The 287,700-nt window shown below is 31.2% G+C and overlaps 16 protein-coding genes and 1 pseudogene across 24 annotated transcripts; 6 read left to right on the plus strand and 11 right to left on the minus strand.

Moving 5' to 3' along the window:
• Nucleotides 1-443: 443 nt before the first annotated feature.
• On the minus strand, nucleotides 444-68,663 carry Bx (Beadex). 5 transcript variants are annotated; one of them, XM_068771626.1, is made up of 6 exons: nucleotides 68,438-68,663; nucleotides 10,717-10,872; nucleotides 10,118-10,290; nucleotides 8,804-8,929; nucleotides 2,456-2,606; nucleotides 444-1,602 (listed from the first exon to the last, which is right to left on the minus strand). In XM_068771626.1, the coding sequence occupies exons 1-6, from the start codon at nucleotides 68,441-68,443 to the stop codon at nucleotides 1,468-1,470; spliced, it is 747 nt and encodes a 248-aa protein (XP_068627727.1). In that variant the 5' UTR covers nucleotides 68,444-68,663; the 3' UTR covers nucleotides 444-1,467. The 5 variants fall into 5 exon arrangements, with proteins under 5 accessions (XP_068627727.1, XP_068627726.1, XP_068627725.1 ...); XM_068771625.1 differs by having other exon boundaries at nucleotides 10,717-10,875; XM_068771624.1 differs by lacking the exon at nucleotides 68,438-68,663 and adding an exon at nucleotides 25,310-25,360 and having other exon boundaries at nucleotides 10,717-10,875.
• A 24,305-nt stretch (nucleotides 68,664-92,968) lies between these two features.
• LOC137928979 (malate dehydrogenase, mitochondrial pseudogene) lies at nucleotides 92,969-94,018 on the minus strand (annotated as a pseudogene).
• Nucleotides 94,019-94,646: 628 nt separating this feature from the next.
• Nucleotides 94,647-95,645, plus strand: LOC137928980 (malate dehydrogenase-like). The gene has a single exon (XM_068771987.1). The coding sequence runs from the start codon at nucleotides 94,647-94,649 to the stop codon at nucleotides 95,643-95,645; it is 999 nt and encodes a 332-aa protein (XP_068628088.1).
• Nucleotides 95,646-96,852: 1,207 nt separating this feature from the next.
• On the minus strand, nucleotides 96,853-104,353 carry LOC137928738 (PHD finger protein 21A-like). The gene is made up of 12 exons (XM_068771691.1): nucleotides 104,057-104,353; nucleotides 103,901-103,933; nucleotides 103,751-103,816; nucleotides 103,222-103,604; nucleotides 101,989-102,132; nucleotides 101,155-101,281; nucleotides 100,938-101,024; nucleotides 100,234-100,291; nucleotides 99,795-99,902; nucleotides 99,056-99,202; nucleotides 98,340-98,615; nucleotides 96,853-97,687 (listed from the first exon to the last, which is right to left on the minus strand). The coding sequence occupies exons 1-11, from the start codon at nucleotides 104,138-104,140 to the stop codon at nucleotides 98,344-98,346; spliced, it is 1,509 nt and encodes a 502-aa protein (XP_068627792.1). The 5' UTR covers nucleotides 104,141-104,353; the 3' UTR covers nucleotides 96,853-97,687; nucleotides 98,340-98,343.
• A 754-nt stretch (nucleotides 104,354-105,107) lies between these two features.
• Nup50 (nuclear pore complex protein Nup50) lies at nucleotides 105,108-107,797 on the plus strand. The gene is made up of 2 exons (XM_068771660.1): nucleotides 105,108-105,507; nucleotides 105,777-107,797. The coding sequence occupies exons 1-2, from the start codon at nucleotides 105,346-105,348 to the stop codon at nucleotides 107,487-107,489; spliced, it is 1,875 nt and encodes a 624-aa protein (XP_068627761.1). The 5' UTR covers nucleotides 105,108-105,345; the 3' UTR covers nucleotides 107,490-107,797.
• Nucleotides 107,798-108,150: 353 nt separating this feature from the next.
• LOC137928773 (protein lin-9 homolog) lies at nucleotides 108,151-110,507 on the minus strand. Its single transcript, XM_068771741.1, has 2 exons — nucleotides 110,453-110,507; nucleotides 108,151-110,111 (listed from the first exon to the last, which is right to left on the minus strand). The coding sequence occupies exons 1-2, from the start codon at nucleotides 110,469-110,471 to the stop codon at nucleotides 108,400-108,402; spliced, it is 1,731 nt and encodes a 576-aa protein (XP_068627842.1). The 5' UTR covers nucleotides 110,472-110,507; the 3' UTR covers nucleotides 108,151-108,399.
• A 3,739-nt stretch (nucleotides 110,508-114,246) lies between these two features.
• rtv (QVR superfamily protein rtv) lies at nucleotides 114,247-117,681 on the plus strand. Its single transcript, XM_068771673.1, has 3 exons — nucleotides 114,247-114,436; nucleotides 114,938-115,114; nucleotides 116,622-117,681. The coding sequence occupies exons 1-3, from the start codon at nucleotides 114,373-114,375 to the stop codon at nucleotides 116,828-116,830; spliced, it is 450 nt and encodes a 149-aa protein (XP_068627774.1). The 5' UTR covers nucleotides 114,247-114,372; the 3' UTR covers nucleotides 116,831-117,681.
• On the minus strand, nucleotides 117,597-150,496 carry LOC137928723 (uncharacterized). Of its 2 annotated transcripts, none has more exons than XM_068771671.1 (5): nucleotides 150,321-150,496; nucleotides 122,721-122,928; nucleotides 121,106-121,234; nucleotides 119,819-119,950; nucleotides 117,597-117,906 (listed from the first exon to the last, which is right to left on the minus strand). In XM_068771671.1, the coding sequence occupies exons 1-5, from the start codon at nucleotides 150,321-150,323 to the stop codon at nucleotides 117,704-117,706; spliced, it is 675 nt and encodes a 224-aa protein (XP_068627772.1). In that variant the 5' UTR covers nucleotides 150,324-150,496; the 3' UTR covers nucleotides 117,597-117,703. The 2 variants fall into 2 exon arrangements, with proteins under 2 accessions (XP_068627772.1, XP_068627773.1); XM_068771672.1 differs by having other exon boundaries at nucleotides 117,804-117,906; nucleotides 119,814-119,950.
• A 1,135-nt stretch (nucleotides 150,497-151,631) lies between these two features.
• LOC137928981 (uncharacterized) lies at nucleotides 151,632-152,623 on the plus strand. Its single transcript, XM_068771989.1, has one exon. The coding sequence runs from the start codon at nucleotides 151,718-151,720 to the stop codon at nucleotides 152,621-152,623; it is 906 nt and encodes a 301-aa protein (XP_068628090.1). The 5' UTR covers nucleotides 151,632-151,717.
• A 727-nt stretch (nucleotides 152,624-153,350) lies between these two features.
• Nucleotides 153,351-156,768, plus strand: crim (QVR superfamily protein crim). The gene is made up of 4 exons (XM_068771762.1): nucleotides 153,351-153,487; nucleotides 153,682-153,822; nucleotides 154,176-154,329; nucleotides 155,733-156,768. Exons 1-4 carry the CDS (start codon nucleotides 153,442-153,444, stop codon nucleotides 155,866-155,868), a joined length of 477 nt encoding a protein of 158 aa, XP_068627863.1. The 5' UTR covers nucleotides 153,351-153,441; the 3' UTR covers nucleotides 155,869-156,768.
• Nucleotides 156,769-156,874: 106 nt separating this feature from the next.
• On the minus strand, nucleotides 156,875-161,663 carry LOC137928959 (uncharacterized). The gene is made up of 4 exons (XM_068771967.1): nucleotides 160,871-161,663; nucleotides 160,506-160,583; nucleotides 160,283-160,433; nucleotides 156,875-157,053 (listed from the first exon to the last, which is right to left on the minus strand). Exons 1-4 carry the CDS (start codon nucleotides 161,651-161,653, stop codon nucleotides 156,893-156,895), a joined length of 1,173 nt encoding a protein of 390 aa, XP_068628068.1. The 5' UTR covers nucleotides 161,654-161,663; the 3' UTR covers nucleotides 156,875-156,892.
• Nucleotides 161,664-163,022: 1,359 nt separating this feature from the next.
• On the minus strand, nucleotides 163,023-166,685 carry LOC137928678 (NADH-cytochrome b5 reductase 2). 3 transcript variants are annotated; one of them, XM_068771607.1, is made up of 6 exons: nucleotides 166,513-166,685; nucleotides 165,652-165,865; nucleotides 165,124-165,242; nucleotides 164,634-164,838; nucleotides 163,638-163,832; nucleotides 163,023-163,321 (listed from the first exon to the last, which is right to left on the minus strand). In XM_068771607.1, exons 1-6 carry the CDS (start codon nucleotides 166,537-166,539, stop codon nucleotides 163,149-163,151), a joined length of 933 nt encoding a protein of 310 aa, XP_068627708.1. In that variant the 5' UTR covers nucleotides 166,540-166,685; the 3' UTR covers nucleotides 163,023-163,148. The 3 variants fall into 3 exon arrangements, with proteins under 3 accessions (XP_068627708.1, XP_068627709.1, XP_068627706.1); XM_068771608.1 differs by lacking the exon at nucleotides 166,513-166,685 and adding an exon at nucleotides 166,342-166,378; XM_068771605.1 differs by lacking the exon at nucleotides 166,513-166,685 and adding an exon at nucleotides 166,048-166,158.
• Nucleotides 166,686-168,744: 2,059 nt separating this feature from the next.
• On the minus strand, nucleotides 168,745-183,675 carry LOC137928774 (proton-coupled amino acid transporter-like protein pathetic). Of its 2 annotated transcripts, XM_068771742.1 has the most exons (9): nucleotides 183,471-183,675; nucleotides 177,945-178,079; nucleotides 177,317-177,467; nucleotides 175,379-175,500; nucleotides 174,400-174,484; nucleotides 173,645-173,889; nucleotides 171,478-171,690; nucleotides 170,343-170,512; nucleotides 168,746-169,151 (listed from the first exon to the last, which is right to left on the minus strand). In XM_068771742.1, exons 1-9 carry the CDS (start codon nucleotides 183,506-183,508, stop codon nucleotides 168,910-168,912), a joined length of 1,401 nt encoding a protein of 466 aa, XP_068627843.1. In that variant the 5' UTR covers nucleotides 183,509-183,675; the 3' UTR covers nucleotides 168,746-168,909. The 2 variants fall into 2 exon arrangements, with proteins under 2 accessions (XP_068627844.1, XP_068627843.1); XM_068771743.1 differs by lacking the exon at nucleotides 183,471-183,675 and having other exon boundaries at nucleotides 168,745-169,151; nucleotides 177,924-178,009.
• A 4,485-nt stretch (nucleotides 183,676-188,160) lies between these two features.
• Nucleotides 188,161-195,557, minus strand: LOC137928829 (proton-coupled amino acid transporter-like protein pathetic). The gene is made up of 8 exons (XM_068771818.1): nucleotides 195,350-195,557; nucleotides 194,325-194,475; nucleotides 193,408-193,529; nucleotides 192,315-192,399; nucleotides 191,151-191,395; nucleotides 190,224-190,436; nucleotides 189,434-189,603; nucleotides 188,161-188,634 (listed from the first exon to the last, which is right to left on the minus strand). Exons 1-8 carry the CDS (start codon nucleotides 195,421-195,423, stop codon nucleotides 188,384-188,386), a joined length of 1,311 nt encoding a protein of 436 aa, XP_068627919.1. The 5' UTR covers nucleotides 195,424-195,557; the 3' UTR covers nucleotides 188,161-188,383.
• Nucleotides 195,558-196,833: 1,276 nt separating this feature from the next.
• LOC137928833 (proton-coupled amino acid transporter-like protein pathetic) lies at nucleotides 196,834-205,237 on the minus strand. The gene is made up of 8 exons (XM_068771821.1): nucleotides 204,924-205,237; nucleotides 202,478-202,628; nucleotides 201,636-201,757; nucleotides 200,399-200,483; nucleotides 199,500-199,744; nucleotides 198,503-198,715; nucleotides 197,947-198,116; nucleotides 196,834-197,212 (listed from the first exon to the last, which is right to left on the minus strand). The coding sequence occupies exons 1-8, from the start codon at nucleotides 205,004-205,006 to the stop codon at nucleotides 196,962-196,964; spliced, it is 1,320 nt and encodes a 439-aa protein (XP_068627922.1). The 5' UTR covers nucleotides 205,007-205,237; the 3' UTR covers nucleotides 196,834-196,961.
• Nucleotides 205,238-206,803: 1,566 nt separating this feature from the next.
• On the minus strand, nucleotides 206,804-216,374 carry LOC137928587 (protein yellow-like). The gene is made up of 4 exons (XM_068771466.1): nucleotides 216,337-216,374; nucleotides 215,185-215,415; nucleotides 208,369-208,557; nucleotides 206,804-208,292 (listed from the first exon to the last, which is right to left on the minus strand). The coding sequence occupies exons 2-4, from the start codon at nucleotides 215,405-215,407 to the stop codon at nucleotides 207,175-207,177; spliced, it is 1,530 nt and encodes a 509-aa protein (XP_068627567.1). The 5' UTR covers nucleotides 215,408-215,415; nucleotides 216,337-216,374; the 3' UTR covers nucleotides 206,804-207,174.
• Nucleotides 216,375-266,711: 50,337 nt separating this feature from the next.
• LOC137928895 (achaete-scute complex protein T5-like) lies at nucleotides 266,712-267,631 on the plus strand. Its single transcript, XM_068771899.1, has one exon. It carries the CDS (start codon nucleotides 266,826-266,828, stop codon nucleotides 267,462-267,464), a length of 639 nt encoding a protein of 212 aa, XP_068628000.1. The 5' UTR covers nucleotides 266,712-266,825; the 3' UTR covers nucleotides 267,465-267,631.
• The last annotated feature ends 20,069 nt before the right edge of the window (nucleotides 267,632-287,700 follow it).

A 287,700-nucleotide genomic window follows, 5' to 3' on the forward strand; every position in this document is an offset into this window, starting at 1 on the left:
TCCACGACGCGTCGTTTTATCAACAAAATACAACAATATAGCGGATGACATTTTTACGCTCGTGACATTCAAACGGTATGATCTCAATTTTGAAAGTTACCAAGCAGAAAAGACCTTTTCAAATTTCCGTTCACCTCTGCAAATGATGACGTCATTTTTCCTTCTATTATTCCCTTAGGTTAACGGGCAATATGATACTTACAATGAAACTTCGAATGTTATTCATTGTGATATTATGTTATTTAAGGTCATTGGAAAACCACTTCTTTAAGATTTCTTTTATTCGCGTTTCAAAGCAGCTGCCAAAGCTAATCGTAGTTTTGTACTTTAAGAGCCTTATGCACTATATTGATGTTACATATTAAAATTTCTGTTTATTAACCGCTATTCCGTAATATTAGGAATTTTGTTGTTATAATAAAAGAGGTTATATTGAACAAGGTTTTAATGGGCTACATCTTTGGTCAAATCATTGGTTTGAATAGAACCAGACACATACATTTAATAATGTACACAAATTCGCGGTCGGCCTGTGGTCTCAACATCTCTTTATTATTTAGGAATGCATATTCTAGCTAATTAAATGCGGAGTTAGAAGTAATGTGTATACAATACAAAGATCCTTTTAAAATATCGCTAAATAAACTAATTTGAACTATTCCAAATTATGCATTTCTTTTAATTATTTTCATAAACTATTTTTTTACATTTTGCTAAATTCAAATATTTCATATTTACCATTGTTTAATTATAATTAGATACAATAAACTACCTACATAGATTAATTATGTTATATACATAAATAATACACACATTTTAACAATGTTTATAGATAAACTTAACAGTAATTTACAATGTACAAAATAAACAACAAATTGAAAGACAGTCGACGAAATAAATGTATGGCTAGGCCAAAACATATCTTTGAACAAACTTTTAAAAATAATAGCATTTGATCGACGTTATTCTTTAAGAACTCAACCCTATTACGATAATACATAAGAGTGTTCCTTATCGTAGAAACTAAATAAAATTTTATAGTTACATTATTTACACAAACATCAATATTTTAGCACTAGAATACAATGACCGGCGGACTTAAACCCGCGTCAGCTTCACCGGCAATGCACCACCTTAATTAGAAATTGCCCTTCTGAGATCACCTTTCAAAGAGAAACGAATTATAAGAATATTTTAAGAAGATTTTAGCCTAGAAGAAACAGTTCATACTATAAATATTACTGACATTGTTAACTACCGAAGTTTTGGCATATTTTTGATACACATTAGAAACTATCGTCATATCTTCATCAGAACCACCACTTTTTATTTAAACAGTTTATTAATCACAAGACCGAGATTTAAAAGTTGCACGAACACTATCCTTTGACCGACACTTTCACTAATGTTTTAAATTCAGTTTTGATACTTGGCGTAAGGGTGGGCCGTATCTCACACGCGATAATCTCAGCTGGTCGCGGAGAGCCCCAGTGGCTTGAGGTGCGGCGGTGGAACGAACGCTGCAGGTGAGGATCCAGACATATTGTTATTCAAATCCCCAGAGCGGCTTGATCCATTCATTAGACCCATTGCGTTGCTTGTCTGTTAAAAAGAAAGTTTTAAATACTATTATAAAAACACACGAACATGCTTCTGGTTCTTTACCAATAAAATTCATAAAAACAAAAACCAAAATTCAAATCAGCTATGCATACGCATTCAGATTTTCATAGAAATCTCTGAACTAAATCTTGACAAAAATAAGATTTTAAAAATAAATTAGCATCAATGACCGATGTATTTACTACATATCAAATATTCTTTATCACTAACAGTGATACCGCCATTGATTCGTTAGGAATGTGCAAGTTAACCTAACAGAACTATCGTTGCATAAAAATTCTCTTTAGTGAACTATTCGAACATCAAACTTGTGATATAACAACAATTAAATTCCTCTTCTGTATAAGACTACATACTCGTATGTTAGTACTATTTAGTTACATAAATTTACAATGAAAGACTCTTGATCAATTTTTTAATTTACTTTGGTAATTTTTTGGAGCATAATGCAAGAATAGCATTTTTTTTTTAAAAATTAACATATCATTGCGCTGAAATCAATGTATTACTGGCAATTTGATGTACGAGTATGTTTTATGTTAAATAGTGACTACTAATAATCATTAAATCACATTATCAAAAAAGTATACTGCTTCTTTTAGACAAGATTTTATTGTGCTACCTAAACCGCTGTACCACGTCTTAGAGCACGCGGCGAGACGATATGGGGGAGTATTGGCCGCTCCGTTACGTCAGTTTATCGTCAAAACTTACGGCGACGGCGCTCTTGCACTTTTCATCTGTCCCTATCTAGCCGCGTTTTCCTAAGGCGCGATACAACGGTTTAGGTAGTGCAAAAGAAAAATTATTTTGTGATTAATAGTTCAATTACCGGAGGCGGAGAAAGATGAGTGGTTTGCCTTTTAAGATGAGCAAGTGGCGGTGGGTTGTAAGCCATATTCGCGAACACCAACCGTTCTTCGTAGTCGTACTCACAAAGGATCTTGTTTTCGCACAAATAGAAGCGATCGCCGACGCAAAATCTGTAAACAAATAATTCTATTACACTACAATATTGCGTAAATTTATAAAAACAGAAACAATGTTTATGTTAAAGATAAACCTTGGATTGTACGAACAATTAAATTCTAAATTAACAGTACGTTCCAGGGGAAGATAAGGCCGGATACGTGCAATTAATTAACTTCGAAATTTCCAACGATTCTGACGGATTCAGATAGCTGGACTTTGCACACATCGATAACTGTACTTGCTAGTCAGCCAGACAGTCAGGCGGGTCTGTTATGAACGAAGCAAATTATGTATTGATAGATTTGCGTGGATACAACTCTATTTAATTGTACAAATAGTAATGGATTAAACTATTTTTAAAGAATTATGTGGTGGTGTATTTTTATATTTCTGACTTTTGTGCGCTTTGCTCCCGGTTTTACTCGTGACCCATACTACCTTAAAATAGTTTTATTCATAAATGTTATTCGCATAAATCTACGTCGTCATTCAAATAGTCACATTACTCCAAAACGTATGTGGTGTGTCCAATAAGAAACTTAAATAACAGTCTAATTACCTTACAACTAACTGACACTATATTCCTAATTATCAATATCAATCATTGCTACTTAATCTTGATTAAATATACTTAATAAGACTAGAGTTTGACTGTGATTACATCGTGATATTAGGTGTGAATACAACCTTAAGTAATTATATAAAAAACACACTAGTTACGGAAAGAAGTTATTCTTTCTTCATTTCAATACAACCACTTTGTATTCAAATGAAAACGCCGAAGAAGTATGCAACTCATTTGCTGTGCCCTTTAAAAATGCTTTCAAGAAATGTCCGTAATAAGCGGTTGGATACCCAGACTTCTGAGCTAGACAAATATAAAGTTAACCTAAATAAATTTTGAAAAAAAATAATACAACAGTGAAACTGGATCTCATCATATTTACAATCATGTTAACATAATGGGCCTCACTGGCAGGATCATGGTCACTCAACTTGCCGTGAAGAAGACTATGCCCAGGATTTCTCTATAAGATAGAATTAGGAATGAGGAGATCTGTAGATCAACGAAAGTAAGTAATAAAAAATAAACAAATAATAAGCCCGACGGCTTGGCAATCTGAAGTGGCAGTGGAAAAACTACACAGTATGTAAACATATAACAGCTAGGACCTTGAAGCTCTGGAGGCTGGAGATCATGGAACGGCGGGCACATGCCTATAATATGAACAGTTGATCTTTGTTAAAGTTATGATATGACATTATTATGCTATAGATATTGCGTCACAAAGTATCCGCATGTTTACGTCTTTAATATATATTATTTTCTATTTTTTAATAGTTTGCGTCTAATGTAACAACAACATGTACGGATTAAAACAAATAGTTGGTGTCATACAAAGAAGATAAAAAGATATTCTAAAATTATTTAAAACCTAAAGGTAATGTTCCTACTATTGCTTACAACGGTAGCTCTTCAATCCACAAGGCGGATGCATTAACCGGGCGGGCAGGGTGCATGAAGATCCAATTAGTAATTCTCCACGGCCGGCGCGGCTAATGCGCCCTATACCTGCGCGATACTAAGGTTTCTGTGTAAATCGAATACCGCGACGCGTTCCGTAACGTATTAGTAAACAACAAAAACTATTTAGATAGCATCAAGACAGAAAACAAGCCGGAAAAGTGCCAGAAACGTCGGAGGAATAAAATTTAGTATCAGGAGTGGAAAGGTCAGCGTGGGCAAGGAGCTGCGATAACGTCACGCGAGCGCGCATCCCTCAATGTGGCAAAACAAAAGGTATCGCCTTCGACTAGCCACTGGCCGCCGGAACAGCCGGTGATAACACCAACCTTATCTCCCCTTCTTCCCTCCCCTCGCCCCCCTCCGGCGTCTCCGTCCAACCCGCCAACTCTTTTGTTTCACTTGTCACAAAAATTAAGCGCAATAGCTCGGCTACAAATGTCTCTTTTTTAAGGGGCCAATTTCCACCGCAACTCAGTCGATTTCGCCGCTCTTAATTAACTTTATTTCCTGTTCTCCCCGTCCCCGACTTTTGTTTTTCGGGGGTTTGTACTTTTTTTTTATTTCGCTATTTTTTGTCTGCAGTCGCGTAATGGAAAAGATGTAGAACGAAATTTTAATGACTGGGTGCAAGTTAAGCTTTGTGCGAGTGGCCATTGTGTTGTGTCGCCGTCGACGCCAAGTTTGACGTTTTACGTAAGCGGACGTGTCTATTGACTGTTTCCCCTCAGCCGTAGAACAAAATCGTTTAAAAAGCAACACCGGTGCGTCAATCAGAGTATAAATAAGTAAAAAGTAAAAACTGTTTCGTAAGCTGATGTGGCTCGACAACTGCGATTCGCGACGATATTTAAACGACATCTATTAAATAACTTATTGGATTACAGTCTTCCTGTCTATTTATCGTAACAACATTATTATAAGGATTCTCAACTATGAAATGTTACAAGTTTGTATAGTTTTACCATGAACATGTATATGAGATTTATAACAGGAAAAAATGTAAAATTAGGGTTAAAAGAGTAGCTATGGAATTTGTCTCCAGATTTTTTTCGACAGAATCAACATTCCGTACTTGGCAGTTGTAGTATATGAAGAAAATTGGAACCAATATTAATATGCATAATTGCATATTTATACATGAATTAAATCAATGTGTCTTGACTTTTCTAAGGTACTCAGCAAAGCCTATTCGGAAGAAAATTGGCTCTATTGTATCAATTACTTTCTTCAATATTGTTGTGATGATGTATGTACTTTGAAATAAATAAGGTTTTATATACTCAATAAATCTTTTATTTTGCATACAGTCCATTATAAATTTTAAAGAGAAAATCCTGCGCTTGATCACGTATGCACTTATCATTATAATACATGACTCATTATTCCAGTAATATAACGTAACACCGACCTTGATCTCTAGCAAGTAAATCATATCACTGGTCAACTATAAAAGCTCAAAATGGTTAACTCTAAGATTTCATTTGAAATTTAACAGTTAAATAACTGCTGAGTTACACTTTTAGTTAATCTTAATGACTTAGAATTAGGTCCATAAACGACACAATTTTTTTCGAGGCATGCATCAAATTTTTTCTTATACCATGTAACATTTTAAAATAAAATGTATCTAATTTCTTCAGTATATTCACTCATTTTATCACAAATTAAACCAAGCGAAAGACTGCTCGAAAAAACAATTTAAAACTTGATTTGAAACTTAAAAATGTAACCCACAACCAACAACTAGTACCACTATAAAGTTTTTACTTGATGTTTATGAAAAGAATATTTCCTCGACCTAATACTTTCATTATCAGCTTTATATTGATAGGGCGTGTTACAATCAAGTTTACGCCTTACCATTCTCCTTACGGCATAAAAGTAAACTAGTTTATGCGCTGATTAAAAATTAACTACGCCTAGACAAACAGTGGAACGTTAAAATTTGACAGGACAGTACGACGTAAAATTTGTAGGATTATGTCTCGCAGGCTGACAGATTTGGACAAGTTGGCGGTGGATGCGTGACACACGGACGGCGTGCGATCAACGTTTCCGTGGCGCTGCGTCCGCGGGCAACCAGATAGCTGCTAAATAATTTACCCGTTTAACGATATTCGGCTCTGATATCTGCCGCCCGCCCCACCGATCCGACAGACCGCAAATTGGATTCAGATTTCTGCCCGCTATGAAATTGATTCGTACGTGATATTTAATAGTTTCGCCCGGCAAATGTTCAATATTTGTAAATATAAGTATGTTTATATAATTATTAATACGGTCTCGATTATTTAATTACGTTAAGTAAGGTAATTAAGGTTAACAAAAAACCGACCGTTTCCAAACTGCCCTTTTGGAAATCTATGAGAAACGCCTGACCAGCAGTGAAAATCCTACGACCGATGATAATGTTTATGTGTTTTAATAAATATTGATAAAGTTCAAAATTTCAAATGAGTTCTCAGAAAATAATTATTTCATTTCTGTCTTAGATCAGTATCCTACTATTTTTTAAACAGTGCTGGAAATAAACAGAGAAATCTTTGGGGAAAATTATTTTCATATTCAAAGTTTATTAAGAAGTTACATCTCTATTTAAGTGGGATCCATCTAGAATATTCTAGAAGCATCCCCCTCATATCGCGTTAAGCGTTTTGCAAAGAAATGTTTTACGAACTAAATCCGTAGTCGAATGAATATACAATTGGGTAAAACTGTCGCGCGAATGTTACCAACACTGGAAAGGTCCACAAGTGACGTATAAACCATTCAGAGCGACTCCAATCTTCGTGGCCTCTCTATTATTTAAGCGAACCAAGTCCGGTGAAGATTGCGTCTTCTAAACTATACCTGTACGAGTACTTACCAGTTCTTGCACAATCCGGACGGGTCGGATGAAAACATTAATTTACAGAAACTTGTGATATTGGAATGCATTATAGCAAAAAGGAAAAAAAAAATATTTAGCTAATAGAAACATATTCAATCATAATGGTATTAACTCCAGAATAGCCATAAGCAATACAGGATTCCATTTAAAATCGGTATACCTGCTTATACTCACACTAATTTCGTCCAGACTTCTGGTTAATTAAAAAAAAAACTTTGCACAAAATTTTTAATCATATAAAGTTTAAACTAATTTAATCGAGAATAATATAAAGATTGCTAACATAATACATTTAATAAATTTTTAAAAGGAAAATCGTGCGAATGCTTGCTTTAATAAACATATTCCATGCATTCGAATCTCCTATATACCGAAAAATTTAATCGCTGTCTTTGTTCCTAGTTCGTGCCTAGAATTCGCTGGATTAGCCCCACAGAAACTGTCTCTTTCGTTTTTTACATTTCGCTATATATTTTATCTCACTCGTAAATAGGGTATTCCTCACCGTACTTGTATTCAATCTAAGGTCCCAATTCAATTTTCACGGACACGGGCGCCGGTGACAAGTTACAAAATTAAACAAAGCAATGGCACGAAACAACTTAAATTTTCGTAACATACCGAGTCCAATTTTGTGTGTGTTTTTTTTTTGCTTTTTAGATTGTAGTGCTTGAGATCTTTAAGCGATGATAGAAGATTCTAATGATATACTACTCAAACTAATAATATTACTTTTTTATTTACTTATTAACAGTTTTAACTTACGTACTATTTAATTTTATTTTTTATTTGACTGGTCAAGATGGCGGGAAATCGATGGAATTTATGACATTTTGGCTGGTCACAGCGCAAGACCTGTCATCGTGGCGATCTTTGAGAGCGACCATTGCTTTGCAGTGGGTGTCTATCGACTGAGACAATAACAATGATGTACTTTTTAACAACTTTCTATTCATTTGTAGCGTATTATTCTCTAAAGAAGCGTTTAATTTTTAAGTATATTTTATATATTTATTAACTTTTATTTTAAGGTCGTAGTCAGCATAATTACGGCCAGCGTACAAAACTACGTAAGTCTACAAAAGGCAAACATTTTTATAATTGTGTATGTATGAAACTTATGAAAATGTGTATAATGACGTGCTGTATGTGAGCCTTAATAAAATAAAATTAAGCTGCAGGGTGGACCGAGGACATAGTCAGTTTGCGGTAAGTGACAAGTGGCCTCCTCCAAATAAAGAGGCCTATGCCTTGCAGTGGCTATCTATCAGCTTACATGATAATAATGATGACGAAACATATATACATATCGTAATAACGAAAGAAAATGCGAAAACAGCTTAAATGTGAATAAACCTTACAAATAATTGAAACATTGTCAATTTCTTTTTTATTTATATAATGGTCGAAAATTCTCTTAAAAAATCAGTACAAGCATTTTATGCTGTAACAAAGACTATCCGAAATATATATTAAAAATAACAATTTATTTTAGTATTTTAAATGAATGTAGTTTATAAAAATAATAATAATAATAAAATGGTAGTTTATTATCATTATTATAATAGAACTCAAAGAAGAGAATATATAAATAAAAAACTAATTAATAGTAATTAGTTATAACTTTATATTTATATTAGGCAATTCGTGGCCACTACATTAAATCATAAATATTAAAATAGAATTTTAAATAATCCAAGTGAAAAACATTAAAAAAATAAAATCCTTGCCGTTTGATGGTAGGGAATTTTCAAGGGTGACTAATAAAATAAAAACTGTTTATTACAAACCTATGATTGCACTGTTGACAAGCAAAGCATTCTAGATGATAAACATTGCTGCGTGCGCGCATCACCATCTCGAAGGCAGGAATCACCTTGTTGCATGCTGCGCAATACCCCGTGTTGCCAAACAGCCTGTCACAACAAGTTAATAAAAGTAATTATTTAAATATAGAAGCAAATTCGGGAGTTAAAAGAGATTTTTAGGAACCGAAAAAAAATTATTATAGTAGTAGTTTTTTTTTTCAACCATTACTATTGTATTGTAACTAGCATGTTGGACTCTTGTAGCAAATGGGTGATAAATTCACTAAAAAAATCGCATAAACATTAAAAAGATAAAATTGATATTTCTATAATTTTCATTCATGTTATTTTGCTTTTTTTGCTTTTATATGATTCAAATGTATAATACTCAGCTCTGTAATCACATACAACTTACAACAACTTTTAAAAATGAAACAAGATATTTTTCTAATATCATAACACATATAAATAATTGTTACGGTTCATTTGACACAAAAATCATAGTTCTAGTCTACTGAAATGCACAATTTTTCTATTACGTCAATTTTGTTTTATTATTAACAAGTTATCTAAAACTGTTTAAAGAAAGGCTAAATATCTATTACAAGAAATTTCCAAAAAATTAACAAAACAGTTTCCAATTACATTTTGAATTGATAAAATAACAATAAAATTTTTATTGGTAACGCTAAGTGCAGTAAAAATTGTATTCTGAGTCTGAAAATAAATTGAAATTCAGCATCTTTATCGTTCTGCATCGTCGCCTTCTCCATAACGCTATTTATTTTTAAATATCGAACAAATTGATTTATTCTGTGGTAAATTATTCTAAAAATTGTTTTTTTTTCAAGACACTAGAGATTTATCGGAAGTAATATTTAAATTTAATAGGTATCGAATAAAAAACTTAGGCTACAAGGTTATACCTATTCTCTAACTATAAATCAAATCTTTTTTTATTCAGATTTATTAATGCTTTAAAAATAAATCTGTTGAGGCAAACTTTATAATTATCCTAATGAAGGACAATTTGTTCTATGACATTTCGTTCGTTTTTTATCATTAATTAAAAAGAAATTAACTAGTGGACAAAGGAACCCAAGGCCGTTGGGGTCGAAAGGTTCGGAAGTGACAACCACGAATCGGTAGACGAGGCGTGGATTAGCTTCCACTACATCGACCGACGACATAGATAAGGTTACGCAAAGTTGCTGAATGCTGGCAGCGCAAGACTCGTCGTCGAAGCGATTGACATAATGACTAACAAAGAAAAGTCAATATGAAATTTAAATTTACCTCAAATAGTCTCTCTTACACAGAATTAAGTTGGCACGGGTGTATAGAGTTTGTCCTACTTCTCCAAGGCGACAGTCGCAACAGCCGCACTTAAGGCAGTCTTCATGCCAAAGCTGATCCAACGCCTTCAGTAGATAACGCTCAGTAATCACTTTACTACAGCCAGCACAGATCTGTTGTGGACAAAACTTTATTATATTAAAAGTAAATAACCATATGTCGTGTAGAAAAACTGATCGCTCGGATCTTAATGTTCTAGAGTAGAAACGACGATAGCCTTAGTCGTTGAAAAATGCTGTAAGCTAGTCGCTTTCAACCGGTTTTAATGGAAATCTATAGGCGCAGTCATTGCCCAGCTGTGGGTGTTCTACGTATGAAAGAATGATGATTATGATGAACCAAATAACTTAAAAATATAAATATAATTGATGACATGGTCATCTTTCCTTAAGACAAGAAAATCTTATTTCCTCAAGAAAAAGTAGTGAAATTTAAGTTCTGTTATAAAATAATAGGTTTTTTTTTAATAATAATTAGCGTAAAAACCTATTTATAAATGAGAAGTTTATAATAAAAAATATTAAAGAGAACGTTTTTACCTGTGGCTGCGGAGCTTGTTGCAAGGAGGTCGTGGCGGATGGCTGCGAGTTCGCAGGCAACGGGGAGGCACGGGACTCCTTGGTCACGTCCATAGCTAGCATGTGCGCGCCCAACCCCGGACTGCCGCTTGCCTGCTGCGGCGTCCGTCTCTCACACTGCTGACAAAGTAAAGGACTTAATTGAGGCTTCTTTTAAACGAAGATTACGCACAATAATTGCAGCAATTAATTTAAAAATGTTTCTCTCCTCTCTAACGCTCTTGAATTAAATAACACAACTGCACTCGTATTGAGCAATAGCTCAATCCGAGGACTCCTCTCAATTCTAATGTGACCACTCACTCTATGTAGTATTCGCCGAAGCAAGCAAAGAGTTTAGATGAAATAATTGGATATTTATTTTATGCGTATTTATGATGTTGATTTACGCCCGAAGACCAGTAAGCTTTTGTGATTTACAATGTATTAACATCATCATCAAAATTACAGCTACAGGACGTCCATAACTGGACAAAGGGCTCTTCCAAAGATTTTTAATAAGATCGGTTAGAAGCGGCCCGCATCCCGCCTCGTGGGTGGACGTGGAAAATATAATGCAATATGTACACAGTTTCAATGAATTTAATAACAAATTCAAAACATAATAAAAGGTGTTTATTTAAAAGTAAAATAATAATTATGAATCTATTTGTAATCTTTTGAAAAGCATACTTACGTTTTCGAATGAATAATCTCGAACGAATTAATCGTTTCATAAAAAGCTCCCGTAATTCTTAATAAAATTTCACACATTAATAATCAACGATAATTGATCTGATACAAAGTTTATCCGCTCTAAGCGTAAATAAAAGTAGCTTATCAGGTAATCACGTCGAATCCGCGCTACGGTACAATTCATAAGATCGTCTCGTATTACGGCATAAAATCCCGAACCATGAAATTTATCGCTTGTGATATTTCACGAAAAAATTAGCACAACTAGTCAACCGATTAATGAGAACGTGAAACACGACTCGAGGTTTTCGAACTATAACAAATTATATACCTTAAAATATCGAATAAATGGCAATAAAAACCGTAATTTGGACCGCGCGAAAGAAAAAACAGACCCGTACTAAGCAATAAAGTCAAGCACGGAGCGTTGTCACGGTTAATTAACACTTTAAATACAAACATTTTTCAATTAAATTTTGGCGGCGACTGCAATACAGATGGTATATTTGTTTACTTGCAATCACCAAGTCATCTAGACCAATTTTAAAATCCATTTTTCCGGAAAATATTAACAAGATTTTTCAAAAAAGCGATGTCTGAATGGCATAATCAAATTTAAATCTAGTTTAGTTGCACTGAAATTATTTGCTGCAACTTCCTTTATTCTAAACGTTACAACCGACCACTTTGTAACTACTGAATCATAGAGTCGACGGAAAACTCTTTCGATTCGTAATAATTAAGCGTCGTACTACAACGTCTTATTCACGTCTCGATATGAACAGAGCGTAAAACTTTTTACCAACGCATTGGCTAGTTTTCTGCTACAATGAGAACGAGCATTAAGAACCAGCTGGGTAAAACAATACCAAGCATTGTGAACCCCGTGACAAATTGCTCGAGTCGTACACTTTTGTATGTTTTTGAGAGTGCCCCGATCGGGCGGCCATAAATAATAGGATACGGATATTGAGCGGAAGTATGCACACTGCGCTTCAAATTGTGTCAGTAATTGTTTGTTTATTCTATACCAGGAACTAATCAACCTATTAGTACCGTGGATGAAAATTTTGATAATGAGATAATTTAAAATGATTAGACGAAAATTTTATTTAACATTAATTTGTTTTTTATACATATTAAACGGTATTTCAACAAGTTGTGAAAAAGATCAATGTTTTATGTTATCGTTATAAGAAACAAAGGAATATTAATCTCTTTTGTCTTTACCGAAGAAATTTTACCTTTTGTAACCATTTGAGGTTACGGAATCTAACTATTGAAAAAGAATCAAGAATATTTTCTATGCTTAAAAGTGTTAACATAGTCTCAATTTAGCATGCCATGTGCACTTTTCTTGTAATCTAGATACAGTTAGTTTTGTTGTTAGAGGCGTTAAAAAAATGTTAATATTTATGCCTGTTGTAATTTACAATAATCTAAAATACAAAATATTAACCACAAAATCCTGCCAATTTTCGGACAGATATTTCTAATGGAATTATTCTATAACACGATGACAATCGTACGGTGCGATCTCACTATTGACGGCTTTTTCCACGTAAATCTCGTGAAGGCTTCGTGAATAATTACCGTCCAACTGGTGACAGAGACACGCCACGGCACTCCGAAAACAAACCGCGGCGAATGCAATGGAATAGATTAGACGCAAAAAAATCACGCCTTCCATTAGCATGGACTTTCGAATGTCAATACGCATGAATCAGGATTTAACACACGTCAATCGAACCAACAATAAAAACTATACGAAAGTATTTTCACGTCGATGTCGAAGAGCTATCATTGGCTCCATTAATACGTCAATGTGGCCTGGACTTTTGATTTGTTTTTGTTCGTTAATCCTGTTATGTTTTATGCTCCTTAAAATAGTATAAATAACACAAAACTGAAAACGGAATAATCCTGTTTTTTAAATGAACTGTTTATAACATTTTAAGCTATTCAATTCTTAATAAACACGTGCGGATCCAGACAGAATTTTTCATTTTGAAACATTTTTCTGAATCTTACTTTTTAGGGATAATATATTATATATATCCTGTTCTTATTAAATATTTGTTCCTTTAAGATTTACGATATATCTTTTTAATTCATTAAATACCTTGTAACTACCGTTATAAATTCAAAATTAGTAAGTATTTATTATCGTCGTACTTGCAGAAAATAAAGAGACAACCGCTGTAAAAAATATTTGATTACCTTTCATCTTTTAAGATTTAGTTTTGTCCTTTTTCAGTAGATTAGTTAAAGAGATTGTATATATAATTAAAATGTTTTCGTATCTAGTACGTATCTTCGTAGATGTACGTATGCAAAACAGTATTGGCCAGTAGTACTATTCAGTCTAAATTCCAGGATTCTCCACCCGAACCGCGAGGGACGGCGCATCCAGCATCCACACCACGTGAATGATTAACACTGAAACCGTGCGAGACCAATTACGCGCAGCCGCACTCCAAATTAGAAACTATTTTCGCCCATTAGTGGCCAACTTCATAATCAATTACACGTTAAAATTTCACAGCGCTGTTTCGGGAGCTCTGTTTGGATAATCGGAGTTTGTGGTCCCACAGTGAGCTATTTGGCGGCTTGCGTAGGTCATAAAGGATTTTATTTCGTTTTTAACAACATTTTAAGCAGATATTATTGCAGTTCTGTTTACCTTAGTATTTTAATTTCATAATGATAAATACTCAGGCTGATTTGTTATAGGTGTAATAAGTTTAAATCTCTTTTACTGCCAATTAATGCAAGAGACGCATTATCAAAAAGTCAATTGTTTAGAAAATATTAAATAGCGTAATGTCAATATATCATAAAGAAGCGTCATCAAAATTAGTATTAATATATATTAAAATTAATTATGGTTTTTACTATCTGTGCCCGTGGACTTTGTATTACCATAGGTAAATTAATGTAACATATTTCAGAGTGATCACTTTATACAGAGTGATTAGATAAAGTGAAAAAGCTTTAAAGCTTTTTACCAACTAATGAGCCACACACCTTAAATTTTTTACTCTATTTTTTTCTACTTTCAATAACTAATCTCTATATATTTAGTTAATTCTACATTTACATTATTTAATTTTAGTTTAAATTGTTTTTACAGACATTTTACTTTGAAACCATCAAGTAAATTAAAAATCCGGATCATGATCACATGTCACAAGGCTAAGTAACAAGTTGCTTTACCAAATCGCTCTGAAGCCCCTCTGTATCTCTGTAATTCAAAAGAAGGATCCTATTGAGTAGCGTCTATTACAAACAACTAATCTACGAGGCATTTTTGTTGCAGACAACACTAATAGGATTGAGTGCACTCTGCTAATCATAATTCATCAGCGAGATTAAAGAATAAGCGCGACTGGGGAGATCTGAGGCGGTCTCCCCTCGCGCCCGGCGTGTGGGAGAGACAATATGATTGCCACACCTGCGGAAACACCGGCTAAAGTAACGAGACGAGAGCTAAATAATTCAAACAACCGACGTTACTTTTAGATGTGGCTCAACGTTATTTTTGCAGTCCACTATGATACGATAGCAGTTTGTGGCAGAAAGTTTTACGATCTGTTATTGTACCTTCAAATAAAAATTCTCTCTGTTTTATTTAAATTCTATTGTCAAACGTTTATTTTAAAACCAGAAAATATTTTAAATGTTTAATTTATAACTTTTTCCTCATTTACAAATCGTGACTTGTTGATTGCAAAATTATATTTTTTATGAATATTAAATATACGTGCTTTGTTTGTACATGCGGACTTCCAGTCAGAACCGCCGTCCCGTCCGGCATAACCTGAGCCTCGCCTCCTTTTGTCTTTATGCGTTGTAATGAGGTAATAGTTCCTTTTATTTTTTTATTTTAAATTCACAGTGACACACACGATAATTGAAATAAATAATTAAAATCTCGTGAAATTATCAGATTATATATAACATCCTAGATTAAAGTCAAAAAATTATTATTGTCATATTTATCGCAATTTAAAAAAGATTTTATAGATTACTTTCAATATTAACGACACAAATAAAAAGGTATCTATAAAAAAAATCTTGTATTATTTTAATACATGTGGTAGAGCATACTTCCGTGCAATTTAAAGAGGGCGGCACTTATTTAGCAGATTGCTTTCCTTAAGTTGTTCTTTAATCTAGCGATGGGGCTGAAGTTTCCGCACAGATCTACGTTACACCCTCGCGCCTACGACAGCATCCTTCCAACAAAACTATTGTTTCTTTAATCGTGCATATTCTCTGATTATCTCGCTGCGATGTTATGTATGTAACAGGAAAGATGTCTGCTTGTATCGCATTTAGTGCGTTTGAAATTAAATCCAACTCACTATATCTGTTGTCATTCATGAACATTATTTTATAAGAACGTCCGCTGCTGGACACAGGCTTCCTCCAAAGATTTACTAATAAACATGTACTTAAAGAGACTAGAGGCTGTTAAGTTAACGTTGAGTTTCTATATTTAGTTTATTTCTTTATCATTAACAACAAGAGTAGTAGAGAAAGAAAATAAGAAACTACGTACTCTTAATTTACTCACATAGAAGGTAAGTGCCAGTTCTCTCTACGCTTGATGTGTAGGTTGGGGAGCGCAGTTTTTTTTATTCAAGTCACAAATCGCCGTGTATATTTTTCCCTTAGCCGCCTCCAAGGACAACCGCTGACTTTTCTTTGCGCCGGTCCACCGCAGCACTATTATGTATAATACATATTCTGCGGTAAAATTTAACTTTCAACGAAATTTTGATTTTTTTCTAACTCGTTAAATTCTAAACGACGTTGTAGCAGAGATATCGCACACTTCAATCAAGACTAAATTAATAGCTAGTTCGGCTATATTGGATTACCGCCAGCACCCATCCGCCGCACTAATATAACGAAATTCAAATATTAATAGACTTAAACACAATCACGGATGGCCGAATAATCGAGTTAGCTGCTATTCGGTTAAACCCCTATCGCGTAATCTGCCCTATTGTCTGACAGTCGTTGTGCCTGATCATGAGGGCCGATTATTGTAGCAATTTCGTGTTTATTGTTTTCAGGTGTCTCCCGTCAGCCCGTGAAGGAGATCCGAACAACACAGAGAAACTTATCTCTAAGCGAAGGAATTTGACTAAATGCATTGAAGTTCTTAATTGTTCGACTTGGATATATATATGACAATGGGACCGGGGAACTGTGAGTATTATGAATATATAAAATTAGTAACCCCATATGTTTGCATTTTGGCATATTATAATTTAAGCAGACCTTAGATAAGACAAGAACTTTAGCGAGTATTATATTTGTTTTTTAAAAGGAACTAAAACACAATAGTTTAATACAATATAATATTGTCATTAATAGCTACACATGATTGTGTAATGTAGAAATAGGGTTCCGTAATGTGGGTGGTTATTAGAAAAACAAATAAACCGTAAACCAAAAAATCATTTGAATTTGTTGCAATGCTACAATTTAACGATGGAATTAGCACAAAAAAGCAAACCACTTAACAAAACGTAACCATACATACTACAACAAACTATATATATTTCCATTTAGTTATAAATTACAAATTCCAAAATAAAAACATTCATAACGAAACAAGTGCATGCTAAAAATGAAATTTAAAAACAATAGTCTACTCATTTGTGTCTAAAGAGTTCGCTATAAAAAAATAATATTTTTATTATAAGCGACGTAATAGAGAATGCGTAGAGTAATAACAGTACTAGACGCCAAACACGATACCCTAAAGAATATACGTCGAAGAAGTTAAAAGTTTTTCCTCAGATGCAACCGAAAGGCAGAATAGGTAGACAGAAACACCGTCAAAACTGCCAAAAACAAAACTATAAACTTCGCCTCAGAGCTGGAAACTATCGCTTTATCTATTTCAAACGTCTAACTCGTTTTGAATCTAACAATTTATCTCGGTATCAATACAGATATCATAAAATTGAATTAAGTAAGTTTGTAAATAACTAAAAGGCGGCTAGATTAACTATTTAGATAGATAGATTTACCATTTCTTCATTTTGGTCGGGATTTCTCTACAAGAAGGAATCGGGTATGAAGAGATCCATAGACGAAACATAATGACGAATTTTCGAATTAACAATTTGAAGGTGCAGTGGGTAGAGCCCATAGCGCGCAGAACTGGTGACTGCTGGGCCCTTAAGGTTTTGGAGTTGAAATCATGGACCGGTCAGCATAGCTGAGGACGGGTGGACGTCCTAGACTACGCAAAGTGAACTTTGTTAAAGGCGTCGAAAAAGCTAAAAATCTAGATGAAGGAGTCTTGTAGAGTCGTGGACATTCTGCAGGTGAAGTGATGATGAAACATCTTTTACGTTTTTTTGTTTTGTGGTCTCCTCTCCAGTATCACAAAACATCAGCGGCTATCTGTTCCGTGCGCTGCCGCTAAAACTTGCCAATTTTTTTTAATCTATAATTGTATCGATGTAATGCTGATTTCTAATTAAAATAACTCAAAGTTATTAAAATTCTAACACTTTCTCTGATTGTGATAACATTCCAAATCATTTTTAAAACCATTAGAATTAAAAATATAAAATAGTAACAAAAAATTCATATTATGTTCTATAACGTCGTACAACGATAAAGATGTAAGATTGGCTATAACCGATTCTGCTTATACTTTATTACATTATAAAACAAACGTCTCGAATTAATTATGAGTCGGTGCAGTCACCATCCCTATCGATCGTAAAGAATCTTTGATGGCTGTTGTAAAATGTTCCAAATCGTTGTCATGATAATTTATGAAGCATGTTTATGGATGAATTTATGACATTAAATTTTGTGTATCTCCTAATATGTAGTTATATACACGGATACAAATACGTATGAATGACAACTCGCAAAACCTAGGCCACAATAAATTAAAAAAAAAAACAAGATTTTTGTTATTAGACATTTCTGTATTTCAAAACCGAATTTTTAATTATTATATACATAATTGATAAGATACACAAAAGAGTAAAATCAAACGAAAGTGGTCTATAGATGAACTATTTTCTGTCTAAATTCTTCCAAAAGTAACTCGCTCTATTTTCTCACTATTTATTGCATAAAATAAAATCTTAGATACATACTTCTTGAAATATTATAACATTTCCTACCCTTATAACCATAATTTTAAATAAGAGCGTAAAATAGTAGTACCTATATCTCTAGCAAATAAGTCTCTACCAATATCAAATTAAAGACAACATCAAAAATTTATAATATTTAATTTCTGCTTTAGTAATCAGGTATATATATTATATACATTTATAGTTTATAGTTTTTGAGTGGTCAATTTTCTAATTGTACTTGATTCAACCATTATTCTAACCGACTAAAAAGTCAAAATAACTTTTAAATTCTTCCGTAGTGTTTTCCCTTTTAAACATTTTTTTTAGTTCTGAGGTAAATGTTTTAATAGTTAACAATGAATTGATTGTACATCCCTTTTATAATCCACTGAGTAGCGCCGCACTCGCAATCGTCGCTATTAGCACATCCTCAAAGACGAGAGCAAAATTAGTAAACGGTTCGCACGGCGAGGGGCAAAGTGAATTAAAGCAACCGGGAGCCTATTACGTGAAGTGAGTTATAAAATAAAGCCGCGGCGAGTAAGTTCATACATTACAAGCCGATAACCAGACGAGACTTCTGAGACACAAACCAGTCCCTTTTAGTGAAATTGAAAACTTTTTCTGTTATTCATACCGCGGCCACGACACCACTCCTTTTAAATCAATTGCCTTTTATAATTAACTTTACTCCATTATTGGAGTGCAGTCCGTCGTTACCGCAATTAAAATTCAATCGAGATGTAAATCTATTTGCACGAAACGTGTTTTCTAGCTGAAACGATCTGCGTAAACTGTTCTCGAGATAATCGTTACTTACACGACTCGCCCCAGTTAAACTTTCAATAATTTTATTATAACTCGGAGGTATCTGTGCGAATCGCTCTTCAACGCTTCATATTCTCTTATATTATTCTTTATTAAAGTTAACGATAGTTGTTCGTCGGTAAAACCACTCACAAGTTTTTATAATATCGAAGCAGTGAGTCAATATAACATTATGCAGGCGCCCTCTAATGCAATGAACATTCTCGTTATCGGGAGAGTGCTGCTTTTACCTAATTCTTATTAAACATTTATTAGCTAAGACAAAAGCTATCGAAGGTATCGGTCGCCATGTTTTATTTATGGCCCTTTATGGGATTGGTATTTCGTTGTGTAATATTAGCATTTATTTCGTGTTCTTTGAAACTAATGTTATCGACGGCAAACATCGGTTTTAGTAATCAGAAATGAATTTAGAACGTGCTTTTAATATTGATGAAGGACTGTCGGTGCAATTTAAAGTAATAAGAATTAGAACGTCGTCCTTGTTATAAACGGAAAAAAACTATTAGGTAGAAAAATTTAAGTAAGAGGTTCGATTAGCGGCTTAGATCTTGGCGCACGGACGCCAGAAATAGTTTTAATCAGAGGTATGCGACCCATTAATTAAATTACGCTCACCATGGGCTCGGCTATAAGAAAATTGCTTTTATTTGTGGGGAGTCACTCAATTATACATTCATTCATTTGTTGGCCCATCGAGTGACTTCCACTTCATTTAATTATAATTTAGATGTTTCTTATTAAATTGTAATAATTTTAATATTAATTTAAACTCGTTTCTCTTCGTCGATTACTTATGCTTTGCCAAATACATTTTGTAACATGCCACACATATATTGTAATAAGAAAAAGTTTGTATTGAGCTTAAAAACTGTACACTAATTAAAAATGTATTGATAAAATGAAATTACTATTTATTAATGGGATTTTTATACATAATTGTTATTTACTAAAAACTAAAATTTATTCAAATGTATTCTATGCGCAGAATATTTTTGTAACAGAGTTTCCAATATATTATAATTTATGTACATTCCGTCAACTATGGAATAAAATGCCCATACATCCGTACGGTGTTAATATATAACTTTAAACTACAATCTTTTTTATAATAGTCGCAGTAGTTTTTGTTAATAACTTTTGTGAATATCATTTCTTCGTATCCCAGTATATCTTTAACAGCATTATATTTTTTTAACTAAATATTGAACTAAGTTTAGGTAATGAGATTTCATTCATAAATGCAATTTAATTACATGTAGTCGTAAGTAAATTCTGATAAATCAAACATTTATTTAATAAAATTTGAATTACGTATTAATTTATAAGTAAAACATTTTTCGAAGAGCAGGTTTTTATTTATCCTAAATATTAAACTAAAATACAGAAACCATGTACTTTATAAAAATCTAGGTCTTTAACCAGTTTCCACGTGCTTGTGTTACCACTGTAATATGAAAACAATTTCTCTAAGTAAGGTCAATTAATTCACCCTTCACAATAATTATACATAGATACTCCGAATTGTGAGTCAAAAGTTAAAATGTTTTGTTTTAATTATAAAAAAATTTGTACTTATACGATTATTTTGTTTTTACATTCTATTATATCTGAATTTCGCATAGTGGTTAAAAACTGTTTAATTTATCGAGATATCATTTGTATAAAAATATTCTATCAAATTAAATACTTCTTTACATATTGAATAGTTAATAAATTTATTTCTACTTTCTGAACGATAAAAAATATTATTTAAAAAAGCATAAACTTAAAAGTACTTTCAGTAAATCAATAATGCTAATGTTATTTTCAAATAATCGATAGTTTTAATTATTATTCTTTTAACTGAAAAAAATCCGGAAACAAAAACGGGTTATTATATATATTTTCGGTTTATCTTTGTCAGGACGTTTAATTTTCATCTCCACGTATGATAAATGAACCTTAGACCTTCTTACGTTTCAAATCGGAAGAGTCATAATCCTGTTGCAAAAGTTTTCGTAGCCGTGACTTCTTGGAGAAAAACGCGCTGACCCTAACAAGCAGTAAATGTCTCGGAATAACTGAGAAGCTAGTCGATCTATACGTTGAACGGAATTCCCACATATTCTTGGAATTCAAGAAGCAAAACTTGCTGAAACAAAACTCATTGCGCAGTCAATTTTATAAAGTTCTACTTTTAAAAAATCGTGCAAATCACCTCAAAGATTATATCAGAGTAACATTACGTGACTAGTTTCGATGACAGAATAACGGCGTGATAAATTTGTATATATTATATTAATTACATTCAACTAATTACGGAAAGCGCGTAAACGAATAAATAAGTGATAATACTATTAATAATCGTTTAATTAAGCAAAGTTGACTTATAAATTTTAATTATCAGTAAAGACATTTAAACTAACAGTATAAGGTTTATAGTTCTGTTTAATATTAACTTACAGTTGCTATATCATGTATTAGATAAATTATTATTAACATTTACATGAAAAATACAGTGATCTGGTTTTTTGTAGGCCTACATCCATATTAATAAAGCAAAATACCTCGGGAAATTTTCAAAATGATTCACTATTATTACGAATCATGCATAAATACATAAATTGGATACTACGTGCCTATGAAAGGTAGATAATGTCCAATAAGGGACACAATTTTACACGACACCTTGAGTGTTGTATAAAATTGTCTGTTATTGGACATTATCTATGTAGGGTTTACCACTGCTTTGGTTATTTGTCGTTTGTCTATTATTTACTTCAACATCATATATATACTATCACCATGGATTTTCAAAAGAACCGGTTTGAACTGGCTTCCGTTTTCCTTATTAAGATCATCTGTTCACCTCGTGCGTTGACATCATACGCTGCGCTTACGGAATTGTGGACTCCAGAACCTAAAGCCCCCATCGGCCATCTGTTCTACGCGCTGTGTGGCCTGGCCTGCCCGCTGCTACTTTAATCATTCCACTGGGCTACATCGGCTATCTTTGTCCGTCTACGGATCTTCTCATTTCTGATTTGATCTCGACAACCAATAGAGAGTAATCCGCTTCGTGGCTCATTGAGCGATTATTTGCTTAACTAAATCGCTGATTCCTCCGCTAGTTAGCCCGGGATAATCCGTTAAATATTCCACCGGAATGTAAATAATAGGATGATAAATATTACTCCTGATTCAGAGCTTGCTAAGCTCTCACTCGGCATCAATGGACACTGGTGGACTGGGTACAAAGGCCACTTTGAGCAAACCTCGACTTGCGTTATCAATCAAGACACGTTTAGGATTTCGATTCTAAGATGCCCAATAGGGTAAAACCCTCGACTCTATCAGGCATCATTTCCGAATTGAATTTACTGTTTCGCAAGAGACCAGACTGAAATTAACTTTAGATTAAATAATAGTCATGCAACTTTTTAATTTTCTTTAAAAGTGTAATCAATTGAATCCGAAAAATAAATCCTGCGCTTCTTTAACAAAATAAAAAAAAACATAATAATTAGACCATTTTAAAGTGATGACAAATATTTACAAATGACTAACCATTACGTATTTGTAGAAAAATAATTATGCTTAACATGAGAACAGCGTGCCGTCGTTATCAAGCCCATATGCTTATTATTACTTAATGTGTGTACTTTTTGGTAATTATAACATTTTTACTATTGAGAACAGTTTTACATTTTTTAGAAAAAAATGTGCTATGGAATGTATAGAAAAATGATTATCAAAAATATTGGATCATATGTCCATACATAAAAAAACACTCACCGGAAACTTTTACTGTAAGTTAAACAACGTAAGAGAACAATTGGGCACGGTTAATAAAACAATCTGAGATTTACACATTAGGAAACAATAATATTTTAAATGCTAAATGTTCCAAAGTGACAGCACATTCCCGCGTCGGTCGCGACGGCAGTGAGACGTGTTTACAAAACGCGCGCTTTGTAAAAACTGAATGAATGGACACTGCACTCTATCGTCTCGCTTCCTGCTTGTCATGATAACACCCCACTAACCATGGTCGTATCGCTGTCCGCATTGTACCTTTACTTGTATTCAATAATACATAATTTTTAATTACATTTCAAAAGTTTAACTTCAATATTTATTTTCTAAAAGTAGACATAGTTGTTTTTATAAAGAGTACTGAAAGTAACACAGACACATCATTAAAAATAATTATACAGGTTAATTAGTTATACGTTTAAAAGCTTTAAAGCAGGGAATGCATGACTCATTTGCCAGAAAAAAAAATTTAAAAGCTTAGACCACTATTTCTCATCACCTTATACAAAGTGATCACTCTGAAATATTTTTCATTCATTTATTTTTCCTATTGGAATGCGACTGGCCAATAACTTTTGGCATACAATGTCTGCATGGATATATAGTAAACAATAAATAATTTTACTATGTAGTATTCCTCATAATGGATTAAAAAGTTTTTTTTTATTAAATTCTCTTTTATTTGTTTATAATATCTGAAACTAATGACTTTTAGATAGGGTTTAAACATTCACAATGTTTACACAACTACATACAATCAAAGGAAATATCTTTTAAAAGAATGAACTTAAGAATCGTAATACAATTAAGTGAAATGACAATTTGAAAATGTGGTAAAATTATTTGACAGGCATTTCAAACAGTCTTGTAACTGAAACCGGGACATTAAAAGAATGATAGTTTATTTTCGAGATTGTCCACGTGTACGTGATAGAAAAAAGAGTAATATTATTTTTCAATTCCCATACAAAGGTGGTCGGTGTGCGGCGGCAAATTGGTTGTATTGTCAATTTGGGCAGTGCGTGCCGGGGTGCAGATGAAATGTTTATTTTCAATTTCCGCCATTTTCCCGCCGCGTCGGCCGCAGGATTAGGATGTGAAACAACGCTATTGGCGAATAGTTTTGAAGATGTCTCCCAAACATCCGATAGTATAAACAACGATATTATTCACTGACCTCATTTTAGATCATTTATAAGAATTAAAACAACCGCCACTCGAATGAAGTTCTATGAAAAGTCTAATATTTATTTATTTTCTCATTTTTATACATCATCAGGACATAAAAAGATACTTTTTATGTAAAACTTAAGAACTTGTAATAGGCAAAAAATAAAGTACAAAGAGCGGTCTTTAGCAGAATGCGTTTCCTCGTACACTACCAGCAGTTTTAAATATTATTGAATGAAAATTAAATTAACTACCGAATTGTGTTAAATATGATTTATTATAATGCCCTCCAAGAGAGCACCTATACTATATTCAAATTCAAATTCAAAAATTCTTTATTCAATATACGGTTGATAATATCTCTTGTTGACTTCAAGTTGAGTCTCCCACCTGTTCCGATGAAATGCTTTTGACCGTAGAAAAACAGCAGAAACTCAACGAGACTGCATTTATTAAAAAATTCCCAGATTGCATAATTCAAACATTGAAATGACCTGGAGTCGAAGACATGATATGAAGATATGCTATTTTCTATGACGTCATTTACAGTGGTGTAACCCTAAGCACACAAAAGTCATTTGACAATTTTTTTAAAACAAACTTTCTCTGGATAATATTCGTTAATATATATTTTAAAAATGACATATAAATAAAACTTCTGTATCCATAAAACTTTCCATGTTCACCTAAGAACTCTCTTCTAATGAAAAAAATGCCTATTGTTACCGTTTCTAGTGAAATACAGTCCGGTTGCGTTACGCACGCGCAACATCGTTTCTCAGAAACAATAAAATTGTATATGTTATAACATTATCCTTAAGATCACAGAATCCACCACAACATTAATTTACACGAATGTTCATTATAACTAATAAATAATTTCTAGTTAATTCATATTATTAACATAAACAATAAAACAAGACTTATGATCTTTGTTAAAAAATTTGCGGAAAACTAACTTGTAAAGAATGACACGGCAAAAAACATGCCATCTATAAGCTACACAGATCTTCCACAGTTATGTAATCTGTAACAAGGTTTAATAACTATAGCCAATAGTTAATGCCCGTATTGAGCGCTGACGTAATACAAATAAGTGCCGAGTCAGCAACCAACTAATTACAATTAGCTAAGAGCGTCATATCAGCAAAAATCCTTTGACTATAAACTACATACATATGTATATCCAGAGCGTAGCAACCGCAAAGGAGACAATTACATTACATCGAGTTGCAACGTTTTTCTTATCTTGTTTATCTGAAACAACTTAGTCTTATTTATTTTTTAAAAGTTTTAATCCCTAAACAGTAATATAATAGATGGTACTCTTAAATATTTAATTAAAATTAATGTTGCCATACGCCATACAAAAATGAAACACGGATTAAGCATTAAGAATGCGACACGGGTGATCATTGTTTTGAAATTAGATGCCGAATAGAACAAGACTGAACATATTTTTAGGCGAAGGTCCTTCTGTGCAATAAAAATCTAAACATCGAGCCGTAACTTGGCGTCGCATTCGTAAATGCGACAAGCACGCTGTTACTACTGAATTTTTTTCATTTTTTCTGTTCTCCTGTATGGCGTTGAAGCGTGAACCTTTACAGAATCGATGAGCAAGAAAGTTGAAACCTTCAAAATTGGGGTATATAGGAGAATGCTGAAGGTGATAATAAAACAGTGGTAAGGAGCATGAAGAAAAAATCATAAGATACAATTAAAACAAGAAAGCTACAATATTTGGACCACATGTTGAGAAACTCAAAACACGAGATGCTACAATGTATAGTATAAGGTAAGATTCAAGAAAAGCGAAGAGTTGGTAGAAGAGGATTATCCTTGCTTAAAAATTTACGTCAGTGGTTTGGAAAGTGCATCCGTCCGAACTTCAGAGCCGCAATATCCAAAATTATGGTAAGTAGGGCTATCTTGATCATCTTGACATTCGTAAGAAGATTAAGGTTATTGTCATAAACTGTGTGTAAACATTACTAAACGGGAGAGGTGAATAATTTATTATGTAGTTGTTTATTACTTATTATTCAACGATGAATGATTCGAAGGCCCGTGATCTCATCGATTAAAAATAAAAAGAATGACTTTCGAAAAATAACGTACTTTATGTAATAATATTAAATTTGTGGTAATTACTAATTTATTTAGAGAAACCTTGTTTTATCTGTTAAAATGTCGAATTGAAATAAATAATAGAATTATCCTTTAAATGCAATTTTTATAACAAGAAAAGAAGAACTGCGAACTATGTTCAGTAGTTACCCGTGAAATTCAAGCAGAACAAATCGTAGCGGCGAAGTTAATAATTGCGTGTAATCAGTGAAGAGCGTGATGCACGTTTTCAATCCGTTTCAGCGACCTCTAGCGGTAGGGTTAAGAAATTGTAAATTCGTAACATTCGTTCTGTTCTCAAATTCTTTTCAATACAAAAGAAAAAACCACGACGACCACGATGTATTTTTAGAAAGTCGATATTGTAGAATATTTTTATCGCATAAAATATGAATAAATAATTAGTAGTCCGATTACTAATTAATTAGCTGTATTAATTATTTTCAGAAAAAAAAGTCATTACAAATATTGAAATAAATAAATTTCTAAATCTAGTTATGTGTAAACTTCAAATAATATTATCGGATAAAAAATTATGTATGTTTATTACATTATGTACGTCACATACATAATGTAAGTAAAATAAAAAATGAACATTGGCTATTAACAAGTGAATTTTATAGGTCTCGTATGAGTATGTACACTCTTCTGTAAAACTAGAGAATGTCGCAATGAAGTCCGCAATTATACAATGTTAAAATAAATATATATGTGTGAAATGTTACACAGTTTGTTTGTGAGATTTTAATCAATGATTCGGTGTTTTGATAACTAAATTCCAAGAGACTTTTTTTTGCTTTTGATTCGTTATGAAAATCAATCTAAACGTATTTATATACTCTATATTGGAGTAAATGTACGTAAAATATTATATAAAATTATTTCATTAAATATTTTTACTGATGGCATTTATAAAAAAAAAACTCACCTGTAATATCATTCGTAATTTTAAAAGTAAATTTTCATAAAAAACGTAAAAATTAAATACCATTAATTAAGTATTGAAAATAGTTGAACATGGTAAATACATTATGCGAAAATAAATAATTACGAAGATTTACAAATACTTCAACAAGTCAAAACTACTTGAAACTGATTAGAAAGATGATGTTTCCCACGCTCAGTACATAAGTATTGCAAGCTTAATTGCTAGAAGTCTCCGTTGGAGGGCAGGAAACTTAAATATTAGCACATTTTATTATCCGTTGTTTGTTGAAAGCTTCCTTTGAAAAGACTTTGTCGACGCCGGCGGCGGTTTCCTAGATAGAGGGTTACTACTGATGGGTATACAGTTTTGAATAAAGTATTATATATCATTTTATTTAATGGACCATTTATGATAAGAGTTGTGAATTGTTCTTGTAGTCTTTCCTTTACTGAAATAAGTAAAACGCTGTGGGAATCTCAAATAAATTTTATGCGAATTACTACTCTACTTACTACTTATTTTTTAATTAACACATTATTTGAACGATTTTATATAATTTGTGTATATAAAACCTAACTTCCCGACAATTTTTCTAATTATATTTATATAATATATTACCGAATTCGATTTCAAACATAATATTTTGTAGACATATGTGATTTTTATTTATTTTAATTATCATTATAAAGAAGAGTTAGTATCTTTTGATTGTAGATAGCAAAAGAAAACATTAGGTTACATATAATATCTTCTTGAAATAACTTAATATAAAAAAATATCTTCTTAATATAACCTCCTTTGGGTACTCCCAAAGGAAGTTATATTAAGGACTATAAAAAATATTTCGTTGTTATTAACCAAAGAGTTATACAGATTAAATGGATTTTGTATTAGTTGTTATAAAAGGACGTTTAGATAACTAAATATAACAAGAAATGGATTTACGTTATATTTCGGTTTCCCACAAAGAGCGCCATGGTAGTGCATGTTTGTCAACATTATGCAACAAACGTCAACAATTTACTTGACATTCTGTTTGAAAAGGGCTACCAACAATTGTATGTCATTTTGCCTCGAACCAGGAAAGGCCGGCACTTAACGCAAATAGCTGCCAGTATGTCGATATAATGGCATGCAATTTTCTCAAAATTCTGTCCACCGTTACTCAGAAGTCGTTAGAGCATACCTACAGCTGAGTCAGGCCTTTCGTAGGTAGTAAGCTGATATAGTCTTGTTATACACTACACGGCAGACTTATGCATATGCATATAGGTAAATATTTTTATTTCACTTCATACATATAACATCAAATTTTACGACTATCTAAGTCAGAACTAGTCAGCTATTTGCAAACCCGTGGTCTAAAAATGAGATTCTCAGTTTTTTTAACACATTAGAATATCATCATTAAAAAAAAACAAAACAGTCTAATAATAATTCTAGAATTAGCATTAAAAATAGCCATGAAGTTTATAACTCATTCTTACTAAACAAAAACACATAGGTGGTGATTATGGAAGTTTTAAAAACTGGCCAGTTTAAAATTAACATAAAAAAATGTTTTAAAATTCGAATTGTAGAATTCTATATATCTTTTCACGTACATCACATCACATTCCGTCGCTTATTACCGTGGATACTAGACGGATGCTTGCAAAGTATATATCTTGACCGAAGCCCAAAAAGCCTTTGCATTGATAAGTGTCGTGAAATGCCACAGTAGTGCCTCAAAGGCTTTTGGTGACATTGTCACAAGTGTCAATAGTTGGGTCTGTTGTTATAATCTTTAACCGAATTTAATTATGAACTAAAAACAAGCGCAAAGAAATAGATGATCGTCTCGTTTTTTGGTCGGAAAAGCATTATGCATATATTGCTCAACAATAGTTCTCGAAAACAAGAAAAAGTTAAGTATAAGAGATACACTAACATATATATTCCTGTAGCTTTGGTAAAAATTCATCAGGGCAACGCGTCAGCGTGTTCGGCCAAACGAACAACCGAGTATTTAATTATGACGGGGGAATTATTGTGTCATTCAGCACTTCCGATATTGCGCAGAACAGAAGTACCTGCTTCTTACAGAGGTTTTACAGAATGTTACGATGCATAAATTGTCACGGGGAATATTTTGAATAACAAAAAATAATTTCTTCCTTTAATAGCAACCATCGTATTTTTAAAAAAAGTATGCTTATCGTATATTTATAAAAAACATATAAAATCGAAGATACGATCTAATCATTCAAGTATGTTTGAATCATGTTTATTTTCCGTGATAAAATTCACCTTTAATAGTTTTTAATTGACAGCTAAAATCTAAATAAGAAATAAATTGACTCTCCGACGATGTTGTAGCATTAAGTATACACAAAATTCGGGCGTCAACGATGGCGCGAATGCCAACGCGTTACAGGAATACCAAACGGGACGGTCGCGGGCTTATTAACTCTGCCCGTTAATTAAATTATTAGAAATCTCGAACCGGACTAATTAACGAAGAATTCCAACATTTCGGTCCACCTATCGACCATTAATTAAAATTGACAAAGCCGCGAGCCGGCGGGAGCGTTCGCCAAATATCGCTCTATTAATGAAATGATCACTCGAAACTAATTAAATTATGGAGGTAATGGTGCATGCGGATGATACCGCGTACGACACCTGCACTGTGCTATTCCGCGAACCAGAGACAGGGATAGCTACATATTTCTTTGTCCTCCCTCATTAGCTTTGAACCTTATTAAAACATTCCATGTGCATGCATGTAAAATGGACAGGTGCTACATACAGCTCTAAAACAGTGTTAAAAGCTAAAATTGCTCAATGATATAACATGATTTATTGATTAAAATATTAATTCCCATTATATTTATTGGAAAAGTAAAAAAACATACATTTGTATAAGCAAAACATATAAGAGGTTTTTAAATTGTAATCCACTATAAAAGTACTTTTACTATACTACACACACATGAAAATATATATATATATATATATTCGTACAAAGATCATTGGCCACATAGCCTTACGACTCATAAGTTGGATTAGAAGAATAGGTTTTCAGATCAATTTCGAACTCAAAGCCCATTCTTCCAATTGAAACTGGTAAAAGAGTTGACATATACTATAGTGCCCTGCCAAATGTTATTATTAAAAAAAAATCTTTTTCATGACATCGTCTTTTTAACACAGATAAATAAAGATTTTCAGTGATTGTAATTTAAGTTAAGGTTTGATAAAAATCATCATCACTTTCTTCAACATTTCAATCTTAGAGCGTCTACTGGTGTACGGACATACGCCTTCCCCATGGATTTTCTATAGGACAAGCTGAAAGCGGTCTACATTCAGCGGTTTTCGACCACCGTTATGTGCACTGCGCTGTACTACGTCGTTTACTTTCGTTCGTCAGGTTTGTAATGTAAACAAATTGTAATTTTACGATTACCGAAAATCTGCGAATGTAGGCACTGGAGTTTATATATATTTTTTTGTCATATACAGCTTCGCATTGAAATTATCAGAGAGTATACACGTCTAAAGAAACAATAATTTTGTTGGACAGATGCTGCAGGTGCGAGGGTGTGTCGGAGATCTGTGTGGAAACTTTAGCTCCATCGCTAGATGAAGCAATGTTAAACGCACTAAATGTCCCATACCATAGTCAATGACGCGAAATCGCTAGAGTCAAATAGCGTAAGATTGACCATTGCTTTGCGGTGAGCTTATATCGGCTTGCATGTTGCTGATAATGATGATGACAAGTTTATCTTTAAAAGAAATCTATAATTTTACAAATAAAGCTTTGGACAAAAATAGTAAGCACTAAAAAGAAATAAAAACACAGTAGAACCGTAAACGTATTATGTCAATATAAAACGTGAGGCAGAAATAGTTACAGTGTAAAGGCACGGCATGACGCTAGGCGCAGCCACATTAAAATGAGTAATTATAATAAAGCTGATATGTCCTCATAATTAACTAAGCCTGATGAAGAGTGCTTTGACGATACCGGGACACTAACAGCGGCTTTAGCGCTTTAAAATTCATAAGGGTTATTTTATTTTCTATTTGCATAAAGGATAAACGAATTTGATAACAAAGATTAAATTATAAAGCCTAGTAATTCACTTCATTATTAAAAAAATGTTTAAATAAAGTTAATGATAAAATATCTGAGAACTTAAGAAAAAATAGCATTTATAGCAAATAACAATCAACGCTAATTAGTTGTTGCTATATCTAGAAATAATACCTATTGGTGGAAGTAAAAGGAAATGAAATAACTGAAGCTTCGGCTTCAGCGCTTTATCGCTTAGTGTAACACTATCACAGCAGCACTAGCGCTAATTAGACGGAGTGACAACCCACTCCTGCCATAAAGCGCTGCAGATTTATCGCTACAGATTATTTATATTATGTTTATTAGGCCTTGCCCTTCGCGTCCTCCGCCCAGCTTTCCTGCTAATTGAATTGCAGGGATTTTTATACACAACGACACCTGAAATGCGTCATACATAATTATATTTTTTTTATCTATGAAGCTTAGCGTAGTCTATCATATTCTCTGTCACAAACCACTCTTACCTCTATGCTTTTAGACATTTAATTAGTAATTTAGCTATAATGAATATCACCTTATAAATTTCACGTAAACTAAATTTAATAACCATTAATATAATTTTTGCATTAGTGTTTGCGTTAAGATATTTTGTCTTTATTAAAACACAATTTAACAATTATTAACAGTTACATGTTGTATAATTAGATATTTTCTTTAAGTAGAAATGAATTAACATGAATTATAATTATTAAAGATAAGCTTGTCACATCTTTCTGTAGGCTTCATAAAATCAATAACTGTTTCATTTAGCACAGTACGGTCTTTGAATTATCATGCAATAAATTTATGAAGATCATTTAACAAAAACTAAAATTGTGGTCGTAGAACGCAGGTTCAATTCCCGGAATACAATCTCATATAATTCACACTGTGTATATTTAGGATTACCACTGTTCACAAAGTTTCCAAAAGATCATTCATCATCAACACTACAATCGCCAACGCGCCAGCCAAACGTGGCAATTGTGGTATATATCCCTATATACCTTTGGGAAAGACCTATGTCTTGAACGGGGCGTCTATGGGCCGAAGCAAAATCGACAAAGACTAGAATACTATACTGCATTATAATTATTGTAAAAGTTAAAAGTTCTTAAATAAATCTCGTCTGAGTTTCTTGTGATCAGAAGTTGCAGGATGTCATTATAGGGAAGCTCGATATGATTCTAATTTCTATGCTATGACATGCAGAAGTGTTCACTGTCAAAAATGCTCTCTCTTTCTCTCATTTGTAATGCAGTATGAATAAATAAATTCAATAGACTTTTATTTATATTTACCGGCCACACAGCCTGTCGTTATTATCCCCTTTATAAGATCCTTAAGATAAATACATAACACTGCAAAATTATTCAACAACACGCAAGACAATATCAACGCTTATAACCAGTTACAATTCACTATACCAAAAGCTTCCCTGTATTAACGAGACCGACCGAAATATGGTAACATTATTCAAAAGCTAGCACTAAATATTCCAAGCCAAGCAATTCTGTTTCTTATTACTACTAAGCTAAGATACAAATTGTTTAAGGAATATAAGATTACTATGAGACGAGCCGAGAACTTCGTAGACGTCAATTATCCGAGCGACCTGAACGTAACACTGCTTGCTTTGTAATTAACATGCTTACACCATAAATCATGACGCACTAGGAATACAAGTTATTTTGGCAATCGTTCTGATTATGATTAACGTCTCCTACACGCTAGTGATAAATTGACAAACGTAAATAACCTTTATAACACTAATTAGCTGCGGGGGAAACGAATCGTATAAAACCTATAGCTTGTATGAATGAAACTATGAAAACAGGTTATGACTAAGCGCCGATAATACTATGACACAGTGAAATAAAACCCCGACCATTGTTAGTTAATGAAAAATAACTTTGTTCGACGTGATCAAAATAGAAACTGGTCATATTATGTTTCATTGTAATATCACTCTTAACCTTAATCGAATATTTTTTTCCTGTTCAAATTGGAGATTGATGGGATGGGATGTTATTAGCAATCTGTGTGAAAAACATAAACACAATATAATATTACTCAATATTATTGTATTATTTATCTATAAGCTTTCTTAATAATAAATAAATACATAAATCGCTAAAACTGTTTGCAAATTTTATATTAATGTGACGTACAACATATTTGACATGTAACCACTTTAGTAAACTATCGTCTAAATAATTACAATGAAAACATTAGAATTCATACACATTCGATTTGAAATCATTCCATATGTTATTCTTCACCGTTTCACACCCGTCTTTTACAATTGGTTTAAGCACATATATAAAATTACATATTTTATTAAACGTATTGTTGTTAGATAATTCGTGTATGATTTGTTTAATAGATAAATAAAAATTGAATTACTCTCAATAGCGGAAAGTTTCGATTTTGCTAACCGGGCTCTAATTAAGTAATAATACCTAACAAACAAATCAATTATATTACGTAGGAATTTTAATATTGGAGTTTTAAATCCATCGTTAAAATAAAATCTGACGGCTTAGCAACGAATAAACAGACGCTTCGTATGGAATATAGAATAAAAGTAAAACGTTTCTAGAAAATAAAAAGTCTTAATTACAAACTTACGTAATGAACATGTGTAAAAAATGCATCGTCTGGCTTTGAAAGTCCAAACAAATAGCGACATTATGTGTGTGATAATTAAAATTTAAAGTTCAGTGGCTGCAGAGAGATCGCGCGATGTCCTTATCCATGGGCGGCGCTATCCCGACTTGTATCTTTCGTTGATTTGTTGCCTTGGTCTGTGGAGTGTGTTCTGGGGCTAATTAATTTTAATTGGATCGCAATGCATCTATTGTATGCGCAGGACTTTTGACCCTCGAGCAAGGGTCGCAACGTCGTTGAAACGTGCCACTTTAATGTGAAATCGGTTATTACTCTTTCAAATATATCATATAATATATGGCAATTGTTTTTAATTATCATTCATATGCTTAAGCGGCTTAATACGGAGAGGTCGATTATTTACTATTAAAAAACACTAAATAAAAATAATTATGGCCAAAAATGACAGCCCTGCAATGAGAAAAATTGACGTTTCGGGTATGGTAGCAATCATTAATATTTCGCAGTAAAATGTTGTGGACGGAAGTCAATGAAAAGAGTCAGGTGTGTTATAAGTGAGTGTATTCTTGCATGTGAATAAAAGGAATGCAAGGCTACTCTTGGAAAAGTAGTATCGGGGACGTCACTTATAAAAGCGGGCATTGATATCGGAGAGACACTTATGTGCAAAAAGTTTATCTGATACAGTACCCGTATATTTTTAGAAAGCCTTCATCGCACTTTACTCCATTATGGTAATTGCGATAAATAAAAATATCGTTTCATAAAATAACACCTAGCCAAACATCCCATTTTTTTTCGATGTGCTAAACCATTTAATTCTGAATTCCATACATTTATATTTAAAACATTACATTTAAATAGTCAAATGATTTATCGTCATCACCGGAACGCAACGGGCACCTCCTAAGGTCGCCGGAATGACCGATCTTGCGCTGTCTGTGAATGATAACAGTTTAATAATTCAAAGCTCAACAGTAACTGTTATGCTGATAACATAGCATTTTACCAATTACTTTCCGATCACTGTACGAAAAAAGCTAATATTCTCATTGTTTATCATTCATGATCCTTTGAGAATTGTTAAAAACGGTTGAACGAAAAATAATTAAGATTGAATCTATCGGGTGAGCATATCATCTATTCACTTCTAATCCGAGCTTTACGAGGCAGGATTGCCGTTCGCAACAGAATTATAACACTAACAACAATCGGCGTTAATTTTACGCTCGTGCGCCTTCGCGAGCAATCACACTCACAAATTGAAATAAGGCAATTCTATTCGAATGAGATATGCGAATTAAATACAATGTCCCCGCTATCGCTCTATGTTTTTGTTTTCGTTTATAAATGCTATAATTAAATTTCGTTCTAAGAAAACAATAGACGTAAAGGTTCCAAAAATTATTTTCTTGAACAAGTTTTGTTTATTATTAAACTGTAATAATACGTAAAATTGTTAGTAACTAGGCTACATTTAGCTGACTTAATTATTATAATCTACTTATTTGTAAAGTAATTATTTTTTAACTACTTCATTAAAAATATACTTGCTGCAGAAAAATTTATCCAAACTCACTGGAATTAAAGTTTTCAGTGCCTTCTTCAGTTCATCGCCGGCATTGTACATTGTACAGTTAAATATTCTCAAACGCACACACGCACACACCTACGCTCTTACACCAGACTTCCGGTTAGTTTCGGTAGGCCAACAGTACATAGTAAACATCCATTAAACACCTTGGGAAGCTATGAGAGGCTGAAAATCAGTGCTAATCGCTGCAAACAAGCTGAGCCGACTCCTTTTCTCTTTATTATGCATTAAACAGAATAATCTATTACAATAAGTGTATTATTAAGGCAATAAAATAATTCATATATATTTAATTAAAAGGCTACATGTGATATCCACGAGTTATAAATTGCAAATATCTAATTTATTAAAAAATGTTGAACCGCATTGAAGCAGATAATATAAATTACTCCATACAAATCGCTTAAAAATGAAGTATGATGTTAAGAATTATCAAAACTAAAATTATTAAGCATGAGAATGTACTGGTATCAATGAATGAATGTAGATGTCTAAAGCATCTCATGTATATATTGACTTCGTTCATTCGCCGCGATGTATTATGTCCGACTTGACGCGAGTACACGAACCGCGGGCGGGCTGAACCGGTCGTATAAAAAATCTGATGAATGTACGCAGTATCCTTGTTTAATCTCGCGAACAGGCCTAATTGTCCGCGGCAGTGACTATGACAGTTGCGAAAGGCACCCGCCAGGGGGCGGTGACACGTGACCCGTCACTCGCAGGCAAATTAAAACATTCTGCTATTATTTCGAACTCGCGGACTATACAGATACGACAGATTATTTTAAACAACATTCATATTCTATAATTATAAATGAAGGACATTTTTACGTAGAAAAATAAATTAATATAAATTTATTAATATTTCGTAACATACAAACAGTTATAACACTCATCATAAGAAATATCTATACACAACGTGTAATATGTAGAATTTCAATATATCCTTTAATTCTGACAATAAACACTACTTAATATTTATTTTATGTTCAATAACATCTCAGTACGAATTCTTAAACGTAACATACGTGACCAACAAGGAGATAAACGAAAACTAAGGCTCATACTTTATTAAGAACGTAAATATTAATGTTATTACATTCACCAAATATCTATTTTCCAGTATTGAAATATTTTAATCAATTCCAATGAAACTTGCTAAGCCAATAACTAAAAAATATTAAACCTGACAGATTGTGTGTATCTAATAGGCGGCAATATATCGCCATGGCCCTGTATCAACGTAATATCGGCACCGCCGTCGGCGTAGAAATTTTAATAATTAAAAATCACCCCTACGCAAAGGGAACTCCATATGCACATTACGATGTATAGTTCTTTTAATTATAACTGACAGAAAAAAAGTTAACTAATAATAATATCCTATATTTTATTTGGATAACATACAAATTATGTACATTTTAATAACTTTTATTATTGTGATTTAAAACTCGATATTTACTTTCAATATATTCATTTCAATATAAACCTAGTGAGTAATGTGAATTTAGACCACAAATATTTAAAAAAAAGATCGATAACGATGTTCGAATTGGAAAAAAATTGAATATTAATAATTACTTATTATAACTTACCATTTAAAGTAAAATGATGTTTTAAAAATATTCTACAGCTTAAACTTTATTGTTAATATATTTTACTAATAGCACTTTTTTTTGTTTAGGTATAGGTAGCCCAATGGTTGAGAAGTGGGACTTGCGATCGAAGTTTGAAGGATCGATTTCCCGGTCACAATGTTAATTAATTCACTTCGTGCATTAATTATATGGGATTGCCACCACTCACAAACAAGTTTCAAGAGAATGAGCAGCAGTGTCACTTGCATATCATAATACGTCACTGCGATCGGCAATCGGCCTGCTAAGTCTAGCGATTATTGTATATCCCCCATAGATAGATATCTTTGGGGGAGGCCTATGCGGCGCAGCAGTGGCCGACTCTGGCCTAAGACGACAAGGACAAAATTTCCATCTCGAATATCTTAATGCTACTTATCCTTTTAGGATAAGGAATATATTTTTAAATTCTTGAAACAAATCGCGGAATCAAACTGTAAATAATTCATTATGTAATTTAAAATAAAAGTATTTACAAAAGCAAACGCATATATATTATGAGTCATATTATCCCCGATTATATCCGAATAGCATATCTTCATTATCATGTCTACCAAATTTTGCGGGCACACGAACCATTAATTAATCCTGGAATTTAATAATAACAGATATCTGTTACGAGAGCAAACAAACTATTTTTAATTTCCGTTTCATTTAAACGTGCATTGGGGCAATATAGAAAAAATAGCAAACATTCACAGCGAATCCAATAGGCTAATCGTGAGTTATTAAACCCCTCGTGGCGCCCCACCTGATCGCCGCCCGCTATAATAGAAATACCAGGGACTTATTATTAAAATTTCTGCTAAATTGCTCTGCGCTTGTCTTAAATTTCGCTGTGAGCTCTCGTAGGTAAGCTCTCCCCGTCGTACACTTGTTATTGCAATCTTACGTCACTTATAAAAACGATTAACATATGTAATGTTATTATATTAAAGATAAAAAAATGTTTCGATTGTTTTGTAAGTAAAATAAACACAAGTCAATATAATATTTATAAAAAATGAGTTTCTTATGTACACTTTACAATTAAATGTACTTCAATATGAATTAAGTAAATAGTTAGAAACTGCTGTGAACAGAAAGGATAAAATTATCGATAAATAAAAAAATTAACATTTTTTTAATTTTTAATATTTAATAATTTTAATCAATCAGTCGAGTTTTAATTTTGTTGTATAAATTTCCGGCCGGCTTAACAAAAGGCGGATTGATAATGTTTCGAAAATCACTAGAAGAGAATAGTTGGCCAAGAAGAAAGACGTGGATTAAGTCGGAGAATTCCTACGCAAAAAGAGGGGTCCAAATAAAAAAAAAAATTATTAACAACACTAAAAATAAACATAGAAGTATGAACAACATTTAAAATGTACATTTTAAGATTTTGGTGTCCATATTCACATATTAATGTAAATGACTGATCTGTACATAATACAGACAGATAATAAATAAATGTTAGAATAAATACCGAAGAGATATGTTTGATCATCATCATTTCGTGGAACTTCCACAGGTGAACAAAAGCCCTTCTATAGATTTACAGTTCTAGACGTCCTTCGCTGCGCTTGCCGGTATATGATCTGACTCCATATCCTTAAGGTACAAGCAACCCTTTGTTCTGCACGCTATGTAGCCTACTGTTTGTCAGTCACTTCAACTTACTAATCCCGTACGACGGTTATTTTTGTTCGTCTACGGATCTCCCCATTCTTGGTTCTATCTTCATTCTTCATTTGTTCTTCTTTTTTTGTATTCTTCTATCTTCGTTAGGCGACTATGGGCTAAGCAAGAGAATTATTTAATCCACGAATAATTAATAATTAATGAAATGTGTCTCTTTGCATTAGGAAACATTAATTACGCCTCGCACTTAGTGAGTTCCCTTTAATTGTATTAAAAATCAATAGTACGAACAATGAATATTTTATAACGAGCAGGTGCGGTCATTACCTCAATTAGATTACATTGTTTGTATGCGACTCAATCAGCGGCAGTCAGTGGTATTATAATAACAGCAATATTGTTGGCCCGGTTCTGGGACGTTAATTAGGTAAGTGCGTCGAACGCGTCAGTCGCCCGACTAATTAATTGAGCGTATTATTGGTGCAACGCCTAAACCTATGCGGTTTCGGTCACGAGTTATAGGTACGGATTATATTTGTCTCACGTGAAACGGATCTTCACACTGTTGCCTTCTATGGACTTGGTATTATTAAATACTGGTCTTTTGTATTGCAACTTCTGAACGCAAATTTAAACGAAAACAGAATTGAGTGGAAATGTATGTTCTACGCTTTTGTACGTCTACTCTACGCTGTTATTTACAAGTCATCATTTTAGCTTTAGGACGTGCACTACTGCAGAATGGAACCACAACCGGCTGGAAGCGGCCTGCATCCAGTCTTCCGAGGGATTTAAAAAGGTTGTTTGTCTGCCTTGTAGATAGACTTCACTCTCCCTTCATCTTCTCAATCCATAGGGCAAATGATAAGAGAAATCCTGAGCATAACCCTCTTTATGGCTCCTTGAGCAATTCTGGGCTTGCCAAAGATCCTTAATGGAATAAATAGACACCAAGGTCGTTTATATTTAATTTTGCAAAAATATACAAATCGGTTTGAAAGTCGTTGAAAGCCTTCAAGTTTAAGCGGATTAAGTACTTCGCGCAAGTCTCCGTATGTGGAGTAGCAGATGTGACACTTGAAGCTTTTAATTCGTAATTAAGGCTTAAGAAATAAAGCGCTTGAGCACATGTCTTCAGTAATCTATGCGCTCGTATGGGTTCACGGCGCGGTCGCATTTCTAAACTCTAATATTGAATTACACGACGTATATTAAGTTACATAATATCGTTTGTAATAAACATAAAAACATTTTTAATTATAAGTTAATATATCAGTCTGGGGACAAGGGTCTTAACTGGTCATGTCAGTATACTTTAGGTGTGTCATCTTATTATAGTCCTCTGTGCAGGGCATGCCCGGAACAGGAAGAGTGCTATACACACACCCACCTCGGTTCACCAGGATGCGTCTCAGCGGTCGCTCGAGACTTCAAGGTTCTGCTGCGATTCCTCGTGGAATTGGATTAGATAGATTGAAATCAACACCGACGCAAAATGAGCGCAGTGTGCATTAGTTACGGAAACCAGATCGTTAAAACAAGACCAGTAGATAGATTATTTTTACGATTTTTATGATATTTAAAAGAGAATTTCTTCATATAACCATAATTACAAAAGAAAGGTAATGATGTTTTCAATTGTCCTTTCGCGAAGATCTTCTCTGTAAAAAGTTCTAAGTAACCTTTACTTATCGTCAATTTTATTAATGCAGATATTTTGTAATGAAAAATATCATCCGGTGGCATATCATTGAAATGCATCATTCAGTGTTTTAATTTGACACGCTTAAAGAAGCGGGATACTGTTTCAAAAATCTATCTCAGCATTTCTTCCATACTAATGGCGTATTTACCCTTAGCTGATCACCCTGTTCTATGCGTCGCTTCCCGTTACGGTCATTAACAATACATTACATACAATTTGGCCTCCACTATCCTTTACTCATAAGACGAAACACCGTCAGCAAATTATTATTTGCTTACTTTTTTTTTAAATACGTATGGTTAATAAACAATAAAATTCCTTGTACTAGAGCCCTCACTCATTAATCAGGGTAAGTACACATTTTGTAAAAGAAAAAAAGAAAATTTTTAGTTATCATTCAAATAGTTTGGAGCAATGGTAGCCAAGCGTTAGAAGAAACTTGCGATCATAGGTCGCGGGTTCGATTCATTGAATACAATCTTACATAATTCTCTTTTTCAGTATTAATTGCATAGGATTGCCACTCTTCGCAAACAAGTTACCAGAGGATCAGCGGTAGCGGCATGTGTACCATATTACCACACTGCTATCCCCAACCCGCCTACTAAACGCGGCGATTTTGGTATATTCCCAAAGATATCTTTGCAGTGGTCAAACACGTTATTCTAAATGTGTGATATTTTATATGAAGTTATTTTCTGTGTAACCCACAACACACAAACATTCATAAACAATTTTTGAAACTACCATTTAGGGCTTTGTAAACACTTTCAGGGATCCTATTATAAAAGAGTACGCATTGACTATAAAGATGTACTAACTTGAAGAAATCGTCTTATAGATAAACAAATTTACAGAATTTTTGTTCACGTAATATAATTTACAACATATTACAAGTTTCCTATTATTTTGAATATAACTTACTGAGCACTATATGAAACATTAATGATTCATATTGAATTAGTTGGAATGTCATAGAGTGTATTCAATAACAATTGGGTTAAAGATCTTTTGGTTAGTCAGGCAAGCAGTCATTTGAATATTGAAATATCAATGTACTTCGCGGTTTTCAAGTTGATTAATTTTAATTATTAACGAAAAATTTTGAAAACTGAAAACAATTGCTCTTTTTGGTATTCCCCTGACATTTACTATTATATTTAACTAATATTAGTAAGTTCGGTAAACAACAGATTTAATGTTCTACTATTGCTTTTCATTCCTTGACCGTCGCTCCGTTTTCCCAAGAGGATGTAGAGCCGTTTCGTTAGCACTAAAATACTATTACTTTATAGTTTAAGTGAGGATGCTTTCCAATGCTTCTGTAATTATATATACACAAAAGAAATTAAAATATTAATTGTGTTGAAAAATAAATTTCTAATTATTTTTTTTTTGTGTTTATAGATGTTATAACTTAGTCTTTAGTTAAAAAAAAAAACAATCTTCTTATTTCTTTATTTTGGTAATTAGAACGGGTGGATTAAATTCTAATGAAATAATTATGTTAATACTTATGGAAACAGTTTATTTTATCATATTGAATTATATGGAGAGAAGACAAGCCTTAGATGCCATGTTAGAACCGTCGTAAACAGAATTTTTAGGCATTTTAAAAATATTTAAAGAATTACCTATGTTTCAATCAAAGTACAAATCAATTATCGATAATGGATCCATGTCCAACATTTCATTATATCCATGCGTGCTACCGATCCATGAAAGTATGTTAACCATCCTGATTCGATCGCGGCAATTAGTTACGAAATTAATTTGATTTCCCGTAATTCAAATTCAATTTTCCTGCAAATGTCCGACGTTAACTACTCGACGTAACGCCGATTAGGTTAAAAATGTATTAATTAATATATTGAAAAATAATAATTATAAAATATTTATTTCTATTTCAACACAGAAATATAATTTAAATGTTATAGGATCGTCATTAAAGATTCAAAATGAACATTTAATTCGAATGTAAAAAGAGGTACTATGAAAAACAAAAAAAAATTAAAAATTAATTTTATATAATAAAAATCAAAAGAATCGATACAACGAAATACTAAGTAAGTTATTGATCGACGTTTGCGTTTACGATTATGCGAGCCAACAATAAAAACATCAAGTAAATTTTACGTAATTAATGGTATTTATAATATGGGCAAACGTTATCAATAGCGCAGACAATCATTTATTCAGTTCATCAACAAGTATTCACAGAACACCAAATTCCGTTATGAATAAACTTAATCAGTCAATTCAGGATGTACCCTTAAAAGGCACCATTCTCTACCTTTCAATACTCACTCGGGGGGTCACAAAAAATGGTCGGCGCATGTTTTTAATTAAAGCTTTATTTTGAAGCGCGAGTAATTCACACAATAGCTCGTTGTGCGACAGTGCTATTGCATTACTGGCACTTTATGGTGTGAATGGATGCCACACGATTATCACCCGCGAAGGAATTTGAATTTTAGTACAATAACATTCTGAACTATACTCCCTTAGCATGAATATTATTATTGAATTTATTGATTCTAAATAAAATGTCAGAATTGGTTTCATCGATTGGCATGACCTTCTTGTTGCAATAATAATACTTTATTTTCTTATATGTCAGTGACACAATATAAGATTAAGGTTATCTTAATTTGTTTTACTAACATGAGAATAATATTCTAAGATAATGATCAGTTATATCTCTATTCATAAGAAATCACAAAATATTAATATAATTCTCTAACTTAAAAAAAATATGTCGTAAAGTGTTTCTAACTTAAAAACGACTCGACCAATTCAGCTAATCTAATTTGTTAAATTCTATTCTGTTAAAGGAAAGAATATGAAGAAGAAACTCGTTTATATGAAATAAAAAATATCAAAATTTAATTAAAAATTATAGCAACACATTTTCTCTAAACAAACCAGAGAGTAAATTAAAATACCTTTAACACATTTGACGTTTTAAAAAAACCGTAGTCTGATTATCTCTGGTACAAAACATATTTTAGAAGTATTCGTTGTTTGTAATTAATACAAAAGTTACTCTGAAATACGTATAATTATTTTTTTCGAATTTGAGTGTGTCTCCACTCTGACTGAACATGCCATGGCTCTACTGTCAAATGTTAAGGCAAATATCTTATTCTCGTGCACAGGTACAAGAAAGCCTTTACCTGTGTAATAAAACACCTTTATTAAACGCTATAGTACAAGTAAGACAGACGAGAGGCCCAGCGTAGTCTGAAACTGCGAGAGGGAAGTCAGGCGTCTAGTTTCAAAGAGACGAGCTTCCCGCGTGGGTTCGTTCTAAGTGGATTAATTACGAGGATGATCTTCTACCTAAATTAGTTTAACAGGCATATACTGTTACACGCTATTATCTCTGTATATACATTGTTTCTATTGTTCATTTGCATATAGGTGACAAAAAATTTTGATATTTTTCAAAATTCATTCTTAATAAGTATTTTGCATTTATACTAATTTGAGTAACAAGAATTCTATTTTAAACTTTATCTATTTTAAAACTATATCTCTTCATCACTCTTAAAGGAGAGTTGTGTATAAAAAAGTAAGATATGCAAATGTAGTCAACAAATTTATTTATTTACCGAAAAAAATATTTTGTTAATTCATGTAATTATGTTCATAGCGTATAGTTATAAAAGACAAAACTGTAAAGGAGTCAAGGCACGTCTCATTAATAAATCTTAGAAATAATAGATAAGGTAATGGTAATGATAATGTAGTGAGAAAAAGCGTTTAAAATTAATAATTTTTTACTATTTCTCACTGCAGACTTTGTACTGCAAGAAGTTATGGGCATATCGCGTTCCAATAGAAAAAAATTAGTAAAGTTCATTTGCTTGCAAAAAATTTTTAAACGTGTACACCTATTTTGAATCTTAACTGTAGAACTTAAAAATCAGAACACAGAAAGAAAACACGTGAAAAAATATTTTTTTCGTTCTTTTTTAAATATTTTAATACTAAATTTCTAAAGAAATATGCTAATCATTATTGCACTTTGTTAAGCTCTCCTAAACGACGGCTCGACAGCTGGCCAAACATCGCCAGTTCAACCATCCGTATTTATAATGTGTGGAGCAAATATTGAGCCATCAACGGAACATATTCGTGGTCAATTTACCGTGAAAACTACGGGGGTCTATAACAAAGTCAAATATTTAAATAATTGTGGTAACTAAAAACCCACTAGGTAAATCCCATGGAATAAAAAATAGAAGTAAAAAATGCACTCTCACAAATTCACACATCATTCACATTTCATAATTTTCTTTTAAATGTACTGATAATAAAAATGTACAACTATTTAAAAGTAAATAAAGTTTTAGTATCTAAAATATTACATAACTTGATTAAAAGAAAGAAATTTAGGTAATTAAAAGAAAAAGGAAATTATTGACCGAATATTACGTATTATTATATATTATTATATACCGTTCATTTGCACAATTTAAATTACACTTAATGTTGTTTAATTTACACTTATTTTTAGTGTTAATATCAAAAGAGTTTCAGCACCGTAACAATAGCGTTATATGGCATCCTCAGGAATAACCCTACCGCCAGATCACAATAGCAACCTGATCTAAATTGGCTACTAAATATTCAAAACCAATACTCCGTACGAAACATACACTGGTAATTCCACAATGGCGGGCTAATTCAATTTGAATCACACACAATATTCTATTAATCGTGACGGACAGGTGTAATCAAGCCACACGCGCTTGTTGCGGCCCGCATTGTAGTATGGCTCTGCGTGTGACGTCACCAGCGGCCCTGTATCTGACAACACATGGCTACTTCTCTGTAACTAAGATTTTTTTAAATTGATTTAGACAATGGCGTCGTTATGAACAATGAATACGGTATTGCTTCAACGTTATATTTAAAGCCTGTATTATAATATTTAACATCGTAATACCTACAACGTTTTCGTTATTATCTTGTATTAATTTCTTGTAGTGTTGATGAAATGAATTATTTTTTTAATTGAAGGCAATAATTTTCATAATAATATTAGAAATAGAACACAATACACGGAATTATACCTTAACAGCTGCTGTCACAAACACCACTAATGAATAAATAATCCAAACAAACAGATAACAAGAGATGCCAATTAAACAATACACTAATTAATTCCAAACATTGGTGTAGTGGACTTAATTAGAGTACGCATCATTATTGAACGGACAGTGGACACAGGTAACCTACACAATACAGATAAAATACAATAGGAAAACTAAAATTATTAACTACTTTATTATGAATCATATTCAAGTTAGCCTCGCTTGTGACTTGGACTCTTTTTCTGTATACTACAGATTTAGATTTAATTTTGTTCTCATGAAGACCTTTTTAATTTTTTCACCCAATGTTTGTTTGCGGTTTTTGCGGTTCGCTGTTAAAGTAGGTAATCGAATCTCATTCACAAAGTAAAAAAAATACAGCTATACAAGATTTTTGGAGCTTATTTTATAATTTTTTTTTAAAAACGTTTATTGGAATGGAAACTACGCCTATTGTCTTTAGAACATCGGTTGACTTAACTAAATAAATATGTACATAAATTCTAAAATTATGTACATAATTTATGAATCTAATATAAATAATACGAAATAATAAACGTTGTAATGAAAGGAAATAATAAAAATTGTCGTAAGTTTTTTTTTTTGGTTTTATCAAGAAGTGAGTGTATCTGGTAAGGAATAGTTAATCTTACAAATACTTTAAGCAATTGATTGTGATGCATGAAATAGGTAAAAAAATGGTGCTACAAATTTATGTATGTGATCCACATTTGAACACTATGGAAGTAAACAAATTAATAAAAGTACTAAAGGTACTTTGTACGTACCGGATGTTCATATATATGATTCTTACTAAATTACGATAAAATATTAACTAATTATTTCTGTTAAAAATCTGTTGCTTTACCGCAAAAGCTACATAGCAAAACCGTAACATTATATTTATAGATAAACTATCAACTAAAGTAAACTTGAAATATAGAATGCTCTTTAATTATTATCAAATGGCATAAAACACTTAAATAACTGTATGTAAATTCTTAAGAAGTCCATAAGTCGTTTTATTACAATATTATAAAGAAGCCACTGTAGAGTACAGCGTGTATTGGCAGCGGCTTTTTTAATATCAGAGGCGAGAGCTGGCCGCAATGTCCCACGAAACATTTTCCATTAATAAAACGCGAAAAAGGAATATTACATATGAAAAAGACATATATCCGTATCGCCGGACCCGCCGCTATCTCCTTGGAAGGTAATAACTTCTTTACAAGTCCAAAGTCCGAGGGATTGAAAAGCAATTTCAGCGGGACACCCCGCCCTCGTGCCGACCGGACTCTCGCTATATTTCTTTTTCGCTACTGTAATTCGCCTTTGATTTAATCTCGAGAAACAAATCTTTGAATGTGAAAGTTTAGCGATAGGCATCAGTGTAGCTAGTTCTACTGATTGGCTTCCATCCCCGCCGTGCGGTGCCTTGCTGCTCCAACGATTTAAATTGGACACCGCCAATGTTACTACACATTTGATGGTTCGACGAGATTGTTTTTCTTATTTTGTTACATCAAATTTCGTTAAGCATATGTAAGATGATCCAATATATACGAAATTTCCATAGGTTTTTCAGAATGATTTTTATTTAATACTTCATGTAACCTTTACATCACTACTTACACAACGTTTATTATTAAAAATTCCTATACATAAAAATCAATAAACATTTCGAACAGCAATTAATAGCCACAGGACCTCCATCGCTGGACATAGGCGTCCCACAAAGATGTCTAAAGGGACCGACTGGAAGCGGTCTTAAACCATAGTGCTCCGAAAGCCTAAACAAATCTCTACTGCACAGTTTGTGACCTGTTTAATGCCACTTCAACCTGCCAATATATTGAGCTACGTCAGCTATTTTCTTAACAGTTACAATTTAACTTTATTTAAACAAATACGAAATTTTAAATAAAAAGAATTTCAGTAGCTATCCTTTATTTATATTATACCTAAACGGAACTAGCGTAACGAACTAGAGTTTAAATAAACTAAATAACAGATCCATAGATCCATACATATTGAGTGTCGACGCCTCAATTTGTAACGTATCAGTAAACTGGATAGACGCGTAACTTAAGCTAGTTTACCCGTGAGCTGTGACGCGTCTCGTATGTATCGGCTTACCCTTACTGCCTCGTACGCCTGACCACAGAATATACTTTACACCGACACAGAACACTGCTCTTTAGTCCATTATTATCCTGGATACCCAGTATCAATATTATACGAAAACATTGTTTAATAAATATAGTCTTTTAATATATCTATTTACTGTCACAAGTAACATTGAATACAGGATGTTTAATTACTCAAGTAACATCTTTAAAGAGTTGAACGGATAGCTCACTTGCACTCAATTAATATTTAGTAAACCCTGTCCAAAAATCAATGTTTTCATAAATAATAAACATCTTTCTCAACATACAGAAAGAAAAAACATTATTAAAATTGGAATTGCTACATTTTAAAATTAGTCGTTGTTAATTGTCCGTCGCTGTGTAGACTTTGTACTGCTTGCTAATTGTATTCCAAAATAGTTTTGGAGTGATCACTTTATGCAGGGTCATTAGAAATAGGTGTAAAAGATCTAAAGTTTTTTTGCTGACAAATGAAGCTACGTATTTACCTCTTGAAAGCTTTTACATCTATACGCAATCATTTTTATAGCTAACGAATTATTATTTCAGCTATAATTTTTTTTTCTTAAAAAATGTTAATAAGATATTTTAACAGAATTTACTTTTAGGAATACTGACTTATTGTATAGGGTTGAGACAATGTAGAATTTATGTTATAACTGTAAGGAAAAAATGTATGTAAACCCCTCTCAATTTGAGTGTAGGCGGCCTCGTCCGGTTGCCCGGCCGCAGATTGCTATCGGCTAAACTGTTCAGAGCGCCTTATTTATATAATCTAACTATTTGCGAGGGACACACACCCTTGCAATGGTTTTCTCTTTTCTCTAAACGTTCAGGAGTTTGCGCAAATCTGTTTGAAGCGAATAGTCATTTTTAGCTTTGAGGTTCAATTTTGTATTTACGAAATGAGCGTTCGCATTTTGCATCAATGTTAATATTCACAGGGCGATTGGTTATAGATGTAAAAAAAGGGATGAATGAATTACTCATTTGCTGTCAATTAATATACGCTATACCCTGCTCAAAAAGCATTACCAAAAATCGAAAAGCTGCAATTTAAAATTAATTATAGTTTTCTATATTTCTTTGCAGACATTGTACTATCAGAGTTTATTCGCTTATCGCATTACAAATAAAATAATGTAACATATTTCAGTGATAACTTTATATAAATTATTTGAAAGACGGTGTAAAATCTTTAAAGTGTTTTATTGACAAATGTCCTATACATTCACCCCTTTTAAGCTTTAACATTTATAACCAATAAAGACAAAAAATTATTTCTCAGGAGTCAATAAAACTGATGTACCATTTTGTAAATTTAGTTAACTTACTATCTTAATAAAACTATTAATTTTTGTGACGCATTTTTAATAGTAAAACACAAATATAGGCTAAACTCCTTCAAAACAATATCAAAGCACGACTTCCCTACTTTTAGAAACTATATTTAAATACCAACTCATTTTAAATGTTAACATGACTCTTTAGGGTTCAAGTAACAACGTTAATGAGAGTAAAACCGTGACAAGGGGTTTTTTAGTTAAAAAAAATCTTTAGAATATTTAGCGTACCTAATAGAATTTCCTATTAGGTACACTAACATAATTCCCCAAATAGGGATCACTACAAGGGGAACGCTACTCAAGCGCTCCGCGACCATTTTCTGCGCGAACGAAACCTTATATTGAATACAATTGTAATAGTGAGCGCTTTCCACACTAGTCGAATTTTATTTTACTTTTTTATTTTTAAAGTTACATTTTAGTGAATTAAATTCTAAAAACTGTTTTAACTCTGTTTGTAAACAAAAACTATTGCATGTTTCAATTATTTGAGCTGTAAAACGTTAGCTCCTGGTCAATGACCTTTCCCACAAATTTTCAACAGGACCAGTTGGAAGAAGCCTGCATTCGGCGTCTTTCGACCGCCTATTAGGTGGACGTCCAAAACTGCGATTGCCAATCTGAGATGTTCACTCCAGAAACTAAAGGCCCCAGCGGCCATCAGTTTTGAACGCTGTATGGCGCGCCCCATACCTCTGCATATATATTTTTACACATAATATGACAGTTGCCGTTATTCGCTTTACTACAACGATTAAAAATATTTTACTTTGTGAGAAAAATCATTTTCGCAAATTATAATATTCGCTCGTTTAACCGACGGCAGTTGTGTTCCGAAAGGTTCTTGGCGACCAAGGACCGATAGATGCGGCGTAGTTAGGTCCCTTACTAGATGAATCGACGATATAGTCAAGGTGGTGGTAACACTCAAAGTGGGTAGCGCAAGATCGGTCATCGTGGTAATTTTTGGGAGAGTCCTATAGCTTGCTGTGGGCGTCTATAGGTTGATATGATAATGATGATGAACGTTGTGTAAATGAATCGCGTCTTTTAATAAATTTTGCAGTTATTTACATAAATTTTGTATTTGTTAAAAACAGTACTTGTTGCTGCTATGTATAAAATACAATTCATTTATTCAAAATTAACTAGAAAGGTAACGATGATTTTTTTAACGGAAATTTTTAATCTAGAAGACAAAATTCGCCCACTGTGGCGAGCCCCGCGAGCTATGATCGGGCCATTTGCTACTGTTTTCAATTTGTCGACCGCGGCCATACATCAGCGGCGGCACGCAGTGGAAACACCGCCGGAACTTTAATACACTTACGGCTGACATTTTTCCGCCCATTATGCATTCTTCTAAACCAATGCTTTCTGTAAATACTAGGAAATTCGATTTACTAAGCGCAATTTGTTCGTTCCTAGAAACCTTGTTACGTTTCCCTGAATCAATTTTAACCGCCATAGTTTTTTATATATATCATTGTTATCTAAGTAAAGGTATAGCACTTTCAACGAAATTCTTTTCATTTTTAAAACGATCTCAGTTTTTACAACTATGATATTTTCGTCGTTATCTACTCACACAGTGACGTAAGTTCTTGACTGATATGGATTGCTTTTCGACGATAAAAATGGAGTGAAGGGGTCAATGCGTTAATAGTTCTCAAACATTTGCTGTTTCAATAACAAGTCTGCATCGTTTGTCAGGATAGATGACGAATGCACGCTTTTGATTGTGTCTCGACGAACATGTTGTGCGTACATTTATCATCATCATCATCATTTCAGTCACAGGACGTCCACTGCTTCACCTATGCCTAGGTCGCTCCCGGGTTTCAATGTCAAATTTAATGGGGCCGGCTAAAAATAAGCTACCCTTTAATATTTACAAAAAAACATTATTATTTTCATTTATATATATATATATATATATATATATATATAAATATATGTTTTAATAAATTGTAATAATAATTAAATAAATATTCTTTACCGTCAATTTATCTACTATGTTTGATCTTTTATACTGATCTAAATATCAAATTATATCCGCTTGTGGTGACCATAAATGTCTACACCATTACATAAAAATTCATAACCGAACATAGAGCACGGCATAGCTATTCCAGTTACACAACTGACTTTAACCTTAGACTCTCGTTTATTTTTAATTTATTTTAATTTTTATTAGATTATTATATTATTAATTTAATTATTATTAGATTTCAGGTTGAATGACTATATATTTAAACAAAGATTGGTCAGAAATCAAAGGAAGTAAACTTAGTACGCGCTGCAATAACAGACGGTAGCGCCGACGAAAACGCAAATTGGCGGCGCTCTATGCTCGGGTTAGCGTTCTAATTTGGACGTTCTGTCTCCCGACTTGTTTGACGAGCAGATAGATACAGACTCGATAAACAACGTCGATATTATGTGGTAGTCGACGTCTATTTCCCGGAAATGTTAGATATTAATACAGAAACCCTAAAATACCTTCATTTATAACATTGGAACAGCACCATTGCATGCTATATTAATTAAGCATTGATTTAATATATAAATTTAGCAGTTGGATCTTAATTAAAAAGACCTTATAAACAAAGTATAGCCAATAACGATAAATATAAGAATGATTTAATGTAAGTAATAAAATTAACGAGTACACGAAAGTAGTGGACAGACTATATTGCAAACAGAACGGATGAAGCATTAAGATTCTGATGTTCACCACTTAAGAATCTTTCGAGGACAGGCAAGCGCAACGTGGGACGTCCACCGTAATGATAACCCGTGTCCACCATTCGTGGAGACGCTGCACGCATGCCGCTTTGAACCAGCACACTTGGGAATCTATGGTGGAGACTTTTGTACAACTTTGGTCGTTCTACCTGAAGTGATGAATAAATGACGATTTATTAATGAAGTTGTGATGAGAAAGAAATCCTGTTGTCTTAAAATTAAAGAAATATAAAACATTCCAAACAGAACATTACTTTTTTTTTGTAAACACGTTATAAATTTGTTTATTGTAATAAAAGTATTTAATGTCAACGCAGCTACATAACATGACACACAATTCGCAATCGTCCAGCGCTGTCACGGCGGTGGGAGTCAAATAGTGCCTGTTATTAATTCCGCTAAATTGAAAGTCGACACTGTTTCGCTGTTGACTCCGTCGATGATTAGCCGTACGTTTTGAAACTCTACCTCGCCGCAGGGACGCTTTGAAATCCGCTCTTTCATATAACTATTCGCATTTTATTCGACAACCCAACCTATTCCATGACAGTTACCTGTAATTAAATTAACTTTACAATACTCTCGATCGATTTTTTTTGTTTAATTATACAGGACACGAATAGTTTATTTTGTTTTTATGCTAAAACTTTTTCTCTATAGTAATAAAAATGTTTATACGTAATCAATTGTACTTTTTGTCATAAAAATTACTTAAATATAATTGACTACATTTTATTTATTCATTAACTAAAATAGATATTAAGGTTTTATATTATATTTTTCAAACGAAGCAGTCGAAGTACATATTGTACTGTATAAATTCTATGTAGCCGATGTAGGAAATTATTTATTAGACACATTTAATAAAAAAAATAAAGCGATAACTACTAAACAATGTTTTAAATATTAATTTAAAATTAGAATGTGTAATTTTCTGGATTAAGTCAGTAGGCAACTAATTAATTAGTTGTGGAATAATATAATTATACATTGTCGTATGCATTATTTTTATTCGGCGTTGAAGGATTTAAAAAACAAAGTGCAGGAAGTAACAAAACAATATAATGTTATTGTCTTTTTATTTTTTTAAAGTAGCGAATAAAATGAAATAGGTATTTTGAATAATTAATTCCACCGTCCATCATGTAAGCAGGTATCGCTAAGCGCTAATATCGAGCGGTACTAATTTCGAGGGCAGTTGCTGCTTGCCGGCCCACTGAACGTTCAAATTACCGTGGTGGTGGACGCAATTCCTGCCCGTTCATTACTGCGTCCCGATGTTTGCTACTCTACGAATGAAGTGCACACCATCAGAGGAAATGAGCACTTTCTGTGAGGAGGGTATTAACCTCGTTGCGAATCAACGTCATAGCTACATACGAGTGTACGCAATAAAACTCTTTCGTTCACCGATTACACTTCTTTAAATATTACGTCAAACTCAATTAAATACTATCAGCTATGTTGGTTTAAACTGTACTTGTAATTTTGGTTTTAATTATTTTGTTTACTTCGCACTTAATCTCTCACCTTCGACCTTCAAGCCTGTATCAATATGTAATTAAAAATAGCACATGTCCAATTTAAATTATTCATTTAGATAATTTAAAATCAGTAGAGATATGTTCGTCGCGTATTCCAATATTAATTTACGCCCACTCAAATCGCAAATCAAAACTTAATTCATTCTCGATAAAGACGGGTCAAATATATTTAATGATTGCACTTTGGTATATTAATAATATTCATCATAACTCAAATGTTATTTTCATTTACATTTTATTTATTCTCTTTTTATTTACGTGAAAACCGATACCAAACTATTTGTTATAAATGGAGGTTACATAATGTAAAGAAAAAATTGATGGAAATATTTTACATGTAATACCTATATATAATGAGCCTCACGGAACCAAAGTAGTAAAAAGTGGACACAGTTTGTTTCCCTACTTAAAGCTAAGTTGACAGAATTTACATAAACCTCACTGGCCTATTGCATCGTTATAAACTTAGCTCGTTCTGCCAGAGCGCCCCAATCGAAATGGGCAATAAATGAGTAACCCCTGTTTTTGATGAAGTTTTCAAAATTTGGTATATAACCCAGAAATTTTTTAGCTAAAATAATCAAAAAATTTAAATAGCTGAAATTCAAAACTTTTAATTATTTTGTTAAAACTTATAATAATTTAAAATTTCAGATTAACGTAATTAATTTTTACTGATTTTTTTTACTTCATGTTATATAACATTTCTAGATGTGGTGATTAAACTGTTTAATATAGTTTACTCGTTGTTAATAATGGTGAGTAGGCACATAATTAAATTTTATTATTTTATCTCGACAAATGTCAATAGCTTATTTACATATTTTAAGTTTATTACAGTAATTACAGATAAAACTTTCTTGTCTCTCCTGTTCTACGCATATCTTGCGTAAGGGGACATTTTTAGATAAGTGTTTGTAAAAAGGTCAACTTTTTTCATATCAGCGTAGAAATTGAAAAAGCTCAGAAAAAGCGATGACAAGCAAGCACTTGAAAGTTTACTTAACGATGCGAACACGATAATGGGAACCGGAGATTATCAATACCGGCGCATTTTATCTATTTCAATCACCCTTTAGCCTCAGTATATCACTTAATGTATAGTATTTTATGAAATCTTTACAGAACTACTATGATTATATTAAGCACTAATTATTTACAAACTTTTATAAAAGTACAACGGCGAACTTAACGCTGAAAGGATTTTCTACCAGTTAAAGATTTGGGTAGTGCAGAGATATATTAATGAAAGTAGACAAAATAAGTAAACATCATAAAAGAAAAATGAAATTACCTAAACATGCTTATCAAGTCTACTAACTATTATAATATAGAAATATAACATAATTTACATGTAAGCGCTACATATATACGGACTCATCATGATATCTCTAGAACCATTGTGTTAGAGACTTAAATTATAGAAATATTCTTTTTTTCAATAGTAACATGAGGCTGATAACTATACCTGCTCGTGCGCAGGTAGAGACTTCGAGAATTGCTACTTTTTTAATTTAACTATTAGTAGCCCGTTAAAGCCGCCTCTATAGTTACATAGCTAAACATTAATTATAGACAAACATTTTACTTCTTATAGACAAAAACCCTTTTGCCAAAACAATATTTATTGTTGAAAACTAAACGTTTCTTATTACTCATACTTTTAATTTCTCAATTTTTTCCATAATTTTCAACCATTATGAACGTTTATTGGATCAGATAAGTTAATTTCGATATAAAAAACGAGCTAAAAAACTTAAATGTATGTTTCTTTTTTTAACACTGATAGAACTGAAACGCACAAACAATGTTATGATCTATATATTACACAGAGATAGCAAATAATACCGATAATAAATGTAAATAATGTACGTCAATGTAATTAAGTCGACGGCACATAGAACGATAAATTAAATAACTATATCTCTTATCAATGAAATATTTAACTACTTAATTAAATATTCCAAGTATAAAATATTATTCATCAATGTTTGAATTAGCTCGGAAAACTGTTAAGCCGTTAATGTATTTACATATCAATGTCATATCGATAATAATAAAACTTTACACAATTTTATTGAAGAATATTACAAGTACTTCATCTTGATTTTTAAACTACAACCAAAAAACATAACTGAAGTTATAACGAAAGAGTTTAAAGTTAAACAACGACTACGTAAAAACTGTTTTTGCTCAAACTTTTAAATGATATCTCTTAATTAATATGGAAGAGATGATAAATGAAATATTAGGCATTCTTTATCAAATTTATAAAAAACAAACGAATTTTGTTTTTTTATAATCTCATTTATTATATTATGTGTGGTAGAGGAATGGTTATCGAAAAGTGTATATATAGTTAGAAATTTTTAGGTCAGAATGAAAAATTATAATTAAAAAGGTAAGAAGCATGGTCTTAATTACGATAAAAAATATCCAAGAAATGTTACAAAACAAAATGAAAATATTAAAATTACCATGATCGACAACATCATTTCAGCCATAAAACATCCATTGGCCTCCACCATAAGTAATAAAATAATACCTAAGTTTAAAAAGTGTTAACAATTGAGGCGTCAGGAAATAGGTACGTATTTACTTATCACAAAATAAATGCTTTGTTAACGAGTCTGGACACTTTGGTCCTTATCATTATGGACATTTAAAATTTCAAGCAATATAGGAGATATAACAAATCGTTGTTGATAACCCTTCCACAGCTTATCATGAACATAATAGACCAACGACTACTTTACTTTACCTAACTATGATTTATACAGAAAATTAAAAAAAAACGCTTATTTTGTTCGAAACGTTTCAAAATCAAAATCATAATGATTTTTATATCTACTGTAATCTGTTTAACTTGTTGTACCGGACTAAAACCTAACAATAAGATGGCTTTTTTTAAAAAAAGTGAAGATTATTCACCTAACCTTTTCCAGAATTAAAAAATGAATAGCTTTATTAAAAACTAAATGAGAAATGATGATGATAGCAAAGAGGTAGAAAAAAATTATCTTCCTCTTTGCTATTGATCATTTCTTATCTGATATTTAACAATTTTACAGTAGCCTGTTTGGAAATAATAGAAACCGTACTAAGTATTGAAGCACTGGAAGCCCAGTGGTAGAGACCTAAGACTTGACCGCGATTGTAGACTGTTTCGATTCCCGGGATATGTTTATATCGTATTTAGTTTAAACTTTGTGCATTAATTATATAAGATTGCCACTGCGCACAATCAATTTACCGGAGGATGGGCAGCAGCGTTCTCTGCGTACCATAATACGACACTGCGATCGCCAACTCACCTACCAAGCGTGGCGATTATGGTATATCCCTCCATACATATCTTTGGGAGAGAATTATGCCATGCTGTAGGCGTCTATGAGCAGAAATGACGGCGATATCATAAAATTAAGATTGCCGTATTTTACATTACATTTACATTATATGTTCAATTATTATTTACCTAATATATCCTTATTTTTTCGCAAAGTATAATTTTTAATTAAGTTTGCTCAAATTTGATGGTAGGTAACTCTCTTGTCAGACTCCATCATGTGCCGCATAGCTTCGATATGAGTTTCAATAGTCGCTGATGAAGGAAGTTCCTCACGCCGAGCATCTCAGAGATTAGTACACTTAAGTTTGAACTCGTTAAACAAGTTGTAAGTAGTAACATGAAATAGAGCTTCATCACCACACTGAAGTGTATATTTAAATTTCAATTATTTTTAAACTGTAAACTCCCAGTTGTAAAAACTTTAAGTATCACCAAGATACAGAAACATTCATGGGTTATCTACTTATTTTAATTTCTGGATAGTCTTAACTACTTGTGAGGATGTGAATAATACCGTGGTTTTACACATTTTTTCGTCCCCATCTAGGTTTTTCTCAATACATTTATGTAATATTCGCTTAAACACAACAGCAAGTTCATATCTAAAGTTCGAAACACACAATTTTAAAAACACAAATATGTAACTAGCTATTTTTAATTCAATCATTTAAGTAGTGACAGTTAACGGCTTCGACAGCTTTTTGTAAGATCCCACTGAATTCAATAACAAATTATCAAGAGTATGGCGTTTTTGTTCTATACGTGAATAAATCTAATTGAAGTAATGAAGGAGGAATTTCTTAATTAGTGGTGTTTCATACGAGCCATGGGCACACGTACTGTACCGAAACGGGTTAATTACGACCGATAACTCTTTAATTAACCTGCCTAATAACAGAGTATTTGCATTCGAGCCGCCGGCGTAAGACCAATTAGGGAGACGTTGAAATCGATCGAAAATATTGTTTCGTCTACATACCTAACGCTAATATTGGCTCAAGTATTAAGTAATAGTATGATTTTTGCTGTACACAACTTACATATACAGGGTGATTGGTTATAGGTGTAAAATCTTGAAAAGGGATAATTCAAAGCTCATTTGTCAACATAAAGCTTTAATACCAATTTTAAAACGAAAGGATATTGTAAACGCTTTTTCGTACTATATTATCATAACATTATTTATAATTTCAGATTGATTTTTGGATAACTCAAAACTATATATTCACTCCTCAAAGCTTATATACCTTATAATCAATCATCCTGTATTAATAAGTATTTCAATAGAACGGGTCTTCTACAATAACAAACTGTAGTAATTACTTTTACAATTTTTATTAACTTGTTGTTTTTAGATACTGGATGAAGGTCGCTTAAAACTGGATATTTTGAAATTATTTGGGGGAGGCCTATGTTCAGAATCCAAATGGACATCCTATTGCTAAAATGATGATGATGTGTTTTATGACGTAAATTTATAATTAAGATGAAATTTAATAAAAATAATAAAATAAATAAATATTGGTTTAAATCGGTTTTACAAAAATCCTTTTTTGATTTCAACCAGGGAACAGGTGGATGACCATACAATTCTGATGTTAATTTCTTACAGATTCCGAAGTCCGTGGGTAAAAAAATATCTGTTGAAAGTTAAAAATTGGCTAAATAGCCAATGTATAGTGTGCAACATACTAAATGGTTCGAAATATAACGTTAAGTAAAGATAATGCTATAATGTAAAATAAGTGTCATAAAGCATATAGTTTATTGTAACTTTATAAAAAAAAATTAACACAAAAATGTTGACTTTACGCATAATGAAATATAAATAACGTTATTTCATATGTTTTGATATTTTTTGGCAAACGTTACAGTTTTTTTTCTAACAAGCTTCTAATAGTACAGAGGTACTACTAATCATTTGCTTTAATTGCAGGAAATGATAATGTAGCGAACTGAATTGCATAGGTTCTTCACTTTAATCTTTTTTCACAGTTTTAATGATCTTTAATTATGGTTTACTTTACTGAAATTATTGTCAGTAAATAAAAAGAAATAACAAGAATAATTTTATTTTTTAAGTTACTGTTTCAACAGCTCTGTATTACTAATACCAAAATTTGAAATTCATTTTTAAAGTACACAATGCTAAAATAAACTATGAATATAAAAATTTCTACAAAGTTAAAAAACGCTACAATTTAGATTTTTTATTACCTATCTATTCACAAAATATGTCATTTTGTAAAAATGCACATGCCCATTTCTCACCTTAATTTTTTTATGAAATCTTGTCTAATTGAATAATTTAATCAAAAAATAGATGTTCATTAATCAATGATTTTGACTATGGAAATAAATAATGTATAAGTCACTGTGCAGTTTAAAGACGATTTCCACATAACGTTACGCCATATAATTAATTTAAATAAAAATAAAATATAAAGATTGAACAGTTCAAATGATATATCGTCCTCAATTCTAATTTATTGCCCTCCACGTAACGATCAATCAATAGCACCGATGCCACACAAATAAATTGCACGATATTACGCGAATATGCTGTTATGATCGGCCGTCGGATGGACGCAGAGTGTATTGACAAACAAATGCATGAAACTACGTCATTAGTCACGCCACCCTGGGTTATCTCGTACTGTCATACGGGACGCTCCTAATGAGTCGACCGAATGTGAAACGTCTTTCTAATTACGCGCCTTGGACGTATTGCTTACTGTTGGCTCCCGATCCACATCATTATGCTATTTCTGATAAATTACTTAGTTTTATCAAGTTTAATGATTCCAACTAACAGAACACTAGGAACGGATATAGAGTATTCAAAAATAGTTAATCTCCACAGAATATATTCAGCCTTCAATAAATCTTGCATTTGGTATTGCTTGAATTACCTTAAATATTTTAATGATTTAAAATTATTCGATGAATGTTTATGTCAAATATTCTTTTCTATTGTATTTACAAATTAATCCATAATTATTCTTACTGTTATAAAAATACTCACATCGCTATGTTAACTGTGGTTTCTAGCTTGATCAGGAGTTATGACTTAGCATTTAGAACATTTACACAAAACGCACCAAACTTAGTTTTTCTACTGAATGTAGAGAGTAAATGGAAGTAGCTACAAATAGGTAATTGTACATATCATTTATTAGATAAAAGCTTCAGTGTTACATTATTTTCGTTAAATAATATGACAGGCCAATAACTTCTGGCCATACAAAGGGATAGAGCAGTAAGCAATAATTAATTTTAATGTGTAATAATCTGATTGCCGTTAAAGCCAAAAGGTTCCCGAGTGGTGACCACGAGCCGGTAGACGTTGCGAACCCCTCCACTAGTGGGACCGACGACATAGTTAAGATCACGGTAAGTCGCTGAATGCATACAGCGCAAGACTCTTTATCGTGGCGATCTTTGAGGTAGACCTTTGCCTTTCAATAGGCATCTATCGGCTGAAAATAAAAAAAAGAAGAATTGAATTCGAATTTCAAAAGCGTTTTTACATAATATATTATAATAAAGTTATTTTTATTTCTCAAATCACAGCTTTGACAAAATCGACACTAGCAATGTGTGATGTATATATATTTAAAATATGCGAAGCCCACACGTTTTTTGTAGCGGCGCCAATTAATGATAATTAAAGGAAAACACGGTGAGGAAACATTCATGTATGGTTATTAATCAGAATTATTTCAAAACATATGTAAACAAATTGTAACCAATTAACAGGTGAAGTAAAATTTACCAAAAAATTATTATACACTTTTTATATTGTTTGCTATTATAATTTAATAATAAAAAATATAGTTAATTAACAACTTGTACGGACTTCGTAGTATAAGTTAATAAACTGTTGTAGTCTAATTGAAAAATAAAATAATATTTCAGAACATTTAATGTGTTATAAATAGACTAATTACTTAAAACCTATTCCGTACACTGCAAAGTTTTACTAGTAATGTTTTATATTATGATTATAATGTTTTCGCATGTATTTATTTTTTTATTATTTTACTGGCGAGCATATATAGGTGGACACTAACCTACTTTTATAATTGCAATAATGACTGCGATCTTACTGATCGCAATTTATACGGTAAACTATGGTAACATTAAACTTCTACTTAAGTTTAAAATAATTAACAATGAAATAAAAGAAAGACTCTTTTCTACTTGGCTATCTTTTGTTGAAATAATTATGTAAACTGCCATTAAATTGAGTACAATATTTTATATTTACATTAACGATAATTTATTTTTTAAATAGTAATTTGCAAACGTGCATAATCTGACTTATTTCAAAGTGAGCGGCTATATTTTGTAACAGGTAAACTGTATAAGCAATTTATTTATAATAACACAACACTTATTTTCGAAAATACAGTAAAATTTGTAGCACTTCGCTTTGTGCACCGTGTAACGTTAATTATTTATTACGACCTTTATTAAACGCATAATTAATTTCATTGCACAAAATGACATCAAATTAAGATATTGAATGTGTATTTATGTAAGAATACGAGCCATGACAGTCGCGACAGTAATTAAATAAGTAACAAGGGGAAGAGGCAACGTCGCTGAAAAACAAGCCTCACCAACAACCTAATTACTGGTGACCTTCCACAGGGCTTCCAAAGGCGATGAAATTTACAACCGACTGTTGAATGTTTACAATTAACTTTAAATTTTAATTTTTAATTAAATTTAAATTTCAAAAAGATGCTAATTTTTATAAAGGGAACCGAAATAATCCTTTCATTTAATTTAATTATTCCAAATAAAATACAGGTGAATTGAGATTTTAGGTTAAAATTATTAAACCTATGGATACATAAGATAATGATGAAAAATATAAAAAAATAATAATTTATTAGGAAAAGTTTTAAGTAAAACTATAATTTTGGTGATGTTAGACAATGAAATTTATGAAGATTGTGTTTTATTTTTGACAAATTCCCGTAAAATATTTAATAAGCTATACTATCAAACGTCGTATTTAATTTCATTTTTCCTTATAAACTTTGTTAATGCTTTTTTTAAACTAACCAAATACGTGCATAAATTTTAAAATATACCACGGCAATATCACAAGCGAGCCTGTTAAATTTTAAAAATAACAAAAAATGTCACCTAACATGGTAATTACAATTTTTTAAGCGAAAACCCTAACGCAGCGTCAACATCCGTTTCTCGAGCTAATTTGTTTGTAGAGCGGCAAAGAGAAGACTGGCTGGAGCGGACCAATTAGTGCGCCCGGTGACCCCGTGTGTCTCGAGCAATCGTTACTGACAACACCACGTCGTTAGCCCTAGTACATGAAAACTAGATTAAAAAATAAATACAGACTATTTTAAACTATTAATACGGACGACAATCATTTTTTAAAACAAAATATAACGTTAAGTCAAACTAATTTGGTTAATTTGTAGAATATACTATCCGTTCCCCACCCGCTGTGCGTAGCGCATAAATCCCGTAAAATATAAATAAGTATCAAACGCAACAGAAATTCAGCACAATTTAACCTATAGTTTGAAATTATTCATTTATGTAATCTCTGAAACCCCCTTGCGGGTGGAATTTCGTTCCTAAGAAAAACTCTGTCTTTAAACCTTTTGTCACACTTACCAACAATAGAATATTTTCTATTTTTCAATATAAGTAATGTTAGTAACATCTGCTGTCGATCATTTACCACGGCTTCTACTTATAAAGTGACCTGTTATATTTTTAACAATACAATAATCTTCAAAAGAGATCTAGTCTATGCCAAAAGTTTTATTATTTATGCCAAAATGACGATTGATGACAACCCGTGCGCGTAAATAATTATGTAACACTAATTACTGAATATGTATTTTAAAATAAGCAAATATTTTGAGTATTTCTGTTGAAGTAACTATGAAAATCAGAATATTAAAGACGGAACTACCACTGTGCGCAGTGATAGTAGTACTATTGGCCAGGCAATAGCATGCGAACAAGGTAAGGCTCGGGCCACTCGTGTGCCCTTGAGTCGAAACGCAAAACGGGTGTTATCGTCGAACGAAAGCAAAAGCCGAAGACCCTTCGTTGGTGCCCTTGTGCCTACAAACTAGAATTGATAGAGCTTTTTCCGAAGAGATTAAAATGCTCGGCAGCCTCCCAATCCGATGATATAGAACTGTGCTTCCGTGGGAGCCATCGAGCATCGCTGCCTTAAAAAAGATCTTAAGCTAAGCACCCCCTGTAAATTACCAACTCAAACACGAAAAAATTTAATTCAAAACGCAGTGCTGCCAGTTGCCACTTAGGCTACAGTAAAAATCCGCTAAAGTCAAGATTATATCATAAAATATATGAATTTCGATAAGAATACAATGCTGAACATGTCATCGTGAAGAGATTGAAGCATTGCATTGTTACAAGTTCACTATTTTCTGAACGACAGTTGCTTCAAAACCATAGTTTAATTACCTGCTTTCTTAATTATATGAATGGCTATAATAAATTAATTTTCAAAACATGTAAATAATTTATTTATAACTCTACAAAGTGTGCTAATCCCACCTGAAACCTCACACCAGACTCTGTCACCGGCTACCGCTTGTCCAATCAACCCTGATTAAATTGTCCTAACAGCCTCGTTAATTAAAGCCGGTTATTAATTAGCTAAAATTAATTAATGCAAACGCATCATGCTACATGCTGTGTCGAGTATTGTTATCTTTATATGAAAATAGATAAATAAATAAAATTTACTTCACTTCATAATACACGATCGTAGATTTTTTTTAAGTTAGATCTTCTGGTTTTAAAATCTTTAAAATGTAGTAATACAAAACGGAATTCTCATTTGTGTTTCCGATCGTATATATCAATGATCTAATAAATCTTTAATAAAATGTTACACCAATTTTTTATGCCATATATTGAAGAACAAAAGTCAATTACGTAATCAGGTGGACATACGATCGTTTTAAAGTCGTCGGAAGCTCTAATCTTTCAAGTTTTTTTATAAATCAATGTAGGAAGATATCCACCAGTAAATGCTCCACAGCTAAAAAAATGATTATTATGAAATTGAAGAAACGCATAGGAAATTAGATCGCTATCTAAATTTTTTATATAGAAATTTTTTCTATTTTTTTTTTCATTGTCCTAATATTTATATTTATCTATACTTCTATACCAGTGCCTCTAGTCCAAAGAGTATATGCTCTACACTTTTACTTATATATAAATCTAAAATCTATAGCCTAAGCTATCTGAGAAATGAAAATACAAACATAAAATAATAATTAAATTTATCTTACTTGACCGCCGAAAAATTTAATAAAATCAAGAAATAATCATAGTTTTTTCATTTTCTGGCCTTACTTTTCTTTGTAATTACTATAATTGTACTAACTGCTCCTTATACTTTTTTAACCAAGCATACCGGTCCGAAATATTTACTATCATTTCAGATGTAAAATGTCCGTGCCGAACAAGGGCCACCCCTTATAGACTTCCAATAGGACCGGTTGAAAGCGACCTGCATCGAGTGACTTACAATTAATTCACTCTACCAGACAGGCAGCGCCTAGTATAGTGTTTTGTTTAATATTTTTCTGTATTATTGTTGTAATGGGCCTTTAGTGCTTCCTAGAATACATATACCACGAGTAAAATGTGGTATGGCATGTTGTTACAGAAAAAAATATTATAGCAGCTTTCGTTAGTAAAATTCCCTTTTTCTATTGTAAGCGACATAAAATTAGAATAAGATTTTTCTCTCATTTTTTCTAAAACAAAAACTCTAGTTCTGATGTGTTGTAAAACATCTCGCCTCTAAGAATTTTTATGATTCATAATTGGGAGAATCGAGAACTCTTTGAATCACTTTGAGACATCTTTGAATGTATTTTTATTTAAAGAATATTCACAAAATCCTGTCAAATAACCATCTGTATTCTAATAACATATATTTTAAAATAAAATGAAATTACTTCTCACTCGCGACGTATGAGATTTGATTCACAACTAGATTTAAATTCACAAAAGTAATTAAAATAGACAATTTTTAATCTAGACACCAAACTAGCACCTAGGCACAAAGTGACATTAATGATCGATGCGTCGAAAATGAAATTGAATATTTACATACTTATAAACTTGAAGATTTCATCACAATTAACACAAAAAACTGCCGCACCCGTCCTATCAATGACATGACTTTAAGCAATACATTTCAATTGACAGCGACATCATAACGCACTAACTATTACGAAAATGATTTATAGCGCGATTTAATTTATTGATATTTTTATGAAAAATCAAAATAAAATGACAGCGAATATATTTTAATTTTAAAGTTTGCATTATTTTTGGTAGGGTTGTAAATTAGTCATAATATGAAAAACTTAGATTGAAAACCAATAAAACTAAGATATTTTCTCGAGTGGCGGCCACGAGCTGGTAGATGCGGCACCTGTAGGGCCCGCACTAGTTGGGCCGATGATATAGTGAAGGTCGTAGGAAGTCGCCGGATGCCGGTAGCGCAAGATCAATCATCGTGGCAATTTTTTGGGAAGATCTATACCTTGCATTAGGTGTCTATCGGCTGATAGGTGTTTTACGTACATTGGTCTCTTTGTTTTACACAATATGTAGCTTGATTTTCAAATTAATTGACCTTCTAATATTTAAATAATATTTACTTATGTGGACAAAAATAAACTAAACTTTGATAACTAAAAAGGGTGTAGAATAATATTCCATTATTATAACTTGAAACCATTTACTCATCACAATATCCCTGGAACCATGAGTATTAGAAAATATATGAAATAGGTATTTATTTCTCCAGGAAGAAGTCAGCAAAGAATGGAGTTTGAGAAATTCCACTCGGTTTAGGAGACATAAATTGAATAGGATGCATATTTTAAAACAAATATCTCTTACATGTATAAATTTTAGCAAAAAAAATTTTGACTTATTAAAATTACCGAAACATTTTTTAAAAAACGGCTGTGCGGATCTTGCGGGCGGGGTACAGTTACTCTAAAATAATTGTGCATTAAATATTAATTTACTAATGACTCATTTCCATAAGGCAATTCTTTCTAATTACTGTTGACGAAATATGTTCAATCTCCATGTTTGAAACAAGGTTACCATTCTCCATATCTCCATTCTTTAATCCATCTTTCCAAAAAACTTTATATTATTTACGTCGTTGGCAATGTGAAAAAAAGTAAATCATACGAAAACCCATGACCGTTACACAAAGAACAGCTGACGTACATTAAAGCTTTCAAGGCGAACGTTAATTCGTTCTGTAAACAGCCATTATGTACAAGATAAGCAATAAAATGTTGTCCCTTAATTGTGCCCGGTAATTATAAGACACAAGAAGCAGTGTATATAATTAAAACGAATGAAGCATTGCTCGCTACTCTCTCTAGTCTAGTGATGTAGCTCTAATGAGCCACTTGCTAATTAGAGAATAAACAAGCCGGATACGGGATTCTAATTAGCTTTTGGGACAACCGTGTCGCGCTACTGCAATAGTCATACTTTTTAAACGAGAAAAAAAAATAACACTTTGTGGTTCTGATTATATATAACCCGTAATATTTCAAACGATAACATGAAATAGTTATAAATAAATATTAGATTAAACTTTTCAGACTTTAAAATATATTATTAATTCCTAATTCATTTTAAATTTCTTAATAAATTGTAAATTTAATACGGGAAGTTTTGTGACTAGTTATGTAAATAATTATAAGCATCGTTTTAAATTCAGTTTATTAAAATTAAAAGTGACGAACATTGAAAAAGTTCTCTTTAAAAAAAGAACAGTCGTTTTTTACTCGATAACAAAGCGTCCATTTTTGTAATGTTTTTATTTTAATTAAATTAAATTTATCGCAGCTGAACTAATCAAAAGCAAAGGTACTTTTTTTCTTTTATTTTCCTAAAAGTTTAATTTTCATCTATTTAAAAAAAAACATACAGGACATTTTAAAAAAAAATTATCTTACTATAATTATACTGCAAAACAAAATATGTACGCCTTTAAATTAATTTAAGAAACTTTTAGTTATCAGATTTTAGACAAGTGAAACCGTTCAATTATAAAGTGCTTATTGAGTTGTGACAAACAAAAAACCATTTCTGCTAAAAATAATTATATTTTTTGAGCAATACATTTATACTTTCGTTAATAAAAATTCTATCGGTTTATGTTTACATTTTACTTATGTCTATGGGAGTGCAAGTTTAACAAGTAGCGCGTACTTTTTTGCGTTTTTTGTGAAACTACAAGTTTAATATCACTTTGAAAAACTAACCTTTTCAAACCTTTTTATTTATTTCAAATGATTTACGATTGACTTCAAACAAGTTTTCTTATCAATAGAAATATAAAATATAGTATAAAAAATAAATTAAGATAGGTAAATATATATTATTTTTCCTAAATGTTTGAAAAAAAGATATTAACTTGTTTTTGTAATTATACCTATTTTTCTTATAAAATATTACAAGTTTTATTTAAACTATTTTTTAAAATATCTTTATCAATAATATATCTCTTTCTATTTTAATTACAATTTCTACAAATCATTAGGAATTTCCCAACAACTTCTTATCGGTGTATCGCATAATTAAAATTAATATATATTGCATATGCACTTTGTTTATTAAAATTATAAATGGTTACGAGAAGTCGGGTAATATTTTTTTTTACTTTATTGCGATTTTTTAATATAGAATAAAATTTCAAAACAATTGTAGTATATATTTTAACACCATTTTTTTTGCGCAAAATTAATGAAGGTTTGGCTAGTTATGCACTAATTTACAGTTTTTAATAGACCGAAAAATTATCATAGATTTTATCATAATTAGTTTATAGTATATATTAGTTTATATTGATAATGTTCATGTTGATCATATCATACAAGAACTAACGATTGTTCCATTATTGGCGTAAAATATTTAAAATATTAAAAAGGTTAATTTACTATTCAGTGCCATCTTTTATCGCAAATACTTAATAAATTATGCAGCGAACATATACATTGGTTGGAATAAATCCATTTTTAATAACAGAAATTCTGTCTGCAAAGTCGATTTTTATTATATATTTTTGTTATAATGCAATTTGTGCAAATAGGACATAAATATATATATTCCGTATTTCGTTACCATGGTAAACATGTTTCTACCTTAAGTATACAAAGACATGTGCCTGAATTAAAACTATATGTCTATTTTAATGTAAAGCTCTTGTTTCAGCTTTGAATTTTCATAAAAAGCGATTGGAATTGTTTCATAAACCAAGGATCTGCGTCGCAATATTGAAAAGACTCGAGATCTAGTCTAGAACCGAGCTGTGCAGATCATTAAGCGGGCCGCTTCAAAGCTGTCGCCGCATTACACTAATTGATGCAATTAGAGGGATTGCCGAACGGAAATAAAAGTCGGCTCACCTTCATGAAACGCCGGCCCCACCAATTAGCCTAGCTGCTTGTAATTAGCCTCTGGAGCACTCTTTCAGACGAGAAGTCTCTTCGCACTCAGTTAGATTCACAGCACAAAGAAATTGTGTTCATTTTTATTTTTAACGTTTAATAGACAGTTTCTCACAGCACCGAAAAGTTTTTTGCGCGATCGTGCTCGTATATCTGGGATCCGAATAGACGTGCGTTCCCCACGAGCAACTTGAAGCGAATGAGCGGGACGTCGTAATTCTAGGCGGGGAGTGTTGTCCTTCCTTTTCCCGTACCAAAGTTAACCCATTGCGAAGCTTTTCCCGCGCAGTCTATGCGGCTGTTGCTACCTTTTCGAACCGAAATGACGCTTAACGCTGTAAGTGGGCAGATTGTGCGGTATTGCATTTAGGCCTAAATAAAAACGATACCGAATCAAATTACGAACGGACGAATGCATCGCAACTTCTTTCTATGATTTAAATGCTAATTTTGTTATTAGCAACTGGCTCGATTGATTTCATTAATAATTTAAAATCTTTACGATAATTGTTCCATGTGCATGTGTTTGTTGAATCTATCAGTAGCTGATTTATAGATTAATATTTCAATGGTAGTTATTCCCAGAAGTCAAAGAAAGTCTATATATATACATTTAAAGGGAATACGTTCTATATTCAGAAAACTGTAGTTGTATAAACATGAAATTTAAAAAGCAAAAATAACTATATCGTCAAAATGACTTATTGCTACATACTTCCAAATCAAACACAAGACCACAGAATATTCCCATGTAATTGCAGAGTGCATTTCGCTATCGCATGAGTTGCATGCCATTCATCATTGATAAAACTAGTTGGTGACACCTCGTACATTGCATGGCAGCCCTACCATCGTCAGCCGGAGGGTCATCCCTGTTGCACACATACCCTACTGTTAAAGCTATTAAACTTGATTCAATTGTGCTTTTTTAAAGTTACCGCGTTTGGTCATTTGTGCAGATTTTTAAATGTATCATTTTTTATCTATTACCAGAAAAGTATTTACAATAAACCGGTTACGAATAAATCTAATTTATTCGTAAATTACAATTAAAATAATCAATATTAATTAATAATATTGATTATTTTAATTGTAATTTGAAAATGTTTAAAATTTTGGAATTTTGCATTAAACTAAAACATTCAAAATAAATTGATAAAGAGTTAAATACACTAGCTCGCGTCTTACTTTCTTTAATCGTATCATCATAAATAAATATTCTACATTCCAATTCTAAAAATTTATAAAGATAGAGGTATACTACGGTAAAGTTTTCAATTAATTTAATTATATAAGAATGTGAAAGGGTGGTGACATTTAACAGTACCGCCGTGTTATAATTTTTTTTAACCATGCTTTTCGTTATTCAGTCAATTAAGGCACCGTAAAAAGGGTGCAGCACAATTTGATTTATAGCCAAAGTACTGTATAATACAAATTAAATTAAAATTAAGTGTGCATTGAAAATTACAATTAGGTAGGTGGGAAGACTATGTGCACTTATATATATGATAGAAAAAAAAAACAATCATAAAGGTTCTTTTACAAACAATCACAATTAAAATACACTTAGGTTTTATTTTATTACAACATGTAATATTAGCACTTTACTGAATTTGATACCTGCAACAATCGCATTTTGTGCATACTACACATTTCTTTTATATTTTTAGTCAGGCTAAAAGTTTTGATGACTTTATTCTATAAGAATTGTACCAACTCTGAAAATGCAAATTTAGGTATTTAATACTTTTGAAAAAGTACTTCTATTTAAAATGCGGAGTGAACAAAAAAATGCTGTTCTGTAACATTTATAGCTGAAGTAATATTCTGATTTGTGATTCACACTAAACTTTAAATATATCGATAATTTTACATCAGATATTAAAAATTACCAAACAGTCTTAGTGATGTTACTTATTGATAATTAATTCAAATTACACTAAACGCTTTTGATTATTTAAAACCTTAGCTTCTTAATAAAAAAGATAAGGATAGGTTGGTATTTTTCTTAAATAGTCGTCATTCGTGTAAGAACTACAAAATTTATTTGTTAAAAATTATGTAAAGTTCAATATTTTCTATCCTATATTTGTATTATATATATTATATTTAACAATCTTTTTTAAAACCAGTTTGTTTGCGTAAGGTGTACACCGGGAGTTATAAAAGAGTCAGATAAACAAGCAGTCGACGCCACATTTGATTTGTCATTGGGCAGAACAGAATAGTACAATTTAAGGGCGCATGACATGAATACGCTAAAATTCCTAAATAAATCGAAGGGAACGCCTTGCGTTTCTGAATCAATTTGTGATCCATTCAACACAGGGCTTGCTGGCTGCGGGTTTATTCCTATTTCATATCCTTTTCATATCGATAAACGTGACACGAGAAATTATATAAATGTATTTAATTTTCTAATAAAAGTTAATTCTCATTTAGTTATCAGGATACATTAAATTTGTATATTTAAAATAAGTATTTTATATTATAATGACTAAACTCATGAATTAGTCGATAAGAAATTTTAATCGTCATTAGCTGTAATATCTATTGGATGTAAAATAAACGTCCTATATACAGGAGGGTAATTAGTCATAAGTATAAAATCTTGTAAAAGCAGGAGGATATATGGCTCAATTGTCATCAAAAAGATTTAAAACTTTTGTACCTATTTTAAATGATTCTGTATGTAGTAATATCTTTTTCATATGTTATATTTATTTATTTTTTGATTGGTATGCAGCAGGTCAATAACTTCGGGAAGTGTGAGGTTAGCTAGGACAAATTTTAAACAATTAACAATATTAATACGTAATAATCCGAATTTCGAAACGAATTTTTCTTACTAATTTACATTATTTTTTAATATTGAAACCATTGATTCTTAGATAGGGTGCACCATATATTTAACTTTAACCAGACTTTTAACCCCTTAAACTTTTACACCTGTAACCAATCAACCCGAGTTTCCATTTTAGTACTTTTTTTTAAACTTTATTTATTTCAAACGTATTTATTGCAACAATTGTTAATATCAAATAAAAAACAGGTTATCGTTGATGTTAAGATAAGTTTAAATACGACAATTGTTTAGCTAGAAGTAAACATGAAATATCTGTTTAATAATCGTATGCAACATTTATTATGCTGAAAGGTATTTGAATTGTCATACGTTATCTGTAAATAGATCTTGGAGTTAGCAAATCATTGCATTAATTAATTATAGTTTGCAGTACATGAATTATAGTTGGTAAACATTGTTCATGAAGAGCTGTCAACGTATCCTTGCAAATGTCAAGCGGTTATATGCATAAATAAATTAACGCTGCATCCAAACCATCGATAAATCAAAGGAACATCACTACGGAACAGCGGACCCGGACCGTCGGCCCACATTGACGCATTTATTTTCTATACTCGCTTAATTTATTGCGTGTAACTCGAAACATGCGCGCTCACAAATCATAGCGGCCCCGCGCGCTTTCAGCGACGTTTTGTCACCTACTTACTTGAAAGAAACACAAGCCCCTGCCCGCTATTGAAAGGTATACAAATGATTTCTTAATTTGTTTCTTGAAGCGAACACTTGTAACTATAGTGGCTATGGGAAATATTTCGATCCATAATAATGAACCGATTAAAACCGAGTAAACTTATTTATAACATAGTAGAGACTTGCAAATACTTTTGTATGTTTCAAACTTACAGAATAGAAAAAGATAAAAAATCTAAATAAAAAAACAATAATCATTCTGAAAGTCTACTGCTTCTACAATACACAGATTATTACGTATTACTATGCTAAATTATGAGTTGAAAAACTTAATTAGTTTTTTGTTCATCATTTCAACCGTAGAACGTCCTCTATTGTGCTTAGGCCACGCCCACAGATTTCCAAAAATACTGGCTGGAAGCGGCCTGTATCCAGCGTCTTCTGATGACCTTAAGGTTGTCTGTCCACCACATAAGTTACAGTTATTTATTATTTCGTTAACTTTTATTAATCTTCAAATATATTTTCTAACTTAACCATAAAAGTATTGATATAATGTGAGGTTTGCCCCTTTGTATTTCGTAATCTTCATTGTCGATTTATGTGACACAGGCCATTACATTATTTATTTCACCACAATAGGAAGCTCAAAGCACTCAGTTCGCTTAGGCGGAAGCTTTTGAATGACTGGGCACAAGGATCCCCATGTAACCTTCGCTTGAGCATTCAAATCGCCTTTACGATTCCTATTCGAGGGTGCCCTAAAGAGCTGAACTTCGATTCGATCAGTTGTTATAATTAAATTATTGACAGAGCTTCTGGAGTTAACATTAATATTACTATCACTTCGAAAAGCGTTTACGCTAGAAGAAGAATTAGCATTAGAAACTCCTGCAATGCTTCTATAGTTAATAGGAATAAATCTGTCTGGCACTTGGCATATATAATTTGTATTATATTGTTTTACTTAAGCCATTAATAACTTTTGTCATTCCGATCAAACTTTAAATTCATTATACTACAAATAAGAGAGTTCAATAAGCAAAGATGCCTTTACACATAAGTGGTGTTAGGAGCACATCTCCAAAATTATTTCATCTGGTCTGTCTGGCATTCGAGAGTCGTCTCCGCAGTTTTTATGCCCTAAGTCTTCATTTTCTCAGTTGTTATATTTGTCATCATCATTTCAGCCGTAAAACTCACTGCTGGGCCATAGGTCTTTCCCATATTTTTGCGATGGAATGGGTTGAAAGCGACCTGCATCCGGCGTCTTCTTAAACCTTAAAAAGTCGTCTATTTACCGTGGAGATGGATGTCTGGCGCTATCATAGTCGTCTTTGGTCCCTTCTCCAAAGCCTTAAGAAACCAGCGACCATCCGTTCTTCGTGTTATGTATCCTGCCCCCCTACCAATTCAACTTCCTATGTCGCATACTTTCGCTTATCTACGGATGTCCTCATTCCTGATTCGATCTCTCATAGACATCTCGAGCATATCACGACTGTAAGCTTGTCAATAAGGGTTAAAGTAAGAAAACAGGTTTCACTTCCATATATCATCACAGGTAACCACCATTGATCATTGACCTACGTTCTGTGTTTATGCTCATTACGTTAGCTATTCCCATAGATTTACGAAGAAGTTATATAATAATACTCTAAAATTAAAAAGGCAATGTATCTTTGCTAATATAATTAACTTCACACGTAATACAGGCAACCTTAATTCAATCACGGCTTATCCGCAAAACGTAAAGGAAAATGGCTTAAACGTTTCCGTTTCGAGTTTCATTGAAACCGACTTAAATCAATTAATCATTCTTATCGGGTTATTTCACCGACTTTTTCCGCCGAGGGATCGACGGCTGACCATTGAGCTGTTGTTGAGGAGAAACGGGGTCCATTGTGTGCCGTTTTGGGCTATTGTTCGGAACGATTGTGCTAGAAACAGATGATGCCTGTGACCGGTCCCAGTAAGCCGACGATTAGTCTTCTTAGACATTGAGTCTTAGTTTTTTATATCATTATACAAAAGTAGCGTAATAATTGAAAAACAATTCAGTAAAAACCAACTTATTTATAATCACAGGCAGTTATATCAATTGATTAACCGATTAGATACACCTATGATTATCATTAATTGAGATGTAGAATGTCCTATTTAAGACAGCGACATATTATCAGTTGGATGCAACTTTTGCAACGTCGTTTGTTCACCTATTGTATTTTTTTTTATTGTGTGATTTGAAGGATCCGGAATCTTCCTAAGAAGTCTCAAATCGCTACAATCTTTTTTATCACCAGATTGGTATGTAAAAATGACAAATTATTATTTTTGCTCTCCAATATTAGTCTGTAAGGAGTTCGATGTGTTGAACTCCTCACAGACAAATATTCAACTGTTACGTAATGCATTGAACATCTATATAAAATTTTATTGATAGTAATATTGTCATTCCGCAAATTAAGAGTAATTTTAATTAGAGTCCTCCTAAAGGCTTTAGCAACAGTGACAATGTTTAACTATGAAACAAATAAAGCATTGTTAATGATACTTACACTCCCAAAGCAAAAATGATAATAAAAAACAAATAATTCACCTTTAAGAGGTCTAAGAAATCATACATAGCTTAACGTACTAAAAATTCTAAAGTACAAACGTTATAATTTGCAAGAAAATGTCACCCTTAACTCCACAAATAGCCGGCATTATACCCACCCCCTACTTAGTAACGTCGCTTACTAAGTCCCGGCAAGGAAACAACGAAACAGGAATTTGCATAAATTAAACTGAGGCACCTTTCGTCACTGAATAAACTGTGCTAACGAGAACTCGCAGCGCAGCGACTCACGCGATCCGGTTCAGTGAAATTTAACACTTTTTTTATTAATAAGACATTACATACCTACATGTTATTTTTATTATTCTCATTTATTCTCAAAGGCACGACAAAAAGGTGTCGATGAATAAATAAAAAGTCTAAACAATTAAACTAATAATTTTAGATAAAGTAACTCTACATAACATTTTATAAATGGCTGCAAAAATCGCTATAGTCTAAAAAACAAATTAACTAATTTCAACAACATATTTCTGAATGCTAACGCCATCTCTGGAACAATAATGAAAACGTCTTCGTGTGTAATGTAATGAAAACTAATCACGTATAAAATATAAGTAGAGTAAATGTAAGAAAACATACCATCTTGATAAACTAAACCAAAAAGTATTAGTTACTTTTATAAATGTATACGATGTTTATGAAGTGTATTCTTACGTTTACGCTGGTACTTGCTTTCGTAGCCGAACAACGTAGTTCTTTAAGTTCTATTTCTGTGCCCTAATCTCAGTAAAGCAACAAGTTTCTCAATATAACCAATAATCCTCAAAAATATTAAAATGAAGCATAATAAATATTCTTTAAATAAAATATCATTCTCGGCCGAATATCTTTCACGACAACACAGTTATGTCCAAAAATAGCATTTCAAATTTGATCCTGTTATTACATTTAAACTAGTTATTTTCACTATATACATTATGGTAAGTTATAGGCTTAAAAGTTTTAAAAACCTTATTGTATTGCTCATTTGTTTTCAATTAATATACAATACATCGTATCCAAAATTAACGATTACAGAAATAATAAATAACACAATGCCAATGTCGTAAGAAAAATTTCCGAATTAAATGTTAAAATTAGTTATTGTTTGCTATCTATTCCTGCACACTTTATACAAACAAAATTATTAACCTGTCGCATTGCAATAAAAAAATAAATGAATACATAACGTAATCGTATTTCAGAGTGATCACTTTATACAGGTTGATTGGAAATATGGATAAAAACTTTAAAGCTCTTTGATGGCAAAATAGCTATACGAGTATATTCTCTATTTTAAAGTTTTTACGTCTATAACCAACCACCATATATACTGATTCATATAATAAAAACCGTTTTGCGATGTCATAGAAATTATTGACGAAAGTATTTTTCTTCAATAATTAGCTAAATAAATATTTAATTTAGCTGTTTCGTACATATAATATAATAAGGTATGTAATAACAGAATTCCCAAAAACATCAGATGTTTCTCACGATAACTCAAAATCTGGCGGAGTTTGGTAAGTAGCAAATGATTGTATGTAAAATACCTTGAACCAAGTTGCCTACTTATTTGAATTTTGTTTACTGGAGTTGTTTTAATAACATGCAACCCCAACTGCCGGAGAAATGAGCGAGCTTTATACTATTGCATTAATTATCATAAGACAAAACGAGTTCTTAATTAGAATTTATAAATATTTTATTTCCCACGCAACGTCTTGAAGAAAATGCTGAATAATTATACAACAAATCACGATTTTATTATAGTTTAATGATATTAACAACAAAATTAAATGTTTTAAATAAAACACATCAAACATCTGTAACTTTTACCGATCTACTTCAATAAAGATTTAAAGATAGATTTTATGAAAATTAACTTATTATCCATTTCTCTAGAAAGATAAGTATGAAAAAAAATTATACGACAAGATAGTCTTTCGATATGGAATAATAATACTAATTATTCCTACGTCAAACTTATTTACATATATTTTTAACTAAAAACTAAACTAAAACTATATTTAAATCAAACACAATGCCACTCTCGAGTTCAAACACACGAAATTGATATTTTTAAATTTTTTCGTACTATCTCTGCTGAACTATTTGCGTTTTAAACTGACGGATTGCTATTTAAAAATATATCTTTATTTAAACCCATTGAAAACTTATTATTAGATTAACTAAAGATTCATTATAAAAAATTAATCAATTACAAGAAAAGGAATAAAAAGTGTTGATAATAAAATAAAAAATTACAATAGTTACCAGAATAACCTTATAACGGTAAGGTTAAACTATTGAATAAAGTTTAATTTCAGCGTTGCACAAATCTATAACAAAAACATTTCATTATGAATAATAGCGAATGACTAACCATGAAATGCTAATGTTATTGCTGCTAGAATAGGTAGCTTTCATAAATATCTGGTTTTTTATGAAAAATTGACTATAAATATTGACGATAATCAATTTATCAGAAGTTTACACACATTGTTTAGCTCTTTACGTTTTCAGTATATTATAACGTAACTCTCAGGACGTACAACTGAAGGTAAAATACGTCTGATTGATTGTTATAAACACTGTGACGTGGCTTAAAATTACTAAATACAAAATCGCCCTGTATGTATATATGCATGTATAAATACTTTGTAAGTATGTTTTATAAGCACTAGATAATAAGTATACTATTCATCTGTATCTATAACATAAAGAATTGCATATTTAAAAAAAGTCTTTAACATCTACACACCTACACCACTATTTATCTCTACATGACCTTGCCTTGTCTGGTAGAAAATGCCAATAAGGTATAGGAATAAATTCGTCACTAAATCGCGTTACGGTCATCACCGTACGATTTATTAACTTTGTTTTTATTCGCACAATTCATTATTTGAAAAAAATAAACAACCAACAAAAATTTTCATCACAATTACTTAAAACTATTGCTCTTAAAAATTTTAAAAAGACTTAAAAGGTTCTCAGGCGGAGGGCCCGCCGCTTTGCCCTCTTTGCGTTAAAAAAAACTAATAAGATACCCATTACTAAACTGCGACAGATTTATTAGAAAAAAACAGTATACTAGTACTTTTTAATGTCAGTCTTACTTCCATTGTACTAAACATAGCAGAGAGTAAACAGTTTATACCCGATCGAAACATTTTACTAATCAGAAATTTTTTAACAGTACCCGGCGATAAATATTGCACATCGACCTTTGGAAAGAGACAATCGGCTAATTCGACTTCGTAGAGCACTATCTCTGTCCCACATTACCTATGTGACCTTTCGTCAATCGTTGTATTTTGTGCGACAGATATAACGTAAAACGCAACGTAACGCAAACATAGTATATAAGTAAATATAATTAAAAAAGAATTTTATAAGAAATAATATTATCTGTCAACATTTAAAAAGAACTTACTTGAATAGTGGCAATATGCTTAAATTTAAACGATTAGAGAATAATAGCAAACTTGAAATTCGTACAATTCACAATACTAAAACGTGACAAATCGTAAAATTATCTACGGGGATTAATTTAACGAGATCAGTCTTACCCTACCGCCGAACCATACAACCATGGGAAATGTAAACACAGGGGAATCGGGGGCATTATACTTATACTAATCCACAAATTAGTTGACAAATAGTCTGCAGCTATAAAAACATCCCATTCACATTACAAGCGCTTCGAAACAAACCTGCTGTGAAGCACAAAACGTGATAGCGGGAGAAGGGAGAATCCTTTTTTGAGTCATAATTCTTTTACAAAAAAAGTTATGCCTTGTTAGAGATAATTTTCAATTAAACAAATATGACATTTAATAATACTTTTGTGGACTCAAAACTCGTCTTAAAAAAATTTTCTACCTATCATTCTACGTAGAAGAATTTCTTCCGTTACTTCTCCCAGCGTTAACACTTTTCAATGTGATAATAGTATCAGCCAGGTAATAGCAACCGACCAAGTCGAGGCCCTCCCGAGCGCCTTTTATCGGAATGCCTAGGCTTGTTCCAGTAAAAGTTTGCGGTCCTCCGATCCGGTGGAACTATGCCCTGTGAGATGAATAAATATTTTTTTTATTTTGTAAAATAGCTTTGTCGGGAGATTACCACAAAATAATACAAATTCTATGAAAAAGATCAGCCGAGTAGTTCGTCAAAGCACAAAATAAATGAAGTCGCCCGACCTCCATTCATAACTTCAGACCAATCGTGGATTCAGCACGCAGCTACGCCATAAAATTAAATAAATCCGTTATTTTTCAGGCTGAGCAACCCGCGGCCCGATGGTCAATCGGGCAATACCAGCATCACACGATAACGGCACACATTTGTAAAGATTTTACCGGCCCAGCCACCCAAGACTATTCCGCTGTTTTGTGGCCATACGTTTGCATAGACTGCCAAACGGTATAGAAAGAACAATTGTTTTATGTATGTTAGTATTTATCTACGTACAACTTAAATGTTTTTTTTTTTTTCATTTCACCGGTATTATAAAATGACAGCAATTTGACAGCAACCCATCTAGATGAGTATAATATAATCAAGGTCGTGAGGGGCCGCTAAATGCGGGCAGCGCAAATCTACTTATCCTGCAGGAAGTAGTTTGTTAAATATATCCGGCTGTCTGCAGGCGAAATGGCCAAAAAATGTAGGCCTCGTTTATAATATATTAAGGAGTCTGGTCTTAATCTTAAGTTCATCGAATATGGGCTTAAAGATATTAAAATGGTCCGATAATTGAATATGGCAAATATACAATATTTTTTCTATGAGAGATAATATTTCATCCAAATTTTCAAACATATCTCAATGCACTGTTCCCTTTTTTTACATCTAAGTTACAATTTTTTTTGATTTTGTATAATAACAGAGTTGTAGTAGTAAAGGCTTCAAAGAAGTAAATGCTCATTTGCCGTCCATTGATGTGTGGTTTCAGAAAATCATAAATATCCTCTGTCTTATACCTTAACCTAAATCAATCAAATAAAACGTAATCGTAATATAGTAAGTAAGTTATTAGCCTTTCGCAGTCTAATAGAAAACTTAATCTAGCTAATTTCAAGTTTATGACTTTATACAGAGTGATTTGAAATATGTGCAAAAGTATCAAAGCTTTTTGCTAACAAATAAACACCTTCTTTAAAACTTTTACATACAAAAAAAATCTTTATCAAAGAGGTTTTATTATTATTTGCAACGAATATTTAAAAAAATATTAATTCCGAAAATGATTGAATAGTATTTTCCTATCGCCGATTCTAGTACCTTCCGAGGTCTGCGCAAACGGGTGCTCACTGCCGAGGATAATCTGCGAATAAATGAAAATTGATTTTAAGATTGTGCCGCCCCACCGTCGGCGGCTCGTTGACAAATAACGAGGCTTTTCTACCTCGGCCTACACATTAACTTCTCTCGGACTTATTTTCCTGTTCATATTACGTAGTGATAACATATTAACTTGTTAAAATTACTAATAATGTCTGTGATTTGCTATCCTAAGAATAAATCGATGTACTCAGCTAATAAAATATTTTTAGGCAATGTTCCACCTGTAAATACTTAATATAATATAATGCTTAGTTGCTTGCCGGCTTGCTTGTTGATAGTACTCGAGTATAGAATAGTACCCATCCTCTCCTATTGTGGTTGCCGTAAAATCTGGCTAAAAAGCAAAAATCTATAATGCAGTATTGGGCGCATAAGGTTAAAATGATAATGATAATGATGAAATTACTTACTGTGTATAACGTTACGTATATTATATTAGCCACAATAAAACTATGTGGAAAACTGATTTTAATGGGAGTATAAATAAAAAAACTTCATCTTGCTTAATAACTTCGAGCTATGAATTGCAATCATACTGCAATGATTTCTTATGTATATTGTAAAATAAAGGCTTTAATTTAATATATAAATTATTATTTAACATTGTATGTTACCTTTGAAAATGTGGTACAATAGACGTTTTTGGGCATTATATGTTTAAGATAATAAAAAGTATAAACTTAAAACCATATATAAGTAAGAATAAACATGTTTAATTTTCTTTCTTTAATCGTGAATGTGATTGCTAAAGCTAAAAGTGCCTAAAATGCATAAACAATTATTATGAATAAATAGTATAGCAATTTGGAGAAAATGTTAATTTAAAAGACAAATTATAAATGTTTTAATGGTGCACGAAAACTAGTATTTTTTCCGTTTCCAGGATTTTATCGTATCGTTAAATTTTACCAATAAATATACATAAATTATTGTAATTATCATATTTTTGTTATATCTATGTTGACTTGTTTGTTTTGGGAATAATATAATATAAAAATAAATAAAAGTAAAGAAGTATATGACGTTTTCTTTTATTAAATTTTGTGTATCTTCTATAAAAAAAGCAACACTGAAAAAATGTCGTTAAACAAGTTAAAAATTTTACACATTTATCAAAAAAATTCGCTACGTACAGGGAGGGAGGCGTCAATTAGGCGGGGGTGGTTACACGGCGGGCGCTCCACGTGACGTCACTCATCTGCATCAAAACCACCGCTGATGCAAATTTAAATACAGTTTAAGCTCAACTTTTTTGTAACGCGTATTTTTCATTCCGTGCGTCAGATGGTTCTCGGGAATTTTTAACGATAAAATGATACTAAAACGTATAGACGTATAGATTTTTAATGAAATGAATTTGTCATTATTTTAATATTTCAAACTGAACTGTGACATCTATGTTCGCGGCCGGTGGAATAGGTGATACACAATAACATCTATAAATTGTAGCCTACTTTGTAACCAATACTAATAACATAATATAATTGTCGATGATATAATTCTCAAAACTACTGAGTGTATAAGCATCGTAAAGGTGAATACGTTGTGTATCATTCTATGAAATAGATATAAAAATATTTTGAAAAAATAGAGATGTATATATAAACAAAATATTTTAATAATTTGTAATTTACAATTTCACGTTTCACTAAAGAATGTCAAAATAAATTAGCACAAATGATTAAATGGTTTATAATTACAAAAACACAAATCAGAATAATATTTCGGTGAAATCTATGAAGAACAATAGCTGTGAGTTAATTACAATTTCACGCAGGTCCCTCGAGCACTAAAATATTCGAACCACGTGAAGGGACTAACGAAATTATTCTCAACAGATAAATTAAATACGCGTTAAGGCTTTTGTGACGCGACTTCTAACTACTGATTCACAATGGTCTGTATTCATTCAATTATAAAAATTGCAAGTTGGGGCTGCATTCGGGCCCACTGAACGACGGAGAAATTATGCAGCGTGAACACATAACCTCACGAATCTAATTGTGAACACAAAATGGCTGACTAAAAAATCTTCGAGTCGTGGGAATATGACGGCCGGATAATGAGGTATATCAAAGTCTTTTCTACTGTTCGATATTGTAAGAGAGGGACATGATTAAGTTTAGGGGCTTAATATCCGGTCGAAAGCTCGCAAGACATTAAATGCAGTTTCGGATGTATAGGGTTGCCAATAACCTTTTTGAATAAATTAACTAACATGATTTATCAGTTTCAGTTACCACTTGTTCTCTACACATACATATTAACAAATTAATAAATACTACATTTTATACCATTACAACAGTTTTATTAATTCTACACGAAAATGCCACATATATTATTTTTTTTACTTGACACAATTATTACTCTTAAAAGTAAACGTTAAATTTAGAGTATATTATTGAAAGAAGGATGCAGGCCACTTGGTGCCATATTAAATCTAGGGGATCCCCCCTTGTTGGTCTTGTGAGCAGTAGACATCTTATGCCTGAAATGATAATGATTCAAAGACGGTTTTATTTCTGTTATAATAAATTTTAATTGTTTTATTAAATTCACAAATAAATTATATCATTTATTTGAATAAAGCTAGTATTGATATATTTACTATTATATAATATAATATAGAAAAAAAACGATGAAATAATATACATAATATAAGCATAGCCCTATTCGCTAGCTACGCACACTGTCTAGTAACGAATAGGTTTCGACCACTGTAACAGTAGGGACGTGCGCCACCATTGCAATTCTGCCAAATAATACCGTTTCGTAAATTCATTTAACAAAGCGAAATTCAAACTCTATCGCGAACGAAATTAGGTTCTATTTATAGTCCAACATTTTGAAGAATTGTAAATTTAATTATGTCCTCTAGTTATTAAAGGGAGAGACGTGTGTATGACGTTATAAAATAAAATTGAAGCCGCAAGGGCGCTCGACACGGATCTAATTAAATGATAAGTGAGATCTAAGATTAATGTGCTTTACTAAAGAGATCTGGATCCTTAATAATTTGCATTCATATCTAGGTCTGCTCTTACAACTTTTGGACAAAAGAGACACATCAGAAATTAAGAAATAGGCTGTCTGTAAATTGGTAAAAGTAATATAAAATCTCTAATTTTTTTCTCACACATAAATGTTATATACACTTTCTTAATTACTTTTCATAAGTCTATGATGCAAAGAGACATTTTATAGGAAAATTCGCATCGCTTTTTTCTGCCTCTAAGCAGAAATAAATAAGTAAAGTATATTCCGATTCATAAGAACGCCTGATATGTTATGGATAGTATAAATAATGAAGAATTTATCGCCATCATTATGTCAGCTATAGGACGGCCAACATTGACCTCCCCTTATATCCCCCCTTATTCCTAACTAGACCGATTGGTAGATACCTGCATCCGGCATCTTTCAACGACTTATAGGTAACTACACACTTTTTTAATATTCATATATGGGTTTGATACAAAATAAAACTATATGTTTGTGTTTGTAGGATTATTACTATGTTTTCCTTTCTGATGTTACGTGAATAAGAAAAAGTATTACATATATGCATAAAATGTGGCAAATACAAGTTTACAACTATAATAATTTTGCATCAAATCGCTTACGAGGAGACTTTTAAAAGGTTCTCTTTCTCTCTCAAAGTCTTATCACTTACTATTACATAGGATCCTTTTTCTGTAAGGTCAGAGATCATTTGCTATAATGCCCATACGCCAATTATTGCCTGTTAATCGATATATGTTACGTAATAATCTATATGTCACCTAGAGTAAACATTACAGAAAATACAATAAAAATAAAATACTAATGACAATGGGCAAACGTATTTTCGTACTTTGTTTCGATTTGGGACTAATTTCTATCGAAAAATAGTAATAGTAAACATACTGTTAAAAATCGTTTTACAAAAGATTATTTTAAGAGATAATAAAGTGTAGAAATTAATTCCTCTAACTATATTAAACTATATTTGTAAAAGTGATGATCAGGGCACGTTTACTACACTCGAAGCTTTATTTTAATTTGACGAATTTCGTTAATTCCGTAGAGGAGCATAATTTGATCTTAGTTTTTATCTAATTAGACTCTTATGACATTCTTCACTGAGAGACTATATATTTAGACCTATAAGTTGTACTTGGCCCCCATGAATACACATTCACATAAAAGCGACATATTATTTTTGTGTGTAACAACTACACGATTTACTGAACCGTATGTTTTAATCCTGAAAGGACCATTTCTATATATGCAGACGAAAAGATATTTATTTATCTTTATATATGATGTATGAAAACGAAAAACTGCGTAGGTTTCAGTATTTTAAAACTCTGAATAACTCATCGCATCAAATATATGATGACTAACACGAAATTATCACTACATTTCTCACAAATGTTTTTATATCACAAACGTAACATAAAGTTTCATCCACACATTCATAAAATAAGCCCATACACGCTACCAGAATCTAACATAAGTACCCGTAATGACGCAAGATTTATTTAACTAAATCATTCTCACGGCACTTAAACAAACAGCTGTAATAATATTTATTTATTCAACTATTGAATCGTTGAAGCCGGACTTAATGGAGTGTAATCCCGATTTCATATTAACGCCTAAATAAAGATTAGGGGACATAATCGCCGATTCATGTCCGGAACACAATACGACTTATATTAAAACTTATATTTCATAAGTAATATTTTTGAAGATTATTTAAACTAAAAAAAATCTTTAATTAATTTAAAAATTAAACAAAAGAATTATAGAAACATCATGGCTACCATACCAAATAAACAACTAATCAAATTTGATGTAAATGTAATTTAAATAAACTTTTGTGCAGTCAACATTACTTATCTTTTACTGTAATTATAAGCATTAAGTAAATAATAGTACCTAGTTATCATGGTGAATTCCATCAATATAGACTTATAGAAAACTAGATTCCGTCTCAGATCGTTTATAAGACAAAATATAATCTTCTAAAATGCAGGGTGATTATTATAGGGAATGTTTAACTCATTTGCTGTCAATCAATGTATGTAACACACTATTCAAAAATCAAGTTTCCAAAATACTCAATAACGTAATGATAATATAGTAATAAAAAGCGTCAGCGAAATTATGATTATTACCTATTAAAATTAATCATTGTTTAGTTAAGTTATTCGCCTTTTGTAAAGATAAATTAATGTAACTTATTTTAAAATGATCATTTTGTATAGGGTGATTGGGAATAGATGTAAAGGCTTCAAAGCTATTTACTGATCTATACATTAACCCATAATGGCTGTACTTTAAAATAAATACCAAAGTGTCTAATTTTTAAATATTCACGGTGGTTATCTGTTTTATTAAGAATTTAGATGAAAAAATAGTCCAGGGGACGGCGAACGGCACGCGACTCACACGCGTCTCTTCCGTGGTTTATCTCGCTGTAAGTACGAAGCGTGCGTGCTGCCGACGCGCCTGTGGTCACCATATAGCCCGATTGCACAATTTATGCGACAAATCCTATAGTGTGAAACCGCATAACACTGCACACGCAAAAAGTTAAACGATGACACTCTCAAACTATGATACATTGATTCAATTCAAAGTTTATAACAAAAGAAGTTTTTAATTACAATCCTAGACCAATACAATTATAAGGGATTGATTGATACTGGAAAATCGTAATATATTTTTAAAGATGTTTAAAAAAACAAATGACCGTTTGTTGTAGACTCTTCTTAGATCGGAACACGTAAGAAACCCTCGTATTTAAGTCAAATTATCATTATCATTATTATCATTATCATCATCATTATTTCGTCATTTCATTTTACCACTGCTGGACATAATCTCCGTCCATGAATTTCCAATAGGACTGGCTAGAAGCAGCATCCAGCGTCTTACAGGTGGACGTTCTACGCTACGCTTGACAAGCCTTGGTCTCCACTTCAAAATCTTTATACTCCAACAGCCATTAGTTCTGCATGCTATGTGACCTACCATAACATGGGGGGAGGGGCTCAATTTAATTCAGATTTTATCAAACCGAATTCTTTTTTCATGACGTACATAAGAGTTCGCAATAAAAGATTTCAAATTTAAAAAAAAAACATGAATAAATTGACAATGCGAATTATGAATTTGGGACTGTCAAACAGTGACTATCTAATTTAACTTTACTGTGTGAAAAACGAAATGAGACACCAAATAGTTGACGTAGACGTATTCTATCAGTGATGTACAAACCTAGATTTGCTGCTTATTCGAATAATTTTAATTAATTTTCTGCAGTCTACACATTTGTAAATAACATTACATCATTACAACTAAGCGGCAAAGAAAAATATATCGAATAAATAAAGTTTCACAATAATCAGCTCCAACAACGACAAGACTTGAATTAATGTAATTTAAAATTTTCTTACTAATTATTCTTAATAAATGCAACAGAGTTAATGTACGTAGATATTTTTTTATTCATAAATGGAAAGAATATATACAAAACAAACAGAACCAAAACAATATAATACAGAGTAAGCGTAGAGACATCGTCCCAAGTCTCAATAACCCGTACCATAAATACCTACATACCCGTCGCGCCACATCGCTCATTTGTACTCCGACATTTTAATAATCGCATATTTTTATTCATGTCGCTGACATTGTTTGAAATAAGTATTTTTTATAAAAGACGATGTTTCATTTAACAATAAAATTTAATTACATAATAAGATCAAAAACTGTTTTTCGTATTGATATTTGACATATCTTTCACCAGTAATTAATTAAATTATGAACTGTACTACAATTTTTTGAACGAAAATGTTTTATATATAGTGTTTATTTAGTTTTTATATTAAAACACGTTTCTAATTTTTGTTATAATCCCTAATCAATATAAATTAAAAGGTTTATTTATGATCAAAGAAAACATATCTTAAGTTGTTTATCGTACGCACGTTTTAAATAATAGAAACATAAAATTCAACGAATACATATGCTTTTGATAGAAATTGTAAAGAAAAATGGGTAAACCCATTGTTGCTTGATTTGTTGCTTTGACTGCAACCAACTTCGCGCACCCGAGTCGACTGTACTCCACCCGTGTCTTTAGAATTTTAATTAAATTGTTCATTGGCTCAATTAAATCGATTAATAAAAGCGAAGTCGCTGGGAAATGTTATCCTTATTATTTAATCACATTCAGAGCGTAATACAATCATTGTGGCATGCTTAATGAATGCAATGTATAATTAATAAAAGAGTTTAGTAGAAAAAACATAATAAATACATCATTAATTTTTTATTGCTATTTCGAACGTTGTGTATGGACATAATTAGGAATAAATACTTTGTAAATGTTTTAACGAAGTTATACCATTAGTAACGTTGATAACTCTCGAAGTTAAAGTTATAAATACTACCACTGTGTGGCATTATACGCCTTAAGTATAGACGACTAAAAAGGCTATTTAACTTAAGCTACTTTGATCCTGCAATAGATGGATGACGAAGTCATGTCTTGAGTTTTTCGGTCAGATTTTGCTGCTTATCCGTGGTTTTCGTATTCTATGATTTTATCTCGCGTTATTAACTACAGAAGATGATATATCTCGTTACGTATTGCATGTCCAAAGTAGCGCATATACTTTTTAATATGTTATAGCTGGTCCGACAAACCTTATACTGCTAGCATTCATTGACTTGTTCACTTAGTAGAAGCAGTTCATATAAAAAATAAATAAATGTAACATTTTTTTTAGAGTGATCACCTTATTTATTAATTAAATGTGAAATAGATAGTGATATATTTATTTTAATACGATAAACGCTGCCTGATGCAGCTGTTAAACGACGATCCAAATTTGCATCCCGTGAACTGTCAAACAGGCGAAGTTCAAAGCGATTTATTTGAACCTTCTATTATACAAAGTATTAGGAAGTTTATAAAAAAAACAAGTTAAATGAAATCTGTTGTCCTCTTTAAGTTGTGGCGTGATTATTTTAATCTCCGTTCTCTTATTGACTCGCAACACAACTCTGTCGACTTACTCTACTAGTTCACAATATTCTTAATATCCTATATAAGTACACCAACAATTCAAACGTTTCCAGACGTTCAATCAAAATACGTACATGTACACTATCAAATTTCTTTGTTCAATGTCTATTACAATGAAACATTGAGTCATTTCTATTGCATCTTTAAAAATTACAGAATAAGTCAAAGCAATGCTTTTAATAATATTTACCTTTATTTCCATACCTTTGCATCCCGACACATTGCATTAAAGCTGCAAACAAGAAAATTGATTTTACCGCGACGTACCCCGTTCGGAACGCTGTAGCGGAAGTATTCCTGACTGTTTGAGACTGCACACCGAGGACAGAGACCTAATAGGGCACGCCTGACTGACGGTAATTATTGAATTAGCAGATTTAATGCACCGCTGCGAACGTCGTTCATAGTTTTCTTTACTATAAACAACGTAAAATAACATTTGTTTACGGCAGTGTCTCCTTCGAAAAGGACGTCTAGAATTCCACAAGCTCGCCTTTTCTTACCTCGTATACTTGCGTAATAAAAACATTACAGGACTAATTAGAAACAAAACATAAAGGCATTATAGGGCTAATAAAAGGCAAATTAATAACGATTGAAATTATTTACGCCGCAAGCGAATGCTGACATTTTCGAAAATTTTCATGTAAAACACCCAAATGAAAAATGTCAACAAGTTATTTATGAGTACATTGACTACGCATTCAGTCATTGAAACCATTACGATCCATATTGGAGATATAAATTAAGGACAATTAGCTGTAGCTATAAATCGTTTGAACATAGTTGGCCGCTGGGGCGCCTCCCGTGGGCGTCATCGAAAACTAATTTATTACCTTTCTTACTCAAGCCGCTAATACTTTTCGACTTATACGTGTATGACATAAAAATCATTACTACACGTAAGATATTGAAAAAATTACAAACATATATTATCGTTAAAAATAAATATTAAAATACGTATTACAAACGCCATCTTGAAAGTCTGATATGCTTTTAAAGACCCCAAATTGAATTAAAAACCGATATATCGTACACTTATCGATTCTAAACATTCCAATGTGTCGCTAGTCGAAACTCTTTCGTAACACATGTACGCTCGCAGTGAAAGAAAGTTTTAAATAAGGAAAAAAGGAACGATCAATCACCAACAATAGTACCAAAGCTGCACCCTTGAGGAAAAACTCGAACTGGTGTTGCTGATTTATTGGCGTAGTTGGAATTATCGCCATTTGCAATTCTTACCGCGGCAAGTTAGCAAACAACTTGAGATAACGAATACGACTGGATGGGAAAGTTGGACGCATTCTTTACATAGCTTCTGTTATTTACTGCATTTTAAATGTTTGAATAATTTTTAATGTTACGTTGATTTATCTTATGATAGTTGCATTATTTAATTCATATGCATCGAGGACAATCTTCTACAGTGATCATCACGAGATCGAGTCAGGAATGCTGAGATCTGTAGACGAACGGAAATATCCGACATAGCCCAACGTTGTTAACCCACAAGGTGTTACAGCCGCCCACCTTGTTAAAATCGTTAAGAGACGGTGGATGCAGGCCGTTTCCAACCGTTTTTGGACCCGTTCGGAAATATTAGGGGGAAGCCGTTGTCTAGCAGTGGGCTCTATGGCTGAAATGAATAAAATGATGATGTAAAAAAAATTGCTACAGCATGTTATCATATACTACACAAGTTCACTATCTGATAATGTGTCAATTTAAATATACAAACTATTATATTAATATCATCTAAAACGAGTACGTATTAATAATATCCGATCGTTACTTGCTGACTATGTACTTGACATAATTGTACGTCGTTTTAAAAACCAATTGACCGTTAGATCATCAGTAATCGATATTTTATGTATAAGCAGTACGTACGTCTGATAAATATAATTCTGTAACTAAAATACCAGAGTATTTAATAATTAAAATGTAATCTAACATATTTCTTTGCAGTATCTTTACACGAATCATATAATGTAAATATCCATTGACATAAGCTTACGATCTACATAAACAGTTCCAAAATAACGAAGTTCTTTAAATAGCTTTTTTTACTAAAAACAAGTTTTCTATTTATGCTAAAGTATCCAACATAAATTATTTTTTATTACTATATATTTTTAACGCCTATAAAGAAATCATAAAAGATTTCCTTTTTAAATCTCTACCATATAACTTCACATTGAATTGTTTCCATTGAACCTGTGAATTTTAAAGATTGAGATCTTAATAGAGATGTAACGAGTGAGATGTAAATGAGATTAACTTCATACACTTCTTGTTGAAAAAAATGTTACACTCGTAAAAGCTATGTTTTCTTTGCACTATTTTAATATTTTTGGACCTTAAACTAAACAAACAATTATTCATTCAAAAACATTGTACTAATAGACATGTATATATATTTGTTTATTTTTACGAAAAGGCAATAAAGTTGAAAGTTACAAGTTAATTTTCTCTTGACAATGAAGTAAACGATTGAATCCCATCGGCACTAACGTGGTGTAATCAACAAACCGCCAACCCCTAGACTTTAACAATGTAACAACATCGCGCGGTCGATATCAAAAGCCCAAACGAGGCATTAAACTAAATGTAATGTCGCAACTGCTCTCATACGGCTACTTAGTGATTATCTTGAAGTCGACGAAGCCGTTACGGTCCTTTTGTGGTGGAACTTGTGAACGTCGACACGTTTGAGCTTCAAAGCGTAGTCTTACCAATAATAATGTAAAAATTACGTGTATTAAATAAGTATTTAAAATATATACATAAACTTCTTCGATTTTGAATAAATAATGTATCAAGCAATCATTTAAACACACGTAAAACAATTTCTTTGATGACGGATGTATTCGATACATGACAATCTCGTGGCTTGAAACCAGATAAACACCACGACTTCTGAAAAATGTACAAAAACTAAGTCACACGTATTTAAAATACTGCACGGCACCCTAATAATTATTATATTTAATAATATTATTATTAATAATTGATTAAAAATATTTTAACCCATTTGAAGAGGATTTAAATTTCTGAAAAATACCTTCATAACGCAATATACAAAAAATGTGGCCAGTATCCGAACAGGGATCTCGCCATTTTTTATTTAGGCAAATATAATTTATAATAATTATAATAGATTGTTTTACAAATTTCCTTTTATTAAAAAATCAATGGCGTTTAATTTATTACACAAAATTTAATTTCAGCTCTGAAAATAAATTTCAATTACCTTTTAAATAAACTTATAGATATCCCATTTAAAATTTATTATTCTTTGGTATTAGCTACTAGAACAAAGAAAACAATTTACATATTCTTAAAACACCACAGATCTTAAAAATCCGAAAATAGTTATCTTAAAGACTATCTTTAAAAAACAATTATGTAATGTAAAATTTTAAACATATTATGATTAACTAAACTATTCCTGAACGCATAAATGATGATAAATGCAAGCGAATTGATACCCTGCACGTAGTGTTGGCAATATTGGCGGCGTGGTTAAGGCAGTTAGCAAGTCCCCGATCTCATGATGGCCGCTCTGGGTCGCCACTTTCTCGTTGGTCCGATATTGAACAGTGCCAATCGCGTCTCGTACAACGAATATATCGTCAGACGCTCTGAAGAACATTCTCTAACGTTTATATTACAGAATTGAACGCGTTTATTCCAACGTGTTTTCTGCTATTCCATGAATGTTAAAATGCTTAAATTTATTTCAATATAAAATAATAAAATTTCTACACGACAATGAATACATCTTAGTTTTACAGGTAATATTAGTATATCTGGTTTTTTGGGTTCGAATCCACAGTTCAGATCATTAATATAAGGATCACATCAGGAAAAAACTAATTAGGTAATCTGTATCACTATGTCTTCACCAGGTAGAAATCATCATCACCACCATTTCAGTAGGGTGTCCTTTGCTAGACATAGTCCTCCCCATAGATTTCCTATAGAACCAGTTGTATGCGGTATTAATCCACCGTTTTCCGATGGCCCTAACAAGGCCGCTGCACTTGCCTTAAGGTCCCAGCGGTGACCTTTTGTGCACAGTACGGGCAGAATTAATTATAATTAAGGCACAACTTCTCACATTCGTGAGTAGCATATGTTTTACATGTCTTCAACATCATTATATATATGTTGACCTATGTAGAAATTAAGGAATTTTGTTATAAAATACTTTTTATTTGTGTGTTGGCGTTTTCTGGGATGTTTTTTTTCGGACAGTGATACCATGTACAAGAGAAAACCTATCAACTTGATTCGGGACGGTAATAAAAGTAAAAAAAGAAAATTGTTACTCACACTCCTTTTCAAAACTTAGCCGTATGTAAACGCATCTTTAAATTGTTGACGGCCATATTAACTCCACATATAGCTTTCGTATATGAGATATTTTATAGCATTCATATTATTTTTGTACTACCGACAGGTATGAATGTTGACTTGTAACATTAACAATAACGTTGACTTCCAAAACTCAAATAACTGCACAGACTGCAGAAAAGAATAATTTAATATTTAATTTACATTTAAATTTAAAATCTCGAAGAATATTTAAAGATTAACCCTCTAAGCAGATTGCTGCTGTCTATTATCAATACCGTCTTTTTTCGTTGAAATCGAATTAAATGTGCCCTGTGTAGGTAGAACGTAAATATTAAATATTGTAGAGCAATAGTTTCCTCGGAGTCATTACATAAAATATAAAATGCGTAAACAATTCATTTGTATTTGAAAATAATTTTAGTTATATTCTAGGCTCATAATTGATTAAATACATACAATGACCAATCTATTATACAGGGATTAGTAATAAAAAAGTCATTAACACAAAATACTATTACAATTCATAAAATGTGCAGCTACATATAAAATTTATTATAGATATTGCCAACATGAAATTTGTAAAGGCTACAAAGTTTTAACAATACTTTCAAATACGTCTACATAATCTTCTCCTTGATGAACATCTCGATTTATCATGGGAAGAGCTTTATTCAAAAGCTTGTTTTCAAAATCATTCATTTTAAATTCGAAGCATGGTTGTGTTATGCCTTTTGGTCCAACGAGTGTTGGCCCCGAAAAATATTTCGTACCAAAGTGAGGATTCGCGGTAAATGCATTTACTGTTACTTCAGCTCCGCGCAGAGCGTCCAGTATGCAATCGACAAATTCATTTATTGACCAAGCTAACGATAGTGTTGCCGATTCAGTTCCAATTTTTTTATTGATAACCTCCGTTCCTGCTTTTCTTAATAATCTTGTTAACGTATCAACTTGACGCTCTTCGACTTCGTAAGTGGTTGGTGTCATGTTGGAAAATAATGGTACAATTGTGTCATCAGAGTGCCCACCTATCACGGGAACTTGGATGTCATTTGGATCAATTTTTAAAACACTGGCAGTTAATGCTCTTGCCCTTGCTAAATCCAGGTGCGTAACTCCGAATACTTTAAAGGGATTGTAAGTAGAATATTTATGTAGAAGTGTGCTAGCAAACGGCACTATCGAATTTAACGGGTTTGTGGAAATTGCTAAAAATGCACTTGAGCTTTGTTCCGCCATTGCTCTACACAATTTTCGAACCATAGGAGCGTTAGCAAATATCATCTGCTCCCGCGTGTTTCCTGGTTTTCTATTTTCTCTGTCGGTCATTAAAATAAGATCTGAAAATCGTATCGAAGGACATAACATGCAGTCCCCGGAGAAACCGGTCACAATTGGTCCACCTGGTAAATAACTTAACTCTAACGCTGTCATGTGTACTTTTTCATCGTTGTCGTACAACTGTAGTCTTGAGATTTTTGGATTATTTTTTAAAAGTAATGCCAAGTTAGATCCTACATCACTTTCAGAACCTATGACGGATACTTGAATATGTCTCAGTTGAAGAAATCTCATTCGTGTTTTCTCAGTAATTCTAAATATAATGCCTAACGTTTTTAATTTGGAATAACTCATAATTTTGATGAAGGTAAACTTCTAAAACATTATTGACATAAAACAGAATGATATTGACAGGAACACTTCCATCAGTGTATTGTAATATACTAATAACTAAAGGAGTCTTTATACCATGAACTTCGATTTCCAAATGGCGATTATTCTCAATTTGTTAAAATAATTTATAATATTTAATATAAAAACTTACATTTTTTATTACTTGCCGTGAAGTTGGCTTACGTGAAAACTTCTGCAATACATGTTTTCTGCAATTACCGTTTATTAAAAAATACTTTGTTACGGAAAGACATAATTAAAAACGTTATTACAAGGATTATTTCCTTCTTCGGTAGCACTACATTCATACCACGCATAATTTTAAACCATAAAAAACTTTATCAACTTAAAATATCTTGATTCCATTGATTTCTATTATAATTCTTTAATATATAATTAGGTTAGCGATTTTATATGTAATAAATTTAATTTATAATGAAAATTTATTACTAAACGGCCACGTATCTTGAACAAAGTTTTGGTTTTGTAATTTTAAGAATAATTATAATTGATCAATGTCAAGCATTCGAAGTCAAATTTTTGAGTGTAGTTTTATTTATTGTTATATGTTTTAACGTATGGATTAAAGATGGCATTAGCAAGACAAATATTCAAATTAAGTGCTCATATGTGTTATTTGCCTTGTAGAAATTACCAAGTAACTATAACAGGCGCTGCAAGTTCTACCGGACAGAGCACTGCCTTACTGCTACGAACTTGTCCTTCTATAACCAAACTTGTTTTGCACGACACATTAGAGCACATGCCTGGAATCGTATTGGATTTATCTCACATTCCGTCTAAATCAAAACTAAAAGGTTACATTGGCGAAAAAACTTTACTAGAAGCGTTGCAAGGTTCTGATTTAGTTCTTGTTACTGGAGGTGTTCCTCAAGACATGGATTGTCCAATGAAATCAATATTATCAAAAAATGCTGATCTCATAAAAATTATCGCGGCAGCTGTTACTAGAATTTCACCTCTCCCATTCTTTGGGATTGCCACTGAACCTTTAAATACGCTTGTCCCCATGGCCGCAGAGGTAATGAAAAATAACGGTTGCTACGATCAAAGCAAGCTACTAGGCATTACCGTGATTGATACGCTAAAAGCGCAAACGTTATACGCTAAAGAAAATGGATTTATCCATAGCGAATGTCATGTGCCAGTGATTTGTGGCCACTCTAAAGAATCTATGGTTCCACTACTATCACAAGCCTGTCCTAAAAGTAGACTCACCGAAACTAAGAGTCAAGAACTAACAGCGAAACTCCGTGATTATACGAGTTTCGAAAAAGCATCTAGTCCCTTATTTCCTACGTTATCAGTTGCATTTAGTGTTTATTTATTCACGCAAAGTATATTAGAAGTCCTTGATGGTCGCATAGCTCAAGTCAATGCGTTAGTGGAGAACAATGATTTCGGCACTTCATACTTCTCTGGACTCGTTGAAGTTAATAAAAATGGAATCGGCGAAATGCGTATGTATGCCGACTTATTTAGTTACGAATGCGTATTACTCGAACAGAGCATAAAACAGCTACGACAGGATGTGACAATTGGTAAGAAGATACTGGAACTGGTTTAGTTTGTTAACAAATGCTCTTGTTTCCTTATGACTTTTTAAAAATCATTTACTTATCCTTAGTTCAAAGGAACTTCATTTGGCAAATTTTAAGATTTTGTTACATCGTCTCGTATGGTATAAAAGGTTAATAAACATTTTTAGTTGATCAGAATAGTCTGCTGTTTCTCTAAAATTCGACTGAATTTAAATAGCAACTTAGCTGTCACGTGGTTCTTATGTTTCGTATTGTCAATAAATGAAGTTATCAGCAATATGACAAAACATCTGTTACTTGTCTCCTCGGGTTTCTCAAATAAAACATCAAAATAAAATATATTCAAAGAATTTTATTTACACAGCCCTGGTTTTATTCAAAACAGAGGAAATTAGGCGCTAATACGTGGCGAATTTGAAAAAACTTGTAAACATTAAAATAATAAACCATTTTCCAAAGGTATATGTAGATTAAACGAATTGCTTAACACCATATATACTATCAAATCAACCACGTGTTGGCGTCTACAATCATATCACAGAGTAATTATCATTACTAATTCATTATGTATTTTAACAAAAGAATAAAACCAGATACTTTAAAATGATTACACTAAATTATTAAAAAAAATTACAGCACTTTTAGCATTAATTGATTAAGAAATACTTTTACAACTTAAAAATTTAAACAGTGATCACCTTGGTCCTTAAAATACTGCTGATGCAAAGGAATCTTAGAATATAATGACTTAATTTTCCTTTGCATTACAGTACCATTGTGTGGTAATAAATATTACCCATTGTAATAAAATTGATTTTGTTGGCAAGTCAATGATATTTCTCAAAATTACTTTTAATCACAATACAGATATAAACTAAATATAATAAAAATAAAAACATCAGAATCCACTGCCTGCAGTTAGCTAATGGTAATCGGGGCAGCAAAAGTCAGATCATGTTAATAATTAATATAGTTAGCTCACAAATGTGGCCGTTTTTGTTTTAAATAAAAAAAACATTATTGACACAAACTACTTTGTTAAAATATTGATACCTATTTGCTCTCTGTTAATATATTTCTAATTTATTCACCGCTGTAATTAAATATAGTTAAAAGATAAGCCAAATATATAGAATTAAACAATCAAAATATGAGAGACTTGAGAGTGTATCATTAAAGTAAAGGTAATTAATTTATTTATTTAATGGCAATTTTAATATAATAAAACAAATGTCACAGTAGTAATACGAAAATTATGATAATGAAAATATGGGCTAAAAAATAATTCAGAGAAATAAAAATCATTGCCTAATCAATTTTTAGTTAAATAGGAACTTATCACAGTAAGTCATTACATTATCTTAATCAACAAACTGTCTTATCCAAAGATGGAACAGAAAAAAAATCATTTATCATTTTCCTTGGTGCTTCATTCGATAATTAAGATAAAAATATTTCAATTTCTAAGACTCTATAAAGATCTCAAAAGTCGTCATTAACTAAAACAATCAGGTATTTCATTTGTAATTTTTTTTTATTCTTTGGAACATTGATAAGGCTTAAGCAAAACGAAATCATATAATCGTTTATAAAATCTTGTATATCATCGCAAACTTTTGAAATCAGTCCTATTGGCATTATAATTTACATAATAAGACGGACACAAAGTTTGTACCTAAAACATGTCTTTCGTGTGGACAACGTGGTATATTAAAAATCTCCGTAAAATACACTATATACGAAAACTACAACCATTTAGTCACAGTAACTACAAAATATATTTCAAAACCTTTTAAAAACGACTATTAATAGTAACGTTTATTATTTCCAAACTAACAAAATTTCTTACATTAATTTTGATTAGTTGATACAACTGATGTTATGAAGATATGTTCTCATAGTCTATTAAAAATAAATTGTAAACAATCCTATTTCCAAATTGATAAAGGAAAAGTTCATTACATAGTTTACAAAACAATAATATAACATTTCATTTTAAATTAAAATTATCAGTATAATTACCGGTCATGCAAACCATCAACATGGGAAAACTTACGGATCTTACAAACTGAAACAAAAAATTTAAATGTTACTAATACTATAATACAAAAAATACAATATTATTTTTAACTATACAGATGATTAGTTATAGGTGTAAACAACATTTTACACATATCACTAATCATCCAATATAAAGGAATGACAATTTTATATAGCCGACCAGTTTTGAGTGGATGAGGATATGATATCTTTCTAAACATAACAGGAACTTAAAAAACGAGCTAAGGCTTAATAAGTTACGAAAGGTAAACTAAGTGTTCAACAATAAAATGCAGCAATTTAATATCAAAAAAGGATGTACACTGCTGGACATAGGCCTCTCCCATAGGTTACCAATATGACTGGTTTGAACAAAACCATAATTAATTAGCATTTATGAAAAATAACCTTAATGAGTATAATAAAAAAGTAACAAAAAACTGAAGGGCGTAAAATAAATGTTATATTTAAATAATTACATTTTTTAATAACACATCAACTCAAAGCACAATAATGCCAAAAGTATGATTTTAGATATATTCGTCATGGTGGCACCACCTGGGAGCCTACTGCAAAAAACCTCTGTAGTATGTTATTATAGCGCTTTTTCAATAATTGTAATGTAATTTTCATGCCTGGTTACATATCTAAAAGTTAATAATTTTTAATTAAAACCTTACCACTTCATTCTTCGTTACTTTTACTCAGTTCACTTCCAGATTCGCTAACGGAGGTGGACCGAATACTGATGGATGTTTCTTTAAACTGACTGATGAAGTCAAGAAGCTTCTGTAAGTTTCTCTGCGTTTGGATTTGGTCGGCGAGCAGCTGCCGTTTCTCCTCGTTGTGCTCGTCTATGTTCTCTTTCAACGTCGCTGCTCGTGCTTCCAACTTACGTAATTCCTCGCATAGTTCTATATTCTTCTCTTGTAAACGTTTTCGCTCAGCTAACTTGTCTGAAAATGCAATTATGTTTTACAATATCATTCTGTCTTTATACTTATAATCAAAATAGATACAATTTAGTCAATAAAATTAGTTATAATTTAGGTTAGTTAAAGTTAAGGATAGTCGGCCCAAAAATTAGTTTCTAACATTTTCGTAATAATTGCGCCTAAAACATAAGATATAACGTGCATGGGACGCCAGTACGCAAGAGCCTATAAAACATATTATTGTCAAACCAATAAGAGCTGTATGCAATTTTTGAAGATCTAATTTACTATCCAATTATATGGCACACTGGTCATTTAATCTAATTGTTATATTTAAAAATTCTTATTCTTATTGAGCTATGTATTGACCCCTTTAAGGCTTTTACATCTATAACCAATGACTATGTATATCATAGTCATTGGTTATAGATGTAAACCTCGATTTATCTTACTCGACTTACCTCGATATATCTGAGCGTGATGTGAAGGCGGACAGGCGGTGGGGTCAGGCAGTGGGGATCGGCAGCTGGCACAGCAACCCTCCGAGCCGCAACCTGTATGCTGCCACACTGAGCATGACACACACCATACAAGCAGAGATGGTACATCTGTAACAAATGATAATTTTAACAAAGTTAATGTCAGAAAGGTACAACTTATATTAGTTATAACACACTAAGATTGCGTTCACATGAGTGCAAAATCTATAGTTTTCATGGTGCGGATGTGTTCTCTTGCTGATTTGATGATTGTTCCAATGGTTATAGGAATAATTTTAATTTAAGTTTCGAACACATCTAAAATCATAACTGAAATAATTTCTAAAAATTTCATTATTTATTTTACAAACCCAGGAACTAATAGATAATTATTACTATCACACCTTTTAAAGTATTCATGTGTATAAGCATGTTTCAATCTGAGAAAAGAACGATTCCTTCGAAATTTATTCTTTTACCATTTGTAACCAATTATTTTGTAATTTGTTTTAAATATGTGGTTAAAATCTAAATCCTCCTTTTCTTAATAACTATGTTTCCATTCATCTATTGAACTTTACGTTTTAGCTACAATCAATGACATTCTAGACCAGATAATGATTTAATAAAATTATTTTCAATCAGGGAACCAATTTCAATACACATCATCAAGTAATAACAGGAAAATTTATTTTATTTAGTATGTTATGTTTTCTATTACCGTTTCTTCCACAACCATGGCAGACTTTCTTGACTGGAGAATAAACAGACTCCACCGACAGACCCGCTGGTAAGGATGTGATCCAAGCTGGTTTACTTTGACCCCAAACTAGACAAAATATACACATTAATAACAATATACACAGAGTTAATAACATAAAATTAATTTCTGCTATCCGTTACTCCTATACAGAAACTATAAAAAATATTTATAGTCTTAATCCTAGGGTAAGTATAAAGAGAATTAAAGGCTTGATTGTTACAAAAAAGCAAACTCACTCTATTTTTAAAATTAATACTGTAGTTTTATTATGAATTCCCTTATATAAATATAAGCAAAGTCTAACAATTTAAATTTAAAGCAAGATATATTTCATATTCATGAAAATAGCTATTTTCCTTTTATGTCAGAAAAAATTATATAAGGGAAATAATTATACCTCTCTGTTCAGTTGATGATCCAGATGGGGATCCTTCTCGGGATGATTTGTTTTGACTCTAAAATAAAATTCAATACAAAATAATCCAATTCAATTCAATATTTATACATGTCCATAGACTTAGTTGTTTATTCAAGGTTATTGTTTAACGTTATTTCATAATTTTATTACTTAGAGGCCATAGCCTCTTTGAAAATGTTTTCGTGCATAACAAGAGAACTATGTATTCATTTCCTGACTAAAAATACACTTTTTTCAAACAAGCTGTCAGTTCTTTTAGCAATTGATCATTAATAAAATATATAATATAAAAATCAGAGTTATACTATAACTAACAAAGAAATATATATTAGTATAATTTACATAAAACAGTAAATTTAGGTAATTTTATGGAGTTTTATAGAGAACAGATTTTTACATATAATTTTCTGGGATTCCTTAATATTAATTATTGCATTGGGCCTTGGGCAGCCTACTTTATTGCCGGATTTAAAGCCAACTTAGCTTAGCATTATATACATGTGACAATTACATTTAGATATAATTTATGTGATCCAAATGAAGTAAGTTTGTTTATGAATGCTCTAAATATGTGCAAATGAAAACAAAAAATACATGTGAAAAAACTTCAGTTACAATGAAAGTTTACTATGGAAAAATCTGTAATTAGATGAGTTCTCAGCATTTGAAGATTAGAACCTCACCTGTTGTTTTCTTAACTTTGCTGAACGTGTTTGTGGTGGATCACTATGTGACTGTAGATATGGAAACTGGTTGAGCTTTTTTCGTTTCTGAAATGTATTTCTTACATTATACAGTTGTATGTTTGTAATTAAAACTACTTATCAAATATTATCATTATTCAATTATATATACCACTAAAGTATTACATAATTCAGAGTTGATAAAAATTAAACTTACAGGGAGCATTTCAAAATTTCCATAAAGAAAATCATTTCTATTTGTACTGGTAGTATTTCTTTTACGTCGCTCATTTCTTTTCTTGTCTAATAATTCTTTCTGAGAATGTGTAATTAAACCTATAAGCCTGTAAAAACAACATAATTATTTTTTTAAATACCACATTTAACAAAACTTTGTTGATACCTAAGAAAAACTTTATGATATAATTCATATGAATTATCATTATAACAAACAACAAAAAACCACGTTTTATAACTAATGCAAAGCATGCACTACATGCAGAGATGTGCAACAAGATACAGCATAATTTGTATGAAAGACATATTTTTTAACTAAATCGAGACAAAACTGCTGAGACATAATCTAAAGGTAATTAATACCTAAACCTGTGATAAAGTGATACTATCCTGACTTGAATGAGGGCCATGAGTGGCGCATGAGGGCCAATGCATACCTACTCAGATCCCATCACAAGCATTAAAAGCTGTAAAGGTGAAAGATAAATTAAAGAATTTCATTTTAATCACGGACATAGGCACAGTAGCAATGCCCACCTACACCATTCTTTTAGAAGAGACCTATGGTAATACTGCCATAGTACATAAAATTTACCAGATTGGTATTTCCAAAGCAAGTGAAATTATTGGATTAATTAAGCCATGTTAGGTCTTAAGGCATTTAATGCTGATGTGGTAATGAAAGAGCAATATTACTCACTATAAGGTTTCAGCCCATTTCGGCATTGTTAGTATAAATAAAAAAATGATAATGGGAACAATATTCCACCCATGCTCTTGAAACATGCAATACATTAACAAACCAATGACATACCTCATAAAAATCTCTTTAGGAACTGGTTGACCAGGTTCTGGTAGTGGTGGCGGTGATGGAGTAGGTGATAGCTCATGCCCTTGGGATGAATCAGAATCAGATCTACGCTCCTGCCATTCTTTATGTTGCTCAACTTTGGTTTCACTACATTAGAATAAATTTATACAGACTATACATTGCTTTGTCTTTAATATATCTCATTAATACTGTCATATTTACAAAAATATATTAATTAGTACCCTTAAGTTTATAAGGGACATCAAAAAGTAATGAAAAAGAACACTGTAAAAGAAACTAAGAAGCTGCATGTGAGAATAAGTACTTCCAACTTTAACACATTTAACAAAATAACTATAAATTTCCACATTACAGGGTTTAATTTTTACTATTTAGCCTATACACTTCATAATTTAAAATCAGTTATAATTTTTGTAATTATCATAAGCTATGTCAAAGTATTTATAATGGTTAACTTATATTAAAGAACTAGAAAAGAATATATTAGGAAGACTGGAAAATAATGTCACTTTCTTAACACATTCTATGTCGAGAAAAAAAACGCAGTCTCCTATCCAGGTCGTGTCGGTGGTCAGTGATGGTTGACATATAGACTTTCAGTTCAAGCCGCTTCAGTCAGTGATGACCGCATTTTGCGAGGGTTTTCATTTCGTTCTAACAGGCCATTGGGCAGTGCAGTCAAACTAAATCTCATATTAATTGACCCCTGCATTGCCCTCTCGCTTTTCCATATCAAGTAGGTTTTTGAAAAATTTAAGAACTTAGAAAGAAAAATAACAATAATCATACAAAGAAATTTATCAAAAAAGTCATCCATATATAATGGCTCCAATTCACTTTTGTTATAACCAAGTAATGTTTGAGTAAAAGATAAAAGCTAATAAGCAAATAAACAATTTAGTAAATTTGAAACAGATTTATGATTTTTAATAGGCCTAAAGGGAAACTTTACTGACGGTCAACACTGACCGCATTGGCAGAGAATGTGTTAAGTAAAATTTACAGGACTACATTTTTAACAAGTTTTTGTTTTTAATCAACAACATATTCACCTTCATTATCAACAACCTTTTGTCATATAGTATACAAAATTTTAATGCCGGAGTGGTAAAAATCAATCGGTCTTTCTGTAAAATATGTCGACAGAAAAGATTACTTTCCGATCCCCATAACATTTATCTGAATTTTAAAATAATTTAATATTTATGTACTTACATAAGTGATTCTTGGACTTTGTTAAGAGTATTAGTAAAATTATTCCTCCTGTCATTTACATTAAGAGGCAATTGTGAGAAATTTCTTTGATTGTCATTTTCATTTATGTTTGAGTTCTCTTTTTCATTACAAGACTTAAGTTCATGTTCTGAATCCGAAATGTTACTTTCCTCCGTATTTTCAGTTTTTATTAATATTTCATTTAGTACTGAAGGTTTTAATAACGATATAGGTCTATTTCTATTTCGGTATTGGATCTGATGATCCCGTAACTGCTGAGCCACATAACGTGTCTCATTTTCAATACTGATTTGCTTATTTCTTGCTTTAAGGCGCTGTTGATACAGTTCCAGTTCCCGACGTAATCTTTCAACAACGAGTTTCTGTAATAAATTTAAAATTAATACTTGGCTTCCATATAAAATAATTTTTATAGTCCATTAAAATATGTAAAAGTATTAAATAATAAAATTTTAATAGTAAAAAATTATAATCAACTCTATCACAAATTTTACGAATAAAAACAAACCTGTTTTTGTCCGATTGCGATAATTTCTTTTTCTGCTTCCTTTATTTTTGTAGTAAAATGCAAATTCTGTAACACAATATTTGATATACGTTGAAAAACTTATTAAAGTTCCAAAGGAAGTAGATGAAAATAGGATTAAATATTACGCACATTTTCGTCTTCTTGAAGACGCGCAACCCAAATCTGCAAGTTAATAAAATATCTTTCATAGTTGTTAAACTACTTACTACATTATAATTACAAATACGTAGATTTATAAAAAAATAGAATATTATCCAACTTCATAACTTTATCCAAAGTGCTTACCTGATGAACTCTAATTGCATTTTTTAAGTCAGATTGGGTTTTGCGAATATCTTCCTTTATTTCGTTAGATACTTCCATGTTCATATAAAATTAATGTAGTTCCGATTTAAAGTTACTTATACGAGAATATATCAGTTACACCATTATTTAAATATTTAAAGATATTTCTTCGCCAAAATAATACTCAAATGTAATAAAAAAAAACTCAACTCTAGTTTCGCAAACACAGTGTAACAATAAAACTAAAAGGAAACACTGAAATCTGAATGTTAACTACACGGAAATACTATTGAAATACTTTTTTGTCTAAAATACTTGTAAAAAGATAACATTTATATTAGAAATCATAGAAAATTACAATTAAACTTTTACTTCACTTATGTTTCACTTTCATTGATAATGAATGTAAGATTAATAAAAAAAAACCTCGTTCAATATATAGTATGACAACTCGAAAAGTTCACCAAAATTTTTATGACTAGAGAACTCTTCAACCATAACAAACAATTATGAACTCTCTTGCAGTAATAATAAAAATTTATATCAATATATATTTAACGTATAGAAAGAGAAAGCCGAAACTGTCATTTTTTAAAGTTGTTCGGTGGAAAAGTTTATTATATAATATTTGTTACTTCTCATTCGCAGTAACAAAATTCTATTGTTATATTTTATTATAATTATAAAAACTCTCTTTACACATTACTATATATATGATATTAATTTATTACAGAAATACCACAATATAGTTACATAATGATCTCTCCGATCATTTATTATTGCAAGAAATTATTATTCAATGTTAAATTAGTATTATATATTTTTAGATAAATTTTAATAAACATTATTAAATCCGGCTGTAAATTTTTAGAGATCAGTCGATTTTTCACAAACATACTATAAAAATTGTAAAAATTCATCAAGATTTATGCAATATCATTATATTATCAGAAAATTAATTACACTATATTTATTGTTAATCAATAATCATAAAAAAAATTAGAAACATTTTCAACCTAATCTCATGTGTCACTTTTCCTTTGCGATAGCTTGCCGCTTGCACGGCGATCCGCCCGTTTGACATTTATCGACATTTTTCAGAGATGGTTTTTGATAAAAAATAAGAAACGTTGCCGTTGGTATCATTTAACACAAGTGCACGTTTAGTTAGATCATGATCTGTTAAGTTGCACAAGCTAAAAATTCTTGTATCGATTATTCTTTGCTACTTTCGTTCTCGGCGTTCCACCTCGTGTAATTGTTTTGCATAAATAACATTTAAACACAATATGTCGATAAAAAGACGAGCAACTACTGATTTAAACCATGATAACTGGGATCAAGAAGAGCAGGACCAAGAAGAAATGGGTAGTTTCAGAACTGCATCTGAAGATATTCTCGAAAAGCGAGTGATAAAAACTGCTAAACGACGGTTTCAAAATGTAGAAGAGGTAAATGATGAACACTTTGCAATTAATATCTTGCATGAAATTGTGTTATCTTTTAGAATAAGTTAGAAAAAAGGATCTTTTTGTGAATCTTGTTTTTGTGGTTTAATTATGTAAAGGATTTGTTTAATTTTCTTTTTCTTATATTGTAAAAGATTGAAGACATGCTTCATAAACCTCTAAACATTACTAATTGACATTTGATAAAAAAAAGTATCAATACAAATTGAGCACCACCATATAATTTACAAATTGCTTTAACTTTTTTTCAGACTAAAAAACCAGTCTTCAGTGGCTTTAGTGGTTTCAACAAGTCACAACCATCATCCTTTGACTTCTTAGCAAATTTAACTAATGGCAACAAATCTAATACCAGTTCACCTGTTACCACTGAGAGTGCCACAAGTAAACCTTTTGGAAATATATCCACTAGTAGTATTTTTACATCATCTCCCCTTACTAGTGTTACAAAGCCCACTTTTGGAAAGATACCGACTGAATCAACATCAGTCTTCGGAACAACCTCTTCAACTGCATCAACGTCAGTATTTGGAGTAACTACTTCAACAGGAACAGCCTCTGTTTTTGGAACACCTGTTTCAACTACAGCAACATCAGTTTTTGGGACACCTAATACCACTGCAGTAACATCTGTTTTTGGGACACAGACTTCTGTACTAACTTCAGTATTTGGAACCTCTTCTTCAACAACAGCACCATCTGTTTTTGGGGCACCAACTACTGCAACTAAAGCAGATTCTACAGTAAATGAAAATCCATTTAAATCACAAATTACATCAACTTTAGTGCCAAACAGTTTCAATACCAAATCACCTGAAGTATCAAGTTCCAAAGTATCATCTACTATATTTGGTGTAGCCTCTTCAAGTTCTAACACCAATAAATCTCAAGTCACTTCAAGTAAATCTACAGCTTTTCAAATAAAACCTACAACTAGTGCTTTACAAACTACAAATATGGCACCAAACAAAAGTGAAGTTAAAACAAAAGAGAGTATTCAGAATACAGAAAAAGGACAAAGTAAAAAATTGATATACTATGGTAAATTAAAAGGCTTGAATGAGTCCGTGTCAGAATGGATTAAAAAGCATGTAGAAGAGACACCCTTATGCATACTGACACCAATTTTCAAAGATTATGAAGCTTATTTAAAGGAAATTCAAGATGAGTATGAAAATAAAAAGGATAAAATTGAACCCACTGAAGAAACCTCTTCAAAGAAAAATCCAGATCCATCTCCACTTATCAAAAGTCCATCAACTGTTAACAATTTAATTACATCCCCTACTACAGCAACTAATACACAAAAATCAATATTTGATACAACAGGAAAGACTACTCAGTCTCCGAATTTTTCTTTTGGGTTTACATCTTCACCTAGTACTAATACTACTAGTTCAGGGTTCTCATTTGGTGTTAGTTCAACACAAAGCACATCAACCACAACATCACCATTTGCAATAAGTAAATCAGCTTCTGCTACAAATGGAAAATCTCCCTTTTCATTTGGCAATGACAAACCTTTTAGTTTTAATGCAAATGTTCAGTTACAATCAAATACAGAAAAAACAAGTGAAAAAACAGAGGAAGATGATGAACCACCAAAAGTTGAGTTCACTCCAGTAATTGAAGAAAATAGCATTTTTGATAAGCGCTGCAAAATATTTGTTAAGAAAGATGGCAATTTTGTTGACAAAGGAGTTGGGACCTTATACATAAAAAAAATTCAAGACAGTGAGAAACATCAGTTATTAGTGCGTGCTAATACAAATTTGGGGAGCGTTTTGTTAAACTTAGTTCTTAGTTCTGCTATTCCTACCCAAAGAATGGGTAAAAACAATGTCATGTTGGTATGTATACCGAATCCAGATGCTAAACCGCCACCTGTACCCATATTAATAAGAGTTAAAACTTCAGAAGAAGCTGATGAACTTTTGAAAACTTTGGATAAATATAAGGCATAAACTTGTAATGTATTGTATTTCATTTTTTAAGGAATTAATGTATATAATTTATGACAAATGTATACAGTATACTTTTTTCATTAAATTGTGACCTAGTATCAATGTCAATATTAGTTTACACAATTGAAAATCTATAAACCTTATTCAACCTAATGATTTAAGTCTAAATAAATAAATGATATTTTTTGCTTTCAATTGATATTACATTTATGATATTAGTTGATTTGTACTTTAGATTGATATCACATTCCCAGGTTTTTAAAAAGCAATTTTCTTCATTAGTATGTTCTTAAATAAAATGTAACACTGAAATACATTGTAGTATTGTTAAGGTTTGTTTTATTTTGTTATAGATATCAAATTGATTTATCTTAATTTTGTCTTACAGTCTAGTGAAACTGATTTATTTTAGGTGTATTCAGACTAGCTAGCCATTAAATAGGCGTGATAAGTTATCCTAATGTTCGAATTAAGAGTATATTGACTGTTGGAAGTAATTAGATATTCTGACAAAATGTGGTTTAAAAAAATAGAAAATAGGCCCACAGAAGTGACTTTGATAAATAAGAATGAAATAAGATCATTGCAGATTTTGTCATTTATTCAATACTCAATAATTACATAGCTTTGAAAATATAATAACTGAACACATAGCATACTATAGCACTCCATAAATTACCATACTAAATAAAAATTCTATGCAATATATTTCACAAAGATGCTATGAAAGCTATTTTAATTTAAATAAACTCGAAGAACTCTCATTTCAACAATAAAAAATATGATACAATGCAATTATATACAATCTGAAAACAAAACGAAATTTCTTTTTATTTACAATGCAAAGAATTAATAAATTTGTTAGGTATTAGTAAAATATAAATTGACATTTAGCAACAAATGAAAAAAATTATGTGCCTGCTACATAATTGTTTGATGACATTTGACCTAAGCTCATCTGAATTCTTTGCATATGGATTTCAACATTATTTTGAAATATCCTCTGGTGTTGTGGCTCAAGCTTCATTTTAATTTGATCCATAGTACCTTGCAAAACACTTAATTCATAAGCATTTTGATCAGAATCAGATAGACTTTTTACTTGCAGCATTAGAGCTGTTAAATCTGTGACGAGGTCAATAATATTAGCATCCTTTAAAGTACCATTGTTGTTCTTTTGTACCAATATTGATGCTTCTTCACGACATTTTTCTCTCAGGTGAGAGGGTGCCAGCATGGCAGCTAAGCTAGGACCAGGTGCTATTTGTTGGCAGTATTGCTGAACTTGATTTATGTATTCTTGTAAATCCATATTCATTCTCTCTAAATCAATTACAACTGCAGCATATTTCCTTTCAAAATCTTCTGACATCTTTTGACCAAATGGTTTTCTTTTCTCTGCTTCACTGTTATATTCTTTTAATCTATTTATTTTATTTCTTTTTGCTCGCAATATCTTTGCCAGCTTTACTATTAATTCTAATAAAGCAAAAGGAAAACTTCCAATATTGGTGTCCATATGCTTTGAGATATCAGTACATCCAATCATGGGATCACCTTGACTGGTATTGTTGGATACTCCAGATGGTTGGTACAAATTAAAAATTTCTTGCATTACATATCGAGGTCTAAATTTTTGTGTAACTGATGAAAGGTTGATAGTATCAGGTGGTTCATTTGACAATACTTCATAGTCAGGAACTGAATGAGTTCCTAGTTTTGGTCTTTCAAAAGTTATTCTATAAGTATTATTTGAAGTGTCCACAGCATCAATACAACCTGTGAACAATCCATCTTGAGGCTTGCGCAATCGTGCAGTAACTTTGGTGCCAACTACTAACTGCATTGGTATTTCATTTGGTAAGTCTTTAACACATATATCTGCAGTTTTTCTTTGCTGAATATATCTTATTAATTTACGTTTTCTTTCTAGTTCTTTGCGCTCTTCGGCAAAAAAGGCTTGTGAACATCTCCTTGGTTTTCCCATCATTCGTCTAATTTTTGCCCATTGCACTTGGGTTAATTTGCGATTAACAGTTAACTGTGGAAATGACTCTTTGAGACAAATCATGAAATCATTTTCTCCTTCAAATAAAGCTTTATCAATATTGCTATAGAAGTATTCAAAACATACCCATTTATGGGCTTTAGGTAATTTTAACAAATTCCTAAGTCTCATACCTATCCTCTGGCCACTCTTTCGGTCAGGTGATTGATTTCCTGGTGTAGAAGATTTTTCTTCATATCTTTCAACAATCTTCTGCCCCTTTGTTGGTGTCTTTTGTTTTTTAGCACTTGATGCTTTTATAGGAGTTTTTGTCAACACCTTAGGTGTGCGTTTTGGCGATTGTCGCGGTGGTGGAGACGTGTTTACAAAGTCATCAACAAATATAAATCGGTTTTTCTTTCTTATACGGGCAGGCATACCTCTTGCATTAAGTTTTTGGACAGGTTCGCTAGGCGCAGGTTTTGGCGGTAATTTTGTGCCCACTCGATGTAGCCCAAGTGCGGCAGGTCCAAAAGCAGGTGGAGTGTCATCTTCCTCAGGTAAATCTGAATCCATAGGTTCATTTTTAACTTTATACTGCAATCTCGTAGAAATTTTTCCATCATCTTGGCTACCTTGAAGATAAAAGAAGTTTAACTTTATCGATATTTCTTTTCAAATTTTTACACTTTCTACTGTGGTATACACTGGCTCAATCCGAGATATTAAAAAGAATAATATTTTGAAAATTGTCAACATAGTAGTGTATGTCAATACGGCTATAAATTTGAATTTTTTCAAATTTTGAACCTTTAGAATCAAAATAAATTCGATACTTAACAGAAGAAGTACTTTAATTCATACTTGATTTAAAAAGAGATTTTAGTCAGGACGTTCACAAAAAGTATTTATGTCTTATTATCTGTTCAAATATGAAAGATAAGGATTTAATTGATATAAATATAAACAAACTTACTTTCCCATTTATCCGCCATATTGACGTCGTAAATTTGTTTCAATTTAAAGGTGAGAGCGCCAAGTCTACCAAAAGACAAGAAAAATATCTTTGGTATACTTTATGGCATTAGCAATCTGTGTTTCTGTCATTTACGTTTTTTTATATTAATGCCGTATTGCACTATTACATTTATCAATGGCAATGTGTATTTACATAAACTAGTTATATTTGCATTAACTCTTCGTTTTTATACTAAGGACAGTAATTCAAAAATTTCCATAGCATTAATTATTTTTTGTACATTATTAATCAATAGGTAGATACTGAAAGCTTCATTAAAGTTATTTTTATTTAACTGCGATTATTAAACTTGCAATATTAAAAAAGAAATACTATCCTGCGAAATTATTAGTTTAATTCATTTTTAACATTTGTTGTAAGGTTTATATTAAATATTTTCACTTTTCTAAAGAAATATTGAGAATAATACGCTTGTGAAAATAATTTCGTGTTTTAATGTGCGTTTAAATGAGGTATGTTATTATTCATATTATTATATTTATAACTAATAGGTATTTCCTTAATAGCATAGGAGATTTTAATTACCTTAAATATATTTCATGTAATTTATGTCACTTTTAATAATGTTTCAATTGACTAGACAATAAAAATGCGTAAAATAATTTTCAAAAATATAAACATTTTTTTAACACAAACAATTTAGCGAAAAAAATGTAAAAGTTTTTTTATATATACACTAGCTAAAACATGAAATTTATTATTGACAACTCTTTCTAATAATAAAAGGAATTAAATATTAAATTAGATGAGGACCTATAGCGAGATGTAATCTCTTTTTAAAAAAATTATTATAACCTTTTTTCTTTTACGTGTACCTTTCTGAAGGATTGACCTATTAAAAAAAACCGTTACCAACCTTAAATCATTATTATTAATTTTTTGTAACATGAAAGTAATATTTATTGTAGTAAATTTCTATTTAGCTGTTTCTTATGGAATATTATGTGTCTCTAATAATATTATTGAACTAACAAATGCGTGTTGTATAGGAAAATTTCAATTGAATAATACAATATTATTTCTTCCTAAAAAATTTCATAACAAACTATGGTAAACACGACGGACATTATCACCATATAATTCCTTTTTACAATAATTCACAATACTACATTAACATCTTTTACAATTTTGTCGGTTAAGTTTAATATATCAAGAAATTATTTGAGACAACATATTTTCAGTTATGTAAACCGTTATAAAGTCAAATCTTGGCTGTTTCAAATTAAAACAGAATTGGACCAGAATATTAATTCATTGAAATATTTTTCTCTGGGATGTGCATCTCAATTTCTTAACTATACAAGTACCTGGAAAGTTTCAATAAGTAGAGGTAAAACCCGATTTTGTTTTGAATTGATTGGATTTGTTTAATGTAATGGAGTTTTTTTAGTAGTTTTTTTTTCAATAACGTAATTAGTCTTTAGGAAGTTAGAGCATTTGAAAGTGTTTCTTTAACTTTCTAGAATGACATTTGCTGAATGATCTAGTTTAATTGGCTTTTAAAATATTTTTGTGAGTGCTCTTCACCCAACGAGAGGGATTTTTTGTCTTAAGTCTTGTCAAGAAACAAGCCCGATATCTGTAACAGCTTTTGTAGTATACGTATATAAAATAACAAAGTGATTTGTAACAAGTTTTTCTCATAAAATTATTTTTTAATAATTTGTACAAGTTAGCAGGTGAACATAATAAATACGTATCAAATATTACCCTTATTTGTTTAAATGAGACTGCATACTTTAGCGGAATAAAAATTACAAGTAAAACTTTAAACGATTTGCTATGGATCTTCAATGGACCAAGAGTTTTAAAGTACTTACAATCATCATTTCATCATAAAATGAAAAAGGTAATTTAAAACACGGTAATAAGAATTCTGTTTGATTTTGATAAAAGTTGTGTTCTAAGAAATTATCGAGTTTGTCTTGTATTAATTTTTAGAGAAATGTATTTAATGAAAACGGGAGTGGAGCAAATCTTGATTCAATCAATTCAAAAGAAGTTACATTTCAGCCTTTCATGACTAAAAAAAATGAATCTTCACAAATTAGTAAGTAATAATTAAACCCACTTATTTTGAAATCTACAAAGCTGATCTAAGAACGCCATCTCAAGGTCACTCCATACCATATAGATAAGCGCAGGCATTTCTTAATTTTGCGTATATTGACATGTCAACAATCCACTTAGACCTGTGATACGGTTAAATATCATTAGTTTAAACTAATTTAAAATTAAAAAATAAAATAGAAATTAAACATGGATTTTAAAAACCCTCGCTATTGCCTTTTAGAAGAACGTGATTTGAAAAACAAAATTCAAAAAATTATAGCAGAGAACGATCACCTAACGCTTAATTGTCCGGAAGTAACGACTGAATCTAAAGTTGAATGGTACAAAAATAAAGAAAAACTCAACTCGTCTTTCAGGTAATTATCACTCTTTATTTGTCATAGACAGGTCTGCGTGTCCAGTTGGCATATACAGTTTTATGAAGTTTGAGCTAACTAACATAAAGGGGTCTTTCAGAAACTGACCCTGGGCCGTTACAATAATTATTTCACTTGATTTTAAACTGTTTAACTAATTTTGTCAATGAATTGCTCATTCTTGGTCATATTTAAGTGATAAATAAACTCAACATGTGATACTGAGCCAAAGAAGCATCGCCGATCCCTCTGAAATATTTACAGAGGTCTAGTGAACAAAATTGTGATTAAGAAGTCTTGCCAATTGTATACATTTTAAACATTAGTCTGTCTGGTCAAGACATAGAATTAAATTTGATAAAAAATATTGTGTTATCTTTAGTCGTTTCTTTTAAGTCTACAGTAGCCATATATAAAAATGTTTATAAAGTATTTAACAATTTATTTAATATACTTTTACTAACATCGGTAATTATAACGATTAAGGCTTTTTGAATAAATACTCTAGCGAAAATTTCTAGCAATGTTAACAAAACTGAAAATATGTAGCCAATAAAAATGCTACCAGGAATCTTTCTACCTTAAAAATTTATTTCTTTTTTTTAATAAAGAAATAACATGGGAGAATCAGAAAAAGAACCTCATTTAACTATAGATACTTGCAATTCGTTATACATTTTACAAGCAACTAAAAAAGAAGAAGGAAATTACACATGTTATGTAGATGGTAAACCATTTCAAACTTACTATATAAAAATTGTATCAAAATCTAGATTATTAAATCGGGGTAAGTACACGCACAAGCATATCCTACGCGTGTATAATTTTGTAATTTAAATGCAAACTAATGATATTCGTTTTTTACAGAATTTTTCAAGTATTCAATTTATCTTGGATTTGTATTATCGTTAACAATAACATGTTATTGTGCCGGGATATGCGTCGCTTGGCATCAGAGAAGTTATTTTGCGGATCCGTTGTATTTAAAATTAAATAAGCAATGAAATTTATCACCTCAAAACAACTCAACAATTTGCAACGCGGAGAGCTATTTCTTTAACTTCAAAAAAAAAGACAACATTAGTATACAAAAACATTTTATTCCTAAATAAATTATTTGTAGCAATTTTTTTATTCGCATTTATAACAGGTTTGACCACGCTAACGATGCATCACATCAATTATCGTAATGAATAAAACAGTTATAGCAAAAGATATTTGTGGAGCCACGGTATTTTTTATGGTTTGTTACTTTTTGAAAGGTATTTGTACTATTGTCTACACTGTAGTGGGTAGTGACAGTCTGCTGTCAATACAAACCTGTCAAAGTATTTTAAAATGTGTTACGTACTTAAAAACACAAAATGAAATGTTTCATAAGCTAATATTTGTGTTGTATAGACAAAAGCAATAGAAATTACAAATAAGATGGATTGTAAAGTCTTATTCCTGTGTTCTTTGGTGGGATTCTTATTGTTAAAGGAAGCGAGCTGTAAGTTTTTACTATTACAATATTAATTAATGCGGATACACTTGTCAAGGTGAAGTGAGAGTTTGCACTATATGTTACCCTTTGTACAAAGCTCAAAATATTAAAATACACGGATTGACTTCAATAGTGTAAAAATGTGTATCAAATTTAAAAATACAAAATGCATCTTTATGGGAAAAGTCTTTAACGAGTTATTTTTCAATAAATTGTTTTTTAAATTACTTATACACGAATGAATTAAAAGTTGTTTTAATTCATTCATTCAGTAATGGTGAATAATATTATATTATATTATATTTATGAATTAATAATTTTTGCTATTCGCCATTTGGAAAAAAAATCGATCTATTATAATTGGTTGAATCCTTGTTATTATAACTAAATGTTTCCACTGATGATTGAGTGAATTAATCATATTTTTTAGAATGCCAGACTGACATATCTTTCATTAATTGAAAAATTATAATCCAAAGCAAAAACTAAATGAAGATTATTTCACAGGTTTAAATAAAAGATGTATTAGATGCCGGTCAAGAGGTGAATTAGGATCATGTGGTGATCCATTTCCTTTCAACGTAACAGAACCAGAAGTAGAAATGGGTATCCATGTTGTAGCATGCCCATCTGGGTGGTGTGGGAAATCATATGAAGGCAACATTGGAGCCTTTAAAAATGATGGTATGTGGAACTATTTAATTCTCTCCTCACAGGCATTGTTTATAATTTTTGCAGAAGTATGGATTGCAATAGGCTTCTATTCAATATCTTATAAAGATCTTAACAAGGTTGTTTTTCCTTTTTATGCATTTGTCATATTTTAAAGTATACTATATATTATGCCAAATATTTTTGCTTTGAAATTATTGCCATAGTTATGTGAATGTTTTAATTAAATATTTTAAAAATTAAACATAGTAAAAAATAACATTTGTGCACTTAATTAAACTTAAAGTTTACTATTGTCTTGCTTCTGTGGTTAATAAACTGAGAATGAGATTACATTTTTACTGGTTTTGTGAAATGAAAGAACATTTGGTTTGAGTTGGTATCTATTGAGCAGGTCTGGATAAAAAACTAAAACTAATTTTGTTTCACTCACTATTTTGCATTTATTTTAATTACATTGCAGTAACTATACTGGTTTTGCAGTTTCGTTATAACATTTTGACATAGAATCAAATTGAAAAATGGATACAAGTTCATGTTACATTATCAATTATTTTGGGGGATTGGTCTGACCAGTTTTTTTTTTGTTATATGATGTATTTTTATTTCATACTAAACTAGAGCTGTTTCATACAGTCAGTGTAGCTATAGTTTTTGGGGTGCTTATTTTTACCATCAAGAAGTTGTAAGCTGTCGTAGTTGAAGGGGGTACAATAGCTGTTAAATCTTCTAAGCTAATAATATGAACTTAGTTTTCTTTGGATGACATTAAGATTGACTGTTATACAGCAAAAGAACCTCTGAGTTCTAGATTTCCATTATGTTATAAAAGCTAACTGGCTGTATTGTCATTTTTCACCTTTATTCATTGCTACTTAAGAAAAAATAAATTAAAATTTTATTGCAATGTTTGTGCACTTTTAAACATACCTAACTCTGTGATGGTTCTTTATTTTCATGTTGTTACTAATTATTTTTAAATTATGTTTTATATTACAAATAAAAAAATATAATTCGATTCAAAATACACTATCTTATTGTATTTTCTCTTTGAAAAATCCGTAATAGTTATCCAAATAATATGTGTGAAATTCAGCTTTTTTCATACTTTCTGATGAAAATAAAAAAGAGCATTAAAGTCTAATGAAAGTAAATTGTTATTGCATGCTGACTAATCAATCTTATTGGAAATCTAAGGGGAAAGCTAATTGCTAGCGGTGAATGTCCTACAGTTGAAATGATCATAATAATAAAATAATGTTATACTCCTATGGTACTGTTGGGTTGGCTAGGTTTAAAGCCAATGTAACATAAGAACAATGTTGCTATGTTACAGAAGTCAGCCCGTTGTAACAATCCTTTACCTATTACATCCAAAAGTCATCATTATTTAAAATTTAATAGTTGGCCTTCTGTTCTGTGTAAGGATTATGTACTGAGAATATTTTCTTTTATAAAAAAGGAATCATCATGCACTCTTAAATGAAAATTTTTCTATTATAAATATTTGTGATTTTAGATTATGGTGCTGCAACTGAAAGAATGTGTCTACAACGAGCGCCAAGCGATTATGAAGAGAGATGTGCATATACAATGTGGGGTCATAGAAAAGTGTACATGTGCTTTTGTAATGGTGACCTATGCAATTCTGCTGTAAAGATTACTTCTCTTCAGACAGCTACTTTATTAACCATTTTATTGGTCCTTTACAACTATTGTTACTTCTAGAATATTTATGTTTTATAATGGTAACATTTTAAATGTGATATCTGATCTACACAAGAGAATTTAATTTACTGAATATACTCAATGAATTTTAGATCTATATCTACCTATATTATAATTAAACTATAAATGCTTTATCTTCATATTACATATTTTATATCTATTGTTAAGTAAGCATTCCATGTTTTTTACTTAATAACTATAATTTCTAATCCGTCCTTTATATGATGATGTGATATTTATATAGATGTGACAATAATTTTTTGTAAATAATTGTTTATCACTGCCAGAAATTTGTAAAAATTTATATATTGTAGGTTTAATGCTTAAATATTTTTATTAAAATTACATTACATGTATTCCTTGTTATTCAACAACTTTAGGTATAAGTTTTACACAAAGTTTTTTTACATAATAATGTTTATGCTTATGCATTATTACCACCTACATTGTCAATACCTAAAATGAAGTTTTTCATTGAATATACTATGGTATGTACAGGAGTCAGATAGTAAGATGCATATTTGCCTAAACTGATCTTAGATAAGAATTTATGGAGTCGGCTTTGAGATGTTATTAATAGACAAAAATGCATTGAAGCCTGATTTTTTGCAGTCATGACTTGGTTATTCACATAATATTTTTCGAAAGTGTTTTCCATATTAAGCCATCACTTAAAATTTGAATGTGTATGCATCTGATCATATAATCTTTGGTTATAGGTATTCATCTTATCGCTCCATAGTATATTAAAACAACAAAGAAAGAAGGATGACGTTTTATTCTTTAAATACATATTACTTAGGAATATTTTTACAAAATTAAAATATATACAGTTTTACTTTTTTTTGTGTATTATTTAAATGAATCCATATTTTACGGACGGTTGTATGGCCAGGTATGCCGAATGCTTCCAAAGCGATGAGGTTTTAAATTATTTTTCAACCTGAGGTCTTGGTTTGCAAGTAGCGATTCTATATGAGGAATATCATGGAAGAAGTAATGTCCATGGTGGTCAGCTCTTCTTACTGCGGCAATTGCTTCTGAGCCTTCTAATAAGTATGGGTCCAAGAAACTATCTGGAAAATAAATGTATTTTATTTCATTTATAAGCAACATGTCCAAATGATTTTATTTTCATTAAGATAAAATTGTTAATTCATATTCATTTCCTTTCATCACTACCCACTTGGGATTACTTACAGAGATCACTTGTGTATGTCATAAAATAATGCCAGAAGAGCCCAATTTGATACAATCCTGAAACCTCCCCTACAATACCATTCTTAAACTTAATTTCCAGAGTGGTTCTAAACGCACCCTGATCAGAATGTACTATAAAATCAGCTTTTTTTAATGATATAAAACGAAATTTCCTAATGTCGTGCTAAAAAATTACAGTGGATATATGGAAAATAAAACATATATTGAGTTAGCTAGAAGTTAAGATCACAAACCAATAGTCGCATTAGCTGTTCAAGCAAAAAATTTCAACATTGTCAGTATTGGCCTGTGCTAAGCTAGAGAAGCTCTCAGTAATGGCAATCACAATATAAAAAAAATGATTTGGCATATCAGTCTATTCTGATATGCCAAATCAAACTTCGGATAATAACTGGTAGAAATCACGAAGTATTTTCAGTCATTTATTTATTAATTTAGTCCCTATCCATTTGGGATATGTAGCACGAAGAATGACGATGACATTTGATATGAGTAGCAAGCTGCTTAATTAGGTTCCGAGTTATTGATGTCGTTACTCCTGGGAAGTCCAGGACGTGTGTAGGTCTCCGGACGGTACGACGCTTGAATTTCCCTAGTTGGAGCAGTTACTACGTGACAGTACCAACAATTAGTAGGTCAGTATGGTCAGCAGGGTCAAATCACCGACGTAACGCCCTTCCAAAGATCTGGGCTAAGGGTGGTAGTCACAGGTGTATGAAGGTTCACGTTACGGTGGCCACAAGCGATCTTTGGCACGTTCGTAATGTGAACCTAGTGTACATGAATCTTATTTATTCATATTATCTCCTATGAATCATTTAGTGACCACTTGTATGCTGCATAAGAATAATAACATAAGAGCCCATGTTGATAGAAACTATAATCAGACTGTGATCTATAGTGGCATCCTCAAAGCCATGTGGATTCCAAAAGCGTCATAATCTAAAACGAGTTGCGGCATAGTTACCACATATATATTAATTGTTAGAACTTAAATTAATTTTAGCAATCATTATTTATGTTCATTTGATATTAATTTGTTGTTTATTGCAGTCTTAGCGTGAAATAACGTGTAATAGACACGAGATGATAGCTATTCTCTTGCTTAAAAACTTCCTAAACAGATTGTTATATCGTGATTTGAAACGCATTCAGTTAAATGTTCCCAGAATTATGAAAAATTAAACATAATATATTCAAAACTTCTGCATTAATACTTTCCACCTTTTTTTTTCGTGGGAAATCCTGCATGGGATACCCCTCCGCTGCGAGGGCAACGAATGGATTATGCCGGACCCCTGACGGCGAAGACCTCACGGTATTCTTCAACACCTTTTGTTTAAACAACGGGAACGCTTCCGCATACTACCGTCGAATGTATTATTGTCGGAATGTATTATTCCATCCTAGCTTATTCACCCCCAAAAAATACTTGAAATTGTATATATCAGTAAAACTGTCATGGAAATTTTAATAGTAATCTGTGTTTAATAGTGAAAAGTATATTTAGCTTTGATTATGACATTTATTATTTTTAGTATATTTTAAATTTAAATCTAGATGAAGACGTAATTATGTTGTACATGTCTATTCTAAATATAAATGCTGTTAATAAGAACATATAATCATTTTTAATAAAACCTGTTCAATAAATAGACAAATGAATTTTTTGTGACATTATCTGTGAAAATATCTAATGTCCTTCAGGTACATATTATTATTACAGGTAAGAAAATAAATAGAATGTATTTTCCGATAAAACCTTACTGGCATCAAGCCTCCGTGATCCAAGTCGAGTGGGGTTGAGCGGCGGCAGAAATAAACCCTCGGGCCACAATGATTCCGGATCCGGTGAATCAACTTTGTAAGGCGACGGCGGCAGCACGGGTATAGCTACATCTGGAATATATTGGGAATCAACCAACAGTGATATTTTACTAACATTTTTTCGTTTACACCTTTTCCCAGAAATTTAGATATGCGTTTCTATACTTTTTGTAAATTGAAATAGGAGTTGAACTTTAAACTATATGCTGATTGAGATAAACGATTTTATTAAAAATGTTGTTCGTCCTGTGTAAATACCTACAATAAAAATATTTACTTTTGTTAACACTCATAATAACATTATAGCACAACAGGCAACAATAATTAAATTAGCTAAACATTTAATTGAAATATGAGATTTACGAGAAAGAATACACTATCTAATAGATATGGTGTTACAGAAATGTATAGTTTGTGTGTCTAAAGCTAAAACGAAGCCTCATTCTATCATTGATTTTAGCCGCAGCCTATGTACGTATTTTAAGTTGTTATTCTATTAAGTCATTGTTTTTCAGAATTTGTAATCTGTAATGTTACACTTTTTTGACATTATTGTATAAGTGTAGATATAATTGAAGTATGTTATAATAAAGAACGATTAATAAATTGAGGGAGAATAGAAAACTATATTTTAGTAAATAAAACTTGCATATCCTGCCTTCGGATGGCAGATTTTCGGGTTCGGATTTAACTTGAACTTTTGTGCCGTAATCGCTTAAAAAGGTACGAATTATAAATCGAGAAATAGTTTTATAAATCTGATTACATAATAACCTTGAATCAACAGATAAAAAATTCATGGTTTAAACATGTCAAGTGGAAAAAAATCAACAAGGTTAAATTAGCTCACCAAAAGATATAAGCTTACTCATTCGGAATTCTTTAACAGTTCAAGTGGATACAAAATAATTAACTTGGATTTATGTACAAAATTATTCCGAACTAAGAATGAAATATTTTTTTTATACACTGTTGTGTCATCAATAAAATTAAACATGCAGCTATATAAATAGCATATACAATAAAAGCGATTATAAAATAAAAAAAATGTTTACGTTAATTGTGAACGACTATCTAACAGCGTCTATAAATATTCTTTTGATAATAAAGTAAGTAATATTTGAAGTTAGATAATAGTTTTCCATCTTAGTGAAAACATTTTCTTTCCGGAGTGCAACCTGACAACGATGTTGACTTCATTTCCACAAATATTAGACATTTTCTTACCGAAGTAGTTGTTATGCTGGGACGGTGCGCCGTTGAACTTATTATTCCGTACAATGTCTTCATGTAGGAACGGTATAGACGGTTTCACCCTTGGATATCCAAAGTCTTCCGATTGCGAATTTCCTGGTCCTGAAATGTGAACATAAACTAAAATAAATAAGAATTAATTTTTGCAGTTTTAATTCTCAAAAGATTAACAAAAAAAATCGATCTACGAAGATCTACATATTCAGAAGTGTTAACAACAGTTATAACGCTACATTCCATAAGCCTTAATCCTTTTCCGGTTTGCTGTGCGAATCATAGCACAGAGTCATATTCAAATAGAGAATACCAGAGTTCTCACTAGTCAAGTTTTAGTTATAATGAAGATGTTTTTGTCTTGTTATGTTGTTACGGACGCCTTCCAAATTCCTCTCAATTTTTTCAGCTTTTCTGATTCCTAATAATTAAATCCAAGTAAATATAGGTTTTTAAGTTCTCCTGTCAGTTAATTCCCATAACGTTTTCTTTTATTTATGAAAAACCTTGGCAACTCGCTTTCTTGTTCAACCTTGCAAAACAAGTGCCTTGCACACGTGTTTGGCGTTCAGAAGATGAACATAGCTCGATAATGACTGACTGGGTCCAATCTCGAAAGAAGGCCTCAACTTGGTTTGTTATTCAAGTTCGGTTATTAATGGTATCCCAGAAGATCTAACACTGCCTCGAGCTGGTGTTTTGTATTGAATTATGTGTACGTTCATGTTTTGAAAATAGCAGGACCAGTGATCTTACTAAAAATCGTTAGCTATTTTACTAAAACTTAAGGTTTGACTAAAACGATCAAAGCTAGTGGTCTAGTCGCACACTTTATTTGAATTTTATTACGAGCATTATAATGCAATCTTTTATGCATACGAGTACAGAGTTTCGGTGTGTTCGGAATATCAAATACCATTTATTTATATTATTTACTATAATATATTATACGAATATAAGTAACCAAGGTCTTTTATAATCGTAATTAAATAACAGTATTTATTTAAGAGTTGAAATTCGAAAAGAGAATATAATTCAAATAATTTAGTTTGGTTTAAAAACTTATATACCAAAACATTGCTTATGTTAATTTGAAGGGATTTAAAAACATTATCTACTAAATTATGAATAGTAATTTACTAGTAAGTAAAGAAACTTTCGAATTTTTACTGTTAACATGTCGGGCAATGCATTGGACAAGTCTTTGTCTTTGCATTCGAATAGCTCGTGAAGCAGGTTCACATTAATTTTTTTTCACATTTTTAATATACACAGGTCGCTATTATTCTTGATTATGTTTGATTGATTTTGTTTTTTATTGATAATGTTTTTTTTCGCTGCAATATTTATATACTTACAAAATATTGTATATTAATTGCGAAATTCGTTTAAATATATATTCTTAATTTGTAACATACAGAATATCTCCGTTTTAGTTTATCGGCTATGTGTACGCAAAAGGAATATGTATATACGTAAAGGTTTATGTCCGTAAAACTTATTACAAAATAATGACTATGACCTTATATTTTATTAGCTAGTGCGGTAGTAAATCTACTTCTAGTATTAAAATTAAATATAAACTGTTTCTTACTTCTAAAGTGTCTGTACGAGGACCTTAGTTGTCTTGTTGGAGTCGCTAGTATCGACACAGGGTTACCGACCCCGTGGGAGAAGCTTCTCGAAGGAGTGCTTACGCTGACATGGGACGAGAACTGTGCTCCCGCTGTACAGCTAGCCGTCATTTGTATTAAACATACAAATAGACTGCAAGCACTCTTGAATAATTTGCTTGTCGGTTTCTGTAAAAAAATACTCGAGTTTTTTGTTTGTCGAACAGAGTCAATACCAGGTAACTGTCAACTTATTGGTTAGTGATCACGAGGTATGGTGAGTTTACATTAGTTAGATTGCCACCATCATGGGTCTTGGCTGCCCTCTCCAACGTTGCGACTACCAGGCTCGTGGTCGCAGCTCGAGAACATTCTTGTTGATTTATGATTATCTTGTGGCTTGATGTGTTGTTGGATATCGATGCCAAGTATATAATAACATGGTGACTGAGACGGAACTTTCCGTCAACCGACAAACAATGACTAAAAAAGTGAAATTACTTGCACACCTTTAAGAGAGTAGCCACATGGAAACTTATCTTTTGATTTTTTAATTTACAATTGTTGAGGGCTACCATTATCATCTATATTTTTTACTTGTATACAAATATGCGGTCGAATAACGCTATGTTAAAACTGCGGCGTTTGAATAATCAGATAATCGATGATTACAAAATAATATTCGTGACCATCCAATTTTTTTTTTATCTATTATTAATTCGTATCTACATTGGAAATTTTTTGACTTAGCTTGATATGCAACCCAAGTGGCATTTGCAGATTCCGCGGATTTAGATAGCACAGTCTAAAACCTCTTCTAAGCGAAGCTTGAGAGTTTCGTGGCCTCGGCTTGGGTCGCTATAAGTTATATTTTCTCCGAATTGGGAGGTCGCTGAGTTCTTAGATCGCTTTGGCGGACGCTCTATGAAGTGACTAGGCCCCATGGCCCCACACGAGGGTACCTCGGCTGTGACAACTTGTGTACGTCATGAGAAGAATGATAATAGAGCCCAAGTTTGATAGAAACTAAAATCAGATTGATATCTCCTATCAACCAACAGCATCATCAACATAAAAATACAAGGGTTCCAAACACGCCCTGAGTCTTTTACAATACCCTTAATTACTATTATGTGTACTTTACATAATAAAAGAAGTCTTTAAAAGTTTTTGATTAATAAACCTCTTATGAATGAATTTCACAATTCATTCCACATAAATTAAAAGCGGTATTTTACTTTTTACTTAAAATAAGAGAACATTGTACTGACGGTGGAATAAAGGAGATGATTTAAAAAATCGTTTAAATTTAATAGCTTCAACATTCTTTGTTTATTCCTCAAATCTAGATCATTGATATAATGTCGTTGTGTCCAAATGTGGTTTGACCATTACATCACGTATAAAGTTTTATTAAAATTTATTATAGCATACCTTAACATGGTTATCGAAATTATTCAAGATAGCCTTATATAACTTATAACATTTGACAGTAAAATTATAGTAGAATAATTGTACGATTTCGTGTAACTAAATTACCACAATTATCTCAAAAATCAGATTTTGCCTGTAATTACATATTTTATAAATGTAATTAGATAAATGTAATAAAAGAGATGTCAATTGTATATATAACAATTGTAAGCTGCAATATCGAAAATAATCGAGGAGTTCATAGCACCTTCTAACTTATAATCCAATAACAGTAATCATCATCGTCATCCTATCAGCCCATAGACGACCACCGATGACCAGATCATAACGATAGCCGATCTTATGCTGACAGCATTAAGCGTCTTCCCGCGACCACGTGTATACCAATAATAATAATAAATAATACTCGGTAATACATTATAATTACCGGGCTCTTTTATACGTAGATAGAACTTTGAGCTTTGTTACGTATAGAATAAGTTTTATCGCGGAAATTGTAAACGCCACTGAGGCATAGCAGTGTTATCTCCAAAAAAAAAGAAATGTGGTTATGATATGACATAAAAATTATTTACATTTCACTAAAATGATTTATATTTCAACAAATTTATAAGGTACTACTAAAAGCGTGTGATAATTAAAAAACAAGGGTCTGTAAATCAAAATCTGTTCACAATTAGATACATGAGATAGTATATGTAGTTTAAAGGTCTGTATATATAACAGTAAATACAAAAACTGATACAGTGTAACAAGTTAAATTGTAATATTAATATGTTTTCACAGTTTACTTTCGGTTTAACACGATCTTAACACTCGTCACTAGGTTTCATAATATTATATTAAGTATAACCTTTATTCGTAGGTTTGATGACGTGCTAATTGTTACTGAGGTCATGTATCCTTTTTAGAGCGTTGTTTGACGGTTGAGCAAATGGTACTTCAGTTGAAGCAGAAATTATGGTCCGATCGAGTCGAGGTTCGACCCTTTTAGACACCCTAGAATCACAATGCGAAACGCGTGTGACAGCTCATTCTAGAGTCCTTGTACCTATTCAAATTAAATGAATTATTTATTAAAAATAGTCTAGATTGCATTTGTTATTGAAGTAAAGATGTGTGTAGTCTAAGAGAGAGAAACTCCGAGGGAGCATATGCTTTTTTAAAAGAGTAAAGAATAACATATTTAATTAACGTTGAAATAGCCTGAAAAAGAATGTTTCGCTCTTAATGTGAGCTGTCTTCTATGAAGTCATCTACAGTGCAAAAACCGTTTAAATTTTTTTTCTAATCTGCCAACAAGAGCTTTTTAACGAAACTGGTATCCTATCATAAAACCGTATACATTGGTCATAGAAAGATTAACTTACTCGATGCAGTCGAGTTTTAGGTATGAAAGTAAAGATAAAATTAATTTATTCAATATTGAAACTTTTAACAGAACTCTTATTGATCATCCACTTTTTGAACTCTATTTTATTTTTGAACCTGCTTCGCAAAGTGTTTTGGTGGTGAAGAAGAAGCAGGAAGAAAGTCTACTAGAAAATTAGTTTTTGTTATTTAGACTGTGTGTATTACACTTGGGTAGTGTGATATACACAATGAATATTGACTAGAAAGAGCATCCGCCAAACAACCAGAGCTTAGCAACTTTTCGATGAAATATCTAATGATGAATGTTACGAATTCCATCAACTGCTCGTACCAATGCATAGATACTGATGGAACTCGGAGTATCGAATTGTTTTCTCACCATATGTACAAAGCGGATTTTTAAACTATTCAGTCACATATACCGGAAAAGCAGTGATAAAAAGGAAAAAAAAATGACCACTGGTAAAGTGGTTCTACAGCGACCATAGGGCCGCAGCCATGGAGCTCTTCGCGCGCTGGTCTGATCAAGTCGGAACAACATACGGTACTACAGAAGCCGAAGCAATACAAACCGCCGAAAATCGGTACACATGGCGTGACATAGTGCGCGACAAACAAAAAGGGACACGAGCCCCAGTAGTGAGGGGTGCGACGCAAGGAGGATCTAGTGGCACGAGACGAGATTCTTAAGGCAGCACGCGAATTTTCCGCAGAAACTGACAATAAATTCAACAGTGATGTTTCGTAACAAAATAATAATAACATTTAAAATAACTTAAAATAATTTAAAGATACTGTGCTCAAAAATAAAATTAGCAACTCTTCTATGTGATTAATTAAAACAAGGTAAACGAGTTAAGATTTTACACGCGATAATTCACGAACTTCAAGCTACTGGGAAAGTTAAGTAAGCTATACAACATAGAACTACATTTATCACATACGGTTAGGAAAAATCAGATACTAAAACAAAGTTACAAAACACGATTAGCGTATGTTAGCATAAGAGCGCAATTAATTACTTCGTCAAGGATTATTACATTTTATGATCCAGGCCTTAATATTAATTATATGGTATTTCTGGGTAGGAGATAATTTATTAATAATTTTAATCATTATCCTATATACCATTAATAATCTGGTTCTGTAAGTAGGTGCATAATGAGTGGTTCTGTATGTAAATCTGTTAATAGATGATGATTGTAGATGTACAGAAAAACTTAATTTAGTTTATGATTCGTATCTGGTTAAACCAATTTGTAAGTTATATTTTAATATACTATAAAAGTCGTTGGAAATATAAATACTGACAATCGAATACAACTCGTTCTTAGCTCAAAATCAATTTCATACAAATTTTATTATTTACATATTTTATTAAAACCTAACGAAGAAATACTAATACCGATTGAATGTAAAAAAAAACCTTACAATACAACTTTGTGCAAAATTAGAAAAGGAAATGATGCCGAACTAAAAGTACTTTCTCGGGAACAAACACTAAGGTTACTACCATATCTTATTTAACAGAGGTTATAATTTGGATACATTTCGATGTCATTATCATGATTGCAACCGTTAAATATGAAAGTAAATTACATTCAAATTCTATTGTTTAAAGAACAAAAGAGTATAACGGTATTCAGTTAACCAGGGTCGAGATACTAAGGCTGTATCAATGTTTTAACTATTTTACTTAAGTTTATTTTTTCCATCGGTTTTATTTTCTCCATCGTTCCAATAAATAACATATTCTATTAATTATTTCTAATAAGATCTCTTGTATGCCGACATCTAGGTTGCTTACTTTCGTTCCTATACGAACCTCTGTATTCCTGATACGTCCTTATAAATAAATCTTGAGCATCTCTATAGCGCATAAAGCGACTCAGTCGCTTACCAATGAAGCCCGAAGAATTTACGTTCTATGTATAGGCACTATTACAAAATATTTATTAAACATGACTAGGCAATGTTGATATTACATATGTACAAAATGTTGATACAAGTGAACTATAATTTCAAAAATAAATTCACATTTACAAAAATATAATACTCGACTAATTACAGTCTCGAGCGTTGAAGTATTAGTTATAAGTTGTTATTTATAAAATAACTTTACTTGTAAATCACTTCAATACAAATAATAAGCAGGTTTAATTTGAAGTAATCTGTCAATTTTGGTGGGTGTTCTAAAATTATTTTGTAAGATCCTCTTGAAGGTGTTTATATAATATAAAATAATGTAAACGAAGCCTTGATATGTGAATGAATATGATATTAAAAGCAAGTGTACTGAACGAGATGTCAAATACCATAATATACCAAAATAACAAATACTTTATTGAGTACTTTCCTGTTAGTCCGACGCAAAATCACTAGAGGTGACCTAAATGCTCGCGTTTGTAATAACTATTTTTATAATAATGATTCTGATCGATGCTACATTATTAGTTAATACACATTTCTCTTAAAAAACTTATATTCTAATTCTGTATAGTCGTTTTTTCTTTACAAAAATTAGTGCGTAACAATGAAACCAAATCGTACTTTGTTTTATATAAATTCATAAAATGAAGCACATGTCCTTAAATAAACATTGCCTTTATGATTGTAAGAAATTTTGGGTAATTACAAATTATTTGGAAGTCAGTGGATGCGGGTAGTGTAAGACTGAACATCGTGGTGATCGTTGGGGGAAGTCTATGCCTCGCAGTGGGCGTCTATCGGTTAACATGATGATGACGATGATGATTTTTTGCCCTTTAGCCCTCTAACCAATTATGTATAGGAATTTTGTAAAACTCAAACTCATTATTTTTGGTTTATGTTCATTTATTCATTCATTCATAAATTACGTAAGCAACCAAAAACTCAAAATGAAATTGCCAAGAATTAATACAATTTCATAGTAATAGATTTAAGCAGGTAATATGTAATAGCTTATTAGAATGCTAGAGACTAAAACCTTCTGTCAGTACAAAGTCCGCAGGGACAAATATTAAACATTAATTATTTTTTATACATAATCATAATTTTGAAAACGCTTTGTCTAACAATATTATCACTAAGCTATTCGTTATTTTTTTAGCTATAGAGTGTACCATTTCAGAAAGCTTTGAGTTTTTTATTTTTATTCCCCCTCATTACTATTTGATTAAAACTTAAATTTTATGAAAATAATAAGTAAATAAACACAATAATTGACAGCAGATTACCCAGTATAAAAACAATATGTATAAACAATAAAATTAGATTTTTAATAAATTATGTACCGCTTATAATAGGTATAATTACTTGATTTTATTGGTCGGTCGAATGTTTTGTGGTTATAATAATAATCGAGTCATTAAAATAATTACAATTAGGCCTATTAATATGGTTTAAAAAGTTGGCTATAAAAATTCAATTTTCATTTTTAGAGTTCAGGTTGAAATATGTTGAATTTGAACTGATCTTGAAAAATTTAATAATAAATTTAAGATATTAATTAATATGAAGAATTATTTACAAAATACAATTTGTTAGTAATGAAGTCTAGCCGTTGCACCGAACCATGATGTTCCGTGAAATGCGCAACAAGGAGGATTGTCCAGAAGTAATTAGTAATAATTTCTATGTGTCTAAGACTGTAATTGCCGAGAGGCGTGCGTGCGTCTATCCGCTCTTTGCTGCAACTATATGTCATGCTACGAGTAATGAGCATGAAAGTAAATAGACTTTATAATAATAACCTTACCAAAATAGATGTATAAGTTTTGGGAATAATGAAATTAAAAAACAAATTTTATATACTTAAATGATGCACCTATTCGTAATGCAAATGTATTTTTATTAAGTAAAATTTTGTAAAACGTTATGAAATGTACAATATTTGATCCTGAGATAATCTTGTAATATGTATGTAGTCTTACTTGTTATCGGAATAAAATGAAAAAAATAATACTAGAAAAATGATTAACATATGTATAAATGGAGAAATACAGTGATCTGAACCGAATGGTGTTATAGTTGATAGATTTTGGTCACAGTTGGACTTCTCTAAAAAGGTTGGAAGGGTGTATACTAGCTTTATAAGTAATTTTGTATGGTACGGATGAATCTGATATAAATTAATAAGTTTTCGTAAAATATGTTGAATTTTCTGATAACTTTATATAAATCTTAATTGTCTCTGATGTTATAAGAACAATAGCAATTATTTTAAAATTACATATGAAATTGTCTATTCAATGTTATCATAATATGTTAAGTAAAGACTATTTACGGACAACATGACGTCCAATAGGTCACTGCTATCATAAATAAACACTGACAATTATCCCTTCTACCTAATATGGTACCTTAATGCTTGTTGGTACGATCTCAAACTCCATTAGTGGTGAAATATGATAATATTGAGAAAATATGTAAGCGCATAAAAGAGTTTTCTGTATAAAGATTGTATAAAAAATGCCATTTATGGTCAAGTTAATAACTAAATAATAATGCTTATTATCTCTAAAAAATAGAAGAATTTTAATATTTTTAGTTCCGCAATTTTTATCGAAATTAAAGCTGTATACTCTGTGGGAGAGGTGTCGAGTATTTAGAGAATCATCAAAATGTTATGTGGTTATCAATATGCTCCTAATGTTATAATTTTGCCGAAGATTAATAACAGATGTAACTCTTAAGGCAGTGTAACTCAACTTTTTTCATTTCAATAGGCACTGAGGGTCGAATAAAATATAGAAACGAAATAGGTAAGAGTTCTTAGGTTATTTATATTTTATTCATTGTTACCGTTCCAAAATAGTTGCAGTCCGCGGTTACAAATAGCTGTTTGATTAAAATTATATTAGTTACTTGCTCTTTATGCACATTAAGAAGACATAAAAATTTGTTAAATGAAAAGGTAAAAAAATTGAGTACAAGAAGTCATTTCATCGTAAACGACGATTTCTTTCAGACAACCTTTAATGAGGTATTAATAAAAAACGAATTCAATTATCAAATATTCACTGTTATGATAGACGTTTATATCAATTCCAGTTATTAATCTGAAATATAATAAATGATGCAGACTAAACGTTGCGAAATTGATAATAATATATGATGGGCCAACAACAAGCCCGGCGGGCTAAAGGAGTCTCGGTTGCCACAGGTTAAGCATAGCTGCCTCCAGGTAAACTTAAAAGTTAAAGCGCCTTAATATCATTGGTAACCGACTTCGATTTTCAGGAAGCGTATTCTTAGTGTGCATTACATTGCTACAGAACGTGACGGTAATCATCGTAATCACAATGCGGATAGGGCCCACAAGATGGAATACTTTGTGTACTCTGCAACTCTCTCTCTGAGAACTTGTGATTGTCATCTAATAATTGGAACTCTTCAGTCATGCTGGCTGTATTTTATGATGTACATCAAATACCTAAGATTCGGCTTCATCGAGTTAGTAAATCTATCTATGAGCATACCCTTTCATAAAATCAAAATATCATCCCAGATAAAGTTCAATATGCTCCTAATGTTAGATTTAAATAATACACAAAGAGAATTTGTGTGCTAAGAGCTGCTACATTGTAAATGATTTAAAAAATAATAAATAAAATACCTAACCTTGGTAAATATGTATGCATTTCTAGGCTATTTAAATGTTAATTAAATATGTAATTCTTCTAAAAAAATTCGATCCCGATGAGCTCCTTTTACCTGGTTTACACATGTCTAAAGTATTTTATCATCCAAACGGGTAGTAAAGTCATCTTGTCACCGAAAAGATATGTAATTTATCCTATGTTTAATAAAGAATTTTTTAATTTGAATCTGCATTCTCGTAAAATTTAATTAATTCAACCGGCTTCTCTTTATGTTAATTTTTACTATATTCTAACAGCTGTTGATCCAAATACTTGTTGTAATTAATAAAAGTTGATTTATCGCTCAATAACTAATAAACCCGCCCTTGGGGTGTCACTCAAAATGCATTACGCATTCCGATTGAAAGGCGATAGGGCGAAACGTCGACGTGGTGGGTTACTACATCGCTATCACTAATGCTATTTTGGAAAGCGTTTGCGCTGGGAGATGTTGCGGAAGAAACTCCAGCAACGCTTCTATTTAATATGATCCGGGATTGGTGTCCCCTGAAATTTACATAGACGGCTTGTGTTCGAATGGCTACACTGTTTAGCGAATACAATATAATTGGAGACAGATTTACATCTACATGAACATCTTTGAAAGTACTATTAGAATAAAAATTAACATATAATTTAAATTTCATAACGTTGAATTTTTTTAATAATAACTTCAGGATGTTATTTCATTGATAAGTAAATCCTGTTGTGTCAGTAAAGTCACGAACAGGTGTACTTGATGTGAAGTAATACTTATTCAACTGTGACCTTCCTAGGCTTACAAATAGCTTCGAGATCGAAAGCTTAATGAGAACAGCCATATGAGATGAAAACCAAGGTGAGTCTAGCGTCATTAATACAATGTGTAACGCTTTGTTACTAACGGATACCATGTACAAGGGTAACCGTTTGTCCTTTTTCAGCTGTATTATTTTATTTTATTTTGATAATTACAATGAAGTAAATATTAATATGTAAATTTAATATTAGTCCTTAACATTTTGCAGTGAAGACTACGAACAGCTAAACACAAAGTAAGACCACTGGTAAGATGCACTTTGTAAGATCGTCCGTGTGAAGACATTGGATGAAGGCCCCTTCCAACCGGTCCGAAATTTATGGGAAGCCCCATATCCTGCAGAGAACATCTTATGGCGGAAATAAAGAAGATAATAGATAAAAATAAATCCATGTTTCTTTTGGTCAAGTTATAACTTTAGAACGACTTGATCGATTCTTCACACTTTAAAGAAAGTCCTTATGGAAAAAATGCGATTTCTAGTGTTTAAATAAAAAGATAATCTGCAAATGTCGTTAAAAAAATTTGATAAAATTGAGCGTGTGTGTTGTCATTTGTTTTCACTTTTCCAATTGTATCACGCACGCGTTTGAAAAGAATCAACATTATTTATTTACACATCACAAAATAGAATAAGTTAATAATTCTGTGTCTTAGAAGTTCTACAATACCATGTCTTAAAGCAGAATAATAAACATGTATAACTTTTTTTATTTATAAAGGATTATTCATAGCAAAGACTGTCCTGTCTGACGGGTCAGCTCCTATATTATACAGAATAAGTAAAAATCAATGTGAATTTTAATATTTGGTTTTAGTAATAGGATCATTCCTCGTAAGATATTACTTTTTTGTTTTTGCCAAATACAAAACAAGGTTAAAGAATTCAGCTCTGTTATTATTTTCATAGATAGATGTAATCTTTACACTATTGCTAATGAGTTTGTGTACACTTTATTATATTCTTTAATTACAGGCCTGTAAGGCGATTAGCCTAGACTTAGTTATGTGCTGTTATATTTCATCGGACTGTTAACCGTAAGAGGCAACCCTATTTTATAAACAATCCCGAGAACAAAAAATATTACAGATTAATTAATCACGAAATATCAATCCGTGCAAACATCGTGCCTATATGAAATTACTTAAAGTGCGTGACCGTATTAACGTTAGCAGGAAGTCTGATGATACTAAAAATTAATAGTTAAATTTGGATAGTAACATTTTTTAACAAACGATGACTCAAATGAATGTAAAGATTTATATTTATTTAGAAACAGATGACTCAGGTTACAAAATAAAATATAATTTCTTTATTTTTATTGCCTTTTTTATTTTGCAATAAAAGACGCAAATCTCTTTTTAATACAATGATTTTTAACAATGAAACATTGATCGAAGTTGATTCTATAATTGTGTACGGAGAAACAATAGCTTGTTACAAAATTAATTTTAATTGGCAGGATTATCAAATTTATACAAAAAGTTGTAGGTTTAATTGAGTGTTGTAAAACAAGTCCTTTTATACTATTGAAAGAGAATAGTGTTGTACTAGAATAAATAATATTTTTGACTATCTCACTTTTATTTTGTGCCGGGTAAATTCATTACTATTTTTAAAAAACAATGTTTTTTATAATTATTAATGGGCGTTTTTAAAAGATTCTCATAAATAGTCGTGCTTTGGCTATTACTGTATGTGCAATTTCGCACACGTCTGAACTTTGTGAAAAATGTTTTAGTTTGATTTTATAAAATGCATATGCATCATTCATAACTAGTTTCCTATAGACTTTTTTTCATGTTTGATTTAAAACACCTTTAACGAGAAAATATAAATGTGGAACATTTACTCATAACGAATTGTATGAAGTCATGTGAGCGTTATACGAGAATGCCCTTATAACGCAATTCCCTAAAAAGAAAAAATTACTCTCTACCTTTTGGGATTACTGACCTTCTAATTTTTATATGCATTCGTTCGCAAATGGTTAACATGAAAATTTATTGAAAATAGGTAATTGACCGAAAACGTATATAAAACACATGTATTGTTTTCGCTTCTTTGTTGGAATCAATAAAAACGAATAAAAAGGGTATTGACTTAAACTTGTTGGAATTATTATATATAAATAGGAAACATTACCAATCAATAGTAATTTACTCTGTATTAATAAAAAAAAACGTGCAATTATAATTTTCTACCATATATAATTGTATTTGTAATTCATACAGCGATAAGTTGTATAAATTAATCAATCAGTATGTTCGATGCGGATTATACCGTACAACAGCCTTCATACATCGTGACCGCAGACAAAACGGCAGCATAATTAACCAACACTACTTGGATCATTTGTATCGTTTTATTACGAAATATTTGTTCTGGATTCAACGTGAGATCGGTGTAATGGCCTATCTCTGCATAATACTGATGTACACGACTTCAGTTGATCGGTTTTTGTGTTGCAATGTAGTAATAGGTGATAATACAAATTTTGCTAATAAATATTTGTAAAACAAAAATTATTTACTTACGAATAGTGTGCTGTACTCAATTCCTTGATATTTTTATAAATCTCTTTGATAATCTCACATAAATCAATGTTTACGTGAAAATAGTGTAAATTTTACATGTCGAATTAAATACCCGAATAAGTGATTTTCGGATGAGAATTTGATAAATATTAGATGACCATAGCAAAGTTTGACATATGTCTCGTCTGATGTTAAGTGAAGACGAGCTCTATGATGCTTCATGACTTCACTTCACTTCAGTTCACTCTTGACTTGCAGACTCCGAGTTTATAGTTAACTGGAAGTAACGGGGCCGGCAGGTTGGTCCAAATCTTGACAGTTTGCACTATAAAAGTTATATTTAAACGTTGCTCGATAGAAAAAAGGAAATGGGGCAACTAATTGATGCACCTCTCGTCTCTGTATGAAGTCCAGAGCTTTGAGCCAGTACTTTCCTACAGTTACAAGAAAGCGGAGACAAATCCAAGGGTCTATTTAATAATCAAGTGTAATGTGTACAGCAGAGTAAGAAATGATTTAGCAATAAAATTAAATAAAAAAAGTGAATAAAATACACATAAACTAATTAGCGATAAAAATAATATAAATTGCTTTAAAATAGACTGTAAATACGTAGTAAGTAGTAATTAAATTTATTAAGTAATTTTATGTAAGCCGCAAACTTAGTCAACCTCTTTGCGGATGAAATCGTAAATTTGGTTTTGAGCTGGCTGACCTCTTCTCGGCGGAAGGAATATTCCTACGAAAATTCAAGTCTCTGGGCCTTACAGTTCGGAGATGTTGATGTTTGTGAAATTTCTTACAAGTACATAGCTGGATAAATGTTACATCCTTAGGATAATTAAAATAGTTTTAATTTTGATAGCATTAATATGTTCTGTAACCTAGTTCTATAAAAAGAAATACAGTTAAATTAGCGATTTTTTGAACCAATCCTAAAATCCCTTATTATATTACAAAATGTAGAGCACTAGACAAGCATTTTATTTTGAATAGTTAAATATAAGGAACTGCTATTTCGGGGCGGATGCGTCAGACTTTTTTAAAGTAATTGATGTCATAAAGATCAAAATTTACACACCACTTTTGTATATGATTGGTAAAGTACAAAGAGAAGTTTCGATTTGGCGAAAAGAATATGTCACGAACCGGAGCGCTCGCTGCGTGGGCTTATGAATGGTCACGACTCAAGAGACGCATCAAGGACACGAGCGTCCATTATGTTCAAGTATCCAATTGGTACTGATGTGTAACAGTAAAGTCCCTTTTGGAGAAGTGCAGATAACTTTAATGTGTTTTTGTATGATATTGCTTCACGTTGGTGGCGACTTGTGGCATTTTACTACTCCTTCAAATATTTTCTTTCTGAAAAATGTGACCATGTATTCAAATATTTTCACCATTTTCGATCTTCTGAGATCATCCAAAATTTAGAAAGGAATTAATAATTTTTTGACATTACACCGAAGACCTAATTTTTGTATGGAAAAAAGTGTGAAGTTTAATATTTTTTTAAATATTAAATGTAAAAAGCTACACTTAATAGGGGCTCCTACGTACTGCTACAGTGGCACGTCTGTACAGAGTTTTGCTCATTAATGTCCTGTATAGCATAACCCATGCGTTCATTACTCTGTCCTGTAAAGCTTGAATAGTTCTCTATGCACCTCATCTCCTGTATATCATAACATGATCATTTATAGCATAACACACGCGTTATACCAGTTATTTCATTTAGGTCATTTATAAGTACTCTATTTCTCTATTTTAAAATCTATGAAATAAGGCAATATTTTAAAAAGAACAAAAAAGCAACACTTAATTTTGGATTTAAAATGTATAAAACTGGTATGACCTCTGTAGTAAGAACTAATATAATTTTGTGAATAAGACAAAAAACGTAATATCGTTTTATAGAAAATAAATACTATATACAAATATATAAAATAGAACAATAATATTGTTATCGAAGTAATTTCATATCTTCTAATATTTTTTAAAGGTATGACGTTAAGTGTAATATCCTTTTGAATACTTAATATGCAAGCACTGACCCATAGGTTAAATGTTCTGCCAATACGAAGATCTAATTATTAAAGAGAAATTTATGTAGTTACTATGTTGTAATTATAGTACATGCCGAGAAGATCAAAAGCGAAACATTTACAAAACATGTAGTTCGAATAGCGGTAATAGCACACTTGTTACTTTATTTTTCTCAACTACGTTTTAATAGCAACATGCTATATTTTAACACAGACTTTCTGTCTCATCGCGCGCCTAACGCTGCGTAATATGATCACTCTGAAGCATGTTACGAATTTTGATACACTTACTATATTTTTTATTACGTTATTTATTATTCTATATATTAATTGACAGCAAATGAACTATACATTCTTCACTTCAAAGCTTTTACCTTTAGAACAAATCATTCCATATACAGAGATTAATTACAATTTATAACTATGACTCAAACGCAATTGCAGAGTCTATCTTACAATAATTTAAGTCTTAAAAGCCTTCCGGCCAAGTGGCTAATAACACGGAGGGTTTATACTACACGAGTATGAAAATATGTCCGAGTATAAACATTGTCGTCTTTTCCAAGAAATATGACATATACCATGTATATATTCCAGAAAAAAAATGTGTACAGAAGAGTCACAAAATTTTACTATGGGTAATGTGTATGCTTGAAAGGTTCTCGAGTGGGGACCATGTAGCCAGGCCAATAGACGCGGCGTGAGTAGGCCGCCCACTAGGTGGACTCACGACATAGTTAAAATCGCAGGAAGTCGCTGGTTGAACGCCTTTGCCCTGCAGTGGGCGCCTATCGACTGAAAAAAGCAAGTGTATGCTTTTAAAAATCGGATCCCAGACAATTTTCAGAAAGCTTGACTTCATAGAATATAACACATCTTCGTGATGATGTGTTTGCCACCAGGCTGTAACGATGTTAATTAAATATGTAATTCTATAATATAAGAAAAATATAGTCTCGCTGAGTTTCTTTCATCTGCTCGTTTCAGTTCATAATAAATGACTTAAAAGTCATTTATTATGCGAACAAGTGGTTACCTCATGTTGACACCAATAATAGATGAAATGTTCTATGTTGAATAAAGATTTTTTTATTTTGAATTTGAATTGGAATACCTAATTCGTACGAAATTTGAGATCGCCACGCTCGGCGGATACTCCACGGTAAAATTGTCTACAAGGAACTACATTGGTTTGGGTTTTTAATTGAAACATATTTAATATTTTGATACGTTGTCGTTGCTATCACTCAGAAAAGTGATAACGCTAGGAAGTCGCGAAGGAAATCTAGCAACGTTTCTGTCATTAATGGGAACTTGTTAGGTTTTTCGCGGTGTCCCGATTGAGTTGATCGAAAAGTAGATAGTTTATAATGATTGTTACGAAAGTTCAAATAGAAGAATGAAAGTAATCTTCATTGCTCAGCGGTATGGCAAGTTAGTTGAAGTGAGCAGGACACAGGGCATCTAGCAGGTGTTCATTGGATCTTAAAGTTCTTGAGTGGATACTACAGACCGGCAAGTGCTGTACTTGACTTAAGACATCACTCCATAAGGTGGTCGGAAAGCGGTGAATACAGGCCGCTTACTACCTGTCTTATTGGATATTTATGGGGAAGACCATTTCCAGTAATAGAGGACGACCAGTGGTTGAAATGAAGATAATGAAGTTTAAATTGTTAATTAACTTAATTATACTTATGAACGTATTGAAGGTATACGTATTTGAACTGTGAATTTCAATACAGACCATAAATAACAGAATGCGGCCCTTCACGTGCCAACTGGAGCACAGCTTGCAATTTGATAAGAAGGTTCATGTGAATGTATTGAGTTTAATATTTCTACGAATAATCGTGATTTGAAATTCGAATAAAGCTTTATTTATTTGATTGCTTGCAATATACGTTATAAGTAGAGTTCATATTTATAATTGCATAATGGTTTTAATGATTTGTGTAATGTTTATGTTAATATTAAGAATGCACTAATCGATAACAACGTACTGTAATTATTGCTAATTTATTTTAAATTGGGAATAACGATTTTGGCTAGTAATTACATTTTTACTTTCGAAACGTAATCACTACTTGTACTTATAGTAGAAATATTATGTTTTTTATTAATTTAATTTTACCCAGCAAAAAAAAATTCTTCATAATTCTATAAATTTGAAATCGCGAAAAATGGGACACTATTATGGTATTATTTAAGTACAGACACAAAATTAGTATAAGTATATAATAAAACGGCGACGTTACGTAATTTTTTTTTACAAATAGTTTAAAAAAATTAATTTTTTTGTAGCGTATTTTCTATATTTATTAACATTCACACAAGTTTTAAGATGGCGATATCTTAATTTTAAATTATTAATCCGGGCTTAAAATGAGTGAATTGCAATTAATTATAAAGAATTGTCATCTCGATTGAATAATTTTAGATTAAGTTCGAGCTAGCTAAACCCGTATAGGCATGCAGCGCCAATCTTATATGTTATGGTTTATTGGTTACATAACATTATATGAATGAGGAATATAGTGTCGAAACGATGGTAGTAAACTACTGAATTAAGGATATTTGTGGCAGTGATCATAAATATCTGACTAAGTTTGTTGCCCTCGTACTATACTTTAAGTTGAAGTATGCCTTTATGGGAAAGCTCAATTTGATTTTGATTTCCATAAAAATGAGCTTTTCTGGCATTGTTCTCAGAACACACGTACAATATCACACATTCATAGTACATAATAATTTTAATATAATAATGAATGTATATATGTAATTAATATTCGAAATACTACTACTATCAGATTTCAAGTACTTACGAATTAATTCAAGAAGCATAATAGATACAATCAACTAATGAAAATATTATCCAATCGTGCAATGTGGTCTAAAATTTTTAATTTTTTTTACAAGAACCGAGTAAAGATTTATTGAGCCTTTATCTTTTTCTACTATGTGTCCATTTATATATATTATGTGTGTAGATAAAGTGTAAAAGTACCACAATGAGTTTAACAATTATGCAAATTTCTTTATTACCTCTTCTTATATCAGTAAAACAAATCTTATGCTTGCTAATACATTTATTATCTGTAATATTGCAGCAGAGTTTTTCTGTGATAAAAAATAATCAGTAACATTTTTAATGTTTAAATAATTAACTCTGTCAGTATCTTAATGTAGAAAATATAAATAACATCATCTATATTTGTACCGAACAATTTCTAGTATTACCTTGAATAATGTAGTATTTATCGCGTTTCGTAAGTTTAATATGGCATACGAAATCGACCACCATCATTGACATGATATATGTTTGTCAATGTGTATGATAATACAATAACGTAACATCTCACGTGATGAGATGAGGCCTCAATAATCCGTGGTCCACGACGCTAGCCGGCACTCCATACTTTCACCCGGAAAAACTACAAAGGTCGCTTCCGAGCTTCCAACCGATCATTTTAGCAGATATGTATTAAACATGCCATAAAAATCAATATCCTAGGACACCGACCATGACTTTAGAGGAATGTATTTCCTTTCGTTTATGATTTAATTTGTATATATTATTATATACGTGTAAATAGCAACAAGTCACAGTCATATGAATGTATTATGTAGCTGATATATTAAAAATTTTGTGTTTTTTCATTTAGTGCGATCGAAATCAGTTTGATATTTTTATTTATTATTGTACTATATTATAATATGTATTATACTTTACTTATAATAAATATATATGTTAAACACACATCCATGTATGTTTATGTACGTTTGTTTGTAAATACGTATGTTATGTAAAACTACCCATTAATAGTACTTTTACCTTTTCCATACTATGATTATCTGTAAGAGATTGCCTTGGGTGATAAGATCGCCCTTTGTACTTTTTTGTGTATTATTGTGAAACTATTTTAATGTATCCTAACGTGTACAATAAAGAATATTAAATAAAAAAATTGTGAACCACTTCGTTTTTTAATTTTATACTATTAATTAAAATAAATATTTAAAAACTATCTCTTACCCTTATCTGAACACCTTATTCATCATCATTTCAGCCGTCCTTTGCTAGGCATAGGCCTCTCCCACACATTTCTAAAAAAATCGGTTGGATGCGGCCTATCCAGCATCTAACGATTTTGACAAGGTCGTCTATTTACCTTGTAGGTGGATGTTCTACGCTTCGTTTTCTGGTCCGTGGCCGATCCGCTAAACTATCTCGGTTACTTTCATATATTCCAGTAAATATGAACAATGTAAGTTTAGAATAACATGAATGCCAAGTGTACGGTAATATTTTTTTAACTGTAATTTGTTAACAAAATACTAGGTATATATTTATTAGATAATCACTGTTACTTTTTTCAACTGCTATTGTTTCTGTGTTGAAATAAAAGTGATTATTTATTTAGGGTAGATTAAATGATCGAACCAAATTAACCAGTGATTGTACAGCAAAATTTGAATATGTTGCGTCAACAGTACTAAAAGCAACACATCGATTTTTAATAAAAATCTCTTACTATAAATTATTTATAATGTTGATTTAATGAATACTAATAATTTATTTATTTCAAATAGTTATATCAAAAAGTCTAGTTGCCCTTATAACTGTCAACCTTCGTTGGAAGATGGCACTAAAATTGAAGACCTCGAGATTAGAAAGAATGTGCTACTAACGATGACAGACATTTTTAACAGGTGAAAGTAATGACTCGACAATTTCTTTTGAATTGCACACTCTACGGCAAGTGATGTAAAGAAATCATTTTTGAATTGTAAACATATAATAATATTGTTTTGATATAATATTAGGGAAAGTTATATACATTTTATTTTAACCTTTCTGGTCTAAATATTAAATAATTCAAATACATTGTATATTTATATTTTTATAAGATTTGGATTTGATTCACATATTTACCATTGAAAACATTAGTCTGTATTTATTAAACACTTATGATATCAAACACAGCATTTTTCTAGAGGATGAACAACAGTATCCTCTGCGTATCATAATACCGCATTGTGAACACTAATCCTTCTGCCAAGCGTAACGATAATTGTATATCCCGCTATAGATATCTTTAAGAGTGTCCTATGCTTTGTAGTGGGTGGCTAAATCGACTATGACGAATGTTTTTATGATGCTAACGGGCTTCTTATGTTGAAATGCTGGCAGCTAATCAATCTTGTAATGATGTTGTTGGAAAATATCATAGAGCATGTTTCGTCGTAAAGCGTTATTGGTTATGGTAAAATGGTTACTATTTGTTAGGTTCAGTAGTTTTTGGTTTAGTGTTTATTACCTTAGAAGATAGAAGGATATCGCATTTTAAATCACAAAGAAAATAAATTTGTTTTATAGTACAGGAAAACGAATCGTGCAGGATGAAATAAATTTGGTAGAAAGTGATATTGAAAATTAAGACCATTTTATGGTATTTTAAAAATATAATATACAAGTTACACAAAAAATGTAGTTAGTTACAATTTAGTGTTCCTGCGTAGAAGAACAGTCACTACAAAGATTCTTCTACACTCTTCGTTGCAAAATAGACCTAAGGCCTATCACCAATATTGTATAACCTTTTACGCCCTCGGATGGAAAATTAAATTTGCTTGTAAGGTCTTTAAGAGATTAAAACTATTAATGTTCGTCACATCGTTAAGCACCAATAAAAGTTTTGACGTGATTTTCTAAGAAAAACAAGCGGAAGTTATTAAAAACCAATTTATAGTTCGATTAGAAATCCGGTAATATTATAACTTTCTTCTGTGATACTCCGAGTTTTTACGTTGATTTTTTGATTTATTGATATCCTTTAGTATGGATTAAGAAATTTAACAAGAAATGAAGACTAATGGTTATTTTAATGTGTTACAACATTTCGATTAAATATTGATTCAAATTAATCGCGTAAAGTGTGTTTGGTGCGACGCTGAATTTTATAATTCGAAATGAAAATGAAGAAAATAACGCCTTCCATATTATAAAAACAGTCTTTGACATTTTATTCATCCTTTAAAATCCTTTTGGTCGTCTCGTTATTAGTATTATATAAAAGAAATTTTAATACAGTCGGTTACGTTAAAACACAGACTTTTATTGTAAGATACTTAAGGTTAATTCAATAACTTCTACACGCTAATTAGTAATGCAAGATGTATTAATCGGTGGCGAAAGTTATTAGTTTTATGCGTGTCGCGCGTGCAGGATGTATAAATAATGTCAGATGTCACTTCTTTGTTCACGTTATAAGCATTTTTATTAACATAATATGTGTTACCTAATCAAGGGTTTTGCAGGCGCATTAAATTGAGTCCGCATGAGAAAATGGTAATATGTGGACAACGTATATACAACGTTGTTCACATATTCTGATACACAAAAATTAAAGCTTTGCAAATATTATGGATATACTAAGAGATGTAATATTACATTGGTATTTAATAAACCGAAAAATTACTTTTATGATATCAATATCGAAAAACATTTAGCCGACATTTCGTCTACCTTTAGAATTTTACCCAAAAATGTTTATATATTAAGTTAGGTTACATTAATTTTTGCTACAGCAATTAAACCTTTATTTAAAAGAGTATTGACATTCGTAAGATGTATCGTGATCAAAAATGGTTTCATATTAATAAATAAGTAGCCAAATATCTAGTTAAACGATGAATTATAAACTGTGCGATAAAGTAGGCTGACTTTTTTATATTTTCGTTTAGACACGCGGAAGATTGTTTTCAAGAGGAAAATAGTATTGGTATATTAAACAAAATTCTTTTCCGTTACAATCTCGCATTGAATTAAACACCTGCCTCTATGTCGAATGTTGTCGTGTCAAATATGCCTTCAAGCAGAAACATAGATTTCATGCACACATCCGTCAAAAATTTTCGTGCATCGTACACACATTTGTAATAAAAATATGTTCATTACATTACTAAAATTTATGAAACAGAAAACTTATTCCTCAATAGTTACATGTACACTCTGAAATGCGTTTTGTATATTTATTTTTCCTATTGGACTGCATCCAACCAACTTCATGAACCAATTTCGTCTGAGCGATTAGTTATTAAAAAAAATAAAGTAAAAAAAAATAATTCGATCTTCTCTGAAATCTAAGTGTCACTTGAGTCAAAAATTTTGACGTTTTGGATTCAAAAATCAATTATCCGTATACTTCAAGTAGGTCGTTGATAATTTTCGACCAAGTTTTATATACAAAACTAACGTACAATTCGTCTATGCTTAAATTTATCGCTGTGATATTGCGACGTGCAAAGAATTGTATCGCTGACAAATCGTGATGCACGCTCCTGATGTACAATAAAATTCTTCATTGGTGAACTGCATCTCACTGATTCATTGTGTAATACGTGCGACCTTCTTAGGTCTTCTCGGGTGTTAATTTACTTACATGTATTGCACATATCTATACAGCTACCTAACAACAACATTTCATTTAAGAGTTCCTTATTCAAATTGTATTAATTTTCTGACATTAATTAAATTTGTTTTATAAATTTTACCTCCTTCGTTTCAAAACTCTAAAATGTCAAACAGAAAAAAAAGTTCATTTTTCTCAACTAAATGAAAGTGTCTCTCTGATGAACCAATTAATTTAATAAGTGAGGTTGAAATTAATATAAGAGCAGGATAATGTTTTCATTCCCGGATGGTCTCTTAGGTAATAGTTTTAAATTTAGATGTAGCCGTTTTAATAGCACTGGTAATAAAGACAAGCTTGTCGTGGTTTTCTCTAGGCTTCCTTTAAATTAATAACTCTTTTCGGCAACTGTCTTACAATTCACGCCAATATAGTGTTTCTTATTTATTATATCTATTAATAAATTTAAGAAATTGATGAAACAAAAACTTGTCAATAAATCATAGTTAATGTGATGCATTTTTGAAGTGATAAAAAACTTTGGGAATTAATTGCTCTACTACTGTATTACGGATGTTGTAAAAATGACTAGAATTTTTTGCGTTTGAGTTTTTTCGCGGGCAAAAACCAAGGGGAAATCTCGTGGGTTTAAGACGATGTATGCCAATATAGTGGAATTTAATTAGATTCTTGTTTCTGTCAAATGTGCTCTTCTGGTATTCTTTCCATGACTATCAGATGTGCTCATTACAGATATGTGACTAATAATATAAATAGACGAATAGACGGATAGTAGATAGTGCAGTACATTTACTGAATATGTAATAACAAGGTTATTTAATTGTGCTTCTTCTGTGTAGCAATTTAAAAACTACTGTCAAGGATCATCACGTAATGCGTGCTACAGATTTGTAATGTTTGTATATTGTATCACTAATTATTAATTATTTATACAGAGAGCGGTTCACGGTCGACGTTTATTTTTTTGATTAAAAATATTGATGGACACAATTTGATCGATTTCAATCTCCTACATCACGTCTTTATTAAATTAATTAAATTCGTCGATAGAATTTTTGTTACCGTTATGTAACAGTTATACAGGTGATTTGTTATAGGTGTTAAAATTTTAAAGTAGTGAATGTTTAGCTCATTTGTCAGCAACCTGTATAAAGCAATCGCTTTGAAATGTACTTATTTTTTCCAATCGAATGCGAATAGATTAATAACTTATGGCAGTACAAGATCCGCAGGGACGGATATTAAACTATAATTAATTTTAATATGTAGTAATTCGAATTTTGAAAACGCTCATTCTTAGTATATTATGATTACTTAATTTTTCTGAAAATATTTTATTTTTGATAGGGTGTACTGTACTTTTATTTACAGCAAATTATAATATGAATTCGCCCCCTTTAAAGCCTTTATACCTACAACCAATCACCCTGTATAGTTATTTTTCTAAAATCATTTAGAATACTATTATACAATAAAGCTTTACGATGCTATAAACTACCGGTTATGGATAATTTTTTGATCCGAGAAAAATCCGATAGACAGTGCGGACATGATTACACATACATCACATTATGCGACGTCATCATTACTAATCTCTTTTCTCTTTCGTTATGGGTATATACCAACTACTAGAATCGGCAATAGACAGATCGGCTTTGAAAATTACTTCTATGTTTATTTTTAGCCATGAATGTAATGTAACAAAACAAATAATTAGGCTTTTAAAACGTTACGTCTTCTGCTGGATGAGTTCTAAAAACTATCTAAATAACGTTGAACTATTTATAATTTCGTGTTACAAAAGATTATTATAGAACGGTCATCATCCACTGTGACCATCATGCACGTGTGCTGTTCGTGTATTGAGGTATAAAACATATAAGGCAAAAAAAGATTGTAATTATTTAAAATGAAAAAAACCTAACTGCGCTAAGACTCATGTGACTTTGAGTACAATCTAAAGAAGGCGACACACCATAGGAATGCGGATAGGACAGAAAACGGAAAAGTACTACAATCTGCAATCCGGTAATATTTGCGATGCAACGGTTCGAACGGAGGCTCCCGAGGGAACTTTTGAGTTAAGTTGCAAAAATGAGGTTTATGCTAACACTTTCCTTGTATTACCAGTCTAGATTATACCGAAAATCAATCTACCTCTGCCCTACTATAATCAAAGTAAACGATACTTGAACAACTTTTGACGGTGTTATGGACAAAAAACTAAAATTGAATTTCTGGTCCATATCATGAGATTCTTTATTCTATCGATTACTTGAGGTAACACGACCGACTAGGTTTCTTTTATATCAGAGAGTAATACAGCGAACGCAATGAGTTATAACCCGTTGCAAACGATCTATTTTTGGTGCAGCCTTTTTGAGCACCTTTAAATACTTAACGCTTATCGACTGACAAGTGCCCAATCCGAGGTGACTTCTCGTGGACCCTCAGGTCCAGTAACTCCTTAAAGCATTTGCATAAGCGACTATATACCCTGGTAATATTGTGATAAATAGAGATAATAAAAGTAACGGACTTTATTACGACTTCGTTTAAATGTTCTGGTGTTTAGTTACTGAGCGATCAGCAATAAAAAAACAGCTTAAAATAAATACAATGGTCATTGTGACATGACTTTTTCAAAACAATGTTTCAGAAAGTTTTATAAAACAAAGCAGCTCCATGTCTTTTTTGACCTCTTCCGCAAGTCAAGTAAAATCAAAAACTGAATCCTCCATTACCACTGCCTCGAGGAAAGCAGGATGAAAGACAGCTAGGAAGAGATTTTCATCGATTCCGGCAAGGCGTTACAAGATGGACACGACCTTCGGGAATGAGAAAGTGACAGAAAAGAGAACCCTTTCTGGGAGCTTATCCACACATGTTATTGATTAATATTTTAAATGCATGATTATTTATTTTGCTTACTTTATTCATTGTCCACGGAAAAACACGGAGGAAAACTTCTATTAGTACTACATTAAACATACTATAAATTTTCCGTTTATATTAAGTTATCCGGCTGATTAAATATACGAACCATAAATGACTTAAAAATACTTTATAAAATGAAAGTACAAAGCGCAGGAAAAGATCGGACGTGCGAAAATAAAAATAAAGAAATATGTTGGAGGAGGACTTTTTTCAAACCAAAAACATAGTTGCCATTACTAACACCATTTGAAATGTAACAACGTATTAATTTATGTGAAATGAAGAAGGCTTTATCTTAACTTATATGTTGGCGCGTATTAAATAAAAATAGAGGTAGCATCATTCTATATAAATTAAAAGTTTAAATAAGTAAACTAATTATCAGTTTAGTCATAAAAACATCGCGGAAATTAATATCAAAGTATGCGTAAAAGCTTAATTTGTTTGCACGTCTCAAGCTCAAATATTTTATGATGCGTGACTACAGCTCTAGAATCATTCAACCTTGTCACGTCTAATATTTCTGTCCTGTTTGTTTTATTTGCTAACGATACTTTCGATGAGTTGCTGGTTTACTGTTTGCGGTCCAATTAGAGTAGTTTTGTCCAAAGATTACGTCAGTCTAAGTGAATGGTGGGCGTGATAAGCCATGGGTGTTTTACCTTCACGTACAAGAACAACAACACACTTCAAGTTACCGTGATTGGCATGATTGTATAGATTGCAACTATGACAACTTTATATTATTAAAAAAATAAGAACAACGTATTCGCCTCTCATTAATTTCCTTTTATGAGAGATATTATTTACGCATTATGTTGAAAGCAAAATGCTGTTTGAATTAACTACTTACAAATTAAATAAGATTAAAATAAACATTAATGCTAGGTGGTCTGACGACGTAGTCAAGGTTGGGAGAAGTCGCTGAGTGCAGACAACGCAAAAGCGATCATTGTGGGTGCCTTCGGGGGAGACTATGCCTTGCAGTGGGCGTCTATCAGCTAGCCTTATGATGATAAACTTGGAAATAATTATGAGCTGCCGTATTCAATAATACGAACAGAAATATAAAGAAAAAGTTACCTTGCTTTAAGAAATTAATAAAATTCTAAGTCTGTACTACATTTTTTAATACGTACATTCTTGCCTAACTAAATCCCAATACTAGGTTCTACACAATATACCACCGAGTATTTAGGTCGTTTGATCACATTGCTCGCAGACCAAATAGCTTCCAAAAACCTTTGGTTGTAGTGAAATTAGACGGTAAAAGACTAAATCGATGTGTTTATTCGCTGATCTATATATTTTTGTTCTAAGGAAAGCGAAACAGTATGGTAAGGACATAGCTCATCATAAATTCCACGAAGTTGTTTCATAAAGGTTACTATTCAGCACTGAAATAAAAAACGATTATAAAAAGGAAATATGTTAAACAATAAATTGTAACTGTGTTTAAGGTGTATTTTATGAACAAAAGTGTACGGCAGTTATTAACATTCTAATATTTGCTTTTCTACCAAATATTTTTCTATCTATGTAAGAGATTTCCGCCTATGTACACACTCATCACAATATCTCTGAAACAATGAGGCTCAGAGGCTGGCAATTTGGTAAGAACATTCAATTTATCAAGTAGAAATCTACTAAGAATGAATTTTATGAAATTCCGCCTACAAAGAGGTTTAAGAGGGTGTTAATCAAGTTCACGAAATGGGCGGGAAACAGCACACAGCAATAAAATGGCACCAAACGTAATAAAATCAGCTACTTGACTTCTCAATAGATTCATTTTGTTCTTAATTTTATTGAAATAGGTAAGTATTGCATGTTTGTAATAAATAACTATAAGTAATGTGAAATAAATGTACAAAACAATCCATCATGATTAAATTGGTGAAGGATCAATGCACTGTTACTAAATTTTTGGCATTTGGAAAAGAAGTACCTTCGCAAAGTGACTACCACTTAATGGTTATCACATATATTATGTTGTCTAATCTATCTAATAGGTGAGCGTTTTCTTAGTTGTTAGAACTACGTACGAATCCATTCACACGGATCTGTTGAAACAATTTGTTGCATGCTTTTAGCATATAATTAAAAAAAATAAACTATCGAACTTTGTTTACTTATATAAATAAGATAAAGAAAATTTGGATAATACAGGATTAATGAAAGTTTCATTGCCAAAAATCTCGTCAATCATAAAAATGGTTAAGACGGAAATGTGTTTACAAATGCCCCTTCAAACAGAGACGTGTCCTCTTTTACTAATTGCCATGATTTTACTCAATTTTTAATTATATATTTTTTAAGTTTTTTATTCAATATCAACTGTGTTAATATAAATATAAATCCGAGTGATTTCATGTACGAACTTCTATCAAATATTTTAACTTTAATTTATAAAATAAAAAAAATTCCACACCTACAATCAACACAAGGTCAAATAAAAAATCGTAGAGAGAAGATGTCCATGTAAGAGCTTCTATATTTAAAAGGTACATGAAAAAAGAATGTTTCACTACGAATTAAAAAAAAGTATTAGGATGCAAAAACCACAAGGATCATCATTAAATTAGTCTTTAAAATAAAGAAAATATTGATAATTTTTTTCGGAATCTAAGGATTTTCTAATTAGAGTTGTGAACATTGAACGTTGAATTTATGGACGATTTATAAGTAATTAGTGTAACTATCGCGGGTGAAATATTTAACATTAATTTAATAAAATAAAATTAAACAGTGTTCTAATAATAATTTGAAATAATCACTTTATACAAAAAAATAAAATAATACCGTTTTACAAGGTTTTTATTTATTCTTGCGCTGTTTTATCAGATTACAAATATAAAAATAATTATAATATATAATAATTATAATATAAGAATTTACAAGATAATATTTCATTAATTATAGATCTCATTAAACCATAAGTCAGAACAGAAGTAACTTAAAATAATATAATATTATTTTAAGTTATATAACTATAATAGAAAAAGTTCCAAACAGTGTTTTAAATCATACCGTTGCCGAGTCTTTAGTTTTTTATAAAAAGGATATCAAACGGACTTATGGTTTAATGAGATGTGTAATTAATGAAATATTATTTTGTAAATTTCTCGTTTTATTTTCCATTGAACTGTATATATTTTGTTTGGTTTGATTGTCCATATAAAATTAGACAAGTGTATTTTTAAATTAACTATATTTAATTTTTTGATTAACTAAATAAGACCTTACAGATAAATATGTAAAGTTAAGTGAATATAGATTAATTAAAAAGAAATATGTTACAATATTATGTTCTTGCTCTTCTAGCGATTGTGTACCACAGGTAATATAAAATAGTTTTTTTTAAGAAAAATTTTAAATGTAAGGAACGACTTACCATTGCTTTTAAAATTATTTACGTTTATTATAATGAGAAATATTCACTTCGATCACCGTTATTTTTAAATAAAACAATAACCCGCAGGAATATATTATCGTATTAGTAGATTTTCGCGCCAATAGTCGATGATGCGAAATAGTGCCAGCGACAACGCATGCGCGACGATTCCCTGCGGTTTGTCTTCTGCCAAAGTTCCCGCGCTTTGCCGATCCTTACCCGAAGCCGTTCACCGTCGGCGCCGCGTTCTTTCTTCACAAACTAATAAAAGCACGTGATGCGCCTTATGAAAGCAGTGGCCGTGGGATACTAGAACTTTTGTATTGCCTATAACTAGTATTACAAGCGTTAACTTGGTTCATTGCCCAGAAGTTTTCGATATTACGTAGCAGAGTTGTTTGTTCATGCATAAGTGATGCATTGCAGAGTCTAGTAAAACAAATTGCGGCGTATACTTGTTTGCAAATAGTAACGGAAATACTTCGCACACTAGTCACGAATAAACTAAATGTTTTTAGTAGTAATAAAACATATAAACCTACTTCTATGTACACAAGCAACAGGATGGATCTACTAAAAAGTTAGTCTTTTCTTAAGTTATTTAAGTGTTATTATATTTTCACTTATTTTATATCGTATTATGTAAAAGCAGGTGGTTAGTAAAAATAACTGCCTACCTATGTAATTAATAATCAAAAAATAATATTTCGCAACTTTAGTGCGTATTGTTTTATATTTTTTAAAGTTTCGTCATGTAGTGAGTTTATTGCCTAAAATATAAAAAAAATCATGTTTACGTGAAGTTATATTAATTCAAATAGGCACACACATTAAACCGTCAGTTATATTAACATTATAGGTAAGTAGTAAGTTCCCATCTGCTTCTGCATATGATCTAAATAAGTTTTGATAATGTTTAATGTTTACGTAGTAATATCAATCACCTAAATGATACAACTTTTTCAAGACGACAAGATTTTTATTATTTGAAGCATAATCAACAATGTAATTTTATAGAGACTCTTTTAATGCTTCAACCTCTTTTAGAAAAGACATTGACTGCAAAATGAATTGACGTATTCATACAAAAGAAAATGACAATATGACAAATTTTATTAAGTTTTTCGTTATTTTGCTTTACCATTTAATTTACATCAATGTTTCATTTTATCGATAACGTACGTGATGAACTTTTAAAAGAATTTATCATTATTCTTGATAGTATTACATTTCAAAGTCTTCTCCTTTATAATCAAATAACCGAACATTTAACGATGGTTTTAAGGTTACACTTAAGAAAACCAAGAAGTAAGGATAATTTTTTGGTATGAAAAATTTAAATAAAACATATTTTAAATAATTGATATGCCTTTGAGAAAAATACAAGTAATAAGAAAATGGAAAATGAAAATGAAAACGGTGGTAATGAGATAAATAATACAGAAACAATTCAAGAGAAAGAAAATGAACCAGTAGTTGAACCGGAATCGACAAACGCAGAAAATAAACGCGAAGAAACAGAAGAGCAGCAGGATAGTGAAATTCAAAAAGATGACACTGAACAGGCACAACAAGACGATGTAAATCCAGAAGGACAAGAAGATGCAAATGCTGAAGAAAACGTAGTAAAAGAAGAAAAACCTGACACAGGTCAAGAAGTTGTGGAAGAGGAGGAAGTATATGTTGAAGAACCTCCACCTGATCCTGCTGCACCATATAACTTGAGAGATTCAACTGAAGCTCTTAAGCCACCGTTTGAACTTCGCCCGGATCAGTTAGTTGAAGTCGAACAGCTTTGGGAATTTTTTCAAGACTATAACCCCGCCTATACTGATTTGGACAATTATATTACTGATAAAGAATTAGTATATATGCTAAAATCCCTCCTCCTTATGACTTACACTCCAGAACAACTTGTTGAATTAATAGAATATTGCGTTAGACCACCGCATCCAAAAGGTCATATTACATATGAGCAATTTCTCAAAATGGTAACAATTAGACAAAGAGAATTACCTATGGAGGAAGAATTAAGATTAGCTTTACAATCTCTAGATCCAGGTAGAACTGGAACAGTAGACAGAGAGTTTTTCAAAGAACTACTTTTAAAACAAGGTCACAAATTACCACAGAAGTTAGTGGATAATCTTGTAAAGGAAGTGGATCTTAGTAATGATGGTACTATTGGCATTGAAGATGTTGTTGGAACTATGGGCATTGATTTAAATAGAGATGATATTTTAATGTTGCGGGCTGCTATCTATCCTGACGAAGCAAAGAAACCAGAAGAAGAAGAGTTTTAATTTTTTTTTTAGTAACAAATATATATTGAAAATCTCATATCATTATTTGTTTTCACTTTCAATCATGTTCAAATATACAATAAATGTAAAAACAAAAACTTTTAGTAAGATATCTCTTTTATTATTTTGATAAGGTTTCTTCATTAATATTTACTAAAAAAATTCTCACTTTATATACATAACAGTTGTACAACAAAAAGTTGTTATAGAGATTGTTACAGAGTAATTGTATAGTTTGTGCCTCACCCGTCTGATGTCCATTTATAAATTGTGATGTAAAGGTGCACATAGCGCGTAAAATCTAGTATCTAGTACATTAAACTAACCAAGTAGAATAATATCAATATTAGGTTGTACATTCAAAAAAATTCAAAGGAACTAAGCTAAATGCAAACAGTATTTAATTTTATCAACAATTTTTGTAGTTCTTTATAACTGCATAGTTTAAATTTAAGTACTTTTTCCCTGATACATATGTATACAATTAAATGTGTTATCTGCCACAACAGTCCATAGGTTATCAATTGTTTGTTTTTAAAACACAGAATATTTTAAATGAAAGACCGATTACATTCATGTTTTAATTGTAGTGAGGATGAACAAAAACTAGCTTTTTATTAAAAATGTAATTATTCTTATTTATTTTGCTACCATCGGTTTAGTAATTGTGGCTTTTACTCTGTTGTCTATTCTTAGCATTTTTAATCTGTATTAAACACAATTTCAAACAAACGGGCTCCAGCGTTGTTATTATTTAAATTTATATTATAAAAATTTAGTTTTTACTTATATTAAATTATTCTGTAAATATTAACAATATGAAGATCGAACTATTTATTATATTTACCACGACATTAAGCGAGAGTAAGTTATCTTGCGAATGTTGAACGAAGTGGGTGTGGTTATTATTTTACCAATTTTTTTTCACAATATGTGCACATTTATTTTCTTAACATTTTATAATAAAAAGTGTACACGACTGGACAAATCTGCATATTTTTTATACAAGACTATCTTATTCGTTTACATGTAATATAATGATTTGTGACATTGTTCAGGTCTGGCTATATGGTGTTATCAATGCACAGCAGCGACTCCTGGATGTAATGAACCCTTTAATTGGCGTGGTATTGGTTACCTCGGTAATCCATGTCTTGATAGTGAAGATGTTTGCGTAAAATTAATACAGAGAAAAGGTGGTAAGTATCTATTGTATATATTTTAAACAATTTATTGCTAGGGATAATAAAATAACTACTTAAGATTTAAGAAACATGGCTTATTTGTTAAACACTATTAATTTTTTTATGATATTATATGCATGGGCAATGCAATAAAACTTAATGGTGATGTCCGTTAAGAATATAACAGAAAAATTAATATAATACAAATTATGGTAAATATTACATTTTATTTAAAACGGTACACGTCTTCAATATTGTATTGTATTCAGTTTATCTGTTGCATTGTATAGTATTTACAAATAAATAAAAAATATTATATATTATATACATATATTGAAAATAAATGTGTATTCCATGTTCTATTGCAGCACAAGAAGTTATAATTAGAGATTGCCTCAGCAATTTTAGAGCATTCCGTACTGATATACCAGCTGATACTTATGAAGGTTGTAGACCTGCTGCGAAAGATGTCAATCTGGCTAATTATGTCAACAACTCAATAAAGGAATTAGATGTTAAAAGGTACTTAGTTCAATATTTTTTTTGTGTCTATAATATTATGGTAAGCACATTATAAGACATATAGGTGGACAGATAACCTTGTTAAAATTGCTGGAGATTTCAAAATAGATGCTGCTTCTAACTGGTCTTATTAGGAAATTTGTGGTGTAGACTTATGCTTAGCAGTGGAAATCCTGCATCATAAATGATAATGATATTTGCATGTATTTTAGTTAACATACTAACAAATATAGTTGATTGAGATTCACTATTTTGGTGTTTACATCTTGTTTCATATATAAAATTAAAGGTATACCTTTTCTATCTTAGAATTAAGTGATCTAAAATATCATTATGTTATCCTCATAACATTGAGATACATAAAACTACCTAATAGTTGTGTGTGTATAGAGTGCCTTGCACTTTATAAGATAACTCTGAAATTTCTTTCTTCAGAGGAATTTATCTTTAATGAAAACAATCCTTTTTAAATAATTTATAGTAGAAAAAACAGTGAGCCAATAGGAATCCTATAGAGCCAATTCCTATTATATACTTCTTCCTAGTAGTCTGAAACCAGTATCTTATGATAAGTTTAATAAGGTTGTTTGTCCATGTTTTTGACTCCCAACACTGCACTCTTTTGATGTTTATATGTATCAAATCAATATGGATGGATCTATAAAATAGATAAGCTATTATTTAAATCTAGATGTTAGTACTTTTTGTGCATTACCAAACACCAAAAGAACATCTCAATTTTAGTTATTTGAATAAAAAACAAATGACCTCTTGTCAAAGGGTCCAAGAAGTGTCACTTGAGACCAATTATTATAGCCTTCCTGTGATATATAAACTTTATTATCTATCTATGTAATAAATAGATCAAAATTCTTTTCTCAGACTACAATTGTATGTAGCTTGGAAAGCTATCAATTTAGTAATGATATCAATAAATACTTTTAATGAAAATTCACTTATCGCTATTTATTACCACAGTAGTGTACATATGTAATAAACACATGGTTGAAACACATATATTAAGAACATTAATTAATAAAGGAAATAACACATGGCTGACAATTTTTACTGGTTGTTTTGCCATTTCTTGCTATTTAAACAGTTTAAAATAAGCTAAGCTATGAAATTTATTAGAATGATCAAAATCTCCGTAATTTTTTAAATATTTTTGTGGGTTTTAAATTACAAAATAAAAAATATTTGTGGATATTATATGAAGTGTTAAAATTACTGTAAGAAAAACACTTATTATTATAATAAAATTGTAGAATTTTAATGTAACATTACATTTACTGATAACCTTTGTATAATAAGTAGATGGTTTATAATTAAAGTTAATAAATATTAGATGATTAGCATATAATGTAAAAACGTAATTTTAATAGTAACATTTCTCTTTTCAGGGAATGGTATGATGAAACTATATGGTGTTTTTGCTTCCTTGATCATCGGTGTAATGGTGCATCAGCTGTTACAAATTCATTTGTCATGGTGACTTTGTCATCCATTGTGTTGATGTTTGCAAAAATGCTTCTTTGATAACCAGTCATGCAGTATAAATCAGACTGATGGTAACAATAGATACAATCTACAATGTCTTTTACAAAAGTCACTACACATATAATATTTTTGATGAATGCAATATGGAGCAGGTCAATATTTGTATGAGATTATGTTATATATATTTAGTGCTTGTCTTAGTGTGTCTAATATACAGTAAAAATCTCATTTTTTAACTTTCAAGTATAATTTGGTATATGTTCAATTAATTAAGATATATGAGACATACTAAGATTTACATCTACTTCATGTTAAATTTATAACTTGCTATACAAAGATCATCAGTAATTAGACAACATTAATTGCTGGTTTAAATTCAGTTAGTAGATTTTTCCCAAGTGCCTTTGAGTATCAGCTTGGCAGCCACTCTATCCAGTAGAATATCTCATATAGTAGACCAAATCAAAGTACCAAGTGGCCACAAACTTAATAACTGCAAAGTTTAGGCTAAGCAGTTTCAGTGTCCTCTTAAATGAACTATTAATATCCAATAGTCGAAGTCATATAGTCAATAAACAAGACAAAAAAATGATAGTTTCCAATATTTGAGTAATAAAATGATATAGGTATGCTAAATCATTTTAATAGACAAAGCAGAAACTTTTTTACTCATTTAAAAAGTACTGTTAATTTTTTGTATATTTATACATTGACCTTTTGTGTAATTTTAACAGCCTTGGCACAAGATTAGTAAAAGCAAGTAGTAACTATTGCTATGAGAAAAATTAAATAAGTTTTTAACAATTTTTTTATATATGAGTGTTTTCATTCCGTCCATTATTATAAGCTTTAATATGTGTACAAGTTACATTATTTTTGATTAAGATGTTTTTGATATTACAAGTCTAATAAAGAAAATAAAGATATAAGTGAAATTTAGTAAGTGTTTTTCCTTTATTCTTTTTAAGGTGCATTATAAGGGATTTCATTTAAATATTGTGTTGTTTACAAAAAAATACATAATTTATTGCCATATAATATTACAATGATTGTATGAAATTGTTTATAACAATGCAAACTGAAGTAAAACTATAGTATATGTTGCTGTGATTGCAAATAAGTTGAAAGGTAGCTGAATGCCTAAACCGAAGATACCATAAATCGAAATTTTGTTGTTTACATTCAGAATTAATAGTAATCGTTTGGCGTTATCCCTGGTTGGGCCTGTGGATGTAATAATTTAAAATTAGCTTGTGTTTAAATCAATCCTTAATTATTTGATAGTACATATCTTGTCTTGAGTTTTGAATTTAATAACTGTGTAGTCTGATTAGTAGTCAGTGAATAGTTAAATAAATTTATGAATCGTATAGATAGATCGCACAAGCTCCGAAACAAAGCAGCGCGTTGACTATTTACTTTTACTATCTTTCATCTATTACTGTTAACTTAAGCTACAAGTATTTTAATTAGTAATTTTGTTTGAATCAACAACAATCTTTGGCGCCCAATTTTTTTTGACCTAGCTTACATTGCTGCCCAAGGAAGATTTGCAGATTGCGAGAGAGCAGTACGCAGGGAGTGCTTTCCCTAAAATTTATTATAAGATAGCAAAGCCCGAAGACTCCTTCGTAGGGAACCTCTTCCGCTAGGGCTTCCAAATACTATAATTTCACCGAAGGGAAGCCGTCGAGCTCTGACCAAACAAAAAAGAATTCAGATCACTATCTGTGCGAATTCGCGCCACGGTCATCCGATTTAACCACGCAAATTAAGTTATTACATTAATTATATATTAAAAATTGTTTAATATGTTATCCTGTATGACTAAATGTGTTGAATATATAATAATAATTTTAAACCGGACATCATGATGAATAATGTATACACACAATTAATTTCGCATTTTGAAAGTATAAGTTACTGTTCGAATTATTCAATAGTGATATTCTTTAATTTACAATAAAATCGAATACAGCAAATTGAAGTTAATAAAACCGTTGCCGTTGATTGCAAATAAAATACCTATTTTCAACAAAAATGGAAGAAAAGTAATCAACGATCAGTAATTATTATAATATTGTCATTTTGGCAACTCTGTACAGTTTGTTTATTTGGTAGCGTAATAATTTTTACGTTTACTTGTGACTTCGTCACTTAATTAATGGAAAAATCCCTACTCAATACATTATCATTAATGATTCCCCTCAATCCCTTCTTTCGTTGATATCCCTAAGAAATTTTATTGATATGTATATAAAATGATAATAATATTTTGCGAACTAAATCTGGAAAAAGGTGTGTTTAAAGAAGGTAATGGAAAAGAATAAAAGTTAGTAAAGGGTGTGGTAAGATCACAATATTGTAAAATATAGAACAGAATCAAAATTAAACTAAAGACTAGTCATATAATATAGCAGAATTTAGAGACAAAAGAATAAAAATATAGGAAATAAACAAAGTGTGATAAAAAACTGTGATAAGCAAACCTATGATAAAAACTAATATTTTTGGAGCACAGGTATGTAAAGCGATGGGCTAGAGGATGATAAGAATGCTAAAAGAGTGGAAGATTTTACGATGGATGATTATAAAGAAAAAGCACTAAAGACAATTTATAAAAAGGAAGAAGAAAAACTGTAAATAAAACTATCTAAAAAAAATTATTGCTCGAAAATGTAATATCACTGTCCCCCCAGGATAGGGGTGAATGAGAGGTCCCCAATAATGAAGGCCATTTAAACAAAAAAAGCGACTGGCGTGAGGTCTACCCTCCAATACCCCACCATAACAACTGCTTGTCAAATTGGGAATTTACCTGTAATTCATGTCCCGTAAATTACCTAAAAGTAGCCTAAACATTTTAACCAATCATAAGTTTACTCAGATAATTTTTGTGATACTGATTTTTTTTTACTTAGTTATGTATTTGATTAATAGAAGGAAGAAGGACGTTACATAATCTGATTTTTTTGTTTATCATGGAGTGTCTGTTATCGTTAACCCACTTTAATGAATATTTAATCTACAGTCACATTTAAGTGCGATAACTATCGTCTAATTGTTTCGTAGTGTTATTAAATTTGTCTTCTTATATTATTACAGTCACGTATATTTATAAGGCTAAAGAATATTAAATTATTTCGTACCGTAGCGCTAATAAAAATACCTATGTAAATGATGATTAAAATGTTTTTCAAGGCGTTGGCGACTGACTGGGCCATTTAAAACCTCTTTATATTTTAATTTGTTTTTTTTTTTATTTACATTTTGTGTCGCTTTGCAGTTGTGCGTGGTCGTTTGTTCTGTCATTCTATTGTTACGTATTATTTTACTGTTACCCAGTTTTCTAAAACTTTAATTAAATTACCATCATCATTTCCATTCATTTAATCCGTTCACACAGTCCACACGCTCGCCAATATTTTTCATATAAAAGTAGCTAGATTTCATTATTAATCCTAGTAGTAAAGGGTTTTGTTATATTTAATGTGACTATTTATACCGTTTTTGCCTTATAGAGTACCACAAAATGTACAAGCCGGTTACATTTTGTTGAAAACGAGCAAAGGATGAGTTTAATGTCATTCTACTTTTGTCATTTGCACTATGATCCGTTCCCTTCCTATGTTGTGATATTGAATACTCTACGAACATGCGTGTTTATGGGCAGTAGTATTTAGCCTATGTGTCTTCTGGAAATCGTAAAACCATACCATGGAATTATTGACTGAATTCTTTACATACATTTTAGAAAAAAAAAAAAAAAAACAGAGGCCATTTTTTCAGTTATTAGCGCACGTTTATAAAAATAGTCACATGTAAATGTATTTTAAAAATTTCTTTAAAATCGACACCCGCGATAATTGCAGATCTTTTTGATTTGCATACAAACGTACGGTTGAAAGAGCATTGTATAAATTTTGTCCGGAAATGTCATGTATGGCGTCGATTATTAGCCACTATAAAACCATATATATATATATACATATATATATACACATATATATATATATATATATATATATATATATATATATATATAAAGACTAACCCGATAAAGAGGAAAGCGCAGTAGAGAAGTCTAAATATAAATTAAACAAATAATGAGCGCATTAAATATAAATTCAGGCCAAATTGGCAAGCTCACATACTCTCAACGAGCCCTGGGCATGCTCGGAGTTCCTCGACGAGGTCGAGTTAACTATAATTTATAGAATTTTAGAATGGTCACCAACAAAGTGGACAGACGACTAAGTTAAGGACGTCGCAAGACGCTGGATACAGCATGCTTTCAACTTGTTATTTAAGTATTCTACGGCGAGGCCTAAGCCCAGTGATGGATGTCCTATGGCGGATATGGTGCTAATGATAATTTCATAAATTGTACTCTAATGTTATCCGACATTAAATAACCGAAGTGTTTAGTAACAATTAATTAAAAAAAAAATACCTTTACTTTGATACAATATAGTAGTACAAAGCTTTCTCGAATCTTCCATTTTTGATTTTAGAATTTCCGCAATAATGCATAGCAATAATATGAAAAATAAAAATGTTATCACTGGAACGATACTAGTTATTGAGTAGATATTGATGGGAATCTGAAATAGAACCATATTATTTGAGAAAATAACATTATTAAATAAGCAATAGATTTATCTTTATAAACTTACTTGCTGTTTAAGAGTCGTGATAACACTTTGTACTAAAACCATATTTAATAACATGAATTCACAAGTTATGCTAAAAATCTGCAATTAATAAGGAATTATAAACAAAGAAATGTAATATCTGTTTTGTTACTGACGAGTAATTTATTCTTTATAAGAATTTACAGTTGAGATGGTTTTTATAGATTTTAATTCAAATATTGCACTTATTTTTTTTAATAAAAAGTAGCATGTAGGTTTTTCACTTATAAAAAGATAAAAAATATTTGAAAACCGAGCATGAATATTTATTTAATATTCTTAAAATAATATCATAATTTATTTCTTGGGTAGAGTTAAAGAAGGGTTATTATAAATTGTAGTCTTACCGTGAATTGGTATATGTTTATTAAATCTTCTAAGACTGTAATAATATCTTCCATTGTGATTATAAGACAACTCCATAATTTATTATCAACATCATTATTTTCGATACTAACAAATAGTGGCCCTTTATCATTTTCAAAACCACTACTACGCTTGCGTAATGTTTCTTTTAATACTGTGTTTATATGGTTACATCTTATTACAATAAAATACAATTTAAAAAAAATTAAGGACATATCCATGTAAGTGCCTAACACTGGCAATTGAACTATGAAAGCGACCGGACAGAAGTCTTCTACAATGTATAAATTTAGTATAATTGACCATATAACACCCAATAGTACAGTTACCGAAACAAAAGTTGTAGAAAATATATATGCTTTTTTATTAATTTTCATTATATTCTTCATGTTAAGATCTCGATCTATTTTTTGTAATTTGACATAAATTTCGCTATTCAAATTTCCTTTGTTAGAACTTCTTATCGAGATTATTAGTAGAATTAATCCATTTAAAACGTGACTCAATTTCAAATAAAAATCAGTTAACATGGAATTGGCCGATGACTCACAATGTGCTACAAAAACAAACATTGACAATATATTGGTGAGCCAAATGAAAATACTGAAAACATTATATCCGTATGACGATGTCGTTATATAACCATACTGTATCTTTACTTGAAGTGCACCTATTATGTATTGTATAAAATGCATCGGACGAAAAATATTTACAAAATCTTCGTCCAAAATATCCTCGGACAATTTATCGAGGCTTTTCTTCATAATGAATAACTTTCACTCAATGAAACGTTTGTTATAATACAAATAAAAGTAATTTTATCAAATGTATTCATTTAGAAATCAATTCTTTCCCCGGAGAATCGAGTTCCATTAAAATTATTAACATTTTGTTATCATAATGAATCGGTTGAAATAATTGTGTTATTATATCAATCAATGACCGTAAACAAGAAAATCGAGAATGTTAATAGTATTTTATTAAAATGTTTAAAAAAAGATCATTTCTTCTATATGTTCCCCTTGTACGTCTCACTTGAGTGGGATCAGGCGGCCTTTATATTGACACGCATTTCCCTCTTTGTTAAGTAGTGAAAAGTAACAAATATTAAGGCAATAAGGTCTTTACAAGTCCGTAGTTCGGCCGATAATGACACGCTTGTCCCTCACAAATGCGTGACATTCATAGGCTTTAAGTCATAAAGAAAAGACGCAGGTAGTACCTACATTAAATGTAATCCTTTTAAAGTGTGAAGAAGTTTTAAAGAACATTTTGGAATAAAGCTCGAAAATTAATTGCTCTACTACTAAATTAAGATTAGAATTAAGAACTGTAAAAGTGATCACAAAAAACCGCATCTGGAACCCTCGTAGAAGTTGATAGATTATAGGGGAGTTCAATATGATTTTAGTTAATGTCAAATCGGACTCTATTGGCTTTCTTCTGATGACGTGCATATCTGATGACCGTTGATCATTTTGATCCAAAATAATTAATAAAATAAATGGATCTGAGACGTGGTCGCTTACAAGAATCAAGATCATCCAAAGAGCAACAGAGACAGCTTTGCCGCGAATTTTCGCGAGATCCAATCAGGAGAGGAGATCTGCAAAGAAGCCAAGGTTACTGATGTAACTCGAAGAATTGTTCCACTGAAGTGGCAGTGGGCGGAACATAACACTCGTGCAATCGTGCACGCTAGGGGTCAAAAGGTTCTCTGGTAGTTAGGTCCCCCAATGGGTGACCTACGACAAAGTTCAGGTAGTGGAAGTCGTAAGATGTGGCAGTGCACGACCGGTCATCGTGGCGATCTTCGCTTTTGCTTTGCAGGACGCGTCTATCGGCTGAAAGGAGAAGACACGGTTAAGGACGTGGTACTTTGTCCTTTTCTTAGAAAAGGCGTTACGTCAGTGCTTTGCTCTGCCATTATCGATTCTAACACATTAGATATAACTGAAGTTAAAGCGACGTACCTTTGGTTCTGGTTGTTCGGTTATCAATAACTCGTAATCCCATTAGATTTGTATAAAGAATGTTTTAATACATCCTTACTACGAAAAAGTCATTAATACATCTGTAAACGTCGGATAAAAAAAACAAACTCAAATATGGAATCAGAAACAACTGTCAACATTGTGTAAAATTTTAATATATATTTTTAATTAACAATAGAAAAATTACAGGTCAAAATAACAATCCTTTATTTACTGTAACTAAATAGCACTACAACTAATTTACCGACTTATTCCCTGTCAATAATTAGTATGCAAATCTTTGCGATTCTGTGTAGCCCAATTTATCTAAAGCAGGATTACACGCGAAATTGATCATGGGCGGCGGTCCGCACATTAGAACAATGACGTCATCACTTGCAGGGAACATGTTATTCTTAATCATTTCATCATTGATGAAACCTGTGCTGTATTTCCAACCTAAAAACATGATGATATTAAATTAATAATGAACCTGTGAATAACTGAAATCCTTTATGTATAGATAAGAAATATTCCCACAGATAAAAGAACCATATTTATAATTTTTCCATTATTTTTAGATTACATTGTAATGGAGAATAAACAAATATGAAATTGGATTATTTACCGGCTCTCAGGTTTAAGACAAATAAAATAACATTAATACATTCAAAGGCAAAAATAAATATAATTATGAGTTATTTTAAATAATAATAATATTTTTTTAAGGGATACTGCTAGCATCCCTTAAAGAAATAAATAAAATCATATATACCTGCATTTGGTCTATCTAATGTGTACCATACACTAAACTGATTGGGAAACTCTTTCTGATACTTTTCAAGTTCATCTCTTAATAATATATCATCTTCAGTCTGGTTTGCAAACAACAATCTCATTTCTGTTTGATCAGAAGCATCTTGGCAAATGTGTCTTATAAGTTGCAGCATTGGTGCGACACCGGTTCCACCTAAATAAATAATAAATTTATCACAAAAATATTTATATATAATGCATATTCATCCCACCTTAAGTATTGTTTTCCTTATAATCATAGTTAACCTATTAAACGCTAGAATAAAACAAGAAGAATCTTTTAGATTCAAACATTTTCATTCTCCATTGTTTTCCTCAAATAATTTTATTAAAGCATAAACAAAAGATGTAAATAAATATAAACCATATAGGACAGATGTTTATCTGTTTCCTTAATTCTTATATATTTATAAAGTTAAGATAAATATATGTGCTTTCAATTATAATCTTTATCTTTAAAACAGATACTTTTATGTCTGAAACACTAGAGTCAATTTTATTAACATGTAAAAGTTATTAATAAACTATTAAGTTAGTATGACTTTATTGTTACTATTATAAACTTATGTGTACTAAAGTACTCATTTTTACATTTATTATCTTTAAAAATTTAATATGAATAAAGATTTAAGACCATCATTAAATGAATATCATTTAATATTCATCATTGTGTTACAATTAATACACTTTTAGCTTATCTCTAAGAATAACTTGTTTAGTTTCCTCTGATGATTTGTAAAATGTAGTTAATTTTAAAATATTGCATTGTCATCATCATTTAAAATGATTTACTCCACTTATATTGTTGTGACTAACAAAAGTATTATTTTTAATACTTGCACTTTACTATATTGAGACTTGTTACTATTTAGAAAAACTGCATTTTGTCTAATATGAATGAGGCAAATAACTTAATAGATATTAAATACACTCAAATACATTTTTAAATATTTACCAGCGATCATATTTAGTTTCTTCGCTACAATTTGTACTGGTGGATCCTTTCTCATCTTTTTGATAAGGAAAACACCTTTGCCTGCATATTGAAGACGACCAGATGGTCCCCGGAAATCTATAGTGTCTCCTATTTTCATACTTTCTAAATATTGAGACATTTTACCTCCATCTGGGAATTTTGGGTGTACATTTTTGAAGTATACCTGAAAAGTAATTGCTTTTATATTGTAGTTAATATTTATTATAAGTAATATAACCAAGCAGAATTATATAGTTAACCAACAATTTAATGTAATGAAAAAAGAATTTTCACAAAAAACTTTCTATGCATAATTTATTTGGTTGACAGATGGCCATTATAATAAAACCAAGGGTGCTATTATATTAATTTAATTTTTTATTAAAATGATTTCATCATGAAAATAAGTTTAAAAATGTTTTTTTGTTCTTAACGTCAAGTAATTTATGAAGATAATTTAAATGCATACCTTAATGACCAAGTCAACATAGCCTTTGTCATCATCACTTGATACTGGTGTATATGCCCTGATGATGAGGTCATCTCCTATCTTGACTGATAAATGTATATGTTGACCAATTGGCAGTCCTTAAAATTTTAAGTAAATATATGAATATTAAATATATTTTTAGCATTTAATGGCTTCGATGCTTTGAAATGGTTTATGTTAATTTAAAGTTTTTGTTAATCAAGAGAAGACAAATTTACATTTTAGTTGTGGATACTCTTTTTATTTAATGCAATATGTTTTGCACATTAGTCTAATTTTTTTTAATGTATGGATGTATAGAATGTATAGATTACTGGAAAAGTTAGTACATTACTTCTTTACAGAAATTTCATATTTCTGTAAAGAAATAATGAATTACACAAGACCATAGCTGATACATGTTTTAGTTAACTCACATTGGATCCAGTAAGTTAATTATTTTATAATTTTACATGTTTGGCAAGAATTTTAACAGATACAGAACTAAAGTAAACAAAATTTACTAACCTAAAACATGCTCAGGAGAAGGCAAACCAAATCTAAATCTTCTTGTATCATGACTAATCTCTTCTCTTTCTATTAGTGGTAAAGGATACTTTGTGTTGGGATCTACAAGCGCGACCAACTTTTTACTACTTTTTGACTTTTTACCCCAAATACAATTTGCTATTACTGTGGCAACCACCACAACAGACCCAACCCCTAAAATTATAGGAAATACCTGAAATTAAAACAATTTTTATTTGGATTAATTTTAAGGTATACTAATATCGAAATTACTTAAACACTAAATATACGTAAGAAGCCTTGTATATTTGATATATGGAAGTTACATTATTTTCAATAATAGATTAAAGTATTGACTATGAAATAATAGATATATTATTTCTATTGAATACATACTGTAGTATTCTCCAAAAAGTCAATCACAGCCACTTTTAAATTGCTCATGATATCACAGTAATAATGTCTTTTAATTTAAAATTTACGACACAACAGCTCACGTTTAACGTTATGTTGGAAATGAACAGAAATCATTGATAATGCGACTTTAATGAAATGTTTCATTAAATTGTCGCCTTGAACTCTCTTATCTTGTAGTTATTCATAGAAAAAGTTAGGTATAAAAGAATTTACTTATTACTTAAAGATTTTTTAGTACTGTATTTGTATAAATGTAAAAAATACAAGACTCACCAAACTCATCGTGTTGATCAAAACGTAACAAATGTAACTAAATATTAATGTTGAATCTTACCTTTTTCTATTATCAGTAGAAGATAAAAATTTAATATTGATTAGCTTAATCTTTATGATCAATTCCTATCTGTAAAACATAACCTAACAAAATAATTCAAATGTACTTACTATTTTGTAACTAATGTTGTTCAACATCTTAATTAATTTTATTAATAATAACTATAACAATTGATATAATAATATTAAGATATGGAGTTAAATGATTATTTATACAGCTGCTCATTCAACTGTTTAAAGAATAATGTGAAATGCCGTGTTGCACAAGAGGAATGTACGGCGTTACGCGCGGAAAGCACGGAATTATTTTAGTTTTCCTCGTCGTTAGCTAGGTTGTTCTAGTTATGTTTATGTACGTTTACCTTTCACAGGGGAAGATTATACTGCTAGTGGCCTTAGTAACGATCAGCGGGATAAATGTGGTACAATGCTTTAATAAATATAAACATGATCACATGCATACACTGCCTTTGTTTGCCAAGTTTTATCTAATTATTCATCACAACTTCTATTTTTTTTTGTTTGTGCCAGCTATTTTTAAAGTAACTATTGGCAAAAGAATGGTTATTCTATAGTAGATTTATTACTTAGTAATTAAAAATTGTGTTAAATAAAAAAAATCTTTTTTCATGTTGTCTTTTATTTCTTGTTATTAAGGAGTTTTTGAGTCATCTCAAGTCATTTACTTCAAAGTAAGCTTTTGTTGGTTTGTAATTAAAAATAAAAAAGATGTTTCGTAAATATTCACTCAAAGGAATTCTTGGTAAAGGTATATCCTGTATAAATAAGGTGATTGGAATTTGGTGTAAAAGTTTTAAAGGGGTGAATGACTGACTCCTTTTTTAATTAATGTATGGTATACCCCATCCAAAAAACAAAGCTATCACATTTAATTAATACCAAAATAAAAAGCTTTTTCAAAAATCCTATTACTACATATTTAAATTAATTATTGTTTATCATATGTATGCCGGATCGTCTTGTATGCATAATAAGAGACATTTTAAACGATTGAACATTCCAGTGTCGCGTCGAGGGAGACTGTCGGGGGGTTGGTCCTCGGGTCAGTTCTATGCACGCTTTACACCATTATCACCTCTCGTGTCAAGGATGTAGAGTTCGTCCTATTTGCAGACGACACCTGCATATACACTTCTGGTATCTCCACCGACGCCATCACCAAACGGTTCCAGTAATCCCTTTAAAAGCGCGGCAATACTCTCTTGGAAACGCAACCGCTCCCTTCTAACAGTACCGATCATACTCATGAATTAGTTCAGTGCCTCGGGTGACACAAACCCGTTATCTAGGTGTCGTTCTCGATGCCAAACTCAGTTCCTTAAACAGACATCAATTCATTACTTGACACTGCCGTTCACTACACAAATACGCCACCTACAATACGTTAACATTCGGTACTTTTAAAGTCGCACCGTCCTAAGATCGTGACACGTACTCGAGTTTCCAAACGACGCGATGACTGTAACACAAGTTATGTGCAGTGTACACGTCGTCATCATTGCCTTTCCATGACCAAACGGACTCGTTGGAAACGAGGTCGGATCGTACATCGCAGGGGAGGACAACCCCTAATCATACTATATAGAAGCGTTGCTGGAGTTTCTTCTGCCGCTTCATTTCCCAGCGCTAACGCATTCCGAAGTGGTAGTAGTGATGTTAACCAGGCAATAGCATCCAGCTAAGCAGAGGTTCGGTCCTCTTGGACGCTCTTGTGTCGGAATGCTAAGCGGATACAATCGACGTACTCGTATTACAGCCTAAACCTAAGTTCTCTTGATGGGGCTTTGAGCCTAGTCACTCCTTGGCATTTACCGAAGCGATCTAAGAGCTCAACGACTTTCGAATATCGTAGAATAGTAGTATATATAGCAACTCGCTACTTTAAAAGATGTCTAAGGCTAATAAAATATTATGGATCATCAATATGTTATAAAACGTTATCGACTAGAGTAACAGAGGTCTATCACTAGATCACTCAAGGGAAACCTTGTCGATACACTTTTGCTCATCGATACGCAATTATCATATCAAACAATGTTCATCGTATATCAGCTAAAATAAAACAGTGTTATCATTACGTACATATATTATCAAATACGTGCGAACCTAGGCATGTTACATATGTCCGATAACTTTTATTCAAAAGATTAGCGTTGTTTGAGACATTTTGAGATAATTAAAAATACTTAGTTTCTTTCATTATTTATAATGAAGTGTAAGGGTTGATATAGAAAAATTACCATTTTAATTTTGTGTATTTAAATATATTGCATTGATTTATTAAAAAAATAATACTTTTATTTACAATAATAAAACGTACACAAGTACAAAAGTCGCACATACGACAGTAATTTTTACCTATTAACAATGAAACTTGTAAATAAATCTGTTTTATCCATTAATTTTTAAATCTTACTATTATTCCATCACTATTTTCGAAGTAAAAAAAACAGTTTTGAACCTTAAGTAATGTAACATAATCACATTTTAATCACTGACTCGTATAATTTCTTTAATACTTTGCATCACACCGGTGATCAGTACGAACATTCCAAAAACGATAAGAATTACATCTTTAATCAGTATATAATTATATTTTCCTAGATCTCTCTGCCAACAGAATATAAGATCTATAAGTGAAGGTGCAATCAGGCCTAAGAAAGAATAGAAAAATGCTCCCTCTAATCCAATTACTTGTTCAAGTTTTGGTAATGTTGCGGCTGCAATTACTGAAATAAAAAAAAACGCATTATTACTACAAAGCATTTAAAGGAATTAAAAATGTAAATTAAGTTCTAGTAAATGAATGAGTAAAAATGTGTATTAATTAAATAATATTAAAATTTTGTTATAAACAAATTTCACATAGTGGAAAATCTACATTGCATATTATAAAAAAGTAAAAATGTATATATGTTATTTTTTAATACAGTCAGGTTCTTTTCAGTAGGAGGCGCGTTCCAAGCTAACGTAAACTTACTTATCGTATACTTTACGCTTTTAAGCGCCAAACGTAGGCGCATTGCGAATTCATTAATTATTGACTCGCACTATAATCACTTGTTTACAAAAGTGAGATTAAAAGAGCGTTTATGTTAACTCTGTCTGGCGAATGTAGTATGCCTGAACTATTAGCAAGCCTCTTGGTATTTTCAGATCCACTGTGTTTGAAGAGGCAGAGTGCTGAAGGCACGTAGTGTACATTTCAGAGAAATTAAGCTCGACGGTTCCCTAAAGAGCCTCGATACGGGCCATTATAATATTTATTTTACTTGATCAGAAGAAGGTCGTCAATCTTCTAGGTCGCAATAGGACAGACGATCAATAATATATGGGCACAAACACCCTCGAAAAAAGTCCTCGGTTTAGACTATTACTCGAAATGCCTTTGAAATTTCTAATCGAAGGTGCCGAGAATAAAGGAGCCCCCTAGTGGTTTTAAAATTTAAAAGACATGTTTTATTTCTATAGTATTATTATCCTAATCTGGACTACAGTCAGAAATCAAATACGGTATTCCTACTCGGGACCATTTTACGAGATCGAATCGGGTACAGGCAGATTCGAAGACATAGTATTGGCAAGTTGAAGTGGCAGTGCGCTGGCCCTATAGTGTGCAGAACGGTCGCTGGGACCTTAAGGTTCTGGAGTGGAGACCACGGGCCGCCAGACGCAACGAAGACGTCCAATCGCTAGACAGATAGACGATCTTGCGGAAGCGGTATATGCTTCCGACCAGACCTGTGCTTTCAACCGGTTATAAATCTATGAGCCTACCCCAAGTCTATATTTATCTTCCTCTATGTCAAGTTGCGGACTTCCTATAGCTGAAATGATGATAATACCCTCTCCGATCCCATTCCGTCCAATACTTTAAATTTTTATCTTAAAAACTAGCTCAATTTTGAAGAGAATCTTACCAGTAAGGATAGCAAACACAGCCCTCATAACAGATTGTGCGTGGTTATGATATTTCTGTGAGACATATTGGTTGGTATTGCGCCATACGATCTCCATTGGCACATAAAACTGCAGCGTGTATGTGAAGAAAATAGCAATGATGATGAAACATTTAGCCATCAAAGCCGGGCTGAAAATAAACATTTATTACAGACGTTGACATAAATTGAAACATTGTTTGCTCGTTGAGATTTATTTTTAATTGTTTTTTAACCTCATTGTAATAATTTTTTGCCTTATGAAAATTCTCATAAGCTAACCTTGTCCTGCACCATCATTATAATTACGTACAGTCAATGTGGACAGTTGATTATAGAGTCTCCACAATTATATTGTTCTATTAAAAGAATTCAAATATTGTTCTTAATAATATTCATACATTTATATTAATAATAATAAATTCCTATCTCCTTTGGTCACGCCAAAATTTAATAAGTCATTTCTGAGTTATGGCATTGCCTAAATAATATATTTTGTTAAAGTTTTACGGAAAATAAAACTCGAAGATTTCAGTATAGCAGTTTCGCTCTTTTTTGCTTTTTTGCCAAAGTGACATTAGCAGATAAATGACCGTTCCGAAATGTCATAATTTTTAAAAAAAAATAGCTTATTTTTCGCTTTTAGATTTAAATTGATTATTCATAGCTTAGACAGGATAGCAAATAATAAAAAGATTAAATATGTTATGAAACAAAACCAGTAATGTTATATTCCTCGACAAATGTAAACCGTCACTCTGCCATTAATATAAACGGATCTATAACTTCTTACAACTAGCTAACGTGATAAGAATTTTACTTTTACGGCCTAGTTAAAAGACAACGTATTGTTCCGTTTTAATGGTAATATGACAGAAATGATACGTTATAATTCTCGTTTCCTTACGTTAATAAACTGCGCAGTCAAAATAATATACAAAAATGTAGTTAAATATTGTAATTATCTTACAAGCAGGAAAACCTTATACTCCAAAAAAGTCTTCAACATAAAAAATTTCTGTATCGAATATTACTCGAAATCAAAATATTTAATTAACGAAACGCTTTAGAATAATTTATTACTTTTATATATATTTCTATTTTTATTACAACTTACATTTCTTCAGTAGGCAGATTTAGTGTTATACTACCAGCTGCTTCATCACCGTAACAAATGTATCCCAAAAATCCCATAATCATGTAGAGAAGTATCACAATAGACATTGTTATATTAAGTACGCCAGGACAACCAAGAAAGTGTTGAGGTTTAGCCATTGTGTTTTCAACTGGTAATACGACACCTATGCCTTCCATTGCAAATATAACTGTACTGAAAAAAAGAAAACTTATATATTAATTAATTTTCAATAAAATAAAAAGTTATAATTTATAAAATCATAATTATTGTATTCTTCTACGTCTTTCGAATCGTAATCAATCCAGTCCTACAGCAGTACAGTATTACATTAACAAATTACTTTACCTACAATTTTTTATTTATTTGAACAGTTGCTTACGTTTTATGACTTCGATTTTAAAGATATTTCGAATACTCTGTGTTTATTTAATAGGTCGAATATTTTATGTGTAAGTTATTTATGGGTACAATTCAAATGATTTAAACATTTCATCTATATTGTATTTAAGTAGTTATATAAATCAGGGCTTCTTAAATTATGGGTCGCGACTATAGATGTAAAAAAGCCGATTTAAAACGTTTACAACCAAAAGTGGCGGTTTAAAACCCCAAATAAATCTTTTAAACGGTTTAAAACTCGCCTACTGAAATATAAGAACAGTGTTTTTACACATCATTATCGACAATACTTGGTCTTGTGTTAGTTACCTATGCAGTTTAAACCTATGTAGGTAAGTATATTACATATAAAGTACTATAATTATAAAGAAACAATATTACATACAATAGATTAAAATATGTACCTAAATCATAAAGAAATTGTGGATAGGAGTTTTGACCTTTATTTCCAAGTAGTTAAGGTCTACTCAAAGGCCCACTCCTCAATTTCTGTTCAAAGAGTTTGCCGACAGAGAGCCACCGCCGACTGCTATGCACATACACACACACACACACAGTGAATGCCCTCTGTTTTACTTGCACATAAAAGAGACAACGTTAGGTATGGTATGTATGTATATATGTGCAAGTGTGTGAGTTTGGTTTTAAACCGAATGAAACTGATTGATAAATCTTTTCAAAATAACCAATATAGTTAACTAGGTAATAGTTTTTCAACTTAGCTAGGTAATGTCTACGCTTGGAATAGATAAGATGTTTATATTTAAGAAAAACATAGTCGTCAACACTAAACAACCGTTTAAAATCGAAAAAAATGGGTTTTTTCGGTTTTAAACGGTTTTTTTCGTTTTAAACCGATTGGTTTAATTCGTTTTAAACCGGCCTTACATCTATAGTCGCGACCCCAAGTGGGGTCGAGTAGCAAATTTCTGGGGTCGAGAGATTTTAATGTCAAATATTTATATATACCATTTTATAACATCACTAGATTTGACGGAATACAGTGGACTTGCAGCGTCTAGACACGCGCATTTGTTGAAGGTTTTAAACTAATATAAATACGTAAGAAAAGGACTAATATATAGTCGTGCAATAAAGTGCACCGCCCGCCAGCCTGCTGATAAATGCGCATGCGGCATACAATGCGAATTACACAACTACCACCGCTAAATCACTCAACACGTGTTCACCCCTCCACAGGGCATCCCCAGGAGTATTGTTACGCCGATTAGTGCTAAGCACCGAGTGTCTAATTTTTGGTTTGGCTGACGGGCGGTGCACTTTATTGCACGATTACTGCTACATAGCGGAAGTAGCTATGTATTAGTCCTTTTCTTACTTAGGATGGACTTCCGCAAAGTAACGCCTGGATCCATTAGATAATATAAATACAATTTAATAATTTTTGGTGCAATTTGTAATTGTTAATTTTTGTATGTTTCAAAACGAATTCTGTAACTATATATTTTCATATGTATATGTATATTGTTACCTAATAAATAAATCATCAAAAAATATTAATTTATTTTTCTTTCATATTTGTATGGGGTCGTTAAGAAACTAGCAATCATAAATGGGATCGTGAATGACAAAAGTTTAAGAAGCCGTGATATAAATCATAAAATATCTAAAGATTCTTTGTATTTTTTATTAAAAAGAGCTCAAGTCTTTATATTCATACACAACGTTCTCGACAAAGGGCTACTGAATAACAATTTTAAAATTATTGTCATCCTAATGAACTTACCCGATAAACAGTGGTAAGCGTCCTATGTCAACAGACATAGGTCTTGAATCGATACTAGGAAAGTCAGCACATATGTAATATAAACATATTACAAACGTGGCTACCAGCAAAATGTTTGCGAACCCAGAGAAAGGCGCGAGGTATTTCAAGTTTTTTATCTGGGTAAAGATTAGTATAGGAACTAAGAATATAAGACAGTATATAGAATCGGTGAGTCCATTATTTTGGTAGTAATAATCCACAATCTGGAAAAGAAATAAGCATTATTAAAATACTATCAACTGTGTATTTGATATGTTATTATGCGTGGAATGCTTTCGTGGACATATTTTTGGTAATTAATTAGCCTCTAGTTATATTTACGTAATTTTTAAAATTTCAAGAATGTGTTTCTGATTTCGAAGAAAATGGTTTACTTTTCCAAATTTTTACAAGAATCTTTTTAAAATATAACGAATTTTCGAAGGATATGATTAGATAAATTCTGTTATTTTTCCATTAAAATTTTAAATACGCCTTGAAAAAATACAACACTGTATCGCATCGGAATTGTTTACATTACAAGTCGTAAGGCCTCTAAAGTTGGTAAAATATTCATTTTATAAATTCAACAAACAAATACGCATTTCCCAGTTCAAGGTTTATTAAAGGCTATTTGCGTTGAGTCTGTTTTAGTTACTCAGTACAATACCATTATATTTAGACTGTGAATCTTGAATACAGTGTGAAATTGCGTTGTCAGGCGTCCAAAATACCTGTTTCACTGAATCCACGAGCAGTATGACATAGACAGCACAGGCGCCAAGAATGGTGAACGCCATTGCCCAATCTATAAATATCCTGAAACGCGTGTTAAGATCATTACAACAATAAAAGATAAAAATCTCTTATCATAGAAACCCTAATAATGGCCTCTTTCTATAATAGTACCTACGAGAACAGGCTAAATTTTCTATCGTTTATTGTACAGCCGCTGCTAGACCTAGGTCTCCTACATAGATTTTTATTAGGATAGATTAGAAGCAGCCTGCATACAGCATCTTCTTTGACCTTAATAATGGTCAGAAGATGGTGGCTAAGGAACTTGTCAGTGTTAGGTGGTCTACCCTTCAGAATAAAAGGATAATACAACCGATAATTTGTAGTGGATGTTGTAATGTTAATTTAACAGCTTCATCCCCAACTCTTCCTTTTAAAGATCTTTGTCTATATTCGACGTTAAAGGTTATTGACAACATTTGAGATTAATTATAAATATGGCTGTGAGAAATGTGACTTTGTTTAAGCTATGTGCTAAAAAAACTATAATTATACTTAATAAAACTTGTACATCAGATATTAAAAAGTACATACTATAGTTTAGTTTTAATGCCCAACATGATTTTTTATAATCAAATTCATTAATCTAGTGGTGTCTATTATTTTTTGTAGTATACAATTCATAAACAAGGCTTAAAATCAATTAAAATTTTATCACTTTAGCAGCAACCTTCGTAAACTGTTTTTACGTAACCTTAAGACAAAGATTTTTTAAGGAATACTTATGAAACAAAACATATCAATAGCAAAATTTTAATAAGACCACAAATTAAATACGAAACATGTTATAGCGCTTGTATTTGTTATTGCAGTACTAGGTACATTGTCGTTTTCTTGGCATCATATCCCAATCATTATTAGTCGCTACGAGATCATAAAACTGTCTCTGTTCTATAAATATAATATCATAATTACCTCGCCGTTCTCGACATTTTTCTTAAGCACTGAGGTCCCGTCGCAAAAACTGCTTCAACTGTTTCAGCGTATCCGAGTGATGGTACTTTTGATATTCTGGAAACGTCTTGGGAAGTTTTGACCTGATGAATTATAACATAGAATGCTATTAAATAAAGAATATACATGTTTTTTTATTTTGTCAGGAGAATTTATGGAAAACTTTCCACTTTGTAAATGAAAACAATTTATTGAATTGACCACGGTTTCATGTAAAGCGCGATGTAACAAAGTAACCGGCCAACCTATAGAAACTATTACTTACTGTTTGATGCAACTTCGCTTGTGACATGTTTGGACTACAAAAATATATTTTGCTACACTTCGTTTGAGCATATCATTTCTCCCTTCAAAACAATAATTGCATACTGTCAACAAAATCCCTAACATTAAGAGACAATAATTCTTGCACGCATTGTCTATTTACTAAGACCGTGTCTATAAAATATACCCATAGTAGTACCCATTAGTACAAAAATCGACCGACAGTCAATGATTTAAAACATACTTTCATTTATCTTTTGTTGAGGAGTTAAAAACGTGATTAAACATGAAAATACGGAATCAAACCGTAGGCGAAGTAACCGATATATCCCAGCGGATGGGAAATTTGAAAAGGCAGTGAGCAGGCTACATAACGCGCAAAAGATAGCTGCTAGGACCCTAGAATTTTAGTAGTAGTAGTTTTAGTTTTAGCGTAGGACGTTTATCCGAAGGTGGAGAGATAGGCCACCATGTCAAGGATGTCAGAAGACGAACTGAACACAGATAGCTACGTGTCGGTCTTTTAGGAAATATCTGAGCCTATGTTCAGCAGTGGACGTCTTTACGGAAAATTGGAAATTGATTAGTTGTTCTTTAATACTAATTTAAATAATTTTGATTAAGCTTTAAAGTATCTCATCAGTAATTAATTTACTGCACTCAGTTGTTATAAAGTGTTAGCGTGGATAAATTATTATAATAATTTATTATGCATAGTCAAGAATGGTTATGAATATCATTTAATGTCATGTACAATTAGAATTCATTAACAATTAATTAAATAAATAATAATGTATATTGAAGGCCTTAATTATTAAATATCCGTGTTTAATTTATTTCTTATACGATATCTCTTGACGAAGTTTAAACGTTATCATTGCTTTCTTTATGTGTATAGATCTATTTATATATAGATTTTCTATTTATAGAGCATCTTATAGCGAAAAATCAGTCAACGATAATCACATTAAGGAGTGTTTCTATAAAAATCTATGAATAAGAGGAAATTCAAAATTTAGTCATTAAAAATGCTATGGGTTCTTGCAAGGCTTCTAAAAAAAGTTAAGCTATCGGCTCCGAAAAAGATCTAACTAAAATCAATGTCACACAATTCATAGTCATTCTTCTTTATGATAAAGTCCAATTACTAGTGGGGTATAAAATACGATATCAAAATACTTTTATAAAGAGACTGGGTGCAATTTATTTAAACCACTAATATCCATTCTTAAATGTATAGTAATATAATGTATAGATACATCTGGATCTTCTAATATCATGAATGAAATCATAAATGTAACGTGTATACAAATTTGAATCGTAGATGTTGAAAAAAAATCATTGTGAAACGATTATTTTACATACCTACTGTATTATATATTTATTTCATCAAAATTAACATAACCGAAAATTTATTTGAAGAAATTATTCACCGTAATCATTCGATACTCGTTACAGGGAACAATGGGAAAATATAAACATAATATTTTTTTTATATCTAGTAAAGCTTTAATTTTGTTTTTTTTAGGAATGTTAATTGTTTGTCTGTATTAGCTAATGTAGTAGCTGTATAGAAAACTAAACATATATACATTTTATTAGATAGAAACAAAATAAGTGAAAAATAATAATTACCAACAAATAAACGCAATGTGTACAAATATATCCCAGGATGACGGTACCAAAGACACCAACCAAAGTCCCAGCATTTTTGAAAGCAGCCGGCATTGCCAATATCCCCGAACCCAACGAGGATTTTAAGAGATTAGCAAAGGATCTCATATCTCTGGAACAAGATAACATCTTTATTTTAATTCGGGATATCTTGTATCAGCGGTTTGATTTAACTGTAGGTAGCTCAAGAAGGCTCATGTTGTTTTTTCCCAGATGTTTCTTCATTTCTAAAGGTCCTGTTCTTCTTGAAAGGTCTTTACGGAATAGACGACAACCCTTTCCATACTATGATAGGTTCTCTACTTTTGTCAAGATAGTAATAAAGAGTTCAATTATTGAAATTGTTGCATATTGAACAGTCATTAAAAGATCTTTAAAAGAGAAACTTATTTTCGAATAAATTAAAGCATTCAGCGCCTATGATTTTATCCAAGCAAAGCTACAAGTATATTAATTTGGGAGTTTTATTTGATGTGTAAACTGACAAAAAAAAATTGAATGTTATCCGTTATTTAGCTTTCAAATGTTTGAAACCGGATTAACAAGTGTTCTTTTGCATAATGCTTACACAAAGAAATAAACAGCTTACGAATTTGGATGTTCCAGCTTTCTATTCTGGAATGGGTCATAGGCGGTTTCTTCGAGATCTTTTTCTTTGCATTTTGTGTTCATTGTGTTGATAGAATACGTCGAAGGATATACTCCATTTTCCGTGATGACTGCTCTGTAAAACATAATAATTGAATAGATTAAAAGAAGTTCGAAAATGATCTCAGGAGTATCATTTCAGCTTTATTCATCTTTCCGTTTCCTTAATCAAGCATTAAAATTTGTTTCATTAATATTTTTTATTACTTTTACAATTTCTGGCCATTAACTATAACATAATACATGTAAATTGCAAATTTATTATATTACTTTATGAACAAGGTAATGAATAGTCAATATACGGTCTAATGTTTGTATTTACGCAGTTAATTATCATTTATACGAATTATGCTGCTTGTATAGAGCAATTAATATTCAAAACATATATTGTAATATTTAATGTTAATATAACTTATGAGTAAATTATGAGTAAGGAGTAAAAACTATGTTTTGCATGACAAAAATTTAAATACATTAGATTTCCAGTGTTTTTTTTTGACAAGAGATCGATTTTCAATTTTTTGACAGTTAGGTACTTTCAGAGTGTTCATTACTTTTTATTTTAATTTTTTAAGACTACATAATCATCCTATCCATTTATGTTGTTCATGGAACACTTATTTCAAAGATTTATTTTCCTTATCTTAACATAGAATTAAGATAATAGCCGGCAATAAAAATCAATCATGAGTCGGCTTAAATGCGACGCGGCAAGTAACGTTACAAATTGAAATTTTACTTTTTAAAGGCAATCGACGTTTGTAATGATAGTTGCAACGCGTACATCTTGTTATGTGAAAACGCGATCGTGCGATTGTAAACACATCGTTAGTTACGCTTTGTAAGTACATAAAAATGTTTTCTAGATAATCGCAAATTTTATCAAGTTGAAAAAATGTTAGTAGTACATGTACTAAATGTATTACATGTGCTTATATAAGCACATGTAACTTAATGTTAAAAGACCGTCCGTCAGTGACGTTCAGTTCAGGTTATTTTCTTTTAATGCCTCTCAGAAATTTTGACTCCAAAGATGCACCTCGCTCTTGCGGTCCTGTCATTAATAAAATGGACACAATTTTTGGAAACGTGAATACAGATTATAGGTATCAGTATTTACGACGAATAAAATTGGCGACAAAAGTTAAAAATTGACCACAAAACCGTTTGACCCATTTGAAAACGATATTTGGCAAGCTCATTGAAAGAAACCTAATGAATTGTGAACTCATTAGTGATTTTTTTAAACATAATGAAACCAAACTACATTTAACGAGATTGATAATTTGTGATGAAAAGTGGAACACGCGCGACAAGACTGTGTGAAAAACATCCGAAGTAAAGATTCCGGTTAACTTGTAAGGTGATGCGGTGTGTAGGTGTAAAATGGACACAATCGTGAATTCAGCTCCCTACAACCAAGCTGAGAAGAATAAAGCAAGATGTTGGAAGGATACTGCAGAAATTAATTAATACAATAAAATACAAGTTTGGTATTTTATTATGATAACGTATACGTTGTTAGCCTATAATTATGAAAGTTTGGTTAGAAAGTTTTAATATATCCACCATATAGTCCTGACCTTGCATCTTGAGTTTTTACCTCTTGTAATCTTTTCGGAAATCTGGGCAGGTCAACATTACGTGACTGCCAGAACTTGTCATATTTGTTTGATCAGAAGTCTCAAAATTTCTACAGCACTTTCAATTGGCAAAAAGTTATCGAACATAATGGCATCTACATACCATACTTAAATGTAAATAAAACTTTGAAAAACAATTTGAATTTTCATATAAAACGCGAAGGAAGATTTTCCCTCAACCCATTATTACACAATGGCTAAGGTTGCTGGTTGTTTAATTGGTAAGTTTCTTCTTTTACTATAAGATGATTATTATACAATTGTTGGTTGTGTTAAATAAGTCATTAGAAATGCTTTAGTATTCCGATATAAAGTAAGTCAGCCTAGGGCTTGATCGTTTCCTACTATCGGATTTTTAAATGCATCAATGTTTAGAGAGTAGTGGGTAAAACAACCACCGACGTATCTCGAATTGGCCGTCTGAAGTGACAGCGGGCAAGGCATGTTGCACGTGTAACCGACGGTAGTTTGGAACGGAAGGTTCTGTTGTGATGACCATGAGTTGTTGTGATGACCATGAGTTGTTGTGATGGCCGGTAGGTGGATCGACAACGTAATTAAGATCGCGGAAAGTTGCTAGAGGCGGGCAAGATCATCGTCAGGCAATCTAAAATACATATTGTCTTTTCGAAAATCTGTAGCGGGCGCCTTTGTCTTATAAAAAAATCTTAAAACAGACCTTTTTAATAGAAAAAAACAACAGTAAATATGCAAATGTTTTGATTTTAGGCACAAAAATTTAAATCAAGGGAGGTATTCAAACTTTGAAATCATGTAAGATATTCGTTGTGCGCGAATTAAATTAATAACTCTTCTCAAGAGATCATTATTGCAAAGTTATGAAGTAATAAAACGTTATAATCGCAATGTCACGATGTAATAATAGACGAGGAGTAGCAGTAAATCCCCTTAAGATTGAGAGATTATTAATAAAATATCACACAATTGTGTCGTGTCATAAGTGTCGATTTTACTACAAAGGGTTTCAAAGGATTACATAATGATAAGTGTGTATAAAATAATATTGTTTACAAGAAATATTGTTATGATTAATTACCAAACCAAGCTACCCAATCTACCAAAGACGTGTTAAAATGCTTCTTTTTTGATACTCTCAATATTAAAATTCTTTATTCAACATACGATGAGCTATATCTCTTATTGATGTCAAGTACAGTCTACGACTGAGGCGAGTAGAAAATGCCTAATAATTACATGTAGCCATAGTGTGTTTTCTACTACTAAGACATAAACAGTGTAGTAACTAACGTTTTTTTAATCAGGAAATTGAGGCTTTTTGAATATTCTCTTAAACTCGACTGTAAAAGTTGTTTTGTGTATATCATACTTTACTACTTATATAAAACGGAAAGATTTGGTAATTATTGATAGTATTAATAGTAACCAATAGAGTTGAGTTGCGGCTCGATTATTCAATACTAAACGTATATTGAATATGTCTAACCCGAGATTTCTTCTTTGAAAGTCTTGCCTCTAGCTACACCTAGGAGCGTCTATCCAAGCGAACTGAAAGCCTAGCGGGCTGCTGAGAAATTTCTATGTAACGGTCTAAGCCAGGTTGTCCAGGGTGGCTACGAGCTTATGTATTAAAAAAGAAGTTAAGGTTAAACGAGGATAATAAATTCCAGCAAGACAAACATGACCTTCCGCCAAAACAAAAAACTGTTTATAGAATGACCAGGATTTATATTTGATGACATAGTAATGAAAGAATGAAGCCGAACGAGTCACATTTGTTAAATAAACAATGACAGAGGCCAGCGGATTTTAGAATTAAGACCTTGTACTAAAATCCGAAGGGCTTACAATTTTTTTTATTCATTCTGTGGTCTTTCAAAGTTGTCATTTCTTACATAACAGAATAAAACGTGATGATACACCAAACTAATTATAATAGAAGACTTGAAAAATGAAAAAAACAAAGGAACGAAACAGTGTACAGTGTGTGACAGATTGTATGCAGTGTGTATGTTGAGTTTGTGTATGGAGGTTCGAATAATGATTCCGTTATAGTTATGATTAGTATAACAATTGCATAAAGAATATCATATTATTTGGACCTTAGGTAAAAGACAACACAGCTCATCAAGTCCTAGGTTGCGCTAATTTTGTTAAACAGAAAATAAATAAATGTTTGTATAAAACAAAAATTTGTACTACGTTCATGTTTTGTCAATGACTTCGTCCAGACGCCAACCTTGAACTAAGATCAATAATAACGTCTTTCAGTGACATATATACGGCATTGACGATCTATACACATGAAACCAAAATAATATTAATGAATCAACAAGGTTGACATAAACTTTAAAAGTGTTCCAATCATAATATAAAAACTATTCTTATAGTCATTTATACTTATTGTAAAAACGTGTGGTAACTGTCTATGCAATAGTTATTAACTAATTAATTAGCTTATTGCCCAAGTAACTTGTTTCCGCGAAGGAAGAAGCATATTTCTTTTAAAAAACTTTAATAGCTTGACTTACTTGATTAACTATTTATGCGGGTGAGTACTATAGTCACGTGATAGTAAATGGTTACGTACGTATTAAAGCTTTTAAGGTTTACGCTAATTTGAGTTCCCTATTAAAACAAGTCTTAGCTATTTAGATCTTAAAATGTTTATACTACATTTTAGCAACACCTTTTTATTACTTTTTTATTCATATGCTTAAGGTACATTAAAAATTCTTGTAATGGTAGTGTAACCCATTTTTACACCATATAATTTTATTGTATAATAGTAAAAAGAATGAGGTCAATTATAGTGTTTATACATAAAACGGTTAATCCGGTATAATCTATGCAACGATAACAAAAATCTCGATTCGTTTACTTTCAAACAACATAAGTGAAAGTAACGAATGAAATTCGATGAATTAATAAAGAAAAAATAACACGATTTTTATATACGTTTCGTTCAGAATAGGCTACGGAAAAAGCTATACAATGCAATACATTGGAGGATTACTATTATCAAGAAGGAAATAAATTTATAGTCAAAGAAGGCAACAAAAAAAGAAATGCAAAAAGAAGAAAGATCGCTTGGGAGTGGTTCGTGATTTAATGTCGCATAGTTTCACACGACCTACATTCAATGATATTTACTAAACTAAAGAATTTAATGTATTACTTAACTAGCTTGCATAATTCAAAGTTTAAACTCTAACATATCCGCTTCTTACGTCACTTTTTGGATTAAAGCAGTTGCTATGGTGTCCGCCTTAAGTGAGTAAGATATCCGTTTTTTGTTTCTCGAACTGGTTCCTTTTTAAACAAATCACATGACCGTGATCACATAATTGTAATACTGTATTTTACAATTTAAAATTATGATTCGTGAAAATTTTATACGTAATTAAATTGAGTACTTTTTATGTCATTTAAAACATTCGGTACAATAAAGTTCTAAACTTGCATTTCGCAAACTGAGATGTGTGGCTTAGCATTTTAACCATTTAAAATTACAACGCATTAACACTTTTAAAGTGATAATATTTCTGATGATAGTTGTAGATAATAACAAAATAGTAAAATCAAATTAGACATAAAATAAAATAGATTTACTTACGAATGTGTGTCATCAAACGTCGCGAGTAACTTTTGTACAAATTCTTCCAAAACAACAAAATTTTTTGTGTCGTTCAAAAATGTAGGTAATCATAGCAATATAAATAACTATTTGTGTTACAAAAACTTCGCTATTAGAGCTTTGGTCTGTATACGTTAATAGATTTGCTTATGATTTTCAATCACTGGCACGTGTTGAGAGACAATGATCTTCAATTTTTAATACTTACGTGGAACTGAATTCCTTCATGTTGTAATTGTTGGCCATTTTTCACAAGGTTATTTAGAAATTTTTCCACACTGACGTAATTTTACTTTTTCGTTTATTTACGTTTTATTTACAAGCGAGATGTACGCGCGCGACATCTTTCGTGTTGTGTGACGGTGTGTTGCGTTCGACCGGTTGCAACGAATATAAATAATATGTATCGTTTAACGAGAGTGGCGTCTCAGACGCCGTTTTGGCAAGTATCCTCAGTTTAAACGTTGATTTTAAGGCAGACGTTGATAACGAGATTTGTTTTGAGATCTCGCCGCCAAGAATTCGTAATTGTGTTTTGTATCTTCATACCGTCGCTAACACGATGACGTTAGCGAAAGCCATAAAGCTGGATTTATTTCCGAAGAAATGGGCGAGTTACTAATCTTTAATTACATTATGGCAATTAAGGTGTATGTATCAGAAGTTATTTCAATTAGTAAGAATTTGATGGAAAAATTTACTATGTCTACTACACTGTTAGATGAAAACATCTTATTTAGGTAGGATATTAAAAGAATGAATTTTCGACAAGTCAAACAGAAACAAATTTTTAATTTATTGTACTTAGGTGTTTTTATTGTACATTTTATTTAATGAAACGTTACCGGTTAACCATTAATAATAATATTTTACCAAATAAATAACATTAAATGTTTTGTTTTAGATTATTGTAATAGACAAACGTGCCCGAAATTAATTGAAAATTTTAATTGTTATAACTATCAAACATATTTTAGAGATTTGTTCCGAACAACCGTAAGACATTCCTTTGGAACAAAACTAAGAATGTTTTTAAATTTGTTTATATCAGAGGATTTAAAAATTCGAATCATTTGGAGGATTTTCCTGGTAAACGCTAGAAACAGGTATGTGGTAAAAACCCATAAACGCAATAAAACAAGATGCACATAGTTATAAAGGATAAAAATTTATTAAGTAGGTATCAAAGCTATTTGTAGAACATTTTGCAATTGAACCGGCGTATGGTATATTTTATTCGAAGATTATTATGAAAGTGTTGTGTAAGTAAAAAAACAATTTGCTGGCAGAATTTTGTATATACTTTTAACATTTTAGTCTTTTAAACTGTGCCTGTTTCACAGGAATATTGAATAAATTGTATACCATACATAAAATAAGTTTTTTTTTCCAATTTTCGTATAGATAGACAATTCTGTTTTATCTTTTGGGATTTTACGGTTTTCAGTTTTTATAAATTACGTGCATTCTTCATTATTGGAGGTTGAGGAAAATTCTGCACTCATAAAATTTAAATTAATTGTATATTCTTCAATGCCATGGTGTATATAAATCAACGTCAAGCCAAAGTAATGGCTAACGCCGGAAAATGAACTAAGAAGTTGAAAATTTTTTTTTCGCGGTCGGTATAATTTGATAGTAGCATATCGGTGATTGCTTATGTGATATGAAAATATAGCTCATTTGCATTAAAGATTGTACAGTACACCTTATCAAAAAATCAATGGTTTAAAAAATATTAAATAACGTAATGTTAATACAGTGAAAAGAGGCGTTTTCAAAATTCGGATTACTATATGTTAAAATTAATTGTTATTTGCTATTTGTCGCTGCAGACTTCGAGCTTTCGAAAATTATTGGCCTGTTATCTTACAATAGAAAAAAATATTTAATGTAACATATTTTAAAATGATCACTTTATACAGTATGATTAGTAATGTGTAAAAGCTTTGAAGTTTTTTGGCGACAAATAAGCATACATTCACCCCTTTAAGCCTTTTACTCCAATGACGAGTCAACCTGTATATGGTTTAATATAAAAGCTATTTATTATTTAAAAAAATAAAATCAAACGTCTGTCTTGATTACAGTAATAATTATTTTCCTTAACCTAAAGCGTGTTGTATCCCACTTATCTTCAAAAAAAAAACATTTCTTCATTTTAATCACTTTATAGAATTCTCTTGATAAATATATTTTTAGGAAAGTATAATTATTTTTCTTTTTCGTAATTATAGAAAATAAATAGTTAATGTCAATAAAACTTTATTCTACATATTTTTAAACTTTTCATACATAGTATTTTTAACGTTTGCTTTGAAAAGAGGTTCATGGATACAGGATTTATTTATAATCAGATGAAGTCTGCACGACTATCATCCCTTTTATATAAATTTTTTTGGATATGTTTTCGGTCATAAATTGTTTCGCTTAGACGAAATGCGTTTTACATCCTGGTAAGTCTACATTTTGGTGAAAATTTCAACATCAATTCATTTTAAATCAACATCATTTTAGCCGTAGAATGTCCTCTTCTAGACATAAGCCTCCCCTATAGATCTCCAATAAGGCCGATTGGAAACGTCGAGCATCCAGCGTTATTCGTCGACTTTAACAGGCTTAACGGTCCAATTTTCCCTGAATAATGTTTTAATTTCTCTACATGTAAAATTTTATGGTGAAGTTATAATAAGTTAATAACTATGGGGAAATTTAAATATTTTGATGTACCAGTCTGGCCATAAAAACTATTATGATCAAAAATTAAAAAATATATTAGTTTTGAATTTGGAATCTGTCATTTTTATATGATTGTTCATTGTGTTTTATTATTTTGGCGCCAATATATTGTAAAATGTTTTGTGATATTAAAATGGAGAGGGGTGATAAAGAGAAACGAATAGATGCGATTGCATTATATATAGATATGGTGCCATTTACAATTTTTAAAATCCTCCATATGTTTGTGTAACGGGCTATTGATAGGTACAATGAAATCTCCTCTGCCTGTGACCGAAAAATATTTGGCCGTTCACCTAGTGTTCGTATGACGGCAAGGGAAAGAATTTGAAGAAATCTTGTTTGAAAGCAATAGATTTTATTTCGGGAGATGAAGATGACTTGGAACTTATGTAAGATATAACCTATAAGAGACGCACTGATCATTTCTTAACTTATTTTTTTTTAAAGAACAGGGTGGTAAAATCAAAATAACTACTTAAGCGGTACGCAATGGGAGGACACAAAAAAATGTTTACACAAATAATAAAATTAAAAATACATTAAATAAAATTGCCATATTTATGCTGAAAGCTAAAGAAGCTTTCGCATTAATTAACACAGTACAACGTGGGTATTATTTTACTTCAATGATGGTTTGGAGAGGGGCTAGTTATGAAAGTGTGACTGAGAAGTATATCTATGAAAAAGGTATTAAAAACATCGGCACAAGTGTATTAAGAGACCATTCTAAAGAAGGTAGTTAAGCCCTTTAATAATATCATGCTCAATAACTAAGAATGATCCTTTAAGCAAGACTCGGCTCCTAGTCATAACGCTCGATTCACCCAATCTTGGTTAGAAATGAACGTTCCGGACTTTATCAGAGCTAAAGATTTAGCTAGTCTTGATTCTTAAGGCTATAATAATAAGGAGTCCATACGATTTTCTTAGATCCTATAATTGCTGAATTTGATAACCTCGGTGTTTAAAGGACTATTGCAAACAACGGAGACCATTTCAAATAAGCTGTATATATTTATGGTTTTATATTAATGTATTAAACAAACACACTGTAATAGTAATGAATGTTACATACTGTAAAAAATGTTATAATTCTTTGTGACAATATTTATGACAAGACTATTTATGTTCAGAATACCAATAAAATTGCTAGGAAGACGTGTCGTCATTTGTCACAGGCTGAAAAGCGTAAATATGATATTAAAAACGACTTTGTGTTTTAATATTTATGGTTTAAACAAGTTTGCTAGAATTACCATATTGTGTGTGGTCCGATTTCTCGTGGTTTTAAAAAACAACTATCTTTTTTTTTGTTTTTATTAGCGACATGTTTATTTGTTACAGCAAAAATAGCTTAGCAATATAAGAAGAAATGCAGCGTCACCTTTATAACTGTTTAGTTTTCGGATTGACTGATTATGTCTATACAAGGATAAAATTAATTTTTTTTTCGTTAGAACGGAAAATAAAAAAAAGTCATTAGGATTTTTTATACACTGTAGACATACAGGTAAGATAAAGTAAAACAGGCGTAAACTTTTGAAACGCTGGTCGTACTTGTTCTCCTTCTAGGTACGCATTTCAAACCACTTATTAAACTCGCAAGATTACATAAATATTTCTTGAATAGCTTAACAGGACATACCTTACATTAAGGCGTGGCTAAGTAATCGTTTCAGATCATTCATTAGATAATTATTGTTATAGGCAGAAATATACTGAACGTTGATTAATGAAATTTGTTTTCTTACTTGACTTTAACAGAACTTACTTTTAGGAATTCATGTTTAGTAATATAAAACATGGTTAAAGATAAAACAAGTCATGCGCAATCTACATACAGACAATATAGTTTCCTAATACGAGCGTTCTGACTATGACTTAAGACTACTTTGATACTACTAGTTTTGAGATAACAAAAGAATTTTTTTTTCTCTTTTAGTCAAATGCGGATTTGAAACCTCCTTATATAAATACATTTGTCTTATTTTAATTTTACGACTTATCAAATAAATTTATTTAAATTGAAGAATTTTAAATGTTTTTTTCTCGTGATTGGCAAATCAACGATTAATGAATTTTTGAAGAATAAATTTACAACAAAATTATCGATATTATATTTATAATTCTGACAGTATAACTCCTGTAAAGTGTTTTTGTATTATTTGTTAAAACATTTGAATGGCCTTCTCATATGTGTTTTTATATTATTATTTTTTATTTCTTCTGTGAGCTTTCCGAAAATTACTAATGAAGAAATAAATATGTACAGCTACAGTATTTTCCATATCAAGCAAAGCTTACTTGCTTCTGTGGTGGCTTTTTAATGATTAAGTTTACTATTATTAAAGAAAACAAATAATATTACCAATAGCTGTATCATGTCGTCTTACTCTTAAGCCTGTCAATAATATCGAGAATTGTAACAGTGCACCCTGAAATTAAACTGCCTAGTCCAAATAGAACTATGAAAGTATTTTTCCATAGTATCCATCTGTATCTACCTAGATTTTCCCATCGAAAGATAGTCTCTATAACACCAGGAATAATGAGGCCTAATATTGAATAGAAGAGGGCACCTACTATGTTAATTATTTGTTCTAACATTGGAAGAGCTATTCCGATGCCACCTGTAAAACAAATACAATTTAAATTAAAAGTATACTTTAAAAATAATTTTACAATTAACACTATAGTGCAATTGAAACCGCTGTACCACGCATTGGGAAAGCGAGGCGAGAAAATTAACTAAAACCACTAAAATACCAATCTTATTGATATGGACATATACTAGATGCTTTACGTAAAAAATAATCGGCAAATAAACCATGTTTAGATATTAACAAGAAATTATTAAACTTAAATATTTAAAGACAAAAATTAAAATATACGTCTTAGACTCAAAACAACAACAAATTAGAAATAAACCTGGACAAACATTATTACGCTCTATAAATTCTATTACAGTGTGATGGGGTACAATAGAGTTTGGGAGTGAGTTGCTTTATTATTGTATCAAGGACAATGAAAGCGACCACAATAAAGAAATCGGTTTGAGTCTGTTTAGGGCTCTTCTCAGACCAGGGCTTATTTCAAAACCTAGTAGCTTTAAATTGAAGGATGTCATTGTAGATGAGGTCAATCTGATTCTTATTTTCTTATGAAGCACATAATTGAACAACGTAAATGATTTCAAAGGGTATAGGGATAGTAATATGAATAAATATATCACGCTTTCGATCGCTCGTTCTATAAATTTTAGTAAAGAATTTTTCCCCTTGAAATTCAAAATATTTAGAAAAAAATTGAAATATCTTCTAACGCCTTATGCAAATAATTAGCAAATAAACTGCAGACGATGATGTTAGTCACATATGTATAATGAGTTGTGATCATACAAGTTAGGTAGCACTTAATATTTTTAATCACCTGAAAAACAAACAACCGCAATTCGGGCCAGTACTTGTGTAATATTCCTGTACTTTTCCTTTATATGAGGCTCTGTGTACTTCGTAAATATATCTAAAACTACGTAGAAATGGAGCGGGTACGTTAATAAAATGGATAAAGCTATGAAACTCTTAGCGCAAATAGCAGGCCTGAAATGTAAAAATTTATTTACAATTACACCATAAAAAGATTTCGTGAATGCTCGAAAAATTAACCAATAAAATTTTATCATGTTATATCTATGTCATAATAATTTAAACTATATTATCGTATGAACGTATTATAAAAAATACGATCTGTATTAGTTATGATAAAATGGCATCTCTCCTTTGATTTTGTTGATCTCTCTTTGTGGGGCGTGGAGGCTTAGTAGCCGAGGCCTGGTCACTCTGTGATATTGAGAGGGACCTACGTCGCCAGCCTCCGTGTAGAGCTGGCATAACACCGCCTCTCTGAGTCAACATCATAAGCCAGATGCAGAGTAAAGGAGAAGGGGAGATTTCTTCCTTCTCTCCCACGGCCAAACGTCGAAACATCGTGGGCTTTCAAGTTGGTACAAATCTAATCTATTCTATCGATTCCTCCGCAAGAGCGGCTATCCGAAACTTTTTTCCACAAAAGCCAAAAAAGATAAAAGTTACTTTTAATTATGGTTTAGGAACTTTTGTGGTTTCGACTTGAATTCAAAAATAATAATCAACAAATTACTAACTAAATTTTAACTACACAGATATTAGAATAAGTAAAAAGGTACTAGAGATATGTTTACCATTCATCGATTGGCAGATTTAAAGTAATCGATCCCTTCAAAGCGTCGCCGTATCTGAAGTATCCAAACAGGCCCAAGGTAGTATACAGAAGCATAATAAGTGTCATAGCTATAACCAATACTCCAGCACAACCGAGAAAGTGTTCAGGTTTCTTCATAGTGTTTTCAACAGGCATCACCACGCCCATGCCTTCCATAGCGAATATAACAGTTCTGTAAAAAATAAATAATTTTCTTAAATAAAAAACTACCACACTTTCGTGATACGTATTGAGATTTCTTTTTACTTAAGGGAAAAGGTAGCGGTGCTCTTTACTTGCACAGGTTGACCCATATCTCAATGTGAAGTTCAGACCGGATGACAGAGCGAATGGTCAACCCCAGAAAATTATTATAAGAAATCTGTCTCTTTTTAATAATTAGAAAATGATGAACTAGCGTGTTATTTTTAAAAAAATCCAGTTTCAGATATATAAATGTATAAATTATATTTTGTGGTTTATAGAAGGGTTATCGTCGGTAACATTAAAGTGAAACAAAAATAATAAAAAAATATGGATCGTAGTCATTGTAATAGAAAGAATACAACAGTGATCATTAACTTGATTTGCCTGATTAACTTTATGGAGTTAGCAACTACCTGCCTTATCACAAAATTACAACTTGACGTTGATTTATGAGACACAGTGTGTCATAATGTCCAAATAGTGAATAATTTTATTCTTTCAACAGCTATTCAAGATAAAGGAATTTTTTAAATATTAAGACGGTAGTAATTTTACAATTTTATCTTGAAAAATGTTGAAATACCTTATGCAACAATCACATTATTATTAACGTCATCATGTTTCACGTATTCACGTATAAAAGCATTATATTCGAATTAAAGATGTATTAAAAGAATGATAAGATGCAATGTTTACTTACGAGAGAAACACAGGGAATCTGTATGCAGCTCCAATCATTTTCTTATCGGAGAATATAATTTCGTCTTTGAAAATGTAGTACAAGCATATAGCAAACGTGGCGACGAGTAAAATGTTGGCTAGCAAAGAGAAAGGCGCTAGCCACTTTAAATATCTGATTTGGCACATCAAGCATAACGGTAGGAGCAGTATGAGGCAGTAGTACTCCACAGGTAAATCCACTGTTGTTATGTAACGGTCAAACAACTGTAAACAATAGGGATTGTTATACACAGATTGTATCTTAATAGAAATATGCTAATATTTTTAATTATTAGCATACGGCATTTATTTACGTCCGTGTTCAGGTAGTTTCAGAATTTAAACCTTAAGTATAGTTCTAAAATGTTACAATTCACTCATAGAGTAACTGTTCTCTGTCTGTTTCGCAAGGCCCTGCCTTTTGTGAGTATAATTTCATAATATTTATTCTGGGTAAAAACAAAAAAAAATTCAAGTCGTATGGTTCTTGAGATTTCGTGATGTTTCAGTACATAGGTGAAAATCTCTTTTATGTATGATAAGTATCTTTTTTATCCATTTATTTATATTCGACAATAAAATTATCTTGGCTTCATCTTGTGAATATTACAGTAATAGACTAATAGTTTAAAGGCTTTTATTTGATGCGTAGTTAAAAATTTTACAGCTAAAAAGACATTCAAATATTTTAATTATAAATTTAACATTTTAATAACATCAAAAAATTTTTACGCGTATAACTATCGAACGCCTTTTATCATGTTTAAACTTTTTTTTTCAAAAAAGAAATGTGTGAACAATTTTTTTTATAAACACTCATATGACACTCGTAGAGGATATTAGATTTGCGGTTTTCATTATTATCATTACGTTCACCGCTGTACGTAGGTTTCTTCCAGAGTTTTCCAACAGGGCTAGTAAGATGCGGCTAGCATTCAGTGCCTTTCGAAAATCAAAGCCGTCAGTCCACCTTGTGACTCTAACAATAATAAAAAACTAGAACCCTTACTAGCAGGGACAAAGAATGAAGGAACGATGACAAATTTACTATTTGTCATAACAACTTTTAGGGTCAGAAATAAAAATCCATTCTAATGATTTTCGTAAATTGAACTAGTCATCTATTTTTATATACTTATCATACCTGTTTAATAGAGTCAGCAATAAGTACTGTAAATATGCAGCATACTCCTACGTATGTAAAAAGTAACGAAAATTCTGCGAATATGCTGAAAAATAAAGTATTACACAGTAAAAACAAGTTTCAAATTTAAAATATAATTACTTATTGGAAATAAAAAAAATTATTCAATCTTAATTAAATAGGTTGAACTCTTCTGCAATAACATTATATTAAATGTGTTATAAAATAAAAATGTGTAAAAGCAACGAGTTCGTAGCAATTAGATCGTCACGACTCACCGCTTGTTTTGTCCATATGTTAGTGAAATAGGCTGTTGTTATTGTGAACCTCAAGGCAAGTAAAGGTGATTAATATTTTGTAATTCCTTTATGAAATATTTCACTTGTTTGAAGGAAGGTCGAAAGATATTTCAGAACATTAGAATGTTAAAGATTTTAAAAAATAGGCAAGAATATTTATGTAGGTATGTTTGATACGTCGCATAGTGTGATAATTTAAAAAAAAGATATTTTTTCGTAAATAATTTGGCATAATATTATTTTGGTCGAAATGGTTTCAACTAACGATAAAAGACGAAACTTTAAGTAATAAAATTCTACAATTGTTATCTCATAAGCTAACAAGCTGTGGTCACAAAAGTGATCATTATTATCTGCCATAATTGTCAAACATTTAAGCTGTTGCGTTTGACAGTACCTGCTATCAGCTGGTCGATGTGAACTTGACTTTTTAATTAGAACAGACTTAATCGATTACGGGTGTGACTCGGCTAGTGTTAATAATAATTCACTGAATTCTGTGGAACTATAATTATTTATTGACTGATTGGATGGAATTTGTCCCCATATCTTTTAATAAATAAATTTTGGATGCTAACAAAGCTAATGTTTTATATTTATATATAATAAAAATCAGCCGAGGTAAAAATATTGTGTAACTTTCAGAAACGACATCTCTCTTTTAAATTCATTCTTTAAACTTTAATGTCAACAAGTTAGCAAATATTTCAATGCGTTCAAATTTTAGTTTAGGTTATAAACTAGGTTAAATGTTTTTATAAGAATGTTATTAAAATTCATGTCAAGCGCATTACCTAGCCCAGACTGCGTAAGGTCGTATTGCTTTTGGTCCGATTTCGAAGACCACTCTACAGGTTTCTGCGTACCCGAGTAAAGGTTTTTGTATAATACGGCAACACCCATGCGATGTTTGAACCTTAAAAGAGAAAGATTTATCTCTTACAGTTATTTCGAAAAGTTTCGTAATATGTTACGTATTATTTTGAACATGTTGTGAAATTTTTTTATGTAAAACTTTGTTAATAAGATACATCAATGATTGAAACAGTTATAAATTAATGCATATAGGATATCATATACTACGGTAGTACGATAGTGTTCTGATTCTGGGAACAGGCTTAGTAAATGGAGAGTTAAGTCGGTAGGAAAAATTGTTTCCACGATAAATAAAGATCTCGTATCCAAAATTTTACTTATTATACGTTTACTCCAAGAAAATTATAACGTAATATTTTTTATGTATATCGTATATAAAGTAAAATAGAAAAAGCCAATTTTTTGATATCATTAACAGCAGTTCTTTCAAATTTATATTTGTTATGAATCAACACCAGGGTGCTGTGTAATCTTTACGATAGAGTATAACATGTTTGTGGCGACAATTATACTTGTTCAAGAGTAAAAAACAGTCAATATCGATATTAAAAATAATCGATATTAATAACACAAATTGTATGTTATTCGTGATATCCACTTATCATTATCGTAATTATTTCAGGCTTAGAAAGGTGGGAAGCGGCCTGCATCCAGCCTCTTATGTCGACAATAACAAGGCTGTCCGGCTTGTGGGTGGACGTCCTCCGCTGTACTTGCCTTTTCATGGTCTCCACTCCAGAACCTTGAAGCCCCAGCTGCAATGTGTTTTGTCCGGAATCTGCTTTCTCCCACAGCTAATATTTGTTTACAATGAAAAATATATAAAAGAACTTACGAAAATATATACGCAGTGGCAACAAATAAAAGCAATGACGACTGTGCTAACAATCCCCAAAACCCAACCCGAATTAGCAAAAGCTAGAGGAATGGCTAGGAGTCCCGAACCAAGAGAGGCTTTAATTAAATTCGCTAAAGAACGAATGTCTCTGAAACAAAGTAACGTTTTTGTTAACTCCTTAAATATTTTACTGTTAATAATAAATTCAGAATAAAGACAAATACACACAAATAGAACCTTGATTAATATTTCCAGTACTTGCTGTGTAAAAATCATTTTTTTTGGCATTTTAACCTTATATTGTTAACCATCATAATATCCGTAAAGTAATTTTTACTGTTACGATCCAAAAAATAAATTTATGTATCAAATGCTTGCTATTAAGTACTGTAATTTTTTGTTGTTCATTACAGTAATTAACAGTAATGAGATAAGAGTAAATTAATTTCATTTGATCATACATCTTTTTAACATTTAAAATTAAGTCGGTTTTGTGATGTTCCTCTTTTAATAATATTTTTATTTGCCATAGAACTTATAATAAATATGATGTTCAGAGTGAGTTTTATTTTTATACCAAAACACTTGACCGAAAACTTTTAAATCCCACTTGTCTTAATGACAGTACGTGAGGTTCAACAAATTTAAAAATTTCGCTAATTGATTTACGATATAATTTGTAATAAAGTTAAAATATGTCGAATGTCTTACTCTCTACCTATTAATATTAGAGAATAAAAAATTAATAAGAAAATGGCGGAGAGCCGGATTGGATTGTGTTTATGGTAATTTCTCGTGCATTTTTTCTTTTTACTATTTTTTATAAAAAAAATTTTCATACCGTAATCATTATTAAAACAATTTACAAATAATTAGTACATGAAATGTTTATTCAAATCATTAAAACGAAAAAATTTTAAACAGTTTCGTATGTCAATTAATACGGTTTTATCCATCTTTAGTTAATATCATCAATAGTGTGTTCCGTCAATATTTATGTTAAGTTGTTTATAGGTACTCACGAATTTGGCTTTTTGACTTTCCGATGTTGAAAAGGATTATACTCCAGATTCGGTGTATTTAGTTTCGAATCCATTTTTGTTCATATCACAACATAAAAGAAATAGAGTCAATAAAACTTTTATATTTTAAGAGAATGTAAGATGAACAGAGAGAGAGAAAACCTACTTTTGTTTTAAACAATTCTTAAGAAAACTTATACCACGTCGGTTCATCTGAATATAATCATTTAATGACGATAATCACTGCACTTCAATATGTTCCGAGATAAACGAGCATTGTGTTATTATATCAACTGCAAAAGGGATTAAAATGAAGTGTTTGTTTAGTTGTAATACTTTCGAGTGTTATATAACTTAATTACTGCGTGCGCACTTATTTTAATTAGACTCAACATATTTTAGTTTATTAAAACTCATTAAAAAAAGTTATAATATTTATTTCGCATATTGTATACAGTCTATACCCGACTTTACAATCTAAATTATTGTTTTTATAATTCTCAATCGTAAAATAGTCATATTATATACACATTACGTATTACATATTTATCTTTAATATATCTTATAGGTCTGGTTAGACTGAAGCCAACCCCGACGCAAACAGAGCAGTGTCGCTTGGTTGCGGAAACCGGATTTTTAAGATAAGATAAGACAACCTAATTATTCTCTTATGAAATTTCCCTTCCCATAATAAACATTTGGATACTAATATCGGTCCGCGATATCATTGTAAATAATCTTAACTATTTTAAATTATTTTTCAAAATTTTATTAAATATTGGTTACATACTTACACGTACAACTTTGATTTTACTTTTGTAACAATTTAATAACATATAGTATAAATAAAATAAATAATAAGGTAAAAAATGCCGTAATGCGGTATGAAAGCAAATAATTCTTTTTGTTAAAATAACTGTAGTTAGTTGGAACCGCACTTGACCGTGAGGGGTATTTGGTTCGGTTCCGTTATGACAATACTATGTAAATTTATTTGATTATATCTCTTGGTTTGCCTTGAAAGTTACAGCTTGCTTCAGTAACTTTTCTGTTAGTTTCAAGCAGAGGATCTTTGATCGAACTTGTTTATGACTTATAATTCCTTGTAATTCATCATCATTATTTCAGCCATATTTCTTTAATTAATATAGGCTTTCCCTTAGATTTCTACTAGGACAGGTATAAAGCGGTCCTCAATCAGCGTAATATAACGACAAAGTAGACAGACCACTTTGTAATCACCGTTACAAAGTGGTCTGTCTACTTTGAGTGTACGTCCTTCGCTGGGTATGCTAATCCGTGGTCTTCACTAATAAACCTTAAGAACCTAATGGCCGACTATTCTACGCATCACGAGGCCCTTCTCATTTGTATCGCTTTCGGTGGTCCGCAATATGAACAGTTAATCTCAGCTGCAGATTAGAAGAATTTTTCAAATTTTCTACATGTATAACTTTCAAAAACAAAATAAAATACAACAAAAATATAGTTGAATACTTTATTTCAGAAATTATAATCTAAAAACATTAAAGGTAAGTAATAAATCTATACATCATTAATTAATTTTAAATAAAATTATAAGTAGCGTAAATTGAGATTCTGATAAAAAAAACTATTCGATTTTTTTATGTAAAATTTCTATAATATCTAATATGGTAACCGTACAACCGGATATGATGGTTCCAATACCGAATATTACGATAAGCAAATTTTTCCATAACACCCACTTCAGTCTACCCAAGTTTTGCCATCGAAATACTGTCTCGAGAGTGGCAGGGATAATTAAGCCAAGGATTGAGTAGAAACATGCGCCCACGATGTTAATTATTTGCTCCAGTAACGGTAGAGCGATACCGATGCCAGCTGTAATGAAAATTTAAATTTATAATTATTGTTATTGTAATTCAATAACTTTTTTAATAAATTATATTAATATTTTGGCACAGAAAGAGCCACAGAAGAAATATCTTTTGTCGGCAATGTGATCAATAATTCATTATGAAGACGGTTGATTAAATATATCTATAAATAATATATATTCCAAATATTTTATGCAGTCATTAAACTTTCAACTGGTTTATCGTGATTGGAATAACTACTCTAGATGAAATAACTAAGTGCATTTACAACAACAACAAGAATTAACATATATTTATAAGGCTCTTACTCGTCTACAGTGTACATTCGCCTACAGTCATATCTTGTTCACGTAGTGCATAATTAATATAAAGAATAAATATACTTACATATTCACCGTTTAAGATTGAACCTTGTCTGAACATATATTAAAACATTAAAAAAAAAAAAGATACATAACTATTATATCTTTTGCAAAAGACTGGTTAGTATGTTTCGGAGAGGGCATAGTAGTTAGTAATGTTTTTGGGCGAGTGATAGGTAACAGTGATAGTAGCCGCACGAGCTATGAAGATCGCAACATTAATCAATACGAAGTTACACAACTCAGAGTCGGCGACACAGGGGTAGACAACCTCATACTGTGCCGTAATGTTGAACACCGATTATTGATTTAGAAAAATAACAATTTTCCATGAATTTACTAATCCTCTCATAAAAGAAATAAAAAAAATACATACCACAAAATCCGACTCCTATAATTCTGGCAACCACTTCTGTGATATTGCGGTAATTGTCTTTTATATAGCGATCAGTATGCTTTTTGAAGATATCGAAGACCACATAGAATTGAAGCGGGTATGTGAAGAAAATTGACAGCGCTATAAAAGCTTTGGCGCAAATTGCTGGCCTTAAAAGATAGTTTCATTATAATAACACATTGATGTAATGTAAGATAAATACACTATTAATATTATAAATATAAAAAGAATACATCTTAATTAAATTTTCTAGTGACGATTTTTTTCTATAGACACAATATAATAATATGTTTTGACCTTGGTCATTTGATTTCGTGTGCGTCATAATTTAATCATTATTCCTTTCGAGATAAAAGGTACGTCATTTCTATTCATCGAAATTAAGTGATTAGAGATACTGTCTAGTTATTGCTCTTAATACAAACATTATTAATTTTATTATAACATATTTAACAATATTTTCTTATTATATAGCAAGCTTAAGGTTTTAATTTAGCTATTAATTGATTAAAATACGTAAAAATGTAACACAAACCAGTCATCCAAAGGAAGATTTAGTGTGATAGATCCTCTAAGAACATCGCCGTATCTGAAGTAACCGAATAATCCGAGAGTACTGTAGAAGAAGACGATAGCTGTCATTGCAACTACTAAGACGCTTGGACAACCGAGGAAGTGTTGTGGCTTCTTCATTGCGTTTTCAACAGGCATCACCACCCCAATACCTTCCATTGCGAAAATCACTGTGCTGGAAGTGGTAACAAGTTTTGCTTAGATAAACAATGAAATTCTACCATTAGAAATTGACATGCAGTTCTTTATCAACTTTATTTTTTAATTTATGTACATCTTGTGTGCATATAAATGGACAAGAAATTTGTTTGAAATTAGTGTGTAATCGTCATATTATTATTGTGAATAGTACCGATTAGAAAAAAATTCAAAAAAATTTTATTCAGCTTTATCCATGTTTAATGAAGCGGTCACCTGCGATATAGCAGCTGCGATTTAAAATATCTACGTATTATCACAAGGCCAGCATAAAATAAACATATACATAATAGGCATATAATAAAATTTATGAGAGAACTATACACACTAATATATCTTGTTTATTAATAAAACATGAATTCGTTTACTGATGAATATGTTTCTATTTCAAATTCACTATAATTTTATTGCAAGTTGCGAGGTATTATAATATTTATCACTTATATGGTTCAATGAACATGTTTTCAATCTGTCATTTGAAAATGAAAATTGGAATCACACGTAAAAGTGGCAGAGGAATGTGGCCTGCATTGCGCGCAAAAAATATGACTGCTGAAGTCTTGAAGTTCCGGAGAGGAGACCAAGGATCAGCAAGCGCAGCGTAGGAAGTCACGAACAATGTGAATAGACACACACTGTGTGCAGACCGCTTTCTTTCGATCCTTCAGGAAGTCTTGAGGGGGGAGGGGCTATATCAAGCAGTGAACGTCTTACTGCTGAAATTATGATGATGATGAAATAAAAATTGTTGCAGTACTTACGAGACAAATGCCGGAAATCTCCAAGGGTCCCCAGCAACTCTCTTATCGGCTAATGTGATTTCGCTCCCAAAAATATAATACAAACAAATCAGGTATGTTAATACTAGAAATATGTTGGCTAGAAATGAAAATATTGCTAGCCATTTCAAGTACTTAACTTGACATAGTAATGCAATGGGACCCAAAATTATCAGACAGTAATATTCAACTGGGAGTATTACAGAGGGAACGTATGTATCTATCAACTGAAACAAAATAAGAACCTTAATAAATATTAGCCTAATCTATATTAAAACGAGGTTCTCCAAAATAACACCCAATACTTTTAAAATAAGATTTATGGTTAGTTCAGACTCTAATGAATGTGGTACAATAAACAGAGCACTCACAAATTACGCGCGCTATTATATTTGTTTAAAAGAGATTTCCAGCAATGTATTTACTTATCACTATATCTCAGAAACTACAAGAATTAGAGGATTGGTAGAAATATTCCTTTTGCCAAGTGAAGATGAGTTAAAAAAGAATTTTATGAAGTTACACTCGAAAGGGCCGTTTTTTAAAAGAGAAATCGTATTTTGAAACTAAAACCCTAATAGTAAAAAATTTCGCTGGAATTTTTTTGGCATGTAATAAGCAAGAATGGATTTCAAGATTACATCTGATGAAGACAGTACGACGGACAGCAAGATCTATAATAAATTAATAATGAATTTAAAAGTATAATAGGAAGTCTGGAGTCAAACACTAAAGGAAAATCCGATGGCATGGGTCTATTGAGCACAATCAAAGGAAATTTCCCAAAAACATATTAAATAAAGGTATTGTTTCTTAAAAATTTAAATTGGTTCATGCTAATGTAACATATCTGTATCGTTATTAATAATTAAAAATAATACCTGTTTTATAGAATCTGATATCAGCACGCTGTAAATACAACACACGCCTACATAAGTCGAAACTAAAGCAAATTCACTAAATATTCTGAAACAAATCATTTATATTATTTTTTTATTATTATTAAATAAATTGTTAATTTTATAAAATGTTACGGGTATCAGCTATTTTAATTACTTTTTGATAAACTTAATTATTTTCTATATTTATTTATTTATTTATTGACTATTTATTGTGCCATAATCATTATCACCATTTCTGCCGTTAAACGTCCACCAGCTGGACATGGCATTCTCTTTGAGATTTCCTATAAAACCTTTTGGAAACGGTCTATTCAGCTTGTGGGTGGACGTCCTATTGTGCATCGCAAGGGAAATAAAAATAAATTATGTCAAATAAGCAAAAGAAGAAATGTAAAAGGCGATTTCTTCTAAACAACCATTGGTTGGTCTTTGTTAATAAAGAAAAATAGAGCGAGCGGTTATCAAATATTAGATTGGAAATAGATATACATACTCGTACATATTACAAATTGCTTGTGACGCGCGGACCTAAATTCCATATACCATAAAACTACTATATACTATATTATAATACATATACTGTACAGTAAAAAACAATATATACATATATCAAGTACAAGTATCTCTTGTAGTGGTAAACAAAATACTAAATTGATAATTAATAAGTTTTACTAGTTTCTTAAAAACTTTTATTACCGACTGCCAACTCTTTGCAAAAGCGTGCAACTTATACAGTAAATGGTTTGTCAAGGATGCATGCTTGGGAATTTCTAATTCCGGATTCTCTGACGATCGTAAACAACGAGCTTGAGTGGTATTTAGGAGGTGGTAACGGTTTTTAAGATAAGAAGACGAAGAGGGAAAAAATAGCACTGTATATAATAGATTCAAGTATAATCTTACTATTAGGTTCATGGTTATTATTGTAGTTTACATTAATTAGTAAAAAAACATTTTTTAATTAACTAAAGCTATGATCATTATTTCCTACTTTTTTCTACGTTATCACTGTAATTAAAGTAAGTAAAGCCGTTAAATATAATTATAGGACTCTGGGCGCCAATAATAGGTAAATATATTTAATTTTGTACGTTTGTAGGTTTGTATTTTATACTGAGCTAATGTAAGCATATGTTATGTTTTGTTGTTGGCGTACCTATTTGACATAAGTAAATGAAGATACATAAAGTAAATAAATATAAATAAATTTATTTACTTAGCTAAATAGGCGTAGCGTCGTACACTCTTTGGTCCATTTAAAAAGACAGACTCCGCCGTTTCGGCATACCCGAGTAACGGTTTACGTTCTAATTTACAGCAACCCCGGGAAGTCTTCACCTGGAATTTGAATTTTTTTATTAAAATTGCTTATTTGTTAATTACGTTTAATGTGTATATGTTGTTTTATTAACTTGGTTGATATTATAATGTACATATTGTTGGATGTAAATGCAAGATGTCGAAATGTCAATAATTATGCAATATGCAAATTGAAAGTGTCAATGCGAGTGCCCAAACTAGCCGCAACCTGGGAACGGTCAATAAAACGAAGCGATCCGATCAAGGTCTAATTGAGCACTAATTTGTTTAAAAAAATGATGCACGTGCAGTCAAAAGTCAATGAACTTAATATCTACGTCGCGATGACGCGCGAAGCAAATATTAAATCAAAATGCATGTACTTTGTACATATATTGAAACAAAATAAATGAAACAAAATTAAGTTAAAATTTATTCAATAAGAGCGAGTTGCTCTCCGTTTCTATCCGTCGGGGGTAGCTTACTACTTATAATGTTAAAATAATCGACGACATTAGAATGCGTGTCTTACTTGAATACAGATAGTTTGATTTTGAATTAGACAAAAAAGCCTCAAGACGAAAATATGAAACAAAGAATCGATCGTGTAATCTTAAAAAAAATATATTATTATTCATAGTACTAATGTAATCAAAACGTCTTGTATGTTAATTTATTAATAAATATTGTGTAGTAAATAATAGTTTCGGTCAAGCCACAAAATGTTTATGGTTTTTTCTTTAAACGAGTTTTACTCACCAATATATGGACACAATGTCCGCATATGATCCCGATAATAATTGTGCCAACAATTCCAACGCCCCAACCAGCATTGGCAAAAGCCAAAGGTCCTGCCAATAGTCCAGATCCCAACGACGCCTTGATCAGATTAGCAGTGGATCTGATGTCTCTAAAACAAGGAAAAACAAAGAACGTTTACATTGAGCCTTCGTTAAAAATGATATAAGCCAGTGCATGTAAACTCATCCTTGCCGATCTAACTTGTAATTAGAGACGTAAACGCGACCAATCATCAGCAAAAATGAGAAGACAATTTTGTTTAGCTACACTTGCGGCTTTAATTAATAATTATTATTCGCTCTCAATAAATTACCTTTACCTTTAAATTAAATACAATTACCGATATCAAAACATTACCTTTAAATTCATGTGTTATTTTATTTAAAAAAAATATCGTTAAATTCAAGTTCATCAGTATTTACTAACCAAAGTCTAACAGAGTTTTTTAAAAGTGTTATCACTAATAATACACCAAATTATAACGAATTTTACTTCTAATGAGAAGGGAGATAAATGTGTTCTATTAAGTTTTTTTTTAATAAATAAAATTCAACACAACTAGCTAACTTTTCATTTTATATCGCCAAAAATGTTATTCGTGTAATCTTTTAAATATCGTTTTGCATGCTGTTTGAAATATTTAGTTTATACTTGCAGCTCGCGAAAAATTACAAATTAAAAAAATGCTCGGATTAACAGCGAGTTTGGCTCACTAAGTTATGTACTTAATACTATTAAAATTTAGTATAGTATGCGGCATTTGATTTGTCACATCAGGCGGTAGAGTATGCCTTACAGCTGAGATTATTTAGGTTTTATTGCCTTTATCGTACAGTATTGCCATTGCGACACAAAAAAATAACTACCTACAGTCTTTTGTTATACCCTATTACTTCAGAGGCAACGAAATGATCTTGTCGGACTCATACCGGCTAAAGTTCCAAGAACTTCTTTGACGCCTCTTGTTGAAACAATGCGAACGCTTTCGCATACTTTCCTACTTTTAAAAGCGTAGGCCATGTGCCTCGATGATTTGGATATCAGAGGAGCTCCCCACGCGTTATTATGCAAGCAGAATTAATTTGCACGGCTATGGGGGCTGGAGAAGGGCGTGGTATAATCTTCTTTGATGTTTAGCTTTCCAGTTATGGATGAGCTCTGATGTGCTCTGGTGTTTACCATAATCGCCGCGCTTGGCAGGAGGGTTGGCAATCGCAGTATAGTATTATGGTACGGAGAGGACGCTGCTGCCCATCCTCTGAAAATTACTTTGTGAGCAGTGGTAATTCTATATAATTAATGCAAAAAGTGTGAATTATACAAGAATGTATCCCAGTTATCGAACCAGCGACTAATAAAATAATTTCACTCTTACATGCAATTTATTTTAATTGAAATTATGTTTAGGTGACTATTTTAATTGTTTTCTAGATACAAAAGGAAGTTAGTACGTCGGTAGAGAGGGAAAAAATGTCATTCGTGATAGTTTTCTTTCGCAAAAGATAAATGTGCCAGCATAACATTTAGTTGTCATTTATTTTAGTCAATGAAACGTATTCAACAAATAAAACTTTCTAGCCAGTGAACATAATACAAATGCTACATAAGATTTTATATTATTGATATTTGGAAAATATTGGAAATTTAAGAGTAAGGTGCATTGTTAGTATTAAGCCCGAACATTATGATATCTGTACCATTTATATAAAAAAAAAATTATGTACGTTGCAATGTACATTGAACTAATATTTATATAAATAATATTTATATAAATATTATTTGTATTATTAATATTTAGATATAATACATGTGAATAATAGCACCTACTGTATTAATAATGGTGACATAAGTCTTTACCCGCAGTTCTAAATATTTTTAAACAACCGTCCACTAAACCTCTTTCGAGAGAAATTTTTTGAAAAATCTTAACTAACCTCTTGTTGATAAAAGGAATACTCCTATCAAATTTAAAGTCTCTAAGCCATATGATTTTGAACATATTACGATGAGTCTGTACATACGTGAAAATCTATTACATATGTATTATATAAATGGATTGCTGTTACTCAGTGTTTATATTGTTAGGGGGACCGGAAAGTAATGTCGTGTCTGTCGACATGTTTTACGGAAAAACCGATTGATTTTTACTGCACCGGCATTGAAAATTTTATTTACTACATGATAAAAGGTTGTTGATGACGAAGGTGAATATATTGTTGATAAGAAATAAAAACTTGTTAAAAATGTAGTCGTGTGAATGTAGCTTAATAAGCGACAGTACTTTCCGACCCTCTTAATACGTACTCTTTCATTAAAAATATATTTTTTTATCTAAAAATCAATTAACTATTAAGTACTGTTGAAAATAATTCAATGTTAGTAATGTCAAAACTCAAGCACTTACGAACTGGGTTTTTCCACTTTCCGATTTTGAAATGGATCATAATCCTCTTTTTTTTCTATGTCGCTTTTGTTTACATTCTTCATATTGAAATATTAAAACATGCTACAACGCACAACTTCATTAAATTTTCTAACTACGTCTACCTGTCACAGCAATTTGTAAAACAGTATTTACTTCGCGTCATAAACGTTTGGCGTGTACGTAAGAAGCATTTAAACACTTAGTTTCAAATCGTTACAAACTCCAGAAATATTCAATGTTACAAACATGCCAAGGCAACCATATAACGAGAGGATTATAGAGACAATTTATATAATGCCTTAACTTAAGATATTTAGATAAAATTGATAAGCACAATCACGCCTCGAGTGTTATTTCCTTCAGAATGTGTTTTTAAATGATCGCGACAAACAATGTTGATGGTGTGGGTATAAACGTTTTATATGTCACATACCTATCTTGTTTAATCAAACGCTAAATATAAAGAGATAGCAACTACTAATTTTTACCTTAATTTTATTAAACTTAATTTTTTATTATTCAGATCTGCCGTTTTATTAAAATTATCATCTACATGTTTGCGGCTATCAACGTGCTGCGGCCGTTTTTAATAAAATTATGAAAATGATAGAGTATTTTTGACGTTGAATAAATTTATTTTTATAAAACATTGTTAGCATCATTAAATATTTGTAGTTTAAAAAGTTGTATAGACGTTTATTTTTAGGGCACGTGATAGATTACATAAATTTTATCTAACAAAGTAAATAATTATTTCGTGTTTAGTTAAGTGTTGTATGAAGCTCTTATTGGTTTCTAAGTTATTAACAATAGAGAAAGATTTTTGTTTGATTTATCTCCACTAATTCCGTTATTATACTTGACACTAATTAAGTATAACGATACCATCAAGTTAAAAGATCAAGAATGTTCACGACAAGATGTGAGAATTTTTAGTACTGCGTTGTTTTTAAATAAATACTGTAGGATTATTTTCCGTGGTGTACATATATTTATGAATTAACGCGATTATAATAAATTTATGTAATAACCTGATACGAGACATGGTCTCGTTAAGACGGCTTAGGATTTGCAATGCCTTTCTAATGATTTACCTACATTAGCGTTTCTTCAAATTTATATCGTTACTTCATCTATACTATACTAATTCTAAGTAAATAAATTATCATTATAATATTTATTTTATTTTGTTACTTTCTTTTATACGTTTTGATTGCATATGTAAAGAAAATCAATATAGATATTGTTGCTTTTCCTAAATTGGATTTACCGCGTTATTATCGGACACTCTAAACTTCATCGCTGTTTTGACATTTGGTAAAAAAAATATTTACTAAGGCGATTAAACCGAAAAGTTTTGATTGTTACAATTAACAAAAACCTGCGATAAGGGTTTTAAATGTTGTTTCTTTTGTTTTTCAGTTAAGTAACTAACCTAACAAGATAATTTTAATTAAGTGTTGTAGCATATCGAAACATTGTGAATATAGTTTTGTTTGTGAGAATCGAAATTTAGTCTTCTATATTTTCCTCAAGCAAGAAATGTTTTAAACATAAAAAAAATTATGTAAAAATTATTGTTAATATTTTTTAAGTTAAGGTTAATATATTAAGTTTCAATAGATTAAATGAGAGGAGTGGATACATAAATAAGATATTTAAATAAATTTAAAAAAAAAAAACAAAATTTTTAACGTTTTGTATTTTATTAGAACATTCAATTAACGTTTTCAGTTTTAAAGGCACAGTTTTCAGAACTAATCAAAAGATGTATCAATTTTCAAGCCTAATTATAAAAACGTTGGCATTCCCATAATACTTAAAAATATGATTAAAACTGAAATTAAATAGTCCTTGTAATAAAAAATTAAATAAACATTCACTTGTTTTTCATACATGCAGTCTGTTACATTCTTAACATACACTTACGCAAACAAAAACAAATATACGTACATGCTTACAAAATGTTAAAATAATTACGTATATACATTATTACAACCATACAACAACATTCTTGGTAAAAACATAGCTTCATTTCTCATTCTCATATACTTAAATTAAACAATTCAAGTAAATAATCAAATTGAACACATAAACAATTCCTGAAGACGGAACTTTGCTCAGTGTGTAATATCTGTATTTAGGACGATTTTTATATCAATAATGTAACGTGCATATTCTAAAGTATATTTTAAACATACTATCATACAGTTAAACTATATAGCGGTTCTTAATATTGCTGCCCAGACCCGCGCACCTGACTGCCCTTTACCCACCAAGGTTCTCTGTTAAAAGCGTCTGAGTTACCTTTATTGGAAACAATAACTGGATACGATGGTAGTCTTGGAAAATCAATAAAACTTGATACTTTAGAACTTGGGTTGGCAGATCTCAACTGTGGGATATTATAAGACAAGGTAGGGTAAAATGAAGGCTTTACAGTAATAGAAGGGTTGTTAAGAGAAAAACCATATAATGGTGCTTGAGTGAGCATTTTAGGGATTAGCTCTGGTCGTGCTGAGGTTGAAATAATTGGTGAAATAATTGGTGCCGGTGGTTCGCACACGGTTCCTTCAATAAGGTTGTAAAGAGGAAGAGTGAAAATTTTGAAATTTATGTCGCTATAGTCCAGTTCCGATTCCAAGAATACCGGCATACGGTCTGAAATCACCCAAACATTTTTGTCGGCGTCTATTTTGACATCACTAGGGAAAACAAGACCTACATCATCCTTGTCTGCAATGGCGATGTTTTGAGGTTTATAAGGCAGGGAGGAGCTCCAACAACCGATAGCATTTTGATCGATCAAGTTAAAGAGCTGGACGCCGGAATCATCCATTACTTTCGATGTGGTGTGGCCGTTGGCTCCTCGTACTCCAACAACCTTAAAATCATTGAAGGATGCGCCCTTTACTTTCGACTCGTCTCTAAGAATTCGTGTTGAGACAGAGAACTCAGTGTGACTAGACAGTGGGCTGAAATAAAGTGTTCTGTAACCATCCGATCCAGGAGCAGACGCCGTTATACCGAAGATACCTTCTGCGCCCCATTGGAAGTTAAGACCGGCAATGTTGAAATCTCCAACCAGTGGGTCAGGCATGAAGTAACTGTGGCTGAACCTCCAGGACCTGTTTTCTTGCCAAGAGTAAGCAATGAGTCCGTATCCCAACTCATCAGAGAAATATGCGAAAGTATCTTCGCAAGTTGCACCTTCGTCAAGGGCAATATTGGCTATAAAAGTTGTTGAAACAATATCTTCTGGACGGAAAACGTATCTCCTGATGCGTGTGTCAGTATTTAGGTCATAAACGTTCAATGAATAGGGACACAAATTTGTTACATTTGGGTCTGAAAATAAAAAGAAAATTATTAGAGTAAATCGATTATTGTAAATCTAAAGAAGAAATAGAAGAATAAGTCATACCGTATCCATATGTTCCTACATCTAAAACCCAGAGACGATCGCATTTGTCGGCTTTAATTCTGTATACGGTATTGAGACCAGATTCACAATTACCCAATTCATTGCCTTTGAAACTTGGGTAAGGGGTCAGTTTAGGTGATGGTTCATGTGGGGCGTCGAGTGGGATATAATTCAAAGTTGCGGGAATACCTGAAAAGAACGAAAAATTATTTGATTTATAATTTCAATTAAAGTAAATTTGTATTTAAGTAGTATGAAGTGAATTGGTAATCAAATATTAGTGATGTAATAATTGTAAAATAAGGCGCATCGTAAATTAAGGCATAGGCGGCAGATGTACTCGAAAGCCATTTGATAAAAAGACAGTGCCGAACAATTAAAAATTGTATTAACACTATGTGGGTAGATGAACCTTTCGCAGGTTACTATGCTACGTAAGTTTTGTCCGAGTGACGTGTTAGTTTATTGAAAATTGAATTTTTACGAGCAAAGCAAGTGTTAAATTAAATTATTAAGGTATAAATTGATCGTTTTAAAATCAATTTATACATTATTAAATCAATTATAGGTTCATTAAAAACTATGTAAACATTTATATTACTTCCCCGTGAACAGACAGTTGAAACATTATTCCAAAATTTATATCAATTACACTGAACACGTCATCCAAGCGGCAGTCTATCTAAATCAATTAAAAATCACGTGACTACGATCACGTTTTAGAGTTCTAAAATTTTGTGAATTTTATCTATAAAATTATCAATTGTTCACGCCACGACTGCCTATTTCTTCAATAATTTATGTTTTTTTTTGTTCTCAATGCCCATTTTCAGGTCTTTTATATGAAAATAAATAAATAAAATAACATTTTCTAAATTTAAAGTGAGGTACTACATTGTTTGAATAAAAATTAACACGATCAGTGGTAACAAAATACATGCATTAAGTGAAATGACGGACGTACATTTACTTATTTGAGAGTAGATACGTAATACCCAATGCTTCGTTTTTCAGGAATTTTAGCTGAGAATATCGTTAGGTCGATTGTTACGTTTCATATGAAGTCATATAGAAAATTTGCATTCTCGTCTTATCGCAAATTTAGGTTTTTCATACAAAACCTAACAGGATCGATATTTAGAGACACTGCTCAAAGATATTACTGAATCCAAAAAAAATTAACACCATCTACTTATTTTTCTGCTGTGTTTCTTTTAAATTTTATAACATTGTAATATTTGTTCATGTTAATTTGTAATTGTTCAATATTCTTTAGTAGATATAATAAGCGCCGTAATAATAATCAGACGTCTTCTTATAAAAGAAACTTGTTGTAGGTAAGAATTACGTTATAGCATTTTTGAAGGGCCTTATGTAATTATTCAAAATTACATTTCGAAATAACGGTTCAACTTACCAAACTTCCGAGATTATGCGTGGAGAAATCATGTTTTTAAAGCTGTTTATCCAGCCATGCGTTTCTCTAGCTTTGTTTAAATGAAACGGAAAGATAAAAAATACTGATATTTCGTCATATTCTGATGGAATCCGCTTATATCAATTACGTTGTAATGTATGTAATGGATGTGAACGGTAATTAAGAATATTTAGTTATCATTCGATACATTTATCACATTTTTAATAAGATTTGACGTACTTGTATTTTTAACATTTTGTTTTTTCTTTAATAAAAATAAAATGGCTAGTGTGTTAGTTCTTATGTTGAATCAATACAATATAATGTTTAAATTGAACGTAGAAATTTCAATCTATACAAAATAACATACAACAAAACTATATTGCTTACAGAAACCTGTAATATTGACAGCTATGCGAAGTTAATCATTATGTCACAAGCATTTGCGCAAACGAAAGTAAGGACCCGTTTTGTTCTTGGATTACATGCAATTGTATTGCAGCGAACTGCACCCGAAGGTGTTCCCATGCACTTCATGTTTTAAAATTTGATAATAAATCATTACAAAAGTGAAGGTACTTTAAAGAAATATTAATTTAAATGAAACCACTCCTGGTGGTAAAACAATGCAACTCTGCAGTAATAGTTAAATTTGACGTAACATTTTATAATAAACAATATATATTCATAAATTATTTTTATCTGTATTGTTACTGTTATGTTTTCTTTTTGCGTAAGTGACCGGATATTAAAAAAGAGGGCGTTGGCTCTTCAGTTTTTTTTTGCGGCAATTACTAAAATATGGCTAACCGGTCTTTCATCACGCATGTCTAATACTGGGAGGTACTACGCACCAATTGATTGCATGAACTTTTGTAACAAGTACGAATATTGAAAAAGTAATTGTATAATGTAAGACTATTTATCACTAATTGTATTATTCGGAGTACATATAGTAACAAATCAATGATATGAAATATAAAACAATAAAATAGCTGTGATAGATCAGGGTCGGAGTGTTATTTTATGTTAGGTAGGTAATGAGTCTATTAAGTTAGAAACCTTGACGTTTAAAACATTTTAATTGTATAACTTGATGAGAGATAGGTATTGTAAGAAATCCTTCATGCCTTCAATCTCTAATACTCTAATTGGCCTAAGAGGCCGAGCGTCAGATGTATTATTTTATTACTCGAAAGGTAGATTTAAGACCGTTGATAACTAAAATAAATATTGGACAATTTCATACAGTATAGATGCACTTGCAGTTACTTTGAATCACGCTGGTTATACGAGTCTACGGCCAATGTATGGTACCAGTGATGACTTATGGTAGTGAATCTTGGTCTTACTTTACTAGACATGAAGAAATTTTCCTACGAGCTCCAACCAGGAATGAGATTCGTAGACGACAGTAACATTGATTGATGGACAAGATGAAGTGGCAGTATGCAACCTACACAGCACGCGAGTCTGAGAGGGGCTAGGGCTTTAAGGTGGAATGGAAAATAACGGATCGGCAAGCGTAGTGTAGGATAATTATTAAAATGCGGACAGATGACCTTATCAAGTACGGGTTCTGGATGCAACCCGCTCTTACTGTCTCATAAGAAATCTATTAGAGAGCTCTATGCCTGGATGTGGATGTCCTACGGCTAAAATGATAATGATGAAGCCTGATAAGAAAACCTGTAGGTTTATTTACTGTAGTAACACCTCCGCTAGTTATACTGTATAATGCCCAATTCTTTTCTATTACTATTCATTACCGAGCGCTTGTATGATCGTGATGTAAGCTATTTACTCTAACAGATTCACATCTATCGCGGTTTCTAACTTGACGCAATAAGGTAGTAAAGTAGAAAGTTAAATAGCAATATCAAGCATACTGTTTAAAAAAACTGTTACAAACTGTTACTGTTAAAAAAAATTACGTAGTTCAACTTAAAAACAAAGTGTCTGACAAAATCAAATTTGCAGTAGTATATGTATAAAAGAACATTCAGCTTGTATTTTCTTTGGTAGAAATTTGTATACGAACGATGTTTTTTACATGCCGAAAGGTTTAAGCTTTGATTTTGTCTATTTTATATATAGCGATATACATTACTAAGTATTGCTACTTCCTGCTTTGAAATAAAAAAACCTCCAATACACATAATTTTATATTTGTATTTATTAGTACTTGTATCGAATTTGTATTCGATATTTTTTTCTTGTAGTGAATGTTAATGTTATCAAAAAATATTTCTTAGTAAACTCAAGTTATACTCTGTTTTAAAAATGTTCACGATAAAGATGTTCGAATATTAATTGTTCTATTTTTGAGGATAAAAAGCATTGTTAATATAATCATAAAAAAAATTACAAAAGGAGAGTTTCTTGTCAATTTTTGTCAATAGGTGATGCGTTACGATTTAAAATAAACTTTAAGCTGACGGTTACAAACGATTGTAATGATCTTATGTGGAAAAATTATTTTGATTTGCATTATTACTGTTTCTTTATTGGCTTCTATACATTCCGTGGGCTTGGAGTAGCAGGTCAGATGGCGCGTTGTCTAAAAGTCATTATTGGTAGCAAAGATCAAACTACAGGAGCCTAGGTTCAAGGCGATACACACTGTTTTAGTTTATTGCGTTTTGGTGGACATTCCATGGAGTGACCTGGCGCCGGGATCCCCAAGGGGATCTCTTGCTTTCATTCAGACCTTTGTAATACTACTATTGTCTGGCTAAGACTTGTTAGTCAAATTAATAATAGTTATGTATTTTTGACGAAATATCGTTGTACTTAGTGAAACATATACGTATATAAATATAATCTTTTGGTTAAATTTTATAATGATCTTACTAAGCAAATACCGGGATACAAATAAATACCGGGAAATAGATAATTAATAACGGTTTGCCTTGTGGTATTTTCCTATTTATTAATTAAAAATTATTTTAATTACTTTAACCTATCTATGTAGTGTTCATGCATTTTGTGGTCAGAAACAGTAAGTTGTAGACAAAACACAATTTGACACTACTGTTTGACTTTGACCCAGTTTAAAATGCTTGCACGATTTTATAACTCGTTTGTGCAGGTAGTAATTTATACGGTGATGTGATAGTCAGTTCCAACTAGAGTAACTAGATGTACTCTAGTAAAAGTTATCGCTCTAACAACAAAATAACATAGTGTCGAAAATCAACAAATGTAAACGACATTTATTTACGTGTCGTTACAAATTGCTCGACATTAATTTGTCAGTCGTTAAAATACAAGTAGGATTGAATGAAGTTATTACTAATGTAATAGATATTACATAATAGCTAATTACGACAATTACACATGTTAATAAAAATATATAAGTATATCAAATAACGTACCGTATTAAATTCATACAGAAAGAAGTGCAAGTTTTAAATGTACGTATTTATCATTTACTAGTACGGCTTGACTTGTTATATTTGACATTTTGTTGACTTTAACGGGAAAATATAAACTTTTATCCGAATACTTAAGGCGCTTTCGAGTTTCATTTTTCATTTATTTATATTTGAAATTTTTACAAATGTCATTTTACTTCTAGTTTTAAAAATTAAAAGGAGTTTATTACACAACTCTCCTAAAAGAAATAACAATTTTTTTTAGAACATTGGTTATTTTATTACTGAATGCTCAACTATTGCCGTTATGATTTTTAGTTTACTGTTTCATTACATTTAGCAATACTCAAAAAATGTCTCCAAGCTGTAATCGTCTTGAATAACATTGTAATCAGTTTCGAAATTGATTTTAAATATTGCCTAAGAGATCTGTAAAAGTAGTAACCTACAGAGGACAGTTTTATTTTTTTTAATAATTTGACATTGTTATATAAAACACATATCAACATGTAAATTGTAAAAACGTAGTAAACGTAGTAAGGTTTGAGTCAGTCATTTTAGGCTCTTTATTGAATAATATTTTTAAGCAGTTGACGGTCTGAAGACTATTTAAGTTTATTTTAAGGAAATTTCTTTATTAATTTCCTATTATTATTACGCAGTTAAGTTGTAATATATACATGATTACCATTTAGTAAATTTAACCGTTTGCTTATTATGGATTTTGGAAGTACGGAAATCTCAAGAATTTTAATTTGTCATATCCTTTTATTCTTTTAAACTTCTGTTATTATGGTTTGCGAATATTTTTAATAAAATTTACCATTAATTTCACAAGGAAAAATTTACAATTCTGATAATTTCACTTATGTTGACTGAGAAATTACGTCACCCTGTTAGGTCGCGTAAGCTCTCATTTCGCTATTTATCACAGTCACTATTGATATACAACCGATATTTCGTTTCGTATGATAAATGCTTTTCAAGCTAAAAGTTGTTTTTAGCGGGCGTATGCGGTCATTAATTAAATCCGTAGTTTTCCATACAGGTATCAGTTTCAAATTCCTTAGCGGATTTATTTCAAATTTAAAGCAGTTCTAGTTGAAGTACATCCACAGTTGCTCTATTTTTTTACTAGTTTCAACATACGGTTGTGTAGTTTAACTCTGGTCGTGTCAAGTCATAAATTTGTTCGTTCTATTTTAGCGAGGATTTTTTCCAGATATAGTACATGTTATTATTTTTTATTACGTAATTAAATGAAGGTAGGTTTAAAGGTTTCATTAGTATATAACTTAACTGTATTCTAAATTTAGATCTTGGAATAGTAAATTCAATTTTGTAATTAATCTATTTGGGTTTCTAAAACTTTAAAAACTCGACGTATCTCGTTATCGGAAGTCATCAGACACTCTTTGAATTTAAATTCTTTGATAATTTTTTAAACTTTCTACTGACGTAAATTTTAGAATGAAATCGAAATGCTGACCTACTATTACAGATACGATTTTTTGAAAATGCTGTTGAATTATTTATTAGACAATATATATCAAATGTAATAAATATTAGAGAACCAACTTTATATTGTTTCATTTTGTATGAGTTTTTAAATTTCTTGATTGAATTAGAATAGTTCAAAAGGCTGATCTAATATAAATATTCTGAAGATAATACCTTGCAATTTTTATAACAATATCATTATACGAGTGTTTACAAAATTTTCACAAGTATAATTCGACATTTTTTGTAAAATTGACTTATCGATTCACTATTCTCTTTATCAATTAATGTATTTGTGTTGGCAGTAAAGTACATATTCGTCTATTATTTTTTTTTACATATTACTACTGGTTTTTCCATGAAAATTGCAGGTTGCTTAAAAATCAAAATGATTTTAATTCCAGACAGGTCATTGTCCTATTGATCATCTATAGTCATTTTAGATATCATAAATATATATAAAACATATATAAAATAAGTATATTTTAAGAGAAAAGACCAATTTTGGGAGTAGGCACATACCTGGCCTCCAACGAGGTACGCTGACAAACAGTTTGTTCTTCCACCTTTCGATGCCCACAGGAAGCGCATTCTCCGGAATTAAGGCACCGGTCACAAGAGCTTCTTGTCTCAAGTACTCGTCCGGATAGTTCCAATCCATCACATTCCACGAAAACATTTCGTGCAATTTCACTGCAGCCGATGCATAGGCCACGAGGCCCAAGAATACCAGCTTCGACAACATTTCTATATCTAGGACATGGAAAAGGTAATTGTTAATCAAGTGAAAACAGTTTCTTATTAACTTCTTAACTAAAATGGCTTTTCTAAACCTTTAAAATTAACAAAAAGTAGTTGCTAAATGCAAACCATAACACCAAAATGAGTTTTTATAGTGTTCGTTATCGTATACTATGAATTTCACCGTGTAGAAAATTAATAACGTCCTTTTATAGTTATCAAAAACTAAACGGAGCAACGTTTAATTCAATTTTAAAACCAAACTTGTTACGTTGAAAGCTTCTTACAAGGAAAACACAAAATATATACCTAAAATACAAAAATAGTTTAACTGAATATCTGTTTTTAATAAATTTGAATAAAAAATCGTTATTTTTTAAAGCGACTTTGACGTAAGAAAACTTATTACTTTTTGACGTAAAAATAGATAAAATAAATGTCGTTTTATATTTTAAGGAAAATGTGTCTTAATATTTTAAGAGATTATTAGATATCAAAACACGGATAAAAAATGGATTATATGTCCGGTGAAAATATTGCAATTAGAAAATACTTAACTACGAGTTAGAAATGACATACACGTCGCTAGTTTACTGGCTAGAATTAACAGTATTTAGGTCGCTTACCAGCACACGATTTGCAATGAAAATATTAAACGCAAATATTTGGTTTAAATAATTACGGGTTATATCCTGGACAATTTTTCTTTTGTAACGTATCACTATTTTTTAATTTACTTTCACTTCAAAATTCGTTAAATAAAATTATATTAAAACATTTATGTTTAATATAAAATAAACAAAGATAATTTAATATTATGAAAAAATATTATTAATGTTAGATTGATTTTAAAATTTTTAATAATTTCAACACATAAAGTTACATCCTGTTGTTAGTTTTTTGTTATAATATTTACCATAACAGGTTACGTACAGTGTTTTAGTGCCGTCAATGGTCAACTTCGGCAGTTCGCTTTGGACTAACTTCGAACGACTTACCCCCGACTATATAAAACCGTACCTCCATCTACTTCCATTGGGTAAATACCAAAGGAATGAATATAGAGTTAAGAATAGTATAGATAAATTCTCTTTTCCATTTGTTACGTGAGATGGTTATTAATGAATTCGTTTTATAAAATTAATCTAATTTATATGTAAACATAAAATCAAAAAGTAAAAGTGGCTCATTTTTTAGCAGAAAAATAAAATTGTTGAGAAGTATATTAAAAAATTATAATTAAGTGGATATTTTTTTTAAATCGAGATTTAAAGATATATGATAAATTAACAATTTTAGGACATCAAATTTTGAAAAAAAAATTCTTAGCGATAGTTATAATTTTCGTAAAATAAAATTTGAATGTCAAGTCTATGCTTATTAAAGTCTATTACACTATAACTACGCACGCCTAACTACTACGGTTTAACTTAAATATACTATCTCCGAATATGTTCTACATCGTGGTTTTACAAGGACAATAGAGCCGTTTGTACTTAACAATTATTTCTTGTGCATAATACTCATATAATAATTAAATTGTAAATTAATTTCTATAAAATAACTTAAAATTGTATAAACTTTTACTTTTTTATGTAAATTTATAATATGTAGAGACATTTTTTTATTAATGAAACATCGAAAAAAATTAAAAATTCCGCATTTAAATAAAATTGTAATGAATATTTTAAAACACGATTATTGAATTAAAAGTAGATATTACGGTTCTGTGTTTCATTATAACTCTGCTTAGTTATTTCGTATTATCAGAAAAATGTGCACTACAAATTAAATTAATTATATAATAAATTTTGCTAAAAAAAGCTTTCAAAAAAATTAATGCCATACGTATCGGAAACGAATAAAAAACCTTTCTTATGGCTACATTATTTTGAGGTTAAATAAAAGTGTAATTAAACAAAATGCTTAAAGATCAACCGGAGGCCACAGGGGCCTCGGTTGTGTGACAAGCGACCTAATTTTGATCCTGTGCTAGTGACATTAACATTGTTGTAGCTTTAAGGTAGTGTTAAAATGTCAATTCTTATGACTTGGTTGATTAGGAAAGATTAATAGTCATATATGTTTCCTTTTATTCTGTGATTCATATTACAAATGCTAAGGATGAGAGAAAAATATTAGTATCAAAAACCCCCACATTTTAAAAGAGTATAGTAAATAAAGAGAGGAAGAAGCAAGAGAAAGTGGAGAGAAAAAAATCGTGTTTTCACATGAACACTAAAGGCTGGAGTTTCATAACTTTGACAATCTTTATTTTAAGTTATGACCGTCTCCCTAAAACTTAACCCTTTATAGTATAAAAGTAACTGCAACCTCATAAAATATATATGAAGTATAATCTAAAAACGTTGGAACTAACAAATTAAATGCTTTTCATTAATTGGCACCAGCTCTGCGATTTCTTATTTTTTATCCATTAACTTTCTTTCCAAAAAAGAAACTTCAAAATTTACAATGAACAATGAACAGAAGCCTTATGTAAAAGTAATTAATAAGTATGTCGAAAAATTAAATGAGACAGTCCAGTGCTTCTTTAAAATATATGACTTGATATAGTCCCATTTTAATTATAATTAATTAACTATATACATAAGCACTTAAAATCATGATTTTCGCTAGCAATTAAATATCTCTTATTTCTATTTTAAGTCAGTATTTATTAGACTAGTTTAATAGCAAAACTTCAACTAAGCATAATTCACCATCTACTACCAGCGGATTCTGGGCTACTTTGGCCACTTAGCTCGAAGGTAACCATAGAGTTTAAATAAGCTAGTTGTCATAGGAAGGAAAGAGAGGCGATCACTAACCCGATAGGGAGATTCTGTGCGGCGGTGACGGGCCTCAAAATAACGGAAGCCCCAGAAAAGCAGGTCATAGAAATCTGTGGAGGCGCCTCGATCGTCCTTGACCAAGACTTTCCAGGAAGGGCGCGACCTTCAACAATAAGAATAAACGACCAAGATGAAGAAACAGCATTTATAATAGATATATCGTAAGAAAAATTAAAAGCTAAAATTATATGCTCTAGATATAATAAAATACATTTTTATTTCCTTCAGATAGATTATTAGAATTAAATTATGATTAGTAAGTATGCATTACTTAAATCATAAAGCATCTTTATTGTTTCTGAAGGTGTTAATGCTGTTAGCGTAGAGGCTTTTACAGCTTCGTCGGTACTGACTTCACGGAGCGGAAGGGTCCGTGGAAAGATAAAGCATCTATTTACATTAAGTTTATATGTAAATTAACAAATATTTTGGTTACTGGTTTTAGTTTAGTATGATTTCAATATCGATTTTATATTACGAAAACAACAATTTATAATTTGTTTCCGTAATACATAACGTTCGATATGGAATATTTTAAAAATTTCCGTAAATGTTTAAATTCAAGAGGACGCTATTCAAATTATTGTCTAGAGATTTCCTGTCCATTTTCAAAGCTTTAACCGAGAAATAACGAGTTAAATTTCACATTTTTTTCGAAGTTTTTGTAGCTTACTTTTAAAAAAGTACTGGTCAAAGGTTTTTGTGATCAGCATGCCCTTCAAACGAAAAAATAATGAAGTCATTTGAGCAGTTCCAAATATCCTGTCTTCCAATTTCTTGTTTTTGTCCTGTTATTTATTGTGAATGTGTTACAATAAGTTAATTTTGATATTTTGCAAGTGTATTATTTAGAAAGCTGGTTTTCCATAGTCATAATTATTTTACTGAATTATATCGTTATTGTTTTGTATTTATTGTAAGTTTTTGAATTTTTTTATGTTAATTATACAGCTGTTAGTTGTTAGCATAAGTCAATAGAAAAAGTGATACACATAAAATGTTTGTTTTGTTTACCTTTGTAATGTAAAACAAATGTCAGTGACTCGGTGCCTTTAGTTCATCAGCGTTTTTAATTTTACATTCTCTTTTAAAGAATGTTGTAAGAAAGTGGTAGAAAACATTATTTGTTTTATTCATATTGAGAAAGTAATTATATGTATCATTCATTTATAAAAAATGATCCAAAAATTCTCGTTTGCTACTTCACGCGCCATATCGAGTTGTTGGCAACCTTGTAAGATATTGAAAAATTTATTACACGTCAGTCTTACCTTTAATTACATTACACGTAATATTACCTTTTTCAGATTATCTTCTGTAGCTTCCTTTGGTTGTTATTAGTCGATCGAATTGGATGGTCACTTTTGTAACAATCCTAATCATTACTGTATTAGAGATGACTCAGTTTCCAATTTCAGTAACAAAACAGTTTTCGTAAAAACATTGCTTATAAAATCACAAAATAAATAATATGGAAATTATTGATGTATATCATATACGATATGTATATGTGTATGCATATATATATATATATATATATACATATATATATACATATATATATATATATATATATATACATTTTCTTTTATTTTCTTCTTTGCTAGCATAAATACTTATATAAGGGGGGCAAATAACAAGAATACGTGAAAAATACACACTTTTCTTTAGGGTTCTCTTAAAGAAAATTGAATATTATTTAACATCAACTACTGTTTGCATGTTAAGTTTTCGATCCCGATATCTTCAATATATTTAGGATCACTACATGGGTAGCCATGACAATATTGATAAGTAAATATATAAGATAGTGAATAAAAGATAGTGCTAAATGATATGATTACATTAATTCTCATCATCATTATTTCTGGCGTAGAACTTCGATTATTGGATTAAGGATTCGCGAACAGGACAGTTAGGATCGGTTTATATTCAGCGTATTCCGACAACCCTACCCAGATCTTCTGTCCCTCTTGTGCGTGGACTACTTACGCTGCATTTACCGGTCCGTGATGTCTAACCTTAAGGCTATTTGTTCTGCGCGCTATCTGGTCTGCCCACTGCCACTTCAACTTGCTAATCCGCTTGGCCATGATAGTTACTTTCGTTTGTTCGCGAATATCCTCATTCTTGATTCGATGCCGTAGAAAAAACCCAAGCATGGCATTTCCATAGCACGTTGAGCGACTACGAGTTTGCTAATGACGTCCAGAGTGAGAAAGCACAATTCAATGCCGTAAAAAATCAAAATGGCTATCATTTTAATTGACAGGAGAATAAGAGTTAGGGTGCGCTATTCCGATAAGGTTTAGACATCGGTAAACCGTTGTAATTATGGTATTATGGAAAACATTTTAAGTATTCTACGATAAATTATTCAGGTTTAAACCATTAATTAATTTTTTAATGAAAAATATAGATCCTTATCTTATTGCAAATGTAAAATTGAAAGTAGGGTTAATAATGGGTTAATTATTTTTCTTTAGATTTTTCTAATAAGTATTCTAATATTTTTAATTAACAAAGTATAATTCTAAATTAAAATCTATTATTTAAATAAAATAGAGCTGAAAGTCAACAAGACAAGTACTGAATGATTAATATTACAATTTAGCTTGACCTTGTAAGTTTGGAATTTCATTGTCTTAACATGTGCTACGGTTGCACTTGACAACAATTGATTACGTATACTCTTACAGAACCTTGAATTTTCATTTTACTTGGTAGTCAGGAAGTGTCTTTTATCATAATGTGTGAACAGAAAAGTTTAAACTCAATAAATCAGAGAACTTCTATTAAATATTTATCGACATGAAGCGAGAGGCCGATGTTGTAATGTGCTAAATTAACTTTGTATTACTCAAGACCAGTTGAGATAACTTACATCGTGACAAATAATCGATATCGATATCTTTGGAGTATCTAATATAGTTATTAGAATATTACTATAGAATATATAACAGAAGAAACAAGATCATCGATGTAGCGCGAAGTATTGCGCATCCGAAATGGCAGTGCCGGAAAAAGAGAAGAATAACTGTAGTTGTGGACAAACTCTTAGTATTTCTAGACACAATGATGCGTGATTTAGAGGCGTGTTATTTCTACAATAATTAATTTAAGATGATTTTTTTAAGAACTTATAAGGCATGACTATTAATTAATAGTAACATATATTTATGCTGTTTTTGTCAATGGTACAAGATTGATAAATAGTTTAATTGTATGGACGTGACACTTGTAAGCTATTGAAATTAATACTGCTGATATTCTAAATATGGCGTTATTGATTTGATAAAAATCAATGTTATAATAATGTTATGTAGTTTTGGAAGGAAAAGTTCTAAAATTAAAAACATTTTTTCATTATTATTATATAGAGTGATTTATTATAATTATTGAGGTTTTAGAGGGGTATATTTCATTTGCTGTCAATTATCGTAAGGTCAGGTCAAAAATTAATGGTTTTAGAAACAATAAAAAACGTGATGATAATAAAGCAATAGAAACCGTTTTCCTAATTCGGATAATTAGATATTAAAATTAATTATCGTTTACTTATTGTCCCTGCACTGCAACTTTGTACTGCTAAAAGTTAGGTCTGTTGCAGTTCAATAGAAAAAATAAATTTATGAAACATATTCGAGGATAAGTGGAAATAGTTGTAAAAACCTAAGAGATTTTTGCTAACAATTAAGGTATTATATTGACTTCTTAAAAGATTTTACATATAACCTGTAAATACTTTTAAAGTACCTTCTTTAATTTAAGTTCTCTTATTTTTATTTAATCTAACCATAAGTATACCAAAAATAATGAATATATAAAACAATCATCCTGTATACCTTAACTGTGTGTCCATGAGATGTTATGAGGTTATGTAGTTTGTTTATAAACCGTAAACCGCAAGTGATCAAAGGGGCGTGTAGCTTGTTGTGACACTTTTGATCGGAATGCCGACGGCGTTTCGAGTGGGAGCCTATGCCGTGGTCACGTCTCAGAAGCTCTGTATAAATGACCAATGATCTCGGCAGTCTCGCAGCGAACTATGTAATATATCTGCATAAGCCGAGGTTCCCGAAAGAGCCCCTGAGCTTAATATCTGTGAAGAGGTTAAGGCTAAATGCCGTTAGCACTCTGCCACCGCTCACATCCGGCGAAGCCATAAGTATCAAAAAGCAAAACCGCTAATTTGTAATAAACACGAGCCTTTTTAACGGCGTTAACTCAGGAACAGTTTATAGCTTATCATTGTATGTCTATTGTTTATTATGACTATTGTACCCATATGAAGTGGATAGATGATTTTGTGAAGGTCGGCTTAAGACACGATGGAAGTCGCTTCTAGACGCTGGATGTCGTTTGACTTAAATGATAATAATGATGAAAGTGGAAGCTGTATGTGATAGTTATCACTGATTTGTACAAAAACTTAGCACATAATTTAAGCATATTTTTTTGTTAACCACTAGATACATTACATAGGAATTCTCAAGAGAAAAATTCTCTCTTTAAAAGTACACATAACAAAATATTAATAATATGCATGCTTGTTAGGTTAAACACGAGTGACCTACTTTTGTTATTAAATTTTGACATACTTACATACGTTTTGCTAATTGAAATAAAAAACGTAATTTTGATTTCCAAATACTAGTTTAAGTATAGTCGAAATTCGTATAAACGTACTCGTTATGTAACTAAACGGTGCCCTGGCAATAAAATGCTAATGATTTTCAATTTCTGTTTTTTGAAACCGTTTTATTTAAATAGCCCCGTATCAATGAAGTCAGATAGTTTGTTGTGTCTTGTTATTACTAAGTATTTATGTTAATTTAATTTTGATAATGTATGATTTTTTGATTATAACGAAAAAAAAAAACAATTTTAACCATCACCAGTAATTTTAAAAGTAGAAAGCAAATTACGCAATATTTTTGATTTTGGTGTTGCTGATTCGCAGTCACGTAATGTCTGAATCAATTTAGAATATAGATCAGCAATAATGAATGTTAGCTTTTGGCCATCAAATCGTGAATCAAGTTCCGAAATAATCTTGTATAACACGTCTACGTAAAAGTCAAAAACGATATTTTTGAGTCTGCGTTTAATATTTTAATGGGTATGCGGAATAATCCGAATTGTATGTTCCTATCACTCTATACCATCCACGAAGACTTTATTTCAACAATTTTAAACAATATAGTATATTTTAGCACTTTAATGTAAGAGTTGACTTTTTTAAAAGCAGAAGAATGTATTTTTATCTTTATTTATTTGTTTCTTATTTTTAATTTTTATCTGATTTTTAATGTTATAGAGCACAAGATTACTTTGCTTTTCTTGTTGTAATATAGTGCTATCACGGGAGGTAGAGTTTATTTTGTATAAGCCGTCAAAAATAAAGAAAATTAGACACTAACTTTAAAGTACATATCTTTATACCAACTTCAAAACCGTTTTTTTTAACTTCCAATTTATTTTTACTATCTTAATAAAAATAACCTTATAATTTTGTGTAAATTGGAAATCTTAAGTCGGCTCATTCACTGACTACTAGAGGAAACGAAAATGGCCGGATTTGCTAGTATAAGAATAAAAGCAAACTGTACTATATAACCAATAAAATGATATTATTTTTCTTACTAATGAGCTTCTTGGTTTTTTTTCACATTATGTATTTTTACTAAGAAAGCTTCATGCTTTATTAAATAATTTGAGACACTGAAATTTGTTTGAAGATTAGTTTCAATGGAAATTAATTTTACACAACAATAATCAAATGTGATTATTGTTTTGTAAAAATGATTTGGTACACTTGTATACTAATTTAAACTCTGTAAAGATTTAATTACGAAACGAAGGTAGTTATAGTAAAGTCAAAATTTGACCTTAATATAATTACAAGGACGTTTTATACTTATAGAAAGTGCATTCCAAAAGGTTTTGTAAACTGGTTCATGTGTTGTAATCACTTTTTAGAAATAAGTACAAATTTTTTGAAAAAAGAAAATTCTAAGTGTAAATATATATAGTAATATGTAAACTATAATTACATGTTTTATATCAAAATTAAAGACCACACTCTCCTTGAAAGTACATCCATTCATCTTTATTTTTAAACTATAATAAAAATTTGTGAAAAATGTTTTGTACTTCCTTAAACATATATACACAAACCAAGATATTTTAGAGCGGTGCTATGAAATGTCTAATCTTCTTTTAATTTTATTTTATAATCCGCAAATTTCGTTGCTAAGGGATATATTTATCGAATTCAAATTTATTTACTAAAAAATTATGCTTTGTTTCAATAAAATAGATACGTTGCCGTAGTTAACTTTGGTCAAGAGAACATGGAGATAAAAAATTATTAATGAGGTACGGAGACTTTGAACTGTAAAATTGATTCTGATCTGAACTTAGAAATAATTAACTTAATAATAACTTAGTCATTAACATAGGATGCACTGCGTTTTGAAAGTAACAAAAGTAATAGTTGATAGTTATAATTAATGTTTTATATTGTTGTTTTGTTTTGCTATGTTTAAAACGGAAAACAAATAACTAAATAAATACTTTGCTACGAGTAACCGTGTCTTTGAATACAGTAACCAACCATTTGTGTATTGTGTAAACATTTGTATTATTGTATGTTACCAAGTTTGATATTATTGTTTACATTAAACTCGATCAAGCTATTTAGTCTGTGAAAAATAAGGTTTATTGTTAAAGGAAGTATTTTACAAAATAAGTTCAACGGTGATGTCATTTCAACATTATTAAAAATAGAATGCATGTTTTATTCATTTTGCTTGCGTAAGAATTTGGCCATTTAAATAATTTTGGAAATCGTTATTTTTCATGTAACCAAATTTAGAGAACGATTAACACTTAACATAGTCAACGGAATAGATTTTTTGGACGTTATATATTGTCTCCAAATTTTTTTACGTATAGAAAATCTAGGTTATATGCATATCGAAGTAATAGTTTAAATTTTACTGTAACGTTTTACTATAATCCTGATAGTTACATTCTTGTTAATTATTTGATTCTGCAACATTACTTTCTTTATTATAGTCGATTTATTCTATCATAATCATTTCAGCCAAAAGAAGACTGTTGATAGGCATAAGCGTCTTCTTATGATTTCCATAAAGATTAGACAGAAGCGGCCTCCAGCGTCTTCCGACGACATTAACGAGGTCTATATTCTTAGTTGTGGGTATCATACGCTGCGTTTGCCGGTCCGTGGTCTCCTCTCCAGAAGCTCAAGACTCCTGCGCTTCTTCAACTTGCCAATCCACTTGGCTATGTCGGTTAGTTTCGTACGTCTACGAATCTCTTCGTTTCTTATTCTTAATTCCCGTGATTGGCTCTCTCCACGGCGCATTGAGCGCCTGTGTATGTATATAACGTAAGCTTATTTATAACTAATTTTATTTGCACTATTCACTGTACTAATAACTTTCCTTATAACTTGTTGCCCTCGTTAGAATATACGGAAGCGATTAATATTACATTCTGGTAACGAATATATTATAAACATAGTTATTTATAATATAATATACTATACTATGCTCGTTAAATTAACATGTTGCTTTGACACTTAATTACTCATCAGATATATGATGAGACTATAATATTTTTAATTTAAGTAAAACGATATTAAGTTACAAAACTTTGCCATAAAAACAACAAAATATACGGTCTCAGACATTAATAACCTGAATATTGCAGACAGTTTGACGTCTGAAACATGTATTCTTCGTAAAAAGGAAACATGTGAAACGAACAATTACGTACAGGGCGTGGAGCATTTGATTAAGTCATACAACTAGATAGAACTAGTTTTACCTCGTGACCGTTCGTCCATAGCACATAGCAAGAAAGAAAAATGAAAGTAGTTGCGTTATTTATTATAGTAGAGAATAGCCGCAGCACTTTACCGCCTTCGTTTAAATATTTATAAGTTTAGATTAAAATGTTTAAGCATTCAATGAGTGTGTATTGTAAAATGCTACGGGCATCCGAAAACACAAATTATCTTATACGTTACGTAAATATTTTTGGTCAAAAACGAAAAGGTTTATACACTTTCGTATTTCAAGCTATTTTCTATTTGTTACGGACTGCCTAGTTAAAATTCGAACTGTAAAAAGTTGTAGGCCAGTCGCAGTGCAATACAAAATGATGAATGATACGTAACTCGAAGTAATCACTTAATTTTATAATTTAAGAGCTTTTGGGAAATGAACACTGTCGATTATAAAATAACAATGATTATTTACAAAAACATTTCTGTCTGTTTATTATACCACAAGATTTAGTTATAAAATGATTAAGTATTTATTGTAATGCTTACATATTTACATGATACTTTTTTGTTTGATTACATCGTAAGTGGCCTTTTTTTTGGTTTTCAATAATGGTAAATATTTTAGTGCGAAGGTTAGTTTTTTAATACGCTGTGAGGATTTTATAAAAAAAGAAAAGCGAAGTTTTTCTTATGTTCCTCACCATTCTCTTCGAAAACTTTTTTGTTCAAATTAATTTGTTCCCTAGGTAAGCCTATTTCCTGTAGAAGTTGGTGAACCGGTTTTTCAGTTTTATGGCTCGAATCATATTCGCAGATTAATTTTTATGGGTATAGATAAGAGCAAAGCAAAGCATAGTACAAACAATTAAGAAAACTCTCAGTAAAGTTGCAGAATATGGCTGAGGGAGATAACGTCAGAGCTCTTCATTTGCACCTGGATTTCATGGTTAGAAATATTAAGCCATTTTCAGAAGTTCTCGTTTTGCCTTATTGTTACTTCGCAACTTTATACAATCCAAGTAGTTTTAAATTTACGACCTTGTCGGTAAATTAATGTCTTGCGACCTTTAATGTACATTAGTCTTAAATTTATAAAGCAAACACACGAGGTTTTCATTTAAAATACTACACTAATAAGTCCAAATATTATAAGAAATTTTAATCAATAGTAATATGAGTTCGTTGTACTGTATGGGATGATAATTCTGTGACACATTTAGTGTATTTTGTGCAAACTATTTATAAGTATTAATGATTACATATAAAGTCTACAATTCAAACGCACTAAATGATAATCTTAATTTAAAAAACACGTTTAATTATTTAAAAAATGTAAGCGTCTGAAAGTGAAAAAAAAAAAACTATTTTTATCTCAGTCTTATTTCATCCGGTATTTAAAATGTTTAACGTAAGGATTTCAAAGAGATAATCTTAACCGTGTCTCTTTGATGTTAACCACAATCTAAAGTCTGTGGTGTAATCTCCGCAAAAAGGCGCATTAAAATTTTATTTGTTAAGCTAATGTTTCTTAATCAGCAATCACTCATTAGTTTAATACTAAGCCAAGCGTTTAGTGAATGGTTCGAAAACTAATTTGGCCATACTCAGAGGTAATTAAACCGCGTTTAATGCTTATTTGGGATCTGCGAACCATTATTTGGAATTGCATCAAAAAAGCAACGGAAGAGTCAAGTGTCGGTTGATTTTAAGATAAATATTGTCGAGGGTCCGGTGCCGAACAAAAGTCCAATTAAGACAATCGTATTTCGTCATCGAAATTCGTGAATCGAAAACGAGGAGGTAGGTAGCCTTGATATTCATTTTACGTCATGTTAAAATGCGAGTTCGGTGAATGAAATGGTACTTGCTCGAGTTCTTCCGTGCTACTGAATTATGGATAAGGAATTTTAACAAGAGGCACGAGCCTCTCCATTCAAGTTTAGATTTATAATGAGCACTTGATGAATCGGGTGTTTTATACACCATCTCTCTCATTCACAATGTTGTTACATTGGTATTCATCGCGCGATATTCACCCACAACGGAATGAAGATTGTTTATCTTTTTGTATGATCACAACCTGATGGTTTCATTGTTAAACTGACTACCATTCTACGAGCTTGATTAGAGTTGCGTTTTTGTTTTTAAAATATTTTTAATAACACCCTATATAGTATATGGTATATGTAAGTTATTAGATTATGCATGCATTTAATTCTAAATATGTATTAAAAACATGAAGTGAGATTAAATATGGTAAGCTCATTAAAGTTTTGGTGGTTTATGATATAATATTGTCTTTATTTTAATTTAGAAGTCCAAAAAAGGCTTGCCCAATTGAGTTTACCCTTGGTTATTCTAGCTTAACCAAATTATGCGAAGAAATAGACATGTAAAAAGATAAGAAAATTTAAAAAAATAAAATTGAAGGCGACTTGAACTTCAAAAGGCCATAGGCCATTTATCACAAAGACTCTTTAATAGAAAATAAGGTATTTCCTGATTACTTGATAATTGCACAATACAGATAAATATAGCTGAGAAGTATATATATAATTCATGCTCGCAGTAGATCGCATATACGAAAGTAGTATGTCGTTCGAACTTATTAGAATTTCCATAATTTTGAATAAGTTATAAGCTTGTACAAAATTGAGATAAGTTATTTTACATTTGGTAAAAATAAATTATTCTTTAATTAAGTATATGTATACATGCCCCCGACGCTGCATCTTAATCATCCTAAGATTTTATTGCGAGTGTAATAAGTTCATCTATTGCAAAAGTTAAAAAAAAACTTTGATCGATTGCGGTTAATTCACGTCTATTAAGTAACATTTAAACAGGCGTGTTAATAACATTTTCGTCATTTCTTGTATACGTCTAATCGATGAACTATATTTTATATTTTGTTATGAAAATATTAAGCGCCTAAAATAGTACTTATTTAAAAAAAGTATGTTTTAAATATATAACGAGATTGGTTACAAATATAAATGTTTTAAGGGGTTAATGTATAGATGATAAAAAAATATTAAAATATCGAAAATAAATAGTTTCAGAGATAACAAATAACGTAATGATAATATAGTAAAAAAAAAACAATTTTCGACATTATACTAAATTAATTACCGTTACTGTCCTTGCAGACTGTAGTGTTATAAAGTAAACAGTCAAGTAGCTTGTCACATTTCATGTAATTTAGAGTGATTATTGTATAAAGAATGATTGCAAAGAGGTGTGAGAGCTTTAAAGCTATTTGCGGACAAATGAGCTATAAACTCTCCCCTTTTTGTAGTTGTGGATAAACATCTTTCATGTTTTAATTTTGTTGTAATTATTAATGTAACATTATTTTTATTATAAATGTTATAAACGAAAATAATCTTGGTATAGTTCTAACCGGATAAAAAGAATGCACGCGATTTTTTCATGGCGCTAATATGTATTTTTCGTCAAAAGTTTTTTTTTTATTCATTCATAAATTTATATAAACTTTTAAGAATCAAAAATTGTAAAATTATGCACTTTAAGTGTTACTGATTTTTCGCAATATCCGTAGCGTCCGGTATACTTTACAATTACAGAACATTTCAACATATCAATTTATTCGAATAATTTTTTTGGGCTGGTTACTAGTTGATGAATGTCATTAACGCAATCTATATTTGTGACGTGAGCAAATATATCACTGAAACATCCTACCTTATTTTAAAATGATGCAATTGCAGTAGGCGTTATAGACCAGAGCTTTCGCTCTAAAATGTAAATATAATATAGTTTGTTGCACCAGACTTCGTAACGTGAAAAGTTATTGGCTAATGGAGTCTGATTGTTTTCATAATACGCATTGATTATTTACAGAAATAAGTTACCTAGCTAATACACTGCAAGACATTATTAATGCTGAGATAATATTCTCACTGTAATTGTTTATGGTACACGTTATTTTTGCTTTGATTCTTAACATACATTTTTTTGGTTTAGATTGAAATCAAATGTTTAAAACTTTGGTGCAGGTGTTTTATTTCATTATGTGGGTTTTAAATTGCGTTTTTAAATGTATTGCTAGCAATTTATAAAATATCCTCTCCATAAGACAATGATACAAGTAACCGATTTGTTTAAACCATTTTCGAGTTTTGGTCATTGCAATATATTTATCGATTGATGTTTATTCGTTTAGTAGATTTTTCGTAAATGAGTTTTTCTTGACGATTGAAAGTCTCAAAACGGCTATGTGGAATTTAGGTGGAAAATTAATTAAATATACAAATCAATATACGATTGATCTGACTGATCAGATTGCTTTGTTATTCCAAGAATTTCGTGCTTGCATTTGTTCATGTATATAGAAAAAAATATATTTGTGAGACAGTCCAGCCCTGTAGATACTATGGAGGCGCTTCGACACTGCGTCTGAGAAATACCATGATGTTAGTTAAGATACTAGTCTTAATCTTGATCTCTTATATTTATACCGATCAATTAAATATCTACGCCTCCTACTTGAATATAATAATTACGATCTTAAATATGTTAAGCACTTTAATAACTTCGAAAAATTTAAAATTCACGCTGCAGAATACTTTGCGCAATGTTCGAAATACCACTCAAAATTACATAACGTGGCCACTGGGAATCGTGATCGGAATCTGCATTCCGTATTTATTTTAAAAGGACTTTCCCGTTATACCAAATATAATTTTACAAGTACACCTTAACTATAATTGTTTTTGAAACGGATTTTACGATGACCTTTAAGTAATAGAACGTTCATACTCACTTCCTCGCTTTGCGTGTCGTAATCGATTACTTGATATTAATCTCTCATATTACCACGTACGGTTCCATAAAAGTAGTAAACAGTTTGGGTTTTAAAGGTTGGCCTATTATTTATATAACATATCTATATAAAATACGTATAAAGTCATTGTCAAACTGATTTTTACAGTTATACATATTAATTATTAAAACAAAATTATAATAGAACGATTTTTCCAAAAAATAATCTAAGTTTTGCCCATAGTATTAATACTGTTGGCATCACAAAACTATAAATATAAGTATACGGTATTCTTTAATGAAATCTATATGCGTATTAAACATTTCATATATAATACGCACAGACTACTCACAAATCGATAGTATCCTTAGGAGGTTAATTTAAATTTCATTAGGAATTTCTGTAACTTATTATTATATTTATTAAAAAATATTGTGAAAAGTAAGTGATTCGATTTGTGCATCACAAACCAGCCCATTGTTTTTAAAATGTAGTTTTTTTTTGTATAAAGAAATATAAAAAAATAAGTAACAACGAGGTTTAGACATATATCTTCTTGTAACACGCTGCAGCATAAAAACAGTGCTAATACGATATTAGATTTAGCTGCCAGTTATTTGTAAACTATTCTCGGATGTCGCTTTTCTCGTTATATTAATAAACAGAAGTTAACGGTGAAATTAAGATATTATTATATACCGGACAAATATATACAAAAAAAAAATAAAACTTTCATTTTTAACATTTTACAGGAGAGATTCTAATATATCTCCTTTTAAATTCATCTTTGCTATTTTATGGCCGGTCGTATGAATTTGCTACTGATATATAAAATAATTTATTAAATGAATACAGAGCAATTAAAACCGCTGAATGCGATTTTGACCCCAAATCGCGGGGCCAGATTTTTTAAAATTTTGTAATACTGCCCGCGCATAAAGATATCAAGAATAAAGTTTGATATTGTTATTATGTATTATACTACGGAGTGGAGAGTTGATTTTAATCTCAATATTCTGAATATTCCATAACAATAATATTCTAAAATCGGAATATTTTATTACAATAATTAAAAAATTAATATTCTCATTACAACAAATATAGATAAAACAAAATAACCAAGAATATTGAATCGTTCAAAATTGTTATATTTTAATTTAAAGATTTCATTATCAAATGTTTTAAACTTTTAAATTATGTCGCTATCAACATTAGATAACTATTGCTGTTATAAAACTCCTCGAAAAAGTGTTAGCGAGAGTGTATCATAACATAGAATATTTATCATAACGGCTACCGCGGCAGTCAGCAAGGGTTATGAAATGTGGAACTATGTTAACGTCATTAAAAACTTGCATTTGTAATGTTAGCCTTTATACGTGTAATACTATAATGACTGTCTTTAACTTAAATGTCTAATATCGGTGCCGTTTTTTCTTTTTGTAATTTTATCATTTCATATTTTAAGCGGTTGAATAAATTTAATTTTGACTTATTATTAATTTCTTCATTACAAAGTTTACAACAAAAAAAATACAAAATATAATAAAAACGAATACTTTGTTGAAACGTTACAGACAGTTTGCAACAAAGATCATTATTTTGCTTAGTTTATCCTGAACGTGTTAGTAAGCCTCAAACCAAGGTCGTAAAGGCGTATTACAAGCGTCAATGATCAACAAATTGCTATTTCGCATTCGATTTAACCTTCTATGGACAGTCGGCATTGTTACGTACCCGGTACGTAAGGTATTACAAGGATAAATATGGGCGCTGTGACGCGAACAAATTCCAACTAGTACAGTGTCAAGTGACATGGATCCAGTGTGTTGTCGATAAATAACATAAGGAACCTCTTCACTCACTGACACAGCTCCTTAAATGACGGAAAATGTGATATCTATTCTCAGTATCTATAAATTTTTTGTAAAGCGTTTCTCGTTTTTAGGTTCGAGCTCTATACGTACCTATACTACAATAACTAAACTTTTCCCAATATTAAATTCAACATAACAAATTTGCAAAAAACAGCTTTGAATTACACTAAACTCATCAGCATCTTGTTTGTATAATGTATGGCGTATAACGTATAATCATACATGTGTTAATTAAAAATTGTCAAAAAATCTATTGAATTAATTAACTTTTATGTTTATTTCGCAACGTTCTACAATTTTTATGGGTGTGGACTAACTGGTTCGTAAATAGCATGGATTGTGATATACATTATACGTGTGTACGCAGTTTGAGTTTAAAATAAAATTTTTGAATCATGGACGAGAGAGATATTAAATTTTCAAAATAGTTATAAATTTGATGTACAACATATTTTAGCAACGATAGAGTATATTAAGCTAGTAGTTTCACATTCAACAAAATTTGTAGATCCCGTGCTTATTCTACAGGCGATAAAAGGATTTTTATGCGACTTTGAGAATCTTTTGAGTTTGAATTTTATTTACTTTTAGCTTTTTTACTTTTTACTTATGTTTATATCTTTTACTTTTAGCTTCTGTCGTAGCTAATACTTAATCTAAGGATCTAAGAACATACATGTATAAACTCGTATGAGTAGGAATATTCTTAGTGCCACTGCAAATAAGCATTTGTCCACATTTACTCATTTCTATAGTTATTTTCCAGCTTTAGTTATAATTATTTAATTATGTCTTTATTTAATGTCAACTTTGTTAGCTGAATTGAAAACCCGGGTGTTTCTTGTAATTACTTCAATCAAAAATTGTAATTTTTTTAATAACGAAAAATAATTAAAAAAAATGTAAACCGCTTTATAACACATATCAATTTGTTGTGTGTTAGTGTTGTCAACATAAAGTAGATGGTTTTTATGTAAATTTTAGAAAGAAAAGCAATAATATGTTAATGTGTCGTATTTTTAAACCGTCCTTTTTTATCCCTCATTGCATTCTTGTTTGAGCTGCAGACCCGTTAAGGAAACCTGTCAATGCATCCAGCCTTTAAACCTCGCTGTCGCGTGCCCTGGCGTAGTGCCTCCAGCTTATTTATTTTATCGGGACCAATTTATTTTTAGTGTTAATATGATTCTTATATTTAGTCGTAATGATAAAAATATAGTTTATTACTTATGTTACAAAAATAGGTTTGTGTATATTATCACCGCAATTTACCTCAGATCCGCCTTTCTAATATCATGATAATCATTTGTCGTAAATCGATTTCATAAATCGGAAGTCGTCGATTGTATGTAAAATATGATTCGTTTTAAAGCATCCTGCTTAACTATTCATAGCAATGTAGTGAACATTTGAAATTTTAAGAAATTTATAAAAGGAGCTTTTTTAATTAACCACCTTTCGTCTTTTTTCCAATAGATACTTTTTTTATTATAATTAAACATTTGTATCTTTCCGAGCATAGGCGTTAGTTTAAACTAGAATCGGTTTATTTCCAAATTTTGATAATTTGCATTCCAAATGTAATAAGCAATGTAAATTAATGTTTCCTTAATTTTAGTTATTACTACTATTAGTAATATTCTTTTATAATTTGTATTCTTTAGATATAGGTCTTCTCCATATATCCCTATCATATTCATTGATGTTACAACCCATCCTTCTAATTTTGCAAAGAAATAAATATAATTTTTAAGGCATTTATGTTTTCAAAAGTATCGATTATTTTATCGTTACGATGCAACGATCGATTAATTAATTTTATTATGCAATCGCTGCATCGATGTATTTAAATATGCAATCTTTTTTATGAGGGAATGCCAATGAACTAGAACATTTAATGCAATGTTAAATATTTTTCTCTAATAAAAAAGTATGCTGATATTATTAGCATATTTGATGGTCATTCTATTCTACGAATGCATTAGAGACACCTTAAAATAGACCATGAGAGTAATGGTTACAGTATTTTGAGCAATTATTTATTTTTGTTTTATTGTATTCGTCTAAATATGGTTGCAGCATCTACGTCAAGAACGACTTATTACCGATTCTGTATAAGAGAAAATGGCATGTACTGCGATTGTCACTGTGACAAATCTTTTCAATTTAAAAACCTAACACAATTGGACACTATGCAGGTGGTTGTTTGATTTTTAACCCTTTTAATCATCGTTTCATTTCAATGTATGTTCATGTGTACGTAATGTTGCGAAACTAAATACTATAATCAATCATTTTTATCTTATTGTCATTTAATAATACAGAAATACGCTATCAATAGTAATAAATTCCATAAAAATTGTTAAAAATATGTATTAGCAATAGTTCTATGATATATTATTGCTATTATAATTATCACAGGTAAATTTCATGTTTAAAAAAATCTAAAAATTTGCCGAATGCATTATTTTTTTAAGTAAAATAATTAATAACAGTGATAATTTATACTAAATACTTTTTTTGATAAAAAAAAATATTTTATATATTACTTACAGGACAAACAGACTAGAACATTTTCAGATCAACTCAAGTAGTAAAGCCAAGTACAATACGTCGTAACAAAACTTTTTATTAATTTATTTTATATTGCTCAACATAATCAAAAAACTTAACAGCTTAATAAAGTTAGTTAAGATCGTCTTCAGGCCTTTTTGGAAAGTTCACAGTCGCTTAACAAGCTATGGAGAGCGCTATGCTCACTACTACTATTACTACATGATATCGAATCAGGAACGAGATGATCCGTAGACATAGCCCAAAAAAAGTGGAAAGACCACAAAGCGCGCAGAGCATATGGTCCCAGGACCTAAAGGTTATAGAGTAGAGACCACAGACCAACAAGCGTAGCGTAGCACGTGCACCTACAAAGTGAACAAATGACCGTGTTAACGTTATCAGAAAATGCTAAATGCAGGCTTCGAACAGGTTCTATTTAATATCAATGAGAAGGTTTATGTCTAGCAGTCAACGATCTACGACTAAAATAAATGTATGAATGAATGTTAAGATCGGAAGATGCTTCCGACTAGTCTTGTTGGAAATCTAAAGAGAAGGCCCAAAGGCTACTGATTTCAATAAGGCAATATATGGTTAATTTGCATGGGTTGTACATATACTGCAATAGATGTCACACGTATAAAATGATGATGATGATGATAAACAGTAACTTCACATCTATTTATTTACATTATTCCCCTTTTAACTGAGTTTTTTTATATAACAGTAAACATTATAAAGAATATAAAACATTAATTTCACGATATTAAAACTCACAAGTTCGCAACACTAGTTATGTCCTGCGGTGTTACGTCTTCTCTAACACGTTTGTATTCTCAATAATTCACATCAATTTTTCATAGCCAATTTATTTTCTACTATCGGTGTTTATATTTTGCGGTGTTACATGCATATAAATTGGATTTTACGAAGCATCATTTAACTTTTTATGATAAAACTACTCTCATCTACCACCATACTGATTCTCTATAACTCACAGCGATATTGTCGCGGTGTAGAATTATGATATTGTTAGCGGGCAATATTTCGTTTTCTACAATTTTTTATTTTACCATAACCATTTCAGTCGTTGGAAGTCCATTACTGAACCATATTTTTTTATTCATTCTGTGATGGAACCGGTGCTTTCAGGGACGATGGGCAGCAGCACCACCCGAATATGTATGATATAAAAAAAACCTTCGCTCGCTGACCCGCATGTCAAGTATGGCAAGAATCAGCACACACACTTCATATGAACAAAAATAAAAAGTTGCAATTGGAATACACATTTCAATTAGTTTCGAATTCCGAATTTATCGTTATGTATCCATATTATTATATTCTGCAAACTATTTAATTATTTATAGATATATGAATCTCTTCTTACATAGATCGTACCGAATTGTGTAGTCAAAAGTGATCAGTGTTCTGTGGTAATTGGGATGTTATAGACTTTCTCATTAAAAGGAGGTAATTTCTATTATAAGCTATCGTTCATTAAGTAAGTTTTTAAAAGCTTGTATCCGTTTTCTCAGCGTATTAAATCAAGATACGGCGTTTTTTCTATAATTTTTTTTATTTATTTACTGGTATTTTTTATCGAGATTTAAATATTTATAGTGATGACTTGTAAATTTCATCAGAAGAATGTTACAAGCGTAAGTACAAATTGGCAACGAATTGAGATAGTCTGTAATGACATACTCTAACTTACATATATCCTACTGGTGTTCCAAAAGCACAATAATTTAATAAGAACTACCAGCGCAACGAGAACAAACGTAATCAGATTTTTTGTGGTCACAATTTCTATTATCACCTAAAAATCGGTTACACTGTAAAAGGATATACATCCTTTGATATTGATCCAAATTATATTGATGATGAAAAATAAGCTTGTTAATACTTACACTTACATTTTTCATCATCAATATAATTTGGATCAATATCAAAGGATGTATATCCTGTTACAGTGTAAAATTAAATATGCTTGTAAATTAGTAAGCTTATTTTTCATCATCTATATCATTTGAGACATAAGACGTCTAGCATTTTCCGACGCGCCTAACAAGCTCGTTCGTCTACCTTTTAGGCGTACGTCCTCCAATATGTCGGTTATTCACGTTTCGCGTAGGAAAATTCCGAGCATAGCCCTAACTATAGCCTATTGTTCGATTGTTAGCTTGCTAATAAGGTAAATTTTAAATGTACACAGTTCCGTACAAGGATGTTAATAATTTACATATTATTAAAACTAAAGTACAGGAAAATTAGTGCCCGATCTATTTTCGAAATATACATGTTGTGAATTTATACATTAACTGTATAATCTAAAACACGCTGCATGCAGTCGGAGATGCAAGAGTTAGCGAGGCAGTTTTTCATTGCTTTCACATTCCATATCAAATTCCATATACTCGTTATCTGTATAAACACGCGTCACGTTAAAGTTAACAGGACCGCACTATGCCTTGTGACAGGTGAAGACTCGCATCACCGGTAATTAAATCATTAATTCCAGTAACAACTTGTCACCATGGCACCTAGGGGCTTGACCTAATTAAGTCAATGAATAATTATCATTTCGAGATGAAAACAATTCGTAATATTTATTCGATCTTTTTATATGTGTCATTTTTGTAATTTTGTTTAGTGTGTAAATGAGAGTAATTAATATTGTTGTAATATTTTAAACGCAGTCTCCTTTTTAATGTGAGAACCAGTGTGCCTAATTAAGTAGCAAAAAATATTTTTATAATAATCTAAAAACTTTACTAAAGTTATGCAATATTGGAATGATCGTAGATTGGCAAAATTTATTTATATTATTTAAGTAAATATTGAGTTTGTTTATCATCATATTTTTAGCTGTACATATGTGTACTGCTGCACATGGCTCACTCCTACAGATTTCCAATAGAAACAGGTGGAAGCGATCTGCATCCAGCGTCTTTTGACGACAAGGAACAAGTTCGTATATCTACCTTCAGAGTGGATGTCTACACTGCAGAACCTAAAGGTAAGGTAGAACTAGCTGCCATCTCTTCTGCGTGCTGTGTGGCGTGTCCATATCGAGCAACGTAAAATTCGTAATTTTTCACATAACCTTAATACATTACATATTATTAGTTTAGGTTGACATAAGAAAGAACAGTTTTCGTGAGTGTAATAGCCATACAAACCTTTTGTTGCAAAATTATTACATTCATTTTATTCAGAATAACATGTAAAATTTCTAATTAATTATTAATTATAGCAAAATATAGTTGAAGCCCTATAATTCGCGGGATTCTATAGGAAATAATTCCAATAATTAAATAAGAAGTTCTTGCTTATTTGCGAGGTAATATTTTAAGAGGTAAGAAATGAGTGCATGCTTGTGAAAATTATAAACTAATTTCCTTAAAGAAAAGCTCACTACAATATATTAAATTATCGCTTTGCCGATGAACTTGGTATAAATTATTACAGTAGACTTCATGGAGGTAGCTTCTTAATTTCGGAATTTCAAAAATTATAATATATGGAAGCTTTCAATGGATGTTTTTTTTTTCACAAAAGCAAATACACAAACGTAATCATCAACACTAATTAATTACATAAATAAATTTATTTATTTTTCAAACAATGTAATTCCGGGGTTTTGTTTTGCATTGCACACCTACATTTTAACTACATATATTATATGTGTTCATTAAATAATATGGAAGTTTTTAAAAACTTAAAAATTATAAAGTTTGTGTTCGTGTTTTGATTGTAGGGCAAAAATTGAATTACGTAATGAAATCACGTCAAAAAATGACGCGTGCTCGTACACCTGTTGTCAGTGATGAAATCAGGTGACTAACAACGGCTAACATTAATTGATTTAAGCAGTGAGGTATCGATAAGATGGATTGGCATCATTTGCTAATGGACCGAAAATATTTAGAAACTTTATCGAGTACAACATCTGTACATCTACATGATCGCTTCGATTTTATAGCGACACTGTCTGCCCTCACAGACTTCCTAATACTAAACGTAGCCGCTTTTTACAGTTCCTAAAGAAGGTAAATAAATCAAACTTCTAGCGAAATGTTTTTATTAACAATTACTTGCGAAATAAAATTTTCTATTTCCTCCAGTGCAACAAGACTTTTGTGATAATGCTCTATAGTATACGACATTAGTTTTTGATTATGTTCTTATTAGTTTTTACTGTCTTTTACGCGATATTTTAACAGGGTGGTCGGGTGTTTTATTTTTATAATTACATGTATAAAATATTTTTAAAATATATTTAAAAAAATATTATATTTAGTAATTGTTTTAACAAAAATGTAAAAAAATATATATTTAATCAAGACAAAAAGAACTATAATTATATTTACATAATGTTATAATTCTTCTATTTGTTGCGTGCAAATCAAAATGATACTTAACCCAGTAATGTTCGTCTCCTATGTATTCTTTAATACAATAACCACATCGCGAGCATCACTATAATTTTACAGCGACAACATCCAAGTGCTTCAACACTTGGATAATGTTTCAGTTAGATTAAAATCGCAAAAACAAAAAGTTATTGGTATTAAATGGAGGCTTTAAAATAAATGAATATTCGTTAATTGTAGTTTTATTTAATTGTCTTCCCTTAAAGAATAAGCATTTGTGCATTAATCTATATACTATCTGTATAAATTTAAATTAAAAATATCTCTACTTAAGTAAACATTTAGACGTCCTTATGAATCGTCAATTTATTATATAATTACAATTAATGAACTACCACTGGCTCGGAATAGAGAAGAGCCTGTAAGAAAATGAACAGTAACTCTTTTTATATGTGATGTATACATTACAATATCAACTTATAAATAATGAATGGTTCATTTTGTTTGATACATTTCGATTAACTGAAAACCACTTATTATATATTGGTACGTACAGACCCATGGAAGATTTGGTAACTTTTTAAGACGAATTTTTGACGTAAAATAAATAAAAAATAATTTTCATATGTGTTGTTAAGCTCTTAGAACAGCCGATTAATTAGGCCAATTTTTGGCCAAAAAGCAATTTAACGATAATAATGGAAAACTGATAGGGAAAATGGTTAAAAAATCACTTCTATTTTTTCATAAAAACCATAGACTAAATTAAAATACATGCCTTTATCAATCTTAAGATCTATCGAAACCAAAAAGAGCAAACTCTTTTTAAGGATATAATCTAACAAAAAACATGTTGTAAAATATTGCATTGCAATTAAATGAATATCACGTTATTACTACAATTTCAATGTAAGAAAAAGTACTTACTTTTTGTAAGTACTTGTACTCGTAGGTGTGTTAAGATATTTAAGTACCCAAACTAGGTGAGGCATATGTGTCTTCATCATCATCATTGCCGCCATCACCATCATCATCATTAATATCATCATCGTGTGAGCCAATAATGAAATTGAACTCACAAGAAAGAAATAGGCTTCCCCCAAAGATCGTCACGATGATCGGTCTTGCATAAAACATAAAATTTTGTAAAATTACACTTTATTGGAACGGTCAGACTAAGACAGATATCTAGGATTGTATCAAAGTGCTTTGAGGAGCGAGTATGGTGATATTAAGCCCTATATTCTCTTACTTGTTATGGCAACCTGCAAACCAAAACAGGATAATGTTAATGCCTCACAATTTGAAGAGACGAGAAGCACTATGTTAGATCTATTATATGTACGTGTCTTTTATAAAAATGATCGGACAGTAGTTTGATGTCAACGATCGTTGACGTGAAACAGTTGAAGTAAGTAATATTAAAGAAAAAACGTCATCGTCATATCTGTTGAATTCAAATTCAAGCACTAAAAATAGTCTTGCGAGCAAGATAATGATTGTGGACTGTGAAGTTTAATATATTTACTACAAAAGGAAAATAGTGACGAGGTTTTAAAAGGTAAAGTCTAATTCCAATTGTTTTACAATAGACGCCAAAATAGATATGAAGTCTTTACTGAAGCTTACGGTAATCGTTTTGGTAACAATTTTCGCAGTTTTTTATAGGATATTAATATAGAGGTTGATGCCTTTAATTTTTATGCATTTATCCTCAAAACATTAAAGGCATTTGATAGAAAAAAAAATAAAAATCTCAATGACAGTTTATATCCGTCATTAGACCGCAAAGTTGAATGGTTTTGTTAGTTGTTATATTATATTCTGACACAGAGTGATCTGTAAATGGCGAAAAAATAAATGGTGAAAAAATAAATATTTAAAAATAATACTTCCTCAAGCCAGTTTAAATGTTCATTCATCAAATATTCCAGGGAAAAACCGGACGCGAAAGTCAAGCTTACTGTTACGAAAATATGTAGTTCTTACATGTTTACGTCGTTGCATATTTTGATTTGTCAATAAGTTTCATATAGTAATAAGTAATCAAACATCTACATATTTCTTTTAAAAAAAACAATAGTTGTTTAAAGCGATATAACTTAGTTAAAATAATGTCAACATAAATCAAATTTGTTAAATTCAATAATTTTGTTATTACACGCCAATGAATGATTTTTAAAATTTGCCTGAAATCGTATTATGTACGTTGTGATTTTAAAATGCTTAATTATAATAACAAAATAATGCACTTATTTCTAAGGACACTTCAAGACGTGATATTATTACATTTAATATAATAATAAAAATATTCATACGAAGAAAATTTTAATCATCAAAAGAATCTAATATTTTCCAAGAAAATTATTTTTTCTTTCGAAAACGGATATCAAAGTTATTGTTGTGGTATACGTATCTGAATTAACTTATTATCGAATATATGTTAATCGGTTCTTTCCTAATTTCATCGAAGCGGTAGTTAAAAGTATTCGTTATTGCGCGATACAAGAGGGATTTCTCAACTTTTTCCTGCAGCCAAGCCGTGGAGGTCGGTTTAGAGGGTTGAGCCACGTGCCGGACTGCGGACCAGCAGATGTGTCGTGACACCTGCCCTCGGCAACTCACCCATCACTGTCTCTTCTATACCAAACGCCGTTACATGTATCCCTTTCTTAACGTGCTTATTTTTATATAATTTATACAAAGTGATGGTAACTAGAAAGGACCTTGTGGCGGTTATAATGACCGTACCTACCCGATTATAAGAATTACTAGTTGCGTAAGTTTGTTAGCCTAGAAAATGTTTTACTGATTACTGATTCTTAGTACTAATTTTCTTCCAAGACACTTTCGTTCGTCACACAAAATGGCATGTATATACTTTCATTTGTTAAACGGCTGTCTTTACTTGAGACACTATTTACAGCATAAATTTAACCATATTGCTTTAATGCTTGATTAATGCATAAATTTTATATACACATCCTATGTAGTTCAATTGATATGTATTTGTTGTATTGCTTGACAATAAGTGAAAGTCCAGTAACCTTTTGTCTTTTAACTTTAGTATAAGATATATGAAACCATCTACTAATTTATAATCTTTTTTATTAACGAAAATTAACCTGTAAATAGAGACTTGATTTTTTTCCTTATTAAAAGTGAAATTAGATTTTCAGAAGCGAAAGTTATATCCATTCCCATATCACATCCGTTCGCTTTCTATTTCCGTTAACGGGGACTACTTTCTTATTCATTGAAGGGTCGTTAGATGTGTTTGTTTTGTGTTAGCTATGAAACAATGTTTAAGACTGGAATTGAAAGGTTTGAAATTATTGAAATTAAACTTTTATGTTATGCGAAATATTTTTAATACATTTTATTTCAATTGTATTTTTATTGTACCTATTTGTGGATGATTTTTAAATATGAAATTCTTGGCAGTTAAATTACGTGAAATAAAGAGATAATAATGATCATGAAAGGTAACATTAAATTATAAATAACAATGACCCAGCATTAAGTTTTGGAATAGTGTAGAGGAAAAAAATATTTAAAAATACTTCTCTTTTACTTCACAATTTATTTATGCACATTTTGTTAGCCATTATTTCGATGGTGACATTACCGGTACACGTAGAAACGTCAATTAATAAATTTTGGTGCTAAAGAAAGATCACGTTTGTACTTAATTTTCGTGTAATAATTATAAGTAAATTTTCGCGTTAAAAGATTAAACCAAATTCCTTTAGAAACAATTTTTACAGACAATAAAAAATTTAAATTTTGATTTAATTTAACCACAAGCTTAAGAATCATATTTAACTGTTAACGTTAATCCGACCGTTAATTCAGTCAGTTTTGCACCTGTCGTTATTTATGGTTAATAACTATGTCACTCAATAATTAGAATCGAAACAGTAATAGAGTCAGCGTAGCTGTCAGTTTTCTATTGCGTATTCAAACTTGATATATAATGGGATTTCATTTGGACAAGTCCAATAATGACAATATAATAAATAAATCATATTCTTGAAAAACTGACCGCGGAGCTTTTTTAGCAGCTTATATTTATAGTGTTAATGTATAAATAAAAGTATCTATTGCTTCAGAGAAATTGATTTTCCACCGAGGTAAATTGTTTTTAAATTACCGGGTATAGAAAATGTAAATATGGTGCCTCAGATGAATGATCTTCATGCTTATTTTATTTTACAATTTAAGAGTATATTTATGGTTAATATAACTTGTTGGAAATAGGAGTTCTTATTTTGAGTTTATCAATGTTGATTACAAAGGATTTTTTGGACCCAGCAAATCGCTTAAGGTATTAACGAAATTTATTATGACATTGAAAATAAGTTAAAATTGATAAAAAATCTAAATTTATTAAAGAAACGAGGTTTAATTAAAAAATCATTTGTGAATGAGCAACTGTAAAAAGTTAACGTAAAAGTCATTTTGTATTGATTGGTATTTTTTTATTAGTAATCAAATGTAAACAACATTGTACAGGTTAAAAATTCTGTTAGAAAAAATATCACGAGATGTAAAGGTGATTATTTTAATTTTTTATCAAGTTCCGTTACACGAGACTCATTCGTTAGAATTCCTCGACCTGCGGCGTAATTAATATTTAATTAGATACACTTTGCAGATTCCGAAGGGCCGAATGACTATCGAAGTCCGGGCTACTGAGCGGTCTTCGATCCGCGCAGGTGCAACTTTTATTCCATTAAAATTTAATACAGATGTCGCGTGTCCCGCCTTTTTACTTCATGACGCTCCATTATAATTAAAGAATATTATTTTGTCGTAAAACTGAGCCGCTTCTCGTCGCCACGCGCCGATATTCCAAGTCGTGCAACGGGTATTTACGAATGTTATGATTGTTTCTTTATTAACAAGGATCCTTTATAAGAAATTTAAATATAAGATACAAGAACTTCTGTGAAATGACCGCTTCGGAAAAAAGGCGATATCTTAAATTCTCATAAACAAGTACGTGGCAGTGTTCCTGTAATTAAATTTGTTATGTTTGGTAGGTAATTAAAACTTTATATAAATAATTGGGCAAAAATTTTAATTTTTGTTATTTCAAAAGAATATGATGATTTGATGACGATGAATAAGTTTTCATGTTGTTGACAGACGGAATATTGTATTTCTTTAAGCCTGTTAGGGGCTATTTGTATTTTTATAAGCACGAATTCAAAAATTTAAAGGAAATACATTAGGTGAACGTCAATTCAATAAAACTGTATACAGAGTAATTGGTTCTATAACCAATACACCTGTGTGTAAAAGCTTTTAAAAAGGTGAAAGAATGGCTTAATGTTACATTAATTGTACATATAATATTGCTTTTTTATTGGAATGCGATAGAATAATCACTTCTGACAGCATACAGTATACAGTCTACAGGTAGACAATCATTTTGATTCTTATTTTGATTTTCCTTATTAAAAATGATTTAAATATGCCGGATTTTGGATCCGCGAGTCCTGAGTCCGAAGAAGCTGACAGCTTCTTTCCTTCTTTTTCTTTTTCATTTCTTCGTTCATCGCAATAATCGAACATAGCTTTTTCTTACTTTATCATTACGTTGTTTAGTATTACTGAAACCATTGATTTTTTGGTAGGGTGTATTATTACAGGTTTGTACATATAACCTATCACCCTGCATATGTCTTCGGCAGTAGTTACTAGAATGGTATAAAATTGATACATAATCCGATTTATTTAAAGTATAAGATGAGTCTATAATTTGAGCACGCGTAAACAAATGTGTTTTTCCTGGCGCGATTGCCTCAGGGTAGCACCGCCCTCCATTGTAACCCCCACAATGCGCCGTACTTCACGCTAACGAGCGCTTCAAGGCGCAACAGACACATTTGTAAAAACCACAATAAGCGTACCATTTCGGCATATTGTTTTGACATATAATAAATATTTGTAAGATTATACCGCGGCGGAGATTGCCCGGCCGATTTTAATATCGATCGGCTGTTTCCTTTTGTTGTGAGGCCATTGTCTCGGCGGTGCGGTAGGCGTCCGGTGTAGTCTGGCGCTGCCCAGTTCTAAACCGAATTACACACAGTTGCTTTCGGCAGCTACACCAGGTGGCTTAAAATTTTATCGCTTACATCATATCTTACGCTCTTTAAATTTTGGAAATTGGTACTCAGTTTAACAAGAATAATACTCATCTCACTCATCATTATTTCAGCTGACCCTTGTTAGACATAGGCATCGTCCATAGATTCCATTACGATCGAATGCGGCCTGTTTCCAGTGTTTATCGACGACTTTTAGTGGGCCGTCTGTCAACCTTTTCAGTGACCTTTCTTCGCTGAGCTTGTCGGTCTGTAGTATCCACTCCAGAGTCTATACACCTCTGCAGCAATATATTACGGGGACAAGCATAAATTTTCGTTATCTTCATTAAACGTTTCATTTAGTTTAATATCAGAAATACATACGGTATGTATGTATTATTTTGAATATATTTGATGCAAACATTTAAAATGTATTGTCTTTTCACTAAATTTCATTTGCTATTCATCAAACAGTAATTGTAATTGTTTGAATTCACGTTAACAGTTATATTTATTCAATATAAATGTTAAAAAAAATGTCTTCCTTAAAGCCTAATTAATAGATTATTCCAGTAATAGAGAAATAATTTATTACACCATATTATTTTTGATAAATTGTTGAACCCAGCACAGCATTTAGAAATATCATATTATATTTTTGCTGGGCTTAAAAAACAGATAATTTAAAATTTTCTTGGTAGTTGAATACTATCCGACTTTTGACACAAAAGCACACAGTATAAAAGTAAATCAGTGCCTTTATTACCAGGCTTCGCCGCCAGCGTACGTTACTCCCAGCTTTAAGTTTCGCAAATTGTAGGTTGCAACCTCAGTTAGCACCTCGTAGGTGTTGGGATTGCCATAATTTGCTTCCACTGACACTGGCCCGCAGCGGCTGTCGTCACGTGTTGCCATCTAAATACTTTTTATTGAGGAAACGTAGTCATTTAAAGTTGATACAAAGAGGCAATTATGTTACGCCCCTACATCAGTCTGAGGTGTGAAAATTTGAATTAATGGCGAATGAAGATAAATAGAGGGAAGATGTTTGTGAGAGGTCGCCGTCTTTTTTATTCATTGTCAAAAGATAATGCACCTAAAGATAATATATGTTAAAGTATATGTCATGTTTATTATTTAATTTAAAAACCCAATTTATGCCTTTTAATTTTTTGTTATTTAAGAAGATACGTAAATTAAACTATAAAAAATATGTAATAGTTAGCAAGCCGCAAATGTATCTAGTTAGAATAAAATAGCAGCAAAAAAGCTATTTTTATAACAAGAAAAAAGTGAATTGATTTTGTAAACAGCAAATACGAAATATGCAAGTGAGATAAGGAGGAGTTCTTTTTATTAAATATATAAATTATAACAAAATCAAAAGCTACATCTCTCTTACAATAGTAATAGTTACTATAAATTATCCAAACACATTTTGTACATGTTCAATCAAAATATGATTATGAATTGATTTAAGTTGTAAGACGCGCGTTGAAGTCTTTTCTATACAACATTAACACCGATAGCTGGAGAAGTTCTTGGTTTTATCATTTACTTGAATTTTTCAATATTTTTTACTGTACTTTATCACCACAAAGCCTTCTGAATTAACATTCATTATTATCATTTCAGTGGTAAGAGGTTTACAGCTGGACATGGTCACTCCCATAAAATTTTAAAACGACCGGTCTCCGTGACCCTGGTTCCTGCTTCAGAACTGTAAATTTTTATATTACATAAGCTTAACTTAACTGAATGAACAATAATTTAAATCGATATTAACAACAATTATTTAGATGGACTATAAAAAATCATTATTAAACAATTTTATACAAAAGTTCTAATATCCTGAATAGTAATGGGGTGTCGGTTCCATTTCTATATTCAAATGTGTAATGAAGGTATTATGACAAATAATTAATGTAACATCTTATTTGTTTTTATCTGTTCTGACCGAAATTGTAATCTACTATAACTATGTTTTTATCACATTTATATTGTTCGAATACAAACAAACATGGAGTTTATTGATTTATAAAATTATATGCATCGTAAAGATATGCAAATGTACACTTAAGCCAGTGCATTATTTAGCGATTAAAATTTTATCGCACTGGACTATAAATATTGTACGCGGGAGAAAAAGATTAAATCTGTCTGAATACAAAAACGTGCTTTAGAGGCGAACGTCTTCTGATTCTAAATAGATTAAAGTCAATTTTGATTCTTCACAATGGACAACTCTAAAGCTTCAACGTCTCATTGATATTTAAAAAGCTTTTTTAAGTTTTGTAAGTTTGTCTTTCAAGGGGGGTAAGTTTTTTTCACGGAACAAGAAAACAAATGAAAGCGATGGCGTTGCTATCAAAATTATGAATTATATTTGCGACTATCACATTCAATTGTATTCTGGAGCCAAAGCGCGTCGCTAACGATGTCGGTGATGTCGACAAAAATATGTCAATAAGGAACCGATTCTGGGCGGAGGTGAGCCTCTTCACACATTAATAAGCCGTATTGACTTTGTGATTCCGCTTTGAGACATAAGCCATAAATTTAGGGAACATCAATATTGTATGATAAGATGGATGTCCATGTTACGGTGGCCATTAGGACCGCATAATCCCATTGTATTTTTTTTAAACTGATTTTAATGCCGTTAAATTGACGTCTGCTGGTTTCAGCTTGACGTCAAAGGAACGGAAAGCTTGATAAAATTACAATATTGTTCATATTTGCATTATCTTGGCAAATGGTTTCGCCTGTTGATTTTAATTTAAATATATATCTTGAAATGAAAATTAATGTGATGTAAATCATTGAAATATATCACTTTTAACTAGAACTTTTAATACGAGGCACGCAGTGCCCCTAAAGATATTTCAATCAAGTCGAAAAATTATTATTTTTAAAACCAATACATTTTTGAAACCATTATCAAATATTTGAATTTTTGCGGCCAAAATAATTTAAATTCAGGTTTTATCAATGACTTTACGTTTTCAAACGAGGTCGAAATAGGTTGACTTCAATTTTTTCTCAAAACACAGTAGCGGGGTTGGGAGGAGGCATAAGAAATTTAATGTACTTTCGTGAATTAACATTCCTCCAAGAAGAAATATCCAAAAGACCAGGTTACAGTTATAAACGTCAATGATTAAATTTTAGAATTGAATATAAATTTAAATCTTAAATAATAACGGTGTAATTGTGTGATGTAATTTTATAACGTATTATAATTCTAGAAATTTATTCTCCCAGTTAGTAGTGTATCATGTCTAAAATTAAAATCAATGATCTTATGAATTGGTTATTGAAATACTAAAAATATTTTTACATAATGTTTACTCCAAATATATGCTAGGTTTAGGAAATCTCTCTCCAGAGAAAACCATAGAACCATTTTACATTGCTGTACAATGAGTCCATGACGTCTGGTTTGCAATTAAATTGAAAATATATCTTTTTAAAATATTGTACATGTTATACGCTATTTATTTTAAACTACGAATGGCTATGGTACAAGACTTGTACAATTTTCTAGCATTGTACTAAATAAATATAAAGATAATATTTACACTAAATATTTGAATCGTCCACTGCTGAGTATTTATATTGATTTGTTTATGCTAACTTGTAACCATGATATATCATATTTTGAACTGATCTGAGAACAACAGTTCATATTTCAATTTTTGCATCGGCGATTGTCAAAACGTCGCGTTAAAGATGGTTAGTTGATATGCGGCGTACTGGCTTTGGTGTAATGCCCGGCTATCCCTCATATCGCGGGACCATTCATGCACGGAACTGGCATCCGACGACACTTCGCTTAGATTTATACTCCCGTAGTAAGGCGGCTTCTGTTAAACATGCGTTCTCACTACACCGCGAGTCAATCCCGTGAATTTATTAAGTAAAGCAGTCGTAACTGACTTATGGAGTCCACTGTGGCCGTAAGCTATTGTGTGATTATTGATTTACGTACAATGGGGATTAAATCAAAACATCTATTCGATTAAAATCTATGTTACTGTTCTTTGCATTTATCCTTTTTGTTTATTAATATTTAATAAAACGTTAAAGAATTTACCCCTTTTATGTACAGGATGATTAGTTATAATCAACCTTTAAAATTTTTCACCTAACTATATTAAGGTGTGAAAACTTTAAAGGGGTGAATGTATTGCTCATTTGCTATCAATTACTGTATGTTACAGCTTCCAAAATAATATGGTTTCATAAATAATAAATAACGTAATGATAATACAGTAAGCGTTTTCAAAATTCGGATTGCTACATGTTAAAATTAATTATTGTTTACTTTCTATCTCTAACTTTGCATCGCCAAAAGTTATTGACCTCACGCATTCCAATGGAAGAAATAAATTAATGTAATACATTTAAGAGCGTTCACTTTACATAGGGTGATTTTAAATAGGCGACTGACTAAGTTATAAAGGTTTTTGCTGACAAATGAACTATACATTCACCCCTTAAAAGCATTTACACCTACATATATACAATCATCCCGTATATTATCATTCAAGAAGACGTTTCGAAACGGTTGCGGCAACTTTAACAGATATTCTTGTTTAATGGATTTGTATCCTTTAAATTACTGAATGTGGTCACACAAGTCAGACTCTTTTAATGCAGTTTGAAATATGATACGTGTTAAATTTCAAGAATGTATTAATTTAGATTTTTTATTTTTATTAGGTAGCATAATTTCATTTTTATATGCTTGGAATTCCTCAAAAGCGTTCTTTTTATATTTTGGACATTTTGATTCAGCGGACTTTAAAAAACAAAATATCAAAAATGGAATATCTAAAATTCAGCATTTATTTTAAAGTTTTTGCATCGCTCATTTTCAAATGTAAACAGCTAATACTGTGCTAAAAACCACGTTAACTATTTATTTTTAAAGTTAATGAAAAATTTTAGTTAATGTTTTACCTACTTTTCATTTTAATACAAACTAACGGTTATATTGATGGCATCGGTCGATGTCTGAACTGGTTGGCGCGATTAAAAATTCAGAATATGCCCCGACAGTGCAATTGAATCACATTTAGAAATTTAAATATTCCTGTTATATAAATAATTTTCTTAAGCTATAACTCTACAATGACGTCGTAAATTTTTCCACGGTATGTGGTCACAGCATCCAACTGCGAAGCTTCTTTTACTGACAAATGTGGTTTCTCACTGACAAATAGCTTTCTGCTCTCTAACAAATTGCTGCGAATAACCACAAATCCCCTAAGGATGTCAGCTGAGTCGTCTCAATAAGTTGAAAAAGTTAAAGAAATTGCTACGTAAGGCGCATATTAATGAGTAAAACTCGTGGTATTTAAGTATAATTAATTATTATTTATGTTTATCTACGATATGTGATGTTTAGAGATAAATTTTGTCTTTAAAGGTGTATAACTTTTTCATAATTAAACATATATAGGTTTTTTTAATAAAATTTGGGGCGATATTTATATTATAGCAAACTCTGTTTTGGGTAGTAGGCAAAGCATAATAATTTTTAATAGTATACTCCTAGTAAACAATCAATATAATCAATTTTTTAAAACATAATATCAACAACTTTTATAGTTAATAAGTTCAAGAAGGTGTGGCAATGATAGAAGTTGCGGTTTGCTCTGGAGACAGATATATGCTCCCGGCGTGACGCGAACTTGAAATTTTATTTAATCACAGCAACGCTATGTACCTGTGCCCTAAGGCTTTGCGGTGCAATCCGTTTCTGCTGTCTCAATTCAAAGTGCCTCCGTTCCTTTGTGTGATCTCCTCAGGAGACAAGAATAATGAAATTCTCGAGCGCTTAATGGCTTTTTAAGTTGTGCGTTGAAATTTCAATTATACCGCGATGAAAAAAAATAGTAAAATGCAAATTTTTTAAAACTTTTATTTTCCGCGTAGTTCTGTTATAGCTATTCTGTATATATATATAAGCTTTCTCTAAATACTAAAAATTTAGTAACGAAAAAAATATTCGAAATTATTCCATACGTAGTATACATTCTCAATTACATCATAACGAAAAAAAAATTTTTGTACAAGTACTTATTTTGTGTAGTTTTACCATAGTAATGAGCTTTCGAAAAAATTCTAAAACTTAGTTTCGAAAAAAGGATTATTCGGAATTTTCTTGTTCAGATGAAAGAAAATAGAGTGGTGTTAAATGTAGTCACGGTGAAAACATTTTGTCCATTGTTTCTTTGAAGCGCCTTAAAGGTTTACGAAGCTTTCGCTTCGAGGGTAGTATAAAATTTGTATAACAAATGAGGGGCGTGTCGGGAATCCGTCACAGTGGCTGAGGACGCGGCGTGGGGCGCTAGATGGGTGGCCAGCGCTCTTTAATGCTACAATTAAGAGATCCTTTAAAACGTTCATAAAATCTAAATGATCGAATATAACTTCTGTATTTCGTAAACTTTGTTGCAGTATTTTATTTATGTCGCGTATTTATTATCCAATTAAAGATTAAAATCAGTTGGTGCTTATTCAACAATCTTTTACATCGATATATGTACACGTTCAGTCCCTAAATAATAAAAGTACTAGAAATGAGAGAGACACATTAACATTTTCATTCATAGTTGTTATTTATTTCCGCGTGTACAGGATGATTGCTTCTGGATGCAAAAGCTTTAAAGGGACGACCGCGTTGCTCATCTTCTGTCTAATAATGTGTCCTGTCCAGAAAAAGCCTTTTCAAATTCACATTAGTACATATTAAAATGATTGTTTTCAATCTGTCTTGAAACGAAAAAAAAATTAATTAACATATTTCACTTTAAACGGAATTATTGGTAATAGGTAAAAAGCTTTAAAGCTTTTGCAGAATGAAATGTGCTATATATTAACCCCTTTAAAGTTTACGCCTAAAACTTGTCAACCTAGATACAAGTTAGTTAAGAAAAAACTTCAAATACTTAATTTAATTTAATTTAAATTAAATAATATAATGCAAGATTTTAGACAATTTGCTTGAAAGAGGCGACAGAACCACGGATGTTCCAAATTTGAATATCAAACAAAAGTCAGACGTACGCCATTGTTATCGGCAGTTATTTGTAGACGTCTGAAGTTTTTAATAACATGCATTTATTAAACCCAGCCCTCGTTCGCGATTCTGAGCTGAGAAACCAAGCACCTTTACTAAGGCAACGTGGTATTAAGCTATTACTTATCCAAACAGGTTGGAAATTTTTTAGGAATCAAATAAATATTACCTTATGCGAACTCGGTCGCGAATCATTTTGATACTTGTACTGACAACAAAATAAAGGGCACAATGATTTTAACTATGCAAACTGAAATATTTGCACTTTCACGTGAAGAACGTGTTAAAAAACTAGCAGCATAAGCTTTAAATGCGCCTTCGATTTTCTTATTTTTTTCGAAAACATCGATATGTTTTTTTTAAATCAATGCTATAATAAATGATAAATAATAATAAAAAAAAATTCCACAACATTGAATTTACTAAAATAAAAATCTCAATAAAACCTACTGCTTATCAAAAACTGCACTTGGCACAGCCTTTATCTTAGAGTGAATTAGGTTCAAATAGTAAATGAATGATGAATGAATGAATAAAATTGTTGTGCACAAAAAAATGATTTTTTTTAGAAAATTGCGTTATATGTTATAGTTACTTGAAGCTTTTTATAAAACGTTTGGTGTGTAGATAATTAAGGTTGAATAATACAAGGAATTAATGTAAATGCATAGTAAATTTTTATCTATGGTAAAAATTATTTAAGTACATAGATTTATTAATATTAGAAAACCAAGTTCTATCAATGAGTAATATATTGAAAATTTGAAAAAAACTTATTTAAAGTTATGTGAATGATTTTTTATTTCATAAATAATTATGTATGCGTATTTAAATTATTATTCTATTATTTTTGTATATTGTATAATGGATATATAACAATAATATTTTAGAATATTTAAATGAAAATTTTTCGCTCCACACATCATATCAAAAATCTTTGTGTTCTTGGATACCCGGAAAATAAACGAAACTCCGATTCAGATATGCAAATGAATGTTTGTTTAATCAAAGTGAAGGAGTAGATATTAATTTCGCATCAGATATGTTATCACGCGGATCTTTTGTCCGAAATGGATACATCATTTGCTATCCTAATAACCCGAGGCAGTATAATATGTGTAGTTCGATGTTGTGGCTTATTGGAGTTCTCTACCAAAAAAATCCTGTTTGAATTAATATTATGATTTTTGGTTATTGACGGATTTACACATGAAAACGGCAAAAAGACATGATCTTTCACTTAGGGACTCATAGAAAAGCTTGTAGTAGCACAGTTTTCTCTATTTTTCACAGATTTCTCTATTTGATCAAATCGGAAATGGACAGATTCGTTGACGAACGAAAGTATCCGAAATAGCTTAGCAAATTGACAACTTGCTTATGGCTGTGAGCAGGCCACAATGCGTTTATATCAGATGGCTGCTAATGCTTTAACTTACAAGAGTAGAGAACACGCACCGGCTAATGCAGCGTAGAACTTCTACTTTCAAGGTGGACAGATGGCATTGTTAAGGTCGTCAGAAGACGATGGATGTACGTACCTTCCAATCGGTCTATTTAGAAATCTATGTGGAAGCTCTATGTCCATCAGCGTACATCTGACTACTGAAATAATGACGATGATGATGATATTTAAAGAGTGTCAAATACACAGTTGTGAATAATATATGTATCAGTATTAAAAACAAATAAGTAATAAATTAGGCTTGAATATTAAAATTATTGTTACCAAATTGAAATCTTTGTATAGATAGCTTAACTCATTTTGGAGCAAAGCTTTATGTGTGCAAATGCTAAGTATGGAATTTTGCATTGTATGGCAGTGATAAGGTAGTCGTCGTCCACTGATACAAACATAACAAAAGTACTCGAATTTCACACATAATAAGCATGTGTAATACTTAACGTACACAACGCTACGCGCCAAGATGAGTTGAACTGGGTGTGAATGAAAGAATAAAACAAGATGTACGAGTAACTGAGCGAATCAACAATAATTAAAAAAGGCGTGAAAAAAAAAACAAATCGAAGGTGTGAATAACCGGTCATTCTACACTTACTAAGCGTTTCATTCGGTCAACTGATTTATGTAATCTTAAAATAAAGGTAAAGGTAAATTACTTTAATTTGTATTTATTTAAATTGCAAAGAATAATAATTTTGTTGGTCAAATACGGATTTCATCTTTATTGTATTGTAGATGGCAAAACGCCCAAAGTATTTAGTCTTAGATCTCATTAAAGCAACTAAATTTAAAGGCTTCTTTACGAGCCTGGGCTTGTGTCAATATTTTATTTATTTCACTGGTTTTGGAGGCCGTAATCCTTTCAAATATTCGCTCGCTTAGCGTAAGGGTACCGAAGAAACATCCTCGACTTGGTGGTTTAGCATTCATTTTGAAAGTGCTTTAGAGGATCGAATCTCGCCTCAATCGGATATAGTGTTGGTAACATTGGATGCGTTTAGAACAGATGAGTTGGTTAATAAATAATTAAAATTAATAAAATTATTAAAAATTAGAACTGTTTAATTCAGCTTCAGGGTGAATTTAACAGGTAAAAATTTTGTTGCATATTTGTTTTGCGTTTTTCGTTATGGTCCGAGTCAGTAAAAAAATCACTGAAGGCTTCAGTTAGTTTTTAGTGATGAATCTCCGTCTCGTGTTACTACATATAACTTATAAATGAGTTTAAACGTAGTTGTATTAAGTCTAGTGATGATCCAGGTGCAGATGCTATAACGGTGATTATTCAAATTATAGAAGTAATGGTTTCAACAGCGACTCAAAAAGCGAACTCACCAATCTCGACACATTGATTGGTCTCGTTAAATGATATTTAACAATAGTGTATTCTCAAATGTTTAATTTGACCTTATCGCGAAACTAAAATTTATTGTTAAAACTAAAATTATTATGTTGTAGAAATAATTATAGAAAAAAGGAGGGAGGAAGAAGACTAGGTAAAAAGGTAATTGTCTTGCCTATTTGTAATTTAATGCAAAACACAAAAGAATAACTTCATGAAATATGGTTTCAAGATGCTGAAGAAATGGTGGTTGCGTTTGAAAAAGACCGCAGCAGAGGAATGAGCTGTCAGACTTTTTTTAATGGTTTTACAGGATTTATCATTTTGAAAAATAATAGATCATTTATAAGTTGACACTTACACAGATACACAGTTTTGTTTATGGTAAAGTAAAAACAATTAAGCTTTTGTAATCTTGAAATTCATATTTTTTGTGTGTAAGATTTTATGCTCGCATCAAAGAGATGTTTTTGGTTGTGAATAATAGTATAAGTAAAAAATAAAATAACAGAAAATTTAACAGTTGCTAAAGACTGATTCTGACCACTTGTTAATATAAATTTTTGAGTTAACTTTAGTAACACAGAAAGGAATTAAAAATAGTTCAATTTTTTATTAGAAACATCATGTACATAACTGTTTTTCAAAACGCAAATTAATTAAACATGACCAAGAAAACATTATTAAAGAAGTTTTGCAGTTTACCAAATTTAAAGTCGACATTTGTAAGTAAACAGTATTATTAAGAGATTAAATTAATAAATAAAGTAATCATACTGAAATGTGGTTTATTTATTTATTATTGTACTGAACTATGACAGGCCCATAATTTTTGACAGGCAGAAGTTTAATGCAGTATAGATATCCTATTTTGTAAATAACGTGAAAAAATATGTTGCATTACAATTACCTGTTTTTAGAGGATCTCCGCCATTTTAAGTTTTACTTAGTAATCAAAAAAAACTAATGATGTGCTCTATGAAACCATTAAAGATCAATTTATATTAAAGTTTATCCAATAAATTTAATTACGATACTTTTACGATCGTTTAAACGTGAGATTCCAAGTAATTTATAACGGAGTATTAAATGTCGCTTATCTCAGACTATTTAAGACCTTTACAATGAGGTAGCTGAGTGGATAGAGCGTGTAGTAATCTTATGACTCTATTTTAAAAGACAGGGCTTAACAGTTTTACCCAACTTTGATATTCTTGTATATGATTTTAAGTACACGTAACTTCACTGTAATTTCTCTACCTGATGGAATAGAATGAGGAGATCTGCAGATGAACAGATTTGTCCAGCATAGTTAAGCAGATTGGCAAGTAGAGTTAGCAGTAGGCAGCACTTAGAACAGATAGTCACTGAGGCCTTAAAGTTCTGGAGTGGAGACCACGGATCAGCGAGCGCAGAGTAGGAGGTCCACCAAGAAGATGGACAGACGAGCAAAACGAGTCTTATTGGAAATCAGAGGCGGAGGCTTATGCTCAGAAGTAGAGGTTCTGCGGCTAAAATTATGGTTTTCGAAATTCGATGTTCAGTTGAATATGAAATCAGTTTATATAACTGGAATTTTCTATTAGTTTTGTTACAACTACTGACGTCACGAGGTCTCTAAAGATAGTTGATTGTGACATGTAATTAAGCCCTAATTTTCAATAATACATTGATTAATATGAAGTGTTTGACTGTAATGGGACGGTATAAATTATTTAGAAAAGAGTGTAGAACATGTCACGTTTGGGTATTTAAAAGGTATTTTATATCTACATTAAATATTCAATTGAATTATCATATAAGTAGAACAAATAGCGTTGGATAGTAAATTATATTGGTGCTTTAGTGATTAATAACTCGCCTACTATTTCAACGATAGATGCCAATTGAGGAATTCTCACATATTCATTGGAGTTCCGTTTCAAGATTTATTTTAGATAATATTTATTCAAACGTTTTTTTCTAAATATTACAATAAACGTTATAGGTTAAAATTCTTAAAGCCTTACAATGTATAAAAAGTATATTAAAAACTTTAATAAAACTCTTTTATTATGTAACGGTTAACGTTTTTCCATAAATTGTTGTATGCTAGTTATAACATTTGTCTATTATATATTATATCACCTAAGTACTCGTGTTTGAGTATTATGCCGCAGCTAGGATATTCTATAGCAAACTTGAAACTTTTATTATTTTCTATATTCTTCTTCTTTGTAGCCTGTAGACTCCAATTACAAGGCATAAGTCGACCGGTCTTCCGGATGGTCGCTGCCTTTATTAAGACTTTTCGCGATCCTAATTATGTCGTCGGTTCAACTAGTGGGGGACCTACCCAAGCCGAGTCCACTGGCACATGGTCGCCCCTCGAAAACCTTTAGGCCCCAAAGGTCTTCGGCTACACGAGCAATGTACCCCGCCCATTGCTACTTCTGATTAGCAATTAAGTGAGCTGCATCGGTGACATTGGTTCTTCTGCGGATTTAGCATAGCAAAACTCGCAGCGAAGCCCTCTCCGTTACTCTTTGGTTGACCATAAGCCCTCTAACGAGATATGTCATAAACGAACAAGTCTCGAATCCGTATTTCATCAACGGCATCACACATTGGTCAAAGAATTTCCTCTTTAGAAGTATGTTACATATTAACATTTATATATTGTTTGCTATTTTTATAAATAAAATACGAAAGAAATTCTCGCGCTTGATTTATTCTATTTATGAATCTTTTATCTTAATCGTTTAACGAGACTTTTGCTTAGGTAATTTAAATATTTTGATAAATTGGAAAGAATGTCACGTTTCATTACAGTTTTTTTTAAATGCCTTAATAGAGTCATACAAAACATTGAAAATTTCACATTTCTTAAAATACATATGTTTTATTTAACTAGTTGTTAATTTGTCTTATTCAGATACATATTTTTCTAATTTTAATGATATTATTGTACTCATGGACAATATTGTATATATACATAATAAAAATGACACTATGCATTTTCGAAATCATATCAAATGTGATTGTTTTGTGTTTATGATTAGTTTAATCACAATAAAAAGAATAATTTACTGAAATAAGAGATATTTTCGGCAGCGATGAACAATACTAGACTGCATCTACGCTTATCGTTTTAAAACAGTGAATTATAACGTTACCATCCTATGTACTATACCGAAAGTTGATTATGATTTTTTTTCGTAGTATTTTCAATCTTTTACAATGAGTTTTATGTATCTGTTCAAGCAAATTTTGCATAATATGTATACTGAAGGATGAAGTAAAATCAATATTGGAGTATGCTCAAAGTGTAGGCAATATTGGTTATGGTTGTATTAAAAAAACAGTTCGTTTTACTTAATATTATATTAATTCTCCTTGTGTCTACTATTCAAAATTTTATTTTATTTTACTGCAAAAGTTATTAATATTATTTGTAACAATTGTTTGACCTAGCAAAATATATAAATAATTAACATCTCGGCATTCTATGGATTCACCGTGCGGGTGTCGCTACCTTCACGTTGTAGAAAGAGTGGCCGGGTACGGTATTGACAGCCCGGAAAGCAGGTTTAAAGAGGACTCCTTGTAATGCAATGCATTTTTATTCACCGACTAAACAACTGTCCAATCTTAACTTAATTTTACATGATCCAATCAATGCTTCTTTACAAGCTCTAAACAAAGCTGAGCTGGCATTCGTTCTTTGCAGGTTCTTTAGTAAGTTATAAAGAGATTTGTGTTATACTTCTCGCGTTTATCTCAAACGCGTATAAATTAGCCATGAATTTCTGTCAGTCCTATTAGAAATCTACGGGGGGGGGGGGGCTAAGTCCAATAGACGTGATATGGCTGAATTAATGATGATCAGTGTCTACTATGTCAGCTCCCGGTTGAAGATCCTGACTTCATTATAATTGTAACAGCTTTGCAAGGCAAACAAGAAATTTCAACGTTTCTGAAATAAAGTAGTGTTGTCCAATTAGAAGACACAGAATTAGTGTTGTGTAAGTTTCACTAGTTCACATGGGATCGCACTGTCACGTGGGCACACGTCATCGAATAATCGTGCTGTTTGTTCAATTTATATGTAATGTAATAAAAAAAATTGTATTAGCGAATACACGTTAGAAATTCGACCGTAACAAAAGTTCTTTCGCGTTCGTTCTTGTAGGTTCAGTTTAAACAGCAAAAAATCCTTAATATCGGTAACATATTTAGAATATTACAGAATGGATAGACATACGACTCTCTCGTAAATGTTTAATTTCTTCTAAAGTCAAATGATCTTTCTAAAATTGAATTACGATACATGATATTTAATGATATTAATAATTAAGTCGTTGATGGGCTTCCTCCGGCCGCGTATAACGATAAGACTCACCACGATGCTACAATTTACTTGCTTTTTATTGACTCTTAATTGAATTTAGATTTGCATTTCACAACGGGATGCAGCGCGGATCGTGAACACCAGATAAACTTGGGTTATAACTTAGCTTGGTAATAACATATATTTAGATAATTTGGTAAAGGTATGATCGTAAAATTGATGTTTTAAAATCTGTATATTAACTTCGGCATACAGGTTGATTGGTGAAGTATAAAAGCTTCAAAGGGGTGAAAGTGTACCTCATTTGTTAGCAAAAATCTTTTACACCTATATCCAATCAACCTGTTTAAAGTGATCAGTATCAAATATGTTACAATGATTTCTTTTTTCTATAGAAATACGAAAGGCAAATAACTTCTGGCAGCACAGAGTTGCAAGCAGAGTCTGCAGAAATATAATTAAATTGAAACCGCAGTAATTCGAATTTTTAAAACACTTTTTATGCATTACGTAATATATTATTTTAGATTCCATTGATTTTTGTTTATGATCACCTTTTGACAGCAAATGAGCTATATGTACATTAATCCCTTGGAAGATTTTTCACCAATAACTAATCACCCTGTATATACTCGTAAAACTTTCAACGGTTCCGAGATTAGAGAGACGTAGAGCCGAAAATGATTTTTTTTCTTGTGGTCTCTGAAGAAATGGATGACAAAGGTCGTGTGGGCTACTTAAAGGTAATATGTCAATAGGGGACATAATGTTGCGCAACAATGGCCCATTCTGTGGGCAACACCATGCGTGTAACTTTATTAAGTAGATTCCCCCGTGGAGGATTGATAGGAGACGTGTTGCTATTATTGTAATGAATACTTTTATCCACATTTCTATTATTAATCGGATACGAAAAAGCTTTTAAAGTGTTTATTATACACTGTTGTATTTTTTTCTGTTATAACTTATGCGGTACTACACAAAATATATTTAAACGAGTTGGTTCGTAAAAGGTACATAATTACATTTCTATATTTGAAGACTATCATCATTATCGTTATCATGTCGGTCGATAGACTCCACTGCAAGTCATGAGCCTCCCTTGAAGATCCCTAAGATGACCAGTCTTGGCTGCCCGCTTCGCATGACTTCTTGCAACGTTGTCTATGTTATCGGTTCAGCTGGTAGGGGCCTACCCAACCCGCGTCTACCGGCTGGTGGTCGCCAATTGAGAGCCATTTGGCCACGAGGGGTGTAGGATGCGAGCGAGCGACCACTATACGTTGATTTAATTAATTGGTTATTCGTGGACATGCCGTAGGATATTAATAATTTTAGGCTTCACTATATTCATTATTGAAAAACAATTATGTAAAACAACGCAGAAAAACCTTATTCAGTTTATGATACATCTCTCGTGAAACAACATTTTTGTAAATTTTATTTGTAACTTACATAAAATAATGACTACGTTTATGAGTATACTAACTATATCTTAAGCACGTGTTTATATTTCAAAAATTATTAAAAGTCACGGTAACTTACTTTATATTCTTACATGACAAAATTTTAACAGTTTTGCAACAAATGCGTCTATAGGAAAGCCAACATCCGCTGTCGAAGTGCATCCGGAAAGGTGGCAGCGCAAATAAAAGACCGGCCTTAATTCGTCATATTATTCATAAATAAAATCAGTGCAAGATCGGCAGATGCGAAAGGATTGCATACATATGCCGGGCAAGGTGTGTTCATCCTCACATCATAGACCAGTATGGCTTGTGCCGAGCTTCATTTCAAACAATTTGTTTTTGCATCTGTTACAATTCACTCTGGAAATTTCGTTTCATATCAACATTTGCATTTTAAACCATGTGGGGTATATCTTATGAATATTTGTCTCCAATAATTACACGCTTATCTGTAAGGGTATGGTTATGTTTAGGACTCCCAGGAGGAACTCGTGCCGCGGTCCCTTTTAAAACGAGCCTCGGTACCAGTTTAGTAATTAAACTTACAACTTTATCGATCAAAGACTTATCCAATGCAGGACGGACCACCAAGTAACGTATCTGCTTGGGTTGTATGAACTTTACATGAATATGGATACATATTTGTTGTCTGGCGATTCTGTCAAATGATTATTAGTTTATTTTCAACTGAATGAGTCTATTACTGGCGAAAGAGTACATTTGCATGTTAATAACAAATATGTAGACGAAATAAAAAGAGTGGGTTGGCTTATTCTACATTATTTTAAATATTTTATTACTTTAACTTTGTGCTTCGACATCGAACTTTTATCTCTAAATTTATTAGTTTTGATTAAAAACTTGGTAGGTAAAAGTACTCGCAACTTGTAATTTACCTTAGTTTTGTTATTATCCTAATTTTTAGAAGAATTTTTCGAAGTCTTTGATGTTAGCAATTTTGGATCACAAAGTATCTGAGCCACAAAGGTTGTAATTATCGCTCAAGGTTCCCAATGCTGTTCATTCGCTTTTGTGTTACACTAACGTCTCTATTTTGTGATTTTCTAAGGTGTGGGCTGGCTAAATGTTATTTGACGATCGCTTTGTGAGCACGCCCGTTGAGCTTTTGTATGTGTACTTTATGCTTCCTTGTATCACTCCCACAATTTTATTATTTGCAAATTCACTTGCTTGTGGAATATCTGACCTAAAATGATGGATCGATACCTTTTCATATACCTATTGTTACTTTGTACGCCAAGTTATAGGACCCAAGAGATATGTTGAAAAGAATGTACGAAATTTAATTTAATACTATTTATAGTAAACGTAATAAAATGAAAAAACATAGATTTAAAATGAGATAAAAAAGTAAAATAGGCCGTCTTATCACTTAATTTCTTACAAAGAACTAAAAGTGTGGAAACAGAAGGACAATCAGCGGGTAGTTGTCGTGTCCAATGTACGAGATATTTTAAAATCATAAATTTATTAAAAAAGACAAATACATACGTATATATACATTGTACGTATATGTATATGTTAGTTTAATATAATATTTATAAATACGTAAGCAGCTATGGCCAAAACTGTCTCGATGTAGCAGTAGATATTATGGTTTTCGGCAGAAAACTTTTTGACAAACTTATTAATCCGAGCACATAATCTTTCATACACACGTTAGTATACATATACTAGTATTATAATGCTTCGTTAGCTATTCGTATCACACCTAATCAAATATATGTTTATTGTTAGACATAAATAATATTATATTATTAGTGTTTTAGAGTAATTAAAAGTAAAGTATTAAAATTCGTTAAATATTTATATAGTATAGTAAAAATGAGATTCAAAATAGATAACAGCTAATTATTCTGAGGTTAATGAAACATATCTAATTATCGATAATAGCTTGTGTTCAAAATGGTCACGGAAAATTGATTTTACCAACAGACATTCAATATTCAAAGACAGGCAGGTAAGAAACAGTCAATGGAATAAAATTAAAAACGAATGACTCCAGCGAGGCGACACGAAGTCTATTAAAATCAAGTTTAGCGCCTCCTTCAATGGGAATGATTGAAAGCTTCTAAACAATTCATTCTTTGCACTGTCTCAATGGCTTGGCCCACATTCCTTGTGTAATCTTTTTACGGCATAATGGATGTGACAATGGCCGATCCTTTGCTATTCAGGACCGTGTAAAATACTGACGCTCGCCGTTCTAAATTAATGTAAACTTTTTTCAGAAATTCACTGAAGGCGATGCCGCCTAGTGTGCAAGTAGCATTTTTAAAATGGTAAATAAGTATGAATTAATGTAAAAAGAACCTAAAGCTTATTTGCATAAAGATCATATTCGTCTAATCCTTTTAGTGTACTAGGTACTGTTTCTATTTGTTTCGTTCCTTATTGTTGCTACAAATACAATAAAACATTGCGTGAATTCTTTTAATTTTAAGCAACCGTAATAAATAAACCAATGCGCATTATGTGTCCTTATTGGATTTTTATTTTCTTTGAATAAATTGGTTTTAAAGATATTTAGCCGCTCGTTTATCTTTACCGTACCAATACTTCTGGCTATGTCGTTGTTAAGAGGAATTTCTTGTTTGATCGAATGTAATTTTTATAATTTTAAGTATCCACGAAGTCATGACAACCAAAAAAACATGATTCAAATTGTTCAATCTACATTTAATTTAATAACTGTAAATATTTTTTTTTCTCGGCAAAAACATATTTTTTCGTATTTGCCTTCGATTGCTATAAAAAAGGTCTATATATTTTATATTTAATCGCATATATTTTATATTTAATCGCCGACAGATGGAACCAACGCTAACAAACGTCCTTCTGTACATAGAATATACGATCAAAAACCAGACTTGTCTATCTAGACACATTTTTGTTCACTATTTAGAAGCTAAGATAAAAATCATATTATATATAAAAAATTATAATAAGCAAGTAAATTAAATTAATTACAAATCAATAGGTATAAGACAGAGAAACAGAATAGGCCTTTGTAAGAAATGTCGTCATATTTATTAAGTTAAAAAAAATGCGATAAAATATTTAGTTGATAAAATATTCGTCGTTTCAGCTCATAGACGTCCGCTGCTTCCTCCAAACATGGGTCAAAGTACTATAAAAGCTATACTTGGCAGATGAGTTGGCAATCGCAGTGTGGTATTACGACGCAAAGGGCATTGCTGCCCATCCTACGGAAATCTGTTTGTTAGCAGCGATCCTGTACAATTAATGCACAAAGTGTGAAATATATAAGATTATAGATCGGGAATCGAACCCTCGACCTACGATCGTAAGTCTCACGATCATAATGACATTAAATTTCCTCTCTTATGCAAACAGAGAAACCTCAATGCACCGTATATTGTTTTATTTTATGTACTCTTGCTAAGATAGTCGACGCCGTATTTCTTACCGGCTCTGTTGGAATTTTGTGGGAGAGGCCTATATCTAGTAGTTAACCTGCTAATATGTATAGCAATGCTGGGGATTGTGACATATCACTTGCTTATTATATTTTCATCGATATTTCACCTTTAAATTTAGTTAGTTTTTTTTATTATACAAAATTTTATATCTTAACGCTTCTTTTTAGGGGCATTATTTCGGCAGTATAATAGGTACGTAAAAAGTATGACCGCAGGGGTCTTCTCAAAAATCTAGGGTTAAGTTCACGGATCGGCAAGTGCGAAGTTGGTCGTCTACCCTCAGAGTGAATAGATGAAGAAGTCAAGAGATGCTGGATGAAAGCCTGTTTCAACTATTATTTTTGTAAATGTGTGGCGCAAGCCTCAACAGTGAATATTGCATGGTTGAATCGATGATGACAATGAATAAAATGATGATAATAAATATTTCTTGTTCCCTCTCTTTTAACGCCCATGTTTCTACGTCGTAAACAACACTCAAAACATTAATTATCTTTTATTGTGTACTTGTATCGTGTATTATTATTTTTTTATACTTTTTCATTTGTTATCTTTAAGTTTATTGTTCATTTAATTTTTGTTTTTTTCTTTCGTTCTATATTTAAGTACATTTATATACTATGTAAAATATGCCTATATAGATAATAATAAGCTTCTTGTGAAGTGCGTAATATGATTATATTTCAACTAAATTATTAAAAATATTTGATTGAACACATTCAATAATTAGTTTTAAAATATGTACAAGTAGTGAATAATGAATAAAACATTAACATCTATAAATTTAAAACGAAAGAAAAGATCTAGGTTTTAAAAGGGAAATAGTGCTTATAAGCCATTGTCAGTTGTTAAAATAAAATATTAGCGATACATAAAATCCTGTTATTTTTTTAAACATCTCGCTTAGATACAGATAATAATCTCATTTAAATTTGTCTTTCTTGCTCGTTTTAATGTAATTCCTGACCTACTATGGAAAAAAACATATTTCTATGTGATAATCATTTCAATCAGGAATTTGCATTCGTAGGTTCGTGTTACAGAACGAGTAAGTGGCCGTTTAGGTATTTGCAGTTTGTCGTTTGAAGTATTTAACTCTAGCAACTTGTGTCAACAAATAACATGATAAAATATTGAAGAAAGGTTAGATATACGATATATAACACGAGAGACCGCCTTTGTAGGATCACTCGTATAGGGAATCTTAATGTAATTTATAATCGTAATCTTTTGTTTCGTATGGTGAATAAAGTAGAACAGGCATTGTTATGTTGTGTAAGCTACCTGCCTCTTAATAAGTATATTAATAGAGCATCTATATAGATTTACGTGTATTATGGTATACTTACGGTTGCTTTAAACATTTGAAGATAGTTTGGTTCATCTGACGTTAGATCTGATCTATTATTAAAGCATAAAGTTTCCTAATCAAAGACAAAAATATCAAAAACTTCTTTTAAATATTTAAAATAAATGTTTTTACGCAGACTTGTAATAATTTTCGTTTTAACTATATGTGAAATTTCGTTGAAAAAAAAATCTCAAGCGTAGGGAATAAAATCGTTGGTCAATTAATGGTCAAAATAAATTCGACGGCACGTGTACGAAAAGGGTCTCTAGCCCACTTTTGTGGATTTCCAGGTACAAACAAAACAAAAAAGATATACAACCTTTGCTCAGGGGTGGGAGAGTTCCCTATTCATTTTTTCTGCTCCTACTTCGGCATATAACCCGGCGCGGGAGCCGACGACTTTCATTCATTCCGTCGATGTAAAGCCCGACAAAGCTCCGAAAGCTCTCATTTCAAAACGCGTCTACAAGAACACGACTCAGTTCATAATCAACTTTAAATAAAAAGTAAAATCGCAAATTCAAAATAAAGAAATACAATGGCATACCTATCGAGGTACGGTAAAAATGATTTACATAACCTGGTCTCTATTGCACCAGCCCCAGAGAAGAAACATGTCTTGGAAAACGTCGATCCTTACATGAAGTACAGTTACAAAATTCCGTGCGGCGGCGTGCAATCGGCGTCAATAGCCAGAAGAAACGCACGCGAAAGGAATCGCGTGAAACAAGTGAATGATGGATTTAATGCATTAAGGAGAAGATTACCCGCTGCCGTTGTGGCCGCTTTATCAGGAGGAGCGCGCCGGGGATCTGGCAAGAAGCTGAGCAAAGTGGACACGTTGCGTATGGTCGTTGAATACATAAAATATCTGCAGCGTCTGATTGACGAAAGCGATGCAGCTATCGGCATCGTCGATAAAACCAAGACTGCAGTTCACATGACTTACGAAGACGAAGGAGTGTATGGTGATAGAAGTTCACCGTATTCTGAATCTGTGCCGTCTCCAGTTAACTCGGAATGCTCATCAGGCGTTTCATCGGAATATTCTCCTAGTAATGATTACTACAAAATTTATCAGAATAATGAAGGAGTAACTTACACTAATGACGATATGGCGACTTCAATGGATGACACCGAGCTTCTTGACGCAATAACCTGGTGGCAGCAAAAGTAATTCCCGAAATAGCAAATTGAGATTAAATACTCTTTTTTCGCAATAAGTGATATCTAGTCAAAGACAGTTCTATGTAATAATGTATAAATGCATTAAATTTGTAATAGATAATAAATTTAGTATCATAAGGTTTTAGTTAAATTATGTTTGTGAGATTAATATATTCTGTAGTCCCTATTTGTTGATGTTACTATTAAAATATGAAAAATATATACAATATAAAAATATTTATAGTTTTTTTTTCAATAACCCAATAGTGAGATAAAAATATTTTAATCTTAAATAAAAACATGTAAGCGCTCAGTATACATTTATTCAGAACAACAATTCAAAGAAGAGATATGTTTCAGTTCAAATATAATCAAAATATAAGGCTATACATAAAAAAAAACATAAAAGAGATTTCTTTTGATGTATTGTCGCATCACATTATACATAGAGACATAAAGTTCGGAGTTTTGAAATTTAATGGAAATATTTCTTTTACTGCGTAGACTCTCTAATTTGACTACTGTCAGCTAAGAAATAATTTTAAGAAATTCCGCATGGAGGGTCTAGGTGGCTTTCTGAAAAAAAAATGCTTATTTTCTTACTTTTATAGTAATAAACTAGTCAAGAATATTTTTATGGCATTTAAAAAATTACCAAGAATAGATTTTATGAAATTACCTCTACAAAAACAGCGCGTGGGGGCGTCAAGAATTAAAAAAATAATTTTCAAATCACGCGAAGCGGGCCAGCGACAGCTAACATTTTATATTATATACATTTCATTTTATAATATATATTTCACTTATAACAAATATTCTGAAATAAAAAAAATATAACATAAAAACTAATAGTTAAAATACTTTTGTTCGGATAAGAAAAGGGATAAATAATTTTAGCTGCTTTTATTTGTGACGTGACAAAATTTAAAAAAAATTGTTAAGGAAACAATGCAAGAGCGGCAACTGATATAAGAAGAATACAATTAAGGCTCTTAAGCGGGAGAACTTGGACTCGTAAATCTCTTAGAATATAACGTATATGCAGCTTTTGATATCTCCAATGATCTGTAGATATCTTAATTAAACTTTGCCGGAGTAACACCTACAGGGCTTGATTAAAGTCGAGATCGATCTTTTAGACCTTATGGAATGTATGGATATCTTTCAGGGCAGCGTTATCAGTATTATGCTTTAAAAATACTGCTAAAATTATATACAGGGCGCTTGATTAAGCCGTCTCTGCGCGGTCACAGTGCCGCGACATTGTTATACAAGATTAATGGTGTTCGGCGAGATAAGGAGGTGGGAGCTAAATGCATTTACATGTGCGAATAAAACGACACTGATAAAGGCACAAAGAAGTTCGCGTCGAATAGGAATGGTGGATCACGTTTATTATCTTGCTCGCACGCCGCCGTGTCTTAGCGTGGGACTGGATACGCGTGAGAAACTGTATTACATTTGTGTGGATGCGGTAAATTGACATTATCGGCATAGGCTTTAAATGGTGAAATTCACAAATATTATAACCATATATAAAAGATTTCAACCGATATAAAGAGTTATCACGATATTTTTGGAACTATAAGGATAAAAGGCAAAGTTTGGTTGTTATATTATTTTCTATCATAAGTATCGGAGCGCAGACACTCAGGCAGACATATATGTCCAGCAGTCGAATTTCTGTGACTGAAATTATGACGATGATAGTTTATAAAGCTTCATGATAAGGGCTTGTACAGAAATTACCGATTTGATTTAGTCGTTAATTCGTAATTTCACTTTTCTCTGCGCACGCGTTCGTGGCCCTGTATAACTTGCAAAAGATTAGTTTTTGTGACTATGAATGTTTCCTCTCAAACGTTTCCTGTTTTATGTTTATATAAAAACTTATCGATACAAAAATCATTTTGGCGTATTCCGGAAACTCAAAGCGTTTCGGTTTCGATTCACTTTGTGCGGGTAATCTTATTACTCGGCGCACGTGAGCTTTATTCTGTTCGTGCTTTTTGCGTAAAGTTAACGATAAACATTTACAAATGGATTACTCGCTGTATTCAATTTAAATTTAATGTTATAAGTTTTTTAATGCTTCGTTTAACAATGAGCGGTAAGAACATTGTGAAGGTATAACATACGAGGTGGGAAAATTTGTGGTTTTGGCTGATTTCCGAGTAGTCAGAGATAATTTTTTGAAGTCTTTTTATTTTCATTAACTTATTTTGGAAATTCTCGGGATTTTGACCTATATTGGTAATGTTTGATTTTCAAATAACTACATTGTAATTTTGTTTTTATGTGACTCTTTATTTTTGAAGTGTATTTTTCTTTATTAATAGTTGGTAGTTTGTGTAATTAACTAGTTCGGTGAATGTTTACTTAAATTTTTTTAATCAAGTTTAATCAAAGCTTTTATACTTGTAATAAATAACTATACTGAAAAATGTAAAAAACAACTTTTTTGATATATTATTTGCCAAATATAAATAATCATAATGCAATTACTTCACATCATTCATATATGAATATATTGTTATCCTAAACAATTAAAAAAATTCTGTTTGCGTGGTTGGATTAACATAGATGTTTACTTAAACATTTATTTAATCTCGGATCTCGTTGGATTGGCAAAAGAAGATTACATCGGTGTATGTTTCTCCGTGGTCTGTGGCTACCATTGTTTGCTGATTTCACTTAAATGGCCGTTCAATTGGGTAAAATGCAATTGTCTTTATTTTCGTGGTATCTTTAACATCTTCAATGGATTCATTCATTTGTACATATTTTAATCATCTTTTCACTTTCACAGATTCCCTTTTTTTGAGTTCTTTTTTATATAAGAAATATGACCTTTTAACTTATTCGATTTTTTTAATAATCAATATAATGTTGTTAGTGTAGTGTTTTACATTTAAAAAAAAATACTTACAATTTTTGAACAAGAGAGATATTAGTGATGAAAATAATCCAAAAATATTACATATCCCGATTTGTAAAAAAAAATTTAATTAAACGCCATATAGTAGGGGACACGGCCGTCGTTTATGCAAATGGTTTATGGGACCCGTTTGACTGTCACGTCGCCGCACCGACTTCCACGAGATTTATTTGAATACACTCGTACTTAGTGTATTGAGACAGTGGGTGGGAGCTGCGATTTCGATACAAATTTTTATTATTATTTACTTTTGATTGGATGGATTTTTACGACTATTTTGTAACAAATATATTGGCTATATCTTTGAGTGTTTTTTACACATAAACAATTTGTTATTTAGATTAATCTAAATCGAAACATATTTACTTACCTCGTAATAACATTTGATTTGATTGACCGACTTTAATAAAGGGATCAATGTCACTTCGTCTTTGAAGAATTAAAGGCTATCAAATGTTCTCAAATTATATATATATGTATGTGTATATATCTTCTATTATTTTTATAATGAGATATTGTGCTACTTGATTACATACATAATTAACTAACACAGTGTTTACGAATACTTAAATTTCTTACAACTCACATGTTAACTATAAATCAATTAAATTGGCAAGTACAAATAATTCTTAATTCATATTACAATGATTCATGTAAGCTTTACAAAAGTTGTAAAACAATCGATCAAATCGTAATTGAAGCGTTATAACGAAGTTCTTTGTTTCAGTACCGTATAGGTAGTCGTAAGAATTAAGGCTAGCGGCACACTGGGCAATAAATAATTGTCGGATACCGGCTTCCTCCGGCCGCTGGAAACCCGCTTGATAGATGTGTTTAGGGTCAGAAGTAACGATCTTTCCCTATCGACCATCGTGTGTAGTGGTACACTTTGGCGCCGGTCATAAACTGCCGTTTACTCATTTCTGAAATGTGTAGTGTTTTTATATCCAGATTTGATTTTTTTGTGTGGAGAAAAGTACTTCTTCGTTTTAAAAATCAATATAGTTTAACTATATTACATATTTTTAAATTTCTCTCTATGTTGTAAAAATAATGCGTGTCTACAATAATAATAAGAAATAGTAATTTATAATAAATACTAAGTCTCTTTAAAATTGGTTTTAATTATTTATTTCAGAGGATATATAAACATCATCGTAAAAACCACACATGTTTAGTGTGTATTGGTTAAAAAATTCTTTTTACTCATCGCAAACTATACTAAACGATGTACTTACTATAGGACTAGGTTAAATAAATAGGACTTTAAAACTAGACTTTTAATTCATTAAAATGTTTGGTATTTTCATCACTTTTTATGAAAGTTTTAAATTTCTTATATGTTTGGAAGCTTGCGGCTATTCAAATATACAAAATAAGTTATGACTTAAATAATTCTATGACAATAACAAGCTCTTACACATAGAAAAAAAAAATAATAGGAATTATTTAAAAATAATATTTCATGCAATAATATAGGATATATACTTAGATATATACGTTATAACCAAGCTTAGAAAACATCTGTAATGATCGGTAGCAGTTGTGGCAAAAAGCAATTACAATCTATAATTAGTTGCATAATGTGGCTATTTGACCGCAAATCAACAAAGTATCGTCTTACTTTTTCTGTAAATATGAATGACCATCGATATTTGATATCGATTTTTAAATAATTTTTCTTATTTCTTAACACTTACGGTTATTTTTTCATTCAAAAATATATTACGATTCATTCACGAGAGATAATAGAATTTCACAAAACATATTTTTTTAGCATCGGAAGAATAATTACGCGATGCGCAATTCGAGAATGATTTCCGCATGAAATGGCTCAAATAGCTAACACTTAACTGAGGGTTGCAACATTTTTTTATCAGTTTCGACATCATTTATTCTTTGCGGTTTTATTTAAAAGCTTTCCGGATCTTAAAATTGTCGAGAGTTTAACTACGTAAGAATAAATGAAAAAGTACCGGATTTTTGTAAAGAACGAGAGATGAAGTCGGCGTCTTTTATACTCCGGATTATTATAAATAACACGTAAATGAGAAATCATTCACTATCAATAAATATTATAGTCTTTAAGTTTAATATTTTGTCATTAATTTAGCTGAACAAGATAGAGAAAGGATCTCAGAAATATAACTGACTTTTAAAATAAAAAAATAAAGGAAAAAATGTATACAAATACAAGTTAATAATAATATTATCAAATAAATGATTTATTTTATCTGATAATATACTTAAAAATAATTATAATTCAATGCAACTCTTTTATTTGTTTTATCACGTTTAAAACATGATGATTGGTTATAGGGGTAAAAATTTTAAAGGCGATGAAAGAATAGCTTATTTGTCAGCTTATTTAAAGCATCGTTTATCTCTGATAAGTCAAAATCGAAGTCTATAAAGCTTTATTATATGAGATCACTACAATAATTTATAATTGTCAGCTTCAAAATTAAGTTTACGTTAGTTTGTAACGCGCCACCTACAGAGAAGAACTAAAAAAACTCGGAGGTAACAGAAAAATAAACTCTAAAATTAAAACACTTTATTTCCTAACATCTTTACCGTGAACATTTTCTGCAATAGAGTAATATGCCTTTTATTCGAACCTATGCTTAATGAACTTCGTGAATTTACGAAGAGACCGAGTCTTATCGTAGTTTGTTATAAAACCGTATACATTCACTACGTTCACAATCACCTACGAATGAGTAAGATATTTACGAAGTGTTCACTCTGAGATATGTTAGAATAATTTAATTCTTCTGTAGAAATATGACAGGACAATAAATTCTGTCAGCGTAAAAAAAAGATTTTTTTGAAAACGCTTTTTCTCAATTATTATCATTTTGCAATTTATTATTTTTGAAGCTATTGATTTTTAGATAGAGCCTACCATAACATTAATAGACATCGAATCAGCTATACATTCACCCCTTTAAAGCTGTTACACTATTACCGTATATATCTGTAAGAATGGTTCGTAAGGTATGTAAGACAGACATGGTAAAAATACTTAAAGTTTATGTTGCAACACAAATAATATGAGTTCTTCTACTCAAGGTTGGAGTGATTTAAAGGTTTGTATTTAAATGTGAAAAACTAGTGTGATTGACATAGATTCGTACGATTTGTCATTTATGCTATTGGACCTTCCAAAAGCAATACTCGTTCACAAATTCGTTGGGCTGTTTCCAATGTCATGTGAACCGAATTCTATCTATATTCATGTTAAGAGTAATGTATTCATGGAATAAGGAATTAGAAAAATAAATTGGACATTTATCGTAATGACCGTTATTTTTATTGGAATAAATTTTAGTATGATTATATAATTGTAAATTTATTTGAAACGAATCTTGTCGATATTCACTGGAGTTCCCACAGTATTTGGGAAGACGTTGATATTGCAATTTATATAACGGTTCACTGTTCACTAATCGTTTTCGTATAAAGAAATCAAAACATTGATAGAGGTTACTTTGTTTCACAATCTTTTTTGACTTTACTTACATTGCTTTCAAATGTTAGTTTCAGATTTTACGAGTTCGAGTTCTCTCAAGAGTAGCGAAGCTTGAAGGCTTTGGCAAGTTTTATCAAATTGGGAGATCGTCGGGCGTTTAAATCGATCTGAATAAGTTCAAAGGCCCTCTCTAGGATTCCGCGGCTTGGGTTGTCACTCTTAACATAATACCCCTTTAGCATTCCAACTCAAGGGTGACCGAGAAGGTCGAACCTCATCTTGTTCGGTTGCTATTACCTGACTAATATTACTACCACTTTATTGGCACAGTAAGTAGTAGCCGCAGTATGTCTAGCAACGCTATCTTTCTGCCTATCCAGAATGATCGATTAGCTGTGTCAACAGTCTTAATTGTTGAAAATACTTGAAGAATATACAGAATAAAACACAACATAGCCCTAGCTTCATCATTAAATAATCACACGCACACAGATCTATATTTGCCGCAGTAAAAAATTCCACTTAAAAAGACACGGGACAACGTGATCCTTAAAAGATGTCGGAATAAATTTGGTAAAAGGGATTATAGGTTGGAAAGGCTTAATACTCTAGGATTCAATTAGTCGAAATAAGCTTAAATGGTTCTCATCCGCTGTTATGACAGCAGTCAAATTTCCAAAAGTTATTTAGCTTCCGTCACATTAGGATCGGCTTTTACGAGGGTGACAAAATCATTAGAGGGAGTCAGAGTTGCCACTTTATAATTTTGTCATTAGAATGTGTGACGTTTGAATATAAGTGCCACGTACTTGATTAATGTAATCCCTATAATATAAAATATGACAATTTTATCGTAAGTTACGAATACATTTCAAAAGAGGCCTTAAATTTATCGTAGTGGTTATAATTATAAAGATATTCACGAAACTGTTTATATATATAAAATTGAAGTCGGTGGTAGACTTAAGAGTCAAGTGTATACAGATAACATTATCTTCCATGCACTGACGCGTGTCTGTACATTTAGCGATACTATGCGGGTGGAACTGTAACTAAAAATATAATGTTTGAATTCTATTTTTAGTGCATAAGATTCTCTTTAGCTTGACATTTCATTTTGTAAAGAGACTTCTGGATATGCATTGCGTTTAATTCCTTTGTCGGTAATATTCAGGACGTGACCAACTATTCCGCAGGTATTGCAGATAGTAATTTGCAGTAAGAGTGCTATGAACTTTAAGCAACCGACTAAATAAATTCTTGGATAAATATGGGTCTTATTGCAATTAAAACTTTGTATTGACAACGTGTTTTACGCATAACCAGAGGTTGATATCTCGGATTATAACATTTCAATTAACAATCCCAGGCTATTTTTAAGTTCAATCCGCATTCTATCTTTTATTTTTTAATCAGCAAGATTTTAAATTGCACGGTTGGAATGAATTGAGTTAATGATGTAGATACGATTTGGTTTTTTATTTGTTAAACAACTAATAAAGTTAATTAAATTATTACAGTCACTTTATTACAATTTTATCAAAAATTATCTTAATATTAAAAACAATAATTGTGTTCAAAATTAAAAATCTTGCTACGTTTGACTTACTTTTCATTACTCGTTTTTTAATTACAATGTTTTTTCTTAATTATAATATACACGTTTTAGACAATGCAGGTTGAGGAAGGCATTATTAATACTATCTCGTGGCTTTTTACGAAAATGATGAATAAGAATAAAATGACTGTAAAGTTTTTCTGTTCAGTTTAAATATGTTTTAATTATGTAATCGCATTACTCCAGCTTTTGAAAATAAATAAATGAATATAGTTCCCATAAATTCGCGTTTCTCGCAAATGGCTTCCGCATCAGGTGCTGTACTTACTCAAAAGGTTCGTAAATAATTCTCCGCTCTCAAAGGGTTCCCATTATTATTGTTATTTTGATCGACAATCGCTGTCTCAAGTGTCAGGCTTTTTTCTGCCAGATATAAAACTAATATTGGAAGGTCCCATCCTCTTCCGTCAGTTTTTGTCCGTCATTGCTCTGTAGTTAGGAAAAAGGTTACTTTGTTTGAATTGCTTTTAGTGTTTTATCATATCAGTTTTCTTAAAGAAAGCGAGAGTAAAATTAAAGTTGTATCTTATGTTTAGAGCGATAACGGTATGGGAATATTTTACCACCCAAAGGTGAGAAAGGTATTCTATTTTAATTATTTTATCTAATTAGATACGTGGACACCATAATGCTTGCGTTTACATTTAAGAAATGCTTGTTGAATAAACTGAAAAATATATTTTATTATAAGTGGATTAGAGATGTTTTTTGAACTAAGTGAATATTTTTTAACTGGGGTAAAGAACCTTTACATCTTGATGAATGGGAACTCGTAGGTTAAAAACATTGATATTTAAACATGAGAACCTTAGGCCGTAAATCTTGGTGTTTCTAACTCGGTTTGTAATAAAACCATAAAACTGGTTTAATAGACGCCGTACTAATTCAAATAATAAAAAGTACAAAATTGTACCAAATGATACTCGTGACAGTTTTAAGACGCGAAAAAACAGACACTTATTTCAAGATGGAATCTAAGGTTGTAAGACAAATCGTTCCCAACTTTGTCAACCTTTGGGTGCTCAAAAGGAGCGCCCGAGGCTCATTCATCCTTTTTTTCGGCTCAGGAGTTAACAATTAACAAAGACAGCGGTCAGGTTGCGTATAAAAAGTTTTCGAATCGAACCAATTTTTACGTGTTGTAGGATCAAGGTTTTTTTTTTCAATGTGTCTCAGTGAATGACCAAGTTGAAATTTATTGCGTTTGGTGTTACGTTCATATCTATATTTTATTAGAGCGAATCCAAAACAGCGGCGTACAAAGGATTGATTTACATCGGTGGCCATTGTGTTTGCTGTAGATGATCGCGTTGGACAAAGGTGTTAACATATATATCCATAAAATATTTTGACTACTCTTTTAGGATACTGTTTGTGAGCGGTGTGCTTTTGAAGTCACTTAAGAGGATTACTTTTTTATTTCAAACATCTTATAGTTATATTTGAAAACTTGCGAACTCAAGTTCTATTTGAAAGATACAGTAAACTACAGGCCGATTGGTTAAAGGTGTAAAAGTTTTAAAGCGGTGAAAGTATAGTTAATTTGTTGTCAATTAATGTAAGGTTCTCACTATCCGAAAACCGAGGGTTTCATTAATAATGAATAACAAAAAGTAAATAGAGCAAGAAAAAGTTTTCAAATACAAGTATAAAAATTCTAATATACTAATTATTAAAATTAGTTATTGTTTACTATCCGTAATTGTACTTTGAACTACCAGAAATTATTAACCTATCGCATACCAATAGAAAAAAATAATATAATAAAATATATACTTTAGAGTGATCACTTTTTACGGAGTAATTGTAAAGCATTAAAGCTTTTTGCTGACAAATGAGCTATAGATTCATCCTTTTAAAATTTATACACCTAAAACCAATCACCCTTTATAATATGCTTTATACCAAATCTGTGTGAAGGCGCGATAATGTCATGTACTAAAAAATTGTACGTGTATTTAGAAGAGAATACAAAATAGTCACTACTTTGCGCTATAAATTTATTTAAATAATTATTATCGAACGTATAAATAAATTCCGTTAAATGTAATTAAAATATCAGGGTAAATGATTTGCAATTTGCGTGATTTGTAGTAACGCGGTGTCAACCTGTCTTTTTATGTATAAAGAAATTTACACATTTGCTCCAATTATCTTAAGCCAATGTTTTGTAGACGTTGGGTTTGCTAGTCTAGTCAATTCTTAGGCAAGTTTTTCCTTTACTTATCGAAATCAGTTGTTATCTTCGATGTATGTGATGGGCTATAATTTAAATAAACAAATTAGAGTTTGATGCATGCATAATTACTACTTTCTTCAACAACCCTTTAACTTCAAAGCGAAATATTAAAATTTACAAATTCATTATATTTAAGGGGTAGTATAATTATACAGGCTTTTAACCCCATTTAATTAATTAGAGCCTGTCCCACGTTAATAGTAAACGTGCCATTTAAAAACAATTAGATTTTTTATTAATTATTCATCATCACCATTAACATCCACGTCAAGTCTTTGACTTATATTAAAATGTAATTATAGGTTGGATTTTGAAAATGATAGTTACCACGTAGAATCTGAGTACTAGGTAATATATATTAGAGATCTGTTTGGTTTTAAAACAGTATTCATTATAACAACTTCGCCTTTAAATAAATTTTCTTAACTGTTCCGCGAATATCTCGTGATCGGTTATTTTTGTTGTATCGATGAATTCACATTCGAAAAATAAAGATACCATCGAAGCGTGGACGGCTGTCAAAAGTTATATTTATTTTCTTTAGAAATTCATAGAATCCGTGCGAATTCAATATCGAGATGTTTGCGGGTTATTGGTATTATGCGAAGGCAGCGTTTGTGTGCAGCACAAAGAGAACAACCCTTTGGCGACACAATGTGCGTCACTAATCTAGATCAGTGCACCATTGTGACCCATTGTGCCTCATTGTTGGCCACGGCGACCTCCCCCCGCGCGCTGTCGCCCCTCGCAATTCTCAGCGGGAAAAGAGCCGCGATTCTGGATATCTCACTCGATGTCGATTTACAAGAAATTACTGCACCGCCACAGGGGCCAGGTAGCCGCTCTCACGGATGTGCGAATAATACAAAAAGTACGCTCTCAAAAATTTCACTCACAAAACCAAACAGGAAATGAAAAATATTATTTCTACACTTCCTAATGCTACTGCTGTATTGGCTTCAAACTTTTTTTACGATGTGTTGAAATTTTCGTCATGGTTGTAAAAAAATAATAATTTAGGAGCTTTCCTGGAAAAATTAATGGTATGCCCTGGGAGGATAATTAATACGATTGGATCAATTATGTAAAAATATTGCAGCCACGCACTTGTGTATTTAACCGCTTATTATTACGTATCTTCCGGCGAAGACTAACGGTAGGATAACTTGCAACAAGAAAATCCGTAGAGTCGTTAATTTGGACACACATTATATTAGTTAATAACTGAAATATTCAAACTGAGTAATCTATACATTTTATTAAAACTTCTGCCAAGCATAGTAATAAATATTTTTATTAAAACTTAATATAAATCTTAAAAAAACTCATAATAACATTTTTTGTAAAAAAGCATACTATAGTATTATATATATTCTTATTGGACAGTTAAACATGTAAATTAGCTATTTATTACGATTTTAATTCAGGTAATTCTTTTTCTCCTCTTTTTCAGCTGATAGAAGTCTGCAATGCCTCAAAGTTTGTCACGATGACCGGTTTCGCGCTGCCTGCATCACATGATAAGTATATTTGCCATCGAGTATATCATTGTTATATTTGCAATGTGTTTTTTTTTTTCTTTTTGAAAACATGTGATTAATTTGTTGACATTTCATTGAACGTAAATTTGGGTAGTATTGTTAATTGATTGAAGATAACCGTTTTCACAAAAAGACGACTTAGCGAGGGAAAATTTGTGGGATATTATAAGGGTACGAAGTTTAGACAAGTATTTGATAAAAGGGTTAAGTAACTATATGTTTAAGTTGGACTTTAATTAATTGCATGGCTCTTCTCTGAATAGAGTGTTAATAATAACATATTTAATATAACATCGTAGAGGTCATTTCGGTTTTTAAAGTTTGTATAACAAGGTCTACGATAAAATAAAATTAATAAAAAGTGAAAAAGAATAAAGCAAAAGAAAGATGGAAGTATTTCAGTTATATTCTTTTCTTCGCGTTGTCCAAATGAAAAATGGAATAAGTCATGAACGATTTCGGGTGTCATCTCGCTCTGGCAAACTTAATTGCAACATATTATTTTTATAACTCACTTCTTAACTACCAGCTTCATAACTGTACCATGGAATAAATGATACTCTTTTATCATTTATGCATATTGTATTGGTTTAATTCGGTTCATGTTTGAGTTTAATAATATATAATGAATGATAATAGCGGAAATAATTATTTATTAAAAAGTAAACTATTTAAAATAATGATGTCTCTGCAAGAGTTCTCATTATATTGATATGATAAGTAAAGTGAAACGGATTTAATAATGATTTTAATTAATCACAAATGAATTAAATGGTTGTTGTAGCCGAGCGATAAAGGACTGAGAATTGCGAATGTAGGTCGCCGGTTCGATTCTCGGGATACATTCCTATATATAATTTACACCTTCTGCATTAATTATATAGGATTACCACCGCTCACAGCGTTCTCTACTTGTTATGAGTATCACACTGCAATCGCTAACCCCTGGGCCGAGCGCCATGATTATGGTAGGTATATCCCCCAAAGATATCTTTGGGAGAGGTTTATACCTTGCAGTGAGCATCTTTGGACTTTGGACTTGGACGAAGTTAATGTTATGAACCGAAGTTGTTATGTAAATTTTTAATGTAATAATAAATAACTTAGATCTGTCAATTATCTGTCGAATTTAAGTATATGGTATATTGCACTAGGATAGTCATATATATGAATAATTACTTTATTTCTAATTTTTTACTATTTTGCATTGGAAACTATGATGCTTTTTTATTATGTTAAATAAAGTGTTTCATACTTACTGCCTTTTACTTATAGGCAGGCACTTTATATACCTTTTCCGATAAGTCATGTATGTATAGACAAACATCTGTGTTTCCAATCGAACGTTCTATAATATAAGTATACTGGCCACTATGGTTATAAATACTTTTTACTATTAATTCTTTTTATTATTGATCGTTCGAATATAAACTCTAATGTCGTTCCTGTGGTTATACACATACATTAAATACGAGTACATCAGAGTTGAATTATATTTTTCTCGCCAACGAGTAAAGGTGAAATTTTTCATTTGATAGACGGCAGTGATATTATACATAAGAGGATCTATATATACTTTTAAACGTAATAAAAGTTGTATATTTATGTAGTACATAATTATTTGTTTTCGACATAAAAACTACAGTTGCTTTTAATATTTTTGTCGAACCTACAAAAAACCTTTGAATCTTAGAAACACTAAAGCCAGAGATTAAAAAACTTGATTGATAAGATTTTACTTTGCTATGGGTCACCTTTGTTGCAACTTAATTTGGGTCGTGTAAAATTTTATAACAAGGTGTTAAGATTGCGCCTAGAGAAACAAGAATAGATGTTTATCGAAGTTTGTGAGACAGATTGTTTCCACCTACTTCAGAGAATATTGTGTTCTGTAACTTGTTGATTTATTTTAAACTAATTTTCATTAATTAGGGTTCAGTCTGTGATACATTTTTAAGGAAGCTAGCGCTGGTGTCAACGAAGTTTGTATTTCATGCAAAGAGGTTGTACTCGTTAATATAAAATGTAACTATTTTATTTTTCTAAAGCTTAGTACAGTTCAGGACAATCTCGATAAAGAGTGTTGTTTTAAATCTATAATAATTCTAAGAAGGTCTTTTTTAAATAGAATCTGTACATAATAATTTATAAATTTCGTTATTACACTATGTTATTGCGGCTTTCTCAAACAAAGTTTTTACTATACTCGCACAAATTTCCTGTAAATTTAATTTTTAGCCAATCAAACTAAACTTTAGTGATGGTGTTGGCGAGCGTGTGGATTATATAAACGGATTAAATAAATGAAAACGATGGTGGTAATTTATTTAAAAATTAATTGCAAAAAACTAGGTAGCTGCAAAATAATGTGTAACGTTTTAAATGATCCATTTCGCCAACAGATGGGATTCCAGTAAACATTAATATTGTGTCTTTTTGCCAATTTCATATTTCATATCGTGTCTATAAAATTATTGAGATACGTGTCTATAAAATATTACTTCTAGTTTACTAAACTAGAAGTAATATTTTAGTTACTTTTACTTATGTAAGAAACTTAGAATATGGCTGAATGTCTCAATAGCGGAATGTGAACAAGGAGCTTGAAATTCTTATTTCTGTATATTCATTCAGAATCCTTAACGCAATGGCCTGCAGGGTGAACGCTTACTTTTTACTTTACCTTTGTTACGCTTGCCAGGGAATTTATTTCTTATTCGCGCGTTGAGTTGCGCTTCCTGGGCGGTTGTAGGCAGCCCGGGGCAGTTAACACTGAGACATACAGTCTATAGAACCCATTATGATATCATTTATGCGTATTTCGTAGTTTTGTAATCTATATTATTAGGTAAAACTAGAAATATTAGTCTTTAAAACTATATAAATGTCTTGAAAAAGGATCAACATATTGATGGCTATTTTATCGAGTGAAATACAATCACCAAAGTGAAAAGAGGACAAAGTTCATCATAATTGCTAAAAGTAATTCAACAGGTTTTACAGTCAACGATGAAAGTGTTTCAATTGCTTTGTGGGTGTAATTTATTTTAATGCGTTGTAGTTTGAATTTTTTGCAGACCAGTATGCCATATTAATACTACGTTCAACAATGTGTTAAAAAGAGTTTTTATTTCGTTTATTAGTTTATTCTTGCGACAATGTCGTCACAGCCGTATGTAGCTTCCGTAAAAGTGGCCAGTAAGAAGCATTTGTTAATACGTGGATAGGCGCAAAACCTTTGTTTACGACGTGGTTTGCTTTAAAGGTCTTTTTCACTTTAAACGTTGCTCACCAGTAGTCTGTTTATTAATGTGATTGAATCCGAACTGACAACATTGCCGACATGACACAAACTCGGCTCATAGCACCAGCTTTCTGTATTTTAAGTTACGTCTTAATTTACCGTTTTTGAACACTTGACTTGAGCAAAACTAAATTTCCATAAATGGGAACATCTGTACCATTTCGACACGGTGTTTTATGAGATACAAAATTTTAATCAGTCTTAATTGGATGCAAATCTAAACTGAATACTAACGAGTGGTCCCAAGCTATCTTAGTGGCTTTGAACAGTAAATCACCAAAATAAGATCTACGGTTAGGGCATTTCTCTCACAAAAAATACCTAAATGTGGGTTAAACAGTGGCCCTCAGTCCACCGTACACCGCAGGCTAACAATTTTGTTTTTATTTTAAATCTACTTCTTTTTATGCTTTTATACCTTATTGTGATAGTTGTGAATATTGGCAAAATATGAATCTATTTAAACGTCACTAGTATTTTACTGATTCAGATGAATGCTAATACTACTTATTTAAAAGTATGAACCTTGTGTGATGAAGAAAAATGTGATTCTTGATGAGATGAGAAACTTGGAAGGATTTATCAAGCATGTCTGAAAACATGTAAATTCTTTACGTGCTGTAATTGTCATAAATATTGTTATTTTGAATCTTAATGGCTAAAAAAACCACAAATGCGACAATTGTTTAATAAATTCTCAATATTTTCAAAGAGTTAATGTATGAATTAACGGTTAGTCTTTATTACAACATGTCGTTTACCGACTCATTGTTCCATTAGGTACGCGTAAGTGATTTATCATGTAAAATATACCTACAGATTGCTTCCAATGTATTTCGGACGCCATAATTACCGCTTTAAGTGCCATAAATCTTTCGTTGTTGTTGTTTGATTTATAAACGAACCTTATGGCGATCTGTGCCGTAAGAGATGGCTTCCCACGTTCGCCACACTCGTCCACACATTGGTCCGAGATATATAAGACGGGGAAAATAAAGAACTGTAGCGAATAATTTTTGTACAATTTAGCCGTTGTAGTTCAATTAATGTACAAAAACATCTATTTGTGTTTAATAAAGACAATGCATTGATTAAGTCAAATTAAAATTAATATTTAAATTATTTAAAAAGAGTACAACTATATGTAGAAAATATTTCACTTATTATTCTTTTAGGTCGGCTTTTGGAGAACCTAAGATATATAGAAATGTTTTTGCATAAACGAGATACAGTGATTACAATTTACGATTTGAATGTATCACCAGGAAACGGTAGCGAATACGGTATTATTGTTATGCAATATTTGGTCGTAGAGCAACAATATTATCACACTTTTTAATATTTCGGTATAGTTATCATGCATATAAATCCTTCGCTATTGGTTATGCAGTCATTAAATTGACTTTCAAATTATTGTTCAAAGTTTTAATTGCATAGGATACACAAAAGTCGCAAAATAATGGTTTCAAAGCAGGGTGGTCCGAAGCTAAAATATTTTCAAACCATTCATTAGAGGTGCAGCCAATAGATTTTTTGCATAAAGTATCCCGTTCTAGAGGAATGCCCTACGGCTATATTCGATAAAGACGTCTCGACTGTTATCAAAGGGTAAGCTCTCTCAAGAATTGGCGCCACGGAGATTAAGATATCTTGGCTTTAATGTGTTAATTAAAAAAAGAACTTTTCTTTCTTACAGACGTTATCGACCACTTTAGCTAAAGAAGATATGAATTTATACATTATCACAATTTTTAACACTTCGGAATCATTAGTTAGATATCTATTTTTTTATTTTACCTGTACCACTTCAAAGATTCGTTTCAAAGTTTATAGTAATTTTAATAAAAAATTAAGTATTAATAAACCATTAATTTTTAGTAACCTTTCAATTTATGCTTATGTAAAAAATTAAAGTAAATTAAAACAATTATTTAAATACCGACAAATACAGTATCAAATATTATTGTCGTCATTGTAAATATATGTCTTAGAATAAATTTCATAGATAATGCCGCAAAAAAATATTAAATTTAACTTATTATTTTATTTCGTATACCAATACTATAATAATGCACCATTAGTGAATTAGTTTGTCTCAATTTTGTGTATATTATGTCAACTACCACATTCAAAATCCGGTCAATTATCTTAATGGTGTATAGATTCAAACGTGACATGGAAAATTCATTAGAATGTTAACCACAAGAGATAAAGATGCCGATTCGCATGAGAGTCAAGCAAAAAACGCATTTGTTAGATTGCAAAAGAACTCATGACTTTAACGCCGATGACTTTTAATTTTCGATTCAGAAACTTAGGTTGATATTTACTTATACGTTATTACAATAGATAATATGTTTTATAATATAGCAAGACCTATAGTAATACATTTATTAAAAAAAAAACATTTCTTCAGGGCGACTGGATATAAGTGTAAAAGCTTAAAAAACGTGAATATCAGCAATGCACATCAGTTCGCAAAAATTTGAATTCTACCTATTTAATATCATCCTGTATAAACCACTGTGTATACGTTGTTTTACATACATTTTTTTTTGTTGGTATGCGTCAGGCCAATTACACTTGGCAGTAAACGATCTGCACGGACAGAAAGTAAACAATAATTAATTTTAACATGCAGTAATGCGAATTTTTAAAATAATTTTCGTTAACATATTATCGTATTATCTCTGAAACTAATTAAGGCTTTTAAATCTTTAACTAATCAGTCTTAATGGAAGCCTTATGCAGAATATAAGTCATCCACATCAACATTTCAGCCGGAGGATGTCTTCTAGGAGATTAAGGCCTTCTTATTGATTAAAAAATTATATCATTTTATTTCAATATATATTGTTATTTATTTACAAACTTAAATTTGTTTAATGTTATAACTTACGCAGACGAGTAAAATTTAGATATCTCTATCCACTTAGATTGAGATCAGAGAGTTGTAATTTATATAATATTTTTATATTGAAATGTCTCCGTTTAACTGGTACGTTTAAGATTTATATTCATTCACAAAGGTTTTATAGAGGCAGCCCTCGTTAACACCGATGTAAATGTTGAGCGTCAAATATTCGGTCAGCGGCCATGTATTCACGATATACTATACGTTCACGTCATTGTCATTCAAATGATGATATATTTAATATGTAACCTGTTAGCTCTTTGAAATATTGAGTTATAAACATCGTAAATGCTGTAAACATGCGATCATAAGATACAACGAATCGGTAGTATGTTTTTTCCCATACTTTAATTAGACTACAGTTATTATTACAATTGATATTTATAGGTATTTCGAAAAGCAGATTAAATTACGAAGAGTAGTTTAGATGCCATATTATTAACTTTTAAAAACATTGAAGTATAATTTAAAAGCTTATTGCTGTTAAATATATTACAGACTGGTTATAGACCAAAAAGCGTCAAATGGGTGAATTTATTGCTCATGTGCTGTCAACCAAGTTAATGTTTGCTCTATCCCAAAATATAATAGTTAGAGAAATAATAATTAGCGTAGTGATGTTATAAGTAAGACAAAACGTTTTCATTTCAATTCGTATTACTACATAATAATTTATTAACACTTTTTTGGACACAATAGACAATAATAATGTTAATTATTGATCACTGTCTGTTCTTGCAGACTTTACACTGCCAGAAGTTACTGGCTGTCGCATCCCACTAGATGAATGTTACATATCTTTAAGTAATCATTTTATGCAGAGTAAGAAAGCTTAAAAGTTTTTTTTAATGATAATTGAGTTATATATTCATCCGCTTTTTATATGTTACTACTATAAAATCATGCTGTGTATAAAATATTGCACGACAGTCTTTTGAAAACTTTCGATTTATTACTTAATGTTAGTCTTTAAAGTGTAATGCGAACATGAACGAAATTAAAAAAAAAAACTAACAGCTTTGCTTGGTTCTTATTTAAAGTCAATTTTTAAAATAAAAATTACCTACGTTTTGTGCCACCGACATCATCATCATTTTAGTCATCAGATATACTGCGGACATAAGCCTTAACAGGCAGCGTCTTCCAAAAACCTTAACAGGATACGATGACTTTAGGATAGAATGTGTTAGATTAATACTTATCATGAAATATAGTCATAAAATGGAGTCTTAAACATACCTTAAATTTGACATTAGAACTTACCCTTTAGGTCAAGCTTTGAAAATATCACCTGGCTTTTGAAGAATTGGATATTGTGCAAATATATTATTTTGTTTCCAGTTACATTGAAGGAAAGGGTAACAAATAGAAAGTTTTTGGAGCGATCTACGGCTACCATCCGATTGTGTATCCGTCTGTTATTTGAAATTTTCATCCACTTTAACACACCTTTCGCCGAAATTAAATACTTTGTGCAATGGCACGAGTTCTATTGACATATTGCGCATCTGCCTACGAAATGAATTACTCCTTGAAAGCGATGGGTGTTTTATGAGATATGAAGTAATATATAATCACCAACATACATAGTTAATAATTATATATACTTATAAGTACAAGGAAATAAACTTTTACGTCATTTTACGCGGGTGTTATAAAAACAATATAGTATGGGTACTATTAACGACAATGGTGTTTAAATTTTCGCAAATTGTTATTAAAATATTTTTGTTTATTTCATATAGTAGTAGTAGTTCATAAAGTAGTATATACACCTATTTTACTCATGAAACCGAATAAATGGCATTAGTGATTACAGTTAAATTATAATTTATTTTGACACTGCGGCTATAAAAAGCGTACGGGTGCCCTTTCCAAATCTCTGGTATAAGTTTTTATAGCCATGATGTTCGTCTTTTACCCATACTTCGATTTCCGTGTATCTTGTCCAGTAAGATAAGTCACAGCATGTATTTTGAGACTGAAGAACATTAATTCTAGCAGAGATCAGAGAACCACAGAATATATAAATTTTATTTTATTCCATTAATGTATGAACAAAAGCTACAGTCGGGCATGTTTCTTCATTTGTTCAGCAAAAAGGCAATCAAATATATTTTCTAATATATAACCGGCTACCATGCTGAGGATCAAGACAAAGGTTAATTTGTTTCTATTATTAGTTATCATTTTTGTTCTATTAAACTTTTTTTATAT

This window comes from Battus philenor, unplaced genomic scaffold, assembly GCF_028537555.1.
Source record: "Battus philenor isolate CCGP_79_NKW_IND1 unplaced genomic scaffold, ilBatPhil1.0.hap1 SCAF_4, whole genome shotgun sequence".
NCBI classification, from domain to species: Eukaryota; Metazoa; Arthropoda; class Insecta; order Lepidoptera; family Papilionidae; genus Battus; species Battus philenor.

Coding starts and splice junctions, on each gene's coding strand:
- Bx (XM_068771624.1), bottom strand. CDS start 25,342: ATGGCATGTTTTTTGCCGTGTCATTCTTTACAA. Junction 10,876..25,309: donor TGCCGTGTCATTCTTTACAA/GTTAGTTTTCCG, acceptor TTACTTTGTCAG/CAGTGTGAGAGACGGACGCC. Junction 1,603..2,455: donor CTCATCTTTCTCCGCCTCCG/GTAATTGAACTA, acceptor TCTTTTTAACAG/ACAAGCAACGCAATGGGTCT.
- Nup50 (XM_068771660.1), top strand. CDS start 105,346: ATGTCGATAAAAAGACGAGCAACTACTGATTTAAACCATGATAACTGG. Junction 105,508..105,776: donor GGTTTCAAAATGTAGAAGAG/GTAAATGATGAA, acceptor ACTTTTTTTCAG/ACTAAAAAACCAGTCTTCAG.
- LOC137928833 (XM_068771821.1), bottom strand. CDS start 205,006: ATGAAGAATGTAAACAAAAGCGACATAGAAAAAAAAGAGGATTATGAT. Junction 202,629..204,923: donor AAAGTGGAAAAACCCAGTTC/GTAAGTGCTTGA, acceptor TCCTTGTTTTAG/AGACATCAGATCCACTGCTA. Junction 198,117..198,502: donor AATCTTCCTTTGGATGACTG/GTTTGTGTTACA, acceptor CTATCTTTTAAG/GCCAGCAATTTGCGCCAAAG.
- rtv (XM_068771673.1), top strand. CDS start 114,373: ATGGATTGTAAAGTCTTATTCCTGTGTTCTTTGGTGGGATTCTTATTG. Junction 114,437..114,937: donor ATTGTTAAAGGAAGCGAGCT/GTAAGTTTTTAC, acceptor ATTATTTCACAG/GTTTAAATAAAAGATGTATT. Junction 115,115..116,621: donor TGGAGCCTTTAAAAATGATG/GTATGTGGAACT, acceptor TTGTGATTTTAG/ATTATGGTGCTGCAACTGAA.
- LOC137928981 (XM_068771989.1), top strand. CDS start 151,718: ATGGAAAATGAAAATGAAAACGGTGGTAATGAGATAAATAATACAGAA.
- LOC137928959 (XM_068771967.1), bottom strand. CDS start 161,653: ATGAAGAAAAGCCTCGATAAATTGTCCGAGGATATTTTGGACGAAGAT. Junction 160,434..160,505: donor TCACGACTCTTAAACAGCAA/GTAAGTTTATAA, acceptor GTTCTATTTCAG/ATTCCCATCAATATCTACTC. Junction 157,054..160,282: donor TATATTGTATCAAAGTAAAG/GTATTTTTTTTT, acceptor TTACATCCACAG/GCCCAACCAGGGATAACGCC.
- LOC137928895 (XM_068771899.1), top strand. CDS start 266,826: ATGGCATACCTATCGAGGTACGGTAAAAATGATTTACATAACCTGGTC.
- crim (XM_068771762.1), top strand. CDS start 153,442: ATGAAGATCGAACTATTTATTATATTTACCACGACATTAAGCGAGA. Junction 153,823..154,175: donor ATTAATACAGAGAAAAGGTG/GTAAGTATCTAT, acceptor GTTCTATTGCAG/CACAAGAAGTTATAATTAGA. Junction 154,330..155,732: donor AAGGAATTAGATGTTAAAAG/GTACTTAGTTCA, acceptor TTCTCTTTTCAG/GGAATGGTATGATGAAACTA.
- LOC137928723 (XM_068771671.1), bottom strand. Junction 121,235..122,720: donor CTCGTACAGACACTTTAGAA/GTAAGAAACAGT, acceptor TTCACATTTCAG/GACCAGGAAATTCGCAATCG. Junction 119,951..121,105: donor CCAGCATAACAACTACTTCG/GTAAGAAAATGT, acceptor AATATATTCCAG/ATGTAGCTATACCCGTGCTG.
- LOC137928980 (XM_068771987.1), top strand. CDS start 94,647: ATGGCATTAGCAAGACAAATATTCAAATTAAGTGCTCATATGTGTTAT.
- LOC137928678 (XM_068771605.1), bottom strand. CDS start 166,095: ATGAGCAATTTAAAAGTGGCTGTGATTGACTTTTTGGAGAATACTACA. Junction 165,866..166,047: donor ACTTTTTGGAGAATACTACA/GTATGTATTCAA, acceptor TTTTAATTTCAG/GTATTTCCTATAATTTTAGG. Junction 164,839..165,123: donor ATGTTGACTTGGTCATTAAG/GTATGCATTTAA, acceptor ATTACTTTTCAG/GTATACTTCAAAAATGTACA.
- LOC137928587 (XM_068771466.1), bottom strand. CDS start 215,407: ATGTTGTCGAAGCTGGTATTCTTGGGCCTCGTGGCCTATGCATCGGCT. Junction 208,558..215,184: donor CGTACCTCGTTGGAGGCCAG/GTATGTGCCTAC, acceptor CGTTCTTTTCAG/GTATTCCCGCAACTTTGAAT. Junction 208,293..208,368: donor TGTAGGAACATATGGATACG/GTATGACTTATT, acceptor TTTTATTTTCAG/ACCCAAATGTAACAAATTTG.
- LOC137928774 (XM_068771742.1), bottom strand. CDS start 183,508: ATGGCCAACAATTACAACATGAAGGAATTCAGTTCCAC. Junction 175,501..177,316: donor CACATTGCGTTTATTTGTTG/GTAATTATTATT, acceptor ATAATTCATCAG/GTCAAAACTTCCCAAGACGT. Junction 174,485..175,378: donor AAAATGTCGAGAACGGCGAG/GTAATTATGATA, acceptor CACGCGTTTCAG/GATATTTATAGATTGGGCAA.
- LOC137928738 (XM_068771691.1), bottom strand. CDS start 104,140: ATGAACATGGAAGTATCTAACGAAATAAAGGAAGATATTCGCAAAACC. Junction 103,605..103,750: donor TCGCAATCGGACAAAAACAG/GTTTGTTTTTAT, acceptor AATTTATTACAG/AAACTCGTTGTTGAAAGATT. Junction 98,616..99,055: donor TCACGCTCAGATATATCGAG/GTAAGTCGAGTA, acceptor TTGCATTTTCAG/ACAAGTTAGCTGAGCGAAAA.
- LOC137928829 (XM_068771818.1), bottom strand. CDS start 195,423: ATGGATTCGAAACTAAATACACCGAATCTGGAGTATAATCCTTTTCAA. Junction 194,476..195,349: donor AAAGTCAAAAAGCCAAATTC/GTGAGTACCTAT, acceptor ACTTTGTTTCAG/AGACATTCGTTCTTTAGCGA. Junction 193,530..194,324: donor GCCACTGCGTATATATTTTC/GTAAGTTCTTTT, acceptor TTCTCTTTTAAG/GTTCAAACATCGCATGGGTG.